Source organism: Athalia rosae, chromosome 3, assembly GCF_917208135.1.
Source record: "Athalia rosae chromosome 3, iyAthRosa1.1, whole genome shotgun sequence".
Taxonomy (NCBI): Eukaryota; Metazoa; Arthropoda; class Insecta; order Hymenoptera; family Athaliidae; genus Athalia; species Athalia rosae.
In genome coordinates, this window is record NC_064028.1 from 5,966,949 (window position 1) to 6,222,474 (window position 255,526).

The 255,526-nt window shown below is 40.7% G+C and overlaps 17 protein-coding genes, 3 long non-coding RNA genes and 3 other non-coding genes across 42 annotated transcripts; 13 read left to right on the top strand and 10 right to left on the bottom strand.

Annotated features, from left to right (window-relative positions):
* Window positions 1-2,792: 2,792 nt before the first annotated feature.
* Window positions 2,793-31,979, top strand: LOC105687669 (laccase-5). 2 transcript variants are annotated; one of them, XM_048652944.1, is made up of 10 exons: window positions 2,793-2,832; window positions 26,581-26,956; window positions 27,051-27,335; window positions 27,854-28,127; window positions 28,215-28,419; window positions 28,675-28,859; window positions 28,948-29,143; window positions 29,239-29,451; window positions 29,571-29,801; window positions 29,890-31,979. In XM_048652944.1, exons 1-10 carry the CDS (start codon window positions 2,808-2,810, stop codon window positions 30,057-30,059), a joined length of 2,160 nt encoding a protein of 719 aa, XP_048508901.1. In that variant the 5' UTR covers window positions 2,793-2,807; the 3' UTR covers window positions 30,060-31,979. The 2 variants fall into 2 exon arrangements, with proteins under 2 accessions (XP_048508901.1, XP_012258907.2); XM_012403484.3 differs by lacking the exon at window positions 2,793-2,832 and adding an exon at window positions 3,015-3,388.
* An 845-nt stretch (window positions 31,980-32,824) lies between these two features.
* Window positions 32,825-36,101, top strand: LOC105687682 (laccase-like). Of its 3 annotated transcripts, none has more exons than XM_048652946.1 (11): window positions 32,825-33,054; window positions 33,140-33,281; window positions 33,374-33,658; window positions 33,722-33,995; window positions 34,066-34,270; window positions 34,369-34,556; window positions 34,635-34,830; window positions 34,919-35,131; window positions 35,208-35,447; window positions 35,537-35,751; window positions 35,903-36,101. In XM_048652946.1, exons 1-10 carry the CDS (start codon window positions 32,964-32,966, stop codon window positions 35,737-35,739), a joined length of 2,037 nt encoding a protein of 678 aa, XP_048508903.1. In that variant the 5' UTR covers window positions 32,825-32,963; the 3' UTR covers window positions 35,740-35,751; window positions 35,903-36,101. The 3 variants fall into 3 exon arrangements, 2 of the variants coding, with proteins under 2 accessions (XP_048508903.1, XP_012258923.2); XR_007277683.1 differs by having other exon boundaries at window positions 32,826-33,054; window positions 35,537-35,852; window positions 35,940-36,101; XM_012403500.3 differs by having other exon boundaries at window positions 32,826-33,054; window positions 35,537-36,101.
* Window positions 36,102-36,168: 67 nt separating this feature from the next.
* LOC105687670 (laccase-1-like) lies at window positions 36,169-39,027 on the top strand. The gene is made up of 10 exons (XM_012403485.2): window positions 36,169-36,304; window positions 36,379-36,508; window positions 36,613-36,897; window positions 36,962-37,235; window positions 37,320-37,524; window positions 37,590-37,774; window positions 37,875-38,070; window positions 38,162-38,374; window positions 38,460-38,690; window positions 38,780-39,027. Exons 1-10 carry the CDS (start codon window positions 36,169-36,171, stop codon window positions 38,956-38,958), a joined length of 2,034 nt encoding a protein of 677 aa, XP_012258908.2. The 3' UTR covers window positions 38,959-39,027.
* Window positions 39,028-40,410: 1,383 nt separating this feature from the next.
* Window positions 40,411-45,073, top strand: LOC105687723 (laccase-2-like). 2 transcript variants are annotated; one of them, XM_012403575.4, is made up of 10 exons: window positions 40,411-40,764; window positions 40,921-41,119; window positions 41,507-41,797; window positions 42,893-43,166; window positions 43,248-43,452; window positions 43,528-43,712; window positions 43,795-43,996; window positions 44,093-44,299; window positions 44,364-44,597; window positions 44,677-45,073. In XM_012403575.4, exons 1-10 carry the CDS (start codon window positions 40,680-40,682, stop codon window positions 44,847-44,849), a joined length of 2,055 nt encoding a protein of 684 aa, XP_012258998.2. In that variant the 5' UTR covers window positions 40,411-40,679; the 3' UTR covers window positions 44,850-45,073. The 2 variants fall into 2 exon arrangements, with proteins under 2 accessions (XP_012258998.2, XP_048508902.1); XM_048652945.1 differs by lacking the exons at window positions 40,411-40,764; window positions 40,921-41,119 and adding an exon at window positions 41,194-41,428.
* Window positions 44,903-46,752, bottom strand: LOC105687672 (facilitated trehalose transporter Tret1-like). The gene is made up of 5 exons (XM_048651847.1): window positions 46,629-46,752; window positions 46,286-46,565; window positions 45,791-46,205; window positions 45,465-45,705; window positions 44,903-45,363 (listed from the first exon to the last, which is right to left on the bottom strand). Exons 1-5 carry the CDS (start codon window positions 46,672-46,674, stop codon window positions 44,957-44,959), a joined length of 1,389 nt encoding a protein of 462 aa, XP_048507804.1. The 5' UTR covers window positions 46,675-46,752; the 3' UTR covers window positions 44,903-44,956.
* A 141-nt stretch (window positions 46,753-46,893) lies between these two features.
* LOC105687673 (facilitated trehalose transporter Tret1-like) lies at window positions 46,894-51,179 on the bottom strand. The gene is made up of 5 exons (XM_048652953.1): window positions 49,201-51,179; window positions 48,850-49,129; window positions 48,370-48,784; window positions 48,044-48,284; window positions 46,894-47,968 (listed from the first exon to the last, which is right to left on the bottom strand). The coding sequence occupies exons 1-5, from the start codon at window positions 49,247-49,249 to the stop codon at window positions 47,550-47,552; spliced, it is 1,404 nt and encodes a 467-aa protein (XP_048508910.1). The 5' UTR covers window positions 49,250-51,179; the 3' UTR covers window positions 46,894-47,549.
* Window positions 51,180-51,713: 534 nt separating this feature from the next.
* LOC105687684 (pre-piRNA 3'-exonuclease trimmer-like) lies at window positions 51,714-60,352 on the top strand. Of its 5 annotated transcripts, none has more exons than XM_012403507.3 (12): window positions 51,714-51,980; window positions 52,074-52,308; window positions 52,373-52,651; window positions 52,744-52,948; window positions 53,019-53,132; window positions 53,189-53,305; window positions 53,374-53,470; window positions 53,563-53,662; window positions 53,723-53,809; window positions 53,897-53,985; window positions 58,833-58,931; window positions 59,925-60,352. In XM_012403507.3, the coding sequence occupies exons 1-12, from the start codon at window positions 51,850-51,852 to the stop codon at window positions 59,998-60,000; spliced, it is 1,629 nt and encodes a 542-aa protein (XP_012258930.2). In that variant the 5' UTR covers window positions 51,714-51,849; the 3' UTR covers window positions 60,001-60,352. The 5 variants fall into 5 exon arrangements, with proteins under 5 accessions (XP_012258930.2, XP_020708976.2, XP_048508905.1 ...); XM_020853317.2 differs by having other exon boundaries at window positions 53,192-53,305; XM_048652948.1 differs by lacking the exon at window positions 59,925-60,352 and adding an exon at window positions 59,081-59,778.
* Window positions 60,353-63,359: 3,007 nt separating this feature from the next.
* LOC125500343 lies at window positions 63,360-65,936 on the top strand. Its single transcript, XR_007277684.1, has 3 exons — window positions 63,360-63,596; window positions 63,747-64,274; window positions 64,332-65,936. It is a non-coding gene; the product is annotated as an uncharacterized LOC125500343 (long non-coding RNA).
* Window positions 65,937-70,186: 4,250 nt separating this feature from the next.
* On the top strand, window positions 70,187-94,643 carry LOC105687707 (calcium-transporting ATPase sarcoplasmic/endoplasmic reticulum type). 5 transcript variants are annotated; one of them, XM_048653203.1, is made up of 14 exons: window positions 70,187-70,373; window positions 73,608-73,800; window positions 81,635-81,652; window positions 84,730-84,812; window positions 84,928-85,314; window positions 85,410-85,897; window positions 85,986-86,991; window positions 87,069-87,289; window positions 87,398-87,533; window positions 87,625-87,777; window positions 87,867-88,000; window positions 88,077-88,194; window positions 88,378-88,495; window positions 92,931-94,643. In XM_048653203.1, the coding sequence occupies exons 2-14, from the start codon at window positions 73,683-73,685 to the stop codon at window positions 92,957-92,959; spliced, it is 3,009 nt and encodes a 1,002-aa protein (XP_048509160.1). In that variant the 5' UTR covers window positions 70,187-70,373; window positions 73,608-73,682; the 3' UTR covers window positions 92,960-94,643. The 5 variants fall into 5 exon arrangements, with proteins under 5 accessions (XP_048509160.1, XP_048509159.1, XP_012258971.1 ...); XM_048653202.1 differs by having other exon boundaries at window positions 93,310-94,643; XM_012403548.4 differs by having other exon boundaries at window positions 88,378-92,972.
* Window positions 71,890-72,667, bottom strand: LOC125500378. Its single transcript, XR_007277748.1, has 3 exons — window positions 72,479-72,667; window positions 72,125-72,404; window positions 71,890-72,050 (listed from the first exon to the last, which is right to left on the bottom strand). It is a non-coding gene; the product is annotated as an uncharacterized LOC125500378 (long non-coding RNA).
* A 1,346-nt stretch (window positions 94,644-95,989) lies between the features above and the next one.
* On the bottom strand, window positions 95,990-99,568 carry LOC125500377. The gene is made up of 2 exons (XM_048653204.1): window positions 97,513-99,568; window positions 95,990-97,423 (listed from the first exon to the last, which is right to left on the bottom strand). The coding sequence occupies exons 1-2, from the start codon at window positions 98,055-98,057 to the stop codon at window positions 97,186-97,188; spliced, it is 783 nt and encodes a 260-aa protein (XP_048509161.1). The 5' UTR covers window positions 98,058-99,568; the 3' UTR covers window positions 95,990-97,185.
* Window positions 99,569-100,984: 1,416 nt separating this feature from the next.
* On the bottom strand, window positions 100,985-102,345 carry LOC125500222. Its single transcript, XM_048652110.1, has 4 exons — window positions 102,221-102,345; window positions 101,915-102,159; window positions 101,656-101,820; window positions 100,985-101,579 (listed from the first exon to the last, which is right to left on the bottom strand). The coding sequence occupies exons 2-4, from the start codon at window positions 102,109-102,111 to the stop codon at window positions 101,450-101,452; spliced, it is 492 nt and encodes a 163-aa protein (XP_048508067.1). The 5' UTR covers window positions 102,112-102,159; window positions 102,221-102,345; the 3' UTR covers window positions 100,985-101,449.
* A 1,588-nt stretch (window positions 102,346-103,933) lies between these two features.
* Window positions 103,934-106,341, top strand: LOC125500221. Its single transcript, XM_048652109.1, has one exon. It carries the CDS (start codon window positions 104,383-104,385, stop codon window positions 106,327-106,329), a length of 1,947 nt encoding a protein of 648 aa, XP_048508066.1. The 5' UTR covers window positions 103,934-104,382; the 3' UTR covers window positions 106,330-106,341.
* Window positions 106,342-106,476: 135 nt separating this feature from the next.
* LOC105687686 (60S ribosomal protein L38) lies at window positions 106,477-107,584 on the bottom strand. Of its 2 annotated transcripts, none has more exons than XM_012403509.3 (5): window positions 107,520-107,584; window positions 107,312-107,347; window positions 107,045-107,105; window positions 106,644-106,766; window positions 106,477-106,550 (listed from the first exon to the last, which is right to left on the bottom strand). In XM_012403509.3, the coding sequence occupies exons 2-5, from the start codon at window positions 107,312-107,314 to the stop codon at window positions 106,525-106,527; spliced, it is 213 nt and encodes a 70-aa protein (XP_012258932.1). In that variant the 5' UTR covers window positions 107,315-107,347; window positions 107,520-107,584; the 3' UTR covers window positions 106,477-106,524. The 2 variants fall into 2 exon arrangements, with proteins under 2 accessions (XP_012258932.1, XP_012258933.1); XM_012403510.2 differs by having other exon boundaries at window positions 107,461-107,544.
* Window positions 107,585-112,887: 5,303 nt separating this feature from the next.
* Window positions 112,888-131,739, bottom strand: LOC105687675. 2 transcript variants are annotated; one of them, XM_048652029.1, is made up of 6 exons: window positions 131,643-131,739; window positions 131,242-131,537; window positions 123,121-123,342; window positions 115,775-115,875; window positions 115,540-115,688; window positions 112,888-115,418 (listed from the first exon to the last, which is right to left on the bottom strand). In XM_048652029.1, exons 3-6 carry the CDS (start codon window positions 123,203-123,205, stop codon window positions 113,540-113,542), a joined length of 2,214 nt encoding a protein of 737 aa, XP_048507986.1. In that variant the 5' UTR covers window positions 123,206-123,342; window positions 131,242-131,537; window positions 131,643-131,739; the 3' UTR covers window positions 112,888-113,539. The 2 variants fall into 2 exon arrangements, with proteins under 2 accessions (XP_048507986.1, XP_048507987.1); XM_048652030.1 differs by lacking the exons at window positions 123,121-123,342; window positions 131,242-131,537; window positions 131,643-131,739 and adding an exon at window positions 122,321-122,531.
* Trnaq-cug lies at window positions 113,219-113,290 on the top strand. The gene has a single exon. It is a non-coding gene; the product is annotated as a tRNA-Gln (tRNA).
* Window positions 120,013-120,084, bottom strand: Trnam-cau. Its single transcript has one exon. It is a non-coding gene; the product is annotated as a tRNA-Met (tRNA).
* A 12,445-nt stretch (window positions 131,740-144,184) lies between the features above and the next one.
* Window positions 144,185-150,181, bottom strand: LOC105687683 (leucine-rich repeat protein soc-2-like). Of its 3 annotated transcripts, XM_012403505.3 has the most exons (6): window positions 147,292-150,181; window positions 145,804-147,182; window positions 145,552-145,721; window positions 145,389-145,477; window positions 145,125-145,299; window positions 144,195-144,937 (listed from the first exon to the last, which is right to left on the bottom strand). In XM_012403505.3, exons 1-5 carry the CDS (start codon window positions 147,353-147,355, stop codon window positions 145,133-145,135), a joined length of 1,869 nt encoding a protein of 622 aa, XP_012258928.2. In that variant the 5' UTR covers window positions 147,356-150,181; the 3' UTR covers window positions 144,195-144,937; window positions 145,125-145,132. The 3 variants fall into 3 exon arrangements, with proteins under 3 accessions (XP_012258929.2, XP_012258924.2, XP_012258928.2); XM_012403506.4 differs by having other exon boundaries at window positions 144,185-145,299; window positions 147,332-150,181; XM_012403501.3 differs by having other exon boundaries at window positions 144,192-145,299.
* A 378-nt stretch (window positions 150,182-150,559) lies between these two features.
* On the bottom strand, window positions 150,560-219,441 carry LOC105687722 (protein dimmed-like). 4 transcript variants are annotated; one of them, XM_048653245.1, is made up of 7 exons: window positions 217,042-219,441; window positions 206,482-206,531; window positions 199,443-199,550; window positions 157,912-158,076; window positions 155,794-155,982; window positions 155,187-155,323; window positions 150,560-153,601 (listed from the first exon to the last, which is right to left on the bottom strand). In XM_048653245.1, exons 4-7 carry the CDS (start codon window positions 158,041-158,043, stop codon window positions 153,445-153,447), a joined length of 615 nt encoding a protein of 204 aa, XP_048509202.1. In that variant the 5' UTR covers window positions 158,044-158,076; window positions 199,443-199,550; window positions 206,482-206,531; window positions 217,042-219,441; the 3' UTR covers window positions 150,560-153,444. The 4 variants fall into 4 exon arrangements, with proteins under 4 accessions (XP_048509202.1, XP_048509199.1, XP_048509201.1 ...); XM_048653242.1 differs by lacking the exon at window positions 199,443-199,550; XM_048653244.1 differs by lacking the exons at window positions 199,443-199,550; window positions 206,482-206,531; window positions 217,042-219,441 and adding an exon at window positions 169,622-170,355.
* Window positions 192,245-192,326, top strand: Trnas-cga. Its single transcript has one exon. It is a non-coding gene; the product is annotated as a tRNA-Ser (tRNA).
* LOC125500381 lies at window positions 217,051-219,833 on the top strand. The gene is made up of 2 exons (XR_007277749.1): window positions 217,051-217,130; window positions 219,436-219,833. It is a non-coding gene; the product is annotated as an uncharacterized LOC125500381 (long non-coding RNA).
* Window positions 219,834-231,146: 11,313 nt separating this feature from the next.
* Window positions 231,147-233,301, top strand: LOC105687685. The gene is made up of 2 exons (XM_012403508.2): window positions 231,147-231,297; window positions 231,392-233,301. Exons 1-2 carry the CDS (start codon window positions 231,258-231,260, stop codon window positions 233,161-233,163), a joined length of 1,812 nt encoding a protein of 603 aa, XP_012258931.2. The 5' UTR covers window positions 231,147-231,257; the 3' UTR covers window positions 233,164-233,301.
* A 16,664-nt stretch (window positions 233,302-249,965) lies between these two features.
* On the top strand, window positions 249,966-251,366 carry LOC105687687. The gene is made up of 2 exons (XM_012403512.3): window positions 249,966-250,498; window positions 250,604-251,366. The coding sequence occupies exons 1-2, from the start codon at window positions 250,148-250,150 to the stop codon at window positions 251,105-251,107; spliced, it is 855 nt and encodes a 284-aa protein (XP_012258935.2). The 5' UTR covers window positions 249,966-250,147; the 3' UTR covers window positions 251,108-251,366.
* The last annotated feature ends 4,160 nt before the right edge of the window (window positions 251,367-255,526 follow it).

Below are 255,526 nucleotides of genomic sequence, written 5' to 3' on the forward strand. Positions count from 1 at the left end.
TAATTCACGTCGATTTATCGACGTGCCGCTGAGGCACAATCGGCACAGGATCATCGGCTTAGCGGATAATTTTCCCTTTTCTGTCATCGATCCAACGCGTCCTCGCGTCGAAAAAAAGAATTCAGCCACCGCCGAATACGGTTTCGCAAAAGTTTTTTCTCCCCCGCTCCCCCCGCCTCCCCGCGAGAAACGCTCGACGCGCGTTACATAGACGGATGACCAATTAACCGTCGACCTTTTAATGCTTCATTCGCATAATTATTATGTAGTAAACATAACTGCCGGACTTTATCGCCCGAGACTTCTCCACCGCGTGCGAATCGTCCTCTCTCGAAAAAGCCCAATGTTCCAAATTTTCACCCACTCCTCGGAATTGTGATGCAATTTTTTTTTCTTTTTTTTTTTTTTCTCTCGTGAAAATGATCTACGTTTTCGAAATCTCAACGGATCGTGTTGACCGAATCGCCGTTGCACCGAATCGTATTACGCAACGTCGACACGAACACCGTGTGGTATAATTTTTCGAAAACCGCGAATATCGAACGGACGATGTTCGGATTGATCGGCAACGGATTAATAATCGAGATTTCTATCTGACGCGCGCATGAATTTTTAAAGATAGCGTGATGGGACACGGGGGTCACGCTTAGTATATTCGCTCTTTTGTGAGGTTTCTCGGGTACAATGAAACGGTTCGTTGCACGAAAGTATTGGAATTCGTTCGTATACCTCGCGGTTAGCGGAGGATATCTTCTCAAATATCGTTTTTTTTTTTATTACAACTGGCGAAAACGTTCCACGTGCTGGCGAAATCAATACAGAGTACACTGTGCATACATACATGTATAGGTAAGCAAGAGTGATGTCGTTTTTTGAGGTCAAGTTCCGTTAAGCTCCGGTGGTACGGGTGGTGCGGTATTTTTATTCTCTCCTTATTTGTTGTTGTTTTTTTTTTTTTGTCTCCTCTGCAGTACAAGTGAAAATGTACTTTTGTTTTTTTTTTCTCCTCCTCCTCCTTTCTTAGATCGAAATCCCGATGATCTTATCGCCGATCTCGGTCGCATTTTATTACATAATATTACGGAGCTCGTTATGCTCGTATAAAATACGTCAGTCACAACTAACAATGGGGCAACCCCCACGCCCTCGTGCTTCAATGCATCTCGATTGTCGCGAGTCAACCGTGATTAATTATCTTAATTATATTGAACTCTCGAAAAAGCGAAAAAAAAAAAAAAAAGAAGAAAGAAACGAAAAAACTAAAAAAAAAAACTTTCGATTGAACAGCCGTTGTTTGCTGTATAATTTTTAAATTCGAATCCTCTCAATTTACGTACGACGACCGTACGCGTGGGCGGAGGGGGAAACGGATGATCGCATTTTCTACCGTATGAAAATTATTTCGTACGTTTTTTTTCTGTTTTTTTTTTTTTCGGGATAAAAATGAACCGCGTCCGTCGCGACATCTGTGAAAATTACCGAGGCAACGCGCGATCCGTTGGAAAGTAACGGATCGGCCGACATCCGTTCTGCTTCGATTTGCATCGGTTTCGCTCGCTGCCCCGATAAATTCCCTTTCGATTTCTAAGCACGAGGGATTCCTTACGCGTGGGCGGATCGCCCGAGGCGGAATCACATGGTGTAGAGATACACACTAACACGATGCATTAGAACTTGGACAGCCACTTTGTTAGACATTAAAATGCGTTGCGTGCCCCTGCGGCATATGCGCTTACTCGTAAAACATTTCTCTCGCGTCTACAATCGCGGGTATTGGCAAGCTCGGGGAAAAATTCAATGACCGTGAACTCGGAGGTGCGATGAAAATGAAAGAGACTTCTGTTACCGCCCTCGCGCTTTCTCAAAATCTCTTATTATTTTTTTATTTTATTTTATTTTTTTATTTTTTTTTTGCAGATCTATCATCCCGTACGATGGACAGTAGGAGATGAAAATGGTCGGGGGGGGGGGGGGGGCCAACAAGGTCGTCCGATCTCAGTGTCCGGGATGGCGGGAAATCGGCGTCGCGGTGACGATCAACAGCGTTTCATTTCGACAGCGCGCAAAGACCAAAGGTAAACGGTTTCAGTTTCCCGGGCAAACCCGGGAAATTATTCGACGGGAGGGTTGCACGGGTGAACAGGTGAGTATACGCGTACGTATACGTGCGTGCTAAGTGAAAAAAAAAAATAGGGACATCGTTGTAAAATTGAATAAAAGGAGAAAATGACGGAGGCCGGGAGGAAAAACGAGATCACCGGGACCGGTGGCAGCCCATTGCCAACGTCAAGGTATTGGAAAGGTGCGCCCGTTGACGGTGCGAGTTCTAGCCTGGATAACCGAAACGCCAACGATCCGGAGGTCCGTAAGTAATAACGCGTCTCGGACGGGGAAAAGGAAAGGCGTACAACACGCCTTTGGTTGTGTAGCAGGTAGTAGTCGTTGCGCGGTATACTCTTATTAGTGCCCCACCTCTTCTCCTCCTCCTCCCTTTCCTCGGACCGTTCTCGGTCTCCTTCTCTTCCTCAATCCTGAAACACGGTCCTGCGCCGCAACGAGCTCCCTTCACCTTCGCGCAAAGTCCCCATGCTCGGAATTCCAACGCTGGCTGGCGACTGCAACCTTAGCACGACCGACAGCCTCGACGAGCTGCCTACCGATCTCAGCCGGTGATCCTGTCACGGTGGAGGTGGTCGATCGCGAGCTTCCACCTCTTCGGTAGCGTTGCACCACCACCACCGCCGCCACCGCCACCGCCACCGCCGCCACCACCACCTTCGTCCGCGTCGGATACGTTGACGGAAACTATGAGCGAGAGACAAACTCTCCTTGGTAAGTAACGTGCTTCTGGCATCTGGCTTCGGCTTCTGGTCTCTCTGAATCTCGAAAGGAGGTGAACGCGTGCGAATTTTACCATTGGCAGGGGTAACGGAAGGGTAGGAGCCAATGACGAGTTGCAGAGGTGGAGCGATAGGTATTAAATAGGCGAGGAACGCCGTCAGTTCAGGTAAACGAGCCGAACGTAATAGTGTTAATTTCGTATAGTGGTACAATTATTTGTGGTGCACTCGTATCGTCCGAAGGATTGCGGTGTATCATCGCCCGAGGACTTTTTTTTTTTTTTCTGTGAGACTATCGCAGTCCGCGCCCAAAGTATTTTTAGCTGGTACTTTAGACGGTAGTCAGCCAGTTACCGGTTCACCAGTGCCGGAGTAGTAGGTATCCGGTAATCTTGGGAAAAGTGTGAGCTTCGCCGATACGATCATGCCGTCTATAAACGGCATCACGCTATCGAGGTTTAATTGGGTTATCGTTGGCCTGGCTTGTCTCGTGGTCCAAGACGTCGCCACGGTTCGCGTCTCCACCAACACCGTCAAACGAAAAAAGGGTGAGTTTCGATCGTTGCCCACTCACTACCTTCATCGTCGTCATTTATCGCAATTTTCACCATTTCGAAGTCACCTCATTATCGACGTCCGATCATTTGTACGAATAGAAAATAATCGATATCGTCGACGATAACTACGAAAAAATAAAAAGTGTCCGCCACGTCTGCGCGGGGCTGTGAACAAGTGAAAAATTACTCCGGATCGACGAAGAAGAGTCACCCCGATTTCGAGTCTCTCGGTGGCTTGGCCATTGGTGACCCAGCTTCGGGCGGTAGAGATGCATATTCTGCATCGGGTTTGTACAAATCTGAAAATAAAGAGATGCCCTCAAAGCGACGATATGCGCCCGGGGATATGAATTAGTGTTCTCCGGTCGCAAAAACGGTCGACTAGGCGATCCGGTAGCCATTGCTATTGCTACAGCCCGGTTAGCTCCGGTCAGTTTTTAACCTGTTCACCTACATATAGAAAACGTAACGCCCGTGGCTCGCGGTATACCTTCTACAACGGTCATTGTTTCATCTGGACTTCTCTGCCGTGCAACGGACGGAGTAGCATGTATTCTCGACCACGACGACTCGCGTATACACAAAACCCGTTTGTCGGATCCCCGTGACGCGTATTAACGGTTTATAGGGAAAAAAAAAACACAAAAAGAGTTTTGCAACTATGCGTCAATGAACCCATCATACTGGTCAGTGGTTCGCGTTACTATCCAAAATGACCAATCTTCCATCCAAGTTCAGTGTCAGCGGAGGAAACTCTGCCTGAGATTAGCTACGTTGAAGGCACGTGCCGTGTTTTCGACGCACTTTTCTGCGTAGAAGAAAAGCGTCGAGTTTCATGTAATCGAGAGACTAGGTAGAGTTTTGGGCCAAGTTGATTTTACATCACCCGTTTATCGCGATCATGTCACAGGGTCTTCGCACGATCCATTTTACGCGTTACCAGCGCGACGAGCGAGCGCGAGGTGTTCCGATATTCGAAATATATTTCAACCTTGATCGGTCGTCGCGTCGGACGAGAGGATTCCCAGGTGTCAAACGTAGACGAAAATGTTTTTTTTTGTTTTTCTTTGATTCAAAGGTGGATAATTAAAATACCAGAATAGTTAATTACCTAAGCGGAAGAATATCTCGTTCACCGTTACATTGTGAAAGTTTACGCGCTCGACGATCGGATATTATAAGAGTTCGAAAATTCCGAATATATGTAGTTTTTTTTTTTTTTTTTATTTATTTTTCGATTCGTTTTTTCACACGAATATCTCTTTTTTTTCCTCTCTGTTTCTTCGTTGCTTTGTCTCTTTTTTTCCGCCTCGAAACGTTCGGCCACCGGATCCTCGTGGTGCGGAGCGGCGGTGGGTAACGGTTTGGGGAGAAAGTCCTGACGGCGATTGAGGAGCGACTCCTTGCTGTTCTTCGTTCGTTTTGCCGTCGGCGCCGCCCCTTCGGTTTACAATTTCGCCTCAATATTTGATTCGACGAACGATTTCCAGTCTACCGGGGCCGTCTGTCTTCCTTCCTCCTTCGATTTTCCCCTTACCCCTTTACCGCGTCTTCTTCGTGCTCATTAGCCGATCAAACCTTCGCCCGAACAGATTGAGAGATTTAACCGCGCGTTCGTTACTCTCCTTTACTTTTATCGAGATGAACAACTACCTACAGCCAACGAATCTCGGCGCCTTCTTACGAGTCGATCGATAATTGAATTTATTTTTTGCCCACGCTCGCAGGTGTGCAACGATGAAAAATTCAATTCGAACGTTTCGTTGAAAAAAATTATTATCGCCCCGACGTATCGACGTAATTTTTTTTTGTATGAACGCTGTCCAAAAAAAAGGAACAAATTATACGCAAATAATAATTACACGATGCAGAACTAATAACGATTGTAATACGCACTTGAACGAGCAAGAAAAGTCGGATGAATTCGAAAGTAACCAACCGGCCGCCACCTAGGGCGGTCTACCGAATGACTCAAAAACCATTTCAAGACCCGCTAATCGCCTGAGAATCCCGAGTATCTCAGATTCGGAGAGCCGCAACGGACAAAGTAATTTCTAAATCGCCGGAACACTGTTCCTTTCGACGAGCGTTATTAATTGATCGATCGCGGATAACGCGAAATTGAATTCTTTCGCGTAATCGTTGAAATGTACGGTGAGGTGTGACTTACGGCGATCGGCGATTATCATTGCACCGCACGATCACCGACGCCTAGCCCGTCGAAAATGGCAGAGGAACGAGGTGATCAGAGATTGCAGGGTTCGCGTTTCATTCCCGTTACTCTTCTTCGTCTTCTTTTTCTTCTTCTTCTTCTTCTACTGTACGCTCTTCGTTTTTTTTTTTTTTTTTTTTTTGTTTTTTTTCTCTTCATTCGACCGCCGCCGCTGCACTTGAACCGCAATAGCGTCGGCGAAAGTTCTGAGGTGGCGCGGCGATTGCTCGGCAGAAAACTATAATTATAGATCGTTAATTACCGGTAGTCCGATACCATTACCAATGACTGGTTGACCGCGGACAGGTGGTAAAGCTATGTGGCGAAGTAGAGGAGACCGCGGCGAACCGTTCAAAGTGCTTTCCGTTTTTACCCGTTGATCCGCAGAACGTGATCCAAAGAGAAACAAGCCGAAAGGAATTTTTATGCAAATTTGTTAGAGTTCCTTTGATTCTTTTTGTTTGTTTGTTTTTTTTTTTTTTTTTCTTCTGTTTTACGCCATAAATTTCTCGACAACTTTAATTACCGATCCATGTCCCGCTCGACGAACGCATTAATTAAACATACACCGAGCGATATTTATATAAATTAAAACCGTGGGCGTACAATCGCCGTATATTCGTTAATACGTTAATATTCGCATCGGAAATATAATTTTACGGGAAAGAAGATGTTATTATCTAATTATCGCATGGGTCGTTACCGGCGTTACATACATCGTTTAATTTAAATCAACGGTTTCTCGTTCACCACCGACTAAATTTGACTCCGCAGGGAAATATCATCGCGAATTAATACGAGGTTTCTTGAATCGAATCGCGTTACATAAATTTGAAACGGAACTATATTATAATACCGTACTTTATACGTACTTACCGCTGGTTCGAGATCATAATCGCGAACGAGTTTCCGCCACCCACGTTGGCCATCGCCGAGTCGTACTTGTACATATTTAAAAGTCATTGCAGCTGTGAGATAATGCGAAACAGGATAGGGTCATTAGATAAATCATCTCCTTACCTACGCAACAATACTGAGAATTGTTCGGTTGTATCGTCGACGAATCTAATCGCGCGCGAGTTCGTACAACTCTCCACACACTATACTCTCCGTGTGGCAACGGAAAAAATTGAAGAAAAGTGGAAAGCGTTCGCTAATTTGTTCGTTGTTGTTTTTTTTTTTTTTTTCTCTTAATTTTTTCGTTTGCGCCGCTGTTTTTTGTCAAGATCTTTTGTAAAGCCGTTTAATTAGCTTGTTATTACGGTTTGCCATCGGGGCGACGCGCTGGGAACACGGGCGCCAATTCTTTGCAAATGTTGCGTCATTCGGGCGAAAGACTTGCTTCATTTCCTGCGTCCTCAATGGGGCTACCCTACCGTTAACCCCGTGTCTCTCTAATACGCACTCGTTTCGTATTAGTCCCTAGGTGGGTGGCACTTAACATTTCGTTGCACCTGAGCGTACCTACTCGCGAATAATAGCGCGCGCATTTCGGATTTCTGAATAGTCGAACTCAACGCGCCGTTACAACGTCACTTGCGAAACGCCTCGGATCCCATTCACGCGCTCTCGTGACCTTGAGGCGAAACCTTGCAGGCGAAGTAGACCTCGGAGCATCGTTCAATTTTCACCTCTTCGATTGAGATTTTCCCGGCAAAAAAGGGGAATCGGAGAGGCGTGAAAATTGGCTAGATCGATCGAAGTCGGACGGGAAAAAGGATGAGAAAAAAGAATCACGACGAGTAAATTGCCGTACGGCGTTTTGCGTCGAGAGGAGGATTTGACGGGCGTTAAATGCGATAAGTGGATGAAAAGTCGGTACGGATCGAGGCACGCGTTCCGCACGCGTGATAATAACGAATAACGATGGGATCCTTTTGACGCGGTCCATTCGACTTTCGTTTTCGATTTCTCCGCAAGTTAGAAACAGATTTGAGCGAGCGGCAGTTAGGCGATAAAGAAAAGACACCGCGTCACGGATAACGTGGCACCGGATTTTAATGTAATGTAATTTCACCCAACTCCGACGATATTACGACGGGCGATTTGATATACCCGCGGTAAATCGTAAGAGTGTACGCGAAGCGACGTACCTAGCTACCTACCTTTATTATATCTGCGACTCGACTGTTCTTACAGGTATATACGTACGTACGTAGAAATGGCAATGATCGGTTAAAAGATAGCGTAAGTGCAGCTGCAGCTACGCGGAGGAAATCGCAAAATCACGGGTACGTGCCGATTCCATGCACAGTTGGGAAAGTGTTTATCCCATGACCTCGATATATCCTAGAACCTCCGCGCGGGCCGAGCCTAGGCGCCCTTCTTCTTCGTCTCCGCGTTCGGCGTTCGTATCGAGTAAAAATACACACGCGCACACACACTTGAGCGCCCCATATGTCAAGCTCGGAGAACAAGTTCTCGAGGGTCTCGAGTACGTTAGATAACTTCACGTAATCCAAGCTAACTCGAACACGACTCAACCCGGAGGCCTCGCCCTCGAGGTAAGAATTGTGTACGACGAGAGACACGGCAATCACTTATCGCAGCTAGACGATATACGTTATTTTCTTCGTTTCACCCTACAAAGACGTTCTAAACTCGTCGAGCGACGAGATTCGGATATTTCGCGCATCCCCGATCCTGATTATCATCATCTGCAGTAAAATTCGCCGAAATATCTATGCGCCCCCGAAGATCGATTTTCACTTCTTCTAGCAACGTTGCGAACGAGGCTACATGGTAACGCGGAACGTTTACGTGTACCCGTGTTGCGAGTTTCAACCTTAGCTGGATGCCGGTATTCGCAAGCTGGGTTAGACTGCAGGTCCCATTAGAAAACAGCGGATATAATCGCCTTACGAGATTACGTCGAGTATCCGGTTCTATCGGCATTTCCCCGCGACGACTGCATTTCGACTTTCGCGACTCGTGTGAATTTTATGGGGAAATCGTCGGGCGATCGTCGATACTGAACGCTTTTTGGAAACGGAATTCGTCGACGATCGTTCGCCCTTATAATTGACAGACGGAGGTATGCGCCCGTTATAACGATCCGTCAGATATTTCGGGAACCGACGGACCGATTTCATCTCCCGATCTCCCGTATTCCGAGAAGCAATTAAATTGCGGGAACGAGAACGTCGTCGTCCGCAAAAAAGAAAGAAAAAAAAAAAAAAAACAACGAACGACGAAACAGACTATTGGAAAGCAATGATATCGCTTTGTAGGCGAAGTTATCGCGTCATAACTGCGGCGTTATAAATTTTCTACCGAAGAACCGAACTGCGACACTGCAAAAGTTTGGAAAGCGAACGATGATTTCCCGGTCGGACTCGAGGAAGAGATACAAAATCTTTTCAATGCCACACGCGCTGCTCGACTCACCGTCGGGGTGATCTACTTTCGTCCAATTAACGCGATTCTACCGATGCGCATACTTTCTGCGAATTCCGGTCTTTCCTCCAACGTGATTATTCTCGAATCGCTCGCGCGACTCCCAGTTTTATCCTCGTAAACGTTCTCATTTCCGAAAGCTCGAAACATCGTCTTCGCGGATCGATCTGAACTTTACCGAGCTTTTATTGCCACGTTAATTGCGCACCCGATATTTCCGAACGGCTTGAAAATTTATAACACACGGCAACTCTTCGGCGATTGCTCGGGTACGCGGCGTAGCGATATTTTATTTGTTTATTTGATATATTTTCTTTTTTCGTCATATTTTTTTTTTCGTTTCCAACACGGAAATTCGTTCGGTCGGGTGGTGCGCGCGGCGGTGTCGTAAATGCATTCGAAACTATAAACGACGATAAATTGCAAAGGTGCATTATACGTATGTACGTGTTGTGTGTGTACGCGGTGAAGAAAAAGGGGCTTAGAAAGTAAAGTGACACGCCTACGCGATTTTATTACGTTTCGATCAAGTAACTGCGCAAACTTTTTCTAAATGCCTTTTGTTTTCACTGCGTGTGGCGCGTATCGGTACGGCGTTTGGACGAGGAAATTTCATTCTACCCACACGACGTAGCCCACGTTAACGAATATCGTGTGATATTTGTAAGTATTTGTTTTATTGCGGACAAAATTTCGAAACTATCAAACTGACCTTATGTTATATATATGTATAATATATATTTTTTTTATTCATTTCTCTTGGATAAGATTTTAAAGATTTATGTCTTCCTCCGTAAATTATTGCACGCACTAATAAACGACCGCGAGACGTTTACATCGTTAACGATGCAAGATTATCACCAGAGGGAACGTTATTATATCAATTATAGCTATATCTGTACACGAATGTAACATCGTACCGCCGAACTCTGAGCCTCTTTTATCTTCTCGAAAGTTGTTGTTGTTGTTGTTGTTGTTTTTTGTTTTTTTATTATTATATGACTAACGCCAAAACGAAATGGTCCTGCATCACGAATTTACGCTCGATTGTGCATCACGAATAGGTGATGACTCAACGAAACTGACCGCACCCCTCGCCTTTCCTCAAACGTATACGGAGAGAACGAGGATGCGGAGGTCGTCGGTCCGGACGAAGATTCTCGCTGACGTCGTACGAGGATCTCCGCGACGACGACGTAGGTACCCACCGCAAATCGTCGCCTCGTGAAAACTTGCGAACTTTCTCAATTTACGCGCTCGCGATTTCGATCGTAAAATTCAATTACTTTATTACCGCCGCCGCTGGTACTGCAGTCGCTGTTTGACGAACGAAAAGAAAAAAGGAAAACCGAATGTGGAAACGAACGAAATCACGGGCCTCGGATTTTCCCGGCGATTCGATTAAGGCACGCTGCACAATCCGAATAAAACTAATTTTCATTCGATTCTCACACGTGTGTATGCGATTAGAGAAAGTTAACACATCCGATATCCGCGCGTGTATCCCAATCAATCAATGAGAAACAATTGCGAATAGCGAAAAAATACATCTGCAATGATCGCGAGTGTATGAGGAAAAAAAAAGCAGAAGCGGACGTGTGGCATTGAAAGATTGGTAGATACCCGAAGCATTGATATTTTAATTTTTTTTTACCCGATTGTTCACCAGAGTTTTCTTACTCGCACTCGCATCGGCATCGGCTTGCGCGACATCGCACGGGACACCGAAATCGGTACGTTCGAATGACATGAAAAATGAAAGTGCGTCATTCGGCCCGGTATCCACGGGTCGGCTGTTGGAATCTTTCTCATAAAACGAGGTATTATGAACCTCATTCGTTGGATCTTCTGAGTTTGGAAGTAAAACTCGCGTATTTTCTCCTCGTATTCCCAATGGTCGTTTAACGAGCGTATAATATAATCACCAGTTTTCTCTAAATATTTGTCACCTCAAAGATGGTAGGAAATCTCACGGGTAGGTAGGTTTGTTCGATAAATCACGGTTCGATCGTAGTCGAATTCCGTGGCATGCGGTTAACGACTGCGGAAAGAGATCGGCAGATTATAATAACGAATCTTCGAAACCCGGAGTCACCTCCGGCTCCACTTCCTTCCATGTAACTCTGCCTGGTAATAATATAATTCGTGACATCGGTATAACGAGGATCGCGTTCCGCGCCTCCGCGGAATTCAGTCCAGGCCATCGGGGAAAAAAAACTGATTTCACTACTCCCAATCCCTGCGGCATACCACCTTTCCAGCTGGTATTAGTAGTTTAGAATATAAAAAGCTTTTTCTTCTTCTTCTTCACTCGAACGAGAATAGGTGACCATTTTAAAAGGAGCGTTAGAAAACGCGCGAGTCGTTTCTCTTGATTATACATACGAGACTCGAAGTACTTTTTTCTTCACTTAGGAACACGCTCGAGATTCGTACTTCTTTTATTTACTTCGGATCGAGACGGTTTTTGCAATTTTTTTCCACTTGCGAGCATTTCATCGCATGTCCTTCACACGCGATACATCACCCGTGGGAATTAACGTTTTCGAGTTCGCTGCGACAACTGGGTCAAATGACGAGAGTACGCGCGCTGAAGGATTTTCCGAAAAAATTCGCATCGAAATGACGATCAAAAAATCGAACTGATTTTTCGTTGCCGGCTCTCGTCGCGATGATTCCCGACGAGGATCGGGATCTCTTTATTTCAGAAAAAGTAGGTACACGAGTCCCCAGGGCTTCACTGAAAATAAAAAAACGTTCGTACGGTAATAAACGTGAATCAATTCGTGCGAAATTACTGTTATGATTCCCACACGTCATATTAAGGTTGAAGTACGACCGTGAATTGAGGAAGAAACGCTCGCAGAAATCATCGTCTCGTTTGAATCGCTCGAGATTGGGTAAATAAAGGTTTTTTTTACCTCCAGATGTGAATGAATAAATGTCGTATGCGGTGGTTGTACCCATCTCGTAATTAGTATGCAACTTGGCTATGTTGTTTGAACAGCGGGTAGTCGGTAGCCGAAAATTGCCGTCGATTACGGCACGTGATCAACCGTTACGCATAGCAATGAACCGATGTCCGTATAGTATTACTTTTTCATCCGATGCAGGTAAAGCGAACTCAGATGTACGCACAGATACAGCGACGATCGATCTTTGGACGTTCGATCATCTTCGGTTTCTTTTTTTATTTTTTATTTTTTTTTCGTCATCTCCCTACCTCCGAGCATCGCATCGATTTTAACGGAGACGTAAAATCTCGACGGTTATTCACAATCGGTGCTAAATGACTGCCACGTGCTGCACAAAAAAAAAAGAAAAAATGTCGATGGAGAAAGAAGTAAATAATAATAAGTAATGATTAAAAAGTAGCGATTAGAAATTACCAGATGACGATAGATGAGCTAAAAATCTTTCGGGTTTATCGTGGAAACGCGCTTATCTTCTACGGCGAAAAGAAATCCATGTCCCGTCGGCGTGGCGCACGTTATTCACCGGATGATACGTCCAATTTGAATTCCTTTGGCGAAGATTTATCGCTCGAGAATACGCTTATAAATGTATATTATTATAGAATCATAGTTGGGCGCAGCATGTTAAAACCTCGTTAAAATTTTTCCCTCGAGAGCGGAAATTTTCAATTGTGTGTACGAGTAAGATATATCGCCGTTCGTATACATTTATACGTATACGGTACAGATGTATAATTGTAAACTATAGGCACCGTTCGTACGGAGTTGACTCAACAATACGACACGAGACCCGGTTCTCTACCATTCGATCGGTGCAACGGCAAAAGTCAAGATTCTCATTGATTATAAAAGACTGCGAGGGGGAATAATATCATGGGAAGCGGATAGTCGGTGTGTGTATATGAATATCTACACGTGTGGTGGACCTTTCACATGGCCCCGATCTCGATGTTCTGCACATCTGAACCGGAGAGAAGTATATCGAGAATAGAATATATCGGCCGAAAAAGTGATTCGATCCGATCCGTTTTTTTCCCCCCGTTCTCCGTTCGTGCGTTCGCGTTCTTCCTCTTTTTGTTACTTCTTTCGGATTTTAATGTCAACCGACCGACCCCGGCCGTTCAGCGAAGTACCGAGCGCGCGCTGCTATTGCGAAGTAGATTCGTTGCGTCAGTTTTATTTTCAAAGAAAAATCTTCATTTGGTCAATCTCCGCGGTTATATCATATCGCGTGTGTCGCAAACGAGTGCACGATACGGCGCTGTAAGAAAACGAGGTGTTTTTTTTTTTTTTCTTATTTCATTTGTTTTTTTTTCTCTTCTCAATTTTATTCGTTCATTTTCATCGAAGAGACGAAGGACCCGAGGACCGCGTGCATCTAGAAAGTACGGGTGAACGCGTAGGGTCAAAAGTCAACAACCACGTGCGCGAATCTTGATTACTTCGTCCATGTATTTCAAGCTTCATGAGCTGCAAGTATATCCGAGCATTTCGCTCCTTTTTGGGAAAGCGTGTGCGATATGAATTGTGGAAACTTCGAACGTATGTCTGTGGATCGAAGGAATTATTTTTAAGAAATACAATTGCCCGTGTATTCGTCGTCGTGTCGTACGCCTAAAAATCGGCGATCTATATTTCGACCGTGATCCGAATATACACGTCTCGCGATTCGCAAGTTCCGTTACGTAAACGTATATAACTATACATGAGCCGCAGAATGGGATCGATAGAATCGTTGAATCGGTCGGAGCTTTCATAAGCTATCGATTTCATCGGAATCAATGCCACGGGCGCGAATAAATTCTATCCTTATTTTCAGGATATTAATTTTGTAAATTATATATACACGTATGTATATAGGTATACAACAGGCTTTACGTATACGTATATGCACACGCGTCGCGCGTGACACAGATTTAGACACGGTTCTTCCGGGGATGAGGAATAGAGAGCGCGACTCTCATCGCGACGTCGAACTCGGTCGTATAGAGATGTGTATATATTTTACGCGTATGTTAAACACGCACACGCAAACTCTATCGCATTACGCGGTGAAACGATGCCGCGCATAAAGATTTCTGCATTTTCTCGAAAGATCTCTCCCTCCGTCTCCGTCTCTGCGTTTCAATATATTTGTTTTTTTTCTTTTTCTTTTTCCTTTTTTTTTTTTCTCTTCACACGCTCGATTTCTGCACGCGGTCAAAACGAGATCCACGACCGAGAACCGTCGGTCGACGAACATCGATGCAACTTGAACTTGAATTCAGGTTCTCGTGTAACTCGAGGTACGTAAGTGGCAGGTGTCTTGCGAAAACTTCCGCGGTATAATCTCCGCGCTCCGATTTCAGAGTAAATCGCTCAATCCAAAATCGACGGAACACAGGTGCTAAGTTTATACTTGCACCGGTTTTCGGAGGTACCTACCTACCTGAAAGCGGAGAGTTAAGATGGGGGAAAAAATAATTCGACGAAGAGTTCGAGATTTTGTTCAACCTTATTTCTTCGTCGATATAATTTTCTCTCCGTTTTACAACCGTTATCGTGTCTTAAGGGACCTAATCTCGGAGAGTAAATAAATTAAATACCGATACTTTTCTAACTCTCTCCGCGCGCCAAAGATCGATCTCTCTCACTCTAAAACACGTCCGACAGATGTCCGGTTTCTCTGCACATCATTTCACGTTTGACGCGACGTCTCATGCATATTATCTCCTGCTAATGGACCCCTAACTTAATACACTACTCGAATATAATTAGAGAAGAATGTACCTCGACCGAGCCGCCGAGAATCTGTAAAACAAAGTGCGCCAATAATATCGGCATCTCGTTAGAAAAATGAATGAAAATTTTTCATCCAAATTTTTGCTATCCAAATTGCATGTCTTTATGCGAAACTTTTCATTCGCTGTAGAATAAGTGGAGAAAATTTATGAATCTTTCGAATTTATTATGCAGTTCAGAGAAGAAACGAAAGTACATGAGTACTGGATGAATTGTTTTTTTTTTTTTTTTCTTCTCTTTTTTCATCCGATGCATCGTTATCGAGATTTCAAGTGCTGATAACTTTGGAACAAAGCGATATGAAATTCAGCCGACCGAAGCGATCGCAGTTTCTCGGTTATAACGCTAGACAATTATGTGAACTGAACGTGCCGACTGTGAACTTAATACTGTAAAGATACGTATATGCCGTTGGTTGCCGCTCCGTCCAATGTCAAGAGCATTTGGTCGTTGCGGTGAAATTGGGCCGGTGTTACTTAACGCTCTCGAATGTGGGTATAACGCGTAATTTTAACCTTACACGAGCGAACTCAATTTTCGCGACACGAACGGATTATTAACACGTTACCGCGGAGTACCCGCCGATCCGCAATCTCGGAAACGTCTTCGTCGGTTTTTTTTTCAATTCTTTTTCCTCCTCACGTACACCGGGTCAGAAACTTCATCGTCTCGTTGACGTGGTTCGGCGGCGGTGACCGATTTTTCGAATATTTATATGATCGACGTTCAGCTACGTTTGGCCAAGGAGATATTGAAATTTGGAGCAAAACATTTTTTTTTTATGGACGATATAAATTTTTTGATACGCTCGTACGTTGGCAGGTAATTAGGAGGAACACGTAATTAAAAAATTGTTGCCCTCTGCCGTACAGTCAGGTGTGTGAATAAAAAATTATTATTTACAGTAAATTCCGTAAAACGTTTCACCGATCATAATTTTACCGGAATGATTTTCATGGCTGATGTTTTCCGGTGCTGCGCTGCGTCGGTTATACGTCGTTAATAAATTAAATCTCAGACTCCTGAGGCGATTCGGAAACGCCCGGCGAGCATTCGGGATCGAGATTCTGAATTATAATTAAGCCGGCTAAGGCGATATCATAATACGCTCTTAGGGTTAGAGAGCAATATAACGCGCTTGTAAAATTTAGCGAGGAGAGCCACCGACTATTACTTACCATTTAATATGATAAGTTAATAGTTAAATATTCACCCCCTGCGGCGGTTCGCTAGAAAATCATTACGCGAATAAGAGCACGCGATGTAGGCGATTATCAGAATCGCCCGGAGCTTCATTACTATTTCGCTTTCGATAGTTTAATCCAAAATTCAAAAGAGTGAAAGGCGTGGCGCAATTTTCACCGTAAAAGGCATTCTCTATTATTATATGCCCAAAATGTTCGTATTAGCTGTAATGGAACGATTCGTTATTATTACCACATTGAATGCCCGATCACGTGAGTCTCTCCCTATAAATTTTTTCACAAATCGAACGCGTCGTTTTATTCCGGTTTTTTTTTTTCTCTCTCTCTCTCAATTGTTACACTTTTACGTTCAAAGGCGGCGATTTTCATTGTGAAAATAATATTTAACGTATAATTATCCTGGCGTACGTCATCGCTCGAAGCTTTGCCTAATTTACAAGGTTTGTCGGCACCGTATAATTATCACGCCGAGAGATTTTTTTAGAGAAAGTGTACAACGCGCGGCGATTTACAAGGTTAAAATGGGAGGGATGGATTGATATAATAACATCGCCGATCGACGACGATCGCCTTTGAAGAAATGGAAAAGTGGTGCACGATTTTTAGAACTGGAAAAGTTGAATATCGAATGACGGGTATTAGGTCGATGATCGACGAAGAACGATTCGCATCCATTTTTATTTCATTCAATTTTTTTTTATCGTTTTTTCATCGTTACGATTACCCGATAAGATCGGTGCATGCAGAAAATTGTTACCTTGCAGTGATTTATAACCATTAATGGCAAAGGTAATTATATTCTGAATTTAGCAACTGTATTATACCGTGTAATATTGCAGGTACGTAGTGTACGTACAGTGAAAAATTACAATTATAAATTTTTCACTATGCTAAATGCAATTCCACATTGTGATAAAATATATATATATATATATATACGATATACCTGTTACACGTTACTCGCGCTGCCGGACATTACATCGTTGATAATTACTCCGCTGTTGCATTTACAATCAAAATTACGGTGTGAAGGCGTAAAACGTAAGAAACCATATAGCATGCACGGTGAAATTGTGAAATACTTTTTACGACGCTTTCACAAATACTTTGAAAATTTGAAACGCCTAGTTTTAAGTGTTTCTTAAAATCGTCTAAAAATTACGCGTCCCCGCAATTAAATGTATACAACAAGTGAAACCGATCGGAGATGACGAGAGTGAAAAAAATTATTTCCCACCCAGATACCGTGAATTAATGATCGAATACCGATCCCATAATTTGCGTGCCAACGCGTGGCGTGAATTTATCGAGTACAAGTGAATAATAATTCAGTTATCCGTTATGTTATCTCATTTCGGTTATGATAGATATTATTTTTACCTGTACGCGTAACGTGTGTATCACACTTATTTCGCGTGTCTAATTTTTTATTACACATTTGTATCAGAAAAAGAAAAAAAGAAGACAAGAAAAAAAAAAACTGGAAAAAGAGGAGAAAAAAATTGAGGAACAGTCTCGCGCGTTATTTTGCATGAATGAAATCACGTCGTCCCGTTGCAATTACGATACTATCGGAGTATACGGGATCATGATTAAGAGTGGTAATAATATTTTTATTACTTCACATCGCTGACCTTTTTACTCGATTACCAATCGACCTGCGGTCGCGTCGTTTGAATCGGTTTTTCGAACCGGTATAAAGACGAAGACGTTGGCGTCTCGTCTGCGCCACGGTACGAGACGATTTCTAAACTGACCATAGCCTACACGCGGATACGTTCGAATAATTTATACGAACCTTCGTAGTAAAAAAAAAAAAAAGAAAAAAAAAAAGAAGAAGAAGAAGATAAAAAGAAGAAGGCAGTTGAAGAGATACAAAGTCACGGTCACGTTTACAGAAGTGATTCACAAATATATAATTGGCCGATCGGATTGAGAAATAATCTCGATTCGATGCGATGGGCGTCAGTGAGCGAATTATCGCCGCCATTAGTTTCTGTTAGTTTCTTCTACGTTCCCTCGCTTGTCAACGGGGAGAAAATAATAACGAGGTAATAATTCCATCATCGTCAACGTCAACGAATTTCATCCACTTGATTCCCCTCGCGTATAATAATCATTACGTTACTACGCGTGTAATTCTCTTTTTTATTTTTTACGTAATTAGGAGAACTTTTAGATACATAAGGAGTAGTCTAGCAACTACTCGTACACATCGAATCACGTAGCGATTCGGTTGAGAAATTCTCCATTCAACTATCAGCCGATATTCCTCGCGTCCCGTGCGTCCGGAAAAGGAGGTGAATTAAAAAAAAGAGGAAAAAAAAAAATGATATTCTGGATCAGAAGACAAAAATTTATCCAAAAAGAACGCGGAACTGTTCGATTTACTTTCTCTCGTCGGATATAATACGTGAGCCCGATCGAGCTGATGTGGTTTGTAAAGAAGTGAAAAAAAATTATTACGGAAAAAAGAGGAACACCCAGTCGAGCGGAATTTCGTCAAAAATGTGAAAAATGAAACCACCTACTTACGATGAACCGCGCCTTGGAGAATGAAAAAAAAATTAACGATACACGTTCGACGTTTTAGCTGTTTCATACCGTGGATAAGTCAAAGTCTGATACGAGCCAAGCGCTACGACGGTATGGAAATCGAAGCGACGATGATGATCGGTTAGCATTGGCATTTAGCGACTGCACGTGCTACGTGATGAATATAAATCACGTACATGCATGTGTACAGATGTAGATATACATATACAGCCGGGTATGTACGTACTCGGGCGTGGGAAAGTAAGTTTTTCTGTCCACGTCGTAGTATTATTATATTATAGTAAAATGATGCACGATGTGGTCATAAAACGAGAGGGACAAATGGCGCGTTGACGCGCGAGTTCATTGAAACTATTGTTACTTCGGCAATCTCGGCGATATAAATACCATATGAAACGAACGAGTGTCGTTGACATTTGCCTAGAGTACGTACATCGCGCGGTACGTACGTTGTGTGCGAAATTAATTGAAAAAAAAAAAAAAAAAAAAAAATAGATAAAGAAAAAAATAAAGAAACCAACGAATACAAAATGGAAAATAAAAAGATGAATGGACTCGGTAAGACGGGTAATTGAGCGGAGATTTTTTTTTTTTCAACGGTGGAAAAATAATCGCGAAACTCGATTAGCCAATTTCTTAAGAATTCAAACTTAAATTATGGACCTGCTTAGATACACCTGCTTTGTACTTAATAAAGTTCAACCGTTTCGCTACTCTATTATAAATCACATCGGGATAATCATTAATTTAGTGGAACGAATCAGCGGTGACAGTTCGAACAAACTCGTTGGAAAAAAAAAAAAAAACAAACTACGAAAGCCTATTTTTTTTTCGTCACATACGCAGAGACGCGAACGTTTTTACATTTGCTACCGGAGGTAGGCTGATGCGTTGAACGAAATCCGAAGCGAGACATCAAGCCCCAATTTTTTCGTCACACATCTTAAAACCTGAACGATGTCTCCGTGAGGTGCGTGCACTCGTCGGAATAGTGATTTCGTACATTTTCCGTGAAATAAATTTTGAGCTTTCGGAATGAAGAAATTTTTATTCGTTCGTTTTTTTTTTTTTTTTTTTTGCTCTTCAACGTATCAAGGCAGGGAAACGAAACAAGGATAAAAATGATTAAATACATGACAATGTCAAAGTGGCAGAACAAGCGGCTAAAGCAAGCTACTTTACTGTATAAAAATATAATTATGTTATATTACTTAATTTGATGTACAATCGTATCAAGGCTCCGTGACGTAAGTTGGCGTAACTTGGCATTAAATTGAAGTTGCGTGTGATCCTCTCTCGCTATCCTTGCATTGTTGGTACTCGTACACATTGTACCGGAGCACCTGTGCATCACCGGCGGCAGCTATTTTGCAAAATCTAGAACAACTGTACGAGGTGACTGACATTCCGCATGCGAACGACGTCTATTTTACACGTCCGCGGATCGGGCTGGTCGGACTCCACCTCGAGGAACCGCGAATTTCTGCTTCTCTCCTTTTTGTCCCTGGCAAAAAAACCTGCAGCTCTCATCGACCATCCAACCGTCGTCGGGTCGAACCGATCCGCTGCACGAGAATCTCGAATCGAAGAGAAAGAAAAAGGAGATTCCTCGAGCATCGTCTTCGCGATGACAAGAATGACTCTGCAGTTATCGACGTCAAGGCCAAGGTTTCTCGAGTGTTGAACGAACGTCCGCAGGTGAAAGGTTCGCGGTTATTTTTTTTTTTATTCACGTTTGTTTTACCATTGAAGGAGTAAAATTGTTCGTATCCGTCACACCCCATTTATTCTCGATATTATATTTGTACATGGAACGTACGAGGGTGGCAAAAAGTTTGGCATCGATTTTTTCTTCCCGCTTTTTTGTCAGCCTACGTACGAATCGCGGACGATTACGCGCAACGCCCCACTTTCGTTTGATCTCGACGTATCGAGATCTTTTCTTACAGACAAAATGTATTTCATATCGATACAGATGAAGTAATTAACCTTTTACCGCTTTCTAACTGTAAAACCTTATTTCGTTGTACGGATTCCAAAAGGAGAATGAAAAAAGGAAAAAAGGTGAAAAAAATTAGCGAACGAATAACTAAGTGTACAACTTACGCGTTAACCATATGATTTAGCGATTATCGTGTTCTTGACATTCATCCGATCGTTGAATTCCATCGTGACTATTTTACGATTGGATTATAGATCCTCGCGTTTTAACTAGATTCACTTTCCACTTTTCTAAAACATTACAACCGACTCATCATCTCGCCGCTGCTTTTGGTATGTCCGTTTTATTTATTTTTTTTTTTTTTCTCTTTTCTGCGTTCAATCATCCGCAGGCGGGTCGCGTATCTCCATACACGTCTAATAATTTACCTACGCGAAGTTATTACGCTGAGGATAATTGATATACCGAAGTAGCCACACGACATAATGAGGTACAAATGAAATATCAAAATGTTTTGCCCCCCCCTGCGCGTGTTCCGAAACAGCGCGACTATAGGTATAAATATCTATACAGGTATATCTACACAGCACAAGTTGCCGAGGTAGTTAACGGATGTTTCCGGTCTCAGTTTATCGTCCCAGATAAAACCAGTCGGAAATCAGCGCGTATCTCATAGCCGCAACAGCGAACATCCACATTCATCGTTTCTATACTAGTCCGATGACACAGTTTTAATACTAGATGAGCCTGATCTCCTCTGCCGGACAGCTGACCACGCGTTCAATTCATCCTCGATCTTTTAACGATTCAAGAAACTCGTTCTCTACGTCCAGCTTCTTCAACCGACTCTCGAAGCAAGTTCGGTAGAAAATGCAAAAATTTCCCCCTTGAAATTTTTCGAAAAAGTGTGCAGCTGCAGTGGACATTTTTTAGCGAATTTCCCACTTGCTTTTCACGACATCCTTCTCGGGATAATTATCTCGACTGTTCATTCATTCGTTGGTTTAATTATTATTTATTTTTTTTTTTGGGTGTTGTATTGCAGGACCAGCGGTCGTATGATAATAAAGATAATGATAATAACAAAAATGGCGCTTTCTACTGTGAGGCGAAAAAAGACCACCTTCGTTCTCTAATGCAATTGGATGTTTTTCCACTGTAACCGAGAACCGATTTATGAAATAGTCGGCACACGTTGCCTCAGCTATGCGCTACGGTATATTCCGTGATTTAACGTCCTGCTGAATAACGAGATATCAAGTATAAAATTATTTCTATACCTGGTACGTGAAAACTTACGTATTACTTTTTTACGCTACGATTTATCGCACATTATTCGTGTATACACACGATATTATACCCATCTACGGAACACGCTGCACGCAATGTTGTATCATAAAGACGATTTCAATAATAATTGACCTACGCAATGCGATGAATTTCCTCAAACTTATTTTAACATTTACAGCAGGGATATGTAAAGGTGTATCGTACCGGATTATATAATTTTTACGTTACGTAAATCTGGAGCTATAAAAAAAAAAAAAACAACAAAGTCGTAATTCAATCAATTAATTGCCCGTATTTCAAACTATTCGTTACTTAACTTTTTCAACCCCACTGTTAAGGTTACCCCCTCCCCCGCATTCCGCACAGAGACTTGGTATTACACGTGCCCTAATTCGTCTTGTTTATAATTACGTATGGAAGAAAAAAAAAAAAAAAAAAAACCCCCTCGAAGTTTGTCAGTCCCGATATACATGAAAAGCAAGCTAACTGATCCCGATATGTGTAGTTACAACGTGTATATTGTGCAAGAAAATACCTCGTTAGCGTACGTATACTGGAAATATAAGGCTATCATTAATTAACCATCTCTTTAATGACCCTCCGTAGTTAATTTCCGCGTAATTCACATACTGGCACTACAAGGCGAGACCTAATGTAAAAGTGACAGAATTCGATTGATCGTTGTTAAAAAATGAAGGAATGTGTAGGTGAAAAAAAAAAAAGGATCATGATCCGTGATCTGCATAATTAAGGGTAACTTCGTGCGTTCATTCATTCGGTCGATGAACGCATACGCGAAAAAACCTGAAAGAGAAAAGCGAAACAAAAGCTCGGAGCGAATGAGGGAAAATTATATTAGTCTCCGATTGAAATGATCAATTTAATTAACGGGGGAGACAAGATGCGAAAATTGGAATTTTCAGGTTCATCAAACATCGTTGTTGACCGCAATGTCTGCATCAATATTTAGGACAGCCAAAAGTTTTTTCAGTTTGCTTGAAAAATATATTATGTTTAACCGGTGATGAGCGGGTAGCGTCTATCTGAAGTAAAATACAAAAAGTTGATTGGATATGAAAATGTTAATCATCTTTGGTGCCATAAAATAAGACCGAGACAATATTGGGGGATATATATAAAGCATCGTGAAACGGAAGTTTGACAGAATTAGATCGATATTATACCATTAAAAGTGGCAACGAAACGGTAAGCTCTGACGAATCTTTCGATGTACATGGACTCGAGTGGCGAATGTAGCTGCAAATTCTATTCGCGTACGTGCATGGAATAAATGTACCCAGATACAATTTGCACTCGCATGCGCAGCCGAATCATTTAACGAACGTTGTGTACATGCCGGAATTAGAGAAAATGTTGATGAAATGTGCGAAATTTACGTTGATTTCGTTAACTTAGCTGTTTCAAAGACACCGCTAATTAACTTCGGTATTTGAAGAGCTCAATTCAAACCAAAACGGACGCGGACGTTCGATGAATGATTTATAGCGATATTTAAAAACGCTCGAAAGATCGAAAACTTTTTGTTCGTTGAATTTGTAACTTTCAATGGGTAATTTTTTAGTGAATATATTTCATCGTAATTACGGCGATTATTTGTCTTCGAATCGTTACCGATGATTTTATTTTAATTTTTTCTCAACTTTTATTGATGTCGGATGACCGAGTTTTAATTATAACCAGTTACGTCAGACGACGCGATAGTGTCCAACCGAGCGAATTTAAGACTAGGAAATGGACAATGGAACGACAAAGTAAAACTTGTACTTGTAATAATCTATAGAATTATTCACTGTACAAATAATGAATAGTCGCCACCATAACATCGTACGGGATCCGGTGTAGAAAGCAAGTCTACGTATATAACTCCCGCCGGCTAGACGTTTTGTCCAAGTATTACTTATTTTAAATAACTACCGAACGATTTCGCTGTGTCATTGATATAAAATTAGTTTATCTATAGCAGGTCGTATAACCTGTGTACAGCTCGATATCTGTTTCGCATTATACAGAACTCTTTGTCGTGTATTTTACTTTCCTTTTTTAATCATCGATGGTTACTTCATCGCTGACGAATCTCGCGATACCCGATGCGGCGATAACGTGACGTGGTGCGGTAGCTATTCGATAATTGAATCGAATTCAATTGCATACCCCGCACCGCAGTACCCGGAAATGATATTTATTATTACTGCGAATGTATTTTCATCTGAAATTTTTAGAACGGCCCAAACCGTGAAGCGAATATAATTTACACGCCGAAAATCTATACGTATAGTAAATATCATTCGCAGATCCGTACCGGTGGTATATGGACTCCGTGACGAAAGAATCGAAGTGAAACCGCACGATTTCCAATCGTGGACCAAAAACTAAAATAAGGAAAGAAAGAGAGAAAAAGAAGAGAACAGCGATCCACTGAAACTCTCAGTTTCAAACGCTAGATTATCGGTTTCGAAGTGGTACCGACGACGCCACGTGGCTCGCGGTTTCCGGAAGTAGATCGCTCGTCCGGAACCTTCGGTACCGCTCCGATCCTTCTTCCCGTCTCCTTCTCCCTCTTTCCCTGAAGCGTAACATCGGCAAGCGGAAAGGTGAGTTGCGTCACACTCTAGACATTTTTGCGTACCCTGTTTTTTTTTTTCTCTTTTTTCCTCTCTTTTTAATTTGCCAAGTAATATTCCCCGTAAGGAATATTCGAGTCCGAATCTTGGTTCGATGTCGAAGTGATTCCCTTACTTTGACACCATTGCGAATCTAGTTCGGATACGGTGGATGTGAAGTGTTACATTTCAAAATCTATTCATGCCCTTAAGAGTTAAGTGGATGAAATCATTTTTAACCAAATACCGCTTTGCCTCGCTTCTACTCTAACATCGAAACTGGACCCCGTTGACTGTCGGTTGATTAAAAAATATCTCATTTAATTCAAACGTTCCAGAAAATTAGTCAATTAGATCGGGTGATTTACGATTCCAAATTTGGTCGTACGAACATGTTGTAGCGAAAATCGAGAGAGATTGCGTTGCATTTCCTCGTCGCGGTATTTCTTTTTCCTTTTTTTTTTTTTTTTTCTCTCTTTTTAGCGTGTGTACCACACCTGCGATTAAGTTCACGCACGTACAAACGTACTCGAGACGAAATTACTGGATCAAATCTTTAATTCATGCGTTCCTTCTGCGGCGAGCGAATGGCTGGCAAGGTGGCGAGCTAAGGTCGATTGGGAAATCATTGATCTTAAGCGCATGTTTCGCACGCCGTATTCTATGTATATGGGTACGTAGTATGCGCGTATGTAAACTACGTTACCGCGAATTCCCATGAACATTATATTTATATATATATTTATAGATCCGTGCGCGAAGTGGAAGAGGAAATAAAAAGAACAAAGGGGAAAAAAAAAATGAGAAACACCTCATCTTGCGTAAAAGTAACGAAGGTGTTGAAAAATCTCCAGAGAGTATATATATGTATACGTATCCATACATGGCTGTATAAAGAACGTTGGAAAATTTCTTAATGATTTCATTAGGCGACGGTAATATTTTCTCACTGTCAATGCTACTGAATAGAAGGTTTTTTTTTTTTTTTTTTTTTTTTTTTTTTTCTTCTCTGTTTGCAGAGAAAATAAATTCCAGCTTAAACTATTGACAGAATTTCAGATGTTTTCTGCGGCCTATTCATACCGAAGCTTTTGCTCATATTATACTATATTACTCGCTCGAAATAAAGTAATTATTTTATTACGAAAGTATATATATACACATATACAATTCTGTACTTTTATTACAGTATAGGTCAAGTTGACAACTCTTACTTTGTTTAGTAATTGTGGTATATTTTACGTAACGAAGTTGGATGTGTGTATAAATATATTTATAAAGAACATTACATGCCTGGGAGAAAAGAGCGTGACGTTTGCGTCGCACGGTAACTTCTTCGTACTATTATTAGTTATTTATTTTTTCTTCTATTCTACTTTGTACTCGGGTAATAAATTTTCCGCAATACAATGTGATGCGTAACTCGCGATCGTTCACCCGTTTTATTGCGTGCGATCGGAGTCGGTTGACTCGTGCGCAAGCGAGACCAGCGGAATCGTCCCGAAGGGCGTTTTCATTTCTTCGAAACACCGCAGACGTAATACCTACACCTGTAGAAATGCTTTCATAATACGTCCGTCGAAAATTAATCATTACGAGGTTAAAGAGGTTTGGTCAAGTTACACGTCTGCACAAACGATGCAATCATCTTTGTGTGCAAAGATGCTCTGCGAAAAAAATCATATTCAGAGTTTCGGCCCACCTCGCGATCCACTCAATTTACCGTGGCGATTCTGCTTCCACAACGCATGTACGTACGTGAGAATACTGAAAAACGAAAAAATAAAAAACGCTTGTCCAATTAAACATCCGACGGAAAAAAAGCCCGCAATTCCTCACCTCGTTTCAGAAACAGTAGCAATGCAGTTATTTCAGCCCTCAGGGTTTCGTGCAACGAGTAAAACGCTACCCAGCTACAAGCTGTATGATGAGAACGAAAGAAAAAAGATTATGTTCGAAACAAAAAAAAAAAAAAAACAAAGAAAAGAAACAACGCAAACTTGAATTCTACTAGTTTCGAGTAATTTATTAATTCCTAGCGGTTATTAAAGGCAGCGTACAGTAAAACGTCCAGGAACAGAATGACGAATTAATTGTACACCGTTGAGGTTTACTCGCAAGCTCGCGGAAGTTTGGTTTCTTTCACCTTTTTTATCGATCCTTACGGCCAATTTCAATTATATTCTTTTCTCAACTTTTTTCCAGAGGTTTTGTCCGGTATCGCCGACCAGTCGACAGCCTCGTCTTTCTGGAGTCCGGCGATAAAAACCGGAAATGTATTCGGAGGCCACGACGACACGTCGAGCTTTTTCTCCTCAGCCCACGGGCTCCTTCAAACGCACCCCATAGACGGTGCGTTTCAGAGCGGGTTCGGCGGCATCGATAACCTCGGGAGCAGGGGATCTACCGTAAGGCCACCCAGAACACGACCGCTAGATTACAGCGAAAGAGCGACGGCCGAATTAAGAAGAAATCCGTCATTGTCAGCACCGGATGAGTGCGCTCGCGCGTGCCGCGAAGGCGACCCGCCAAGAATTTGCTACTACCATTTCACCCTCGAATATTACACGGTTCTCGGAGCGTGAGTTGTGAATTTTGAAAAATTTTCGCACATAAATTGGATCGCGGTTTGCGCGGTTTTTTTTACAGTAAATTTGGTAATATTCTGTCGACAGAGCCTGTCAAGTCTGCACTCCCAACGCTACGAATACGGTATGGAGTCATTGTCAGTGCGTTCTAGCCGATGGTGTCGAGCGAGGAATTCTGACCGCCAACCGAATGGTCCCCGGTCCCAGTATCCAGGTTTGCGAAGGTGATCAGGTAGTGATCGACGTTGAAAATCATTTGGAAGGAATGGAAGTTACGTTGCATTGGCACGGTCTTTGGCAAAAGGGTTCGCAGTACTACGACGGAGTACCTTTCGTCACGCAGTGTCCGATTCAGCAGGGGAACACGTTCAGGTAACGTAGATACGTGTTCTTTGGGATTTTTTTTCATTCCACTTTTGTCGTTCGTTTTTGACAAACGATCGGCGTTCAAACCGTGGACAGTTATAAGTGCGCTGGGCACGTGGCAATCGCGCGTTTGTCAGAGGCAGGAAGTGGATACACGGCAAGTTGATCGGTATATATGTATACCTCCTGCCTTTTCCATTCGCCGCCGGTTGCCTTTACGTATGTACCTTATAACTATAGATCGGCACATATGCTTCGCTCGCATAAAGAATCGAGAAACCTGTTTCAAGTCACGGTGTGATCACCCCGATAGAATGTCGCGACATTTGTTCAACGTAATTGGAATGTAATTGAAGCGAGGTCCGCAGGTCGTATTATTCTGTCGTCCGATTTGAACGAAATTCACCGAGAGAAAATAGCCCCCCGATATAAATATGCATGATCGCCGAAAAAGTAAATTTTCTACGCTATTGTACGCGCGCCTGGAAGAAATTTTGACGTCGTTACGTCCGTTTTCTCGTCAGGTATCAATGGACAGCAGGAAATGCCGGTACACATTTCTGGCACGCTCACACGGGTCTTCAAAAAATGGACGGTCTTTACGGAAGTATTGTCGTCCGTCAACCTCCGAGCAAAGATCCTAACAGTAATCTTTACGACTACGATCTTACCACACACGTGATGTTGATAAGCGATTGGATGCACGAAGATGCCGCCGAAAGATTTCCAGGACGTTTGGCGGTGAACACTGGTCAGGACCCGGAAACAGCTCTGATCAATGGAAAGGGTCAATTCAGGGTGAGTTGAGATCTCTGCATCTGTCGAGACGTATAATCGATCGCGAATATCTTGTTCGACTGGTTGCGTAATTTCGTGACTTTTCAGGATCCGAATACCGGATTTATGACCAACACGCCGTTGGAAGTATTCACCATAACACCGGGTCGCAGATATAGGTTCAGGATGATTAATTCTTTCGGCTCAGTTTGCCCCGCTCAAGTAACATTCCAAGGACATACCCTGACCTTGATCGCCGCAGACGGAGAACCAGTTCATCCCGTAAATGTCAACACCGTAATCTCTTTCTCAGGTAAGAGAAAATCGTCGACTATTTACGGCGAAATCAATATGACTCTCTTTCTATAATTGGACCATAATGATTATTATCGGTTACAGATCGAATATCCGTTTTGTAGGCTACTACTCTTTCTTTTAGATTTAACGAATTAGCTTTCTCAGAAAATACCTCACGATCCGCGGACATCCGCCGGGATACAGTTATTACCTCTGGCGAATCGAACCGCCAAGAAATTTATTTTAACAATTCGCTCTCATTTGATTGCAGGTGAGCGATACGATTACGTAATAAACGCCGATCAGCCTCCTGGCGCTTACTGGATTCAGCTACGAGGTCTCGGAGAGTGCGGTATCAAGCGAGTTCAGCAATTGGCTATTTTGAGATACGCTAGAGGACCTCATCAGCCGAGTTCCCAACCCCCGACCTACGACCTTGGTCTTCCTCAAGGAGTTGTAAGGATCCTCTTCGATGAACAAAAACACGTTTTTACTTCGCTCAAAAACTTCCGATAATCGAACCCCGTTTATTTTCCGAACAAAGGTCCTGAACCCGTTGGACGCGATCTGTAACACGCCGCGCGACGACGCTATCTGCATAAATCAATTGAAAAACGCACGCCGCATCGACGAAGGAATTCTCCAAGAACGACCGGACGTCAAGATCTTCTTGCCGTTCCGTTTCCTCTTTTACAGACCGGAAGAAGTATTCCAGCCGAACACTTACAATCGCTACCTCGGTGGGTTCATCGTCGTGTATTTTTCGGTCATTTTACGACATCTTATAGCACACGGCTGACGATTAAAAAAAAAAAAAATTACCCTTACGTTGCAGTCGCACCGACGGGTGACCACGTAATTTCCCTCGTTGACGAGATCTCGTTCACCTTCCCGCCTTCACCGCCACTTTCTCAGATCGATGACATTCCACCAGAACAATTTTGTAACGGAGATAATCGCCCGGCGGATTGCGGAGCGAATTGCATGTGCACGCACAAGGTTGACATTCCCCTCAACGCGGTAGTCGAAGTTGTCCTCGTCGACGAAGGTATGCTGGATATAAAAAAAAGAACAAAACAACTCTCGCTCGGCTGTCTGCACAACTTTTAACGCTGATCTATTTTTTCTGTTTTTTTTTTTTTTTTTCTCTCCTCCGATCACCGACAGTTCAACAGCCGAATCTCTCCCATCCGTTCCATTTGCATGGATACGCCTTCCACGTAATCGGTATGGGTCGCTCACCGGACAAAAATGTAAAGAAGATCAACTTGAAACACGCCCTTGATCTTGACAGAAGAGGTCTGCTCCACAGAGAATTCAACCTTCCGCCATCGAAGGACACGATCGCTGTGCCGAACAACGGTTACGTGGTATTCAGATTCCGTGCCAATAATCCCGGTGAGTCTCGTTCCGATCGAAAAAATTTCCAAAATTCCGATCAACGACCTCGCAATAATTAATATAATTTTTTCTATTCTTCTTTCAGGCTACTGGCTGTTCCACTGTCACTTCTTGTTCCATATAGTGATCGGTATGAATTTGGTCCTTCACGTAGGGACACACGGAGACCTTCCCCCGATTCCTCCGAACTTCCCGACATGCGGAGACCATTTACCCCCGATAACACCCCCACTACCGATCGAAAGCTTTCACTGACCTTAACTGAAAGGAAAAGGTGAATGAAAAAAATTCAATAAGCTCATTAGCTGAGAGACGTTGGTCCAAAGCAATTCACGTACTTGTAGTATAGGTATACTAACCTGAGGTAGAATACCCATGCAAGTATTTTATTACCCTCTTCATACAATGCTCATCTCAGGATCACCGGGGGGCGGCGAAATTCGCGGTAATTTATAATCGCTTGAAAGGTAAAGTATAATTAGAAAATAGTCCTTCACTGATTCTCCCGATTCCCATTTCCATTTCCCTTCTGACCCCTTCCCGTGTGTGAATTACATTCGCGGTGAACATCGCGAATATCGTGTTTATTACCATCTGGTTGAATGGCTTTTTGATTTTCAAATGGAAGCCTGCGGGGATTTTTCTATTTTCCTGGGGGGGGGAGGGGGGCGGTAACACGACCTTGTCGTATCGCAGACAATGAGGTCTATATTTATTTAACTTGAGATGTTTTACGTGATTTATTTATTCCTCGGTGCTTTATTATACTTTTATCATTACGAACGTTATTAGTATTACTACCGCTATAGTTAGAACTATGATTATTATTATCATTATTCTTATTAGCATCGTTATGATTATTATTATTAAAATTATTTGTTTGTTTTCTTGTTTTTTTTTTTTTATACAATTTTGGAGCCCACTTATAAAGTACGCATGTGTGCGTAATTCTAGTTGATGTGCTTATTTCAAGTGCGTGACGTGCGCACACAGGCGTAAAAAGTGAAAATAATTTCGAGGACGATTATTTTGTCGCATAATAAAACGCCATCGGATAAAATTACAAGAAAAATTGAAATCTAAAAATTGCACCATCATAGTATACGCATCATCCACGTTCACATCCGGTGTGTTTTCATAATAATTTTATTTAAACAAGACACATAAAATATCTCGAAAAATATGCGTGTGAATGTTGTACTAACATAATGTCTGTAAATAATGTAGATGTATAGGTATTAAATTTACTTTAATTATTAACGACGGAGAAACTGGGATAATAGTCTCTATAGATACAAGATATGCGGTGCAAATTGTAGAAATTAAGGAATCATTGTCATTGGACTTCCGCTCATCGCAACTCACATTATACATGTATACTCTCCGACTGTGCGATTTTCTTCGTAAAAAAAAAATCTTTCACCAGACTGGGTACGTAGTTTAATTTATTTTGTTGTGTATTTTATTTCTCTGCCATCAGAATCGAAGGAGCATCATGTGAGAATACCTTATAACTGAGGCTGTGAAAAGTAAATAAATACTACTTTGATATGAGAGATAATTTTCATTGAATCGCAGTGCGGAAAGAAGGGTCGCACGGGGTGTTTTTCTCAAGTTTCTCGAAAGAAAACGCGCGCGGTCCGATCAACGCTGCCTGGTGCGTGAGGATTTTTCTGCCATAGCATTCGTCCGGTTCTGATATTTTTGTTTTCATCTATTTTCGATAATCATTTTCAAAATTTTTTATCCGTCAATTGTATGTAGTTTGCGACAGTGTAAAGTTTATACAGACATGAATTTTTTTGCCCGTTGACCGCGCGGACGGTCGAAGGCAGGTCCTCCAATCGGGCCATTATTCGACGATAGATTAACAATTGCTGAGGAGTAACGCGATTGTATGGTAAAAATGAAGAAGGATCGTAGGATTATAAATATAATGCAGCGTGATTTTGAGTGGGAAATTATACATTATAAACATAGGATTGCGGAGAGGATCAGTAACAAGGAACGGGTGCTACGGTATAACTAATTCATAAATGAAAAAAAAAAAAAAAAATATGATTTTCTTTCATCTGTTACCGATGTATGCTGTTGCGCCCGTTCCGGGCATGTGGCGTTCAGAATTATAAGCAGAGATATGTATTTTTAGTAATAAAATTGTTTTAAAAACTGTTATCATTATACCCACGTTATTACCCAATAATATTCATAAGGATTCAATCAAAAAAAAAAAATAAAAATAAAAATAACTTTCGTGGAGTGTAGAAAATTCACCGTCACGAAAATCTGTACAGATATTATCATCGAAATATGTATCAATTCTTTCATCGGGCTGTACGTAATGTCCGGATGAAATTTATCATCGCCAAACAGTTGTGCGAAAGAAAATTATTAATTTTTATTATCGTGACGTGTTTATAGTGATATGCATTTTCTGTTGCCGCAACGATATCACCTGTGATAGCAAATAGGCGGCTGCGCATACATTATGTGATTATTTGTATTTTACTTTTTTTTTTTTTTTGTCGTAGTAGCTGCAAACTTTGGTCAGTAAGAAAAAAAATGGGCTTCCTTTTCGCGAGTTTGGATATGGAAATATTCAGTAATTTTTTAAGAGTATCGATACCCACACTTTTGGAATATTAAAATCCAACGAAAGTGTCGCGAACGATCATCTCACGCCGAACATCAATCGGTTCTCACTCGATCGAATGCAGTCGATCGCCGATGTGATAGTACGAAATTATTAGCCAATATTTGCTCTATCGATACCAGTATAAATAAGTAAATAGGAGAGCTCTTATTTCTTTCTTCTGAAACAATACATTGATCGCTAGTTGGCAAGATCGTGTACGGCTTCGCGATTCGATCACAAACAACGATCACGCTAGCGAGTCGAGGATGCGATCGCGCGTGCAACAAGCAGCAAGCGTGTTGTGATGACAAACGCGTAATGTTTTTTTATCAACATAATTAACTGAATGTTATCACTCCAACTCGTTTATAGACCAAATACAACAGTCGCGATGCCCCATTGTCGTAAAAACACTTCGATCGTCGTCCAGGGCTCAGGTGTGACAGTGCAGGCGAAGACCCCTGCAGAGGAGGCGACCTACGCTCAGATTTCTCACAATCTCCGCAATCAAAATAACCGAACAAATGATGTCTTCAACGCCGATCACCTCCGCATCAAGATTGCTGTCGACATTCGCACTCGTCGCGACATCATGCTTCCTCCTCGTTCACGGAGGTAGATCTCGACTGTACAGTGAATCTCGTGAATAAATCGTCATCGAATTAACCGACTCACTTCATTCGCCGATATCATTTTCCAGACCACTATCCAGGTCAGGCGGAATTGGATCGGGATCCCTCGCTCTCATCCCCCCAAGATTGTTTGCGTGCATGCAAAAAAGGCGACCCACCGAGGATATGCTATTATCATTTCACCATTGAATACTACACCGTTCTCGGATCGTGAGCATACCCCCATAAACCGGTTTTTTGACCATTTTTTTTTTCAATTTCTACCGTTTATCACGATTCATCAATTTTTCGTCATCCTCCAGTGCTTGCGAACTGTGCACCCCCAACATCACGAACCAAGTAACGGCCAATTGTCAATGCGTGCTCGCCGATGGCATCGAGCGAAGCATCGTAGCTGTCAACAGAATGGTGCCCGGGCCCAGCATCCAGGTATGCGAAGGTGACAAGGTCGTCATTGACGTTGCGAATCACGCGGACGGTGCGGACACCGCTATTCATTGGCATGGAATTCTGCAAAAAGGGACCCAGTACTACGACGGTGTTCCACAGCTCACGCAGTGTCCTATTCCGCACGCTACTACCTTCAGGTACTGAGTTCTCTCCCCGTGGAATCGGGAACTAGATAATAATCACCTTTATTCATCATTAAGGTACCAGTGGATGGCTGACGAGGCCGGTACATATTTTTGGCACTCTCATTCGGGTCTGCAAAAATTAGACGGGGTATACGGACCTTTGGTCGTTCGTCCCATCAACGGCACTGACCCTAACGAGGCTTTGTACGACGTCGATTCGAACGATCAGTTGATCTTCATAAACGACTGGATGCACGAATTGGCCAACGACCACTTCCCAGGACTTCTGGGACCCAACCAAGGCCAGCTACCCGACAACTTGCTGATCAACGGGAAAGGGCGGTACACGGTATGAAATAATCGTGACTAGATCACGATCTTCGCTTGTAATTCCATAATTTCACCGACAACTCTTCCAGGATCCGGTGTCCGGCAATACGACTACCACTCCGCTGGATGTAATCACCGTGAAACCGGGCCTCAGGTATAGGATGAGGATGGTCAGTTCCATGTGCACCGTGTGCCCCGTTATAATTACCATCGAAGGGCACGATTTGCTGCTGATCGACATGGACGGTAGTGCGGTACGTCCCGTGAAAGTCGGTTCCGCCATCATTTTCACAGGTAAAAAACAAACAAAAAAAAAAAGACCGAATAATCGTCGTCGAGTACCGAGGAGCATCGAATGAAAAGCTATTCGTGTAAAACGTTTATCTGTACAGGGGAGCGTTACGATTTTGTATTAAACGCGAACCAGACAGTAGGTGCGTATTGGATACACGTTCGCGGATTGGGAGAATGCGGTATACCGCCGGGTATTCATCAACACGCGATTCTCAAGTACGAGGGGGGACCGGATGAGCCAACTACCAAACAACCGACTTATGACAATCCTCTTCCTCAGGGAGTAGTAAGTACATACTGACATTTGTCATTGCGAAGTTCGGAATCATTCGTTCGCAAATATTCGCACAACATTTGTTTCAAGCTTCTCAATCCGTTGGACGGTAAATGTGACTATCCGCGTAAAGACGCCGTGTGCATAAGTCAGGTACAAAGTGCAATCCCCGTCGAAAAAGCGTTGCTGACGAGTGAACCGGATGCAAAAATTTACCTGCCCTTCAAATTTTTCAACTACAATACCACGGAGCTCTTCGAACCGAACACGTACGACCGTTTCATGGGTAAGTTCCGTAATCAGTTGTCGTGCCGCGAATGGCGTGATTGAAAATCCTTGCAAGACTTCACGTCGAAACTGTTGAATCTGTGCAGTCGCACCCGGCGGTGTCGCGCTTCTTTCGCTGATCGATGGCGTCTCGTTCATGTTTCCACCGTCACCACCGTTGTCCCAATTCGAAGACATCGATCCCGAACTGTTCTGCAACGATGACGACCGTCCCCCTAATTGCGGAGAGAATTGCATGTGCACGCACATGCATCACGTCGAATGCGGTTCAATTGTTGAGATAGTAATTGTGGATGAAAGTAAGATACATACCGGTGTTTTCCCGAGGCGATCATTTCTTCAAAAATTGACTGACTGAAAATTGAAAATCGACAGTGGGAGTGGACGACCTGTACCATCCGTTTCATTTGCATGGATACTGTTTCTCGGTCATGGGAATGGGTCATGGGTCTAGGCCCAAGGACGGAGTGAGGCGAAAATTGACCGTCGATGATATTCGAAATCTCGATCTACAAGGTCTCCTGAACAGACGGACAGACCTGCCACCTTACAAAGATACGATTCCGATTCCCAACAATGGATACGTAGTTATGAGATTCCGCGCCGATAATCCCGGTAATTTTTTTTCAGAATTTTCCTTCGCACAAATTAATTACTTTTTCACTCAAACCGCATCTGTTTAAATTGTCTTATCGCTTGAATAGGGTATTGGCTGCTGCACTGTCATTTCATGTATCACACGGTAATCGGTATGAACGTAGTTATCAAAGTTGGTAACCAGACCGATCTACCTCCCGTTCCATCGGGCTTTCCAAAATGTGGGAATTGGCTGCCACCCATAACACCCATACCAACCAAAACGGAATGTGTCTCAAAACAGGCAAAACGTTGCACACCAAAAAAATAGTCATCGAATTAGGCAAGGTCAAATATTTGTATCGATTAAATCTACCTGATAATAACAACTCAAACCTTCAACCTTCTTTTCCACCATTTTATGTCGAATTGACGAATTCATCGGTAAGTAAGTAGTGGGCCAGTAAAATCAAAAATAAAAAACAAAATTGCAGAAGCTCAATTATGTCATGGTTGGGCGTAACGTTCCAGTGTCAAAAATTTCGCGTCCTCGACATCGATATACGGGCCGATGTGCGCTTGGACAGCTGTTTCAACAACATCGTCAGGGATTATCTTACTTGGATCTCCAATAAGGCTGGAGATTGATCCAATTCATGAAATAAAATAAAATTAAATACCCGTGCCTCTATACATGTGTGTACAGTATTTCTTCACCTATATATAGACCACAATTCCTTCATAAGTTCGCGAAGAGAAAATGAAGACATCAAATTTAAGTCGGTTCCGAAGATTATTATTTCGTAATGTTAATTCGCTCTTCTTCTCTGTGTTACTGATCTGTAGTTTAATTCAGTGCAGTTGTGCAGCTGTACAGAAGCCGCAAAATAACAAAGGTAAATTTTCAATCAGGTGATCCACCTGACTTATTCTATTCTCAATTTCGATCGGCCATCTCCGATGTTCGCAGAAAAAGTATTAAACGCCAGCAATGTCGTTCTCTCGTCATCCGAGGAGTGTGCGCGGGAGTGTAGACCGAACGGAAAGCCGAAGACATGCTACTACAAATTTACTGCGGAACTGTACACTGTACTGTCAGAGTATGTAAACCCGGTGATTTCTCAATTTGTTTATTTATTTTTTCTCCATCGTCGTTTTGTGAATGGAAAAAAAAGGCGAAAAACTGACATTGCGAATGTACCAGGGCCTGCGATATCTGCACTCCTTCCGACAACAACACCCTCCACGATTCTTGTCAGTGTGTCGTTGGCGACGGTGTCGAGAGAGCTGTGTTAACGATAAACCGAAAGATACCGGGGCCCAGCATCCGACTTTGTAAGGGTGACACGGCCGTGATAGACGTTGTTAACAAGATGGAGGGCACGGAGCTCACCCTTCACTGGCACGGTATCCTGCAAAACGGCTCTCCGTGGTACGACGGGGTCCCTATGCTCACGCAGTGTCCCATTCCCCACGGCGTGACTTTTCGGTGCGTTGAAAAAATCGCCGATTATCGTGCGACTGTTCATTAACGATCGCGTATCGATCCACAGATATCAATGGGTCGCCGATAATCCCGGTACGCATTTCTGGCACGCTCATACGGGTCTACAAAAAATGGACGGTCTTTACGGAAGCATCGTTGTCGGGGTACCGCGTTGCGTGGATCCAAGCGGTCCGTACTACGACGAAGACAAACCTGACCACGTTATTGTTCTGAGCGATTGGTTTCACGAATTGGCCAACGAACGTTTTCCGGGACGTCAAAGTGTGCGCAGAGGTCAAGCCCCGCCGTCCTGTTTGATCAATGGAAAGGGACGGTACGAGGTACGGAAACGAATCATCCGCGGACAAAACTGGGCGTTCTAGTTTCTCGAAAATTTCACTGATTCCTGATCGTCTCGCTTTCAGGACCCGATCACCAATACCACTACCAAGACACCCCTCTCGGTGTTCACGGTGAAGAAAGGTCGCAAATACAGATTTAGAATGATATGTGCATTCTGCAGCGTCTGCATCTCTCAACTGGTTATCGAAGGACATAGGATGAAGGCGATCGCGACCGACGGAGAAGCATTTGTGCCCGTGGACGTCGATGCCATAAACGCTCTATCGGGTGAGGTGATATTTGTTTGTCACGGGGTGACACGTGGTGTTGCTCATCGTAATTTTATGTTAAAGGCGAACGTTACGATTTTGTTCTGAACGCGGATCAGCCCGTCGGTACGTACTGGATACAACTTCGAGCTCTCGGTGAATGCAGTGAAAACAAAGTACAGCAATTCGCGATATTGAGGTACGAAGGAGCACCTGAAAAACCAACTTCACCGCAACCTACCTACGACAATTGTCTCCCTATGCCGGTGGTGAGTAAATATAAATACATATATGAATTCTTATGGAAATAAACAATAACGATCCACGTTTATCATTTCTCGTCTGATCGTTCGTTTCAATAATTTCAAGTTACTCAATCCAGTCGACGGATTATGCGAAGAACCAAGAACCGACGCCGTGTGCATCAATCAACTGAAGAGCGACGAGAAAATAGACCCGGGAATTCTCGCCCCTAATCCGGATGTCCGGATCTACTTGTCCTATAAATTTTCCGAATTCAACACCACGAGACTTTACGGAACCAAGGAGTACGAAACTTTTTTGAGTGAGTCAGCCGTTCGGCGATTTCAAAAATCAATCTAGTTCGCAATTATCCACGTATATCTATTTTCATCGCTTATACATCACACGAACAGTTCCACCAACTGGCCCCCCGATCGTTTCGCTCATCGATGGAATATCCTATGAATTTCCATCGTCACCTCCGCTGACCCAACCGAAGGATATTCCCCCCGAACAATTCTGCAACGGACACAATCGCCCTCCCGATTGTGGGGAGTTTTGCAAATGTACGCATACCCACCATGTGAAAAAAAATTCCATAGTCGAAGTGATGACCGTCGACGAAGGTACGTGCGGAATTGTTACGCGAAATCATCTCGAGTGATTACGTGAGCTTCAATAATTAATCATCGCTTTTCTATGTCTCTGCAGTTGGAGTGGCGCAACTTCATCACCCTTTCCATTTGCACGGTCACGCGTTCAGAGTGATTAGTATGGCTCGATCTCCGGACAAGAACATCACTAAAATATCTATGAAACACGTTCGCGATCTCGACAAAAAAGGATTGATCCGTAGGAGGTTCGATTTACCACCGGGCAAAGACACGATTCCTGTACCCAGCAACGGTTACGTTGTTTTCAGATTCCGCGCCAATAACCCCGGTGAGTTTTGCCACTTTTACACTCATATGAGAAATTCTAACGACGAATCCTTACAAAGATGATTGATAAACCGAATTCATTCTGGTCAGGCTGGTGGCTGTACCACTGTCACTTCGTATATCATCCACCGATCGGCATGGAGATCGCGATACACGTGGGTAACCAGAGCGATCTTTCGCCAGTACCATCCGGGTTTCCGAAATGCGGAAATTACATACCTCCGATCAGATCTTCGAGACGTCCCGACAGGAAATCGCAGTCCCATTGATGAGTCTTTGTTTTTTTTTCATCAATCTGCCTTGCGATAATTATTTTTGAATAAAAATATATGTTTGTATATGTGTTTTTTTTTTCAACTTGTGAGTTTCAATTCGTTATCTCATTCATTTTTCGATAGGAATTTCAAGTGCAATAACGACGGAACGTAGACATACAATGGTTCGAACATTATCGCCGACCTTGTCTCTCTGTGCGTAATAAACAATCGACTTCACGTACTGATAATTGCATAAGCTTTCGAAATACGTCAAGTTATTGTAATTCGTTGAAAAATAAATTCACGGGGATTCGAAGGTTGGAGAAAAAAAAAAAAATATATATTCACGAACTATGAACGAATCGAAATTGATAGCCGGTACTCATTGAATATATCGTAGATCAGTGGCGAGGTGTTCGGTGAACTGTGATATAAAATCTGACCCGTATTCGTCATCTGATCTTTTTCTGTTCCAAGTGTCCCGTACTTTCTACTTGATTTTTTTTAATCGTTAAACTGACTCACGCAATACGATTTTATACCGGTCTACCAACAATGAGAGCCGTTGTTCGACCTGTTTCAAAATCTCAAGTCCCTTGTTATCAATTTATATTTTACCTTCGTTGCACACACGCTCCTGTGCTCCAGTCTTTCTTCGTCACATTACCTCTCGGTTACTAGAAAATAATCTCGGCGTCGACGAGGCCGGTCAAAGACGGTCTCGTTACTTCCGGGTATCGACAACGCCTCAATCCCTTCATCGTTGCATTTTCCATAACGGCAATGATCCACGACACAGATTACGAATTACTCATACGTTAATCAGGTAAAACCCAACGCGTTTTGCAGGCATTTCAGGGCGCGGTAAATAATTATGTAACTGTGATTACAGGCTTGTAGCGGGTCTACGGAGTGGTCAACCATCCGCGACGTCCCTATCGTTACCTGCGAAACGTAACGCGCCGTAAATTCGATCGAACCAATTTTGAACGGGATTTGGTTTTCTTTTTCGAAAATCGTTCGCGCAATCAACGTACTACGGTATGAGATATTTCGATAGCCGCTCGGGCGTGACGACGTGAGTTAACGTTCGAGGCTTTTGCTATTGAAGATATTTATGTGCATATTTTCATTTCATCGCGCCGTTGTTAGAAAGCCCTTCTAAAATGCAACGGGAATTGTTACCCGATAACGCCGGTAGTCATCAACTATTATAATTTATGTAAGTAGGAAATGTATTTGCGCATCGGTATCGTTAGAAATATTTTTATTTTGCACGAAAGTGCGCCACATGTTCGAACGAATGGTACTCGTTAGTGCTTTTTTTCCTGGTACTCGTTAATTCGCATTAATATTACCCCGTCGCGTTATCATTGTTCCTTAGAACGGGGGATACACCTCTACCTTCACGTGTTTAGCGAAGACTCGTTAATCTACGAAATAACGATAATTACAATCGTACGGCGTCCTTTAATACCAGAAATTTTTAAAGCGTCGACCTTAGTCGACTGGAAACTTTCGTTGCATGTCTACGAGTCCTGGTAACCGGATTACGAGTCTTTTTGACAGGGGAAACTTTTCCCCATCGATAAACCGCAGCTGTCCGTAGGTGGCGAGCTTTCCACACCGTGACCATTGCATAATAACGTATCCACAAGCATAGCTAAGGAGTTACTTCGTAAACTAAACTCAGTCGAATAAGCTCACGATCGGATCACGCCGACCGGTTCACCATGCTCCTGCGGGAATCCTTTTTCGGCCATCTCGTTATCGCCGTCGTCATACTCTCGCGATTCGCCTGGGCACAAAGTTGGGAAGGTCAGTAACTCGAAATCACTAGGTCGATAGTATTTTTCTTTTTTTTTTTCTTTTTTCAACCGAAAATTGATATCGATCAACGCAGACTCGCTAATAATAATTAACGTTCGTCACGACGAGAAAATAATCGTAACCTTTTTCGAATTCCCTTGAAAGAATCGAACGACGTAGACGATAGCGGATCATCTCGGTCGTGGTCGGGCAGTAGAGGTAAATATTTTTGGGAGAATCAGCCGAAAACTCGACGGAATGATATGTCGAGTCCCGAGGATTGTGCGAGGGCCTGCGAGGACGGAGAACCACCTAGATTTTGTTACTATCAATTCACCATGGAATTTTACACGACTATGGGCAGGTGCGTGAACGTGTTATTACGGGTAATTAATCCAGCTAAACAGTGTTGACTGCGTAAACATGCAAAATCGGTTAAAGAAGACGGGTGTGGAAAGAGAAGTTATTAGAAAGGCATTCCGCATAGTTATAACAGTACGTAGAAATGGACTTCCATAATTCATAGTCCGTGTGAAAAAAAAACACGCAATAGAAAACGAGTGTGCCACCGGATAACTGGACGCATGCGATATATAGATGGTGTTTTGCGATTGGTTTCCGTACGTAAATTATCAGCGTGTAACTTCTCCACCGGCCTGCGTGACGTATCGCGGTACGATAACGCCGTGTGAAAATTTCTACCTTTCACAGCTGGGACGGCTCGACAATTTCGAAAATTCCGATTTTTCAGAGCCTGTGAACTCTGCAAGCCAAACAACACCAACCAGATCACAAACGTACCAAGTTGTCAGTGCGTCGAAGCCGATGGCGTTGAAAGAGGGATGTTAGCCATCAACAGAATGTTGCCTGGGCCGAGCATCCAGGTCTGTCTGAACGACAGGATAATTATCGATGTTCATAATAATATCGAAGGTATGGAAGTCGGCCTTCATTGGCATGGAATCTGGCAACAGGGTTCTCAGTACTACGACGGAGTTCCACTTTTAACACAGTGCCCAATTCCGTCGGGAACGACGTTCAGGTGACCGATAAATTATTTCATTCTTTTTTCGATTTGAACCAGCATTGCACATTTCATTTCGTTCGTCGTTCGAAATTTTGTCCCATAATTTTTCTTCAATGTCCGATCCAAGGGGTATCTACCCCTCTGAATTGTTTCGATTTTCGGGTGAAAGATGAAGTATTTTCAAAACTAATTAGAGGATGGTTTTCTAGCTCATTTCGACCCCAAGACTAAGCATTCGTCGATGGAAATGAGCAAAAAAAAATCACGTAGAAATATCCTTAATTTTTCATTGTACGCAACGGAAAATTTGGCGATGACTCGTTCAATTTCGTAGATAGATCAATTTGGGTTCCGAATTCGGATTCCTGAGATCAAAATACATAGAATTAGCATAGGAAATCCGATAAAAAAAAAATTCGATTTTTGACCCCAAAATCGACAAAATTCCAAGGGGTACCCCTTTGGATTTTTTCGATTTTTTGGTCAAAAATGAAGTATTTTAAAAATCGGTCGTAGGGCACTTTTCTTACGTATTTTGACCTCAGGAACACGAATCCGTCGGTCAAATTGAGCTACGAATTTTTCCCATCGAGATATCTCCATTTTTCTGCTTCAAAACGTGAAAAATCAGCGATAACTTTTTTAATTTCAGAGATAGATCAATTTAACTTGTGGATTCGGATTTCTGGGGTCAAAATACATAAGAATAGCATATAAAATGAATTATTTTTTTTTGACCCAAAATCGACAAAATTCCAAGGGGTACCCCTTTGGATTTTTTCGATTTTTGGGTCAAAAATGAAGTATTTTTAAAATCGATTGTAGGACACTTTTCTTACGTATTTTGTCCTCAGAAACACGAATCCGTTGGTCAAATTGAGCTACGAATTTTTCCCATTGAGATATCTCAATTTTTCTGCTTCGAAAAGTGAAAAATTGACGATAACTCGATCAATTTCATGGATGGATCAATTCAGCTTGTGACTTCGGATTCCTGAAATTAAAATACATGAGAATACCATTAAAAAAAAAAACATTGTGTTTCGACCCTAGTTTTAGAACAGGATTCGATCATGATCTTTCAACCGTGAAATAATAATTTTCATTCAGGTACCAATTTATCGCTGGTAACGCGGGAACTCATTTCTACCACTCGCATGCTGGCATTCAAAAGATAGACGGACAATACGGAAGCCTTATCGTTCGACAATCACCGAGAATGGAACCTCACATGAAACTCTACGACGAGGATCTACTGACTCACGTGATTCTCTTGAGTGACTGGATGCACGAAATGAGTTCGGAACGGTTTCCCGGACGCGTGAAAAATAATCCTGGACAAATACCAGAGAACGTTCTCATCAACGGAAAAGGACGATGGACGGTAAAAACTGAGCTTATACCAAAAATTCCGAGTCAAACTATCGAGTGATCGTTAGCACAAATTTAATTGTCTGTCTCGCAGGATCCAACTACAAAAAAAAGAACTCAAGTTCAGCTGGAGTCGTTCCTGGTTCAATCCGGGAAAAGATATCGTTTCAGGATGATCAATTCCCTCAGCTCCGTTTGTCCCGTTCAGATGACCATCGAAGGACATTCTGTCTTACTTATCGCGCAGGATGGGGAGTCCGTCAAACCAGTACCCGTGAATACAATTACCTCGAGCTCTGGTGAGAATATGATGTTTTTTTTTTTTTATTCATCCTAGACGAGGCATTGAAATTTCAACGTGGTTTCCACACCAGGAGAACGAGTGGACTTCATCCTGACCGCTGATCAGGCCGTAGGTGCCTACTGGATCCAAGTTAAAGCGCTAGGAGAGTGCATCAGATTTAATCCGAATCAACTTGCAATCCTCAGGTACGCCAGAGGTCCGGAATATCCGCAAACTCCAGAGCCAGGGTACCAACTTGGACTTGAACCAGGAAGGGTGAGTTATCGGCCTAGCTGATAATCGTTGCTGATTTTATAGATTTTTTTGTATATATTTCTGTTGGGAGATATTTTTCTAGATTTACAATCCTCTAGACGGTAACTGCGAAACGGTCCGAAACAACGTAGTCTGTGCGAATCAATTGAAGTCCGTCGATACGGTATCGAAGGAGATCATGAAAGCACAAGCCGATCATCGTATCATATTACCCTTCCAATTCTTCTCTTACAATGACACGATCAAAGAACTTTTCAAACCTGGAACCTACTCTCGATATTTGGGCAAGTGCCTATTTTTGCGATATTCATGACGGGGTTTGAACTGCGCGTACGAAAAAATGTTATTATCTCATTGTTTTCTATTCGTTTCAATACCAGTTGCGGCAGACGCGGATCACATAACGAGTATAGTCGATGGAATTTCTTTTTCATTTCCGAAAGTACCGCCAGTTTCCCAACCCGTAACATCGTCCGATACTTGCAATCGGAATAATTTACCGAAGAACTGCGGCACCGTTTGTCAATGTCCCCATACTCATCACATAAAAAGAGGTGCAATTGTCGAGGTCGTCATGTACGATGAAGGTAAGCTTCGACCGAATGATGCCTTGTTTCGTATTCGGAAAAATCCTCTAACCGTTGGTGACAGTTTCTCAACCCATGTTGGGCCACCCGTTTCATCTGCACGGCTACTCTTTTCGGATACTGAAGATCGGAAGCTTCGCAGATAAAAGGAACATTTCCAGAAGTGACATCAACGCGGTTCTTCAAGAACACCAGAGAATGCTAGATTCAGCGGGTTACCAACAACCACCGGGAAAGGACACGATATTCGTCCCGCAAGCTGGATACGTTGTATTCCGATTCAAGGCCGACAACCCCGGTAAAATTTTAGCGTCGATTTCACTTCAAATATTAAAGTGCTGGATCGATCGTAGAATTAACGATGACAATTATTCCAGGTTGGTGGCTGTTCCACTGTCATTTTCTCTACCACGTATCCATCGGAATGAACGTAATTTTCCACGTCGGTCAACAACAGGACATGCCACCGGTACCGCCTGGTTTTCCCAAGTGCTACAGCTACACACCACCGGTGGATATGAGAGTCGAGAAGAAGCCGGTTGGGTGGTAAGAAATTGGACGACCGAACGACGTTCGAGTGAGGGGTAAATAAATATTCTAAAATGAAGTGAGAAATTTCTTTGGATTTGAAAAAATTGAGATATCAAAAGACGTACCCTATGCTTTGATGATGACTGTGTCAGATGCATTAGAATTTCGCAAGTTTTTTTGTATGTCAGCGAACGACTTCTGTTTCGTTTCGGGTAGGACGAAATAAAAAAATAATCCCGCTAGTATCGTAGCTCCCGCGAATCCCCAAAAGGCAGCGTGAACTCCATAAGTGTCGGCGACAATCTGATAAAGTTTAGTTACGGTCATGGCGCTTACTGAGATAATCACGATCGCCCACATGGTAGCGATCGTCTTTACATTGTACGCAAACAACTCGGAGAGTATCACAAAAGCCAGACATCCGAGTCCGATCGAATAACTGAGCAAGTAGCCCACGATACTCGTCACAGATATCCACGTCAGCGAACTAACGTCCACTCCGATTGCCTCCAGTTGAAAGTATACAGCCTCTCCTGAAAAACAAAGGTCATTTTTTTATCCGTTCGCTTGTCGTTTATTCAAAAATTTATTATAAAGAATCGGTGGCACACGAATGCACGAGGTATACACCTACCAATGAGACATATCACGCAACCGGCAATTGAATACAACAAAAGGGGTTTTCGTCCAGCGTGATCTACAAGAAACATTCCCAGTAGTCCACCGATGAATTGAACCACCCCAATAATGATGAGCACGATACCCACATCCAGTGTGGCTCCAGCTCTGGTGAAAATTAATCCAGTGTACGCACGTATCGCCGAAACTCCACTTATTTGTTGCGTGCACATGAGTACGGTGACGATCAAAAGAGCCTACGAGTGAAGCAGAGAAAAATCCTTGAGTAGTACGACGAACGGTAGTTCGTTGAATTTCAATAAATCTTTATCGTACACGAACCTTTCGATTTCCTTTTTCCGTAAGAAGATCTTTTATAGTTCCTTTGTCATTTTTTTTCTCAAACTCCACGTTCTCTTTAATCTTCGTCAGATCTTCTGGTGACAGAACTGTTTTTTTCAAGAGCCATTTCAGACTCTTTTCGGCTTCTTCTGGCTTGTCTTTCATCACCAGGAAATGCGGGGATTCCGGCATCCAGAGGAAAGACAGCGTAAAAATGACCGGGACGGCAAGTCCCACGCAACCAAGAGTTACGCGGCTCACCCAAGGCCCAACGGAGTAAGCTAGTAAAATTCCGACACTGTCCATCAGATTGATTATCACGCCCAGAGCACCGCGCACTCTGTCTTCCGATATCTCGCCCAAATACATCGGTATCGCTGTGCAGGTCATACCGGAACTCACGCCGGCTAACGCCCTGTAATCGATCTGAATGATTATTATCGAGCGAATGAAAGTGAGCGAATTTTTCCAATGTTCATTCCCTATTGTATAAACCTCGCTATGTAGAGCCACCAGTAATTTTTCGCCGCTATGATCAAAGCGAAGGCAAGCGCCTCGGGTATCGCTATCAAATGAAGGGTGACCTTTCGACCCCATCTGTTCACTATCAGTCCGGCAATGAATACACCAGGTATAAATGAGATGGGATAAATACTAGCAATCCAAGAACCCTGATCCGGAGTTACGGGGACGTCGGAGTTATTGGCCTGCAGTTTTACCAGAGACGGGGAGGTCCATCCGGTGTGGATTCCACCGCACAATGTGGACAGGGTTGCTGATTGAAAAAATTTCAAGGTATTGCACGGTTATGTGAATGTAATTTGGGTTTTATCCCTACCTGCCAGCATGGTGATTATTTGATTCCCGATGCTCGACTTCTCCATGATGCTCGAAGATGCACTGACAATAATGCACCGATTAGGTCGACGAACTTGAACATTTTATGCGAGCGTATGAGCAGCACCTTATATGTATTTGACAAGATCCCAATCATTGTTATTGAAAAAAACCGATTCGGATGCTAGATTATCGTTAAATTATACGTCCCTGTTTTGTCATTAATCGATCGGAGATTTTTGAGATATAATTTTTTATCGCCAAACGCTACCATTATCGCTCGTCGAAAGACAATTGCATTATTCAAAATTCGTGTGCAGCTCAAATTTTTGTGAAATTTCGGAACAATTCGATCAAATAATCGTGGATCCAGGAATAGATGACGTAAGAAATCAATCATTTTTTTCTTCGATAATTTTATTCAAGTTCGTACAGCAATTTCAATTACACAGTCACACGTCTAAATTCGACCTAAAAAAATTCGAAACCTATAAAAATAAAACCGAACATATTCCTGAGATTTAACTCGAGTGAAAATTTAAGTTTAATCCAGGGTCATACTTGTTAATCGGTAACTAGTTACACCCACTAACCGATGCAATCAATGGTGTCGTTGCATAGAAATTCGCTGAGGAATTCAATGAATAACGATATTCTGGTGATGGGATTTCTGAATGTTTTTCAAGTTTAATTTTTTCATCTGAGCTAATTACATGATTCAATTATAGTTTAAAAATCTTCAATCAAGCTGAATTATGATCACTCTTAGAGATAATTATGGTATATCATGTTAACAGTTAAATATATCGATAACATCTAGGGACGGCATGTAGCAAGGCCTTGTATTCCAGACAATTTTGAAGTAGGGATACATCACCCATTATGTGAAGAGATTTGACCGAAAATATCGACCCATGAGATTTCAACACACAGACGGTGGCTTCTCCACCGCCATCTTGGACGCCTTCGTACTCCGAAGTTCTTTTTGTATCTCGTTAAATGACCTTTGCTTCGTCTCAGGTAAAACAAAGTAAAAGAATAATCCTGTGAGCAGTGTAGCTCCAGCGAATCCCCAGAATGCAATATGAATCCCATATGTGTCGGCAATTAACTGATAAAGTTTAGTAACAACCATTGCACTTATTGAGATAACTACTATCGCCCACATGGTAGCGATTGTCTTTACATTGTACGAAAACAATTCCGACAGTATTACGAAGGGAAGACATCCAAGTCCAATCGAATAGCTGAGCAAGTAGCCCACGATACTCGCTGCCGAAAACCACGAAATCGAATTCATGTCGAATTCCATGGCCTCTAATTGAAAATATGCAGCCTCTCCTGAAAAATATACGTAGTTTCCTACGGTCACAAAGTTTCATGGGCAATCTGCTGCGCATGAATCATGACGCTTACCCACTAAAAATAGTATACAACCAGATATCGAAGACAATAAAAGAGGTTTTCGTCCAGCATGATCTACAATGAACATGCCTAATAGTCCGCCAATGAATTGAACTGCTCCGGTGATGATATGCGCCATTCCTACGTCCAGGGTGGCCCCAGCCCTGGAGAAAATTAATCCAGTATACGCGCGTATCGCTGAAATTCCACTCACTTGTTGCGCGGTCATCAGCACGGTGACGATCAGAAGGGCCTACAGATCGAGTGATATTAAATTTTTTAGTACAAAAGAGAAGTAGAAGTTCATACAATTAGAGAGGCAGGATCATCTTACGAACCTTGCGATTTCCTTTTTCCATTAAAAGTTCTTTTATTGTGCCCTTTGAATTCGTTTCATTACATTCTACGTTCTTTGTCATCTTCACCATATCTTCTGACGCTACTTTGGACCTTCTCAGGAGCCATTTCAGACTTTTTTCAGCTTCTTCTGGCTTGTCTTTCATCACCAGAAAATGCGGAGATTCCGGCATCCAGGAGAAGATCAGTGCAAACAAAACTGGCATGGCAAGTCCTACGCAACCAAGGGCTTCTCGACTCACCCATGGACCAACTGAGTAAGCGATTAAAATTCCAAGACTGTCCATTAGATCGATCATAACGCCTAGAGCACCGCGAATTCTATCTTCCGATATTTCCCCGAGGTACATTGGGATCACTGTGCACGCCATCCCGGAACCTAAGCCAGCTAGTACCCTAATTGAAATGATATTTTGTTCAGTTAAAATCCATGGAATTTTTCTCGAAGTTACCTGTCATACCTTGAGACATAGAACCACCAATAATTCTGTGCTGCTACGATCAGAATGCAGGACATTGAGTTGGGGATGGCTGTCAAAAGAAGGGCGGTCTTCCGACCCCATCTGTTGACTGTCAAACCGGAAATGAACACACCAGGTAAAAATGCAATGGAGAAAATACTGGCGATCCAAGAACCCTGAGCTCCGGTTACGGGAAGATCCGAGTCAATGGCCTGCAGTTTTACGAGAGACGGTGACGTCCATCCCGTGTGATATCCTCCGCACAATGTGGCCAGGGTTGCTGAAGTCATTTCGAAGTTATAGGGGGGTCGATGCAAATGAGATACTGTACAGTTTTTTTGTAACACCTACCTGCAATAACGGTAATTATTTGATTCCTGATTCTCGATTTCTCCTGCATGATGCTCTTTGCGCTTTCCGTATATCGTATCGAAACGATGAACGAATACAACCTCCGTGCAGCTAATTGTGTAAAAGAAGAATCTAATCGCTTGCACAGAATGACACCGATACAAATGATGTTATCGTATCGATAGCCGTGATTTCAGTTCAATTGATTGAACGATTTTAAGAACGAATGATAATTTTTATCGGTACATCAAGGGAAGTGATGATGACCCCCTGCAGTAAAAAGACATAGAACTAGTGAGAAATAGTTGTGTCTATTAGTTTTCTTGGAATCATGCAAAAGTTTCGTGAGATCATTGTGAATAATTGTACTCGTGATCATTCAACGTTTTTATAGTAATTTATTGGCACTGTAAGTAAAAATACTGATAATACCTGTGCGAAATTCAGCCAATAACCAAGGATGCTTATCAGCTCGGAAATCGGGTGATTTGAAAACCATTAATTTAACGACTTGAGAAATATACGATCGTTTTTATCTTACTTATTATCTCTAACAGCCAATACACACAGAACAACCTCTAGACATATGACATTCCCGATTCCATCATCTGATAACTCGAAAAGTCATCGCGCGACAATATTGAATCCTCTTTTTCAAAGTCAATAAGATTCAGATCTAACTAACACTAATCGAATAATGAATGTTTTCAGTCATCGGCAAGATGCTGTCTGAATCAATCGCCATCGGCCAACATAGAAGACTTAACTAAAGAGGGATAAGGCAAGACGACTATTACACCAAACACGATGATTCCAACTCTCAATGAGAAGTAAGATATTGTTCATTAACAGACTGGATTCGGTCATTCACTTTTCGTAATTTTGATGCAAATAAGTTTATTCAGATGTTTCCAAAAATAATAGAGACTGTTGAGAAAACGTCTGTGAAGTCAAAGTAAGCTTACGCTTCTCAGCAGACCTAAGAGAACCATTTGAGGAGAAGGAGGAGGAAATATATCTATGGTGGAGATAAAAACGCGAATGTTGAACTTTTTTTGAAATGATTCGGAATGTAATCGTCAAAAGTCAATTTCCTTTTCGGATTTTAGAAAAATGAAGTCGAATCTCAAAAGGAAATAATTTATGATACGACATTCAATCGATTCAGTAATGAAACCTTCAGGGGTCCAGTACGTCGATTTTCAGGACAGTTAAAAAAAATTGCAGTCCATCCGGCTAGTAATTATGACTTACTCTTTGAATTTGCTGAACGAAATCGAATAAAAGTACACTGCTAGATATTAGAAAAGAACTCTTTGCAATCGTCTCCGCAATATGCGATACTTCAAATGACGGTGAAAAAAAATTCAAATACTAGCCATCGATGGTCACTGATGCAGTTATATCAGTAAGGCAGTATTGCATCCTACTCTTCTTGAATAATAAGATGAAGACTCGAATTAGCTAACAATAAGTAAGAACAACATAAAGGCATAAATATAAAAGTATTTACAGAGCTGACAAAACCGAGTGCAACGCGGGCGATTATCAAGAAACCTATTCATACCATTACAAACAGGAGCGAACGTTATACACCAGACGCAATATCAGCAAAACACCGAACATGGTAGCATAATGTATCTAATTGTAAGATCAATATATCTATGATCGTCGTAATGACGCGGGACATAATTGTGGAAAAAAGTATTCCAGGGATGTGTTCGAAACATAAAAAAATATGGGAACAATATTCAAAAAGTAGCCTGAAAAATGGAAATCAGATTGGAATATGAATTTTTCATTCGTGACCAAATTTTTTACTGACTAGCTGGTTTCAATAGTCAAATTCTTCAAGTGTCTCAATTCTGACTCGGATGATTACGCTAATTGAAGATTTTTTTTTTAACCAAAGATAATTTATAATGAATTCGTTTTCTGTCAACCCTCTTGTCATAAAATTATATGAAACATATTTTTATGAAGAAGGGTACCAAGGTTTTTGGGATAAAAATATGTTAACCGATTACTGCTAGCTTATTTTGAGGGAAACTGACCATAAGAAATGAAAAAGACAAAGTAATTTGAGTTATTCTTGATTTTATTATGTTCGAAATATCTGAAAAATGTTGGATTTGAAACATGTAAATATTTGAAGAAATTGACGTCCTAATTTTTTTTTTCCTTCTCAGTATCTAACTCGGGGCTGATTACTCTACCAATCCACATTGGTTTCAAATTTAATATTTTGTCCAGTAGAAGTTTTTTCAACCCTATCATCATAGATACTATAATCGTGGATGCTGATAATCACTGATCGATGTGATATCAATCTCTTCTATTAAAATGCCCTGATGCAATGTCAAGTACCATAATCGAGTTGGAATAAAAATTTTCAATCAGTACTTGAGATTTAAAATCAAGTCTTCCGTCAAGTTGGTCCCTGGGCATCGATAATCTTTGTGAGATAAGTCTGCCCCTCCGATTGAAGTATCCTTAGGTAATGCAATAAGAGGGTATGGATGTAGCTTCAGTTGCCTAATAGTAATCGACAGCGTTAATGTTATTTGTGACCATGTGCTCTCACATTTTTTTAAAAGCTCAACAGTGCTTGTGCGATGACAGTGTAGTGATTTTCTCAAATATACCGTGATGTATGAGGTGACAGCTAGTAATTTCGAGGAGCTTTATCCAAAAATATGCGATTCCTTGACAAAGTCAAAATTTATATCATTCGATGGCGAGTTCAGTAGTATACATTCCAACGAAAGATCAAGACTGAGGTTAGGTGTTCCACAACAATAGCAATTTATTCGATATAATTACCTAGATTTTACGTAGATTCAAGCAATTTACTTAACACCAATATACTTCAGTCTGTTCGATACTATAGAAGAGCACTACAATAAATTGAGGCTCTGCACCGAACCATGCATTATTATTCAATTTGGCATAACAACATTTGATTTTGATCGAGATGACAACAAGTATATTGCTGAGGTCTTCAATTTTCACCTCTTTCCTAAAAGTGCACCAGGTCGAGATGCTGTTTTTGAATTCCAGTCATCAGCCATCGAGTTTCTATGTGTCCATGGCTTTGATTTCAACAAGGTATTTTGTAACGCACTGCATAGCAAATATCTTTCAGCAATCATACGTACATCTTCTTCGCCAGTTTACTCGGGAAGGTATTTCCTACCTCTCTGAGGATGAGGAGCAGGAACTTCGCTGTAGAGTCTCTAATGAAACAATATATCATTTGGAAAGTTCAATCTCTTTCAAAGAACAAGATGAACTCACCGCAAGTTATTTTCAAATATCTGACTGGCTGAAAGACCCTGATGCAGAAAAATCTATGAGCTTAGACACTGGTTCTACTCTGTTTGAATATATTGTCCAAAAGGAGGCCAGACGTCGTTTCTCAAAGATTTGGACTGAATCCCGAAATGGAAAGGTTTGAACATATTCTGTTGATTTTTGTGTGCATTGATTCAATCCCTAAGGGAAAATATTTCCGTCTAATTATTTGAATCCAATTGTTTTCAGATAATTATTCAAAGAGTTGATAAGGATTTGCGGAAAATTCTTGTTGAGAAGGAAAAAGATAAGCTCCAAATGAGGCTAATTGATTCATGTATAGGATTTTCAAAAATTTTCAAGCTATTAGTGAACATGAAAAAGCCCATTATTGGACACAACATTATCCGAGATCTCATATTCATGCACCAGCAGTTTTATAAACCCTTACCAAGTAATTTCTAATATCAAGTATTATGTAGATTATCTTTGACGGCATAATTATCTATAGTCTTGATTTTCAGCAAAATATTCTGACTTTAAAAGTAATATCCACCGTTTGTTCCCCACAATCTATGACACAAAACACCTGAGCTTTGAGCTGAGAAAAATCGTGGGAAAAGACGGGGGACCCCTAGGTAAATATTTTCGGACTCAAATGCTTTGCTGAGTTGATAAAGATTGACATTTTCAGCAGAAAATTGGAAGCACACTGGCTTATCAGAGCTGTATGAGTTGTTCAATAACGGAAAAGGTAGATACGCAGTATTAAATTCACCAAGGTGTGAATTGAAACAGGAAGCTTCGACAGGTAAATAATCCATGCCCTTTATAAATGTAAAGTAATGCAGGTCTACTAAAATTTTTCTTGTATCGCAGCCAACAAGAAATTTCACGAAGCTGGGTGGGACTCTTACTGTGCTGGCTATTGTTTCATTAAAATGGCTCACATATTTGCAGTTTCTCGATACGGAGGGTAGGTGTTTAGCAATCAATCTCTTACCTCAGCTTTCATCTATAAAAATTTGATAGAATATACACCATAATATTTGAGGGCCTTTCTTTCAGATCCGTTGAATTACGAGCTTTATCCAATATTGAGATACTCTCGGGTCCAAGGGAATATGTGAACAAAGTTAATTTGATGCGTGCAAGCACCCACCACTTGGTAAGTCTTCTTCTCCATAGTTTATCAACAATTCAGCTTACGTATTGCACTTTTCCTCAGAATCTTGGCGGCCCTGAACCTCGCAGTGAAAGACCACAGTGGCTTTACGTCAAATCGTTAGGACCGTTCCGACTGAACATTCATGAGGTAGGCTGGTCTCGATTCATATTTCGACGTTTATCTGCTATCGGCCTACGATTGATGTTGTCATAAATATGTGTAATTGAATCTTAGATCGCTGACATGTTATCCATGCACGGAAGCATCGATGTCAAACCATTTTCATGTGGTCAGGCTCTAGTCGCCACTCCGAATCACAGAAGGTAAGTAACTCTATCAGTCATATATACATGTGCATTTATCTGTATATGATTAAGCATGGGCTGTTTGTAAAAGAGGTCAACGTTTCAGAAACCGATAACGTAATGTGAGCATAGTTTATGTGTAAGTCATCTTTCGTTTCCGTTCGTGATTTGAAAACTAAGATTCCCAAGTAACCCAGAGTAATAAATTAGCTGTTTTATACGAATCACGCCTATAGTACCGCGGTCCGTCATATCTGAGATGGGATAAAAGCACTTTACAGCTATCGGATCTTCAAAGCGGAACATCTCTAAGCCGCGATCGCCCTCGGCACCGCTTCTCGTTCTCTGCCCTACACACGTGTACTCATAAAAATTATGGTTAATTTATGCTGCGTGTTGGACCCCGGAAAACTCGAAAATATTGCGCATTGTAGCAGATGGTTCCTAGAACCCAGCGATTGTTGATGTTATTTCCGCCATTTTCCACAGGCTTTGATGATGACCTTTTACAAACACAGGTGATGACTACGAATAAAAGGATCGATGAAATCCAGTGGAGTTTTAATAATAATTTACGTCCCTGCTTTAGATGTAATTTTTTGCGCCGGGTATTGTGATCATCGATTGTGGAGCGTAGTTTGAAAATTTAAATATAGAATCTCGACCAGTAAATCGTCGTTCTTTGACTGCCTTTAAATGGCGCTGCCAGAATTTCAGAGTGCGCGCGTCTCATAAAATCTTGACTGACGGGGGCTCCTGCAGCAGCAACAAATATCTCGAAATGGAACCAATGCCTAATTTATAACCCATCCTATTTGCCCGACAAATGACCAGCGGAACCTATGTACTTTCGTTCTTGGCAGACCCACGAGCCGCTGTGTTTGACATATCGCTGGTTAACGCAACGGCATAAATTCAAAAGACAATTTCTTCACGAGGAGTAACCCGATTATCTGTAATTGTTCTCCAAGCTTGCATATGAATACCGCTATTTAAATTCATTCGAAACCCTTATCCTTCCTTCGTTTCCTATACCGAAGAATGGTAAAGAGATGTTCACTCGAAACTCGCAAATTCGCATCTGCAAAGAATTAGCGGTAAAGAACTTGGAATTTTCATAAAAATCATCGAACGACGCAAAGTTCGAAATCTGATAACAATTGCATTTTAACATATTTAGCTACAATAAAAATTTACAAAATGTGAAATTACAGATGAGTTAGTTGCACGTTGTTCGACAGAATATCAAATACTATATCCTGGACCAAAGTTTCTTCCTGTAAAGAAGGCTCAAAATCAAAAAAAAAAAAAACTGAGGTCGTAGTCAAAAATCCAAGGTCGTAGGAAAAAACGCTGCTCTGTGATGAAACAAAGTTTCGGTTCAGAGTTCAAATTCAACAGCGTATAACTGCAGCAATGAATCATTTGCATAAATTTGCTGGACTTGATGAAGCTTTTACAAGCTTGTCAAAACGAACCAACATTACTCCAGCGGGTGGGACTGTCAAAATGACACGAAACACGTGCAGATCGCAAGTTCTGAATGCCTCTCTGTCACCAGAAAATTTGGGTTAACATAACGCAGTCCGTAAAGTGCATCCCTCTGATCTAACAATATTACAGCTTCTATTCACCGAACTGCAGTGCGAAAGCCTTCAATACAGCTGTCAAAAAGTTTCTTTCATTTTTTGCAACGCGACACCGGAATTCAGATTTCCATCATTGCAATTAGAATGAAAAATAAAAAATCTAATTCCTTATAATTACAACGAATATACGCGGATGGTATATTTCAGTTCGCTGCAACCTCGGAGCAAGGTAAAGAGAACCATTTTGGATGGTATCCAAGGACACACGAAATGTACTCACCGTCGTATTTATGAATTAACATAAACGTGTATTCCTGCAAAATTTTCCTAAAGAATGGTAAAAATGAATAAAAAAAAAAAAAAGAACGAGACACTAAATAAAGAGATAAATTTTCGAGAAATAACCGTATACATTGATAATCGAATTTCTCAAATTTATGAGTTCTAAAAGAATTGCAATCTACGGAAACGTTACACTGGACATATATGTTTTTGCCACTTTTACCTCGATGAGATGGTGAAAAAAACGATAAATGAAATAAAAAAAAGCCTCAGTAATTGAGTATATACGAAAACAGGATTAAAATCGCAGTTGGCATCCGAATGACTGGATGACAAATTGCGGACGCGTTTCAATTGCCAATTTCTCGAGGACACAATATATATATATACATATATATACGTGTATATACTAAAACACGAAGCTTTACACTAACCCTATAATTGTCCTTCTTGACCTGCGAGGTTCGGCACAATCCGGAGGTCTAAAATAATAATTAGAACGTGTACCGAACCCCCGGTACCAAGGGACGCCAAACCATATCCAGCTATGTAAGCTCCCTGGATCTACCGAACTTATTTACATTTAGAAGACTGCGATGACGTACACCGAACATGTTGAGACTTAGATGAATTCTAAGGGCCATAATTGTTCGCCTAAAATGTTGCCGATCATTTATTGATCCCATCTGTTAACCCAGCATCATACAGGTGTCATTACGAGTCATGCGAAGATCGATTTCTGGTATAATATTGCAGAAAGATAATTGTTCTTTATGTACATCGTCGAGCATCGAGACGGCGATACGGGATCGCGGTGAAATAGTTGATTTTATAATAATGTAATACCAGGAGAATCGAAATCAGCATGAACATTAGCCAATGACAAAAACGACATTCTTAGCGTCGTATGGCAGGCAATATTGGTCTCTCTTAAGTGAGCTCTAATAATAGGAACAGTGGTAGACGACGACGACGACGACGACGACGACACATGCCCACACCTATGCCTTCGATTTACGCTGGCAGCAACAGCTGTAGAAGCTAGAAGAACTCTGGATGAGAGGCAAGAACACTGTTCGGAAGATCACTCAGCGTAGGATTCAGAAAAAAAAAAAGATAATTCGATTCCACCGTGTACACCGTTGGATTCGACGCTGTACGTCGAGGAACTTTGGATTCGTTACATAATACGATTGATCTTTGGATGATTGTCGGTTGGATTGATTTTTTATTTTTCAAATTTTACGGTCCAAACGACACGAATAATACTGGACACGAGCTATAATACCCTAACATCTACGCGAGCCGGGTAGTTTTAATTGTTGTCGTTACGATTACGTCGGTTTGACAGACTGGCCAAGTTGTGTTAAGCTGCGTTCCTACGATTTAAGCTCCTTATCAACCGTGGGCACCGTCAACCAGCTAAAAATACCTGCGTCGAAGGGTCAACGACCGACGATCCGCTCTTCCGTGATGAAAACTCGCGCTGGCCCACCGGGGAGACGGATCGGTGTTGGTACCCTGGAAAGCGAAAATCGAAAAATTATGAAATAATAACAACACCGTGAAAATTGTATCGAAGTTCCCCTAAGTCAAGATGACGCCATCACCTTCAACTCAAAATAAATAGCGACCTTGATGAAGGCCGGAGGACGTTGGCTGCGGCTGGTTGTCATCTATCAGAAATTCTATGAAGTTATTGTGGAATAACTCAATTTTTTTATATTCTCCTACATTTGTTATTATCCGTGCTAGAAAAAAGAGATTTACAACTCGAGGTATCTGATATCTTGAACTGGGATTAGCAAGTTAGCAATAATTGCGATTCTAGCGAAAGAATAAAGATGTTTCAGATATTATTCGAAAATCGCGGAACAGGTTCGGAGATTTTCAAATAATTTCGACGATTTGATGGGAGTTGTTGATCCCAAAGGGAAGAGATCTGCGTAAATGACCATTCAACGGTGGCAAACTGGAACAGAGATGAGGTTTATTTATCTCCCGAAAGTTCCAAGCTGAAAATTATCTAGACAGCTCGTAAAGTTGATCCGGTGAACGTTAGTGAGCCAGGCAAATAATGTTAGGAATTTAAAGCCAAAAAAACCGACCGCATGTTCGCGTCATTCCTACTGCGGTGAGTGCTGAGGAGGTATATCACAACGATCGGTAACTCCGCAGTCCTGAATTAAACGAGAATGAATTATCTTGAATTTCACTATTAACTTTTGATATACTATACACTCCCGTTTAAACTTTCTATCCGTTTTCACGCACGCATACTTTTTTTTATTCGTTTTCTTTTTTCTCATTTATCCTTTGTTTGTTTTATTCGTTTTACACTCTACGTGTACCCATTGCGTGTGTAAATTTTTATTTGCGTGGATACACCATATCTACCTACTACTGGCGATTTTCCAACTCTTGACGCGCGCACGGGGTATTATACGCGCTGTATATCCGCGGCAAGAGGTACCCGCGTAGATGTTACACGTAAGGCTACCAAAATATATACATAGGTATATCGACCCGTATAGGCAAACTGTACGATAACACAAGCGTCACCAATTTATCGTGGTTTATTTTTTCAGAACAAAAAAAAAGAAAAAAAGATATAAAGTATTTGTAGGCCTTGTAACGTGTGGTTTTTGATGTCTCACTATCTATGAGAAGAACTTCTTCAGAACTAGGAGTAGCAGGATATTTTATTTTCCATCGGTTTCAATTCGCTCGTTCCGGAATTTGATCTACTTTTTTTGCACTTTGATTTTATTTTATTTGTAGAATATTTCGCCCACACGCGAAGATTCATCCGAATCTAATAAAATGGATCTACATATATCCGTCAGCCATAAAATTAATTTAGCGTCATCCGACTTTTTAGTAACCGGTGTAGTAAACAACATATCTCATTTATTTATTATTTTTTTTCTTCTATCGTGCATTCATAGCCGCGATTGATGAAAAATTAAAAACTGATCGTTTGTATGTTCACAGCGCACGGGATATAATAATCCGTTTCCGAAACAGCAAGGAAATCTATGTGGCGCCTTACAGTCTGTTGCGACATTCTCCTACCGTTAAGATTCTTCTATGGTGCGTATAAATTTTTTTTTATCAATAAGCGATCATATTCTTCATCCACTGATCGAAAATCACAAGGCAGGACGAGAGTCGCAACGATCGACTTAATCCTTGACCTTTATAACTTGCGAATCAATGAAAATCGAGATTCGGTATTTTAGATCCAGTCATTGGCGCATCACGTTACTTTATTGCCACACTTCTCAACGTTTACAGCCTACCCTCGTCTTCGAATCGCATGACTCACTTGCCTTTCCTCTCTAAACTAAGCATGACGTATAGAAAAAAATCAAAATTTGACGATCATCGGTTTCGTCTAATTCTAGTGAGGTGGATAGTACTTGGACGAGTTATGTAACTTATATACATTTATTACCTTTAGCATGATATCGGTGATAAAAAATATTTCAATCGGTGGAAAGTCGGTGATGGTGGATTCTGTTATCATTAAAGAATGGGCTGATACGCAGCTGACTCGGTTGATGAGATCTCGTTTCTCATTCTCCATTCTCAATTGATTTCGTTATGGTAGATATTTGAAAAATATCGGCTCGAATACACCTGAGACATAATGTTTATTTGAAATGTCAGATTTAATTGGATCCGAGTAACGAGAAAAGACTGTCTCACGATTCGTCAAATGAATTGATGGCTCTAGAGCAACTGGCACGAAACTACTCTCATAAAATCTTTAATTAGAGCAGAAATTACCACTTCAACATTCGACGTAGGATCGCGAAATGCGTAGGCATATATAGTGATATGACCACATTGAAAATCGCGTATTATTAGAGTGTCTATACAGTCAACGCGGAGAAAAACCTTCGCTAATAATATAATAAATCCGAAATTTCGACCAGCCTGTTTTATTTTTTCTTACTCCATCGCTTATATTCCCTTGGAGTGTCTGCGGTTTATGCGACTTTCATTCGTATATCTTACATTAATTTTTTTTTTTTTTTTATCTAATAAAAAAATTCGCATGTCCTGCATGTTTTTTTTCAGGGGCAGTGTTCTAATCTCTGGTGGTGCCATAGTCTGGTTGGTGCACAGAAATTTGCCAAAATCTACGGTATCGTAAAAATTACAGAAAAATTTCGCTCTCAGGAATGAACTGAACTGATTAAAAAACAAAAAAAAAAAAACGATTAATTTCGATTCGTTGTAAGAGTCTTTATAGGGAGCGTACATGGAGAATTATTTTATATTATGCTGATCACGTGCAATTCTTTTCTATACTCTGTTAATCATTTAAATTCATTTTTTTTTCATATTATCCGCATGATTTCGCAGTGATATTTTTTATTTTCAATAGGTAGTTCTCAATTTTTCTCACATTTTTTTTCACAACTACAGACAGTATTCGAAGCACGTCTAACATGAGTATATTTGATGCAAGAACTATTTATATAAATAAATAATGTTTGTTCCAATGTTCTTTCATTTCTATTATATCCTGTTTCGAAAGATCATTTTATAGAAAGATTTTAATATTTCTCAACAGATCAGGTATAACATCGCGCATCAGTTGTAGCAAAAATCTATGTTTACCTGACAATTGCATGAGAAACCGCGAGCGCAGAGAAAACGCGACGATTTTCTGTGCGGCAGAGAAATATAGAGGAACAAAAAGGCAGAAAGAGAGAAGGAAAACAGGGAAATAAGAGAGGAAAGATAATCTCTACGAGGACACTCGAATTTGCTACGGTGCCAGTATATTTCCGTTGTTGCGAAAACATCGTGCATTTGCGGTGGTCTATTGGCGAATTTTTATTTTTAACAAGACGCGCCTCGTCACGCGACTCACATTCGGGAATGATTTTTTATTTCATCTTATTTAATTCGGTTTCTTTCTATACTTCGCATCGTATACCCACCTTTTTATTCGTCGCGTATATCTAAATTGTTCGAATCCTCGTTCCGTGAATTAATGCAATTTTTGATCCACGTTCGGATGAAAAGCTGGAGAAATAAATAATTTTTCCATCCCTTGTATTCGTTCGACAGTTATCTGGGACCGTCCAAGTAAGCTCAACAGCTTCGCCAGCTTTTTGACGTCTCTTTATTTTCTGCTGCAATTTAATGTTGGCTCTCGTATGAACCTTTGAATATTGTATATGGAGCGCTGAAAAAAGACGAGAAGAAAGAAAATATCTTCGCTCGGCGCCGCTTGGCCATCGGTAGATTTCGTTTGAAGTTTTACGTTCGTTCCGATCTCCCGCGGTGTTAGGTGCTGTAAGGGAAGACGGTAAACGCTTGGTCAGACACGGCCGGGCAGCGTTCTTCGCGGCGCGACGTGAGGTCGAAGAGAGCCTGGAAGAAGGAAGCCTAGAAATGCCACTCATCGTAATAAACTTCGATAGAAGCAGCAAACCCAATTGTAAAAACCGGGATTACGCGAACGATGTACATGAGCCTGAAAGATTGTAGAAGTTCGTTAAAATAACTAAGCAGGGTCGCGACACCGTTCGACGCGGTTCCCCAAATGATCCGGCCGGGTCGTCGGTTGTGCCACGTCGCCGATTTATTCTTCGTTTCGAATAACTACCGCGGCTCAGATCCCCCGGAGTCCGTCCTCTCTCTGACTTGTACCGGGACTTTGAAAACAAGTCACCGCGCTAGGTCGACGGAATAAGTTGCGGATGGTTTGATGGAAGAACGCCACGGGTTCGAGTCTAAGGTGGTACCAGATCTGCTACCACCGCGAGAGCCGGGAGACGCACACCCATACGATATTTCAAAAGTTTTATCTGGCCACGGCTCAAGGCCAAAATACCAAAAATAACGCAGCAGCAATTTGTGTAGGCGAAAAACGGCGACGCTGGCCGCTGCGGCCGTTTCGTACGGCAGGTGGCGCTACCCAATGTCCACCGAAGAATAGCCACAACGTTCATTTTCAACGTATTTACATGTATACATGTACAGGGAGTAGGGACGGAACTTACTTAAATATCCAGAGGACAATCGACGCTCCCGGCTACCGGCATTCATGTCATTCTACCAGCAGCAGCTTATATTTTCCCCGATCTATAACGGGAGGTAACACGACGTAGCGAACGTTCGGTCTATAGGTAATTAAGGGATGAAGCCTCGGATGAACGCGAGAAGCTGCTGGAGGCATATAGTTGGGAAAGGATGGTCATCGGTTTCTCAGCTGGGCTTGTCGACCCCTAAAGGCCCTGAGTGTCCTATTTTTGTCCATAAGCTGAACCGCAGAAATAGACTAGCCTAGCCCCTGGCCTAGAGACAGGTTTTCACCGGCTATAATAACTTAAGCACCTCAAGGATTCGCCTCCTCAAATCCTGGGCAAGCGGGTACGCGGTGCGGGTAGCAAACCGAAAAACGGAACAACGTCTCTCGATCCGCAAATTAGATCGTACCGTTAAGAGAATCATCGGCGAAAAATCAGCCCGCCATATCAGAAGATCGTACAATCCGCAAAAGGATCATAAATTAATTATCGCCTCTTTGCGGTCGCTATACGCGGGTAAACCGCGTGCCATTCCACTTATTCGCCGAGGACGAGATGAGGAAAAAAATGAAAAGACTGGCTCATTATATACGACCGATTTATTGCACAATAGAGATTTTTATGCCTCACCAATAACGCGGCTAAACTTCCGATGGTTCGTGGAAATATTAAACGGTCCGACAATGAGCGACGTATAAAATTGTCTAAACGTTATTGTTACACCTATTATCGAAAGGTAGCGCGGGAGAAGGGTAAGCAGAGAGCGCGTTCGCTAGATTTGCAGCTGCCTATTGTCTATTCTTATAAATTCCTTCAACACGACCATCGCACAGATGCCAGTCCTGTGATGTACAATGAGACACGTGCAGCACCGTTTTCTTCTACCTCCTCCTTCTCCGATCGATATAATTTTATCATCATCTCTGAATATAGCAATAACCACTAATCTCTGCCTGCTAACATTAAATTAACCCTGACGCGAACCGCGATAAGTATAACTCGGTGAAAATTAAGACCGACCGTATCTGGTCGTCATTTGTACGAGGGAAACTCATGACGGGAAATACTTTAGTTAGGCCAATCCTAACTGATTGATTTACGATCGATATTCGTTTTATACGCATATATATATATATAAAAGGAGAGGCGATCGTTGGTATGTAAAAAGTAGCGGATGGATCGCGGTACTTTTAACTTTAGCGGGAATGAATATCTAGGGGTTCGGAGGGGAGGGTCCAGAACGATATTTGGATAGCTAAAAGTGTCCAACAACAATGTCTCTATTTTATTTAAGTCATGCCTCAGAGTCGAGGTGAACTTATAGCAATACGTTTCTCAGCGAAGACCTCGCCACGAGCGATTCACGTGAAAACCGCGACTGCCTATTAAAACTAACTCGTTATATAATTTACGACTCGTCGTCGTCGTCGTCGTCGTGGTCGTGGTCTCGATGTAGCTACGTACGTACATTAGGATTGCCACCGTCGTCGGTTGAGTAATGATGCGGGCTCTCCTCTTACTTTACCCGATATTTAAAAAGATCCAGTTCGATCGTCTCGTCCGGGTAAGACAGATTAACGCACGGATCGCCTCGAGCTTTCCTCGTACGAAATATTAGCCACCGGAAATTTTTAGACCACCCTCCCTACCCCCAGTTTGACGATGAACTGACAGCTCCTCGCGTGTACCCCACGTCTTCAAACAGGTATATACCATAGACGTCTGGTCATCGACCGATGTATCTTGTTCTCGCTAAACTTCAACGGTGACGCGGGTCGGATATTCTATTTTTATTATTTTACCGACTTACCGATACCATCTTTACGTCACCGACTCCCTGCCCTGTATGACGAAGGACCCGAGGCTCCATCAGCTGTCCCCCTAAATCGTATAATATACGAATCCCAGCTTGTAAACGCCACATATCGCCGTCGCCGCATCGTTTGAAATCAAGTTCCAAACGATATTGTACGATGGTCAAAGGTAAAACGCCGATATATTCGCTCCTAATTTAAATCGCACAGGTGCGACCTGGCCGGAGTAACCGTACCTTGAAATCCGATCGCCTGATCACTGTGAATTATATTTGAAATATTTCGTGAGGATGGAAGACTTCCGGCGGAGGTTGAGACGTAGGAAATGAAACATCGAAAGACCCTGTTATGGAAGATAACGATGAAGCGTTATTCTCAATTTTCTCTTTCGAACGAATCATAATATCATCGCTGAATCCCTGCCATATTCTGGTGACGCGTTGAAGCTTTTGACGCGTCAAATATACGGCAGACGTAGTAGTACCCCTAGAATTACACACGTTGTGCACTACAGACGAGGGTCTCCAAGGTGGAACAGATTTAGAGCCAGCAAAACTAGACCTGTTCTGGTATGTCTTTTAGCCTTTAAAAGTTAAGCCTGGTGACAGACACCTCTATGATTTCAGCTTGATGCCAACTTTGCGTTGTCAGCCACAACACGAGCGAATCGTTCGCACTACGGCAAAGCTAGACTATATTTGGGACGTTGAGCCACTAGAATCAGCTGCCGTGCAGACGCGATGATGTCGACGCTGACGTTCGTCCCACCAGCGCGACGAAATCTGCACATATTTGAATGGTCATTGCGTTTGGTATAATACGGCGTTACTTAACTGGCCCAGTTATCCCAGTTGGCCTACAGGTCGGATGGGTCAGACCCATCATCCGAGTATGTATTTTTAGTGAAACCGATACGAACTACATCGCAAATTGTCCCCCTACTACTTTCAATTCGAAGGTAATCAAGGTGGAAGAGATAATCTAGAAATCTATTTATATTATGCTCAATGCACGTAACACGTGCCTCGCGGATCACCCATACTTACAAAATTTTACTTGGCAGTTCGGCCGATCCAAAGTCAAGATATTCTACGTATTCACCTAAATGCAACGAAAGTATACCCGAGAAAAAGTGCATATGGTCGCACTTCCTCGTAGCGTAGGTATAATGTATCGTAATTTTTCTTGAAAATCCATTCATTTCACTATCAAATTTTTATTGGAATCACGTCGATTCGCGAGACTTGTATGGTTATTTGTTATATTTTTCTTACACCGGTAAACACCCAATTACGTACCCGTAGATAACGCGATACGCGCTGTACCTATCTATAGTGCGGTGTCGAGAAAAATAACAATATACGTTGAAAAAATAAAAATAGATTAAATATTTCGAAATGCAACTTAATGCATGCAATGTCTGGATTCCGGCCAGAACCATCATTTTTAGTGTTCGGAAATGAGTTTTAGTCCCAAGCTACTTGTGTGTACCTAAGATCCTATCCTATACGTATGTGCTTCGAACGGGTAAGACCTAAACAGCGAGTCGAAAACGAAATAATCAGGGGTTCGAGGGTCCGTGATTGATGTGCAATTTTGTTTGAAGAAAGTAACGATCGCTGCCTCGCGATTTCTGGTTTTTTAATGATCAATAATCAATCGATCATTCCTCCGATAATTTCGACGACCATATACAAAAGACGAGCGACGACACCAGCTATACAGCGATCATCCGGCGATGAGCGTTACTGTTGATTCTGGCGACGATCCATGCCCACCGCTAGCTCCCGGTAACGGGGTATAACGGCGTAAGCAGAATCATCGGCCACGACGACGTCGGATACCACCTCGGAAATGGTCACGGGCCGCTTAATACGACTCAAAACCTCTGGAGTTTGTCAAATTTATTACCAGCCGTTAACCACAGCTACTGTTTACTCCTGTCGTCAGAGTTGTTCGCCCGATTGGAGGGGTTGAATCGCAGATTCTCTGCTCTTAGCTTGGGGATTATTATTCGCCTGATTTTCACTACCGCGCAAAACAAACGTGACGAACAATTAACGGCCGAGTTCAGGTACGTTACACGACGTGGACGCGCTCGCGGACAGGAAAAGTTTGGAGCAAGTAACAAATTTTTTTTCACACCCGATCGAATATCGGTAAAACGGAAGAGAAAAATTGATAGGGCGCCGTTGCTCTGGTGTGAACCCAAAACCCGCAAATGTGTTCACAAGGGCACGTGTACCTCAATTTTTCTTTTTTTTTTTTTGCTCTCTAAATTTATTTGTTCATTTTTTGTGACTGTGTAACGGCGATTTCCCTTTGTGACGTCACGCTGGTGACCGTGCAAATAAACCGGGAATCCTGAACGCTAAGCGAATAGTCCGTCTATTCTTGACGTTGGCAACAATAACGCCTCCCAGGGACAGCGGCAGATCACAACGTGGTCTCTGCAAATAACTAATGGCGCTTCTCACAAAGGCCGAGCGTTCTAATTTCGTATTATCTTTCCCGAAGCCTAAAAATAATGGGTATGATGGAAAAGAGCGGAGTGATCCCGTAAGAGAACTACGCAAAAAATGGAATTATTCTTTAAGCCAAGTCCGGACGAATTGTGGCCCGCACGGATCTTAAATATCGTCGACGGTGAACGAAAATTTGAAGGGAAACTTTTTAGGAATTTATTAGTCGCTTTTTTCTTCGCCTCTTTAATTTATACCGGGTTCTAGGTCAACGGGTGCATGAGGAAGTTGTTTGCCGTTTGTCAATGTTTAGGACAGCCTAACGCGCCCGAGTGTCTCGAAGAAGAAGAAGAAGAAGAAGAAGAAGGAGAGGAAGAAGAAGAGAAGGAGATAGCTAGGAGAGAGAAAAACAATGATTGAGCAAGTGTGTACTGCAAGCTTTCAAAGAGGCAGAGATTTTCCGGGTCGAAAGCACACACCGCAACGTTGCAACTGATGAGAAAAAGGGACTAGGAGTTACATGCGCGATGTTCTTTCGACTTCCAAAAAAAAAGGCTTAGGTATCCCATTCGTCGTATCTCACGAGCCTTTTCAATTTTATTCGATCCGACTTTCGATCGTGCACAGTGGCATTCCACGTCTGCGAACGTACGCGAATATGACGGGGAAAAATAATCCTTCCATTATAAATACGTCATCGCGTATCGGTAATATTTGCGAATTACAATCGAACAGTCGCGTCATTCTTCGGTGGATTTCAGAGTCAATGAGATTGACGAGCGGTGTTTAAATCGTTGAATTTAGTTTATATTTTTATATCCTAAAGGTTTATCTACGATTTTAACGTCGCCCGCAATACGATCGTCCGATGCGGTTGAATTTATAGTCCGACACCACGAAACAAAAAAGACAAAAAAGAGAAAAAAAAAAAAAGAGTCTAAGCAAATAGAATAAAATAAAAACTCAACGATAAAATCAACGATCCGACTAGACATTTCAGCTCCCTTACGTTAATATTTCGAGACCGACGAATCTCCCTCGTACATGCGGATCAACGCGGGACGATCAGTCTTCGATTTGAATATCGTGTGTACGCGGTTACTGCAAACATCTACCATCGGCTAATACTGATCTAGATGCCAAAAAACCGACCACTCATCATCATCATCATCATCATCATCTGTGCATCATTCGCCGCCGGTTTTGCCAAGGCTGATATATCGGGAATCTATAGAGCGCGTGTAGAACCTGTGCAGCAACTAGCGGGTAGGCTGCAGCTATGATGCGTCTGAAGTCTCCTACGTCTTACGAAATTTTATAGCCAGCTGCATGACTATAGACCAGTGCGATGTGTGTTATGCCGCCGCTGCCGCATCGCAGGGAAATTTTTGGTACGAGTACAACCTGCGGCAGCTGTTGTGAATCAGATTTTTATCTCGTATGTAACTTTTGCTCTTGCAGAAACGCGTTTATATTACGCTCTAAAATGAGATTAAAAATTGCTTGCACCATTGCAGTATACGAGCGTGTTATACGTGTATACCTGTAGTTCGCGTATACAGTCATCCACTTATTACACGACCCAGAATCTCAGGATTCAGCTACATAGCTGTACAACGTTTCGTCATTTTTTCGAGTACCGTCCCACTTCACTAATCAAAAAATATTCGGCACATAATTTATAAAAAGACTCCAGAGTAGCAGATGTCGGGAATAACTACTGCTCTGCCACTGAACTTTGTTTTTTACTTTGTGAACGATCAGTTTTTAGCTTATTCGATTGATGGTTTTACATGCTGTGATCCAATTTTCAGAATATTTCTATTCTATGGTTTTTTTTGAGCAACAAAAATTGAGAAGCTCACCATAAAGATCATGCACCTACCAAATCGTCCCTTTGTCGGTTTAGCATTTGAATTTCAACGAATGTTTTTTCTCATCTGAATAAGAATTGGGCTGACCCTCGGAAAGTGATTTCGATGAAAAATAATCACTAGTAATTAGACGAATAATCGGAGCTGGTAATAATTAAAAGTTATAAACTATACTGTGCGACTTAGTTTTCGTTTGTACAGTTTTACATAACACCTCATGGCTCAGCTAAAAATAATCAGACATTTTAAACCTCACAGTCGAAATAAACGTGGAAATAACGTCGTTCTATTTTTAAAAGCCGCATTTAATGAGGATGCTGATAGCACCCGAAGATCCTGTGATCATCCAGCCATCACTGCTGCATCAGATCATCAGATTTTCAAACCGAATCACATTTTCACAGATTCAAGGAGAAGAAAAAAAAAAAAAAAATGTCGGTATCAGTAAAAGGGATTTACGAACAGCACGTGCTGCACACATGATACACAGTTTACTTCACGTAAAGATACACTTTACGCTGCATCATCTGTAAAATCTAGTCAGATAAAGGAAGAAGAAAAAAAAAAATCAACGTACAGCTATTTTTTGCTTCTATGAATATTTTTTTTTTCTTTTGCACAATATTCAAAGATATGTTTTTACAGCACAAGGAGAAGCAAATGAAACGCTCATTTTCCACATCTTTTGAATTTTGCCGTGATGGCGATGCCGTGCTACAGGGGATGAAAAATGACGATAGTTTGTTTTACGGGCAGCGAGAAATAAGTACCTGTACGTACCATCGAGGGGATATACATGAATTTGATGACGTTAACGCGTCCGCCCCCGTCTATTTGGCGTGTTCACTGACATGTTGGTACTTCAAAATACTCAGCTCAGAATAGCTGTTTACTCCCAACCGTATTTTAACATTTAATTCATTGTTACTAACAGCTAAACCATCACGCATGGAGCATTGCAGATACCGTGCAGTAGGTACCTAAAGCCCGAAGATAGATTCACCTAAACCGCAAAAGGATCGTGGTTTTGAAAAAAAAAAAAAAATCTGGGCATCTGACAGATCAAATTATGCGATCATGTGAGCTGGCATGAACCGTTTTCGGAGTCAGACCGATATATCATTCAAGATGACTGTAGGTACGATGAAATCAAATCTCTAAATGTTATTACAATGGCTATAAAAAGCTCCTTTGGTCGTACGATTCGTTTGTTAGACGCTTCGACTTTAAAATCAAGTTATAGTTATGTAAACATTGCGAATTCTACTATAACCGACAATGAATTGTTCAAATATAAAGAGCAAAAGATATACATACTACGGATTACTACATTCATTCTGTGTGTATATCAAATGAAAGTCCACCCCGGACAACGTCCGAGATGTTCTTGAACGAATATTATATCCGCTGATGTAATACGGTGGATTCTCATTGTGAGCTTTTGAGATTTCCGGAGATCTCGACCAACCATGCATACGTAAGCTTCGTTGCGCATCTTGGAGCATAGTAATTATATTATTATACGGTGATATGGTTTGAGCATATATGCACTCTAAGTTTGGAGACCTATTCTTAGAAATATATATACTCAGTGAATGAATTAGATTCTCTAGTTTTCAGGCAACATCATACACTCCCTCCAGCTGAGTCTTGCTATGCAGACTCGTACACATTTCGTTGAGATTTTCTAAACGATCGACTATCTCGCGGTATTATTCGTAGAGCTTATTTTTTCTATTATTCTCTGAAGAAACAAACGCAGGATTTATGGTATCATTCAAATTCCATTATCTCGGCATTTTGGTAGTTGGGCGCCATTTTTATCTTTCCAATCATCCCCTAAAATTCAAGGTCAAGTCGCTTGAGCGAAAGCTCGCATCGGATTGTGAGCCGAGGAGGCTATCGGATGGCAATTCCGAGATTTGAAAGCTGAAAAAGGGAGAGATTGTTGAAAGCTCATATTTTTTTAGCATCTTGCATGTCTGGGACCCCCGAATTTTGAATCTGAGCTTTTAGATTTTTGGAGGTTAAGTGAAGAAACAGCAGCAACAGCCGGGGGGTGACTGGCTTTCGGCCAGCTTTTTCCTTGTTGTTAAAAGCTCCGATAGATAGCGTGGTCGACGCCTATTTAAGCGAATTTCTCCGACGCCCAGCGCCCCGTTTCGTCAGCAGCGCAGGCGTTGCCGTTTGAATTTTTTTTAAAAACAATGTTCGCAGAAGAATAGTTTTACCGAATCTGGGGCCCCGATAAGTGCTTGGTTGTTTTTTTTTTATACCGATAAAAAGTGTTTATTGTATATTTGGTACCTACGGTGCCCCTAATTACACACTGGTAAGTTCGGCCCCTATATAATAACTTTCAAGGTGTATAAAAAGTGATATTGTGTGCGGCATCACAGTGAAATGCATCGTCGTTTTTTACAGATAATCGATAAACGAAAAATGCAAACAAACCAGTGTTATACAATAATATTGTGAAGCGACAGGCATTCAATAACCGGAAGTAACCAGAAGGAGAGAAAAAATTTATGAAAATTTGAAAAAAGGACTAAACCCTAAACGGCCAGGACTGTCTGTGGATTACCGAATTGTAATTTTAAACTATATAGATAAGAAGTAGTTGCCTTCTACAGTTGACCATCTATTTTTATTTTCATAAAAACAACCGGAAGTCTCTCTCAAAAATCAAGGTATCTGTGATGGCAATTGGAGAAATCAACCTTTCCCGGTCGCATAGAATATTCGTGATTTTTTTTTCTGTTTCTCACAGTTTTTTTTTCTTTCATATTTCAAATCCATTTAAAATTAAACTCACAACAAACACACACCCCCGAGTAATTCAGTACGCTATATACCAGATACAGTGCAAACATGACCTCACATCGCATTTTAATATACCTGTATAAATTATAACTGCACTATTTGCAAACGTCTTCAGAGCTGAAAACGTCTAGGTTTACATTGTATCTTATCATATTGCCCTGACGAAGACGTGACAATTTAAATAAGTTGTAAAACCAACTCTCGTAACCCATAGGCAAATTAAACGCGAAACTGCATCATCAATGCGACTCGTAATATCTGCAATAATTCGAAATTCAAAAATCCCTACGCCACGGCTGTTTTGTTTTTCAATATTCGAATGCTGTTGGCCCGCTTTCAAATTTAGCTTGCATTTATATACTGTGTAAAAACGACCATCTTGACCGTGACGTTTTGAAATGACGCGGTTAAAGCCGTTCGGTATTGTTTGTAGTATAAAGTGCATCGAGCTCCGAACCACCTGCTGTATATCAGCGATCGAATATGCAGTAATAAAGATTAGAACCGCGATTATAGTTGCTGTAGTGATCGCGTTGGCACCATTATATTTAGTAAATATGTATACGCGTATACACGGCGATATTATTATATAGATCCATTCTGCCGTGGTGAGTTCTAAATTTAAAACAAAGAAAAATAGAAATTTTTCTCCTCGAACTATGCTGTAATCCCTGGCAGCCTGACTGCAGCACGATTGTACTCAAATCATATAGCTAATAGTTGGATAACGAATCAGTTTATTATATCAACCAGTAAAATCGGAGATCTCATACTCGCGATTATTATAATAAATAGGTGTATAATACATAAAGTCGTAGAGTCGTCGGGTCGTTAATAAGATAATGTATAATATATTTAGTTGGCAGACCAGCGCGCGGCATACGCGTTAGACGCTAGACTACCCCTTGCCAAAATAATTAGGAAGTCGTCTCAGATATGTGCTAAAACTGTTCGCTCGGGCACGCGCAATTTGGTTGGTTGGCGGTTTCGCTGGTTCCTCAGGTTCCCTGGTGCCTGGTGGGCAGCTTCCGACCCACTCCTAGCCACCCTGCGGGCCATCCGAGATCTGTTCAATCAGTTGCTTACTTATATAAAATACGAACAAAATTATTATCCCAGGAGTCGAGATAGTTGAGCAGTTCGTTCGTGATTCCACGGGGACAGATACCGGGGCAAGTCGGCTTCCCTGAAATTTCTCCAAGATGCATACGATTTCATCCTTACTATTTCATTTAATTTGAGCGTGATTTATTTCCCTACCTTTATTATTGTTTTTCGTACGGTAGAACGATAATACGACGGGGATGGTTTAGTTTATTATATAACCACAATGCGGTGTGATGTCCTTTGGACGTCTTAAAATACGCGCCAAGGAAATAGCCTAGCAGATTTCCGAAAATAGCCGAGTGCGTCAGGGGTCACATGGTGTGCTGGACCAATGGCGTCGCTCCACATGCTTCTAAAGTTGAATTGATACATGGGGGTGTTCGGTGGCGTTAATCTATACGGGTCCAACAAACATCATACGATGTTTAAACCTCTGTAGGATAATAAAATAACAAACTTAAAGTAAATACCCAATGATTTATGGGTGATACAAAAAATTTTTCATACCTCTAGACATCATAGCGCAATTTTAAAAGTCGAATACGGTGGGTACCGAGTCGCTCTGTTTCTCAGATAAGCCGAAAGACGGCGTAACCGTTAATGTAATTTGTCATCGGTCGTCCTCGATGCTCAGCTCTGCTGGTTCACGTCGCTCGTGAACGTCCGAAGTCGTTTGCTCGTGTTACAACATTACATGTTAAGTTTGTTACTATAATTCTGTGTGTCAGTTCTGGTTTAACGGAATAGGAGGTTTGATTAGCTTTTTAAATTATCCATCCATAAGTTTTTTCATCATTATTGGAAAATGACGTGTGAATTGAACTATTCTTCATTACCTACTATTATACCTAACGACCAGTATCACCTCTGATCGAAATATCGAACAACACCTGTAAAGTTGCTTCACGTTACTTTGTAGTGCTGATCAGTGCTCTCGATATTGAATCGTATTGACAATAGTTCAGTGTCATCGTCGTCTGGTACGGTTCATTCCTAACCTAACATCTTAACACCCGAATCAAAAGCGACCAGCCAGAATTCGCCGTGGAGGTGCTCGGCGCTGAGCGGTTTATATTCAATATTTTTGTGTCACTCACCTTGGATTACGGTATAAAAACTATTCGCGGTGAGTTTGGCTACTCTTAAATCGTCGTTGCGCAATCAGAGACCTCTGAAATACTCTAAGAAATATCCACGTTTTATTATATTTAAATATCTCCACCACTCTTTTAGCGAATTCCACGACCACTCCAACTCGACAGACTAATTCCCCTTCGTCACGCTCCGTTATTTCGGACGTTGACATTACCTATTTGCTATTCGTTCCCATATTGCTATTATTTTTTATATATTTCGTTCATTGAAGAATCAACCATATTGCCTAACTTTTTCATTTATATTCAATTTTGGTATCGACAATAGCCAAATTCTTTTTTATAATGCCATGCGGTGCCTGTTGCCTGTCGGGACACATTGAGAAAGTTATCTTATCTCCAAAATTTACTTATTGTGTATTTTCATTGTTTCATTGTCCAAACTCTGGAAGCTCACACATTTTTCATCGTATTGCTGAGTCACTGACCCAATATCTGCGATGACTGTTAATCGAATGATATCCTTTGTTGTTATATTGCAGGAACAGCATTTGTGAATGAACGCGAATAGCTGCTGAGACGATTACGATTGGCAACGAATTAAGAATAGGATAACCATGGATGACGCCCACTGTAAGACTGTGGACGAGGTGCAGAACTACTTCGGCACCGACTCTGACAGAGGATTATCTCCCGACCAAGTTAAAAGAAATCAGGAAAAATATGGCCTCAACGGTGAGTTTGACATAATCAATGTATGAACATTTGACACCTCCTTATCATTGCACATCTTTCGACTGCAACGTAGAAGTCTTCGATAAGAATTGAATTAGTTTTAAGAATATCTTATTGTTTATTTACATCGTCAAGAAAACCCTGGAATAATGAGAATCTTTATCTTGAATTGCTTCTTTGCACATTGTTTATTTACTCTGTTAGTGCTCTTTAACTACTAGCCACAGATATTCGAGGAATAGCGGAGCCTTGGTTTGCTAAATCCAGCAATAAATCACACTGTTCCTCTCACATAAACCTGTCATATTCTTGAATCTAGTGGTATGATAATATTTTATAATTTTCAATTGTTGCTCTCGGTTGATTATGATCCAACCATACTAGCTTACACTAAGCTGGTAGATGGCATCAGACCAGGCATTGAAATTCTGTTTGCAATTTTAATGATTTCGTTACAGACCGGCTTTGGTTGGTCTTTGTTTACCCGTTATTATTATTATTCTGCCGCACTCATTGTTTGTGTTTTAATCAATTGGAAAGGAGTGATAAATAAGTGGTTCTGATTAACTTGAATGAAATCATTGAAGACAGAGCTATATTAAGCATTTAAGACTGAGATTGTTGATATAATAATCTTACCTGCGTCGTCACGAAAAATTATGGTAGCGGTATCATGAAATCAGCATATCGCTCCATTCATCGAAATATTCCTAGATTTTACGCGAAGGAAATTAATTATTCGAATCCGGCGAGGTATTGCCTTTCCTTCTCCTCGTTCATTTTTCATGCAACCACCTCATATCCGAATCTCTTTTCATTCATTTGATGCTGTCATCGATCTGAATTCGCGCGAAATGCAGCAGCAGCATCATTCAATGAATTATTCGTCCGCGTTCCGCAACCTTCCTTCCTTCCAATCTCCGGTCGGTCAGCTGCATATTGATTGCCTTTCCTATACATATATTTCCTTCGAATCTGAATTCCCATAGATGTGCACTACTAACTACGATGTAATTAATATTTGTGCAGCTACGGTCTTCTAAACAAAAAAAAAAAAAAAAAATAGAATTTGGTTTACGATAATTACCGCGATATACGAAGCGAATTTATTTATATATCCCCTCCCATCTGTATTTCATACGCTATAGAATTTCAGATGAAAATTCTGAATTGTTAATTTTTTCAGACGTCTTGAGGCGCGTTTCGCTCCTAGGGGTGTGCGCCATTTGTATACGTACATAAACTAACGATAGCCCATTCGCGATTCGGACAGGTGATCGTTGCCTATGTTTTCTCAGTTATATTTTCCTATCTGTCTGTGCTGCCGACTTGCGAATGGCTTATGTAAGTTTTATATTTTAGTTTAGAGCCCCGGCCGAACCAGAGATTCCGATCTCTCAAGCTATTCTGCAGAGAGACCCCCGCAAAGCACTCGCGCCCCGCGCTGTTCTATCCGTATAGGTTTGTACCTCCGCCGTCCCGTTCGTACGTCCACGTGTCCGTTGTGCAGACTAGCAACGTCCCGACGCCGGTCGTCGTCGTCGTCGTCGTAGTTCGGTCAGGTTTCCAGGGTTTCACGACCAATTTAGCCCTCAACTTTTCAAGTTTATTTTTATACAATTTTTTATTTTCGTATACCTACCCATCCGTGCAGGAGCTCAGGATCGTTATGCTCCTGCAACAGCAGAGTTCCTCTCGCGGCTGGTTATTAGTTTTCATTATAACATAAGTTTTTTTCCGCCCACTATTATTGTCGCCGGTGAAGAAAAAATAATACATCTTCACCACCCGAGTTGCGTAATTTTCGTCTATACATATACACACCGTACTATATCGTTATATTTTTCGTTTATTTTACGTTACAAGTATACATATACGTATACACGTATAGCTTTAAACTAATCATTATTCGACGCTGATTTTTTATTTCATCAACTGTATATAGCGAAGACTTTACTAAAATATAGCTATAAATGTGTATTACCATATCTACGTTGCAGCTTGTGGGAATGTACAATATGAAGCGTCTTCCGCGACCGCGGTGCGACTTTATAAAGATGGGTGTTATTCCTATCTAATATACACACAGATATGTAGGCTGCTGACAACTCTGTTTGCGGTGTATACCTATATATTTATTTTCTCACCGCTCGCTAAGCACAAAAATCAATGTGCTACAGAGTCATTCGGCACGTACAGCACAGTATTACAATAATTTCGCTACAGGTATAACAGATAAGTTATATTGCACCCGTAGTCGTAAATGTTTTTCTAGAGATCCGTTACAAAAATCGGTTGCTAATTGTCATTAATTTATATTTTCATGAAGAATAATCCCATGTAGAATCTCGTATAAATTAATTAGTCCTATAGTCGACTTATAAGTACCCCCCCCCCCCCCCCCCCCCCCCTGTCGATATTTACTCGATCACACAAGGATTCCTCTTTGGAATAAAAAAAATTCCAATAATGATGATAGTTATCGAACCAGCACACTCTCGAGTGTTTTAAATTATTACGTGCCACCCGCAGGTGTAACTTCACGTCTGTGTTACGATGCCGAATTTCATCTAGGTATGGGCTTACCAGCAATTAGTATTCCGTTAATAGTGCCGCACGTATCGCTCTCCGCGTGCTATCGTAGGTATATGTATCTTATAGTACGCCGTACACGTATCTGATCACGAGCGCAAAATCTACACGTTCCTTATTCACTTTACTCGAGGGTCAATTTGAATTCGCGTATCGTAGTAATATCTGCGACCCTGCACGTCGCCATCACGCGAAAACATTGCTGAAAGTATTCTCCTTATACCTATACGTATAAGAATAATTTCGGTTGGTACAAAGAAAGGAATAACAACGAATACCGCGGGCACTTCATTTCGGCTTCCTCATCAACCTCGTACCCTAGTTTTATCCGAAATTTCTGTGCGAACAGCGTACTTCTATGTATAAAATGATGGAAATGCACACACACACACACACACACACCGCTGAGTGTTAAATTGAAACACATGCGGACGGACGAGTTGACGAAAATAATTGAATCTAAATTCTTTTTAATATCTACTTGTATAATTAACTGTCGCACGTGTATACGCGTATATGTGTACCTTATCTTAATACCTATATAGCTCCGTTATCATCTATAGTTTACATTGCCGTAATATTTAATCTGAAACCCCTTGGTGGTATATATACATTTTTCGGGTGTATATTAAGACGTTGATCTCATATCTTGATTATCAAGTGAAAATCTAATCTTTTGTTCGGTAGGAATTTTCTGAACAAGAAAATTCATAGTGCAAAGCTTCCTTTAATTTCTGTCTGAATAAAGTTGTGTATTTAATATAATTTAGCGCTCTTGCATCAGCAGTTCTAATCACGCGTTTAAAATCAATCGCAAAATGAATGGTGATGCTGGTATCTGTTCAAGATACGTCATTCGCACTTCTACTGACGTATGAAAAAACGACGTTCAAGTTTAAGTGACGTCACGCGTGTATCGGACGTGAATTGCGCGTTCACTTGATACTTTGACTGACTTGTACGTGCATATGCATGTGCACTTACACATTATAAACCACAAACCGCCGTCTCGGTAACAAGGAAAATTGTCCAGTCAACGAATACTGCACGAGCGAATATTTCTTTTCACTTCAGAATATTGCGAGAAGAGAAAAAATATTCAATGGATGCGCAAGAAATTTAGGCCGTGATTTCGCTTGGATTTTTTCGCAAAATTAACGCTAAAACTGAACGACAATAAAATGATATTGATGAAAAAATAACTCGAAACACGTACGCGTATAATTTCCGTTACCTCACAATCATTATGAAAACGTCGTTCGGACAACCCTCGCAAGAATTTAGGCCGAGTCGGTTTTAGGTCTTCTTAATAAGTGAAAAAAAAAAAAAAAAAAAAAAAATACACAGAGAAAACAACTCTTCAATTTTATTTCGCTCGTCGGTATCATCCCTAAAAACTTTTTGAAGAAGCTTTACCGACGGTCATTATGAAAAATTTCTCTTTTCAACTTTTGTACACGTATGTCTTATTTCGACCTCAAATTCAATGCCAAAAGTCCACAGTAATTCTGTAGGTCTCTAGGTGGCTATAAGAGCGAAGACGTAACGGCTTTCCGTGTGCAGAGTCTAGAATATTCCTGACCTAAAAACTTACGATACATACATATATACATGAATTTTTATGTTGATATGTACTTTACATGTTGTGTTGGTTATTTATTTCATCCGTGATTTATTCCATATATTTGCCGTATAGCGATATCAATAACTCTACGATACTATTCGTAATCAGTCGAAGTAATTAACTGTTGGTAAGCCCACGTGTATCATTCTTTTTGCATAATACTGCAATTGCAGCGCCTCTTAATGTTATATTCCATGGCCCGTGGTCAAATTAAATTAATAGCCGCATCGATGGGCCTTAAAATTTAATGACGATCGGTACGTTTATAGGGTAATATTACAGTAGGTACGTGAACGTTTGCTTTATAACGAGGCGCTAGGAAGTATATAATTTTTTTCTCCATTTTTGATAGCTTGTTAAAAATTTATCATTTCCAAGTTATCCCGATCTCGATAAAAATTCATTGTTGGTGCGTAGAATTTCTGAAATTAATCAATTTATTGATTTCACGAATGAAAAATCGATCGTTATCGCTTGGAAATTCAACCGCAGCATTATCAACCGATCCGATCGTCAAAAACAGAACCTTTACAATCGAGCACCAAACGAGAAATACACGTATGAATGTACTTGAATTTATAATTAATTACATTATTAATTTAATCCAGGTTATCAACGTTTCTGAATATATATATATATATATATGTATTTATACATCCATCACTCGTGCTTGATATGAAGAGGAAATACGGCTGTGATTGAGTCACGGATCGATTGATTATTATCTTTGTTTTTGTCGGGGTTTAAATCCAAGCAGATAATTGTTCGTTGGTTCCGCTGCTTCTCCTCAGTTGCGTCGATACGGGAAATGAAATTAATCATGTCAGCGCCTCAGTTTTAATAATCGATCGTTAATATCTTCTGTAAAAACAAATCATAGATCGCTATAGATTTCAACGATCAGGCGTTAATAGAGTCTCATGTATATAAATACTTTGAAATATTCGTCGTTGGCCTTGGATTATTTCCTGAGACTTTTGCAACGTGATCTGAAAGCAAAAACAAACACATATATAAATGTGCGAATGAACAAATATATGTAACCAGAAATATAAACACATTTACACTTTATAGGGTTCTTAATAATCAAGTTCATTTGCGTTGTGATTTCATTGCGTTGGTGTGTGCAACTCGTGGCAAATCGAAGCAAAATTTGAAACGTTATTCTGCAAATATTTTACTGCGTCAGACATTCTGACGTACTTACATACGATATTTAAAATCGCTGTAGTTGTAAAAAAAAAAAAAAAATTGAGAGCCATTGACCAGCGAAAGAAGCTCTGAAAGCTCTTAACTTTTTAATCGACCGACAGTATCGTAATTTGCGAAAGCACCGTACAATACATTCGAACAATGAATATCTTGTGATTTATACATGCATACGTTGAATCTTACCATCTGTGTACACAGAAATTTTATTCGTCGGCACCAGACACATAGCCATATGCACTCCGTGTGAAATATAAAGATTGGATTCTTAACGTTAGAATTGATTTCCGTTTATTTTGGCAATTCTGTAACAGCTGATCGCTAATACAAACTGGAGAGGAGATCAACAGACGTTCAATTGTATAAATTGACAGATATATATATATATATAAATACGGTGAAACACATCAACAATTTCCAATAAACTCCACAAATCAATGTCAATACAGCTGTTATTATACAACACATTTCCCATCACTTAAATCCTATTGTACAATACATCTGTACATTATTCACTCGATTTACACAACATTCCAAATAGTTGTGCATATATTTATGGAATTTGAAGACCAAGTACTTTTACTATATACATATAATAATTACCGGACGTTTTAAGATTAATCTACGAGAAGCAATTAAAACGGTGTAATTAAAATCAGCTCCTGCAGGCGGTAAGTTATCAAATCCGAGCGAAATTGACGCCATGTCCAAAGCGGTTTTTCGTTGTTATAAATGTTGGGTATAGGCGACTCAAAAGTTAGCGAAACCTTTTTTTTTCCATGCAGTCACTCGATATCCACGCTCGTATCGATGTCGCACTTTGATTCGTTAATTTTCTTTTCCTCCTGCTAATTTTATTTCGTCTCCCGAGAGTTCATTGATCGTATCCGCGACGAATACGTCCTTTGTTACATTAATTGTTGTTACAAACGCGGTTGATTTTATACCCCATCAGTTACGAAACTTTGCGGTGTATAATTCATACGCCCGAATTGGTCCTCTCTTTTTATTCCCGACATTAACTTGAGATCTAAATTTTACGTAACCCTCTAATGTATTTATTATTAACTGAGATCGTGCTTTCCGGTTTTCTTTATAAAATTAGAATTAGATTGGTGGGAATTCCGTAAGCTTCCGAGAATTGCGCGTATACGTATGGTGGTGAATATAACGAAACATCATTTAATCTCGAGTTCAACAGTTTTTGGCTAACGTACGTACATACATATATTTTATATTAATAGGATCGAGAAAGTGAACAGAGAAGAGTAGGAGATCCAGAGAAACATATTATAGGATAACATATAGTTGCTCACCAAGTGGCGTGTGTATATTTATTTTTTCCTATGTAACTTGCTACATAAATATATATATTTTTTTTTATGTCTGACGTGGCTCCATTCGCGTGAATATCGTGCACGTGGCCCCTGCAGATATGAGCTGCTGATCACTGCTGTAATTCACGTTGAGATTGCATCGACCCTCAAATATGTAATTTATATAAGTACGAAGACGAAGAATTGGAAACAGTTTTTTTACTCGTTTTTTTTTTCTTTACATCTGAGAGCTTTTTTTAAGAATCTCCTCTATTCCGCACACGACATCCTCACACAGAAATGCGAGTCATCGTTACGCCAACAAGTTTCCGGTCTCCCGTAAAAGCTTAGCTCTTACTTCCTAAGTAGTTAGCCTTATTACTTCAGAAAATGAACCGTCACAATGTCAAGCTTTTACTCAGCGATTGTTTTATTCGGTCGCAATAATTTGCCTGAAAATTTGTGGTAACTAAAAATTCCACCATTTTTTCTTCCCATTCGAATTCTGTTAATTATTCCACAATTAACCTGAAATCCTCATTATATTAAGTCCGTACGTTACCCACGTTTATTTTTTGCACGATACTTACGTATACAAGATTGCTAAAACGTGCTCGAGATCTACATTACCGCTTCTAATTTTTCTCGGTTTGCAAAACAACCGCCTTCTCGTTGTTTCGTATGTATTAAGCGCAGAGTAAAATAAAAGCGCTGCAACCTCCAAGAAATATCAAAGGAAAAAGGAAGGGGAAAAGAGAGGATATACGCAATTAAGCTACGTCGACGAGTTTCTGTCTGTATACAACGTTCTCAGCTCTGCGAAAAAAAAAAAACAAAAACAAAATTTCACCCTTAAAGTTGATAAAGCGTAAAGATTTTCATTATTCCAACGTTACTTCCACCTGTCAAGTATCCAATCAACAACCTGCGGTCCTTACAGTGTTATTGGATTGTTTCGACGTTGTGAGAGATGTACCTGTACAATGTTTATACCTTTTCGAACGGTGAAATTCATTCCCTTAGCCGAAAAGCATCACGCTTCGTTTCAATCAACGAGAGAGTTTACTAATCTCCTAAATTCTCTCTGTTTCAGAACTGCCAGCCGAGGAGGGTGAGTGAAAATAAAAAATATCTAATCAAAAATAGAATCGACATTTTTTGGATTAGGAATGTCGTGTCGCGTCGAGAAAATCGATTGTTCAACTTCGAAGCGAGTCCGTGTCACGGGGTACGATCGTGGCCGGAACTTTCGTGCTCGCAAATCTAAAGCACAGTTAGCCAAAGAATTCGTTAACTACACGTATTCAAGCGTATCGTGTACTCGTATTTGTACGTTTATACCTGATACCTGCACTTATAGTTTCTCTTCAGTCAGACGAACTCTACGTGCTTCTGGTTTAATCTGCAGGAGTAGATATACCTGTGTACTTATTACGCGGCTTTGACATCAAATTATCGACGCCCTTTATGGATCCATGATGCAAAAGGGCGACGTATAAAGCCACTTCGCTAACCTGTTTTAGTGTAGCTCCCATAATATCAATACGTATACCCATGCAACCCGTCACTCTGCACGTGCAACAGCTTTGTCTGTCAAAGCTTCATTTTATGTTTCAAAAGCGCACTATTCAGCCACCCTAAGTTCAGCGCATCGACGGATTACTAATTCTATTGTTACAGGCATGAACCTATGAAGATAACAAATACAACGAGTTTTATTCATTCGTTTTATTATTTCTACTTTATTTTTAGTAATCAATTTTTACACACGTTAAGCTGTTATTGCAACGTGACGTTCGTACGCGTAATTGTGGTAAAACGTAGATAGGTGTGTCATTTGTTCCCTCTTGCGATATTATGATGTATACTTCCATGTATGAATTTTACAATTGAACTCCGATGTACTTGGTATGTGATAAGAATGATATATTCCAGTACATATTTCACTCACGGTATATTAGAGAGTCCTCCGGAACAGTTGCTGTTTGAACTACCTATTTAATGGTATAATTGTGGCCGGAACCTGTGTGGTTAATTATTTTATAATATCTAATCAGAATATAATGAGAGATTATATAAAATATATTATTATCATTCCGTATTAAGTTTTCATAGGAGATTGAAATAGATTTATGTATGAATATACGTGTTGACTATCGTTGATCTCTCGGTGGAATTGACCGATTAATTCATTCAAAATTAGCGCCAATTACACAACTCCATTATGTCAGGGGATCAGGACTCTCGCTATTAAAGACAATTGATCCGTACGGAATTAGTATCATAGTTCGTATTTAACTTGTACAGCGCGCATGGTTATCGCAGAGATAATATCCCTTTGAATTATTTAATTAACTGACCCCTGATTCACCCGAGGTACGGACGATGTACGATCTATGGGGTTAATTGTATCCTGTTTAAGTAGCAATCGATATCCAGAGTAAGACTATCGCGAGTTCGGGCGATTTTCTTTTTATCTCAATTTTCTCTCTTTTTTTTTTTCTTCGAGTCTGTTCAGCACTTTTATTTCGTGAGTCGAGACCTCTCGATTTTTTATTGTAAGGTTACCCTGAGAAGGGATAAAATCTCGAAGGATATTATTCGCCCGCAGACTGTACATTCCATTTTGTAATTTTTCTTTTCAATTTTTATCAATAAAAGTCACCACTTTTGTCTGGCTTCTTCATTTTTCATCGCGTTTGCGTTTCCCATGGGCGGTATAATTGGCACTGATTGAATAGGTAATTAGCGTCACCTTGTTCAATTTCTATTACGTTATAATGAAACTAATTATTCATACAGCGGAGTGCTCGGATGACAGACAAATATGTTGATATAGTTATTACATTTATTGATTTTCGTAACTATTTTCTCTCCTTTTTTTTCGAAGCAATTTCTTACGGCGGGTGCTTTTTTAACCCTGAATGTTTGAGCCGCTTCTTATCAAAGTAGGCCATGGCGCTAACAAAATAAATACTTCTTGGTATGTACCGTTATCACATACATGTGTCAAATCGATCGCGTTGTTCGATGGGAAAAACAGCCAATTATTATAATTTTATCGCGAGAATTTATTTAATTTTCTGGTTATATTTGCGACGGTAAAAAATTAGGATATAACCTCCGGAGATTCAAGGTTGAAATGTTAGATCAGTAGATAAATTGTGGAAATCTAATAGCTGCAGCCATTCTTATTTGTCCTCTAATGTAAACCCGTGATACAAAGCGATCATAGCACATAGCTAGACAATTATCAAGGACGACTATTAGAATGTTATCCCGGGTACCAGGCGGCTTTGCCGGTTTTCGCGTTTCTTCAATATTATGTGATTACAATATCATGTACAAAAATTATCTCATAATGCACAAGTTTAAACGAAACGTATTTATATACAATGAGATTTGATTAAACGGAAATCCGTCTCTGATTATAGGTGATTAAATGAGGGTTCGAGTTACAGTTTGAAAGAAAAAGAACCAAAAAAAAGTTTGTATGACATAACACAAATCAAAAATAAGTGACGTCAATTACCAATTCGTTGCGGTGCCGAAACTATATCGCTATGTCCTGATTTTTTGCTATACGTCTACTCGTCACCTTGGCACAGCTTCTATACCAAGTGTTTGACCTTCTAAGGTCAGGTGGAATTTCGGGACCTTGGTTGAAAAATTCGATAGGGAAAAGTCTCGAAAGTTTTTTTGTATTTTTTTCAATATCCTGTAAGCTTCGAATAATTTCTGTCGCCAAAATCCAGATTTTCGATTCTAATTGGACTTGGAAATTACTAGTTTTCATTCGGAATTCAGCCACTCGGCCAGGATATCGACTTGAAAGCCGCTCCAGCTCGCCTACTATAGCTTAATCCGTTTACCGTGGATAACAACCGGTGACGTGTGTTGGATAGATAATGTAATTGTCATAAATTTGTGCCTCAAGCACTCTGCTGTGACGGTTTTCCCAACATCGTTACGCGATGACAATTTCTTGTCAAGCTGAATTTTTTTTTTATTTTACCTGCATATTGAACGAATTTCCCATTTCTATTTCCCTCGTAGATTTGCCGTCTATTGGAAGGAAAAAAGGCACACATATACGCGAAATTGAATAATCGATTTTCATCACGTGAAATGTCTGCCTTTATTTTTGTCCCACGGACTTGTGTCATAATGCATTGTTCTATCCCTCAGGAAAGTCCATCTGGCAACTCGTTTTGGAACAATTTGACGACCTTCTAGTTAAGATTCTTCTATTAGCCGCTATTATATCCTTCGTAAGTACTTTTCTCATCTGTTCGATGAGAATCGTTATTTCAATGAGAAAAAAAAAAAAAACAAATATCCTCGACGATTTCTGTTAACGGCAAAGTACCTTTTTTATTCACCCAGGTTCTAGCTTTATTTGAAGAGCACGATGACGCCTTCACAGCGTTCGTCGAGCCTTTCGTTATTCTTCTCATCCTTATCGCTAACGCCGTTGTCGGTGTTTGGCAAGAACGTAATGCCGAATCTGCGATCGAAGCGCTTAAAGAATATGAGCCAGAGATGGGCAAGGTTGTCAGAGGAGACAAAGCCGGTGTCCAAAGGCTTCGTGCTAAGGAAATTGTACCCGGTGACATCGTAGAGGTCTCCGTTGGTGACAAAATCCCAGCCGATATTCGTCTTACCAAAATTTATTCGACCACCCTCAGGATCGATCAGTCTATCCTTACGGGTGAGTCCGTATCCGTAATCAAGCACACCGATGCCATCCCTGACCCTCGTGCCGTCAATCAGGTAAGCGTTAATGAAATTTTCTGCGCGAGAATGATGCGAGAAAATCATTGCAGGTGACTAATAATAAAATCACCGTGTACAAATTTCGTTCGTAGGACAAGAAGAACATTCTGTTCTCTGGTACCAACGTTGCAGCCGGTAAGGCTCGCGGTATCGTAATTGGAACCGGTCTTAACACAGCCATTGGTAAAATTCGTACCGAAATGTCCGAAACCGAGGAGATCAAAACTCCCCTGCAGCAGAAGCTGGATGAGTTCGGTGAACAATTGTCCAAGGTTATTTCCGTCATTTGCGTTGCCGTCTGGGCTATCAACATCGGTCACTTCAACGACCCGGCTCACGGTGGTTCCTGGATCAAGGGAGCAATCTACTACTTCAAAATTGCCGTTGCCCTGGCTGTCGCTGCCATCCCCGAAGGTCTCCCTGCTGTCATCACCACCTGTCTCGCTCTTGGAACTCGTCGTATGGCTAAGAAAAATGCCATTGTCAGGTCTCTTCCTTCCGTAGAAACTCTTGGTTGCACCTCCGTTATCTGCTCTGATAAAACCGGTACTCTTACCACCAACCAGATGTCCGTTAGCCGGTATGTTGATATTCCTATTGTTTATTCCACTTTTTTTTTCGTTATGCGATCATAGAAAAATCTTATAAAATCCGATGCGTTTTTACAGCATGTTCACCTTCGAGAAAATTGAAGGCAATGACAGCAGTTTCCACGAATTTGAAATCACCGGATCGACCTACGAACCTATTGGTGAAGTTTTCCTCAAGGGTCAGAAGATCAGAGGAAGTGACTTCGAGACTCTTCACGAAGTGGGAACCATCTGCATAATGTGCAACGACTCCGCCATCGATTTCAACGAGTTCAAACAGGCCTTTGAAAAGGTCGGCGAGGCTACCGAAACCGCGCTCATTGTTCTAGCTGAGAAAGTAAATCCCTTCGGCGTTCCCAAGACCGGTCTGGACCGTCGTACATCCGCCATTGTTGTCAGACAAGACATCGAAACCAAATGGAAGAAAGAATTCACTCTGGAATTCTCCCGTGACCGTAAATCCATGTCCTCTTACTGTGTACCTCTTAAATCATCCAAGTTGGGAACTGGACCTAAACTCTTCGTCAAGGGAGCACCGGAGGGTGTCCTAGACAGATGCACGCACGCTCGTGTTGGCACTCAGAAATTCCCGCTCACAACTGCCATCAAAAATCGCATCCTTGATCTCACTCGCCAATATGGTACCGGACGCGACACCCTACGTTGTCTCGCTCTTGCCACCGCTGACCACCCAATGAAGCCCGAAGACATGGAACTTGGAGACTCCAACAAGTTTATCACCTATGAAAAAGATCTCACTTTCGTCGGTGTCGTAGGAATGTTGGACCCACCTCGTAAGGAAGTATTCGACTCTATTGTGAGGTGCCGCGCTGCCGGAATCCGCGTCATCGTCATCACTGGTGACAACAAGGCTACCGCTGAAGCTATCTGCCGACGTATCGGAGTTTTCAGCGAGGATGAAGATACCACTGGAAAGTCTTACTCTGGACGTGAATTTGACGACCTGCCCCTCGCTGAACAGAAGGCTGCATGCGCAAGGGCTCGGCTCTTCTCTCGTGTGGAACCCGCTCACAAATCCAAGATCGTTGAGTTCCTTCAGGGAATGAACGAAATCTCTGCTATGGTTAGTCGCGCTGACATCTTTGTCTCCTGATTTTTATTTATGGAAATGTCATATCTCCGGGTTTATTATTCTTGCAGACTGGTGACGGTGTGAACGACGCACCTGCCCTGAAGAAGGCCGAAATTGGAATTGCTATGGGATCTGGTACCGCTGTAGCTAAGTCTGCTTCCGAGATGGTGCTGGCTGATGATAACTTCTCTTCAATTGTCGCTGCTGTTGAGGAAGGTCGTGCTATTTACAACAACATGAAGCAATTCATCCGTTATCTTATCTCCTCGAACATTGGTGAAGTCGTCAGGTAATGATCCCTATCTGAGAAAAGTTTTTATCGCGATGCGTGCGAAGATGATAAAATGCAAATAGTTGAGATGCAAACAATATTTAAACCACCCCATACTTGACACAGTATTTTCCTGACTGCTGCTCTTGGTCTTCCGGAGGCTTTGATCCCTGTTCAGCTTCTCTGGGTTAACTTGGTCACTGATGGTCTTCCTGCCACTGCTCTTGGTTTCAACCCCCCTGATCTTGACATCATGGACAAGGTGAGTGTTTATCATACGTGCACATACATGTGTGTGTTTTTTTTCACCCTTCATTGTAGAAGCGTTCTTGATAATCGTCATTTCTCTTCAGCCTCCTCGTAAAGCCGATGAATCCCTTATTTCCGGATGGTTGTTCTTCCGGTACATGGCTATTGGAGGATATGTAGGCGCTGCTACTGTTGGAGGTGCTGCCTGGTGGTTCTTGTACAGTCCCCATGGCCCTCAGATGAACTACTACCAGCTGGTAAGATATCGTTGGTCATGGGTCGTTTGATTTTTTGTTTCTCACTAATAATTGAATCGGTTGTTATTCATTGACCTTTGCAATTTCAGACGCACCACTTGGCTTGCATCGGCGGCGGTGACGAGTTCAAGGGTCTCGACTGCAAAGTCTTCACCGATCCCCACCCCATGACTATGGCTCTCTCAGTTCTTGTAACCATCGAAATGTTGAACGCCATGAACAGGTAATTAATTATCGATCGTGGACATTTTTCGAATGCAATTAGGAACCGTAACTATTATATAATCTTCTTTTTACAGCTTGTCTGAAAATCAATCTTTGATTTCCATGCCCCCATGGTCTAACCTTTGGCTGATCGCCTCCATGGCTCTTTCTTTCACACTCCATTTCGTCATCCTCTACGTCGACGTACTTTCCGTGAGTAATGAAATATGCATAATTAATGGTACGCATGTGCGTACCGCATAATATTCGTTTATACATATATTTGCTTTGCTTCTGAGTGATGTACCCATTTTTCTATGTCCATAATTTTGATATTTTGAACTCAACAGCAGCGCGGATAGGGGTCTAATATTTTCTTGTTCGTCTAATTTACAGTCCGTGTTCCAAGTGTGCCCGTTGACCGCGGATGAATGGATCACCGTAATGAAGTTCTCCATTCCAGTGGTACTCCTAGATGAAACCCTGAAGTTTGTTGCCAGAAAAATCACAGATGGTGAGAACCCAATATACACCGTGCATTGGATTGTTCTGATGTGGGCTGTGTTCTTTGGAGCGATACTCGTTTCCCCGATATAGAAAATCCACATCTAATATTAGTTAACAATAATGTTTTTCCCATGGACAAACATTTATAACTGAATACCTGGACTTGCAGTTGCATTTAATTCAACTTCCCCCGTGGCGCGGGAGAAGTAAAAATGAATTATTAACGAAGTGTGTTTAAGTGAGATTTTAACCAGTTTTTGACTGTTGCGCATGGTGTTAGTCAGTGCAATCATATTGTGCGCCACTAAAGCCCACCATGCCCGCACCACACCGTACTACACGTCGCCGTACATTGTACCAACTTCAGTGGCTCCAAGTGTTTGATGTTCTACCGTAATTAAAGAATCATGGTTTTTAAATTATTTTATACAAGTGCCTTTTAAGCATTAACGTTTGTAAATGATAGCTGCTGACTCAGTCTTTATTTGACACGATTCCTTGTACTGATAAATACTTCATAGCACGTTATCGAACGATGCACTTTCTCAACACTTGGTGTAGGTGAATTACGTTGTAACTAGTTTTGTGTAACATTTGTGTCCATAACTATTTGTTCACGCTGACTAATTGCATGCTGGCTCCACCGATGCTTTTATATTTGAAAATTACTTAGTAAACGGAATGGCAAGCTAATTAAATTATTTACTCCAAACAAACCAAACCGTTTATCTGTAGCGAATTAACGTAATTTACATGTTGATCTTTTGCATAATAGACAGCATAATGGATAACGTTATAGAGTAATCTCACGTCGGCCGATTCTCTCTACGTGTTGATAAAAATACAAACATGTTATCGAAAACACGTAACCTTTTTTATCATTACATATGCGTAAAAACGGTATTCACTGAATTATCGAATTTTTTAGTGATATATTAAGTGTATATACAGTAGTGTGTTGATATTAACGACAATTCAATATTGTAGCAACCGTGAGCTACTTAGGTTTATTATTTATAGTAACTTGATTCACGATTCGACGTAGAGTTTGGAATAATAATTTTCTATTTCCATAAAAAAGCATCGGCGGAAAAGGGATAAGGATTATATATCTATCACTCTGAGCTTCTTACTACAGCACCTGGTTCCTCGCTTAAAATTTTACACTTGTACACCACATCAGTGTTTCGCCAACTCTTATCAAATCGAAACTAACACTATAAGGTATCCCTTTCCTCCTCATTCCATGCTGGCTTTTTGAATAACCACATATTTTTGTGTTAATATTCGCAGTAAAAATTTTGCCTGTCCCACCACAGAAGAAACAGAAAACCAAATGACCAAACCTGCTGTTGGAAATCCCGAGGTAGATTTTGCATACACCTTGGACCGAAGATCCCACCCCATGTCTCCTGTGTAATGCGTCTTCCTTCCCTTAGAGATCTCGCACATGTTCCACTCTCAGTATGTAGTAATACAACTACCATCTCTATATTCAACTTTTATCCTACTACGTCTATTCACGTTACAAATTGAAAACTAAGTGTCATTATTATTTGCATACCCTGAGTATTTCACGCGAATAATCCGTGTACCTACTTACCCTATGCATGTTGCATTGTTTTTGTACACGTTATCTAGGCTTGACCACAGTATGCTTCATTTACCGTACCACTTGCATTACCTGGGTTATCGATTACTTTACCAATACAGTATAGCTTTGGACTGCTCAGAAGAGAAGAACCGATTCAAATTTTTGTGAAATATTCATCTGTCCAAGTTTTTAACTAACTTCGAATCGTGAATCGAGTGTAATAGGTAAAGACCGATCTCATTAGGATAAAATTGGGATCAATCTCAGTGTAGAACATGAAGGGGAAATAATCATTTTCATTAGATATACACATGTATTTCTGGTTTTCTCTCTTTTAACATATTCCGGCATTTAATTGGTCTCGAATTTTATTTACCGTCTGAATTTCTTGGCCATTCACTGCAAAGAAATACATAAATTTACGGAATGTAGTTCTCAAAAATCTTAAAACCTGTGAAAACTGGTGGTGGCAGAGAACAAAAGTGTGTGTAGTGATAATTGTACAGGCGACCTTAGCAATGTCCTATTTGTAATTATTTTATCTAGCCATGTTCCTGGGGGGGGAGGGGGCCGTAATCGATCGATTTCAATCGGATATAGGTATCTAACAGTGTTCGTGCCGTGTGATACGTAGCTGCCCACTATTGAACCCGAGCAAACGCAACAAGACTGATGACGGAGGTTGATAATGGGCTGACTGCACCGATCATATAACGAAGGCGTAGTAGTATGAATATGCGTGAATAGGCATGTAATAACAGTTTAATTAACTTTCCAATAATTGAATTACTATCACGACATAATAACATATATATACATATACATGTAATTATTAACGGTAAGGTGTGATAAAATTTTTGGTATGGAATTGGCATAGTCGAACTTAATTACTCACGAGTGGAAGTCAGTGATACTGGTATAATTACGTGTAACACTGATTCGAGTGTTTGTTTTAACAATAAAATAACATTTGTCTATAGTGTCGTAACAGTTAAAATCGCGTGTTAAGCGTGTCGATAATTCTACCAAAAACTAGTAGCTTTGCTCGAGTCGGATTTCCTCTTATGTCACAATTAGCGAATTTTAACTTTGGTGGCAATGATAATTAGATATGTTCTCTTGAAAGTAGGTAATATAAGCTCCGAGTTATTTTTCGAATCTTTTAAAGCTCACTTTCGAAATAGGAGTTTGAAAAGCTCTCGAGCAGAGATACGGTTCATATAGCGCAGTCGATATTAGAGGAGAAATTTCTATTCTACTCTATTCTGCTCAATTAACGTGAGATATTGTAGCTGTGCTTTAGTAAGTACCGATGTGGATAACGTAACAACTTTGCAAGATGTATTGGAAAGTGCAGTGTGCCATCCGATGTTGAAACTAATAAAAATAATATAGAATATGATGTGAGGTGACCATCCAGTGACCATCGGCATTGACACCGCCGAGCGAACGGACAAGACAGGAGGTATAGCGTGCGATTAGAGTGTGATTTTATGATGCACCCACGGATTAGTCATGATTACCTGACCTAAGCATAACTCTGAACCGAAACTTAACAACGTTAAATATGACTGGGCTTACATTAGCGCCCAACTTTATGATTATCATTATCATTATTGTCACAAGTTCTTTTGACAATGAAAAATTGTCCTGGAAAGAACTTACTTAGCAACGATTTGTTTATTTATCATTTTATTTATCTTTATCACGCAAGTGAATGAATACGAATTGAACTGAATAATATTATAACAAGTAAAAGTAGAATGTGATCTTGATTGGTATGTTACCAACTTGTTATAATAAAAATCATGTGTTACTAATGTGTGTTGTAAGTCAATAATTTGCCACTAATCAATTCATGAACGATTCGATAAGAGTTGTAGTACTGCACTTGCAGTACCTCGATTGAACGTATAACAATACATTACCAATCTGAGAAATATCTTGTTTTTCGTTTGTACTTGATCAAAAAACGAAGACAATTTTTTAATATGTCAGCTAATAAAAATCTCAAAAATCTACGTCATCGTCAATGCAACACCACTGTTAAATGGTTATTATAGAATTTTTTTTTTCAACTCATATACATATGATTCATTTTGTACAGACCATTTAATTTAATTATTTATCAATTATCGGGTCAGACAATAAAGAAACCTTTACAACATAAAATTTGTCGTACAAATTATCTATAATAGCCCGAATTTTCTGTGGTTTTCCGTATACTTATGGCGTTCAGATAGTGCATGGTGTTTACCAGAGTGCAAAAAATACGAATTTTAAAAATAAATTGAAAGGTGGAATACTGCCACCATTTGGATCGAGTTACTCGTCTCTATGCCGTGAGCGATCCACGACAATTCAAAAAGTTTTCTGTGTTTTGCCTGCTGGTTTGTGAGTTCAGTCACATCTCCGTTCTTCGTCTTTCCATCGCAAGGATGAAGGTATACGTTTTTCTGCAGATGAAGTCTTTCGACTTTATTGAGAAGGTAATGCAAATATTTTAAATTAATAAACTTGATGCTGGCCACTTTGTATTACGAACAACACACAACATTGATAATCACACGTATGAAAATATTATCCATGTTATTTATCGATTCAAAATTATTATATTCTAGCTGAAAAAATAATTTAGGTCTTAAACTGTGTCCGTTGTAGATAAATCAATCGTTATTTGTTGCATGATTCGAACGCTGCTTTGTAAATATTCTTACCTAAAATCAGCTATACAGATCCTTGTAGTATATCAAAATTAAACAAATGATGTTGTAAAACTGTTTTCATTCAGAAATTGGCATTAATAGTTGGATATGAACTGTAATTGAACATGGCAATGTGATTACAGTTTCTCCGGAAGTGATCCCGCGGAAATAAGACGGAAGATAACGAACACTCTGGCATCACACCGGAGACACACATCGTACACCAACCACCGTTACAAAGCGTACATGGAATTCACTGAGAACAATTCTTTAAGAAATTACAGAATTATTCTATAGACAGTTTCTTATATAATATATATAATATATATATACACATATAATAATAATCATAATATTCAACATCAATGATTCCATTGATCGCCGTCGGTGATGCACATTTAAATTTTACATTTTTCATCGGATACTATTAACAGAAGTATAACAAGGAGGAAAGTGGTGTTTTGCTGGCGTAGGTGCAAAGTAGATCGGTAAAAATTAATCTGAAACTTGTGTATGTTACAGTGAATGATGCTGTCGTTGACAAGTGGGCCTAAGCAGGTCCACTGGGTACGCTACCACCCTGCTAATCAAATATCACAGCCTGATCAATATGAGCGGATGATTCGCAGTAATATTATTGAATAGAAGCTAAAAAAAATATGCACAGCAAAGTAACAGTAGAACACAGAATGAATAATTACAAGCGCATAAAATAACACCAACATTAACATCGTTGCACTAAACGAATATGCAATTAAAACATCGAATCAATGTATACATAATATTACACATCATATTATGACGGAAACGTTTGACGTACACTTGAGATAGTACAATTACTTAACTTACTCTACGCTGCTACAGATGCTAGCAAACTTTAGAAAAGACAGCGTCAACAAATCTTAATATTATTATCTATCTAACATGGCTGGAGGTGCTCGCTTACCAGTAACAATTGTAACAACTCGTACGGAACTCACCCTTCACTACTGTCTGTTTTGTCTCTTTATTTATTTATTTATTTTTCACAAAAATCTATGTCTCTCCTATTTATCCCTTACGCTAATACTTCTAACGGCATATTCTATCATCGATAATATGTTTTCTATATCTAAATATTATTACATTATTATTAGGGAGTTGCATCACCGATTTCCCTCAACCTCCACCCAGTCTTTTAATTCCTCTTATACTTTTTTTCTTCACCCAAAATTCACCTCGTTTCCCTCTTAATCACCAATCTCTTATCATATTGTCACTTTTACCCATTAATTTATTTATTATTGAATTTAGATATAAAACGAAGAAGTTAAAAACCAACCAACGAAAAGAAAAAAAAAAACAAAAAAAGGAAAGTAACGAAGCGAAAATCATCATAATTATTATTGCGAACGGTTGACATCATGTTCTTCCTTTACAGTACGCACTGACTCACTAGCTTGGAGAAAATTATTGAGAAGCCGGTCATTCTTTTGATGATATTAAATATTATCGTAAATTATAAACGGCTCTGAAGTTGAGTGAGTGTTATAAATGTAACACAGCTATCCGTTGCAAAAACTTATGATATACATCACGATACTACTTATTACACACAATAATAATAATAATAATAATAATCTTAATAATAATGTACAAGATCACGTCTACAGTAAACTACCACACAACGAGACTCACGTCTTCACACACGTATGAAAACTAACATTATCGAAATTTTCAGTCGACGAACGAGAGAGGCAGTGGTAGGATCAGCATAAGTATATATAATATAATTAAAATTACGATAAATTGTAAATATATACAAAATAGAATGAAAAATATATTTTAAAAAAGTGGAATAATTGTTACGACAAATACTTAAGTCAGTTACAAATTATTATTATTAAAAACCTGATGTGCGCTGCTTGTAGGTAATTAATACAACGTAAGGGACGTTGTATGCGAGAGTAATTAAATGTTCGATCAATCGTGGAAAAACTTCGAATCATTTCATCAATATTCGTGTCGTCGCCTAATTATCATAATCATTATAGTTCATCGGATCTTTATACACGAGTTAAATTTAATTTTTCTTGCTCAAATTGTCCATATGATGGACTATATATAATATTATTAAGAATGGACTTGATTATTTTATTCCAATATTGAAAATCGACTCTTTCTTTCAATTGAATGTAATGCAATAGTACGCCAATATTACTGTACTAATAAAAAGTTGGAATGAAAAATTAGACAAAATCAATCGATTCACGAATTTCGACGATGATCTCTCAGCCGATTAAGAGTCTTTGATATACGTTCGTTTTGCCGCGTCAGTTTCTCAACGCTCTCCAAATTAGCTGCTAATTGTTTTTCCATGTCTATTTCGGGATCACCCTTTGGAACCATCGCCTCAACTTCCGTTGAGCAATGAAAACAACTGGAAAAAGACTGTAGTTTAAAATCTTCTTCCAATTTTTCGACGGTCCTAATGTGTTCGCGTTCGAGATTTTCAACCCGTTGCTGACATTGCTTTTTAATCTAATGGAAAGAGGTTTTGTTAATGGTAGAAAAAAAAAAAAAAATAGGTAATAAAAGTGTAATGTTAACTTCGCGAAGATACCAAAATATTTTCATCCTTGATACGTTCTAAATTGTTCTGCAGCCTCTTTATTTCGACAGAACTGGATTCCTGATTCGTTTCTATTTTTTTTTGCAAATGTTTAATTGTGTTCAATAGGGCCAATTTGTGTTCCGCCATTTCCGCCTGCTGTTGGAGTGCGATGGTCAGAAATGTTTCTGTGAAATTATGAAAATATTTTTCGATTTCGATTCTCCCACACAGTAACAGCGCAGATACTTGAATTTCGAATACATCGTACCTAAATTCGACGACTTTTCATCAGTTTTGGAAAGTTTCTCGGTAAGTGCGCAGTGATCTTGAACTAAATTCGAATAATTTTCTTCAGACTTTTCTAACTGATCACGAACTGTGAGTTATGAAAGAAAACGATATCAAAATCAATCGCAAAAAGCGAAGTTGAAATTTTTTTTTTTTCATTACCATCGCGCATTTGTCTACTCATTCCTCTAATTTCACTTTCAAGTGAACTTTTTTTGGATCTCTCTTTGGCTATCTCTTCTGCCAAATTCTGAATAGATTTTTCGTATCGTTTTTTGTCGGTCTCGTTTTTCGTTTTAAACGCGGAATTCGTCTTCAGCAATGTTTTCACATCCGTACCTATTGCTTCGACAAATTTCCTCACGATCGCCCATTGCGTTTTCTCGAATAATTCGCTCTGAATAAGGTTTCTAAAAATCGTGGTCTTTTATCATGCTAAAATTTTGATTATAAGCATCAGTCGAAACAACCCCCACCGTTTCTCTGCTATTACTGACGACAAATTACTGTCTTTTAGTGCGCTACTGACGATTTCCATCAAGTCAGTAATCGCCTCACAAGCCATGGTACAACTCTCGCAATGAGAAAGAGAGCCGGAAATTTGACAGCCGCTGGATTTTTTCCCCGATAGCGCAGCATCTTCGAGATGCTTTGTTTGTATCTGCAAAAACTACGACTTACAATCCAGATAAAACTTAACGATGAAATATTCTCGCACCATATTCCGGGTTAACGTTTCAGAAATGAACTTCAATTTTTCCCAGAGAGTTCGAATCACGCTCGCGAGACTCATACTCTGAGGTCTTTTGGATTTCGCAGCTCCGTCAAAGTATTCTTCGACGAAGGGATAACCGTCTATGAACTCTAAAACGAGGCGCAGGACGAAATGGAACCTTCAATAAAATGTTTATGTGGAAAAAGATGGAAAGTATTGAAGCGAAAAAAGATTTAAAATACTTTGCAAACCTATCGTACGCTATTTCTAGGAGCAGAATGTACATTTCGCCAGCGGTACCTCTGTGCTGATGCACAATTGCCATTGCGTTTACGTTTCTAGCAGATTTAGTCGGAAACCTCCAGGATAAATGATCGATCTTACCGATCCAGGAGGACATATCGTTCGCTACTGTTATCAGTTCTTTGATATCCTGAATGACGGATGTCACCAGCCATTTGTTCAATTTTGGCATGATGCGGTTCTTCCGGTATCCAATGTTCACTGGCAGAGGTAATGCGGTTTCAGGTAGAAATCTCGAAATTCAAGATTCTCTTTTCGCGGTGCCAATTGTACGGTATTAATGTTTGATCAACTGAAACTTCCGTGATCGCCATTTTTAACAGACAGCTCGCAGACGGTCGAAGAGATAAATGAAAATTACGCATATTTGTTTTTAGCAACTGTTCAATCGATTACTTCATGCGGTACAGACGTAATGTACAAGGTGGATGTACATCCTCAACACGGTACCTATTTCTCCTATTCGATATCCTGCACAGAGCAATACTATAATAGGAGATCACTTTTTGCGCTTTCTCTTATTCTTTTTCTTCTTCCGTGAACAACAATTGCTGCAACCCGTTGGCACTTCGTCCGATTCTTTGGATCCATTTGTCGCAGACATACTATTTTGGGTTCCAATGTTCGCAACGTCGACTGGGCCACCTCCTCTTCGTCCACTCTTCTTCGGTGGCTTAGCGAACGTCCTTGGCGGCATGAAGCCTTGCTCCTCATCGACTGACAGACGCTTATTATTGCTGTGTAAAATATCGAAGGATGAATACCAGTGAAAGTTCTGGATGAAATTAGTTTTCTGGTCGGTAGGATTCCACGCAAAATATCAAACCTCTTCTTAGAAGGCTTTTTCCCTCTGAGTCTGCCGAGACAAGCCGCGAATCTGTTCCGCAATAAAAGAGCGCAGCAACACGTCAAAGTCATGATCGTTCCGATTACCGCCAAAGCGGTGCTCAACGGGACTCTCAAACACGTGGAATTTTTTTCGTCAGCGGAAAAGTGGGATAAAATCTTTGGGAATTCCGGTTTAGTGCGGTTCTTGGTTTCCGGAGGCGCGGAGGCCGTGTGATTTTTAACGTTGGAACCCGCTGCGATATTCGTTGCTGTGGGTACCCCTCCCTGGACAGGTGGAGCGGGATGTCCGGGAGGATTTACGGGCGCTGCCGGACCTCCGGGTATCGGAGGTTCCGGATTCGCCAAGACCAAAGGTCGATCTTTGAACGAATCGAGACCGTGAATCCCATTCAGTCTACGAATATCTGGAATCGGGTTCGGAAGCAGCTGACGATGAAATTCCGGCGAGAAGCCTGCGGGAAAATATTTCATCTGGGTAGGCCCGAATATTCTGTCCATTTGAGCAGGCGACGAAGACGACATCGATTGTCTGACTCCCTCCTTTTTACCACCCCAAGAACTAGGAGATGATCGAATGGACTAATTGGTCTAAGAATATCTTATGTTATTTCCGTTGTAAAAATCACGTCTTTACTCGTATTCGATCGTTTCCGCAGCGCCCGATCGTTTCTTGAAAATCGACGGAGCCAGTAATTCGGCCAGGTCATTTCTGCCGATTTGGCGAAGTCGATTTCCCAGGGCCAAACGTATGTCCCTCCGATTAAAGCGAAGGTTTGTCGCCCAGCCCACAAGCTTCCGGAAGCAATCAATTCCATTGGAGGGATATTCGTGGGATCTTCCTGTTTCGAAAAATGGATATCTGCTCTTAGTGAGAATTATTTTCATCGAAGTCTTTACGCTGACCTTCGTGGTTAATTATGCTCTGGCATTCATTGGGAAGGAGACGCGTAGCAATGTACTGCAAAGTCTCCGCTTCGACGTCCGCGACGACGATCTGCGAATCGAAATTCAATTTGATAATTGAAATTAGTCTTATTTCGGTAAATAAATATGAATCGACGCACTTGCCTGTAGCAGAAAAAAGAATACGAGAAATAGGGAGCGGGCAGAAACGTTATCCGAAGATCTTTTCGCCTGGCATTTGATCATGATTTGCCGTATCAAAGACTATCAACGGTTTTTAAAATATATTCTTGAGGAAAAAATTGTGCCTCAAATAAATCGATGTACAAAAAAAATTCATCCCAAAGGATAAAATGTTTTATTGGTTATTAGACACATCGCGAAGTATCAAAAGACCAATAAACTGACGTTGACAAAAAAAGAAAGAACATTTCGCCTAAATTTTCAACGAAGCTGATATCGGTCATCAAATTGTCAATTGTTGGAATTTTTGACAGCATAATATGTGGTTATGCATATTTTATATACGAAATATTTTTTAGTATGAAATTTATACGCAATATTTATGTTCTTATAATTATTTTAAGGGTAAGAATTATTTTCGGGTGGTGTAATCTCGGTTGAACGGATATGAGGCATTTATTTTTTCTTTCTAAACTCTAGAATACACGTTTAGTCCAAAACTCAGCAGACTTTACTCTCGAAGAGTTGAAGCATATCTCGGGAAAATTAAACCCCATAGAGTGCATGCGGTTACTAGAGGCAATCTATTCAGCGACTCCGGGGAAAAATCATCGTAGCAAAGTAATCAGGGAAAATGCTGTGAGAAAATGGGATTTGAAACGAGCTTGTCTCGATGAATTGAAAACTTGGAACCGTCAGTTTCCTGGTGAGTTTCGATCATAGTCTTCGAAAATATGCGCCTCACATTTTCACTCCAACGTTTCGTAGATAAAAACGAACCAGGAGCTCGTGTTGTGATGATCCTGCATCTGAATGCACTTGGGAGATCAGACCTGGCAAATTGGATTCGTAAAAATGAGAAACTCATTCCAGTTTTTATCAACATAGTGCACAGCTCGAAATCAGTATCGCCGTCGTATGACAAAACTAACGGAGAAACTGATATCGTGGAATTTGAGCATAAAATCTTCAAGAGAGATTTATCAAAAAATAAACCTCGCTCAAAAAAACTATCTCAGGGGTTCCTCCAGCTGGGAAAAAAGAAGCGAAGTTTCAATCGAATCGATTCCGATGATCGCTCGACAATCGCAGCGTAAGAATTGACATTATGATATTCTTGAATTCTTGAATTCTTGAAATCGCTCACAATTCAATAACGCATCACAGTCTTACCGGGTCTACCAGCGGAACCGTAAAAAACGCACCGCAACAAAGTTCACTCGAAAATGGAAAACTTTCGGGATTCATATCGAAAAATTCGATGGTAATAATCGCGTCGGTGGGCATGGCGACGATTTTGATCCTCGGGATAATTTTCTTCTTATTCTGGAGGTCCGTGACGAATTCTCCCTGCCCCGGTAATCAAATCAGGTATAATCGATCAGCGTCAAATCGTTCGATGGAAAATTAGTACATCAATCGTCAGCTCGACCGAGTCACTGATTTTTTTTCCTTCAGCGAATGTTGCCATCATAGAAATCGTAAGTTAGAAAAAGGGCTGCAATGTATTCGATTTCCGGAGGATTCAGAAATCGAAGAATCGAAGTTTAAATGCAATAAGGCGTCCCAGATTTCCGTGGTAGACGTCGAAGGTGGTAGCTGTTGTCATTCCGTTGCCATCAGTAGTCGGAGAAGCTTTTCGGATCCGATTCTGTGCACGGAAAATATTACTCCTCGAATTTCGGTTGAAGGATTAAAAGTTCTGGAAGAGGAACCTGTTGAATCGGAAATAGAACCCGCTCTGCAAACTTCGTGCGAATGTCGTTCGTTGGAAGTTACTGATGTTTGCGGTGTGAAGCCGAAGAAGAAAAAAAAGAAAAAGAAAAAGAAAAAAGTCTGCGAGGTAAAAACGAACAAGGAAGAAACCAAGGGTGCCAAGAATTACCTAAAAATTATCCAAGATAAACTATTACGTAGACAGGGACGAAAGCAGAAGAAAAATTGCACGTGTGACATGAAGGAATTTCAGGATAAAATACTCAGGATTATTGATCAGGAATGCGGTACTTGCCAATGCTGCAATTGCACACCCGAATGGGAGCAAGATGGTAAGAGATGAAAATGGTTCGTGATTAATTCGATTGAATTTTTTACTCCTGACAAATTATTCTTTATCGCTTCAAAGGCCTGAAGATCAAAAAAAGGCGATCGAATAAAAAACGTGAAGTATCCATAGATTCGGTCAAAGAATCAAGAATCAAAAACGTTGACAAGAAAGGCAGAATGAGGACGAAAAAAGTGAAAGAGAAGATTCCCCCGCCTTCGTCCTCAGATGAGGAATTAGTCTCCGTTTCAAATATCAATGAAAAACGTAAAAGGCACAAGTCGAAACGATCGGCCGAATAAACGAGATCACCCGACAAGAAAAACTCGAGTGGATTTTCTGACGGAATAAAACGATCGATGCCTGAAATACACGAGGGGCAAATGAGATCGCAACTGTCAAAAATTTCAATTTTTTCCCCCTCTGTTTATCGTGTGCGAGAAGACAGTTACGACCGATTGATGAAACAGTTTATTAAACTGTATGTCTCCGGACGATTCCCAAGCCCTTGGAACAGATTTTCACAGATTCATGTGACAGTATTTTCGGACGACTGGAATTGAGTTTTGAAATCAAACTTGAAGAATACAATGAAATGGCTCTCAAAGAACAGAACTGAGGAGCTCGGAAGAAAATGAAAAAAAGGTTGCATGAAATAGGAAGATTAGATCTCTCTGTGAGTATTTGTCAAAAAACCATGACACTGATCGTTGACGGTGATATACTATTTAATATCGTAAATATATTGCGGGGTTTTATAATGATTATTACAATAAATGGCGTATCAATTGCTCGAACATCCGCATCCCGATTGCGTTTGAGGATATCTATTTTTCTTGCTGCAAGGAAAGACGCCTTCGTTATTGTCCGTGTATCGACAGGCATGTTGGACACTTCGTTTGTCAGCTAAAGATCTGGAAGTTGGAACGTTGGAAATGAATAATATTTAGGCATAAGATGCCTGAAATAAAATCCGGAAATAATACGCACATGTATTGCGAAGGTTTGCGAAATTTTTTAAACAAGTAATGCACGCAGAGTAAGACAGCTGCGGTAGCGCTAACTGCGAGGGCGATGTATATCCAAATCATAGCGTCCAAAGTCGGATCAATCGATGACTCGTGATCAGGGAGAGCTCTGCTCGCGTAGATCGGTCTGAATAATCAGTAAATTGTGAAAATGTAACGATAATTAATGGATCGCTGTAACTAAATTTTGGAAAATGAGCAAGTGCGGATATTTTACTCACATCACCTGCATTTGCGCAGTCATTGACGAAGCGTCATTTGTTCCATTGTAATCACCGTCTCTGGAAAAGCACGACGGTCTTCCACCGCACAACCACCTTGCCAAGTCTTGTCTTTTCACTTGACGAAGAGTCCTCGATACGCGGGAAAAGTCTCTGTGATTTCTGGTGCTGGGATCTCGCCAATAATTTAATAGCATCGTTTCGCAGGGAGTTATTTGAGCGGATCTTGGTCTAACTTCCGTGATCTTCAGAAAGAATGATTAAAACTTTCAAACCCGTGGATCAGTGTCACCATGAGTTATCTACCTTGATTTCAGAATTCCTTCTTCGTCTCTTTTTGTATCCGTGATGCAACAGGTACAACAAACTGAGACATTCCCTCGGTTGCAACGTACTCGCGATGTAAGATATTTCGTCCTCGGTTACAGCTCGTCCTTCGAAAATCGAAGGACTTGATCATGAACTTTATAGGTGTACCTATGATGCGAGTATTATTATCAGCTTACTTTGCACATTCTTGAAGCCCCCCCTGAGTCTGTTTCTAGCCCCTGTTCTCCCATCCGATATCCAAGTGTGAGCATCAGATCCCCAAGGAATATTCGCCAGAATTATCAGAATGAGGATTTTAGATGCTATCCAAATTCGCATTGCGAGCGGAAACCACACAGATTGATTCAGTCGATATATTTGAAGGATATAAAGGCATCATCAAAAATACGTTGCAGCTGTATTTTCATCCCCCATTTCGGGAAACTGAAGGTTGACACTTGAAAGCTTATAAAATGCAGTTCTGCGTGAACAGAGATGATTTATTTTCGGTGCAACATATGACTTGAAGTTGAGATCGATCGATTGATGATTAATAAATTGGTGATGATCATCGGTAGTTGATCGCTGGATTGGATTTTTCCGAGGTTTAGGCGATGTCGCTTATAGTTCGCTGTATAATAGCAACTGTTTTTATATTTTACACAATTTTTGCGTTGATGTATTTTATCCTAATTTACGTTTCGACGAGAACTGCTATTTATTATTAAGGACATTGAAATGGGCTCAAAGTGAAGATGCGCTGGGTTAGAAAATCACGTTCCTGCTATCTCGTCATTCTCACATGGCTGCTGCAGGTGAAAATCGATAGCTGAAACCTCACTCTGAAATATAAGTGATCTAATCTTAAATATTCTTGAAAAAAAAAAAAAAAAAAAATCAAGGCTGGGCACGCACTCCACCAAATCCAATTACCAGAGTTAAATTTCATCTCGAACAATCTCGGACCTGATGAATGCCTGCATCTCTACAAATCGCTTCGACGTCAAGCATCACAGGTGAGCTAGAAATCAATATCATCGTTTTTCCGGGAATGAAAAATTTGAAAGAAAGGACATTTTCTCGTCAATCCTCAGCCACTGAATCCAGAGGCTTATAGATTTAGAGGGACGCCTGACTGCAAGAAATTGCTGACTTTCTGGCTCATAAATCCAAAAGATGAGCCGATTGACAAAGCCTATGATCACGTGCAGTTAACACTCAGGCAAATCGGAAGACCTGATCTAGCTCACTGGCTCGGACACAACGCAATACGCCAGAGGCAGTTAGCTGATGGAAAAAAGGGGCTTTTATTATCAAATACGAAGGGAAACACGCCGTACGTTTATGCGATTGGTAAATTCGGTATGCAGTGGATTTATTCGTCCGATAAGTTATGACATGATTTTTACATGAATCAGAATACGCTTGAAGGGAAGCGATCACATCGCTGGTGGCACACCTGCGAAAATAAATTCTGCAGGTGAAGAAGAAATGACGACAAATAGTTCAACGGAAACTGTGCTGCAAAAAGTGATGATCACACTGGCTGTGATATTGTCTATGACGACGCTTTGCTTATTCTGTTACAAATTCTTCTACACTCGAATGAGCGGTGGACATTTTAGCAATTTTAGGTACAAGTTTCTGAAAATTTAATAAACTTTTCGAGCCACCCCTTAATTCAGAACCCGTTCAGGAAGGAGTGTGACGAAGAATCCTGGCTCCAACAGGACCGACAACGTGGAGGAGGGACGAAATCTGCAGGTTCTGCGAATTTAACTGACGATGAACCGTACCTGTGGAATTCCGTCGATAATTTTAAGTGTAAATCTGTTTCGGCAATCAGATATTTGAAAAAGAAATTCAAGGTACATAAAGACGATTCCAGGGAAAAGCGATCTCGACAATTACGATTATTAATAGCACGATTACAGGTAATTCATACGGTTTAATTTTGAAGGAATAAATTAGTACCTGGAATCATCTTCTATGCGTATTTGCAGAGGACATGTCCTACTCAGAGGAAGGTAATTAATCTAAGCAAAAAGGAACAGCATCTTTTAAAGTCATTGACTGAGGCGGAGAAGCGTCAACTTCCGGCAAGCGATTCAGATATCAAATTTTTAGTGGCTTCTGATCGCGAAAAACGAAGACTTCTAATGCACGAAGGACGACGCGAGTTTCTAATCGGACTCAGAAAAAGGCTGGAGAGAATGGGAGCCGATGAAAAAAGGAACATAACGCTGAATGAGACGGAAAGAAATTTTATAAAAAAATTATCTTCCTCCGAGAGAATGCTTCTCCCGATCATGGATAAAGATTTAGAACTGCTGGTCAGTAGTCCCTTGGAGAAACGGCAAATTATGCTCAAACAAATGATTAATAAGTTTCTCGGAATTTCTCCCGAGGATAGGAGGTTTATCGAGCTTGATAACGTGGAAAAAAAATTTCTGAAGGAAATCGATGATTCGGATAAAGCTAAATTAGGGATTACTGATTCCGAACTACGGTTTCTCGTTGCTTCAAATTCTCAAAGAAATATTATGCAGCAGAGATTAGAATCGAGCGAGAGAGATAAGCGTGTCGGAAAAATACGGAAAAAATTGGCTGAGGTAAATTACGACGTTTCACGTCTCGAATTGTCGAAAAGTGAGCACAGTTCCTTCCTCAGTTTGAGTTCCTACGAACTCGCTAAACTCGGTCTTACGCAAGAACACCTGAGATACTACGCAGCCTCAGATTCCGAGAGAAAAGTCATATGGCCCTCACCCTCGCAGCATAGGAATCTGAGGTTGAACACTTTGCAGAATAAACTTTCGAAGTTACCTTGGAAGGACTGTAGCACTAGATTAACTTCCTCAGAGCATACGCTTCTAGCGAGTTTGACACCACGCGAGCAGGATAAGCTGCACATATCGGACTCTGAAAAGAATTTCATGCTCTCGACAGATTCCGAGAAGGAACTGATCCAAAGACAGCGAAAGATCGAGTCGCTGGAGGTGAAGATCAGAGATTTTAATACCGTTACTATGACGGAGAGTGAGAGGGGTTTGATTTTTTCATTATCCCCGTCAGAACTGGAGATGCTGAATATAGATTCGACAAACAAATCATCTTTGCTAGAGAATGAATCGCAAAAATCTCATTGTGATGGCATCAACCGGGAAATGATGATGAAATCATTGAAAGAAAAGATCGATAAAAATGGAAAAGTATATTTAAATGAAGATGAACGCATTCTCCTCAGCACTTTGACACCTTTCGAAATGGCAGCGATGCATTTATCGGCATCTCAGGTAGATTTTCTGCTATCAGGAGGTTCAAAGGACTCTGACCAACAAAGAAGAATGATGAAAATTGATATGATCAAAGACAGAATACACTACAAGGGCATCAGCGAAGTACAACTGACTAAATCTGAAAGGGATTTGATAGAATCTATGACTAATTGCGAGATCAATTCATCCCATTTAACTGCTTCCCAATTATCATTTTTGCTCAAAAAGAAATCCGAAAAAAAAATTGCTTATGAAGAGGAAAACTATGATCACTACTGCCACCCACAGGCTTCCAGTGCCCAAAATTGTCACAGTCATTCCCATTCTTGCAGTGCTCACTCAGAACATGAAACTCGAGTAAATTGTGGACAGAACCAAGCAGATTGTCGAAATAAAGTGCAGTTTAAGGAACCTAATATTTCCTGCTGTAGGCAAGCATTAGCTAAAGATTCAACTGACGATTCAGAGCTGAGTGAAAGCTATGACGAGTTGGGGATGCTGTTTTCACAACAGATGAAGCAGCAAGCACGACCATGTCAGCGAAAATATTGTCTTTTGGGAAGACATTTGAAAAAGGGAAGACAACACGATGAAAGACAGTGTCAAGTAAGGCACCATTACTGCAGAGGGTATCCTAGCGATCAACGACCATCCTGTAGCAGTGGTACTGTGTGTAAAGATACCTACAATGAATTTCATTTGATGCATGCAGCCCCACATGAGAAAAAAAAATTGACTTCTAGGATCTATGAAAGCAGAAAACAGTTCTTGCATCAACCCTGTCAAAGATGTCGAGGTGCTCCTGAGAATCGAATAATGGATTCATGACACGATAAGGACCTAAACTAGAACCAATAGTATGTAGTTAACTGTCGCAGATCGACTAAAATAACTAAATTTGTGTAGCTTTGGGGATTGAAATAGTCAAGGAGCAGGTAAAGAAGGAGATTTTAATAATGGTGGAAACAAACTGAATGAGTTTTATACAGAATTTTTTATTTCACGTGACACGTGTATCGCATGTTACTTCACTTCTTTGACTTGAAGACCTGTAAAATAAAAAGAAAATAGTTAGTGGATGATTCAGTCGATCTATTTAAGATTCTAAACAATCAGTCATATCATTTGGTACGCTCTCTCACCTGGCGGTAACGACTGCTTAAGTTTCTCTGCCTTTTCTTTGTCGGTGATAACAAGAGTATAGAGAAATCGAGAGCAACGTACTTTGAACTTCACATTCTCGGCATTCTTCTTTATTTTAACAGCTGCAAAGACCGAATTCAAGATTATTACAGCACTTAGAAGTAATTAAATACACCTTACACTAATCACTATGAAAATCATTTAAAAAGTGTTATTCATTGTGAAATTTTATGTTTGATTTGATGAAATTGTTGAAGGAGTAAATGTGCTAGTTGATTATCACCGCGAAGATATTGATTCACACGAACACCACATTGTTACCACTAACAACATCAAAATGTAAACAGATCGTGAATCTGGTAGACTTGACAGTTTAAAAAATTGATGAATTTCGACTCACACTTGGCATCCTTTCTTCTGGCTTTTAGAAGAAAGTCCTTGATTTCCTTGATTTCACGTGGCTGTAGAAATGAAGAAAAACCAAAACAGTTTAGTTGAGTGAATTTTAAGGTTATGCAAGTAATAAGGGTCCGACTATTGTTATACTGTAGTAATTGATATAAGATGACTATTGCCTCATAAAATTTTTTTCGAACTTAGATAAAGTTCTATTACAGTAAATAATAGTCAGAATTCTCAAATAACGAATACTGAACATTCGACTTACCATTTTGTTTGGTTATGTGGGGCACGGTCTGAGTGTCTGAAACAAAAGTAAAAACTGAATGAGTAAAGCACATGATGCCCGTAAATTATTACCAAAAATTGTAAATTAATTCTTCAAGAATATTCTTCCGCATTTAAAAATCTTCATACACAAGGGGTTTGAGTGATGGAACTGGATTTAAAATTTTGTAACGCAGAAGACGACTCACCGCAACAGACAGATGCCGGAAGAAAGAGTTGAAGCCCTGCGCGTTAAGGTGAAGTGAGTTATAAAATTTTTCAAACTATTCAAATTCTGACAACAAATTCTCAATTTATATAAGTCAAAAATATGATCCAATAATATCTAAATTGCTTTTCCATGCATTCTCAACTGGAGTTTGCATTTTACATCTTCCATAAGTTCATCTAACACAATTATACTGGCCCCTCACTTGGGTAACGTAGTTACGCTGTAGGAGGCGAAATTTTGCTGCGCCTGGCAATAGACAGCTCATTTAACATTATACCGACCAAGCAATTCAACCACGCTGCATGACCACTACTAGATTACATTGAATTACCAATGTTGAATATCACGTTCAATATATCTATAATATCACAACTCGAATGAAACGGAAAAATGTATGCCCAATTCTAATTTGAGAATAAACTTTAGTGCTTATCTCAGAACAACAACCCACGACCAAGACATGGGCCATTACAATAAATTGATCATTTTTAATAATTTTGATCGCCATCAAGCTGCATTAATCTTGTTGTTTCAAAAAGCAATGATTAAGCGATAACTCGAGTAATTCAATGGATAAGACAATTCAATCAGCACATAGAAATTGCTGAGCTTAAATTATGTTAAAGTCACATCATTGAGAGATTACGACTTCTTACGCCAAATTCGGAACAATTCAAATATAGATTCTTCGAATTTGTTTGATTTTTAGGTCGAAACTAAAGTCATTATAAAATTAGTTGTAGATTGCAGTACACTTTTCTGAAGTATTTTGACTTGAGCAACGAACATCTATCGCGTATAGGAATAAATTCCATAGAGATATCTTTGATTTTTCACTTTTCAAGGCGATAAATTGGTAATAACTAGATCAATGTTGTGAATGAATTATTTTAGTTTTCAGATTCATATTCCCCAGATCGGAAGACGTAGAAATCGCATTGAATACTCTTCAAAATAATTGTTGAATTCTGGCCCAAATTTTGAGAAAAATCTAAGGCTACAGACCGAGCATGTTTTATAGGCGAAACGTGAAGTATTAGCAATATTATTTCCAGGTAGCTTTTCTTGTGTATTTCTGAGTATAAAATACGAATAAGTCGATAAGATTAGGTAAGGAATGAATCCCATTAAGACATCCTCAGTTTTCCCATTTCGGGGCAATATATTGGCGATCATTCAGTCAATTTCAGGAATATTATTGAGTTATTAAGCTTCCAGATTTGAAACCTCAGATCAAAATACTATTTGAGAATGCCAAAAGAAACTATACAACAAAATGTCGAATTTCGGCTTAAATTTTGAGATGTGACTTATTTCTGATTATTAACGTTTTTTTTCGGTACAGCAGGAAAATGAGCAGCCTTGAAGCAACTTTGCCCAGCATCTGGAACACGAAACTTGTCGGTGCATCTACATAATTGTTCTGAATATTTTTCAACCGAATAAGAATACGTACATATTGATAATGTAGCAATGAATCCTGAACATTCTGATATAACTGGAATATTGATAGAATAAAGCCTCTAATCGTTAATTTGATCGTAACACTTTTAATGATTTGTCTAAGTAATAAAATGAAATAAATAAATCCACCATACACCGAATGATGTTCTGATATTTATTTTGCCCCTGACATTTATCAAACACGAAAGAACCCCCTTGAATTGGGAAGTTGTTTAAATCAACTTCATCGGAGACATTCTTTGATCGAATACACATGCAGGTATATGCTAAGTCGTGTGAGCAACTAATTGTGACTAGAGTCATGATCATACTCTCTGAGAGTAGGATTGAATACACATGATTGAAGGCATGCACGTGATGAGGCACATAGGGTCTCGGATTACCTCCTCGGTTTTTCTGTTCTTCTGATACCAAAAAAAATTCCGAAAGAGATTCCATACACAGGATCGAATGCACACACAGGATGAGGCACACGGTCTCGGAATACCTCCTCAGGATTTCTGTTCTCCTGATACAAAATTTTATTTCCGGCAAAAATTTTTATTTCCGAATTTGGAATACCTCCTCGGGTATCCTGTTCTCCTGATACCAAGAAAAAAAAAAAAAATTCCGAAAGAGATTCCATACACAGGATCGAATGCACACACAGGATGAGGCACCCGGTCTCGGAATACCTCCTCAGGATTTCTGTTCTCCTGATACAAAATTTTATTTTCGGCAAAAATTTTTATTTCCGAATTTGGAATACCTCCTCGGGTATCCTGTTCTCCTGATACAAAAAAAAAAAAAAATTTCGAAAGAGATTCCATACACACGATTGAATGCACACACAGGATGCGGCACCCGGTCTCGGAATACCTCCTCAGGATTTCTGTTCTCCTGATACAAAATTTTATTTCCGGCAAAAATTTTTATTTCCGAATTTGGAATACCTCCTCGGGTATCCTGTTCTCCTGATACCAAAAAAAAAAAAAAAAATTCCGAAAGAGATTCCATACACAGGATCGAATGCACACACAGGATGAGGCACCCGGTCTCGGAATACCTCCTCAGGATTTCTGTTCTCCTGATACAAAATTTTATTTTCGGCGAAAATTTTTATTTCCGAATTTGGAATACCTCCTCGGGTATCCTGTTCTCCTGATACCAAAAAAAAAAAAAAAAATTCCGAAAGAGATTCCATACACACGATTGAATGCACACACAGGATGCGGCACCCGGTCTCGGAATACCTCCTCAGGATTTCTGTTCTCCTGATACAAAATTTTATTTCCGGCAAAAATTTTTATTTCCGAATTTGGAATACCTCCTCGGGTATCCTGTTCTCCTGATACCAAAAAAAAAAAAAAAAAATCCCGAAAGAGATTCCATACACAGGATCGAATGCACACACAGGATGAGGCACCCGGTCTCGGAATACCTCCTCAGGATTTCTGTTCTCCTGATACAAAATTTTATTTTCGGCGGAAATTTTTATTTCCGAATTTGGAATACCTCCTCGGGTATCCTGTTCTCCTGATACCAAAAAAAAAAAAAAAAATTCCGAAAGAGATTCCATACACACGATTGAATGCACACACAGGATGAGGCACCCGGTCTCGGAATACCTCCTCAGGATTTCTGTTCTCCTGATACAAAATTTTATTTCCGGCGAAAATTTTTATTTCCGAATTTGGAATACCTCCTCGGGTATCCTGTTCTCCTGATACAAAAAAAAAAAAAAATTTCGAAAGAGATTCCATACACACGATTGAATGCACACACAGGATGCGGCACCCGGTCTCGGAATACCTCCTCAGGATTTCTGTTCTCCTGATACAAAATTTGATTTCTGGCAAAAATTTTTATTTCTGAATTTGGAATACCTCCACGGGTATCCTGTTCTCCTGATACCAAAAAAAAAAAAAAAATTTCGAAAGAGATTCCATACACACGATTGAATGCACACACAGGATGAGGCACCCGGTCTCGGAATACCTCCTCAGGATTTCTGTTCTCCTGATACAAAATTTGATTTCCGGCAAAAATTTTTATTTCCGAATTTGGAATACCTCCTCGGGTATCCTGTTCTCCTGATACCAAAAAAAAAAAAAAAAAATCCCGAAAGAGATTCCATACACAGGATCGAATGCACACACAGGATGAGGCACCCGGTCTCGGAATACCTCCTCAGGATTTCTGTTCTCCTGATACAAAATTTTATTTCCGGCGAAAATTTTTATTTCCGAATTTGGAATACCTCCTCGGGTATCCTGTTCTCCTGATACAAAAAAAAAAAAAAAAATTTCGAAAGAGATTCCATACACACGATTGAATGCACACACAGGATGCGGCACCCGGTCTCGGAATACCTCCTCAGGATTTCTGTTCTCCTGATACAAAATTTTATTTTCGGCAAAAATTTTTATTTCCGAATTTGGAATACCTCCTCGGGTATCCTGTTCTCCTGATACAAAAAAAAAAAAAAATTTCGAAAGAGATTCCATACACACGATTGAATGCACACACAGGATGCGGCACCCGGTCTCGGAATACCTCCTCAGGATTTCTGTTCTCCTGATACAAAATTTTATTTCCGGCAAAAATTTTTATTTCCGAATTTGGAATACCTCCTCGGGTATCCTGTTCTCCTGATACCAAAAAAAAAAAAAAAAATTCTGAAAGAGATTCCATACACACGATTGAATGCACACACAGGATGAGGCACCCGGTCTCGGAATACCTCCTCAGGATTTCTGTTCTCCTGATACAAAATTTTATTTCCGGCGAAAATTTTTATTTCCGAATTTGGAATACCTCCTCGGGTATCCTGTTCTCCTGATACCAAAAAAAAAAAAAAAATTCCGAAAGAGATTCCATACACACGATTGAATGCACACACAGGATGAGGCACCCGGTCTCGGAATACCTCCTCAGGATTTCTGTTCTCCTGATACAAAATTTTATTTTCGGCAAAAATTTTTATTTCCGAATTTGGAATACCTCCTCGGGTATCCTGTTCTCCTGATACCAAAAAAAAAAAAAAATTTCGAAAGAGATTTCCCACACAGGATCGAATGCATACACGCGACGAAGCACATCATGTTTTGGAACACCTTCCTTCTTGATGTGTTATCCTGACATCCAAACTATAGATATAATGCTCCAATAAGTCGTCGTTCTAAAATCGGAAAACTGTAACTAGTTCGCGTTTTTCTGATGAATCATGTCATTGGGTATTGCGTGTACAGGCTCACTTAATAATAAACAACTCATTGATGCAGGGGATGTTACTTATTTATTGACAAAACAGCAATATGAAATACAGCAAAACAGCAATATGTTTTTATTTCATTTACAAAATATTCAAAGTTTCATTCGTTCAATACAACAAACAAATCAGTGTCATTCACAAATTGTCTAATCAAATCAATTTTAAAATCTTACTAAACGCATCTTAATAGTTATCTCCAATACAATTCACGATTTTTTTATTAGAAATCAACGGTTGTCTGATGCATGTAACAATTGATTTCTAATTCATCAATTATCATTTGCAAAAACTGCTTGCATAGCTGCCCGATTGCTTGGTAGTGTGATCCATCTTTCTGATCCTCATGTACTGTCAGAGTAACGTTTACTGATGTTGAGTGACTGTCTCCGGAATATCTGTAAGCATTCGAGTAAATTACAGAAATGCTTTCAGAACAATGTGCGGATCATGACGTTAAAAACCATGCCTGAATAGTTGCATTTTAATAAAAATTGTGTGAACATGAATCTGATTTGAAAAATGAATTGAGTTATCGCTTCTTTCAAGGTGTTTTACAATTAGATAATTTTGATGATGGACGGGAAGAATCAAGATGGGAATCAAGTAACATGAAAAACCTTTCTACAACTATTTTGCTACTAGTATCACTATCAATTTTTATTAGAAATATTTGCTATATCGATCACTCTTGTATAATATGGCAGGATATGGTTACATATACGTCTATAGTTACATATAGGTATGTATAATTTTTTACAATGCTTTTTTCAACGTTACAGAGGAATACACCTTAGATATGTTCACAAGATTGATAAAATACGCGTGCGATGTGTTTTCCAGATACTCGTTCAATAAATAACTAGATTTTGGTGTTCACGCTTACAAATTGTAATAATATCATACATAAATTTGTTTTTATATACAGGATCTTATTTTTAGTTACACATAACGGTTTTCAAGGTTCCATGGTGTAATGGTTAGCACTCTGGACTCTGAATCCAGCGATCCGAGTTCAAATCTCGGTGGGACCTGCTATATTTTTTGTTCGATTGTTTTGTAAATATGCAACGTGACATAAAATAATAATCTTCTTTCTATCCGATATCGTTATGCACTTATTCTAATACGCATAATCACTCGAACATTTGTCACTTAATTTTACACATCATACACTACTGGGTTTACAAAATAACGTGAAAAAACATAGTCGAGTCATTATTAGTTATTCGATGATGGCGATCGTATCTCATCAGTATTTTCGGAAATACTATATAATTTATTCACCGCTTTGGGGTCTGAAGAAGTTTGTTTTCCATTGATCTGAGCTTCATACATTTTATGAATAACGCAACGATCGTAAATACGGCTCCAAGAAACGAGATTACTCCGAGGACGACGAGGACTATGAACCAACTCTTAAAGGTTCCAATTCTTGTGGAGAAGTCGCAGTTGCAATTATCGTACTCTGTAAGATTAAGAGCTGAAAAATTAACGGGCTTTAAAGAGATGGTTTTAGTCTCGTTATACCCGACCGTCTTTCTCTTGGTATTTGTGCTCTGAGATTTTTTAATAAACTTATATGATATGGCGTATGTAAATTCATGACCGTTCAAGGATCCCTTAGAACTGTAATATTGAACCAACAAAATATTACCCGTTGAGGTAACTGGTACTTGAATATTATTTATATCCGAATGTAAAATATCGCAGTAAGACCAAGCTAAGGAATCGTTACTGAACGCACCGTTGTAAACGGCTATTTCATTTCCAGGGCAGTAATTCATGCTCAAATTTCGTCGCATATAAGAGCCAGGATCCGGTTCAAATTCGTTTCTGATTATTTTTAACTGGACATAAACTTTTTCAGTCAATTTACCGATGAATTTATAGCTGCAGAGCGTGCTGGGAGGATACCAGTGCTGAAATGATTTTATATTCTCCTTTGTTCCTCGGTCGGAACTTTTGTAAACGAATTCGCAATTTCTAGGATGTTTTATCAAGTCGGATTCAGTTTCTTGAAGGGTGAGTTGAAAACCATCATGCATTATTGTGCCGTCCCTCTTACTTGAAAATTCTACGATAACATTCCTACCACGTGATATGATTTGCGGTACGTGACCTTCGCCGCAAAATTTCGAAATTTCAACTATTTTACCGTTCAAATTTTCATATATCGCCAAATAATCACTCACGCAATTGATGTTCTCCACCCTGTTATCGTGGGAATGCTTGTGCTTTCTATGGAATCTGTGTTCGAATATGGAATTTGTTTTTCTCGGAGTTTCGCTCACTTGAACAGCTGATGTACTTTCATCGAATATCCCAGCGCTTTTTCCTTCAACGTTATCATCAAGGCTTTTCAGATTTCTTTCAAACTGGAAGTCCGGCTTTTTCTTCCTACCCTTTCTGTCCCGCTGAAAATCACCCCCTTCCGTTTTTCTGTCCAAAGATTTTCCCCTTGATACATTGGCCATCGGTACTTTGCGGTGAGCTTTGTGCTTTGATTTTCTCTTTCTCGCTGTCGTCCGCGCAGGTGGAGGGCTTTCAACGTCATCAACTCCCTCGTTACTTTCGCCATTCTTTTTTCCGCCTCCTTTGACTCTCCTCTGTTTAACGTCGCTCCCAATAATAATTTCATCGTCCTCATCGAACCGGTAATCAAAGCTCTTCAAATTTCTCCCTTTTCTCGATAATTTTTCTCCAAAAACATCTTCATCGTCGTCATCATTGTCATCGTCATCTTCGTCAACAAAACTACGGACTCTGGAATTTATATCTTCCTCGACGTGAAGATCCTCGCAATTCTCTGTCCTGCATCCGTCCTGAATCGTGTAATTCATCAGGTTAAAAATATCCTCCGAAACTCCGCCAATTTTAAATCTTCCCGCTGTTGATTCCAACGAAATTCTGCACCGCATACCCCTAGGATAAACTCCCGGATATCCTGGAGACGTTATTCTACACTGACGCTGATAATTATGATTCGAACACTCCAACGAGCATTCAGCAGCCGATGGCAATGATCCCCCGTGTCTTTCCATAGCCAAGCGTGCGGGAAGAACGGAAAATTGAGCAGAAAATATGACAGGATTTTCCGCCGCAAATTTCGTATCAGAATCCATGACTATGCTCAGTTCCGGACCTTTTCTCAGGAACAGCCTGCAATACACAAGGAGCAACGTGATGGCAATATTCTTAGCAGAATCAATATCATAATTGTTTTCAAAGGAATCGGTGACTTGATTCCTTTCTTCGATTAATTGTTTGATCGAATCAATACCTCGTTGCGTTTCCTGTCACGTGTCCGCAATACCTCCCTACGTCATCTTCAAGGTCTTCGATTCCGTCCGAAAATTGTACGTAAGCTCCCTCGCAAGTTGAATCTCTGAGGGTACCAACTTGAAGTCTTCGAATCCTCAGTTCTACGACCTGCGAATAAATGTTCCAATGAAAAGAGAAAGAGAAAAAAGAAACTTTATGAGGATCTTAAATGAATTCTTCGATTTAATGTTCACCTGAGGATCTCTCAAAGGCGCTCTAATCCTGACAACGCATCTGCCCATTCTTCCCGTCCAACGGATCCAGCCCACCGAAGTTCTTACGGTTCGATTGCACGCTGAAGAATAAAAAGTAAAATCAAATAAAATTCCATCATTGGCATTCGCGTAAAAATTGTCTTCCGCATTTTCTCCTCGGAGCTTTTTTAATTGCCCAAGGGGAAATAGACCGAAGTGTAACTTGCTCGGGTGACATTCCTATGTAAGTTTGATGACTGCAGAGCAGTTGAAATAACATATGCACCTCGTATATTCGGTGTACATACATATAGTACGTACAAGTATATAAGGGAGTGAACGTTTGAAGCAGCACGCGTGGCTAACAACAATCCGATGTCTTTGGGGCGCAATATGGCGTCTGTCTCGCTCTTACACCCTCGAGCACCTCTTTCGCGCGACGACTATAGTTATAATAACAGCTGTCTACGTATGACATTCTCTTACCGGCGCACCCCAACGATCATATAACGAGGACGTACACGTGCTCTGCATTTTTAAAAGAACTTATTATTCTTGTGCGTTAACATTCCTGAGAAAACGAATACTTTGGTAGGTTCACCGAAAATATTGCGTAGAGAAATCTTTGCGATTCACGCCATCGTTTTAATTAACTCTACAGAGTGCACATCCGGGCTGCTAACGGTGTGCTGCACAAATCACCGGATTCGGATTCTTGGGGTTTGCGGTTTGCTCCCAATATATACTTCGAACTCCGAGCTAACTAGTTCCGGAGCAACTTTGTTAGAATCCGATGCCGGGCTATCGCGGACTGTCGAGTAGTTATGTAACATACGTACATACATTTATACATACATACACACATATATCAAACGTGTATGTATTGTACATAGGTACGTGTACGTCCCGAACCTCCTCAACGCATTCGGGGAACCCGGCTTATACACCAGATCTGGCTAGAAAATCCGGGGGGAAAATACGTTCCCGCCCCGGTGAAGTCCGTTGAAAAGGACGCCTCGTCGCGTATTTCGCTTTTGCAGGATGTAGACGACGATGTCGCGTCGCGGGACAGTTTTGCCAGGGCGGGCGTCACAAACTTTCATGTTTGTGTTTGACCGGCGGTGTATAATAGTCGCGTGGGCATGCATCCTCGTGTATAGGTATATACAGTATGCATAAATAGATAGATTATACGGTATAGTAGGACCATCTATTTATTTAGCGCAACTTTGTCCGATCAATTAATTAAATTAAAGCAGCTCCGCTGCATTGGCGACAGACGACGGTACGCTCTGTGTACTGTATAGCTATGTATAACCGTCGGCCTACCTCCTATACGCCATATATGGTTTACCGACTAATTAATTGGCATTGATGCAGTCAATTCGATTGGAGTGGCCAACGTATACCGAAGTCAAACTCTATAGCAAAACACATATCCCTCCACACGAAGGCAGAGATTATATATTCAAAAACACTTCTCGCGGTGAATTGTGCCCCGCACACCAGCTGACAGAGAATACTCTTCAGAAATTCGGAGGGAAGAAAAAAGTAAAAGCTACTCTACGGGCATAAAAGATATCTAAAGTGAAATAATTAACAACGAGTCGAGTTAAAAAGTTCAATTCTGTTGCGGAATTAAAAAGAGTTTTTTTTTCAATTCTTTCAATCGCGCTATACTTCCGCCGATATTGTTGAGATACTTTAAAAATAACTTCGACGTTGAAAATTTTTACTCTCCGTTCAAGCACTCCGGAGATCGAGAGAGAGGAAAAAAAAAAAAAACTACGTGTTATGACGTCTTTAGAGAAGACAGAAAACTGGAGTTGTTTCATTTTTTTTCCCCCCCAGTTTGAGCAGCTGCGACTATCGGCGTTTCAAAGAAAATTTGAAGAACTTGAAAACGCGACCGCCGGTTCTTCGCACGATTCTTTATACTCTAGTAGCCTACTTTGAGACGTCTTTAATTTCGTTCGTATTCGATCCTCCAGCACGTGTGCAAGGGCTGTGATTCTCATATACTTTATTACACGCCCCCCTCATTTCATTACCGTCGTCTCGTTATCCCGATAAATTTTAACGATTATTCAATGCTCGCACAATCAGCTGTTACAGTAATTATCGCGTTCATTTAAATTTTTCAACACGAAGGAGCCGTCGTACGTGTTGTCAGTGACGAGTAACAATTTAAGTAACATACCGCTTATCCTATACAAATACTCTTCACGTTCTTCAAAAAGTTTCAGGGGTCACGTGAGTCAAGATATACCGAAGCTGACTGTGAGACTAGACCGAGGAGTGAAGTATGAAGAGAAGGTGTTATGCGGGATAAATCATGGGCGTGTGATTAATAAAATGATCGCATCTGTTCGTATATCTCTTCGTGGGCCGCACGTAGACGTAAGAGAAAATAATTACGAATAATAGTTCATCGATAAAAGTATATAATAAAAAATGGGACGCGGATCGTAAATATAGACAAAAGATAATTATCTCGAAAGATCATCGTTGCGGCCATGTGCCGCGAGGAGATAATAATTATATTATCCTCCTAACGTGGATAAAATTAAATCGGAGCTGGTCGAAAGCTCGTGACTTAAACAAATTGGTATAGGAATTATTTTTTTTCCATTGGTATTATATTTTTTTCATTCTCTGCAGCTGTCATATATAATTCCTTTGCGGCTCTTACGAGGATTTTTGACTTTTTTTTTTTTATCAAATTATCGATGAAAAGAAAAAAAAAAATTTCCATTGACAAATGAGGATGACGGTATACGACAGGTTATATTGATATTACATAACATGGAAAATTAATAATTCATTTTAACGAGCGCGACAACGAACTGCGGCTTTTGTAATCATGTGACTTGAGTTATAATTAATTAATCGAAATTTATATCGTTGAGTTATTATAATATCATGAATAGCTGCAGTCGACGCTCTTTCGAGAAGATATATATACAACACGAGAGTGTAGTAGAAGTGTTAAGTGCGCCATAGATAGTGGCTTTAGAGACGAAAAAAAGGAGGAGGATAAAATGAATAAAATAGAAAAGAAAACGACGAGATAGTGAGCAATTAATGCGATAGAAAGTTTGCTTGTTAAAGTCCGTGATTTAAAATCAAAAACGATTGTACGACGATAGCCACCCAACTGGAGGAAAATAATAATGATGATGATAATAATGGTTATCTCTATCCACATTCGCGTTTCGAACCCTTTCTCAAAATAAGATCCGGTGTATAGCTGATTCGTGAAAGATGTTGGAAAAAATCAAAAGAACGAAATACGTACGGCCGAGCTTGTACCGTTTCGATTGACAGTTCACGCAAAACGTTGAATAAATATTTATCCTGGAAATCCGTGAGCGTAATATTTACGACAAACGTGACCCCGTGTATACGTGCATGCCGACTTTGAAAGATAGTAGAAAGAAGGAGAACGAAAGAAAAAGAAATAGGAAAAAAACGGGGAACTTCTACGAGAGTCTGAATTAATAAAATCAACTTTTATCGGGTTAATTGCATTCCACTGAAATTTAATTCAATTATTTTCCTCTTTTTTTTATACTTTAATTCGTGTTGTGACGCACGGTATTAAAAGTTTTCGAATAAACACATAGGGGAGGGGTAAGACGAAAGAGGTCGTGAAGGTGAAGAGGACGGGGCAACTGGTGAAAAAGAAGATAAAAAAGAAAGACGAAGATGCGGGGAGATACGGTCGTCTAGCTTTTGAAGCGAGACTGATTTTATGACAATTTTTATTGTTTCTTTGGGCGTTTTAGATACCCGGGGGTAGCAGCGGAGGAGTGTATTGAAGGCTCAAGGGGAGAAAAGGGTCTGAAGGGTCGAGTGAAAAAGTTTTTCCAGTAGAAACGAGAAGTCCATTAGCTTTGTAGCCATGCTCTCTTCGTCACCGCGGCGTATTCTGTACACGATATAAAGACACGCCGCGGAGGAGACCCTAGAAAACTGGCTGCGAACTTGGTCAGAGTCGGGTTTTTACTTTTTCTTTTTTTTTTTCCCCCACACATTTTCCTCCTCTTTTCAAAAGACCATGTATAAGCGAACAGAAATATAAGATAACTCCTTTTTGAGATTTTAACGATTGGATAAAAATTTGAGTTTAATTTCGGACTCAAATTTTGATCGACGATTCACAGAGATGAGTTGAGCCAAATTTTGAACGATGCGGTTTTTGAAAAATGTAAAATAAAACTCAAAAAAATACGAGCTAGCAGAGCGTGGTTTCGATCCACGGACCTCTGGGTTATGGGCCCAGCACGCTTCCACTGCGCCACTCTGCTCTCATGAAGGTTTAGGGATAAAAATCGTATCTAATTCCTTTCAAAGAATGAACAATTTTCAAGGATCGTTATGTCATTATCTAAATGATTTACGCTGTCGCAAAGAAATTGTTTTCAACGATAGAATGAATTTTTTTTCTCCAAATATCGGAAATAATTTCAACTGAACAGATTTGGCTAGTTTATGGGTTTGGATTACGGTAAATATTCATGAATCTACACACCGCAACCCCGTATACAACTCGCGAATTTTGATGAGAAATAACCAATAGTAGAATATTGAACACATCACGTATTTGCCGTTTATAACTCTCGAAATCAAACGAAGCAGTGCTCATCTCTCTCGGTTTAATTTTCACCCCCGTACGCGTACATGATCAATATACTAAAAAATTCAAAAGCGTGATATTCATAATTATTCGAAATAAATGATAGGAAAAATTAATAACCCGTTCGAACCGGAAGATAGGCGAGTCTCTAATGAAAAGAAATAGTCGTAGATTTCGTCCCAGCGCGATTCCAGCTCTCTTATGAAAATTCCAATATGCATTTTTAATCAAACATTAATGCAAATTAGCAATTATGAGATCAAAGCCGATTAATTGTCATCGCGCATACTACGGGTGCAGGGGTATAACGTGTCGCGAATATTACACGCGTCTAATATCTTCTAACTCTAATATAGATTTTGCACCAGCACAGAAATAATTAAGGAAGAATTTCTTTCTACGAAATACACGTCGCCTGTATGAAATAGGAGAGAAAAAGCTCCCTAAGACCGAGAATAACATTTTACGAGTATAACCGATAGTTCTAATAAGGAAAATGACAATAACGACGATAATTATAAGTAGAGGCGTGAGATAATCAGGAATTAGACACCTCGGGTGAGAGACGATGTGAGAAAAAAGGCAGAAACCGTTCTACGAAAGCCCCGGCGCTTTTGTTTCATTCTTACGTATTCTCGTTCTTCTTCTTTTTCTCGTCTCGCGTGATGGCTCGCCGCTTGTATATGGAAAGCAGCCATTATTTCAGCCTGACTTCTCTCTTCAGGATATATTATGCCACTTTACGTGAGTTTATAGCGACATGCGGCGGCCCACACGTGACCCCTAGCAACCCCAAAAAACTTGGAACTCTAAGGGCGGGCGGTCCTGATTTCTGACAAAAAAGACTCCCGCGTCATCCCAAATAACAGTTAACAATAGACACGCGACCCTTGGATTATCAAGTGTGTTTGATTTATTCCGGATGAAAGTGACACCTCGCAAGAGTTCGAAATCACAGATCCCCACGTAATATTCAAAAATGAAAATAAGCTATCTCGATTTCTTACCAGGATAAGATGAGGATTTAATAGTTTTATAAATTTGAGATAAACTGAACTTCTTCGGACCGACTTGCGATGAATTTTCTTAACGTTGGCGCGAGTTGTTTGAAAGTTTCATAGCCATCTATATACGTATATACGTGTGTTACAACTTTATATACTCGCTGGAACGTTGGGTGGGTAAACTTGAATCCCTCTGATACGGAGGTAGTTGGTTCGTACAAAAGTATATACCTGTACAAGACAGGGGACTATTTCTCCCCCTCTTTTTCCATTTTTTCTTTTTTTTTTTTTTTCTCCTTTTTTCGCAGGGCTCAAATCTCTCTTATACTTTTACGACTCTATACCTCGCTCGCACCGTGGTCCATATGGTAATAGTTCATTGTTGAAGAAAACGGACTTTCGTCCGCGCGCGTTATTGCGGTCTCAAGAAATGACGGAGACGATGAAATTGCTACCGGTTATTTCGAAGACGAAACAATAAAGGGAAGAAAAAAAAAATTGTTTAAACAAAATTGAAAGCGAAACCAAAAAAAGAAATGTTATAAAAATCAAAAGAGGAAAACGTTCGTATACATCCGCGGAGAATGAATTCCCGTTTACAAGACGATGACGGGTTCGTACGTGCGCCCGCGTCTGCAGATGGTAAAAGCCATAATTTGACGACTGAATTTCCCCGCGACCCTCGAATATGATATGAATATTCATACGATCGTCACCCTCGCGATTCTGGCCTTGCGCTTTGCACAAGGTGCTGGGAAGTCCGGTGGATGTTGGAAACTGGAAACTGGTGGGTATGGGTAGCGTAGCTGTATACGTATATCGTGTAGTTTGGAGTGACTAGCGAAGTAATGAATGAGCTTCCTCGTATGCGGAGTCATGCGCTACACTTTTCGCCGTACATACCGTATAGCCGTGATCCCCGTGCAACGACGATATGGGAAGATCCCCCGGAATGCTGTTACGGGACTGATTGTGAGTTATTTTCTTTGTGTACGCGACGTTGCTGCCGCTGCCGCAGCAGCCGTTTGAAACCGAAAGAAAAAAAAAACAAAGAGAAAAATAGAAAACGAAAAGAAGTTAAAATAAAAACGTTATAAACGCGTAACCACGTCGTCAACGTTGTGCTCCGCGATCGCATGTGTTACAGCCAGACAGACGCCACGATTCCCATTTGTAACGTGTCGCGGCTAAACGCAACCACAGATAACGATAACGTCGCAACGTATAACGCAACGTACACGTTATTCCTACGACTTGTGGACGCGAGCTTGGCGCAATCGTCGGTATAAAACTTGACTCTGTTAATCGGATACAGAGCATTCGGTTCTTCATAATTAATTAATCGATCGATCAATCAATCAATCAATCAATCAATCAATCTATCAAGTATACGAGTTTCATATAAACACCGATAGTTTTCTATGGACTAGGGTGATCGTCAACTGGGTCACGCAATGAAATAAACGTTTGGAAAAAAAAATATCTTTCTTTGTGTGATACTCGAAACTTTTTCAACCGAATTGAAAAATTGCTTACAAAATATTAAAATTCAGCGAATCTTTGACCTGTACGGACAATTTCCATTTTTTTCGACACGTCGAGTTTCGACACTTTTTTTTTTCAGGCAATACATGTACTGTCGCGGGAAAATGAGAGGAAGGTCGGGGTGTTTCTGGCTTATTTTTGTTAATTTTGTTACGAACCTTTTGCGTGAATGAGACCGTAGCAGAGATCCGTGCAGACCAGAGGTAAGAGAAAACAGAGGCAAAGTACGGTGTCGCATTTCATCTTTGGATTTAGCACCGCGTTTTTCGCGGATCTGGATGATTAACACCTTCGAGATACCTTCTTCTTCATTTTGATACGAGCCTGCAGCCGTCCAGCAGCTCCTCCCAAGATTCCTCGTATTCAGGGGAAGATAAGACCTGAGGAATAAATACAAAAGTTTTCCTTTTTTTTTTTTCTTTTATATTCCTCTCGTTCTCTTTTTCTCTTGTTATCCTCGTTCACGAAGAGACAATAACTTATACACAACGTGATGCCGTATAATTATCATACTAATTAGTAAAATTAGCGCTCCACTGGGAAATGCGGACCTCGCTGGACTGACGAGGTGAATTTTCAATCCCCCCGAAAAGTTCGGGTAAAGGATAAAAAAAATTTTTTTTCAAAGAAAATCCAACGTTTTTATCCCGGCTAACGACCGAAGACTTGGTAATGTTTGTTAATCGACTATCTCCACAAATTCAAATCGTAGCGGTACGGACTTCGAGTTTTTTTTTTTTTTTTTTTTACCTCCAAACTTAAAAGTAACTGCTCTCTCAAGATTTCAACATCCGCGTTGTTTCACGGATACAAATTTTTTTAAATCTATTCGCCAACGAATCGGTTATATTTTGCACGAATCCAACGCTACCCCCGCGCGCGCACGTCATGCCTTAAAATATCCTTATCAACGAGTGGAATTTTTAACGTGCTGCTGCAGGGTAAAAAAGTGATAAAATATTGCTGATCCAGGACGATTCGTTGCCGGGCGTATACGTAGACGTACGTACATACATGCACGGGGTGACGAGGTGATTGACGCGCAGAGCGAAGGAAATGATCCCCTGAACGACGACGCAGTGGTCTGACAGAATTCAAAAAACGTTATCCGTATACATACAGCTCGGCGGAGTGTGGGGTTCGGGATAAAAATTTGTCAGCTCGTACGGTGCGACACCGTAACACTTAGCCGGTATAAAAATGTATCCTTTTCGGGCGTGAAAAGCTTGTAAAAAATATTTTTCAAAAAAAATTGGAGATCATCGTATCGGTTGCGCGTATAAATTTTCGTCCGTATTAGAGACGCGATTTGCACGTCGCGACTCTATGTACCGGGGAACACGCGCCATCGGGGATAAATTTAGCCGGAATTAACGATCCGATCTAAGGTCATGTGGTCAGAAACAAATGTCAAGAAATAAATTGTAAAATACGTTCAGGTGATGTGCGACGTGCGGGACGCGAGTCCGTGTCACGACGACGCGACGTTTTCCCTCTTTTGTATGGGGTGTGTCGAAAAAGGGAGCGATTTTGAAACGCGAACGAAAAGATGGACCAGTCGACGAATTCGGGTGAGAATCGTTTGATCGGGGGAAAGTCCGTCATCGGGTTTGGAAATTCAAAGATTTTCGGTGATCGAAAAATGAACATATCGAAAGAGTAGATTCTTAATTTCTGCTTTTGGAAACGGTTCGCTTCCCTGCGGGCCACCCTTTACATCTGCATCGCGGTAACAGTATGCGCGGAGCATATACGGCACAGTGAAAATGGGAATGGGTGATTAACATGCCCATGCAGTAGAACGGTCGGTGTATGTGGAAACGCTAAATGGGGAGGTTCGCGAAACGGAATTAGAAGCCGCAGAATGTGACGGTGGAAAATGCCGATCCGTCGGTGCAGCTTCCAAAAGCATTGGGTAGCGTGTAGTAAACGAAAAACGGTGGGGCAGTACGCCGTAAGTAACATCGGTTAACTGCCGTTTCTCGGTTGAATCGCACCGCACGTATACATAGCCGTATAAAAAAAAAAAATAAAAAAATAAAAGAGTTACTGCCCAAAAGAGGTAAAAAAAAAAAAAGGAAAAAAAAAAAGGAAGACGAACAAGACACGGAGGAAGACAACAGTTTCGATGACTCAAGCCTTTCGCGGTTCGCGGGCTCTCTCTTTGTTCTTAATCGGTTTCCGCCCCTCATAGTCCATTTCCACCGTCCGCTTTTGTATCACAGCTTTTATATATATTTTCTCTTTCGTCGGGTTTATTTGTTTTGTTCGTTATTTCCCACAGTGATCGCCTTTTCCGTATACCCTTTTTTCTTTCTCTCTTTTTCCCTTAGTTATATTTTTCCCACCGCGCGGTTACGCGGAGAGGATCTATAGATCAAAGGATGGCTCTGAAGAAGAATTCTATGTAATGGCGCGCGGCGAGCATCGCCAAGTACAATAACGCTATTAGTTTTCATTGTGTCTTTCGTTTCTATTTTTTTTTTTTTCTTCACCTCGTCGAAACGTTGACGTTATCCACTTTTTAAATTAAAAGAACGAGAATCGTCGTACGAGGAGTGCTGATCGCTGTTAATTTCCCTAAACAAGGGGCAAACTCGCCGATCTATATGAACATTGCAATTACGTATTCCGGCTGTAAACAGGCGCGGATTACCGCGGCCTAATTTCGAATGCGTACTGGCGGTCTTACCGCGACGAAGAATCCTTAAGGAGCAGCAGCAGCAGTATACGGGTAGCGGCGGGAAACAGAAACTCCCTAATTCCGGTACACGGGGGTTCCTTTTCCATCCCTCCCGCCGCGCGTCTCGCGTGGCCATCACGCGGCACCCCGACGTAGGACGTAGGGTATATTCGCAGTTACGTATCCGTGGAATAAAAAAAGATAACCTGATTATCTTTTGTTTTATCTCCAAGGAATTTGCCCCAACTCGGTGTTTCTATATTCATGCATATCCTTCGCTCTCTCAATACCACCGGGAATATTATCCCGGCGGGCGTACGATGGAGCTCCGCAAAACGAGGGAAAACTTCCCCCCTCCCTCTCTTCGACTCACCGGATAATGCAACCTTGCTTATCCTTCACACCTCTGATATGATTCGTATTCGCAATCGATAACGCGACGAGCTCAACGATTCGCGATTCAACTAAACCGATGGTCCATCGGTTATCAATGACATCCGATTCCTTGTACTCCGACCTGCTGTCATTCTTCGTTTCTACGGCATTCGCCAACGAAGACAGCGAATAATGACCGCTTCGTTGATCTACCGGGACCTCTAACTGACGTATGGATCAATCTCTCTACCAGCATCGGCAATCTTGACGTGCATCGAGTTGCGCCAGGAACAAGGACAAATATCGCCCACCCGCCGATGGGGTGGCAAACGTCGCTCGAACTATTAATACGTACGAATTACCCCATATCTTACATTCTACACCGAATTCGTATTCCAGATATTTCCTTTGGCGATGTACCCGATTGCGTGTTGGGCAGAACTGATCACTCCGTTCCCTGGTTCGGTTTTTTCCTTTCTTTCTCGTTTTTTTTCGAAGGGGTTTCTTGCTCAACTTTACCTTGGAATATGGTACCGCGTTTTTTACAGTTTCGCACGCGAGATAATTTTACGCGGAAGAAAAAAAACCTATATATATATATCTCGCTGAATTTAGATACCGCGGTGACATACATATATCGACGCTGGCTGTGCGTTTATCGAATAAGAAAAGAGATAAAAAAAAATGAAGCAAATTTTATCGTGTACTTCAGAAATGAAAGCTCGCGATATTGAATTTTTTGTAAATCATATATGTTTCGTTGTGTTTGCGATTTTATTTTCATTTTTCTCGTTTCACGGGAAGCAATAATTTACGGTAACTTTTCTGTCTTCGCGAATATCTCTGTACTCTCTGTACGTACACAATACACACGCGTGAAAAACGGATATGTGTTCACAGGTATATATATATCTAGTCAGTTTGTGTTCTGTCGAGCATGTTTCCTATAATTGTTTTCCCGTTTCTCGGTTCTATTATTTTTTTTTATTTTTCCCTTTTATTTTTCCTTTCGCTTACTTTTACTATTTTCATTTATTTCTCTTCGGGAATACAACGATACACACGTATAGACGGAACGCCGTTTTTTCTTCACATTAGCGAAGATTTGTTGAGGATTTTTCTTCTCCGACTTGCCACGCTAGATGGTCGTTGCCAACTTTTCAATGTGCCCCTCGTGCACGAGAATGTAGTTTACCGTGCAATCTTGTACAATATATAATTGATCGTTGAACGGCCCAACGTAAATTTAAAAGAAAATTGCGAAAAATGCCAATACCCGAACGATCGCCCATCTCTTTCTCACGAAGTCCGAGTGCGGGACGGAGATTTCAATTAATTTTTTCATCGCCGACCATTTTTGTCCGCTACGAAAGACGTTATTTACATCGATGTTTAATCAGAAAATTCCGTAAACGACGTAACGAAAAGACAAATGAAAAAATATTTGAACCCATTTTACGAACGCTTTACGTACGTACGTATGTATCGCCTACGGGGATATATCGTAAGTGCGGAGTGCGAACGTGTCTCGCGAATGTGGCAAGTTGAGGCAGTTAACAAATCGCTTAAAAATAACCACATCTCCGACGAAGCATCAGAAACAAAAGGAATTTCGATCGTTTCGCGTGCGCGTTCTTTAACACCGACACGTATATGTATGTATACTGTAGGTTGCTCAATCTGGTTTCGGGGGAAAAGTTACGCCCCGTCACCGGGCTCCGATCGTCCGGAAAATGAAGGGTTCTAAAAATCGACACCTCCGATAAATTGAAAACAAAATTACCGAGTAGGAGGACAAAATAATTTTGGGGACGGTGAAAATTTTCTGTCTCCGATTGATTCGAAGAGAGAGAGAAAAAAAAAAAAAAGGTGGGGGGGGGGAGTGGAAAAAAGAAGATATTGGAAGCAATAATGAGAGGAAAGTTTTGGGATAGTTGATCGGTCTAAAAATAAGTCAACCGACGCATCTTCAATTGGAGGATGTTTCCTAATTGACCGGTAATCGATCCTGATTTATGAAGTATTTAACTCGCATGTCAGACTCGGAATTATAGCCGGTGGTTGCCAGAACGCAGTGGAGAAAATAGCTGCGCCCGCTTTATAAATAATTTATCCAACTATTATAGACGATCATTATATCGAGCGCCTCCGCGAGCGAGCGAGCGAACGAACGATTCGATGACGAGACGTTGAGATCCGCTACTCCGCGGGGGTATTGAAGACAGGAACAAAATCATTACGAGTAATCAGTTAAATTTTCTAGATGTATTGTACGTATGTATAGGAAGTCCGCGTGCTGCAGTGCAGAAGATAGCGAGCGGCGGTGCTCCCGATAATCGTTAATTCGTTAATCTCAAACCCAGAGAGCATAATTTCCTATCTGGTATATATACGTATACCTATATAAGAGCTTTCATAGAGCCGAGGAGAGGGGGGAGAGGGAGGAACTTTTGAGAGAGCTCGCTCTCCCGACTATTGGACCAATTCATTTTCCACTCGGCCAGGTCGCGTCGCTATGCAAAGCAGCCTGTTTGATGAAGATAAAACGAAAAAAAAAGAACCTCACGTTCGGACTTTTTCCACGGTTTTTATCAGGGTCAGGTTATTTAATACACACACACAGACGTATTAAACCCTGCGCAATCTATTCCCGATTCACCGCCGCGTATAATTATACATAAACGTATACGTATATATGTATATAAAAGTCATATGAATTCCTTTTTAATTGGCTAATCGAATTTACCGATCACCGATACCCTACACCGTCGAGTGATGTGATTTTTTCATCGCGAGATAAAGTGAGCCGTGATTATTCAGTTCATCTCGTCATTACGTTGAATGATGTGAAAATATGTTCGAATTTAGATTTTCCAATTCGTTTCACCGTTTATCGAAAATCGATATGGTTTAATCTGCAAAGATTTATCGGTATCCTCGATCCCGTAAAGAATGATTATTTTTTTATTATTTTTTTTTTTTCGAAAATCATTGCGAACAGTTCAGATTATTTTATCACGTACCGGAGTAACGGCTTCGCATATGCGCGAAATTTCTGTCCGATATTTTGAAAAGCGGCGATACACGTTTACACCGTAAAATATTCATGGCGAACGGACGCAAGTATGATATATGATAAATTTATAGTTTTACAGTCAGATTTACCGATCCAAAGCTTCCTATACCGATGCGCACCCGTGCCAAACTGCTGTGCAAGCTATGGATATAACTCATTACTGTTCAGTACGGGGAAATTTGATTTCCAACGATTTATACAACATAACGAATCGAGCACCGGGTATTTCTCGGCGGAGTAATATCGAAAAAAAGGTAACTCGATTTGCGCCTAGGATTCCGCATCTGATGCGGAACACTCGACGCCACCACATATCGGGCACGCAAAAATATGATCCGCGAAGCGGTGTTCCCGAAGAATCGAAACAATGATATTTCATGTCCGAAAATGTTGCAATGGGATGTACAACGACTCTATGGTATCATTGGGGTTGAGACCCCTTCGCGATCGAAAAGGTTGCCATAGGTTGCAGCGTAGGCGGAGGATAGGAGAAGGTGTTCGTTGACGAGAGAGCATTAAGGGATATTTGTTAATTGAATATATATATATATGTATGGAGGGTATATTTGTCTAACTAGTTGGTACCGACCAATTAGCCGGTTTGAGTGGGAGCTTATTAATTACGAGTCATAAGTTGCACCTGCTATACAAACTAGCTTTGCGTCGTCGGACGCCGCATTATTCGTTGAGCCACATTTGTAAACGTCCAAATTACTAATACGTTTCAAAGCCCACAGATTTTCTCGGTCGACACCGAGCCCTAGCCGCTGCACATATCACCTCGTACGCGTAAGTTGTATATGTGTATAGTAGATGCATTCTATATATATATATACGTATACGTCCATACCGCGCCGCTCTGGTTTATCACTATGGATTTTGACAGCTCTGATGCATGGTGGCAAGTGTCACATCGCCGACCGAAAGTACACGCGACATATGATGACCCACCCGCGCCTTTCGAAAAATTGACGGATACAAAAATCTGAGAGACGGGGAGAAGAAAGAATGGACATTTTGTACAAATCACGCGTTTTTCTCTCCAATCCGTCTCTTTTTTCGCTCTCGTTCGTACGTATATTTCATCTACTACAGCGTGCGCTCGTGTCTTCGTGGATTTAACGAGGTGAAATAAATATATCAAAGTTGTCCCCCACTTTTAAGGTTTCGACAATTTCAACTTGACGACAGTTTCATCTATTGCATACATAGGTATACCATGTGTACTCTTCCGCTGTACTATATCCGTAAAAGTTCTCCGTTGGGAAATTTGCGAATCAAGCCGTAAGTAATTGTTGAAAGTTATTCGCGCTGATCGTTTTTGTCCCCGCACTGTGAGAAATATTACATCTATCGTACATGTGTTTCGCGTGTAACATTTCAATGCTCAGAGACAAACGAGACTCCGCGTACAGGTATAATATTACCTAAGCGTACGTAGATACGATGAACATTTGAATATTAGCGGCGATATTCGATATCTCTCCGAATCAGCTGTTGCTAAATTGGGGTAAATAATTGGTAAGAGGGATCGGAGTGTATCTCTACGATAATATGATATCGAATAACCATTTTCAAAATTAGAATTACGACCGTAATTTCTCACGTTCATACTAGATTACAATTTCAAGCTACGCTGGATGCACTCTGTGCACACACATATAAGATTTACCGGTAAAACTGCATCCGACAATTTCCGCACCGCGCGAGCTGCGAAATCATGGAATAACGCACGCCAGTTACTGGCTGAAATAATTTCACAACGATTCTTTCCGTATTATTTTAATCTACGAAAATTTTTCCCGTAATAATTTTTCGTTCGATTGTTATCGGTAAATTCATTCTATACGTGCATCCTGCAAACGATTACACTGTACACGTAAATTCAACGAGTTAATTGCATCGAATTTGCAGTAAACGTTCAAGCTAAATTCGCAGCCGTTAACCAAATTGGAGTTCAATAAATTTATCAGCAAAAATTACATCCCCCGCATACTGATATTGGGGTAATTTTCGTAGCCGAAAAACGCGCCAAACTTGAATGATTTCACGCACCTACGATTTGTCGGAGCGTCCATTTTTTCCCTGTTTTTTTTTTTTTTTTTGTCTCGTTCTCAATTAATTGAAATACCATAAAATACTTACTCGGTTTGTCGTTCTACATCACGTGGTAGTCGGTCCCAATTTTTACATGATCCGTATTAATTTTTTAATTATCGATTAGATTGATGAACTCAAGAAAGAAGATAAGATGACGATTACTATTTGCAATTAGGGTAGTTGTTTTTTGAATTACAGCTCTAATGGACCCTCGAAGCGCACTTTGAGCTGAAACTTTATTACTTCAAACCGATTTTTCTTCTCCAGTCTTCAGGTTAATGAAATTTTGAGTCGGTCGTAGTAAAAATTCACAACTAAGTACAGATTCACATTTTTTATTTCTGTAATCCACGCATAAGTTGATATAAATTTCATAGATAATTTTCTTCAATATTTTTGTCGTACAAGACTTTGCGAAAATCACATACGGTCTCGTGACGCGTTACCTTCGAATTTCATGTATTTTCCTATACTACAATCCCACGTGTCCGACACAATTATTAGCCTTTGTGTAGAATTTTTGATAAATGGACCACCGCATATGGCGCTTCGCGCTCAACTGCGAGGGCAGATTTTCTCCACCATCCTCAGAGTCGTATCTTCCCCCACCATATCACCCACATAGCTATTATCGTGACGTCATTCATTCAACACGCAAGCTCGATGTATGCGCTTTCCGTATGCAATAATAAAATATATCCAACGAATCGGAAAATTTATTCTCCGTGTCCCGTATACGTATATAGATACCCCTGAAATACGCACTCTCCCTTCCATCTGTCATTATCACCGTTCAATACACGTTAATTAGAAGGATCCAAAAACAAGGGACGGTACAGCTTTTTCGATTTACGCTTTGTCGGAAAACTGGAGAAATATTGGAAAAAAAAAAAAATTCAATTCTATTCCGATCTTTGATTTACGACACATCGCTGTAACAAATGTTTAATAATCTTCTACGGATTCAAAGTCAGCATGTTACTCTATACCCATTGTCGAGATCGTTAGGGTGCTTTTTCACGTGATAAATCGATGCGCCCCATCGATATACAAACGTACCCAGCATCACCCGAATATTATACCCAATACCCATACAACCAATGAGCACAAACGATTCACATCAGAAACCACAGCCGTAGGTTGTTCCTGTGTACCGCAGCATCGCTACTATACATATACTACATCATGCGAGGCGTTAAATACCCTACGCACAATTCTGAACGAGGGTAGAAATTATATCCAAAAGGTCTATACCAGAACAGTATTTTTTCTTCCTCTCCTTAACGAGGGTTAAAAATATAGTTTAGATTTTCCGACCTATATAATTTTCCCAAAATCAAATGAATGCCCACATGCCTTATAAAAGTTCGTTTCACTCTCTCTCTCTCCCTTTCTCTCTGATTGGCCTAATAGTCTTGGAGAAGTTCGATTTCGGAGACGTACATAAATAATAATAACGAATTGGATAAAAAAAAAAAAAAAAAAACCAAAGTAAAAAAGAGAAACTCAAGCAAACTTTTTTCGTGTTGGCAGGGGAATTAGAGGGGTGTGAAAAGTTTTTCCAATTTTTTTCTCTCTTTCTACCACGCGACAAGTTTATTCTTTTTTTTTTTTTTTTTTTTTTTTTTATATCGCGAAACAAGGAAATGCAGGAAATTTCTTCTTTTTTTTCTTTTGGCATGTTTTTTGATATCGAATTGAATTTTCGAATCCTACCGTGTGAACTGTCCGAGTCACCTGTCGCCGAGAAACGGTGTTATAATACTACACGTGCACTAGATGCTTTTCAGAGTGTTTCTAGAAAATAAAAAAAATCAGATAATAAAACAAAACTCAACCGAGCAAGTTCTGCCGTATTATTGTAGTTCTCGTAAGCGTGTCCCGTTCCCGTTAAAATAGAACAGATTTACACGGGCACGATGGCGCGGGTCTCTTCGAGCTATAATAGGGCGAAATGTGGTTCACAGGGGTGTTAGTTTTACGTAACATGTACGTGAAGTAGCGGTAATAACAGCGGCTAGTTTTGTACGGTGTACATACCCTACTTGTGTCAAACACTTTTGACCCCGTGCAAACTATACGCGTACGTACGTACGTGTAAAACCGCGCGTGAGATAAAAATGAAACATCTTTCCCGCAGAAATATATTTACAGAGGTGGTAAATATACATATAGGCGCAGTGTAACGTACACCCGATCCGCGTACGCGGGGTGCAAAATATTATCAATTTTATACGATCGACGCGTGCAGCGGTTCGTTTCTATAGCGAATTATTTTTACGATTATTGGATGGAATCGATCGATAGGAAAAGCATAATTGATCCCTCGCGCCGATGTGTCACCGCGACGATTTTCTCTCGGAAGAGAGAAAATGCACCCGAAGTACAAAACTTTCGTGTCCACATTTTTTTCCATGCCCCCCCCTGAATATAAAAATATAACGAAAGATTTTCCAATATTTTTTCACGCTCGGGTAGGATGTGTTCCAAATCCCGGAACGAGTTGGCATTTCTCGATCATTCGTCATCCGCCTTATACCCACGACAGAGGAAATTTGTCCAAGGGCTTAGAGAGAAGGAATTATTTTCGGTCATCAGAACCGTGAGTCTCGGTGAACGGTTATCTTCCCTCGTATCTTTCCTTATTTTTTCGCTTCATAACGAAGATATAATTCCTAACCCGGCATGACATCTCGTTTCGTTGTTTTGACATATTCCGTATCCTTCTGATCGGTGAAAACATTTTTATTCCCCGTACAGATCAGTCGTACAGCCTCACTTTTCGGTAGAAGAAGCCAACGCGGGTTTCCCTGCGTGTAAAAAAGCCCGGCGGACAAAAAGAGAGCAAAGAAAAAGGGCGGTCGGAAAACGAAGAAGAGAAAGCGGAAGAGAAGGAGTAAAAAGAAAATGCGCCGGTAAACTCGTTGGCAACTTGTTGGCGAGTGAAGGATAAGAAGAAATTCGAACTCCTGGGGTAAAGAGAAGCGATAAATTGTAAAAGTAAATCTGGTCGGCATAACACTCGCTGTGCAAGTGCAATGAAAGTGCCATTTGGTGCAGCACACACGAACTTAGGGGTGTCCCTGTCGCTCTCGCTTACGGTATAGCCAGCCGCTGGGCTACCGGTGTTCCGTGCTCGGAATATAATTTATCGGAGTTGGAATTTTCCGGCTGTAGGGACGCGGGAAAGAGAAGGAAGAGGGTTGAATTAGGAAGAGGGGGGAACTCTGGGGTAGGGAAAAGGGGAGGCAAAAGGGGTCCGAACGGAGTCTGCAGCAACAGCGGGAAGGAACGCACGGAGAACGCAAGTCGTTCCCCAACCGTGACTATACGTATACCGCGTACACACACGCATTTTGTATCCCTTCTAAATAATATCTAGTTGTTGTTTTGTTATCCTTCGACGCCCTCGAAGCCTGCAGCAGAAACTCGGCTCTCTATCTGCCCCTTTCACTACCTACCCTTAAACCGCTACCACCCTTTTAATTACCTAATGGTCGGCGGTTGCACGCCTATTGTTTACCGCCCGTCAAAAAATGCATGCGCCTATGTATTTATATAAAATATATATCTGTGTATTATAATATTATCGGGAGGCGATTAACGACGGCGTTTGGTGCCGAGGGCAGCGAAGGGGTTCAGATTCCACCGAGTCGATCCTACGATTGATTTCATTTCACCGAATCATTCGATTGAATTACTCAGATATTATTGCGAACAGTAATTTTCGTGAAAGCCTTCACGTTTCTCTCTATAAATACACACGTGTCTTGTTCTTCTTCGCGTACGCGTACGCGTCTATGCGGGAAGTTATTTCATTCGACTGCGAACGTCTGAAAAATTGAATTTGAATTTAATCTGCAGATTTCGCAGCGAAATTCGATTGTGATGGGTAAAAAAAAAAAAAGAAATAGCAATTTTCACATAAACACATTCGAGTTCTACTCTATAATATTATTTTTGTTGAAATCACTGCCATGTTCTTATAATATGGGGATGAAATGTTGAAGCGACAACAAAAAGGAGTAGAGAAGGAGATCCAATTTTAACCACCGTCATGTATAACATCTCCCATAGGCGACAGCTTACAAGTCATCTGTCATCGTTATCGCACCTTTTTTTTTTTTTATTCTTTCATTTTCTCTTTTTCTCCTTCTGGTCCATCATCTTTTCTACTTGACGACTCCTATATAGATTAGTCGAAAGGACGAGACGCGGATTAACAACTGCACCACATGATCAACTAAACTTCGTTGCCCTTTACCCTCCGGTATACGGTTGGAGACGATCGCAGTGTGGTCAAGTTGTATAGGGGCTGCTTTCTCGCCCTCCAAAAAAAATATCTGTACGCCTGTACGCGGACTCGATTACATCACCGCGGAGATGTTCGTGTCACCGAAATTGAAGGGATTTCGTAGCTCCATTAATTTTAGCGAATTTTATTAGCCATAAAGCTGTTTCTCTTTCCGGGCAGATTTACGGAGAACGAAGAGAAAAATTGTCCCGTTACAAAGATCTTGGAATATTTTACTTATAGAGGTCGTGTATATCTTAACATCTAGTGGCGTAATGAATTATCACCACAATTTCATGTACACATACAGAGATCGTGTCCACCGGACTCTCTACATTTTACTCTCATAATCCTGATATATACAAAGGCTAATAAATCTTAATAGAGCTTGCGAATCGTATCGTTTCCTCTGGTGTTGGTAAAACGAATTTAAGAATTATGTTAATTTTGACGTACCTATATAGGTGGATAAAACGACTGATCGATGTTTCCTTTCATTGCCCACGTGAAACGCGTGGGCAGCACGATGTGAACGCGTATATTTATTTATCTCTTTTCTTATACATATGCACTTCTCCTGAAACAAGAACTGTATTCTTCTTCTTTTTTTTTTTTTATCACTTTTTCTCACAGGTTCGGATCATCCGTAGAAATAAATGCGGGGTTGAAGTATACCGTAGGAATGGTTTTTTCGAAAGAAAACGTATATAAAGTATAAAAAGATTCGCCCTTACCCCGTATAATTCGGATCTCATATTTTGGCAGATTTCCGTCTCCGTTCTGCAGTTACAACCGCATAACGTTCGTGACCGAACTACAAATGTTCTAAGAGTTTCGGAAAATAATAAAAAGCGATATCTATACTCCATATATACCCCTGAAAGCAGCGGCGCCCTCGTTCGCGTAGCTTCAACGCAGATGATCCCCCGTGGTGGAAAATCGTTTTTTTTTCTTTTCCCTCCTACTTTTTTTTTTCCGAAAAAACTTTTCTTCAATTCGCATTCTGTATTTTATATCATCGCGTGTTCTTCGAATTCTACTATTCATTGCAGTCGCACACCGAAGGTAGTAAACCGCAGGAGGGCTCAGCCAACGGAAAAAATCGCGAGAGTTAAACTCACGAAACCCAAAAGGAATTCTTCATTTAGAATGCAAGTCGGATATGTGTCAGGGTCGGGGGTAGAGAGCGCTAAGTAGTAGGGTATAAATATAATAATACCTGTGTTTCGGTACGAAAAATGTCAATCTTGAAGACCCTCCGGTCCGCGGGGCTTTCAGATGATCCGAAGTCCCGCAGTTTTTCCTCCTTATTCTTTCGCCCATGGGACAACTCAGTCATCAAATTGCAACAAGAAGACCCCCATTAATAGTGCAGGAGCAACCGGCTCTTATATCGCAACGGGTCTAATCCCGAGGCTACTTAGCGAAACTGTGTAGGGGTGCTCGAGGGAAAATAAATGTACACAGTAAAGGTACCTTTAACGGAAAATGAAAATCACCAATCACTGCGTCTGGTGTCCGCCGGCCCCTCGTTTCCCTGTCCTTCTTCTCCTGCAGCGGTATACAGCGCCAGAGAAATATAATTAAGCCGCGGTGCAGTGCGTTCGGTGCTTACGCGGGCTTCGAAAATTCACCGATAAACTGCGAACGAGAGAGAAATGAAAAAAAGATTAGCGCCCCCGCGATTGTAAAATAAATAAACTTTGAAGTTTTATCGCATCTGTACTGTATACGTATACGCGCGCACAGGTACGTGTACGCGTTTATAGTCGGAACAGATTTTTGTACTCCTTTTTCATCATTTTTTCTACTTTTTACTTTACGGTCAGATTAATATTACGAGGATAATAAATTGACAACCCCATTTCGTGATAATATTTGCGCTGAATTCGCCGTACGTAGTGCCACATGGAATCAAAAAGAAAAAAAGGGGGAAAACATCTCTCGAATACACGTATATATCGCTATTCGTGCAGATCGCGGATCCCTGCTAGCAAACATGAACGCACATGTGAAAGGCATGTACATATATACACATATATATATCCGTGTATAGCTACCCCCAACTTTGCCTGAAATTCACCGGTAGGTAGGTAGGTAGGTAGGTATAGGGCTTTTTGTTATTGTGCTGCACGTACCGATACCCCGACTATACGCACGTATAACGTCCACAGCTCCGTATTCGTTTTCAACGAGTTGAATTGCATGGAGCCGCGTTGGTTCGGTTGAGTTTCGCGATATCGTCAAAAACAGACGACCGGTCAAAAATAACTGGACGCGCCGGGCTTTGGAAGAGAAATTGATTACTCGGCGTGGCCGTACGCGTTGAACGATTTCCTTCGATACGTTTAATCACGTATTTGATGGAGAAAATTTCTGTTCTACAGCCCGATTGTCCACCGGATTATCATCTTCGGTCCGCGGACATAACCCGGCGTGACAGCGATTCGCTCGTAGATCTATACAGATGTATACTAGGGCGTTTGTTAGCCATTTTTTTTTCTTCTTACTTTGCCCGCTGGTTTGACGCCAAGTCTCGTTTCTTGCATCGAATATATATGTACATAAAATTGTCAAACGTATTTTTACGGTTCTACATCAAGCAATGTACTTTTATCCCGTCGTGTTACTGTCAAATAAAAATCGTACGTGACCGAAACCGATTCTGACGGATGCGGGGACGAGGGATAAAGAGCGCAAGCTTTGACGCGATGTAAAAAGAAAATCAAAAAAGCAGAGAAAAACGGATTTGAAAAAATTCACTCATTTGCTGAACTTATTTATTCAGTCTCGCCAAACTCGACGGTTCGTACCACGGAAACTCGTGTACCTATGTAACCAGATGTAATCAAAAGAATTTCATCGCCAAAATTTGATTTACCGTTGAGTAGCGCTGTACGTCGCGTAAACCCAACAAATACATAGTTTGATGAAAATTTGCACTTTTATGGTCAAATGTGCAAATAGCCGGTGTAGCTGTGCGTCTATATAAACATAAGTTACATACAAAATTATATACAGATATACAGAAGCTATGGGTGAAAGAGGATCTGTTGGACGGTAACTGCTCTATTACCGGCTTTATTGAGATTGGAAATCAGCAGTTGATTACCTGGATGCTGCAGTAGCTGAGTCGATGAGGCGGACCCGACGAAGTTTCGTCACCTCGGAGCAATATACAAGCCTTGTATACACCGTAACGTATCGCTCGCAGCTGCCGGGTGTCAGGAACGAAAGGATTTTCGAATTTCTATCAACGAAAACGCTGATGCCGTTCGGCGGAGAGTCTGCAGACGAGTGTGATTTTTTTTTATTTTTTTCTAATTGATGAATTTTTTTTTTTTTTTCTGTTTTTACTCGTTAGGATAGGATGAGTCGAATATTTAAGGGTGAAAAACTAGCAGATATGTTGTACACCTACATATACCTCTACGTGGAGTTCTCCGATATAATTTTACCCGTAAACTTTGTCAAGTGGTTTCGAGAGCTGCAGTGCAGCAAATCTTCCTTCGTATACCTCTATATGTATGTACGTTGAAGGTGTAATATAAACTACCCTTGCTTATTCCGTGGAGCAGAACAACTGTCATAAAAGGTCGTAAATCAACGTTAAACTTGAAACCCAGAAGTCAGGGACTTTCGGGATAAGGAAATACCTTATATACTAAGAATTTGACTCTGTACGACGAGTCAACCACGCGCAATTAACTCGGTGGTTTTGCATCTCAACCCGAACCCTAAATTCACAAAGCCACAAAGCAAAATTACTCGCTGGCAATAGAATTATGGGGATAAAGTATTCACGAATAAACGAATTCTCTCGTAATCCGCACGGCATTGATTCGTGGCTTTTAAATTTACGGGGAAAAATTATTCGGTCCATCAGGATGTGAATTTTTTTTTCACCTCATTTCTTTCATCTCGCTTCTTGGTTCGTTTATTTTAAAGCTACTCACGTGGATTTTAGCGCTCGAAGTTTAAGCTCGCGGTAATTACATCGTCAACACCACTTTACCTCATTATATACCCATGGACAGGTATACAAGTATTCTACATAAGACGTTTTCAGATTACTGCAGGTGCCGGTGATGCAGCACATCAGCTTTTACAGTTTACGTCGCATGAATATTGAATTTATACATCGCGTCATCCCCGTTGGAGTCGTTAACCACATTAGATATACAGTTTATGTATACATATATACATCTATACACGTACATTATATGTATGTATCCATAAGTACATTACGTACATACACATACTTACGCGGGGTAATATATTACAATGCAAATATTATGTACATTATGTACCATGTGGAATATTAAATTTCACCCCCACATTAAAATATGTACTGCATATGTATGGGGCGTGTCATCGCATCGTCCGATAGAAAAAAATTAATAAAGTGATAGAAAAAAAAAACATTTGTACCACGATCGGTGGAAACTATGAAAATTCCTTTTTTTTTCTCGATCTGTTACGAATAGAGATATGAATTAGAGGAAATGCGTTAGAATTTTGAAAAATTTCGGAAAGCGTGAATAATCGATTGCGTTGTTAAACCGTCCCTGTAGATTAACTATCGGGGGGGGGGGGGGGGGGGGGGGGGGGGGGATGTCTATATCGCAACATATAATACGGTATAGGTCGGTAAACACGAACCAGTGAGTGATGGTCCCCCAAAACCCCCTTGAACACCTTCGGTTTTCACCGACACGCGCGTCCGTAAAATACAAACGTGTTACCGGTGCAGGTTGTGCGTATGTAAAGTGCATGGGGGGAAATGGGGGAGGGGAGGGGGGAGGGGGGAGGATACACGTATATATACGTATGGAGAATACAGCAAGCTCAAAACAGAAAGCGCTCCCAACGGGCCCATCGTCGTGAACGAACGGTTGCAAAAACATTAATTACAAACGACTTGTTAGCCAGATGCATGCGGCAAACTCTACTGTGTTATTTTACACGGGATGAATTGCCCTTAAATTTTCACCTAACACCGAACAGACGGAGGTATTAGTGCGCTTTCGAGTTTTCGAACGTGGAAACAATTCATAAAATTATTTCGAGAACAAGGGAATTAGAATTTTTACGAACGCGCCCCCAGTTCCGAAAATTACCTAGATTTTCTTGAGAGGAAATTTTTATTATGCATAAGAAAAAAGATTCGCGTAAATACGTATATACGTACATATATATATACATATATACCTATACCGTGAGTTGCACGTTCGTTCTTCGGAGACTTTTTATTTGGTTCGTAGTTAATTAGCCTTGCCTCGTTAACGTCGGTCTTATATAACGCGTGGGTAGAAAAAAGGAACAAAGACAACAAAAAAAAAAAGGGAAAGAAAAAAGGAAAGAAAAACTGAAAGAAAAGAGAGAAAACCCAAGTAGAAAGAAAAAGAGAAGCGAAGACGCGAGAGGAGAGAAAAAGCTGTTGGGTCCCTCAAGTCGTCGATATAGTATTCGGATCTCATCTGTTAGACGCGGGAGGACGGAATTCTCAGGGCGCGTGTATACAGCGAACGAACCCCAAAAAAATCCTATAGATTTCCTCGTGGGTATGAAATAAAATTTCTCCGAACGGCGGCGCGAATAGGTGTGGCCGCGAGTCAAGTCTCTCGTTTTAAAGTATATAGGAAAGCTCGGGGAGGTTTTTCGAGCGTTGTTGTATGTCGCGCGCAGAGAAAACGGAGAAAAAAAAAAAACAACTTTTCTAATCCAAAATCTAACGGAGACATCACCCAAGAGAGAGATTAAGATCTCAAAAGTCAAACCGCGTGCGGAAGAATGGGAGAAGGCTCTTTCTATGCATATTAGGTCCTTAAAATCTCTATCGGGAATTCGTTTTCGTTTATAGAAAACCTCGGCGTGCTGCCTGTGCTTCTTATGTGCTATATACCTCCGGAATAAACTATATATCACAGCTAAAACTCGTTCGAGGAACCAAAAAGTCGATACTCTAAATTTCACGGTACATTTCTTCGTGCGTTTCGGCGTCAGCCGGCGATCCTTATCGCACAATATCGTTTAAATCGACGCCACTTTCAGCGAACTTCTGCACTTCTGCTGCTGCTATGCCGTCGCTACTTCTGCATCGGTCGCGTATCACGAAGATTAAATCCCGTAAGATAATGAAAAAGGAGAAAAAAAAAAAAAAAAAAAAAAAAGATTCAATCTTGGAAAAGAGGAAATCGTACACGTGAGCAATTATTATAGATTGAGTCTCGGAGACCTTATGTGGAAAAATCGCTTCCGCTCGTCTAATTGTAAGAAAAATTAATTATCGGATAGAATAAGAAGTAGAAAGTCTTGAGGCGAAGAACTGCGACTAGCGTCGAAGACCGAACCTTACTACATAGGTGTACGTATCCAGTTGGGGAAGCTACGTGACCCGCGAAAGGGACAAGAGTGCCCCTATAAATTCAGCTAATCTGATTTCGGAAATAGTGACCCCAAAATCGAGGAACCTCGACTCGTGTCTAGATCGGGAGGTCGCCCGGGTAATAATAGATTTTCGCAATTTCCTGTGATTTTTCTCATTGAAAGGGGTTGATCACGCGACCGTGCGTCCAAAAGTTTACACCCCTTGCGTACGCTGCTAACCCCATTAGCTATAGAACGGAAAACTTTTCAATATCGTCTCCTCATCGGCTGAACAATTGAAGGGAGTATTTTATGAAAGCTGCCGCTTGTTTGCGATGCTAAACGCTATCTTCTTGTGCATAATATACGAGACACTAAATTCCGCACGCAACCTCTGCGCATATTTCATCCCCTGATGAGTACGAAAATGGGGTATAATATGAATACCCCGTGAAATCGGGTTCATCCCGTTTACGGTTACCAATCTTATACATATACCCACGCCATAGCAGACGGTATACACGTATAGCTGTATGAAAACTGGCTACAACCGCAACAATTTTGGGAAATATCCTGTATAATACGCAAGACCTACACGCCGAACACTCGTTTCCTTACCGCAGGGACAAAACGGGTCGTTGTTTTCCCAGAGACCCCCGAAATTGGCGCAATTTTCCCCCCCCCGATATTTGTACGGTGTATATATACCGGGAAAATTGCCGGCAGAAAATTCTCTCGACTGTTAACTCTTTTTGTTTTTTTTTCAATTTTTTTCGTTCATTTGCTTTTTTTTTTTATTTTATACGTTCGAATTTTTAACAGCGCATTTTCAGCCTCTATTTTTTTTATTTTTCTTTTACGCTCGACACAGCCCTGTCAGTAAACGTGTATAGCTGCCGCTGCCCCATAACAGCTATAAAAGCTAGTACAGAATTTGATGTTTTACCCTTGGGGCGAGAAACGCTGTTCGCAAAACCCCGCCACGGGCCATTGGTGTTTCTGCAGGGTTATAGATTCCATTCAGAACACCCCAATAATTTCCTATCGATCAAAACTGTTTCGCAGTTTCTTAATAGACTTAATAAATCGGCTGCACTAGGGGAGGATTGTGTAAAAAGAAAGAAAAAACTAGGCACCCCCGATTAGGGGCTCGAAAATCCCTGTGCCGATTCTCAGAATCAAATGTGTTCCATTCATTCGCACGGTTTCAGAATAATTTCAAAGTTTTACCATAGATATATCGAACCTATTTTCAGTTTGTGGAATTAGCAGCTTGACGACTACCAGCTCATCACCTCGTGAAACGAAACAATCTGATTTTTTTGTCAATAGCACAACTGCAGATGAGTTTTCCCTGAAAATAAAAAAACTAATCAGAAATACAAGGGGAATAAAAAAATACAATAGTTGCGCAAGTCGAGAGATGTCTGTAAATGATAAGGATTCGGTATACGCTGAAATGGCTGAACCAAGTTCACGGATTCTGTTTTGTCTCTTTTTACTGGATGAAAGTTTAGCAACACACATAAACTTAAGGGGAGATACGTATATAAAAGAAACACCGAAGTCTTATCAGGAAGTGAACAAAACAGAATAAACAAAAAAAGACTTTGCTGAAGGGTTTTTCTCTGATTTCGAATAAATTCTGTGCACACAAAAATAGCGTTGGTCGATTGAGAGAAAAAAATTATGAAATGAGCTATGATAAAACATACGATCAGCTTAAATAATTCAAGGAAGTTCATATCACTTAAAATTATTTCCTCACTTTTTCGATTTGGCCGTTTTGCGTTGCATTCCGGCATGATACCGAGTCTGATGTCATTTCATTTCATCCAAGGAACATGGTGCGGTAGTTGTTACTTCTTGAAGAACAACAATATCTAGCAAACATGATCAGGAATCGGCGTCAATTTTTGGATGCTGAGCTCCCCTCGTATCGTAGGGTCGAAAACAAAATCATTATTATCTTTATGATCGATTCCACGATACTTTCTATGGTTTTGTCTTCTTTTCGCCCTGCGTCTGCAGGTATAAGTCGATGTTTTCCTAGATAGCATCAGGGAATTTCCCCTCAGCGTTTCATCCCCCAAGCTGGTCCCACGTGGAATGAAACACTCCGTCTATTTATTCTGATAATTAATAATGAATGGTAAACACCATTTATACAAGTCGATCGACATTTTCACGAGACTTACAAGTAGAGTTGATTCTATGAAAATGGTTTCGTGATACAATAGGGAAGTAAACAACATTTCCACACTTTCTTCATTTGATGTTTTTGTTTATTCAATCGATTTAGTTGTGGGTCAGATAGGATGCTTTTGCCATTGATTTCGAGATAAGTTTTCGTTTTCTCCCGGGTATTAATATAAATCTCAACTTTGCCCACCCCTAAAGTTAGGCAACTAGATATGTTTCTTAGTCAACGTTATATGCATTCACGTCTGTTTAAAAAATTGACATATATTCGATAAAAATGCATTTTTTTTGATTGAAGACTGCAGTTATATTGAAATATAAATCAATGGCTAATTTTCAAACATACCGTGGATCACGAGACAAGTATAATAAGGTGGGGATTGACTCTGTTAATCGCCGATAGTTTCTCACAGACTGTGGTTTTGCAGATCAGTTAGTATATAAGACCAACTCTAGACATGGTCTAACTGCATAGGAAATGAGGACAATTCTCACAGGAATTTTCTATGACTGCCTGCACTTCGCAGGGACGTAATTCTGATCCTACAGTATTTTTTGATTTATGTTTAATCGAATTTTATTGTACAAAATATAAATGAGATATTTTTATAATTCTTCTCTTAAGTTAGCGTTCTAATAGAACATTTGATATCACATGAAGAATACAGGTTCGAGCAATACTTGATGATTAGGGTTGAGTACAAATGAACAAATCATTTCGTCTCTCTCGATAAGAATACGTTTTGAGCAATAATTTGCAGAAAATTTAAGTGATTTGGTGTGCTGATCTCGATTAGCGAGTTTTTTCTGTGTTTTTTTATTCACCATAGAAGTACAAACGCACTTCAGATTTCGGAAAATTTATGGCATCCGATGCTGAGAGAAAAAAATAAATAGGCACTGTTAAATATAAAATACTTCTGAATCCTATAAAATAAAAACCTTCATTTTGTGAATTTTACATTCATAGTTCTGGAAAAAATGAAAAGAACGAAACGAAACAGAGAGGAAATACTTTGCATTGAACTTTTTCAATCACATTCATACATCAATCATTCTTCACCTTCGATCTCAAGCATCATCGAACTGTCCTTCCTCAATCGTTGATAAAGGCTTACCATGTAACCTTTCTATAGCTGCCAACTGTTCTCTTATGCTAAGTACGTGTATATCTGCTGGGAAAAATTTTCCGTAACTTAAATATAGAGAACTAGTACTTGCATAGTACTTTGGTGGTGCTGAAACAATGGCAAAGCGGAGATAAATCAGTTGAACATGCTATTTTTCTACATCAATTCTCATTAAGTGTTTTGTGCTCCAACACTACCTGTTGGATCAAATTCGTCGTCCGAATCATCGGAGATATCCCAATTTTCAACACTTCGAACATCGCTCAAACTCTGGTTTGCATCATCACTGAAAATCCGTAAAATAAGCAACTGTTTGATGATTATGATAATTAGTGCAACACTAATTTGCAGATTCTTTACTTTGCGGATTTATTGTCTTCGCTACAGCTGTTTTTTGGGTGTTCGGCACTATAGGAACTATCTGAATATTCGTCTTCGCTTAAAACTTTTTCTCGATTGACACGAAACTGCGAAATGTTGTTGGATGCTCGCAAGATATCTCTTGCTTTAAGATATTCGATGTTTGGAATCTGAAATTGATAAAACATAGTTTGATGTGTAAAGAATGATCATTTCCCTCAGTTGAAATACTTTGAAACCCTGATACACTACCTGCAAATTTTCAGTACTAAAAATATTCGCATCTATATCCAAAGCTCTCAACTTAGGAATCTTTACTATTTGTATCGGAAGTTCTGTAAACTCATTATTATACAGATCTAGATATTCTAGACAAAATGAGTTCTCAATGGATTCTGGCAAGCTTGTAAGCCGATTAGATTCAAGATACAGTATCTTAAGCGCCTTGAGATTTCCAATTTCTTGCGGTAGCATGTACAGATTATTAAAAGAACAATTCAAGAGTTCTAGTTGCTGTAGCTGGCAAATCTCTTCAGGTAGACACGAAATAATGTTGCGACTAATATTGAGCAGTTTTAAATTTTTTAATAAGTTTATTTCCGGTGATATCACAGGCAGACCGACATTCTGAATGTCGATTTCTATCAATTTGCTAGGGCTTTTAAAACTTTGAAAGGGAATCATCCAGAAGACGTTTCTCTTGCGGATCATGGTGTGATTTCCAATGTACAAATTTTCTAATCCATTAAAGGAATTCAGTATCCGCTCAAAGGCAGTATCAAAGAGGCCACAGTTGACCATGGAGAATTTTTTTACGTAGGAAAGTTGCGGTCTTTTACTCACAACATCGAATGAAGCAAATATAGTACCATCTAAAACGACTTCTTCTAAATTTACCAAACGTTCGGTGATCAACCAGCCAGGGAATTGTTCATTCTTGGCATTATTATTCAGGTACAATAATTTTAGCTTATTACTACAAGGAGCTCTTGTAAAATCTGTGATATGATTGTAGGATAAGTTGAGTATTCGGAGACTTGGTGTTCCTTGAAAAATACATGTTGGAGGGACTTTCATTTCATTATATGATAGATTCAAAGATATGAGATTGCTGAAGCTTACATACGAATCTGGAACAGTTTTTAGTTTATTTTGACTCAAATCAATTTCCTCTATATCAACTAATTTTCCTAAACTCTCCGGAATCGTTTTAAGCTGATTTCCCTTTGCACTAAGGTGTCTCAAATTCACTAATTTCCCAATATTGGCCGGCAGCACCTCCAGTTTATTGTCATCGACAATCAACTCTGTTAAGTTTAGCAGTGCCTCAATGCCTACCGATAGTTTCACGAGATTATTCTCAGATAAATTTAGTTTTCTGAGAATAGATAAATTGCTGTGAAAACTTGTCGGTAGGTAAGATAGGCCATTATTTTTCATTGACAAATCAACAACGATTGAGAACTGACTTCGTTCGAATATGTCATGTACCTCAATGGTTCCATCTTTCAATAAAGAGTCAAGTTTCAGCGTAGAAGATATCGGAGGTAATGCGCTTATTTTACATTCAGCGCCTTTCTTGGCTTTTGTAACTTCACATGTGTCAATGGCATTTTCTCCAGCAGTCATTTCTGCAACAAAGGGATAGCAGTCAGTAAAAACTCATGTAAAAGTATGTGCAGGATTATCAAGTGTTTGAATAAATTTTAGAAGTTAATATGAACAGATGTGATGGCTAACCCGTCTTGACTCGTTTGCAAGGTTGTACCGTATTACGTACAGAGTTTCTATACTCCTCAGTCATTTACTCTCCTATTTCTTTTATAAAACTGAAGGAACTCAGACTGTTGTTAACACGTGGCATTTGACATCTTGATCTGATGTCTGCCCTGATCACTCGTGAGAAGACCAAATAAATGTGACATTATGAATGGGCGATGAAGTTTTCGTCCCTTGTAGAGGCCGCCACGATCGGCAAGAGAATTGAATTTGAATTTTGAATTTCTACAAAGTCTGGAATACAATTAATGATTCATTTTTTTTTTTTGTAGGGATGCATAATGAGGTGTGAGGTAATAAAAACGAGTGTAATTACATTAAACAGGCCCTGTAGAGGCCAGCTCATATATTTTTAAGGCTCAATAGCACAAGGCTATATGGATATTTAATGTTGTATTGAATATGGGTGATTCTAACACATCATTTTTATATTCATTACAATTCATCAATTAGGCATTTATATGGGATGCATATATTTGCAATCGCAGTTCAGGCGAACGAACTATTCTGCGTATTACATCTTTGTACATTTTAAGTAACTGCGACAAAGCGCGGACATATAATAATTATTGTAGATGTTAGCTCTTATTGTTAATCTTTTTTCAACAAAGTTCATCGCGCATTTAGCGTTGTGCCAATTTATCATAATTGTTCTACGAATAGATTATAGGACTAAACCGTATTTTTTCGAGCAGCAAGGCTGTCTCTGCATGACCATTTGAAACTATAACGGCTCGCCGTCAATCATAAGCGCTAATTACGATCTGTATATTCGTTATTCCAAATGTGAAAGAGTCTTACAAATTTTAGGGTCCGATTTCGTGCTTCCAAAAGTCATTAGTGCAGCTGTTGAACTAAGAAAGCCGATCATTCTCATAATGGGTTCAGTAATCGTTAATTTGTCATTAAACCGATATGATTTTGACGCCTATATTTTGTCGTCAATTAACTAGTTTTTTAAAGTCAAAAGTGACGCAGTTATAAGTGTCCATGTAAATGAAATTGCCAAAAAATTGTTATCGAAGAATGACATTTATACAATATGAATTTCTCTAATCAGCTTCTTGACCTTGGTATACGACTGTTAATAAATATTCAAAGTTCGATGAATTAATGGTTTTTTTTTTATTCTTGAAATATCACAAGCGAGGCCAGCTATCAGTCCTCAAAAAATGTTGAAAAATGTATGTATATTTATAGAGCCATATCTACAATATTGCGTGCGAGCGTACGCATCATCAAAAAATCAATTTAAACAGGTGTGCGACAAAGTAATTAGTACGATCATGAGGGAGACTTGCGTAATATCAGTAAAAAAAATGTACTAGTGTACTAATGAAAGCATCGAATCGCATTTTGCAAAACGCACTTCGTGACGACACGTTTATCAATATTAATCGACACATGTAATGTACTAATCAAATTAAATATAATTCAAATTCAATATTTTTTTTTTTCAAGAGACATACGTGGAGAATTCGGTTAATTTATATAATGTCATATGCGTATTTTGTATGCGTATGCGTGTCACACACAGAGGAAATGATGAATTTTCATAGCACGCACAAATTGCCCGGCGAATCGATTAATCACGCAATAAATAAAAGCTGGAGTCATAACAATTACTAATAATAATCAAAATAAAGATGAAGTTCATTGTAATTTTATTTTTTTGATGTGAATTTTCAAATTAAATGACTCTCCAAGACAGATCAGCTGTTCGCATATACAATGGACGGAGATACGACCAAATTTGGTTTAAATAAACCATTGTAGTTTCTCTAACAATTAGTATTTATCTATTTTCTAAATTAATAATTATGTCATATTATTATATCAAATATGTACAACCATCAGTGAGCTTTTCCGAATATCCCTCGCACTTAGCAGTCACGCCATGAAGTTATTGTTTTATTATTATTGATCTAATGATTATTAATTAATGGTATACATTTAATTGGCAGCCATTGTATTATTTTATTCTTTTTTCTAGTGAAATATGTCGAAAACGTACCGCAATGTAATACTTTATGACACGGTATAGCGTATATAAATACGGATATTGTTGAATATGAAAAATTGAACTAAATGCGTTCATGCAGTTTGCGAGGGTTTTCGGATTTTTTAGTTATCTTTAAAAATATTTCGTTTAAATTTCATATTTGTATATAGATACATACGTTAAGTTGTTGTTGCAATTGTCTTTCCTTTCAATTTCTCTTTTAACGTGGGCATATTTATATACATTTATAAGAAAATAGACACACGCTAGTAAAATTCTGCGATTAACCGAGTATAGTTATGGTAAATAATTTGAAATTGCATGATCAATTTGTTTTTTTCATTGGTTCAATTGACCAATAATACGATATAATAAAGCTTGCTCATCCTCGTCGTGAATCGAGAATTTTGAATTTTCTTTTACTGGTTGAAGAACTGTACTAACGTGATATAATTAAGCTAATATTTATGTAGAGTTATGTAATAGGAATATGTATTTCGGATTATGCATTTATGAACATGAAGTACATAGAATTCTTTGTAATTTCTCGTAGGTCATTTTGAAAGTGTACTACTGTAAAATTTGAATACATATTATCAAAACTTTCGGCTTGTTTAATTAATTTTTTCTAACCGGCACACTTAAGAAACAAGCTATCGTATATGTATATATATATATTATCATTTCATGGTTTGTATTATATTAAAATATATATATCTCTTCATCAGTACATGCACACAGCATATGATAATTATGTGTTATGTGTAATATGGTCACTTATAAAATTCATTTATTTAAAAATTATTCAAATATATATAGCATGAATTCATGCACACAGATATATCGTGATTTATAAGATAGCGTAAATTTACAAGAAATAAACACAGAAAATACAATCGACCCTTCATCATTTTGTTTGTCAAATATATATGAATGCACGATTTTTACAGAAAGAAAACCGAACTAAACAATAAACGGAAATGAATTCATTCGGTAATTAAAATTCCCATGATTGCACAGTATCCCTAAATTATTGAATTTTTTCTCTCTCGATATACTTTCGCTAATTCGAAAAAAAAAGAACTAGTTATGCGTATTATTTATATAAATATAATTTAATATTTTGGTAGAAATTTACAAAATCTATACAGTAAAAAAATAACAGATTTTTTATTTTGGTTTTTTTTTTTCCTCGGGTCAGACGATAGAATATTAAGAATTCTCAAATTTAGAATTTCAAGCAAATGTTTAATGTATATCGTTACATTTTTCATGTGTTTTCTGTCTGCTGCAGTGATCATCGCTCACTGCCTGACCTCTGAGTAAGAACTGATACCCTTTTTTCGCGGTTGAAATGCTTAAATGTGCTTGGAATTTTTATTTGGAATGCGTGAATTTTAACATCACAAACGCGGTTTAATCTACACTACACAACAACATGTATTAATATTTATTTATTGTGTTTAGTATGATTGGAAGACAAATGAATGTTAACGATAGTTGGCTCATACAATTATAAATAAAAAATAAAAAAACGAAAGGCTTAAAATCAAAAGAAGAAAAGAATAAATGGAAACGGGAATCAAAATGACTAAAATCGCGACCATACACAATCTTATGGGAATTCGTGGCTTGCGTGGCGACTTATACGTTTCAAACGGATATTAATCTATATGGATGTAATTATAGATTGTACTAAACATGTGTTATACATTTAGGAAGATTATTTTGCCCTACATTCATCATATGTATATATAATTATGCAAATATATGTTTACGGGGAGAGCAGGCAATATTAAGACACGTTCTTCGAGCACAACGTTGGTAATAGTTGGTTATAATATATATAGTATCTCATGTACCATTTGAAAACACTTGATGTACAAATTGATAATTCGATAAGCCTCTGTCGTTTGATTCGTTTTATTCCGCTGCTGTGTCTAGTAGAGACCCTTTACTGACAGTGTCTAATATAGCTGCCGGCTAAATCGGAATTAGAAATGTACTCTTCAAGTTTTCTTTTCTTGTAATATACTTGGTATAATTATGTGTAGAGGAAGGCGAGGCACAACGGAGTAGCGGGGCAAAATGACGTACTACAAAAATTTTGTGAAAAATTTTTTAAAAATGATCAAAGAGGACTTCAAACATCATTCTGGATGAAAATTTTTTTTTCTCGTGGCCTCGCCTTCTCCTATATTTATGTAATACTTCAGACGGAACGTTTTCGTTACCATACCAAGTTGAAAAAATGAAATCGCGAAATTTGGGGAGATTTTTAGCATACACAAAAATCATAAGGTATAGTGAAAATCCCGGTTAGATTTCTTCTCTTTACAATATATTTTCATGTAAAATATCCCACACCTATTGGCCTGAGCTGGTGGAAAATCTTCAAACTCTTCTGGATTGATGTCGAATACAAACAATTTCGAAAATTTTTGCTACAGAGGGTAATTCCTCAGTCGGTTCATGGGTATTACGTACAGGCAATACTTTCATTCATTGTCCGATCGCTGCACTTTGCGAGGTCTTCAGTTCTTTTAATTCAATTTACTCTTTTCTTGTTCTTATTCATTTAGCGTATTCAACTCACTTTAATTTTTATTTAACCGACATAGAACTGATCGGCATGTGAACTGCGTTTAATATTGTCGTGTGTAAAGATGTTTTTGGCAAAACTTGCTCGTTAATATATTTTTCATTTGAAAAAAAATTTTCTCTTTTACTTTTATTTCAACCGCAATATATGGTAACTCGTTTTTGTAACACATGTATTTGGTAACTTTCTTGGACTTTACGCGTGTTGTAATTATAAAATTTGTTGATAATCTCTCGAATCCATCACTACAATATAAAATCTACAGTCTTAGATATTCATTTTGTTTAATATAGTGGACGGTAGATTCGTCATAACACGCTGCACGTCTTTGTTCAATTTAAATCGAGTTTATCACGTTCACTTGTTGTTCGTAGCGTTGAAAAAAAAAACGTAAATTTTACATCACTTTCCCGTGTCCTTAGTTCATTTCTTTAAATAAAAGTTAATCACATATTAACCACGGACTTTTGTAAAGTTCGACACTCAATTTACACCATTTCTTTTCTATTTTTAATTAAATTTTCTTCTTTCAAATTTTGATTGTTTCACACAGTTTTTTCACATCCGGTCTTCGATTTTCTTTTCCCCTGTCTGTTTATTTTTGAACCGAATCGTTAACGAACAAAAAAACCAGAAAAACAACTATCACAGTTTATCATCATTTTTTATAACAAATAAAACCTTCCTTTCCTCATGGTCGTAGGTAATTAAATCACGTACGTTTGCCAATTTATGAGAAAAATTGATTTGCGGATTACATGTTCATGATCAGAAAATTAAAAACCAGAAAAGAAAAATAAAGAATACAAACAATATTAACGAACAACATACAATACATCGTCCAATCTCGCACAGTCACAAATATGTTCTGTACATGTATATAATATGTGTGCTTATCTTGCAAATATGATTTTCTTATATTTTTTTTCTTCTTATTTTTAACATATGTATACGCGCACAATAATAATTGTATATATTTTTTACATCGTGGGTAACCGAATTCCGAGTACAATATCTCAGAGTTATATCATATCGTTGTGATTATTAGTTAGATCATCATGGTTAGATGCTTATTGATTATTATTATTATTGTTGTTATTGTTACCTTCAATATTTTATTATCAATAATATTATTATCGTTATCATGTGATGATACTTTCGCGTAACTTTCCTATACAGTTTCGGCAAAATTATTTATGCGAATTTATGCATAGGGATTTCGATTTATAATATAATATTATGTATATATATATATAAAGATTTACATTTTCTGCTGTCGTGCAGATCGCGCTGGTATATACAATATGATTTACATATGTGTATACATCTATGTCGATAAATTTGTTTTAAGCAGTGTTTATATACGTTTGTTTTTTAGCTATATATTATACTTTTTCGTAAATTTCCATGTTTATTTTTCTCGCGAAATCCCGTGGGTTTCAGTGAAATTAAGTTAAATTTATTTCCGGGCAATCCTCGACCCTCTGCGCCCACTAAAATTTTTCGAAAATTATGGTATTCGACGCTCCAAATCCTCATGAAGTAAACTATTGTTATTCGTTTCGTGCATCGACGCTGGAGAAGCTTCTTCCGGTTGTTCGCCACCGCTTAATTCGTGCTGCCCCGTACTGTCGCCGCTGTTCGAACCGCATTCACCGTCCACGAATCTAAAAAAATTCAACATTCGAAAATATACATCGGAGTATAAAAGAAATCGATCGGTCGCTCTTTGTATACTCCGTATCATGAGGCGAATCAATGGCGAAGAATTTCTACATTAGCGAGGTTTCGATCTTGGAATAGGTTCTTGCCGGTCATATCGATTTCACTATACTATAATCTATAATTCATCGATCAAGTATAGCGAATATTGATTGCGTTTCTGTACTTGTATATCGACCTGTCTCGCGACCCCCCCGCAACAAAATAATTTTTAACGATGAGTTACGCGATAAAACGATCCCCGAAGGTCGATTGGTTACGGTTGACACGATATGCGGGGTGATCGTCTGTAGCTACAGATTCGGCAGTAACTTGGCTCCTCGATATCACCCCCTTACCGCAAAAATCGATTGATGAATTAATTTTTAAATTTTCATCTGACTTATTTTCAATCGATTTTCAGGGGGATATGAGCTTGAATAACGATTGGTGTTTTTTGTTTTTTTTAAATACCTCTGTTGTAGCAGTGCACCATTTTATACAGCACTTCGAGAGTCAGATTTATACACTCGGCGTTTCAAATGAATTTTCTTGAAGAGCTTCCAGAATACATTATTTCTTTGAAAGAGAATCGAGATCCGCGAAGATCGAAAAATAATATTATCACTCTGCACCGCGGAGAATATATAGAAACGAAGGACTTTACAACGATTGATGCTGTTGCTGGACATCCTTCGTGTACGTGTGAGAAAGAAAAAAATCTACATATATATATACGCGTATATATATGTACATGAAATCGTCGGAACAACCGGTTTTTCCAGACGTGGTAATATCTATAATCGTGATTCGCGAACGAATATCGTCTCGGCGCATCGTGCGAGAATTATAAAAATATATATATAATACTCGTTTTAATTAGTCCGCCGATAGATTTTCTCAATCAACCTGTAGCGCAAGTAAGGCGATCGCGTTCTGCTGCAGCTTCGAGTGCGAAAATCGTACGCTCCTGACGATATTCGGTGTTACGATCTGATCAATTTAAAAATGAAAATTTCTTCGCGTTTTTTCACCTCAAATAAACACTTTTCAAGCTAAGCATTTCACGAGCACACTTATGTACGTGCGCAAGGCCTTGACAATAATTTTGCTGTAGCGTGATCCGTGACACAGGGTCGTTTCGAATCGATTATTGATCAACACATTTTATTGGGCACCGATAAGAAACTGTACCATTAAACGTTAGAGCAGCTCCTGAACTGCTGCACGCGCCACGAAACTGCAACGTTTACAACCCACACATAATGCTCTACACTAAAACCGTCCTCGAAGTGAAAACGAAACGATAAGCCGAAATTAGTTACTCTACATTATGAAGATAAACAAAATAATAATGAAAAAAAGAAAAAAAAAAAACTCCATCGAATTGTCCATGTACGACAAATCGAGACTTTTATACGCTCACGGATTCTTCTTCGTAGGGAGAATTTGAACCAGATAAAAAAAAATTAAATAAAAAAAAAAAAAAGAACGATAATTATTCTATGTTGTAAAAATACTTGCAGCAGAGAGAGCTGATAAGATACTTACGTGTAAGGCTGTTCCTCCCCTCGCATCTCGCATATAACGTTGGTCAGTGCCATTATATAATTCTTGGCTAACGTTAACGTTTCGATTTTGCTCAGCTTCCTTTCCATTTTAACGTGAGGTATAACTTCTCGTAGTTGCTATCGGTGAAAAGAGAAAAGAAAAAAACAATTAAAATAAATAAATATGAAAGCAGATAAATTAAAAATGAGATTAGAAACACGTTACACATTCGTTGTCGAATAAACCAATATCTTAATTTAACGAGTATGTATTTTTTGCCAGCCGAGTTGAATTTTTTCTTTTTTTTTTTTTTCTCTCGTTAGCCTTGGCTGCAACGTTGCGGTGGAAAAAATGAGCTAATTCGGTCTTCCATACACGTGATGAAAAAGGAGAAGGACAAAAATCGAAATGAATCGCGAGAATTGTCAACTTGGTTGTCGGTGATTTTTCATGCGGATCGGCGCCGTGGCCGGACATTATATTATAATTAAGGTTTGAAGAATGAGTGTCCGCATTTTGCACCGCTGGATCACGTGTAAAATCTGCACCAACGTTCGTCGGTTATAATGTATATATCGAAGAGATAAAATCGGTAATCGTCAATCACCTCGAAGGCGTCATTGAGCGAGTGCATCCTCATTCGTTCCCTCTCGTTGCTTTCGAGCCTCCGAAGGTTGCGTTCTCTCGCGGATATTCCACTTTTACGTCTTCTCGTCGTCGGCGGTGCCCCTCGGTTCCGCCTTTTTGCCTGCTTAGGACTTCTTTCGCTACCACTGCTGTCACTTTCCTCGCCCACCTTGGAGAGAAACAGATACGAAATTATGAGCATTATTTTCTCTCGAAGTCTCTGTTGATTTATCGACAATTTTTTTTTGTTTTTTTTTTGTTTTTTCTTTCTTTAAGAAAAGAAAGATGAAACATCGATCATCTGTCAAAAAATATTTTATAAAATCATTAACGGTGTAAAATTTGCCTTGAACGTTTTTGAATTTTTTTTTCTCCCCACACACGAACTGCGACAATAATTTATTCAGCTGCTATAGTTATCTCGTCGATACAACTATTCATACAAATGACAGTTTCGTTATTTCTTGGTTTTTGTAACGAACGAGCGTAACATTTTCAAAAACGAAACTTCGTGTAATTGAGAAAAAAAAAAATGATCGTATAGCTATAAATCAGGATCCGAGTACCACCGCGGCTAGAATGCGCACCTTGTTAAACCGCGTGGATATCAATTATGATAATCGACAAATAATTAATAATATGATAGAGGTGTATTAAATTATTCCGACCATTATTAATTTATTACATAAATTTTGCAACAACTGTACATGAATGTAACAAAAATACGCACACTGCAAATATGAGAAACGATCCGCAAGGACGTGGATAAAAACTAAGAAAAGAATTGATTAAAAATATTCAAGGACCATTATCGTATAAATGGATAAAAAATCTAAAGGGGGGCTGCTGTATACTCGGAAATCTATTAATATTAATTTTATACGCATACCCAATACAGATTTTGAGGACAGATAATTTGAAGTGCATTTACATATGCATCGCGGTAGAAATACTTGTAATAAATTGATCGAGGTGATAATTCGCCTGATTTTTCGTCCGCGATATATTGATTATACATTAATTATCTATCGCAGATAATCTCACAGTGATTAATGACGTATAAGTTATGGAAATATCAGTGCAGGTACTTTGAAAAGGAATATCTTGTTCGCAGATCAAGATAGATCTCGTCAACGTCAATGACTACCACCATAGATATATTATTCTACCACATAGCTTGCGATAAAAGTCTACCGGAAGTGGCTAAATGTAACCGGAAGTGGCTCAAAACCTCAGCGATCATAAGTAACAATTATAACCGTAAGAGATGTAACAGGAAAGTATAGAGGTACAGAGATTCCTTTCCGATTTCATCCTATTAATTACCATAACTGTCCACATTCCCCGTATCTTCTTTCATTTGCATTAATTTATACGAAACTATTTATTCGTTTATTTTTTTTCTCCATCGAATAATCGAAGATTGTAGAAAATCATTGATAGATAAATTGGCATTTAGCTTTCTTCTCATATCCCGGTGTAGAAAATCCCCTTGGGGTTTCCACGTGCGTAGCACGGGTATATTTCGATCGGTTTATAACGCAGTTATAGATTTATGGTTACCGCGAGGAGTTTTAAAAAGCGCGAGGGATGAATTCTCACAGATTTACGTAGAGACGCTCGTCGGCTATGAGTATCTAAGTAAGTAAGGTATGTAGGTACAACGCGACGACGACGGTATAAAATGTCGTAGCACGAGACGCCGAAGGCGCCAGGGCACCTGTAGATATTTAAGTGGACTCCCGCGGAGCAACGTTATTTATCGGTTAATGGCATATCGAGGTGCCGTTGCGCTGCTCCAGGGTTTGCTGCACATATAAGTAAATATATGTACATAAGCTGTTGTTGCCTTCCACTTTCGCGAAACTCTCTTTGGTTTCTGCACTAAATTCACAGATAGTAGGCGTACTACGAATATATTCACCAGGTATTAGAACGAGGCGGAAATTTTCGCTACTTTTACCAACGTTGTAATAAATTAATATCGTTGTGAAGAGTTTCGTAATTTTTTTTTTTTTTTGAATTTTTCGAATTTCTTTGTTTCTATTGATTTTTATCGTCGCTCAGCTGTTATAATATAAAACCGAGTGTGTTGTACCTCTGCGGAGACGACATGATGCCGACTTCGTTTTCCGGTGAGCGAGTCTACGGAGGCGTCATCCAGGTCGATGTACATCTCCTGGTCAGCGCAGTCTTGGTCGCTGCCAGATAACCTTTCGAGGCTCCGCATTCTTCGCACAATAGCTACGGCCTAGCTATTATCCTGAAAACATGGAAAAAGGGAAAAAGAACGATTATACATTTAGTTCGTACGCACGTCTGAACTTTGGAAAGAATAAATTTTCCGTCCCATATACCGCTTCAGATATTTGAAATATTTTTTACCCGCATTTATTCAGTCTCATCTTTCATGAGAAGATACGGAAGATATTCGATTCATTTCAAAATGCGGGGTGGCGAAACGAGGAAAAAAAAAACACGCTAACGGATATCTGGATTCAAATCGCGGAGAATGAGGGTATAGGACTAATTTTTTTCGTGAGCTTGAAAAGCGTGTAACAGGATGTGTGGGAAAAGTCCTTTAATTTGTTATTAACGTCACATTGTACATTCGAGTCATACGTAAGTGAAATTTTTTTCAATAACTGAAGCAGGATCGAATTTCTCGATATTTCAAATACGTATGCGGTCTTTGTAATCTTTGCCTGCGTTGGAGCAATTAACAAAATAAATAGAAATTAATTAGTTAAATAAAATACGGCGGTGGGGTATACGCGAAACGTGGGTACGTTTAATTTTATACCGGCAATGATTACCCATTGCACATTATAATAATAGCGTTGAAAATTCTTAAACGTTTCACACTGTAAACGGGAAAGCTCGCGCTGTAGCCGCGGAGCGGCGCCGCGTTTCTCGCGTATGCATATACACGTATTACGTGCCTGCATACTTCTGAATATTGTAAGTATTCCAATAGTTGCGTTTCATTTTATTCTATATACCTATGAATAGAACATGAATATGTATTTGAGCGAAATAGATAAGTGTAATAACGTGCATACACCTGTACAGGTATGCATGTAGCCAATACCTTTTGCGTGTTCGACAGCTGTAACATTATAAACTCGGATAAAGGATCGTCGCATTGGTCGGTCGGTCGGTCGGTCGGTTTTGTCTATGTACATATTTAATATTTAAACATACATACAACCGTACATAATCGCTGGGTATAACCTGAAGATATGATATATACTCAAATGTCATATACTACAAGTATACACCTATATACTGGGCGTACATATTATTTTACCTTTCTAAACATAAACTCCTGCCGATGAAGGAAAGAGTTCTTCGGAATACCGACGTTCGATCGTCGTCTAAGCTCCTGGCTGCATGTCCGGCACTCGCCAAAATTTTTTTACTTCTCTCCCTTCCTTTTTTTTTTTTTCAATGAAAAATATATTTTTCAATGAAACCGATCCCGCACACTGTGACAGCTTTTTTTGAACCACCACCGAATCGGCCGATGGAAATTAAACTTTGCTGTCCACTTTTCTTTTCTTTTCTTTTTTTTTTCAAACAATTTCAGTTTTTGTTAAGAATTACGGGAAACCACGCACACTGCAACGTACTTGTGTCACAAGTAAATTGTTTATTGTTTTTTCTCTCGATTTTAAAATACAGTGGAATTTTTTCCCACTAAACGGGATTATTTCTCATTCGCCCGGTTGCGAAATCTGGGAACTCCAGTTCTGATAATACATAAACATGTACCATAAGTAGATTGCGTGAAAAAAGAAATAAGAATTTATACACACATGGTAATCGTGTATACTATCTAATTTTTATTCCTCTTCTTCTTCTTCCATGGGCATTTAATTTTTGAACCGTACACCATCTACATATAGCCGCATGAGCGCCCACGTAGGTATACGAGATTTATTTCGCACACAACGTATTCCGAAAATCCCCGCAGATCTCCACGCAAGATAACAATTTTTCTCCCATAGTTGTATGATCCTCCGGCGAATCTCTCCCTTGTCAACGGATGTATTTTTTTCCCCTTCGGCTGTCTTGGATGTCCGAAAATAATAGAGAGGAAGAAAATGGCGCGTGATAAAAGCTCTGAAAAGCTCCGGGCACTCGTTACTCCGGAGTAACAGGACCAAATCCCGCACGCGTTTTCTTCTCCGGTACAAAATTTTTTTAATTCACACGGTTCACTGATATATATTTTTCAATGTAACTCCAACGCAACAATTTGCACTGACGGTAATAATTAATTCAACAAGTTCAACGAGCGTTCGTTTTTTTTTTCTCTTTACAGATACGTACGTTTTATGGATGGTAATAACAGAGTTGAAAAATTTTCGGTTCGAAAAAATAAGAGAAAATAATGTTTATTCCATATTGAGATACAATATTTTTTCAGAATTCATACAAACTCGGTTATCTTGGTTTTTATCTGGTCTGCAACTGCAGTACTTCGATACTACGATGTCTGCCTCCACGAATTTTTACAGTTGTATTAAAATTTACAACAAACAATTAATGAATACGTGCACGAATCTTCATATTATCTCCTCTTCGATAATTTATTTAATTTAATTTGATTACTGTTTCTAGTTTGGTTTTCTTTTTTTTCTTTTTTTTTTTTTTTATTTCATTTCATTTTCTTCTCCCAATTGTTCATGGAAGACGTGGGGGTATCGGTGTGCGGTATTATAATTATATTTTGGCACTTCGACGCGGGTGTTGATTAAATCGCGACGATAATAAATATATATGTATATATAAAGCGTTGCAAGACCTACTCGTGGGTAGGTCTTAGCTGACCAGACGCCCGATCCGGACTGACTATAACTGTACACTACTACTTGTCGCGGTTTATTCCCCCACTTGTTCGACATCTGATTGTAAGTGAACTGAGTAAGTAAAGTTTGTAAGTCGAGTTTGAGTTGCCTGCGGTTTCAAATGCTCTCTTTATTCCACATCCCCCTTCCCTCCCCCTCCCCCCCGTCAATGTGACGTAGGTATATCATAACGCGATCGTCGTACTCGCGGTTTTCGTCGTGCACTGTAACTGCGAAAGATTAGGAATAACGTGGAGAAAAAAAGAAAAAAAAAAAAAAACTATAGCTGCGATTAAAAATAAACGAATTATTACGTGCTATTTTAATCTGAGAAAAAAAATTACTGACGGTGGCGCGGAAGGAGAGAGAAGAAAATATATATTAAGATTGCAAGAAACAAAAAGAAGAAAAAAAATAAAAGAAAGAAAGAAAGATTTAATTAAAACTCGTTTGTAAAGTCGTTAGAAAAATTCTCTCCGCTCCGTGATATGTATAACGTACCTATACCTATACGCTTGCATACCCGAGTATTATAACTCCGACGTTAATTTCTCTTAACAATTTTTCAAATCTGAGATTATGCTCTGGTTTATTTATTATATGAAAAATGATTTTTACGCAGGTATGACTGGTTGATAATTTCTTGACGGACACAGAGAAAGCGCCGAAGGTTTTCCGCATGTATAGGTAGAGTTACGCGTGTGTTATGAGAAACACCTGCACCACAGGATTTAATACGAAGAGGCCGTTCTGACGGTGTTTTCGGAGAAGCTTTGGACAGAATCAAAGTGCCTTACACTTTCGAGTTTTGACGTCTGTCAAACGCGCTTGAGACGTTCCTCCGCATCCTCGTACTCCGGGGTGTACTGTTTATACTGCCACTTTAGCACGCGAGTCGATCTTCAATCGCCAATTATTATATTACTAGTAAAGAAACGTCTGTAAATTCCATTGAAAATTGCTCAATGCTAGTTACTGTAATGCCTCCGGGTGATGTTCGTCGAAAGTGTTTTAACGGCCGTTCCTTATAACGCTCATGGCGGTTCAAATATCCTGAAATAATTATCGAGTGATGCGGTTGTGGGCAATATACACACACGGTTCCCCCACTAATAACGTGCTTAACTGTAAATTAATCCAACGAATAAAACTATCAAAATATCAATCTTTCTAATTAGCTGGCAATCGCTGATGTCCAATTGTAATTGATTCGTGTATTGTGAACGATCTTTCGAAATTTCACCCTCGAGAATTCTCATCTGAAAATCTCCGCGGGACGCGGGTACGGGAATCTGCACGTCGATTCGAATATAATTGAACCTCGGTTATAAAATGATGAGCGTCTCTTCCGATTAAGAAATGAAAAAATAACTATCTCACGTTCCGTCGCTGACAATGAGTAAGAAATAAAATGTTGGAGAGCTGCGATTAAAAAATGGTATTTCTTTCAGAAATTGTCCAGGTTATTTTATCCCCCGTGTTCTTACCTCTCCTCGTTCGTTCGTTTTTTTTTTTTTTTTTTTTTTTCACGCTTTTCTTGGGCAAAATAAAGGAACGGGGTAAGGATTGCCGTTTGTCAGGTTGCCGACGTTGGTGCCCGATGTGGTTACCGCCCGATTCGTTTCAGGTCGAACGGACGCTGCCAGAGAAACAGCAGAACCGTTAAATTTATGGAGTAATTACAGTGATTCGAAGCAAGAACCTGAAGAAGGGCTGTTATTATTAAATGTCAGGAACGTGGATCATCCTCTGCGGCGAGTTAAATTGTATTTAGATAGCCGACGATACAACAGCGATGTGAAAAAAATTATCAAATTTTATCGTTGATTATTTTTCTTTTATCATTTTGTTAAATCACCTCTCTGCCTACATTGTGAGAAAAAAATTATAATTGCTTATTTTTCTAACGTTCGTTATTCATTAATTGGGGATTTTCGAGCATACCGATATAATTAACGAACGTATTACGTGTAGATTGGGATTAGTTGAAAAGTGAAATTGTAACGGTGAATTGAAACCTGTATTTTACATACAGCTCGGTGTATAATTTGCATTTGAATTTTTTTCTCTCTCACGCATATCGTAGACGAATGCAGGTGATGCGCGCGTATCGAACCGTGTGCGTATCGGTTGTATGTGTGTGTGTATAGAAATATTCATATTTATACATACACATATATCGATAACTCGAGAGTGGACTCCACTTCGCGTACGTGGATAGTCGTCTCAAATAGGCTATATGTCAACGTCCGCGATTCTTCTAATATTATAAAGATGACGTGATATGATACCTAAAATCAATGAGCTGTATACAGGATTCGAACTCCTTCTCCCACAGTAAATTTACTGATAAAATATCTTCCAACGGTATTATATACCTGACTACGTATGTATCGACGATCTTACACGTACGAGCGATAGTCGAACGGTAGTTTTGACCCGAACGGTATTCGAGAAAAAAAAAAAAAAAAGGTAATTAGAAAATTTGGGCTGAAAAAGGAGAAGCGACCCGCAAGCTCGCTCGAAAGACGCCGGTGAAGTGTGCGACGATGTTACGTGATCGGAAAAATAAATTTTTCTCCAGACTTTCCGATCGAAAAATAGTTTTATCATATTTTTTGTAGCGCAGGAACATGAGTAAGGATATTTATCGCGTCGCGACAACTTTGAAAATCTCCCACGTTAACACCCGTCAACTTTCGCTGTCGCTGCTTTTGCCGATCACCTTATGCAAAATTGACTGACTAGATTACCTACTCTTGCCGCCGAAGTTGAGGCAGAAACGTTCTCGGCATTCGCGATTTGACGCGTGTCAAATACGACGTAATCTCGAAAACATCGAGCTGCCAAACCAACGAGAGCAGATTATCAAGATCGTTAAATTCGTTAACAGACAGACCTGATGTACTCGCAGGTAAACCTGGTACCTGACGTAATTTTATTTCAATTTCGGTTGTCGGACGCCGAAAGAGTTGGAGCTTTTTCAAAATCGAATCCACTCGTTCTTCTTCAATTTTTCCCCCGCATAGATATATACACGGGAGAAGTTTGAAGTCGTATAGAAATTCGTATGACTAGAAATTTTAGCTCACGTATAAAACGTGCATTGCGATATGTAAATGCCGCATAGGTATACACATTCTTTTTGTTCACATTTTTTTAAGCAGCTAAATTGTATACCTCGGACAAAATTTCGTACGTTTATTGTTAGTAATTGACTTCTTAAGTATATTACGGTGGGAACTGTGTCAGTGAAACAAGAGGGAGAAAAAAAAAAAGGTTAAAAAAATTCGTACGCGATCTTCAGACCGGATGGAAAGATCTCCTTAGTTTCTTTCAAATCTATTTTACATACCTATGGCTGTAGAGACATAGGTAGGTATGAAAGGACACGCGGCGCGCGCGTACCTCCAAAGCGTCATCTCCGTGTTACAATTAGTCGGATGAATAGCTGCGCAATTCTATGCTGTATATACATATATATACATGTGTACCGGCCATTACACGTAAATACATATGCAGCACCGCGAGCGCGAACTATAATATCCTTCCTAAGTATAATTTACTTAGAGATTTCTCACTCTAATTATATCTCGCTCGAAGTGTCGCGCGCGCGCTTTTATAAAGCGTACAGAGTAATTTATGCGCCATTACACACTCCGGTGGCTGTGTATGATGCTCCTGCTCCTGCTCCTGCCTATGTTACTGCCATTATATCGCACGCCAGATATCACACGTACATTAAATATATATTTTACGTTACGTCCGAAGGATAGTGAATACCAGAATACGCGGATTTCAAGATCATTGTACGTACATCTTTGTTCAATCATGGATGATTTTCCGAACGACAAAAGCGTTGACGATAATTTCATCTTTATAAAGGAGAACGATGCTCAAACGAATGAACGCGAAAAATAATTGTTCGATTTTTGGGCCAGAAATGAAGTATTTTTAAGAACGATCGTGGGGCACTCTTCTTACGTATTTTGACCTCAGGAGTCCAAATCTGAAAGAAAAATTGATCTATCTCTAAAATTGACCGAGTTATCGCCAATTTTCAGCTTTTGGGGGTAAAAAATGTAAAATTGATTTTTTAGTCTACCTTAACGTAATTTGAACTCAGGAATCCGAATCTGAAAGAAAAATTGAACTATCTATAAAATTGATCAAGTTATCCTCATTTTTTCGCATTTTTTGGCATAAATTTGAGGATATCTCGAAGGGAAAAAATCGTAGCTCAATTTGGACAACGGATTCGTGTTCCTGAGGTCGAAATACATAAGAAAAGTGGGATACGATCAATTTTAAAAAATAAAAATTTTTGGCCAAAATTTGAGATTTTTCCAAGGGGTACCCCTTACGATTTTTTCAAATTTTGACCAAAAATTTTTATTTTTTAAAATTGATCGTATGGCACTTTTCTTATGTATTTTGACCTCAGGAACACGTACCCGTTGTTCAAATTGAGCTACGATTTTTTCCCTTTGAGATATCCTCAAATTTATGCCAAAAAATGCGATAATTCGGCGATAACTCGGTCATTTCTGCAGATAGATTAATTTTCCTTTCGGATTCGGATTCCTGAGCTCAAATTACAATAATATAGACTAAAAAATCAATCTTTTATTTTTGACCCCCAAAAGCTGAAAATTGGCCATAACTCGGTCAATTTTAAAGATAGATCAATTTTTCTTTTAGATTCGGATTCCTGAGGTCAAAATACGTAAGAAAAGCATATTAAACCCAATTAAAACAATGATTAATTTTTGGCTCAAAAATCGAATTTGTTTTGCTTCTTCAAGAGTAATCTCACGTATAATCAGCTCAGGAATCCAAATATGAAAGCCAAAATCATCTATTCATACAATCGATGGAGTAAGCATTAATTATTCGCTGTTGGGAGCAGAAAAATTACAAGACATATCGAGTGGTTTTAGTCGTAGACCCACTTTGATTCGTCGCAATTCATGCATGGGTCGAAATATTCGAATTCTTCAATTTACCAGCGAGCCCCCGAGCTTATCTGGAGTCAGGTAGCCACGGGCGCGCGGTTTGTTGTGGGGCGTCACCTCTGCTTAGCCCTGAAGGTGACGTCTCACAACAAAGCGCTACGCTGACTCCAGCAAAGTTCGGGCTCGCTGGTAAATTGAAGAATTCGAATATTTCGACCCAAGCATGGATTGCGACGACTCAAAGTGAGTCTACGACTAAAACCAATCGATATGTCTTAATTTTTCTGCTCCCAACAGCGAATAATTGATGATTCCTCGATCGATTGCACGAGTAGATAATTTTGGCTTTCAGATTTGGATTTCGGAGCTGATTATACGGAATATTACTCTTGGAAAACCGAAAAAAAAAATTGATTTTTGAGCGAAAAATGAATCATTCTTTTAATTGGGTTTAACATGCTTTTCTTACGTATTTTGACCTCGGGACCCCAAACCGTTGTCCAAATTGAGATACGAATTTTTCTCATCGAGGTATCCTAATTTTTCCGCTTCAAAACCCGAAAAATTGGCGAGAATTTAATGATTTCCAGAGATAGGTCAACTTGATCAGCAGATTTGGAATGCCGAGCTGAAAATGCATTGGACCAAAGGAAAAAAAATATTCCGATCATTTGTCCCTTCACTTTGCTTTCCCCAGAAGAGAATTTTCGATAAAATTAGAAATGGTTTTCAAATAGCTCAACTACTACGACTGAATCGATCTTCAGCCCCACAGGGTCTTAAAATCCTTGTGCATGTAACACATAATGGTATCCATAAATCAGAGGATTGAATCGCTTTCCAGATGTTTTCCCTGAGGATATGTTGCTGCGGAGCAGATTGAGCTTGTAAACTTTTCGCATCTGCAACGGCACTAGTAACAGCGATTCAGATTCTACATACATGTATAATAACAACGTACACAACTATTCGTATACCTCGATCCGAGAAAAAACGAGCATTGCAACGCGGGTCGCAGGAATTCAGCCAAATTATAAAGAGCGCGGTGAACGGAAAAGGCGAAACGCCCGCAGGAGTTCGGCGACAATTTCTGTCTCGCGCAATTTCAGCCGACACACACAGGTAAACGATACGTGTGTACGTATAAAATGAAATTAATGTGCACACGTGATACACACCGCGTTGATATGGCGTATAAGTGAAACGGCGTTCGCATTCGTTTCTTCGTTCGTTCGGGCAACGCGCTCCAGTTTGGGAGATAGCTATGCTAATAGGACGTTGCCTCGCGGTGGTACCTGCGCGAGGACTTCCTGGCTTGTCTTTTACCGTCTCTCTTTTTCTTTATTTCTCTTTCTCTTTTGAGGTTCTCGCATCACAACCCCACCTCGTGCACGTTGGCCGCCGCCACACCGCGTACGTACACAACGTACCTCCTGTACCTGTGTACGATATACCGCTACCGACGATCTTTCTCTCTTTTCATTTGGCTATACACTACTTAAGGATATCTCCAACTTTTTATCGAAGATAATTAGTGCGTGAACCGCGTTTTACTCCCCGCAGCATTCCGAAACCTGCGGAGCAGAGTTAAGGAGGCAAAAAAAAGCGGTTATAAAGATCACAACGAGGGCAGGGTGCCCTCTCACGATAATCTCGCGGTATTTCGCAAGCTCGAACGAAAATGGATCACGTTACGAATGGTTATCGCTAGAGAGAGAAAAGAAAAGGAAAAAGAAAGAGAGAAAATGTGGAAAATATTTCCACTCGTTTTTCATCTTTTAATTAACGCTGTACAGTCGAAGACACTTTCGATGCCATAATTATCCTTAGACATTTTCTTTTTCAATGATTCGCATCTGTAGACACTTCGGTCGTTACCTAACGTAAGTACAGTTAATATACGTCCAGTGTGGAAAATGATTGATTATATGAAATAAAAAACAAAAAAAAAAAAATTGAAACGAAAAAAACTTGTTTTCAACGTCTTGATTATGTACGCGGGGAAAATTTGTTCCTCACATGTATATAACACGTCTACACTATATTTATACGTGTATCACGATGCAAAATTACTGCTAATAAAACTTGAATTTGCTGCAGTCTTTGACGTGCACTCCATGCATGTGCTAATACATGAAAAATGAATGCAAGAAAATTGTTTCTCGTCTCATATGAATTCGTACGTCGAAATGGAGACGATAAAAATTTGCCAAGTTCACGCGGAATAATACGAGCTTGCGACCTGTAGAAATTCAACTGAGGCATGATATACTCTGAGCCATGTGCAAAAATTTTCCTATACGATGAGAAAGAAACGATACATCGAATGCGAATAAAATTTAATGAGTGTCAATCTCATGTATATCTGCACTTCGCCCCATCCCATCGATCAAGTGTAGAGTATACGAGTGTGTATATAGGTATTGATCAAAATTCGTCCGGTTGAACCGTTAGATTAGGAAATTCCATCTGAGATCATCTTTGCGAATGACAAAAAGTTACGAGCCACTTCTAATGGATAAGATGAGAATAAAAAAAAGAATAGGGAAAAAAATTATTCTCACCATCGCCTCGTGTAATGGTTAAAAACTTTGTACTTTACATAGAGCAACAATGGATCGTTTTTCTCATGCCCATGCGAATCGGTATTACACATTATATATTATTATATACCTATATCGTAGCGAGATTCACTTCGGAATAATTACGAAGATTCAAATTTTTTCTTCCATTTATTTAGTTTCTTTTTTTCTTTCTTTTTTTCTTTCACACCGCGCCGCCTCCGTCCGCGATTCGTATTATAAAATGTAATGCCCGTAACACGATTGGTAGTTAACTGTATAGGAAATGAGATTGAGATTTTTTTTTGTATCCTTTTTACTAGTGCCTCTTCGTTGATCTAACGTTGTGCGTTTTTGCTAATCGTATTAAAAGTATTCACGGCTTATACATATATTCGTAAATTAGCGTTGCGCCAAAGTAACTGACCGTTGGGTTATGGTATGTAGATAATGTATACCGTAATTCTATTCGCGCGTTCTAGAATGCTGAATTTGAAATCTAAAATAAAAAATGTAATTGAAAGATCCGATGCAAAGCTCGCGCAGTTGCAATTGAAATGGTGCTGATCTTATTACACGAAAAAATCGTGGTAGAAATTTCGAATTTCTAATATACAGTTGTGGTAAAACGAACACCGGGTAATCGAAGATCGAAAATTTGAGAATTCCAAAAAAATCAGGTTCAATTTCACCAGTGCGAGTTGGGGATAATTTTGTCTTCGTCGGTCGGGATTGTCGACACACGTGAACGGACACGTGGGAAGTTCATCTTTCCTCCTCAATTTCCTACTCCTCTTTACAGCCCGTCGCTATTTCTTACCACTCCTCTTCTCGACGGGGCTTTCCTCGAGTGATTTTTTTTTCATCTGACGTTATTACTCAGAAATGTGCGCCCGGGGCGTTGAGGCAAGAGCAAAAATTTTCGCGTCTATGAAACAAGCCAGCCGAAGAAGGTGGGTTTGTAATAATTAATTATTCTTACGTCGTTCGGATTAATGGCGAACGTTGTACGAGCGTATTAAGATCGAGTTACTCTCTCCGAGGAGTCCGTCTCATCTGTTCACTTTATTTCTACATATACCGAACGCCACTTAACCCGATAAATTAAATACCGTCTAATGCGATTAGTATGATGAAAAACTGAGAACGCCGCGGCGCTCCTCCAGCAGCTAGCCGCTTGGTGCTGCAGGTGCGTTAAATTATACTATATGATACGTAGATTTGAAAGGGGATAGATATATACATGGGCGAGAAAGATACATCTCGGGAAACCGGAGGAGAAACTGCAAGTGCCGCGGTGCAAGAACGAGATAACACTCGTTCGTTTTCCGAGTTCGCTTCGTCAATTTTGTACCCGGCAATCGGGTCAAGCTCAAACCCAATCGAATACCGAGGGTTGACTTTTCCAAAAATTCATCCAATCGTGAGGGGATACTTACTCGAAGTGTCTGGGAAATTCCATGATATGCGTGTCACGTGTCATTTATACACGCATAGACGAACGACCGTTCGTCAGCTCTACGGGATATGCAGATTCGATGATGGAGGAAAAATTTGGAGAAACTTTCGTGGACGAATTTTTTTTATTCGGCCTCTCGCAAATCTCAGTTCTATCGGATCGCACTGGTCACAATCACTCACACGATGATTATATGATCCAAGAATCGACGGCACAGCTATTGAAGTTCCTTTTTTTTTTTTTGCACCGTGATTATGTCCGACGATAATAGTGACGTAATGATATTCGTAGCGTGTCCGATAAAAGGGCCTTAGATGACGATAATGATGCGTCGGTCGGACTATCGATTTAACGGTAAATCGCCTTCCAAGTTTAAACTTGCGAGTAAGTATAACTGTTATTCCACTGGCGATGATCGCGTCGGCTTCGATGTCCGGACGATGGAGATTCGACGAAATGAAAGGCCGAACAAATACGTAAGTGTACGTAAAATTAACGTAATAGACTAACGTACGTACGTAACGTCGGAGATTAGAACTCGCGCGAAGAATAAGACTCGCGATCGTACGGGAAGATCGAGCGTGAAAAAAAAAAAGGTAAGGGAAAAACTGACGTTCGGTAATTCGAGTTCTCTCTGGATTTTAAGTGACTCGGAAATACGCGCGCGTCTCCTACGTCCAACTTATCTGTCAATGGTTTGACATTTCGGTGCGTACAAAACACGCCGTAGTTTTAGAATGGGATTAAAGAGTGTGGTGCAGTAAAAGGGGAAGTTGCGAGGAGGTACGTACGTACCATACGGGATAAGTCGAAGCGCATGCGTCGACGAGAGCCAGGTCGTTGCCATTTGGCTTTCGAAGCGAACGCAAAGCGAAACGAAGAACGAACCGCTGAGCCAACGCGATCGCCGAAGACCCGAACTCACGATCGGCGAACACCCAAACTCCGGATCATCTTGAAAGAAACGCAGCTGCGGTCGCAACGCGGAGACGCGTACGTGTTAACGTATATCCGAGTCGATTCCGGAGATCGGCGTATTTTTTCTTTTCTTTTTTCTTTTTCTCTCGAATTTCTGTGCTTCTTGTTTCAACGATCAAAAAATCGAAAGAGGAACAGGAAAGTTTTCCGAAGAGAGTCTGAAAATCACCGTTCCATATTTGATCGATCCCCCATATCGACGAGGAGCAATGGAATCCGGTCATGCGGATACAATTATATCTCACCTCGTCGAATGCGGAGTAAAAGAGCTCGGCAAATAAATAATCTCGAAAAAGCAAAGGCTCGTCGAATTAGCTGTATTAATTTTCGATTCTCAAACGAACTCACGCGAATAGACAGGAAACTATGTACAATTATTATTATAATCTACAGGTAGTTGGACGCGGTAACGACTTCCCGTAAAGCCCCGATATACGTTTTCTCTATATTTCAATCTTTTCGTCTTTGTGTTCGTCGTTTTATTTCTTTTTTTTTTTTCTCTCACATCGCTCCCAAAAACGTATTATATAGTTATAAAGCATTTATGGTTTGTCGCACCGGCCGAATTCATCCAACGTCGTAGTGTAATAAATAAACAAATTCGCTTGCGGAATGTGGCCGAACACGAGCTTCGGGTAACGGGATCGTCATCATCGACGGTTCGCTGATTCAGCGACAATTCATTCCCCGCCGCGCTCTACGGCCCCCAAGGCCTTTTCCCTCTTTCTCTCTTTTTTCTCTCTCTCTCTCCGGCAATTCCTTTTTTCTCTTTCGTTATAATAAACATTTTGTTGTTTCACGGCGCGCTCAAAAATCCCCCCGAACCCTCGATGCACCATCCAGATGCAGAAAATCGTTGCAACTGTTTTTTTCGATTCTCGAAACGCATGAAAAATCCTACGATGAATCGGTTGAATAGATGAGCGACTGTGAAAAATGAAAATTGTATGTCAAGTTCATATGGGAAATGACAGGAAGTTACAGCCAGTACAAATGACATCTGCAATAGCAATTCCACAGCGTTGTGTAACATCGGTAGCGACCGAATCCGTCCGTCGTAGAATAGTTGTATCGAACCACATAGCTCTGCACATTCGTACAACGTGTGATATACGCGAAGAGTAGAATAGCGATGAAAAATAATAACAATCATGACGATGACGATTACTGCGAGGAATAGGAGGAGGTATTTAATGAAGATAACTTTGTAACGTTTGCTTTTGCAAGCCGGAAGGTCGTGCTTTGACTGGGTTAACGTCGAATGACGCGTTCGCGAGTACATAGAGACACTGTAAGAGTTGTAAATCGCGATCGCTATCAGCTACCGACGTACGCCTCTTTTTCCGAATGTGGAAGATATACCCGCGATCCTCCTTCGCTCCGAAAAAACCGAAGAGAAAAAAAAAAAAAAAAAAAAAACATGGACGGACCTCTCGATGGAAGCTCGTCATCGAAAAAAGTTCCGCTAATGCTCGAGATAATCGCTGAATTTTCAATTAACGATCGTCGTTGTCTTTGATGTGAACCGCGATCAATAAAAGTAAAGTTGAATCTTATCTGTATTTGATTGAATAATTTTTTCCTTCCTTCCTTCCTTCTTTCTTTCTTTCTTTCTTTCCCTTTTTTTTTTTTTTGCGCACCATCAGGTTTCGTAATTGCGGTATAACACATCGTTCCCGTGGTGTGTATAAATCGTTAATTGGATAATTACCGAGTGTACATAACTACGTCATTGGTGGTGCAGGAGTACAAGTATTATACAGCAGAATGTTGAACGATCTGCAACGTTCGCGATAGGGGGAGGAAAAAAAGAAGGGAGGGAGGGGGGAGGGGGGGTCGTGTGCGGTATTAAATGCATATATGTGCATCGCGAGGTATAGGTATGGGTTGGAGAGCCCGGTGTGCAGCTGCACGCAACACATCCGACGTCTACCACTTTCCTTTGCGACGATCGGCGAGCATAACTTACACGTATGTACTAACGCGTACGCGTACACGTAAGAGTACATAGAGAAAATATACTGCAGCGACGACCCACGTAGTATATAAGCTGGCAGGAGTCAGTCTGAAATGCCGCAAATTCCAACCGGCCGACCGAACGTCTGACTCCACTGACTGACTGACTGAATTCTAGCGGTACTTGCGCGCTATGTAAGAACGAGGCTTTGAATTATAATAACGGACTTGTACGCGAACGAGTCATAACGCGCTGTACAACAAAAGCGGCTCGAGTTCCACCGCGGGATGGAATGATCGATGTGGTAAAAAAGGAAAGACGAATGAAAAAAGAAAAAAATAAAATCAAGTGGGAGAAGAAATGGAGAGAAGAAATTAAAAGTAAAAGAATGTTCAATTCATTGAGAGATGAAAAGAATGACTACTGCGGCGATTATATCGTAGCGGCTAGTCAACCGTTCGGTAATTAAGTCGGGAATCGTAGATGAAATTGTACCTTATGATGGATTCGAGATATCTGCTGCAGCAGCAGCAGCAGCAGCAGCGGCAGCAGCAGCAACTGTACGGTATGAACTGCTACTGCTCCGTTCGCTGCTCTTCAAGAAGCTGACCTTCACGACGTACCGTTGTTCGGGGTCAGGTTCAAGGCCATCGTTTTATACGTACAAATACACCTTACACTTATATTCACTTACGTAGATGGATATCTAGATACCTTCAACACGTGTATACTCGCCATTCCCCCAGTCTGTACGGTACAGATGTATTCACATTACTCCGAATCGAGATGAAATTGGAATTCGAATTCGATCCGCGCTCCGACGTCGGTGCGGGTGATACTTTTCATTTCTGGATCGACGTAGAACGCGAGTTTTTTTTTTCCCCATGTCCGTAATGTTTTTTCGGTTTTCGCGACGATCGTCGGTCAATTTTTTGAATGGAAGGACGTCGTGTCGCGACGTTCGCAGATTCTTCCAACTTTTGAGCACCAGCGGCACACGAGGAGATGATCAATCACCATCGATCATCGCATTGGAAACATGTTTCCAAGAGAGAGAGCGAAGGGCTCTGGGATGGAGAGAAAAAAAGGAATTAGAGAACCGGACGTTGACGTAAAAAGGAGAAAGGGCGGTGAAAGAGGGACTCGAAGAAGTGCGTAATAAACGTCAAGCTATCTACCTGATTTACCTGACTGACCAGTCACCGGTTGGCCAACCCTGAACTCGGCAAACGGCGCGCCGCGTCTGCAGGTAAAGAAGAAAGAGAAAATAATGAAAATAAGAAGACGAGGGGAAACGATCTTCGTTCTGACGTACGCCCCGCTATCGGAAATTACCTTCAACTTTTCCCGAAAGGGCACAAGTCGCACGGTTGTTGTTTCTTTCAAGTTCCATGTCGTCGACACGTTCACCTTCGCTCGTTGCGATATTAGACGAAAAACGAACGATCGCGGGATACCCCGTGGCGATCGATGGGACGATTTCATGGGTCTACACAGTGAGGATGATAAAAAAAATAAAGAACGATCAAAAACGGATGTGACAATTTTAATGAGCGATAATTCGATCAGCGGCGATAACCGAACCGTCCTAGTTTTTTAGCCAACAGACGGTCGGTCGTATGCTTTCTTCGTCGAAGAGGCCAAAAGACCTTGATCGAATCTCGTTGCGCGCGATTCGCGAAGTGGTGTATTGTAAGACATGCTCGTGTATATACAAGCGCGTACACTAAAAACATGAACTAACTGGTGTATAAATTTGGGTTATATACGATTAAGAATGCACGGCGTATAGAAAGTCGTGCGACGAACTACCAGAGATCAAAATGACAATACAACCACGCTTCCTTCGTTTATGAGGTGGATACAAAGCTGTGGCTTGTTGGTATAGAAACTTTGGAATTAATCAATCGGGAGAGAGAGAGACAGAGAGAAACACATCGATCCCGCTAGAAATGTCAGATTTCTTGAGTAAATGTATTTACTTTTTTTTTTCTTTTTCACCGAACATTGCAAAGGATTCGGCCCGAGTCTTCCACATCCTTTCATGGCCCGAGGCTTTTCGGTTTTCGCTCGAATGAGCCGTTTGAATTTTGCTTTCCAGGTCAAATCCTTGTTTCGAGATAGTCATCGACTGGCATCCCGACACGGGTCCCCCTTAGTCTGAAATTTGAGCACGTTTCTGACCCGTTCTAATGGACGTTATTATCGTAATGACACACAACGTGGTCTGGGGTGGTATTATAACGCGTCTAATAAAAGTACATTGAAATATCAAAGTCCTTGATGTCCTTTTCCGTGCGTCACTGGCGAGTCGGAGCGAAAGCGAGCCAGCTCGTGGTAATGGGTATACCTATAGGCAAAGTATAGATATCGGCGGGCATAAAAGTTAGAATCAAGCGGCAACGGCAGCAACAGTAAATGTGTACGTGTACATACGTATAAAGGTGTAAGTATATAATGCGGTGCGGTGCGGTAAATGGGAATAAATTGAAGCCTCCGTTAGCCGGTTGACTCGGCAGGAATTCAACTCAAAACGTTAACGCTGCGTTCTCCTTTTCCACTCCTTTTCTGCATTCCCAAGAACGGCGTGACGCGAAGGTGGTCGGTCGGTCGCTAGGTTTGTGATCGGGGGGCACTTCTCGCTCTCGTACGCGGCGGCGGTGTGGTGGTATAGCCTAACAGGAAGTAGGTACCGCTCACGTGCATTTCACTCCATCATCCGATACGATGCGCTTCAATTCGCTCTTACACAGCTGCACATATGATACAACCCGAGCCATTTTACCCACTCGAGAATCATCGTTATCTTCTTCTTCTTTTTCTTCTTCTTCGTCGTCGTCGTCCTCGTATCTCTCCGTACCCACTCGCGAGCCACGTGGATCATCGTCTATGCGCGAGACATCGAACGATTTCATATTCACATTTACAAATCTGATTCGATCCGTCAAACACACGGTGAGTTAAATAGGTATGCATCGCGTATTTGATTACCGCGATACGCCCGGAGCAAATGCGAAAGTTTAAACGCTGTTCGATTGTACTCATGTGATAAGGTGGTATGTATGGGATACGTATGTATATGGGATACGCGTACATACGATTGGTTACAAAACATTTACTTTACAACGATTTTATCCGCGTTGACCAATCCCAAAAATATTTCCGGAGGTAATTAAGATTGATCGTTTGTATGTACGTATATCACCACTGTCGTGTATCGTAGGTACGTCACTCCGTACCGCGAAAGAATTTCGATCGCTCGACGATAAATAAAATAAAATAAAATAAAAATTCAAACGACAAAATAGGGAAGTGATTGATTTTCTTCATTCTCGCCATTCGCGTATTTTTCATGAAAAATTTTCTCAAGTAGCTACGATAATAACATATGAGATATATGTATACGTGTTACTGACATTTCGTAGTAGGTATATAAGATCGACGTGCGAGCCAATGACGCGTTTTCGTATTCGCTTGAAAATATTGCTCTAAAATAATTGACGCTACGTTATTTATTCAACTGAATAAATTCGTGTACACTTGCCAACTACATTCGAAAAGTGTACGAACCGTGTGTGCGATGGGGTTCATCTTTCAGACGCGATACGTGCATTCGTCGTTGATTGAACAGCGACTCGAACCGTCAATAATATTTTTTACCAACATTCATCTATTCGCTCCATCGGAAATTCGCTGTTTTTATTCTCAATCAGTTATTAGTTAAAGCAGAAGGGGGAAAATTGCGTACAACGACTTGCAGAATTGTACGGCAGATAAAAAATTTTCGTCTCAATTGTTTTTTTTTTCCCCCTCTATTCGGAAGGAGGGAGCCGAAAATTTCGACAATGGAATTTAAAGAGAAGAACGATCGAAGCCGGAGATGAGAGAAAACGGGAGAGTAAAAAAGTGAAAAATCCGATGCTTGCGAAGAAAAGAAAAAAAAAAAAAGAAAAAAAAATGGGGAGTAACGGGTCCGTTCTAAAAGACATCTGGTGAAACGGAGCCGTGTCCTTTTCGCATCCCTTTCGCTCAAGTCGCGTTCCTCACTGACCACAAACTGTGGAGATCGGACACCAAGTTTGCGGCCTGTCGTTACCCAGCCGTCCACGACGCAGCTTTCAATTACTTATCCAGCCGAAACAAGAGAGGCAATCGTTAGCGATTCAATTCGTGAAACAAACGTTGATCTACTCGATACTCTCTCCATGTCCCTGTTTCCCAATAACCGAGAGGCTAAAGAGAGAGAATTAGAGATCGATCGACCGATCTAATATTTCAAGAATTAGATCTCACCTTATAAATATATATATATATCAACTATTTGTTGTATAACTTCGCCTCCGAAAAAATATCGTTACGTATCGGATCGAATTTCCAACGGAGATGATACGAGAAATTTTCTCAAGCTCCATTATTTTTTTTTCCCGTGTATAAAAATGAAAAATAAAAATCCATCGTTCTTCGAAAATTCTTTATACCTCGCTGACTATATGGATTAGTTTGTTGTTACAAACGTTTGTGTAATCTATCAATCTTGCTAAGATCAGTTTTTAGACTTACTCCATTTTTTATTTTTTGCAAATTTTTAATTTTTTTTCCCCGTTTCGATGCAAGCGCATTGCCGCGATTATTTTCGATAGAATGATATACGAGGTAAAATATTTTCTAGTATACGTATCGCGTTGAAAAAAAAAAAGTCGTTTTTTTTTTTTTTTGTCGTATTCATAAATCAAGATAATAAAACCTGCTGCAATAACAGCATGGCGGGGTCGCACGTTCCCGTGTACGCGTGTACGTGTACAGTGTAATATCATATGTATGTAAAAGATTTCGCGAGAGTGATTGCGTGTATAATTAAAAAGAAAGCGTTGTTAAGAAAGGCGGAGCCATCCGGCAACTCCACCCTGTAACGAAAAAAAAGGGAATAAACGAAAAAGAAAAAGGAACCTTCGTGCACGAGGAAAAAGAACGGAGTCAAAGGCCGTGGAACGGGACTGTGAAACGAACCACGGTAAGTATGAAATTGAGTTGAAGGATTTGACAATTTTACGGCGGCGAATAAAAATTATACGGTTTGAAAATAATTTTGACGAATCGATGTTTTTTTTTCTTTCTCGGTCTCTACCGATCCGCGAATCGGCTACTACGGAGCGAGCGCGGATCGTATAAGGGTATACGGATAACGTTCGCGCGTCGCCGCGCAAGATGAAATTTCGACGTTGCAAATAAAGCGCATAAAAAGGAGGAGTCCGAATAATTGAGGGATTAACAATAAAGAAGCGCGGAGGTTCCTGCGCTGGACGATGATGACGATAATGATGATGATGACTGCGATACGCGCCGGCTGCACCCCTCGAATTCACCTTCTCCGTAATCCTTGTACCTATAGGTACCCGCGGTCCCGTACGTCATGCCCACGAAGAAGTTTTTTTTCTGAGAAACGAAAAGAGTTCATCACGAAGATCGTAATGGCGTAAAGCAATCACCCAAAATTGCATCCTACAGTATATTTTATGCCCCCGAGGAGTGTAAAACATTTCCTTGATCGTGCCACGGCGCTGCCTGCCGGTGCAACAAACGTCGAGTTACTTCGAACCAGATGAAGAGGAAAAAAAACGAGAACAAAAAAGTTGAAACAATAATAATAAAAATATATATAATGATTGTAAAGGTACACCTATTATATAAAAGAATGTTTCGATCGTACGGAGGAATTTTTAAAATCCTTCCACGTACGATCGTTTGCTTTAATTTTACATCCACTTTTTAGGGTATAAGGTACAAGCTGTAGGTACGATGATAATTTCTGCGGTCGGTCGATCTCTTAATTGATTCCAATTATAATCAACGGTTATTGGGGCACTCGCGGAATATGAATCGGTGAAAAAAGACATGCATTGATTCGCTCCGAGTTCTGTCGGCTTTATTTTTTTCAACTAAAAACTAGAAATTCGTCGGACACGTGAATATCGAAAAATGTCGAAGGGATATTTTGCAAGTGATCACGTGACAAAGTGCATACGTGAACCGAAAAAACGAGACAGAAAAAAACCCGATCCTTGCGACACCGTTTTATACGCGTCCATTTAATATTTATCAATATTTTACTTAGAATCGTTAGGAACTACGCGTTACCTACGTGGACAAATAAATATCCTTGCGATAGAAAGTTTGTCGGTAATATTAATTAGCGATGCCGATGAACATATTTTTTCTTTTCAAAGATGTATTTCAATAATTGCCGGTACTCGGTAGACGGTCATTCCGCTTGTACACTTAAATGAGTATGGAAAAAAAAAAAGAAGTTATCAAATAATAAATATGAAACCACATCAACAATCGTCCTCGCGATTCCCTCAAACCTCATCAAGCACCTGCGCTACCGCTTCTGCTCACTTCAGATAAACCCGAAACGAGCCATTAAAAAGAGGACGTAAAAGTCGACAAATTTCCATCTCCCGTATCGTTGCGTGAAGCTTGAAATTCAAACTTTTATGTCTTTCCGTTTTTTTTTTTTTGTTTTTTTTTTTACGGATATACCTGCGAGGCGATTAGCTTCCGATTTGACAGAAGAGACGAAAAACGATTGAACAAGAATGAGAAAAAAAAAAACTACCGAAACCCATTTGACTGGGACTGAGGTAGTTTTCGCACTATTTTCATTCGATTTTTGTCAAATTATGTACCGAAGTGTACCGTTGGTGGGCGTAACCATGTGGCGATTAAAACGATCCATCTTAATTCCGTTAACTTTTAAGAGATAGAACCTCGAGGCGCACAATGGCCGGCAATTTAAAAAAAAAATGAAGCGAAGTGTTGGTTATGTTCCTTCGCTTGGTCAACTCTAATTCGCGTACAGCTTGCTGTTATTTCAAGAGCCGAAGACGAGGGGAATTATGAGAGCGATCGGAACACGAGATGCTGCGATACAGATGTTTCGAAGTCGATCGTCAGGTGTTTTTCATGCTTTTTAGTGTATCGATCTATACCGATCGTATCGTGAGGTGAACGGCCCTCGGTGTGATGTAAAGTATTCCAGACTACGTGGGCAGCCGTGTACTTATTTTACCGCATAGATATAGTGGGGAGCACTTGTAAACGATCTTTGGGTGCACACGGGAGATCGGTATGTATAACAGTTTTGCGTTCCCCGTTATTATAAAAATAGTTTGCAGAAATCTTCGCCGTTCCAACGCGATATCATCGCTCCTATGGTCCGTACCGTGATCGGTAATTCAACCGGCGTATCCCTCGTTCGAAGCTTTCTTTCCAAAAGTAAAGAAAAAAGAAAAAAAAAAAAGAAAAAAAACTGGTTTCGTCAATTTGAGGAAGAGGGGAGCGGACGCCGATCGTTGTTACATTTTACGGTCGAATTGTAACCGGCGTAAATCGTATCTCCGTTTCTGAAAGTTTTCAACGGCGTTTTTGTAATATATGAAGCGAAAAATTTTCAAATTGCTTCAACCGATTTGATTCATACTCGATTTTTTTCTTTTTCTCTCTCTCTCCGAAGTCAGTACCTTTGTATTCGAGATCGCGGGAGAGCAAATAGCTGTTAAGGAGCTGAGAGCGAGCCACTCAGGATTATCTCGAGAGGGTTTACGAGCGTTCGCGCGTCTCCTATCGCTTGTCTATTACGTATGTATGTACGCTAGGCTTGTATACATACATATACATATATATATGTACGGGTATATTATATCGGATTTATGGAAGTCGGTTGCAGACGTGGAAGCATTGGTGAAAATAATTCCACGTCAGTTTAAATCGACCGCGGGATCTTCGGGTCGCAATGATTTCCTAACTAGATCTATATAACATCGCGCGCTCGGCTCGACTCCGCAATTACGTTCACGACAGATCGTAAATTTCACCGTTTAACGTGAATTGCAGTCGAGTTGGGTATACGTGTATAACTTTCTGTTAAAGAGAAGAATAATTTATCGGATAATCTTTTATAAGCTTTCGATTCCACTCGCCCGCCGATCGATCGACGGATTTCAGACGGAGCTTTTCCAAAATCTGATCAAAATCCTCATCGCCCTCGATGGAGGAACTCGCGCGCTTGCGTTTTGCTCCGCTCGTAAGGGTGGGCCGATTATCTCTGTCCCGTTGCGCGTAATAATTCATCGCGTAGAGGTGATAAAATAAATTAACATTTGCATAATTGAGGATAATTGTTTGCGGAGATGAAATTTATTGTCGCGTAGAGAGCGCGGGCGCGCGGAGTTGCAGTATTCGATTCGATTCGATCGTTTGTCACGATCGCACGAATCACCGTTACTCGTTCCACGATCGGTTGCTACCTTCGCAGCATTTTATACATACAATGAACATACACCGTCGCAACTTTCATCGAAACCCCCCCGTCGGCCATTGTATATTTTATACATCCGTACGTACGTAGGTACGTACGTATGCGCGATCGATCGACGATTCCAGGATATTCGGATTCGGGGTCGCCGCGCGATTTCGATCGTTCCCGCAAATCTGGAAGCGGATCAAACGAGACAGTTTCAATTTCTCTTCTCTTTTGTTCACCGAATCGATCTCCTCTCGCATCCCCTCGCCTCCGTTACTTTACGTAAGGATTACCAATCGGGATATTATATAAATATGTCTCCTGTTGTTGAAATCTGTGAACACTTGTGAGCGCCGAAATCGCGATAAACTATTACACATCCTGTTCAGCCAGGAAGGCCCAAGGAATATCTTCCCCGGAATCGTGCATACAATTACGTGAATAAGAAACAATAATGTATGTATGTACATTACACACGAGCCGAACGAACGAACGAACGAACGGAGATAGCGGAGGAGTCCGGGTTCGTGGCCCAGTTAACGCACGTGTCTTTACGTGCCCAAGAACCGGGAACACGAACTTGATACGTGTTGATCCAACTTGATCCGCACGAAGTAGGCCCTGTGCGAGCCCGCCCCCCGAAAAACAGAAAAAAAAAAAAGAAAAAAGTCCAATCAAAAATATGAGAAAAAAAACAAACAAATCGTCGACGAAATCGCATCTACTTATTTCTCCACCTGCAGCGCGTCGTCGTTATAAATTTTGCGATTGTCTCCGCGAAGGTTCTGAAAAAATAAATCGGCGATCTCCGGCGACCGGCGGGTAGCCGAAAGAATAAAAAAAAAGAAAAAAATAAGATGAAATAAAAAACGAAAGAGAAAAAGAAAAGAAAAATTTTACGACGACCGAGTGAAAGACTATTACATGCTATTACCTGGCAATAAGACGACGATCATGTATACGCGGCTCCGAATCGGATCGACTCGATCGATTTATACCGAGATATCGTGGGTGTGTCTGTATATATATTTATATATATGTAACATATGTTGTCTCGCATATGTACGTATGTATTGAACTCCTATGTAGGTATACCAGTGCGGTATAATAAATACAGTGAAAATGCCATGGCAGGGCGTGGTTACCTGGCAAGGCCGTTTTTGTTCCGGCTCCCACTTACATATACGATCACTGCGTCTTATTTCACACATGCACCGTTGCACGCAGGTGTGCGTGTACACCTAACGTGCATGCATTCGCACGTATAATCGCGAATGATTAGTTATACTAAAATCGTGCGAAGTGGTTTATTTTTTTTTTTTTCTCGAGTTTTCTGTTCTCCTATTTCTATCTCGTTCGGTTTTTCTTCTTACCGATTTTGTGATTTATTCGTACGGCTTTTTTTCCTTTCTTTCCTTTTTTTTTGTTTTTTTTTTGTTTATTGTCTTACTTTATTTCGTCGATCGTCGAGTCGGGAACGCGCGGTCGTTTGACGCCCCCTGCACCGCGGGCAATTAGGGCAGTGGCGACTTTTATACCATATGAATATTTTAAAGGTGCGCCATATGCAGTCCGGCAGCAATTGCCGCAGAGATCAACGTCTGCATAATAACGTACATACGATATATTTTATGTATTTGCATACTGTATCCGCGAATACAAGTAGTCAGTTATACACGGTACGAGTTATGCAGGTATAGCGTATGTTATAATCTAAAGTGCACTTATAGATTATTATGGAAATAATTAATAATGTATATTGACGCTGAATATAATATGGGACTCCGTCACGAATCTGCACCCAATTATATTCATTAATCCGCTTTTTTTTTTTTTTTTTTCTCTTCTTTCTCGTTATACAAATTATATTTTCACGATCTTATCTCATTTCTCGTCTACCTCACTTACGCTGCGTATCCGCAATTGCAACTATACGGTTCACCAAACGTAAAAAAAATTTGAAGCCCGACGAACGACCGATCCGATGAAAAAGTGAATTTCGAGTTTGATTGTATAAAAAATCGTGTTTTTTTATTTCGTCTCGAAGAAAGAACCAACTGAATTATTGAAAGTGATTGATAATGACGTGGGATTTTCGCTTTTGAGTGACTGGCGTATGGATTATCGTACACATACATACATATTTACACGAACTTTGTAAATGCAAATTTCATGTACGATACATATGTATTACACAGCCATATCTATATCGACTTTATGGTTGAGGATTATTTATACGCGAAACTCGATTTTGCAAACAAAGAAAGAAAAAAAGAAAAAAAAAAAAAAAGGTAGGAAATAAAATAAATAAATAAATAAATAAATGAATAAAACGTTTCGGATCCAGTTTCGCTGTACCGCTACCACGGTGTACCGTACTTGCGCCGCAACGTGCAATGTGCAATGTAATGAAGCGGTATAGGAAAGACGTTGACTTTGATTGACAGCTTGGGGAGCTTGACGCTGCTCTGCACACGCCGTGTGCCGCTTTGCAGATACGAAATAAGAGCAAAGAAAAAGGAAACCAGAAACGACGACGGACTGGTTGGAAAATTTTTGGTTAGATTCGAGGTTCGATTCAGCCGGTTTACTCGTATCGCGTCGCTTTCTCCAAAATATTCTCGATCTTGGGGCCCCTCGCGTGTTCGACGCACGATGCACTCTACACGCCGAGCGTAAGAGGTGTACGTACCCAAAATTGAAACGAATACGTTATTCACGGGCGTGAAAATAATCGTGAAAAATCTTCGATCTCAAATTTTAATCGGATAATCCGTCCGGTGGACAAAAAAAAGAAAAAAAAACAACTTATCGCGGTACAAATTTGCCGCAAATTTCGTACGTATCGAACGCAATTTAAAATTACAATCGAATCGTTGATTTCAAATTAATTTTAATATACCAATTCAAATTCGAGAAACGCGACGTAGTTAATAGAATCTTACACAGTTGATATCTGGCGCAAATTATAACTCGTTAAAATGTTAAATGACGTAGGGATGTGGTTTTTATAGTTAGGTCTCGGTTGTTAAGAGAAAAAAAAAAAAAAATAGAAAAAAAAAGGCAGGCGAACACGTACTCGGGTCGTTTCGGGATCATGTGTAAACGTGCGTTCCATTATTTAAACTGGTTCCATGCGCGCACCTATATACTAAACATCAAATGGAGCATATATAGTTTTCGTAATCCGAACGCGTAAATATTTTACATGGGGTTCGATTAAAACGTTGATAAGATGGGTGCAGCGGTGAAAGGTTTTTTTCAAAAATTTATTGACCGACTTTTTATCGTTCGTTTTTTTTTCCTTCGGTGTTCCCAAGAGTTAAATTATCGTTCGATCGGCACCCGCATGTTGGGTACATTCCACACATCGTATATATATATATGCGAAATATACATAAAAATACGAGAGCGCGGATGATTTTTAATTAGACGATTATTACTTTTACTTTCAGAGCACAATTGAGCAGAAGCTGCGGGTAGCGCTGTAGATGTACGCAGTTTATTCATTTCCATTCGATCTTTACACACCCATGTGTACAAAATTCGTACAAGCACGTGAAGCGAATGCGAATCACAATTTCTATCAATAATCGTCTCGAAAATATCGTGGAGATTATCGTCACGGGCGAACATTCCCATCGATTATAATGGCGCACGAGGTGAGCTTCTACGACACGAGGTTCGGAGCTAAAAAATAAGTCGACGATTTTATCTGGTCGTTCTCGTCTCAATTCGTCTGGCAACGTAGAATCAAAGGTTAAAGAGAATCGATTCCAAATCTCTAATTGGATATCATTTCAATATAATAATCTCAAAGTAAGATCGCTTTACTGACAGAAGCAAATCAATATAGTAACCACTTTCGGCGTTGCAACGAGCGATCAATACGCCGTACATTACACGGACCAGACGGAGAAAAAAAAAAAGGAAACCAGAAGAAAGAAGAAAAAAGATCAAAAAATATCTGAAAACAAAATGAAATGAAAAGAGAAAAAAACCAAAAAAAAAAAAGAACAAACGTTGAAGCAATCGCCAGTTAGACAGCCCTACGTCTGTAACCCAGACGCCTGTAGAGGCATTGAAAGATTATTCGGTCCGATAATACCACTAGATCTAGTCTGATCGAGTTGGCTGCTGCGGAGTGGTTTTCTCCGGAGACAGCTTAACCGCGGGCATCTCGCGAAGTATACTCGGTATACGTGTACGATATACTATATTGTTATGCGTATCTCTGTCGCTGTACGGATAGCAGACGAATTTTTGTGCTTCTACGTCTTTCCGATACACGTTGACGAATTTATACCGGGTGTAGTTGAAAAAAAAAAAAAAAAAATGTGGACATGAATTCGATCGATCGGTTTCCCACAAGTCTGATCGGAATCGACGAATCGCTACTGGAGAGTAGACCGTCGATATTGCACCGGTATGGAGATTCCGAATCATCTTTCGCAGGAATCGTGTCGCAAAAGCGAGAGAAGAAAAAAAAACGCAAAAAAAAACAAAAAGAACAGAAATACCTCCTTGCAAAATACATAAAATACCGCAAGTTTTTCAGGATCGTGAACTTTAGTTAAACCGGTCGTAACTTACTCAAACCACGTACCCATACGTATAGACGAGACGTGCAGTTTTACAGGATCTGTAGGTAAAATGAGCTGCCCGCATAATGCGAGCCATCGAGAGAGAAGTAATTAAGGTACGTACCTGAAACAGAGAGAAAGAGAATCGGGTGAAAAAAGGAGGAAAAAAAAAACAACAAAGAACAAAAAATGCTACGCGATCACCGCTTTGAGAAAAATATATGCAATTTCTGAATTTATCGATATGCAGGTGAGCGCGAACGAGCGAAGAAATGGCGTTCGAGTTGCGATAATTTTAGCACGAATTTGCAGATCGTAAATCGAAATTTCTCTTGAAATCGCATCCGTTTAGATTTATGGGCATGCCTAATCTACGGTGTAATCCGTTACACGTTCGCATTCATACGTGAATATACGTATACGTATATAAGAACAGCTCGCTCCCGCGGTACACGATCATCATCTTTAGCGGCACATCGCGCACACGTTTTGTAAAAATACGCGAGGAGGAGACACGGCGAGGATGCTCTTGCGAGTGTATCTTGAAATCGTGTCGGTTTTACACGTATATACGGATATACTTGTACGTGCATTTCAGAACGATCGGATCGTTTCGCTTCTGCATGTGCAGCTCGATCAGATGCACCCGACGCGCGGATGTAATTTTTACACGAATTATAGCGCGACGGCGCACAGTTTCGCGCTCTACGAATCCGGGGGGAAAATATTCAAAAAGTGTGGTCCACCCTCGGTTTGATCGCGCTTGAGTCGCGACTCGCGTATAAAAAACTTCGACGATATACCCGCCGCTTCGTACGCGCGGTTATGTGTGCGTATCTGGTACATATAATACATGCGCCGGAAAGATCCTCGAGAGTATACTATATCCACGCGAAATTAATAGTGTGTTATTAAGCTATTATTTATTATTTGCCAGTAAATGGAATTCTTGCCAAGAAAGTTAGATCTATGAAGCAGAACCAACTTTCATCTCTACTCAGCCAACCGCGCGATGTACAGGTATACGGGTGTGTGTGTGTGTACGTGTCTCTCTCTCTGCCCACTCTGGGGCCGTGTAAATACACCCGACGATCAACGCCGTGTGTACGTATCTCATTATATGTATCACGATCGCGATGTGCATGCGAAATCGTGAATCACGAATTTCAGGGGCAGAGTAGGTGCATCTGATCGATCCGGCCGAGTGAAATGATTTTTTTTTTTTACAGGTGTACCGAGCGGAGTACCGGTTAACAATTTTTTTCGTCGTCTCCATTCATTCGGTCTCCACTCGATTATTATCGTACCGAAAAAATGGTACCGAGGAGTAGGTTTTTTCAAATTTTTTTACTTTTCGCTATTTCTACCGCTGCGATGGGCACTAGCGAATCGCTCCGATTGTGGCAGAGGTATCACCATCGCTATCCGGGGGCGCGATGCGTCTGGTTTGTTTTTTTCACGGCGTTATAATCTTGCCTAACCGAATCGCAATTAAAACGAGATCTTTTTGTACGTAGTTAGAAGCTGAGCGCCTCGAGTTGAGAGTGAGGTGTTTACGTGCAACGGATCTCCGTGTATATCCGTCTAATGTGTATACAAAGCACAATGAATAACGGGTCATAAAGAATACCGAAATACCGTACCTGCTTTCCTTTTGGTCAAGGTTGCTTGACCACAGTCAATTAGATTCGCGGATGATAAAAATGGGCAAAATTTCAAAGACCAAACGTGACGTTTTACCTTCTGAAGTGATTATCGAGCGGTCCGAGCAATCAAAGATTTACGAGTGCGAAAAATCAGACGACATCCGATCGACGAAAGGTAGAGAATAAAAAAAAAAAACCGCGGAAGCAAAAAATAAGTCTCGCTGCAACGTTCGTAACAAAGTCAGCGTAATAATATATGTATTATACATATATATAAATTGATGATTCTTGATACAGCGGAAACTCTCGCCGCGAGATTGTTTCACAGTTGAGAAAATTGCTTATTAAAATTGAAATTAAAATAGTGCTGAAGCGTATTATAGATCTTGATCGAAATTACCTACGCCTCTCACCGACAAGGGCGAGCAGCGAGAGCCATTGGAACTGCATCGGCATCGGCATCTCAGCCGCAGCAGGTAGAAAATGAAGAAAGTCACTGTATTTAATCAGCTTTTACGGTAATTACCGCGCTGCAATTATATTTTATATATATATATCTATATATAATATATCTCTATCTACACTTATATTGTGTTAACTTTTTCCGCGAGGCGGTAAAACGCTCTTCACATCCACGTCCGCGTCTACTCGCGTCATTCTCATTTCCGAACACGTTACATATATGTATATCGCTTCCGGGGTGCGTTTTCCATCACGCTATCGAAGTTTCGTTCGGTACGTTTGAAAAATTTCCACCTCGGTTTCAGTCAGTATTATAATATCTGCATTCATCTAAATTGAATAATTCAATAACGCACAACGTACGTATAAGCGTATGCATATATCGTATTTTTCCCTACAACATCCACTTGCAGCCGCTATATATATGATATATAGCGGCTGCGGAGACAAGAAAATCACGGCGGGAGATCTGGACCAACTCGACTTCTTTTAACACGCGGCGAGCGCAGCGAGTAACTTTACTTCGCGAAGCCGGGCGGCGCGGCGCGGCGGTGGGACCCGCGTGCGGTGTCAGGTGACAGCGTTTTATACCTGTATACCTTATACACTCTGTATAAACGCGCGCGCGCGAGTTGTGAAATAAAGATATATGCGCGCCAGACTAACGGCGGTATAATCAAGCATTTTTTATTCTTTATCTCATTCCATTTTTTTCAACCGACCAAACTGGACCACTGGAGTGAAACTTTGCCTCGGGCGCGGGCGGGACCTCCTCCCACAAGAAAATACATAAACGCACCGTACGTTCGCAACCGTGCGTACGTATACGTGAACCTGCGATATCACCTGCGTCCTGTACGTTCGAATGGCAAGAAAAAAAAAAAAAAAAAAAAGGAAAATGGCAAGAAAAAAGCGACACACGCGAACCGTTTCTTCGTACGCGCGAAGTTAACACCCTGCGCTCCGATTCGGTAACTCGCGACGAGGTTTTTTTGGTGAGACGATTTTTTTATTTTTTTGTTCGTTTCTCCCGTTTGAAAGCTGCTCCCAATTTTCCGGAGGCAAAGAATCCGAACGGAGTGAAACGCCGGTTTTTGAGGAGGAGCGTAAAGATCTTTCATGTTATCGATCAAATTAGTTAGCGAGTGATACGGACGTTGGTAGTTGGGTGATTAATTAATCCGCAGAGTGTGTACGTGATTTTTGCACTCGTGTATCCGTAGAAACAGAAATAGTGGAAATTGTACAGGTGTCGAAATCGACGTGTGCTAATACTATACATCAAATGGATAACCGGCGTTAAATCTGACACTGACAACTGATCCTGAGGACTTGTTTATGTCGCGTGCAGAAATCAACGTTATTATATCATATATATATACGTATATACCTACGAGTATATAAGTACGGTATACAATTCGCTACAGATATTTATCCTCCTACCGAAGGAGTCACATAAGCGCATACACACACATCTACCTCGCACCACGTATCGAAGCGCGAATCGAACTGCCGAACGAGATAATCGCTAAAATTTATTATACCGCCATCGAGTGAAATTTATTGCGACGAAATTTTTTTGCCACCACAACCCTCGCGGTGTCCACATTTTTTTCCATACCTTTCGTTTCTTCCGCTCGAATTCGGAGTGAGTCCCTTCGATTTTTACTTCAAATTAGCACGTGATTACGTGGGAATTGAAATGAATTTTTTTTTTTCCAACGGCTTCGTACGTTTGAATTACTCTACGCGTATCACAATATATGTATACATACGTATACGTACGTCGTGCAAATAAACGCCCACAGCGTTATATTATACATACCATGAAAACTTGTGTTACAGGTTATCGGGTACACCTATATACCTCATAGTTTTGCGATCGGATCTAAAGATCTAATGGTAAACTATGCGTCAGTAATATTGCCGAACGATTTGTCAACGTATAATTAAATTATTCAGTATGAGTTGTTGAACCGCGGCGTATAACGTACAGCGTACACGTATTATATATTTGGAATTTAATCGACAAGTTTTCTGCAATCCCCATAATTTAATGAAAAAAAATTCGAGTTAATAATAATATCGAGCGAAACGGGTGTATACGTGGCCTGGACAAGTAGGAGGTATAAGCCGAACTTGTGGCGTGGCGTTGCATTTTATAAACTCTCGTCGTGGTAACAACCCGCACGGCTTGGCGTAACGTACGCGTGCAAATGTTCCACATTATAATCTCTTTATATCAAATCTAAACTATACGTTCCGCGGAAAAGTGGCTTAGGAATGCGGTTGGCGAAAAAAAAAAATAGAAGAAAAACTTCGTCGCGGATTATAATTGTGTTGCAAAAACTATAAATTGGCTATCGGTGTGTACCGGGTTGCGTGCCATAATACCATGCGTCGACTGTCAATTACCCCAATGGCGTTAATCCGACTTCTTTCTTTTTTCCTCCGGCGACTGTTTTATTTTTATTTATTTTTTTTCTTTTTTTTTTCTTTTTGAAGATTGCGGGGTATAAATTCTGCATAATTTAGCCGCTTGGATATCCCGAGGAGAGCTTGATAATCCAGATACTCCACACGTACACGTCGCGTGTACGAGCGATTTAAAGTGCATGCGTGCGCTACGAGGCGTGGCGTCGCGACGTCGATCTGGAATGATCCCAGCGTCGCCTGCCACCTCCATTCCTCCCCTAGGGGGAATTTTCCCCGTATATCTTGAGTGACCTCGTTTCGCAATAACGAGAGAAAGTGCGAATTTTTCTACAGCCGAAATATCATTACACATATATATGCATGATAATTTATGAATTCATGCGGGTTATATGCACCGGGGAGGGATTAGATTCCTCCTCCGACTTCAAATCGTGCGACGAATATTATCGTAATTTGTTGGTTTTTCTTCTATTTGTTTTTTTTTTTTTTCGAAATATCAACGAACCGTCAAACTGCGTTCGCCGTACGGTGTACGTATAGTTTTAATAAAAAGTAATTCCATTAATTAACACTTCGGCAATTTTTTTTTTTTTCTCTTCGAAAGTTGTTCTGACTGACATCGGCGATTGTAAAAATCAATCAACACGTCCATTAATGAAGTTCGAATTTCAATTTCCATCATCATCATCCGCTCTTGTCTAGTTATCGAGCCTGCCACTTACCGAGCTTTAGATCTTTCCTTTTTTTTTTTTTTTTTTTTTTTTTTTTTTACAACTCAAGACCGAACGATCGAACTCCCACGAAAAAATTTTGCTGTACAACGTGTGCATCGAATATCGATAGAAAAGTGTATATGACGACGAAAAAATTTGTTACATTTGTGTTCTTCGATTAAATTCGTACTTGTTTAACGATGTTGCTCGTAATTTCTCTTGTGATTTCTTTTGCCGTGCTCAAAATGGGTTATTTTTCGAATTTGAGGAGTTCAGAAACACGACCGGCGACAGCACGCCACGATGTGGATAATGTAGTTCACCTCGTGAATCCGAATTGCAAAATCTTTGAGCAAGTTTATTACAGAGATTCTGCACTTCGGACACCTGCAGGATCCCAATTTGACTTCTATATATATATAGTTTAGATACAATACTCAATATTCAATTATCGTGATATCTCGGTCAATGTTGTTCGCCGTATTTCATAGTCGGAGATTTCTGTGGCACTATCTCTTTGTTGCATAGCTCTTCTCGCGGATTAACCAGTATAATATATGGAGCATTACGTGCCAAACCAACCAGCCTTAGTGACCCTGGTAAGAAAAAGTAGAATTCCGGTTTGGTTTTTTTCTTATTTCTTTCTTTTTCTCCATCTTATTTTATTTCCTCCGGTTCAGCAGGATCTGAATATACATATATTCTGCATAATTCCGACACGATGAGTTGTACCGATTTTTTTCTCTTCTGTCATTTTTATCGAGATAACTTCAGGATCATAGATGAAATGAAAGTTTAATGAAAAAGTGGCTTCTTGATCGAAGATTTATTTCACGATTCAAAACCACACGTAAAAAATGATGGAAAAAATTGTCATCGGCACGATATAACCAGACGAATGAAATAAAAATGCCCTGATCTTCTTCGGAGGTAATGATATAATAATAATAATAATAATAATAATAATAATAACGAGCAAGGACGTTGCGATCTGTAACACGGTATCGGAGTACGTCACCCGCAAACGGACTCGCGAGAGATCGTGAATTATTAGCGGTGCACGTCCGGATTCCCTCGGGTATAACAGTACCTACTATCGCGATGTATATTATGTATAACGATAGTTAATGATCCTTGAAAGAAATGCCTGCACATACATATAACCAGAACTTATCGCTGCGGTGGTTAATCCTGTTCGTGCAACGTGTTCACCTTCTTCACTCTTACGTGGTCTGATGGGATTTTTATTTTTCATTTTTTCGTCACGTCATTTCATATCCTCTTATCGTTTTTCTCGCTGCTCTCAATCATCGAGATCGGGCAGCTGTATCTTCGCTTCAAATACTTCACGTACATCGGACTCGGGATGAAAAATTGTCTATCCGTAAACGTTGGAGCTTCGATCTATCGGTGAAGGGATCGAATGCTCGAAATTTCAGAGCCGTAGGAATGCCGGTTTTACGGACAAGTTGGAAAACACGTTAGGGGATGACACCCCTAGTGTCAGGAATATGATTCTTTCAACGGCAGTCGTGGCCGAGTGGTTAAGGCGTCTGACTCGAAATCAGATTCCCTCTGGGAGCGTAGGTTCGAATCCTACCGGCTGCGAAATCACCTTTTTATCGCTACCGTTGCACCTCGCAATTTTATATTCGCGTCACGTTACATCTCCAATTTTTTTACCTCCATTCCGCGTAAGAAAAATGTGAAAGAAAGTGAAAATTTCGAAATTCGAATGATAATTGGATCGTTGCGGTGTGACACGTGCAGGTCTAATATTCCACTGAGGAAAAAGAGGGAAAGAAAATACCGACGAGGGGAAAAATTATGTTGTCGTACCGAAGTAGTGACTCAGGAATATATGTGTTGTAATTTTCATTACATATAGATTTATGTAAGGGCGAAAGAAGTAAAATCCTGCATACCTAATGCCGCTGTTGGTATCGAGCTGGGTACGGGTATACGTCCAAAAGTTACCACTGTACAAAAAATGCGTTGCAGCTTGGATAATTTCATGCAAGTTTTTCTACAATCATGCAGCAAAGATAAAAAATATATGACCGAACGAAAAAACTACGTCACGCTTGGTCTGCACCGTGGCGGTGCACCGGTTTACGACGATTATGATTAAGAATATCTACGTACACATGTGCAAACATGGAGCATTTTACTTCGAAACGAAAACGTTTCAACTCACTGTTCTCCGATTGCCTTGAAGGTTTTTTGAAACATGGTTTTTCTGACCCGGAACTCACACCCGGAAGCATTTTTCAATCGGAGCTGCGATCTGTGAATTATGCATTTTTTGGAACTCATGAATTTCAAAAAACCAAAATTTCGAAGTTGGTTTTCTCAATGACAGTTTATTCTGTAGAGAAAAAATTATGAGAGATAAAATGTTTAGTTTGAGACAAATGTTCCAAAGAAACAATGATCGCATTTCTAACGTCAACGAGCTCCACGCTACATTGATGAACTGTGCAAAAATTCAACTTTTGAAAATACTACGACTTCGAATCTACATTTTTTTTTCCTTCCAAAAAAAGTGTTGGGAAAAACGGAAATTTCAAGACTAGAATCGAAGTGGATGCTCGATTCTGCGAGTTCTCACTCACGAAATGATGAAATTTGATTACGTTTTCGATTACTTTTCACAAACAAAATCTATCACCACGAAAATACGTCTTGAGAATTTCAATTGCATCGTCAAATTCCGATCATTGGTTTCCGAAATATCATGGAAAACGGAATTGCAGGTTGAGTAGCTCGAGATTTCGTATTTTAGCGGGCTGCATCCGAGCGCTCTCTATCTTATTCGTATTGCTACCGCTGCGCGGCGTACCGCCTCGTCTCTTACGCTCCCACCACGCTGAGCTTTCTCGCACCAAAATCCATATATAAAAATCATTGGGCAAATGCAGTCCGCGCGGAGTTCGGTGGCAAGCTCCGGCTCACCCAATTAAAACGAAGTTCGCACCACCCAATGCGACTTCCCATTTTTACACGTGTGTCAGGCATCTTGACGGCCGGCACGCGCCATCAATACAAAAATAATTTATAGCTTTTAAATAGACGACGAGGTGTGAAATCCTTTCCTGATTTTTTTCTCACTCCCATTGTTAGCAGGTGCCAGACGAGCTGTCATCACCTGATAAAGATCTTGTTCACACCTCGTAAATCGACCCTTTGATCCAACCGGTCGGCGGCACCCTTTGCAGTCATTTACCGCTGCTGTGATTTGCCTTTGCAGTGATTTTTCTGCGAAATTCTATGTAACCGTATAAAAAAGTAAATATATAATGTCTCGGTAGTTAAATGGTTCAGTGTACACTGAGCGAGTTCAATTCTATCCCATTCCGCCAATACTGAAGAATAAGCTTTTAGTTCAGAAACGGAGGCACCGAGTGTACCAAAAAAAAAAAAAAAAAAAAAATCCACATAAATTTTTAATTCCGTACAATACGTTGATGTACATTTATAAAGAGGAGACTGACAATTTTAATTATCGAGCTCGCGATAATTGTAGCAATTTTTTTTTTATCCAAAATTATTATTCTTTGAATTATATCTTTGCATTGAGACGGCCAGGTTATCGCCAACTTTTTTTTCAGCGGGAAAAAATTGTCATATCTCGATTGATACTAATCTTAGCTTGATTTAGTTGCCTAATTCGAATTTCTGAGATCAAACTAGGTACCGAAATCAGCATGCAAGCCCCTGTAACAACAGAAGTCCCCAAAATCGACAAAAATCCAAGGGGTGTACCCTTTTGATTTTTGGGTTCAAAATGAAGTATTCTCAAAATCGATCATATGACGCTTTTTCATCTTATACCGAGCTCAGGTACACGAATCCGTTGAGCAAGATAAGCTACGAATTTTTCTTATGGAGATAACGCTGAAATTTGATTCGCGCATCATGAGACATTGCGGGGGATGAATGCGTCGCAGCTTACCAATAGCGATAACTTTAAAATAGGTAACGTGGACAGATAATGAACGATAAGTATACGTGATACGTGTGTATACATGCTCACGTATATCGGATAAGGTGGGTATAGGTATGTGTCAGGTAGGTAAATATATATATAGGTATATATATGGGATGGCGACTTACGCTGACGGGGAGACCGTGGGAGAGAGCGGAGATCAAGGTGATCGCGCGGCCTTGTGTCACGTGGCTGAGAAGGCGATCACGGGAGTCCGTCGGCCACTCGGGCCGCGACAACGTTCGTTCGTTCAACCAAAGAACCGACTAACCATCAACCGTAAGGAGGTACATGCTACATACCCGCGTATAATCGTAGAACGCACGTTTCACGATCTGTCTGTACGTACACGATTCATATGGACATACCTATGTATATCCTACCGGTCGTAAACCTCTCGCAGACGCGAGCGAGTCGCTGTCACTTGACTTGCATCAGATTGACGCGCGACGACCGTTCGGAAAGACGCGAGTGTCGAATATCGATGGAAAAAGAAACTCGATATCAAATATAGAAAAGTAGCTTATAATCCTCGGTATATTATGCCGTATAGCTACCGCGACCGGGTATATCGGACTGCAGTTAACCGAAGGAGCGTAACCCGCGCTTTCCAAAAATTTAACATGAAGCTAAGAAATTTATGCAACTGCAATTAGGAATTCGTTAATGAATTCGAATAATTACGTCAAATCTGACCCGATAAGTAATCAAATTCTCAATTGAACGTGACTCTTCTCATCTCTTACGGTCTGTAATCGAACGGTGATCGTCAAATTATCAATCTCCCCGCAACGGGGTGACGAGAAGTTTGGAATCCCGTAAATTAGTAACCGCGCGCGTTTCGGCTGACTTTCGATTACCTTCGATCGTCCGTACGTAGGATCCGCACTTTTGGGGCCTCTGCGTCAACGTCATACAAAATTACGCGTAAGCCACCGGGAGTATTAACGGCCCCCGTGTGCGCATATCAGGAGAACCGATGGCTCGAAGCATACTAATTGTACGAAAGAGGAAGTTAAAATGCACACTTAAAGACACCGTAAAAGAAAAAAAAAAACAAAAAAAAAACTTTCGTTGATAATTCGAGTGATGTACACGACGACAATCGCCTTCGCAACGCTCTAATTACCCCGCGAACAAGATAGAAGAAAAGTAGAAAGAGAAAAAAAAAAAATAAAATAAAATAACCAACTGGACTGTACAAAGAATTAATTAATTTATTTGGATCTTTTTTTTTCTCTCTATCTCATCGAACCAAACAAATTTTAATGATCTCATTCGGTTATAAATAAATCGACACAATGGAACGGCTAAATCGTTATCTGGTTTGGTCTAACTGTTACGTAAAACTTATAACGTACACGTCGAAATGAGAATTCAAAAAAAAACTTCACCGATCATTGCGAAAGTATGACAATTCCGGAGTTGTACATACATATACGGACGTCATCATTGTGTAGTCAGCAAAAAATAATTAAAGATAGTAAAAAGGAGGAAAAAAAAAAATGAACAAAATTTTTTTACATTAAACTTCTTAGAAAACGCTGAGCAATTCGGTCAACGTCATACGCGACATGGATCGTAGACTGCGAACAATCGAACGTTTACATGAAAGTAAACGTACCGTACACCATGGGTAATAGAAACTCGACAAAAAATAATGAACGGCCCACGAATCGAGAGATAAAACAAAAGAATTGAATAAGAAAACGAAGATTGAACATTGTTCGTCTGTGCGATTTTCGATTCAATTTTTCAATCACGCGACCCCGTCGATTGCATCGACTGTCCGGGTCGTCGATGATTTTTAAAGTACACGAGACGTATACAGTATACATGTATAAGGCATGAAGTTTCACTTCGCCCGAAATTTGGCTAATCCCGTTTTCGGTCTATACGAGATAAACGATTGCGATTCGATTTTTAAATTATTGTAAAACCGCCGCACGTCTTTATCGAATAAGTTTCGTTTCCGGGACGAGCCGCATTCGAATACGAATCGTCGTCGGACCGTCGAGTAACTTGCGAGATTTTTCGTAACTCTTTTTTTCTTTCAATTCATCTAATTTGCTCGATGCTATTGAAAAGAATTTTTTTTTTTTCACAACGAGCGTCTTTCGTTGAATCCCCAAATTATATCGTACCTTTGTATAAAAGTTGTACATAATCGAGCGATTAATTTTCACTATATATGTATAGACGAATTATATTCATTTCATCGCAATACAGTTGCGAAGTCACCTATTGCCACACTAACCCCGATTCGAAAGAGGTTTCCATACACGTTTAGAATTTGGTATAGTGCGATGTACGATCGAGTACATGATACATAAAATGTATATCTCTGAACGTACAATACACGTACATGTATCAGACGCTGTAATAACGTCAGAAATTTCATTTCATTACGTGCTATTATAACAGTTAGAAACTAAAAATCTCATAACTTTTTTCTTCCTTCTTTTACTTTTCAATTATCTCGACTCGTGACCGGCTTTGAGTTTTTTTTGCTTTCTCAAATAAAATAATCTTCGCTTCGGGCCAACTGTGTACAATTGAACGCGATGACGATAAATACCTAATTACCAATACGATTCCAAGCGAGAGGTTACCGACGATGAAGAGAAATTAATATGCAGAAAATGGTTCGCCGTCACATTTATTTCTTCCGTTAGGTAATTGCTGCGTTTTTTTTTTCTTCTCTTTTTGTTCAATTGAATTTTCTTCTAAGAGTTATAACGAGCAACAGAAAATCTAGAAAAAAAAAGAAAAAAAAAAGATGTCTGACGCAAAGAAAAACGACCGAGTGAACGATGGAATGTACGTACAATACCAACGAAACGAATCGAATTGAATCGAACTGAAACACTTCCGTGTCCGGGAAGTGTGAAAAACAATCGAAATCGAGCCAAACTTTCTCTCCGGACACTTCGCGAACAGGGGAGGGGATTTTTCTACGCAAAATGAGAAAAAAGGAAGGGATAAAAAAAATACATATATATATATGTATATCTGTGTCTTCGGTTCGGGTAACAAGACCATAATAAATCGACTACCCAGAAGCAATCAACGTGAGTTAAAAGCGATTTTGCAAAATAGAGTTTCGAGGCATAATGGCCTCTTATTACTCCAAGTAAAATACTAAATAGGAAGTGACTTAGTTATGCTTCGCTGCAGACGGCAAAGCGGCTAACGTTATTATGTATTGCTCGGTGTCTTGACCGATACCTACCTAAAAATTGCCTCTACCTACTACCTATACGAACGAAATACGTGCAAATATCTACCTGCACCTGCGGCGTAGGCGCTGCTATAACGGACGACTCGGAGAGCGCTTCACTTTCTTCCATAAATCTGAAAACCATCCGACAAAATAACGTCGTACGCATATCTTTTCTCGCAAAAGAAACAAAAAGAACCAAAGATTCGATACGAACTCTCTTCGCCTTATCAGGCGAGTTTAATTATCGACGTGAAACGCCAAATTAAACGGACGTATTTATCAGACGTTTTTTTTTTTTTTATTTTTTTTTTATTCTCTTAACGAAGGATTGCAACTAATTAACCATGGTATACAGAGATACAGTTGGCATAAAATGTAATATCTGTATAGATTGAGCTAATTTTACGAGTCGAGAGATGGATGATGAAAAAAAGACAGTGATTTTGTCGGCTCTAATTTTCTCGCGAAATATTCTTCGTCTCGAACGTTATCGCGGAAGCGCTTAAGCGGCTGCTGGATCTACGCCCCCCCAGTCCAGCTCCTGCTTCCCTTCCCCGACGTCCTTTTCTAATCAACGGCGCAGACGTGTGTTATATTTTTCCCATTGATTAAGCGATAGGTATCTCACGAATGTGTACTGTACGAATATAAATACCTTAATATCAATTAAAAGCGTCCCTGAATTCCCTCGATCCTTAAACGGTTGTTACCGTAACCGAGTCGTACGTGTGTATATATATATATACCTATATACGAGTTTCCTGATAGCGTATTGGCCACATTGTAACCACCGCTTAATGAGCTTAATGATACATCGGTATTTACTCATACGTGGACAGGGTACACGTAAGCGTTACTATGGCAGTCTGCCGCTACCTGAACTATTACCTTACGAAATCGTCTCTTTTCTATATATTATTAAAATTAGCGTTGCGTTACAGCGCGGCATAGGAATCGATCGCGCTGGTGCTGCTGACCGGAAAACAACCCGTTGCAACTATTTAAATATCCGTACGTTTAGCTGGAATATTTATTCATCAAAACCAGTTAACGTTTTCGCGCTCTAGAAGTGATCAATGATCTTTATAATCCTGCGGATCATTACGTACTCATCGGGTCCTCTATTCAAATCTCTCAAGCGATGATGTAGTTATTTATTTAACGTTTACGAGATGTAATTGCTCGTTTATATAGTTACACCGAGAGTCGATACGCCCATTTACATTACAGGTGTAATGGGAAAATGTGCATCGCGAACGTAACAGACGCCGAGTGTCCGGTACATTGTGTATAGAAAATTACACGTGTGTGCATAGGTTACATACGTCGAACGCACACCTACGTAGATATATATATATATAGGAACAAATATTTCTATTCATTTACATATGGCGGCGCACATTGGTCAGCGTTAGTACAGCAGGTTACACGTATTTACTACGTAACGTTGGGACAATCAATTAATCTTGATGTAACCTGCACCTGTACTAGCGCGCTAATTAATTTCACTTGCCTGCCGTACTCGCTGCGCTCTACAAGTTGCTTGCTCGCTCGCTCGCTCGCTCGCTCGCTGCTGCTGCTGCTGCATCGGCTGAGAAACGTGCCACTCGGGTGGGGGGTCCTAAGAAATTGCGTCAATTATACTTGATTATATACCGTCTGTGTGTAGATAAATTTTATATACATTGATAGATTTTCACGATTATCGGACGTGAAACTTCACTATCCGCAGTTTCAGGTTTTCATCTGTCTCTTCCGTTGGTGAGGTAGGTACTCGAATAACGTGTGAAGTAAGTTTTTCCCTTTGTTTCAGTCGAGTGAATAAGAAAAAAAAAAAAAAGAATAGTCGATTCAACGGCATCATCAGCTGATTATATTTGTGAAAAATCACATCTCGTGAAAGTTGAATAAAAGGTTGACGAGCGCTTTGCATTTATTTTACTCGGGGGAGGGTTACCAACGGGTTATTTTATAATAGATGTATGTACAATATAACTATAGCATATATATACACAACTTTATGCCTTCGGGACTTAATTGTAAAAATTGCAAACGATGCATGTTTACTGCAGCTGCAGTTTATATCCTATTCACATACAAAACGCCAGAGGCCGCAAGAGTTTCTGACCTTTTAAAGTGGTTAATGATACGTCATTATCGGAGAGGCACATTTAAGGAGTAATATTTTCATAGCCGGTTTAAATTTCAATTATCATCTACCGCCACGATTTCTTTCTTTCTTTCTTTCTTTTTTTTCTTATCAACTCTTCACCGTTCGTTCGTTCGTTCGTTCTCAGACATCATTGACAAATTTTCCGATTCGATCGTTTCATTTCTTTTTTTTTTCATCATCTTTTTTTTCATTCATTTTAACGACGACGAGACAACTGATACATCGGTAATCGTGTCCCCGTTAGATTCTCACAATGTGCAAACGGAATGCGAGGTCTATGAGAGCCGGGAAGAATTTACCATAGGCTACGCGCAGCTGGGAGACCCCTTCAGGGTTGGGCCAATTGAATTTCCGATCACACGCTGCAAGGTGAAAACGGCTAAATAAAAAAGAAAATCCTATGAGCCGAGCATAAAGTAGAATATACCGACTCTGCAAGTTCGTATGAAACGCATCGCGGTATCGATCGAGTTTACTTTTTCTTTTTTATTTTTTTTTTTCTTTTCGTTTCACACGATTACGACCGATCCCTTCCGTCGTCGTTGTACAATTATTTAACGAGCGAATGATCGAGTTTATTCAGAATAACCGTCTATTCGGATAAAATAAGAGGAAAAAAGACGAGAGCAAAGCCGCGAGATAGCGATACGCGATGAGATAAAACGCTCTCGAGATGACCTTGACCTTCTAGTTCACGAAACGTTGCGACAGATCGTTCTAGAAATGAGTTCACTATAATTGAGTTTTTTTACGTTCCTCCGTAAGCGTTCGAATTTCACTGGAGTCTTCTTCGTCTTTTTTTTTCTCTCTCTCTCTCTCTTTTTGGCGCGTAATGTCAGTCGCGAATTTTGCTCGATGTACATGCATTCCTCGACGACACTCGGACGTAATTATCGTACATAAATTCAGCCAGTGGATCGGTGAGACCGAAAGTCTGCGGGCGGTCGGTCTTCCGGCTTACTTATCATACGAATGAATTGAAAATGAGACTCAACCAAAGTCCCATACGTCGTTTACCGTCGTCATAAGTCGATGTACGAACGCGGTGGCGGGTAAAACGAATCGCCCTGAGATTGACGCGGATTTTCTTCAATATTTTTCCCTTGTTTTCAAACGCTTCCTAATCAATAATCGACTCATTCGCACCGTTTCACGACGATGTCGCGTGTCACTCTGAATTTCCTTTTACTCGACAAGGAAAATTTTCTGTTTCCCGTTGTTTTCTTTTCGGTATTTCCACATAATACAATTTCACCACAACGTACTACAACGTACTGTGTATTATGTGTACATGCACACGTACACGCATACAAATATGTATGTAAAGTGAATAAACGTCAGTCAGTTTCGCACGTGTCGACGACGCTACGAGTTTCGAATACATTTCGCTCGGTATTTTGATAGAGTTTTGCTTTTCATTACGCACATAATTACGATATACGTAGGCGCAAGGTGCTCGCGTCGAAACTTGGGAAACTTCGTTCCAGAAATTTGTTCATAAAAATACGAGGAAAGAAATAAAATCAGTTTTTCGACGGACGATTTTTGCGTTTTACCGAATGATGATTAATTATCGCCCGACTTCGAGGCGATCCCCGATCAACGTAACGAGAGATTTCCCCGATAATTAATTTTTCTTCCATCCGTGGAGTTAGACATTTTATTTTTTTTTTTTTTTAGATCGACTTGCAGTGCGTCATGCGTCGATTAGTATGCCGGTTGCGTACATTCGCAGCGTTCAACGACTGAGCTGAATAAGATTTGGTGTATATAAGCTCGGATTTTTTGGTTGAGGTCAACGTTCGCGAGGGACACGCATACATACGCACGCGGTGTTGTATCTGATTTTTTTTGTCGAAAAAAAAAAAAAAAAAAAAAAACTTAAACAAAAATAACCGAGATCATAATTTAGATATGAATGATGCATTCGCTAATTGATAACGGCCGTATTCTTAAAAATATTCCTGCGTCACAAAATACATGGGATTGAATATAGTAGACATTGAAAGATATTTTAAATCGAAAAAAAAAAAAGAGAATTCGAAAAAAAGAAAGGAGAATTCGAAAAAAAGAAATGAATTGTGAGACGCGTACCTACTACACACATATTGTTGCATGATTTCGTGAATCGCTGCGAGAGATATAAGCGCGAAGCTTTTCCGAACGAGTATAATATACATAATTATAATAAAGTTGCAATCGCGCATTCGACCCAAGTCATGTAACCTTTTGGTGCGTATTTTTAAAACGAGTGATAAAAAAAGAAGAAAAAAAAAAGAAAGAAAGAAAGAAGTTAAAAAAAATCGCGAATGAGTTCGCTTTTGAAATGAGATGAGAATATGTATATAGTTATGTGTATACCTACATACACGTATACCTACGTTATACGTAGTACATGCGGTTGAGTATCTTTCAATAAAAGCTACGAGTGTGAGCGACGGCGGAGTGTATATGGATATGGTTACGATACATCGTGTATTTAATTATAATAGGGAGATAATCGCGTGAATTTAGCTTACGCAGCGACTCGTGCGTTTGTTATATCTGTAACATACGCTATGATATCGAACGTATAATGTATACGTACGTATGCCGAGTATGAATATATATATATATATATAGATCATTAATTAGTGATCCGCGGATGCAGAAAATACACGCCTTCTGATTTCTCATAAATTTCTCGCATCGATTACGCACATTTCATTATAATGTCGGTTTGATTTTTTATCGACCCAGCGTGAACCGCGACCGTCTTCGATCTCCTCGGTAACGATCGGTGCAAAAATATTATCGATTCAAGGATACCCGCGTATTACACGCGTCTAGACTTCGCAACGTAGTTTTCCTCGCGATCGTTCAATTCGCGAGGGGAAAAAAAAGGAGAAAGAATGAAAATCTTGTACAAATAATTGCGATTCAATAAAGGAAAGAAACTTACGTTACAAAAGTTATTACATAAAACGGCTGTGTAACTCATTCATGATTATATTATCGACGTTCTTTAACGTTTGTAACGTCGCGTCGTTTCGATCCCTTGCATTACGTGAAACTTAAAAGTACATTTGTAATCATTTATCCGACGACTGTATCGCGCTCGTTCATTTGTATAGCCGAACGCGTATAGATCACGCGAGTATAACTGTGCGTTAATGTGACAAGTTAATCGTCGGATCTCTCGAGACGTTTTTTTCCAAGATTTCAACTTCCGCTCGGTTCGTATTCCCGAAGCTGATCATCCGAGCGTATTGCAACGCTGTTTAGAGTGAACTTCGTTCATCCCGTTCGCGAATAGAGAATAATTCGAATCGGCAGAAATTCGGAATTTTCTCATCCCTGCGAAGGGGTTGAAATTGACGATCGCGGAGTCGAACTACCTACGGGAGGTGTGCCTCGCACGAGACCATTGTAGGATAGAGATAACGGAAAAGCTGTCTATATACACGTTACGGTTGGAACGATTTCGAAATTCAGGCTATTGATACGACATCTCCTCTCGTTACGTTGCGTACGTTACGACGGATCGATATCGTTGACCTAAATTTTCTGTAAATAAAACGTAAACACCGCAAGTTCTGACGTTACTGCAGCACACCTACGGTGTTAAATGTATTTCACACGTGTCTACGTATCGTTGAAACAATAAAAAAAAAAAAAGAATTAATGAATAACGTACGCGTGTATCGATGTAAAGACTTCTTTTTCGAAGCACGGAACGGACATTCGATCCTTCTCCCCCTTTTCCCGGCCGATCGACGATCGCGTCGTCTCGGATAAGATGGTCGCGATCACGATCGGACTTTGAAATTTCTCAAAAAAAGAAAAGAAAACGGAAAAAGTGGTGCCAGGTAATTCGGATGGAGAAGTTGTAACGTATTTGTCGTTGCGAAAAAAAAAAAAAAAAACCAATTCGTTCGACGGTTAATAGCGCGAAACCATATTATGAATTGCTCGCGCTGACCTGCGATTCCACGCCTCAGATGTCGCGAACTCGTTGCAGGACAAAGGCTTCGCTGTACAGGCGAAAGAATCGCGTGTGTTCCGTACGTGTAACGTGAATTCATTTGTATTCGCTCCGGACGCAGAATTTTTTCGAGTAAAAGAAACGCGCGTCGAAGAGAAATAACTTTTATCGATCGAAAGAAAGAAAAATGAGAAAAAAAAAAATGAAAGGAAAATATTTTTCTTCTCGCATCAACCGACGGTACACCGCATCCGACGCGTTATTTTTTTTCCCCCGATTTCAAACCGGACCCACGAGTAACGGATATGTGGTGCGTATACGCGAAATGCGTACAGCTCGTGCGTAGCCGTAGAACTCGACGTGATATTTGAATACGTCGGTGCGTTTTACGTAGGCGGAAATGAATCAGCGATTCATCAATGAACATTGCACGAGAAACGACGTGATCGCTGGATACGTGCGGGGTGGACGAGGACGCGCTGATATACGGCGATACGGCCGCGTAAAATTCAACCCACCCACGCGTGTAATTTTAGGCGTCGCGACGCCAGTCGGGATAATGACATACACTCATCCCTGTATAGGTATACCCGGGTACCCTTTCATCGATCGTTCGCAGCTACCGCTCGCCGTACGCGACGTACGTACAAAGTTGGGCGCCAGTAATTTTCAGACCCTTATTTTCATCGGGTAATTACACGTGCGATACCCGGTCTCCACGCGTATGTTACATTGCGCGAATCGCAGGGTTTCAAAATTTATTGCGAGATCAATGACACGCGAAGGTAATTCGAAGATCGAACGGAGCGAAGCGAAAGAAAAATCAAAATCAAAAAATTTTCTCATGCGACGAGTGATCAATTGAATTTCATATATACCTATTATATAATCATTTTTTACTCTCGGACCCGGAGTTCGACTTGAGGTTACTTTGTCCGAGCGGTTAACGATCTTTACACATGTACTTTGAAATTATCATTTATAGAGCAAGATTGTAACTTTTTTTAGGGTCATCGGGTCGGGAGACTCGACGCTTGTGTACGACACATTTTTACATCGATTTTCACACACTTGAGTTGTGCTTAAAATAGCACAAAAATATCGTAGGAGTGCGATATGCGATCGGATGTGAGATGTGAAAAAAAGAGATCCACCTACTACTTCGACCGCCTGTACCATTTTCAGTCTAACACGGTTCTTTTTTACGTTTTTACAATTTCTTCTTTTTTATTTTTTTTTATACGACGTCGAAACGCGTCGCGTCATTTCGCGTTTCCTTAATAATCTTCAGAGGCAGTGATGCGACACCAGAGACGGCGCATAACCCGATCTGGCGTTTCATTACATAGTCGAATTACGCTGGATGCTGCAGGCCAATAATTTATGTATTCCCTGATCATCTATTCACTCTGCCTCACACCGTACACCTTTTTACCTTATTAATTAGTCTCGTCAAACACGGCCGAAAATCAATCGCACCGTACGGACTTCGAGCGAACCTAGTTCCTTTTTAATTTTCTGTATTTCTTTTTTCTTTTTTCGTTTTTTTTTTTCTCTTCGGTGCCTCGCGATTCGAAACAGAGAAAATCCACCGTTGATTCAATAGATGCGCGCTCGAGGCGAGCTTTACGGGCTCCTGACTCTGCCTCCCTTTCATGGGTGATCGATGAACGATTAGAAAACCTATGATATACTCTTCCGCGGGTAATTGATGTGGCCATTGATTCCATTTACGTAGAAATAAAGCGACCCTGTGCGGGATAATCTTGTCGGAAGAGAAATTTTCTGCCTCTACGTAGTAGGAAGTGCGCGTCCAGAGATGTATATTTTGTGCGGCTACGTGTATACATATACACATCTATTATTTTTCTGTACCGTACGCTGTTACGTACCCGCGATATACTGTAACTCCGCATGTTTTATGAAGCCAATAAACTTTGCAACTGACACATTTCCAGTTAACTTGCGGCAAGATTCAGGTACATAACGTACGCCGGGTTCGTGTTTAATAATGTATATATGTGTATGTGTGTGCGGTATCGACCAGAAGAACCAGCTGCATCATCGAAGATTTGATTGAGACGTTAGATGTGGATGTACGGACGGATGGATGGATGGTACTTTTACCTGTAGTAATACCACCGGTAGTCGCAGATTATATTATCTCGGAGATTTGAAAATCTAATATATCGATCTCTCCGTTCATTGATTAGCTCGTACGCCGCAACTTATTCGGCGGGTATAATTTTATTGTGAAGAAATTTTCACGTCGCACGCGCGCGCCTCGAACGATTCGAATTATTATTACGGTGCAGGTAATTCGCTAGCCGTACAGGAGGAAGCCACGCAGCGTTCGCCACATCTCAATTATTGCGAAGGGTTAGAAAAAAAAATATCTATAGATTGAATACGCACCTGATTGGCTAAGTTTCCCTCTTCATATCAATCGAATCGTCGGCAATTCTCTGAAATAAATTTGAGATTTATTAAAATATGAAAAAAACAAACAAATTCAGACGGTATTCGGGTAACATCGCTAATTTGTGATCCAAATAAAATGAGTTCGATTCGTTCGAAATACGATGTCGAAAATTTCTAATATCGTTACTTTATCGGATGTATGTATTTTTTACTTGACCGATCTCACGTGTGTCGGTGTAAAACGTGCACCATACGCGAAGTATGCTTGATATATGTACGTTGATTACGTCTCGAGGTATATGAACAAGTGCATATCAAGGTCGAGGCACAGGTGTATAACGTCTGTCGTATCTACTATAATACATCGTTCTCTTAATTACATGCATTTATTTCTTTTTTTGTTTCGTTTGATTTGCAATTTCAAAAAAAAATAGACTGCACGTTGTGCTACCCGTAATCACGAAAATTGACGTGGAAAAAAACTTTGATTTTCGAAGATCTTTTGGCGTGGATAACGAAACTGCGTTGACTCGAGTTCGTTTCTTATTTCGTCACGACGAGATAAATTGATGGGTGTCGCCGTGTGATCTTTGATTTGAATTTATTATAGGGCAACGTCGGGTGGCTCTAGGAATTGAAAGAAGGTGAATTATAACGAGGATTTAATGGCGAAGAGTAATAATTCTTGGATTTTAGTAAAGGTGAAAAAGTGATCGTAAACAACGTAATTTCCATCATACGCGCGATCGCGATTGTATAGAGGGGAAACATCGATGTGAATAATAACCACCTTCGTTATTAAATGCAGTAATATTCAGCATGTAAAATATCGATGTGAGTACATAAAAGAAGAATAAGAGAAGAGACGGGATATCGTAAGACAATCGATAATTGAGTGCAACTTGGACTGCGAAGAAGCAAATTATCGGTCACGAAATCACGCGCTATTACCTCAGACATTAACTTGAAATTGTACATCTATGAATTTATGCTCCATTTGCAATTTATGACTACATCGATGTATTCTGAGCATGATGTCCATCGAAACGATCGACTTATGGCTGATTTCTCGCTTTGAAAAGCGGAAAAGTCAAGATATCTGGGTTATTTCGAGTCGCAGCGCGATTTAATCGGCAGGTTCGTGTACCTAAATTCAAAATATATGCGAAACAATCAAAAGACTGTAAAGATTCTTATGTATTTTGATCCCAGAAATACGAATCTGGAAGTCAAATTGATCCATCTATAAAATTGATCGAGTTATGGCCAATTTTTCGCTTTTTGAAGCAGAAAAATTGAGATATCTCGATGAGAAAAATTCATGGCTCAATTTGACCAACGGATTCGTGTTCCTGGGGTCAAAATACGTAAGAAAAGTGCCATACGATCAATTTTAAAAAATAAAAATTTTCGGCCAAAATTTGAGATTTTTCCAAGGGGTACCCCTTACGATTTTTTCAAATTTTGGCCAAAAATTTTTATTTTAAAAAATCGATCATATGGCACTTTTCTTATGTATTTGGACCTCAGGAACACGAATTCGTTGTCCAAATTGAGCTACGATTTTTTCCCTCCGAGATATCCTCAAATTTATGCCAAAAATCGCGGGAAAATGGGGATAACTCGGTCATTTTTGCAGATAGATCAATTTTTCTTTTGGATTCGGATTCCTGAGCTCGATTCACATTAAGATAGACTGAAAAATCAATTTTTTATTTCCGACTCGAAAAAGTTGAAAATTGGCGACAACTTGGTCAATTTTGTAGATGGATCAATTTTTCTTTCAGATTTGGATTCCTGAGGTCAAAATACATAGGAAAAGTGTCCTACGATCGATTTTAAAAATACTTCATATTTGGCCCAAAAATCGAAAAAATCCAAAGGAAAATTTTCGATTTTGGGTTAAAAAAATATTCTATTTTAAATGCCATTCCAATGTATGTTGATCTCAGGAATCCGAATCTGAAAGACAAATGGATCTATCTATAAAATTAATCGAGTTATCGCCAATTTATCACTCTAAACTGCGAAAAAAGAGAGATCTGAATAAATATTTCTTCCAGCTGAATTCACTGGATGGATTCGTGTTCCTGCAGAAATCAAGAATCAAAATCATCATCTTCTTCCGGTTAAAAAGTTCTTTCAGAAGTCGAACATGGTACGTTGTAAATCAAATATTGTAGCTCAATTGGGATCTTTTACCGCATTACAGTCATCGAGTTTTTGGATTTTAGGATCATTCTTTCAGTAATCCAAATACTTACGGACTTCTAATCTATTTCGGAGTATCGCTTCGATATAACAGATTGTGATTTACGAATCAGAATTTCACTCAACGAGTACACAAGATCGCATATCGGATCGCGAGTTACATAACACAAAAATCTGCTGGTTCAATAAATCGATCCTCGACGTTTATTTTTTTATTTTTTTTTTTTTTTGCACATTTCTGACGACAATCACACACGCGTGATTATATAACGAATTTGTTCAACGAAAAGTAAATATACACGTCCACTTTTTCCCTATATTTTGGCGCGTGTCACTTCTCACGTATGAATTAGATTTGAAATTAATCATTATCATTATCACAATACGTACGTAGGTATGTACAATTTTTTTCAAACCCTACTCCATGCCTCGTTAGTTCATATATGTACACAGATATTACGTATACTCGACTGCACATACGATCTATACAAACACACACTTCACATCGGGAAAAATATTTAATCAACTGTCAATTTTTACGGCATTTTTTTTATGTATCAAACTCGATACACATCATAGTAACATCTACGTACATATCTGTTGATCATTATTTCCGAACGTATATTTCGTATAAATAGTTTCTATCAATAACACACATCGTGTCACATTATCTGTAAATATTATTAAATGATGATAACATATTTACTACAGGTGCGATACTTCAGCCCCTCCTCCCCTCAACCCCCTCACCCCCTCAATGACTGATCGTCTCGACTGTTTTTTAAATATCCCGTCGCGGAGTTTACTTGCCCATTGACCGAATCGAGAGAAATTCAAATGGCGATCGAACGATCATTTTTTGATCAATCGGGTCCCGCTCTCATCCAATAATTCACCGTTCAATAATCATTCTTTCGAGACTCTCCGGAAATACCGATGAATTCAGTAACGGAATACCTGTGTGATTTTCGTTTTTTTTCCGTTCAGATCTCCATCACGGATCCTTCGCGGACGCGCTAATGTTGCCGCGATTGTGCACGCGCGTATGACCCACATTTACTATAAAATAACACGCCTGGTGAAACTCTGAATCAAATTCCCATAAGATTGACGTTCACGATATAATGTACGGCGAGCTATTTTCTATCCGTAAGATGTGCTCGGCTATAGGTATGCGGTGTACGTACGTACCTACTACATAACCGACTTTGCGCGTTCGTCCACTTTTCCTTACTTTCATTGGAGTGCGGCTTATAAAAAAAAAATAAAAAAAATAAAAGAAAAAATAAAAAAGAAGGAGAAGAATTTATAAATAAAAATATGAAGACAAGTTTCACCGATCTATTATAGATCACCTATATCCGTCCCAATCGCAAAAACTCCAACTGTATAGGATTTTCATTACGAGACGTATCAAATCTACAGGGATGGGGTTAAAGGGGAAGTGTGATACACGCGAACTTGTAGATAACAAATTTCAGACTGCTGTGCGAGTAAGATTAAAAGGGTCAATGTCACAAGACGTTTTATTTCGAGGTTCAATTTCAGCTGCACGTACAAACTATAATCATGTATATAATTATGCAGAAAAGTATTTAGAATATCATCTTTTTTTTTTTCTGCGGTTCGTTTCGCCGCGGATTACGTAAAAATTTGTTTCGTTTCGTGTTCCTTTTTTTCCGCTGCAACTTTTTTTTTTTAGAAAAAAAAAATAAATAAAAAACAAATGAGAAGAAATGATGCAATGTAATTAATTAAGCAGGGCACCAAACGATTATCTGTAACGTACGTGTGCATTTTGGTCCGCAGATGACGCGATTGTGATTATATCGAAACATCAGTTTTCGATTGGCTGATTAATACACGCTGTCAATCGGATCCTACAATTTATATAATTACATAACACATCAAACACGTACCCCACACCGATGAAACCGTGATTTAATTACAGGCAAGAAATGAATGAATTCTAATCACGCGAACGCGTATGTCGTGTTTATACACTCTGATAATTAGTTTATTATATATCGCAGATTGATTAACTATCAGATGAATGTAGCTACACGTATACTCGTTTCAGACGTCGAACGTAGATTGTGTACATGACTTCCTTTTTGTTTTTGTTTTTTTTGTTTTGTTTTTTTTTTTTTGGGTTTCGGAAATCAAATAAACGAATCTCGATACAATTGATCGATATCTCCGTATGTTGCGATAAAAATTTTTAATTTGCCGAAGAGGAATCACGATTGCTCAATTTATCTCGTTGAAAAAAACAAGAAGAAAAAAAAAAATAACAACGGAGACAAATTCACTGCAGCTTCGATAATTGAAATCACGCAGAGTTTCGTTGCGATTCTCATAGTATCTCAACTCGTTTTTCGGCCATCGAGAAATGATTTTGACGGTGTTTTCACGGATAATATATCCCCTGGGTGTAATGAAAAATTTATTTTACGTTACGTGTGTAAAATAAACTGTATAATAATATATACCGTATGAGGTATACCTGTACGTAGCGTCGATCGTTGGGTGGCCCTGAACGATCGATTTGATTGTCAATGTCTCTGTTTATACCGTTCTCCACATCAGACAGCTACATAAACGATAAGTTATCGCTTATCCGCGAGCCGATAAGTCCCCGACCAACAATGCACGCTCGCGTATATATAAATGGATATACATAAGCCGATAAATGGACCGCTGGGAATACGGGAATCGAATTCGTTTTTTGACACCCTCAGGATTTTGCGTAAGCGTTTTTTTCTTCGCTTTCAATTTTAACCGCATCTTCGAGGGTGCGGCTTCGAGAGAAAGTGAAGAAATTACTAACTTGCGCAAAAAAATGCACGATATGTATGTATAGATTTTTTTTTTTTCGACCGAAAAGATTTCAAAAATTCGAAATCGAAGAATAATTTTTATTTTTCAATCGCACAATCGTCGTCCTACCACACTGCAGATTGCTCATTTTTGACAGCAACCGCTGATCTCGATAAAATCGGCATCGAGATAAGAATAAAAATTTGACAGAGATACACAAATCCCCATCAATCATAACCGTACACTGCAACTACCGAGATTGAGTTATCATTTTGCAAAAAAAAAAATAAATAAACGTAAAAAATTAATTCACCTCGTGACGTTTGTTATTTTTTTTGGGTGTCGTTACTTTTGGTGCATCAGCAAATTGTAATTGCCATTTCGTTTTTTGTTTTTTGTTTTTTTTTTTTCTCCATATCACCCATCAGCGATATTGTGCAACAATCGTTACACATCGGTTCACGATTACGCGTGTCGATCGGACAACGAAAATTTGAATTTCATACACGATTTTCATTTACAGATACCGTTGTTACGAATAGTCATGTACGTACTGTCTACGGTCTTATACGATCGCATTTAGCTTTCACCCCAACGCTCCCGCATTTTCTTGGCATTATTCTCTCGATAGACTTATTATAGCTTAATTATAGTTCACGTAATAATAATTAGAGCCTCAACACCGCAGTCGTTTACCGGTCATGTAAGTGTCGGTATACCTCGCAGTGCTATAAATATTAAACCCATACCCGTACGCAACGTTACATACGTGTCAGCGTATATTTATTTGCAGTTTTCTCCGGAGAGCTTGGCATTTAGAAAATGCTAATTCTTCGACTGACATTTCATGCTATAGTTATACAAGATTTTGCTCTTCTGCGGTCCACGTCGGCGTTCACGTGTCCGAGATTTCACGCGCGTCGAGAAAAATAATATTAGAAAATCGAAAAAAAGGGAAATTCACCCACGCACGCGTTTCGAAACTTTCATTCGATAAAAAGCTGCTATCTTTTTTTTTTTTTTTTCTTTTGTCTTCAATAATTAACGTCCAATTCGTCACGGATCTACTCGTACACCGATCGCGCGATGAATATTCCGCAGACTTAATATCGTTACGAATAAACAAAGAAAATTTTTCCGCAGTCTTCATATAAAACCGGAGTTCCCGATGAGACTGTAAACATTATATTACACGTACGATCGTTGAGCTGGATTTATCGAAATGTGTTTCGAAATCTCTGTACGTATACGTATGAAATGTGTATAATAACGTACACGAATGACGATAATGTAACGTGAGACCGATCGGTATTGCTTGGGGAATTCCGAACGTCGCGGAGTTTGGGCTTATCAATTATCATTCATTCTTCCATTCATTCGTTCGTTCGTTCGTTCGTTCGTTCATTCATTCGATTATCCAGTCATCGGCGGCGTGTGTGGCGTAAATGACACAAATTCTTGTAATTCACTCGTAGCTTGTATCGGGGGAAAAAAAATAATACAAAAGAATATCGAGTGCGCATTCAAAAGCAGATGAGTCATTTTCGTATTTTTACTTTCTCGTATCCGTAATTGCGTGTAATTATACCCCGAAATGTCGTTATAACGTTATCGCTGCACTCGCGTACAAATGGGCCAATTTCGACGATTGATCAATTCGATAACCAATAAAACTGATAACGACACAATAATCACCCTGCAGATCGATCGACGCGTATAACACCGTGAATACGGGGCTACGGATAAACGACAAATTAATTAAATTACGTATATATATTTTCTCCCGCGGTGGGATGGAACGTGACGACAAAGAGAAAAAAAAAAAAAACTTGGATTTTTATTATCCCGCGGCGAAGCAACTGAGGTCGACGAAACTGATATTGTTCAATTTTTTTACTTTCGAAATGAAAACGAATCATTTAAACAGTATCGATGAAGAATATTTTACTACGCGGACGCGCACACAACATATAGCTATATGGGACAGACCTGTTGCCCAGGTGGGGTGGTTTCACGCCGTAACGTAGCTATTATTCGACTTCACGATCTGTATAACATATGATCCGCTTTGTTATTACCGTGAGAATAAATTCTCGTTTTTTTAACGGAACAATAAAATAAAAGCTTATAATTTATTTCATTTATTATCCTTCGAATCTTGTACGTTTAATCGCCAACGGATGCAACCTACACAGGTACGTTAGGTAGGTGTACACGTCAGTGAATGAGGTTCATCGCACATCGTGTTGATCGGGTATTAATTTCGCGGGCATCATAAATAAAACTAAAATATAATCGACGGATCAAAGTGTAAAGCTCGATTATAAATCGAGTAGGTATTTAGAGCCGACCACCGATTTTTCGTTCCTTTTTTTCTCCAGTTTACCTTTTCCAATTAGAATAATTCAGCAGTTGTGTAATGTTAATCGATCCAGTTTGATCCGGTGCGAATGCATATCTGCAAGATCGCTTTCGGAAAGAAAAAATGATTGAAATAAAAAATAAATTACAAGCATTATCTTATCTACCGCACACGACGAATGTTTATAGAGATAAACACATACTACGAGACAATGAAGGTGATTTAAAAACTACGAGGTGAAAAAAAAGGAAGAAAATAAAAACTTCATGCAAACGTCAAGTGGAACATCAAGATTTTGGGACTAGGTACAGTATACTAAATAAATTGATTCTCTTGTTCGACCATTCGCTGCTGCTGCTATTCGTGATATTCATTCATGTGATATAACGTAGAAATTTTGTCCGACCGTCCGGTCGAACGGTGATCGAAAACGCGGCCTTGTCCCAAAAATATGATTAAGAGAGAAAAAAAATCAAATAGTACAAAAAAAAAAAAAAAAAAATGAAATAAAATAAAAAGAGTTGACAGTTTATAGGATAAAATTCACCGGGTGTATATAGTCATTCGATTCTGTTATAACGCCTCTTTTTTTCAATCATCGTTTAGTTTTTTTTTTTTCTTTCAATTCTTTCGATAGCGCGCAGTATACGTATACGCGCCTCATATTTTTAACGACATCGAATCACCAATTATTGGTCAATCGGATCGAATCGAAGGTACGTACACAGAGCTCTGTGCGATATTTTCGGCCAACGTACATTGAAATCGCGCGCGCAATTTGACGGTAGTTAAAAATAAAATTGAACGCGTAAATTTTACAATCCATCAAGTTGTACATCGAGAGCGTCGTAACTACGAAGCATAAAATTATTATTATTATCGGAAACGGTGCAGGACATGAATGTAGAGAAATCGAACTAAAAATAAAAAATGAAGAGAAAAAGATAGATCGATTACATTGATGATCGCCATGGGGCGGAGGGAGTATAACGCACACGTTACTTCGCGGAGTAGATTTTTTTCTCTCGTTATTGAACAATCTATTTTTTTTTTCTATTTTTCTTCCGTCTCTTCTCTGATTCAATCCGTTCAACGATGACGCAGATTTGTGAATCCCCGGAGTATGCGGTGTGTATGAAAATAAAATTTGAAAAAAAAAAAGGAAAAATAATAATAACGAAAATGTTAGCGGCGTACGTTAATTAATATCCGACAGGTAGATCGGTAGATAGGATACGCGGGTGCGGTGGTTCCCGGAAATATATAAATAACGTAATTCCGTGGACACACCGTCATAGAGTGTGTTGGAGCAGCAGCAGCAACCAACAACAACGGAATCCACTTCGTAGATATATACCTACACTCCATTGCATAACTATTTGCATTCGACTCGCGTGTGTCTCTCGCGCTCGCTAAATAAATATCTACACTTCGCGACTCTGGAAAATTCCCCCCTCCTCGCCGCAACGCATACACACACATATTACATGGATTTACACGTACGTGTATTGATATCACACGTATTTCGCGCTACCGAAATCCTCGAGCGCGAGTCTGTAACAATTTTTTTTTTTTCTCTACTCTTTCATCCCAATCAACACCTTCGTTTCGTTAATTTTTATAGAGCTAATATATAATACAGTGGTATAGCGATCTATTTAGTTTTCTCGCCTTCATCTTACAATTAGTTTTAATAAACATAGATAATATATATATATATATACATATATACGTTGTGTATTTATTTATGCATTTATTTATTTATTAACTGCAATAAATATGTTACCGTCGATGTAATTTTGCGGTAGCACGATAGCGATGAGGATATAAACTAGGTAGTTATAACGACGTTGCATCGCGTAACAAGGCCTATAATTTAGTCAGTCCACTAAAACTAGCCTAATCGTTACATTCCTTCGGTTTTAAAACACGTGGGTAGAACCGGTGTCCGCTGCTGCCGCGTTGCTGCCGCTGCTGCTGCTGCAAAACCAGAGCCGTTGGTCGATAGGCGGTTACGAGAGTATGCGTAGAATATTTATATCGCACACATACGAGTAATAAGGATTGCGATCGGCGAATTTACCGTGATATGCGATTTATTAAATTACACGACAGCTCAAAAGAACGAACGTACTATTTGCGCGGATGCGCGTATTTCTTCGGCTTTATTTATTTTTCATTTTTTTTACTCTCGCCAATTTACCGAAGTTGAAACATTTCAATTTTATCGCACATTGAATGGCAGAAAGAAAGAAATAAATATGTAGATGCGCGTAATTACGGCGTGAGGTTTTCTCGATTCGCGTGTATATATAGTAAGGTAAGTTTAATGAGGTCCCCGCAAATATGGTTCGATTTCGCGACGGGCGAATCGAAATACAAACGTACGAGTCGGACGATTAATATATGCACGGTGTGAAAAGTTGTTACCGATTGTGAACTTTTTTTTTTTTCAAAAGTACGCAGAGCGATAAAATATAAATTTTATACTCGCGAACGGGTAGAGTTCGGTTCGGTTGCGGAGGCGATGAGTCAAAAGAATAAAAGGTAGAAACGAAGAGCGACGAGTCGACCCTAAACCGGTCTGAAGATCCTCCCGAGAGGTGGTAGCGCAAAGCGAAGATCGAGCTGCTGCTGCTAGCGCTGTTGAGTGCCGGCTCATTTACCTCGTTTATCACATTCACGGTCGACTCGAAAACTCGTTCTCAGTTTACGGAGAAAAGTAAATTACTCGCTTTATTGATTTTCATATAAACCTAGACTCGGATACTACTTCCTTATGAGTTAGTTACATTAGAGATGCAACTTCGAATATTCGCGGGCGTCTATGTCTGCTTATAATCGCGCATATGATCGAACGCGAGCTGCAGACGGGTCACCGCGGTTGAATAATCCCAATGAAAAGTCGGTCGAGGAAAAAATGTAGCTCTCAAACGAGCGATAAAATTGAAGAGAAGAAATAACTGAATACGTCGAACGTCTGAATTAAAACGAAACAGAAAAATTGAAAAGAGAACATCCCTATCTTTGCGAGTTTCTAATCACGGGGCAGCCATGATACCGCGCTTGTAATTAACTGATAAGCACGTGCGTACTTAAAATCGGTTAGATTAGCATCAAAACAATCGGTTAAATTTACTGAATCGTTCATTAAAACTCACAGTGATCCGAAGAGATTCGCTGGTCAAGGTCCTCCGGTTCCGCACCTTCGTCTTCGGCGGCAGAAATTTTAAGAGGTGGCAAAATTGCAGTACGTTTTTTTTTTTTTTTTCTTTTAAAGAAAAGAAAAACAGCTAAGACTTCATATCAAATGTACAATTTTTAATCGTCAGTCTTAAAATCCCAGCTGCATTTTCTTCTTTAAAGGATAACCGGTAATTCAACATCTGAAATAGACACTCCGAAGAGATCTTTTTGGAAAGAAAAAAATGGCGATATACTTGAAATTTAATCGAAAGTCAGCTGTTTCTATTGCACTGTAATAAAACTACGAAACTGTCCTACAACAGTAACCGATAAGAGCCAATGATAATTCACCGAATCCCCACTCTTTTTATTTTTACGAATGTTATTGACACCGCACACCGGTTCCGTTTCACTCTTAGGACGCGAAGTCGCTCGGTGAAGATCCCTTCTTTTCTTTAGTTTCACACGATTAAAATTCGCGAATTATAGTTCATAATTCCGAGTTTTACTTAATCCACACTTTTTGCACTTTTCGGCTATTTTCACGGGTTTAAAATGACCCTATATCGATTATTTCAACACCGAAACTTTGGACATTATTCTACGTTCGCCATGCGCGGTTCTCCGTAGCCGCAAGCAGTATGAAGGTTCCCGCGACGCTTCGGAATCGAGCGTAGCGACGCCATCAGCCAAAGCGACTGACGTACGAAACGAAAATACTGGTAATCTGAATTAACTCGGTTTTCTATCGTACACAAATTTCAAAGTACGTACGTTCAAATCAAGCGCGATATTGATTCAATTTCAATCACATCTCCTACTTTCATTACGCCAATTAACTTTCCCAATTTTCGCGACGCAAACGACGCGGATATTTATTTTATTTTATTTTTTTTTTTACGAATTCTACCCGCTACACGTTCTCATTTCTCGTTATCGATCGCACTCGATCGTACGAGATGCGAATTTTCAAATGATTTTCGTCAGTTTTCTAGCTCGATAAGCCTTGACGTCATTCGAATCGGTGACTGAACTTTATCAAGATGTTTTACATACAAACGAGCCCGTCATTTGTAATCCGAAATAGACGTAGTCAACTTCGTATATTTGGCCAATTTTTTTTATGAGTTATACGACTAAAAAAATTTCACGGTGTTCGTAAGAACCGAGCGTAAGTTAAGCCCGAATATCATCTCCGATTCAATTTACGACACGCGATACCAGAATTTTTGAAAGCTTTCAGATTTTCAAGACGAAAAGAACGCGCGACGCGTAGCGCGATATGCAACAGACAACTGGATTATAAGTTCCGTGAGACCTTTTCTTACATTATTTCTATTGAGTCATCGTTTCAGATGCGATATTATAGATAGGAGGTCGTTGCATCAGCGATATCTGCACATTGAATTACCAACGTTGCACGTGTGTGTGTTCGTTACAAGGTATATATACGTATGTATGTACGGTATGTACGACGTTATAGTTATGTGCGACTTTTCAGTGGCGCGATGAAAATTTCTCTGCACACGAATCGAGCGAAGTCTTTCATTTTTCGCCTACGCGAAGAAAGATTGAGAGGTAGCAAAAAAAAAAAGAAATGGCGAACCATCCCAACATGCAAATGTGTAAGTCACGCGTCTAATCGATGCGAATATAATCGAACCTCGGTAGACAATGGGCTTTGTATGAAATGGCGACTGTGTACGTAGAAAAGAAATAGGCACGTCATAGGTGTAATATGAAAAATCGAGAAACTCGAGATAGCGGTGCTCCAGGTTCGAAGAGGAACTGAAAGCGAGTCAAGGTCGGCCTTCGGATCCCGAGAGAAGAAAGACCGTTACAGAAAACACTCCGTTTCGCCTGTCTTCCGTTCTAGCGGATTATATTATATAGCTGCACCAACACCAGTGCACAAAACCACCGGCAGAAATGTCTGCGTATCTTATAACCTCATGCAGCCGTTAGCTATGTGCTTGAAAATTTCTAATCCGTTCCATTTAGGATCTAACGAATCGCGGCGAACGTTATAAATCGCACCACTATATCTGGGATCCCATTTCGCCGCCGAGCGAGCGTGCAGATGACTCTGTGTATTATAGTTCCGAAACAAAAGCGCTGCCGCTATAGATTTGGTATAGTTTATATATATATATTATATATTTTGCAATCATCTAGGACTCGCGATCTCTCCTCATCACACGAATATATCGTGCCCATACCTATGTATACACCTACGAGTGATCGTATTCGATGATCGAATTTCGTTTTCGATTCGAATTCCGCCCCAGGTTGATCCTTGCCTGAATCTTCGCGATGGTTCTACTCCTATTTTGTTAGAGTGTTCGAGTATGATTTTTCATCCATCTTAGGAGATGAGATCCGTGAAAAACTCCGGCTCCGCGGCTTCTGGTTCAAGATTGCTGGAAAGTTACTCCAGACTAAACAGTGATCCAATTCGACCGTACGGAGCGTATAAATGAGCCGTAGGCAGCTGCAGTGAACGAAGGAGTGCCTCCCATACCTATCGTGGGATTCGGGGAAGGAACCGGTAAAAAACGTTCAATCAGAAACACATTAACAAAATTACAACGTCGGAAAAAAGTTCGTCGCCAGTTCGGTACCTCGATTAAAATAACGTAACGATTCACGCGCAACTGCCGTTTCATATTAGGTACTGTGAACGAAGAACACGCTTTCAATTTTATCTTATAAACTCTCAATCTATAACTGTATGCTGTATCAATATAAATAAACAGTATTTCGTCTTCTTCTATCGTTTTTCCCCTCTCCCGCTTCTCCAGTTTACAGCGTCTACGTGTAAAAATTGTCCGGTGTTTGTTTCGCGGTAGCCATTAAATACCGCACTGTATTATTCGGAGAGCGTTTGCTCATTCCGCCTCTATGGAATGTCGTTGTCTCTCCGATTATGGTAATTTTTCGACACTCGTCCTTAGCGATGTTGTATATATACCTGTGTATATACCAACGAAAAGAAGTCGCCAGAAGCCAGCCAGCCACGCGTCTAGTATAGAATTTTGTGTACAAACCGCGGCTTAATGATATTGCTCCCGGCATCCACCGCCGCCCTCGTACGTATACAGGAAGATGAAGCTGGGAAGTTAGAACTTATTACATCGTCCATGAAAAGTGTGTTACGCCGATGCGAAGGAATCTACCTGTTGACGTTCACCAATTCCGACAGGATCGTGACGAGTTATTTATTAATTCTCATCATCTTTTTTATCTCATTATTTTAATTTTTCTTCGTCAAACTGTCGGACGCGGTTGCGCATCGAGTGGAAAAAAGTATTTTCCGCTCCATTAGGAAAAGAACATTTGCAAAGTATGAAAATTTTACGTTATATCGGTAGTAAATTATTGTGACTCGAATACATAATCGTATATCGAATGCGTGAAAAACATGAAAAATAAAAGAAGAGAAACTGTTTTACGAACGTCATGAGATTTGAATATTCATCGACTATCGCCGAAGTCGTTAAATATCCTAAACGCCTCTGAAAAAATTAAATTTTTCATCTAATCAAATATTTTTTTTACTTACGGCAATTACAATTCCGGAATATAGTATCATCGAAGGCCGACCGCGACGGTGAAAATTGAACTCGAAATTTTCCGGTCAGACGAAATAACGGGGTAGCGAAAAATATCGCTCTCGTGGCCTTTTTTCTTCGATTTTTTCATTCGAATAGAAATTAATTACGGAGTTAAATCGTTGGCGCGCGTTGATCTCGAGTTAAAAAGTTGACGCGAGTCCCGAGGATATGTACATATCGTAGTATATAAACACCTACCGCATATAATCTGAACGGTATGTATAGTAAAGTTAAAATTAATACAGCTATGGAATTGTCCGTAGATCGAAGTGTGTAAAAGCCCCGGGTACAACGGACGCTGTAATATATCGGTGTTGGTACAATAATTACATACATTAACCAATAACTGAACCGGCAACGGCAGCGGTAGTAGTAATACAGCTAGGAGCGAAGCTCGACCCCGACGCTGTGGCAATCGGGAAACGACGACGACGACGACGACGACGACGACGACGACGACGACTACGACGACGACTACGACGACGACGACGACGTTAACTTGCGGACCCTGCAATGCCCGCTGACCAACTCCCGATGGCCACGCCTAGCCTTTCACGACTCTGGAGCAAGAATAGCAATAGCAAAAGCAAAAGCAACAGCATTGTGTACTTCTATACTATATCTGTCTGCGGCGAGACTTGAGACACTCGACCACCTCCTTATCATAGCGATATCGAAACACAAGCTCCATTTGCACCGGCTATTACCACATTCGGTGGGTTTCTGTTTCCATATCTCTACGCAGACTGGACTCCTTACCTACAGGGTGTTCCATTTTCAAGGACTCACCCTGTGAAAGAATCGAACGGTTACCGCATTTTCCAGGACACCCTTGGATGAAAGAAACCCGCATGAGCTTTTTCGGTCTTTTCCTTGCTTCGGTTGTAAAAACAGCCGTAATTACATCTGCGTCGATTAATCCTTTTAAGCTGAGCGCCACCGCAACTTTTTAATTATGCAAATTCTTTTTTTTTTTTTTTTTGCCGGTATGAGAAAAAAAAAAACGTCACCGATATTCGCTGCATTCGAAACCTGATTTCTCGAGACCCGGATCGACCACCTCCATTTGCATTGGAATAGTGGAGAAGAGGAGAAAGAAGAAAGAGAAAATTGATGAAAGCTTCTCTAATTTTTGACACCGATAGTTTTATCTGTAACATCTGATGCGATTCAGCCTACGGTGATTCGTGAATGTGGTTTATTAACCCGTAGTTGTTATATTATGCGGAAGTTACGAGCTGTTCCAGCGCGGCTTATACTTATGCTGCAACTTACAAAGAGATGATGGCATGTATTTATTATGTACGTATGAATATATAGCATGTACTGGTTTTCTATAGGTGTACGTACTTTTTATACTTTAGTATTTTACAAAACGCAGATCATCTTACAAGGAATTCTCCGTTTCACGACGGGGGAGATATTTATAAAATGTCAAACTATTAAAAGTAATAACGTGGTATGTATACATGCACAAGTTGCAATGTCGGTCGTATACATTATGCGAACGGACGTCTCTTATCTTTTCGAAAGGTCTTGATCTTTGTTTTACATTTTTTAATTTTTAATTTGTTTTTTTTTTGTTTTGTTCTTTTATTATCCTGAAGTCGTCTAGTTTCAATTTGAGACTGCGATTTTAATTCTTCTTTTTTTTCCGCTCTTCTCGCGTTCTATCCGAGATTTAAATATCCCTCTAAAATATTGCTGAACGCGGAAACATTAATTTTAATATGGCGGACTTTAATATCTTTTCAAAAAGTATTAAATGCCACCGATGAGCATCGCAATGCAGGCGGTACGGTTGCAGCATGTAAAATCATAATATTAATTTTAAGCTTAGAAGAGAAAACCAAATGGGACAGAAGATAAAGGAAAATTAATGATAGTAATTACCATAAATCTACTTCACTTCCGTAATATACCATCTCGGGCTAATATTTGCCGTAGAATTAAGGCGTGAAATGCAGATATCTGTCCGTCCGCGTGCCCATCAAATTGCAACTTTGTAGTCGATCCCCCTTGGGGGACATCGGCTTTCAGACATTCCTGCAAAATTTATGGACTAATAATAATTTCGCTCCGAGCGAACGACAAATTGACGATAGAAAAAAAAATCAATGACTTTTATCGAAAATCGTGTCGCAATGTGTGGCGATTCGTTCGCCGGATTAAATTCATGTAGAATTTTCCATCCCGACTGTTAACAGGTGAGAGGGGGGGTGGTGGTGCAGCGCAAAGTTCGGTTATTTCGATTCACCTGCCGCAGCTGCAGCGATGCGAATAAAATTATACTTGGCAAAAATTTTTGCGAGCTCTCATCGAATCTCTGGGCGTTAATTAATTCATGTGTATCAATCCGCTGTCGGGATTGTGAATACACGGTTTACTAATCTGGCAGCGGTTTAATATTCCGTTACAATATATACAGAGCGGACAACGTGAAATTGCGCACCCCAGTTGCACATGCGCGATCGTCGGCATTTGTTTCGCAGAATGTCCAACAACACTCCGCTTTCAGATTTAGCTGTCAAATACAAGGACCTAACCTGAACTTTTCGATGAGTGTATCTCTGTCGACATTTAATTAATCTCTCATTCAATTGATCAATTTTATTTGATGCTATGCCACCCTACTTATCTGTGTCTGGTTTTGTGTCGCATTATTCACCTGACACAACATACCTCAGTCATATTTAAATACGGCGATCTCAGCTGTATTGGTGATCGACAATTTGACAGCTACAGCTGAAATCTGAGGCTGTTGGTACAACACGCTAGCAGATGATAAATTCGACTGCCGTTTTGATTCACGCTTGCGCACAAAATCTGGGTGCGCAATTTCACGTTGTCCGCTCTGTATATACATCGCATATCCAATACCACCGTGTTACAACATTACCCACCTACCATTACACCCGTGACGCTGGTATTAATAGACTTTTAAAATTGATCCCTGTATAAATTGTGTCTCGTCACGTAGTTATTTCGACATATCTTATTATATCCATGCGGGTAAGTATGTATAACCCGCCACACCGTTTACTATTATCTATACCAGACGCCCGTGCAACGGTAATAACGCGATATCAGATGAATTCCTACGCGTTCATACGGTTAATCATTTTGCGGGTAGTTCTGCAACGCTTGGTTATATCGCGCGGCTACGGTGAAATGGTGTAAAAAAAAAAGCTCGAAATGTAGAAAAAAAAACACCCCTACATCACACCGTTTGAAAATTACGTTTCCCCTCGTTGTCGTTCGTAGACCAAATCTATCGAGCGCTTTTTTTTGTTCAATTATTTTCCAAATGTGAATGAATGCGCTCAGTAATTTTAGCGATGAATATCGAAGGTGTAGCGGTGTCTGCTGCAAACGGGTGGAGGAATTAGCCCGTGGCGGACGGTAGGTATAATCGCGGCTGTAAGTTGCTCATTTGGACCCTGAGGCGATCCCCATGCGTTCGGATCTAAACTTGTTAATAATTCGAAAGAAATGATTCGTTCTTTTTTCTCTCTCTCTCTCTCTCTCTCTCTTTTCTTTTTTCATTAAATTCTCAGTGAGAGAAAGCAGATCTTATCAGTAACATCTGGTGTCCAACTGAAATCTTAGCGTAACAGAATATGATCGGCGGGGGGGCCCCGAAAAAAAAAAAAGTTGTGCAAGAAAAAAAAAAAAAAACAATTTTATCACACACATGCACGAAGGTGCTGAAATTTCTAAATCAACGCCCACTAATCACCTTCGCGGCACATACGCGTGCAGCTCGAATAAAATATCGTAACGTGGAATATTCGGGTGTCGAAAAAAAAGGGGGGAAAAAACTGTTTAAATCTTGAATCTTTTTTCAGTTTTTTTCAGTTTTTCTTTTTCTTATCGAATGCGACGGTTATTATAGTATACCTACACGTGGCGAATCAAGCGAGACGTAATTAGATTCCTATGTTATTGGTGGTGCAGGAAGTCGCGTCACGATGAAAAAGTACTTTCTATACAGACAGGCAGCGGCTCTGAAGCGGGAACTGACTATAAGTACGCAAGTGTACGTAGGTACATACCTATATGTGCATGCATACGTACGTACATATGCGTTGCCGATAGATACATGACAACACTACGTATATGTATGTGAACGAACGTTATATATCACCGTTTGTGAAATAAGAGTAAATAAAACAATCACTTGCTTATAAGTTGCAGCTTGAATTGCAACTGCAACTATGTTTCGCAGGTGATTAGCTGGTTTCCATTTTGTCTTTACAACCTGCACGGAGCTTATAGTCCTGCACGTACCGCATAATATGCATTTCAGTCTCACGTACTTACGGAGCCTGCGCGTATACCTGACCGACGTCTAGTTAGACGTCGTTTTAAAGCCACATCGAATATTTATTTTCCCCGTCAGACTGCGTCGCGATATTCTCCCGTTACCGTAATGCTCGCGTTTTTTTTCAGACGAATAATATTAAATAAATTATCATTCATTTATCGGGCATGTCAAACCGATCCGCGAGCAGAAGAAAAAACTCGACTGCCGATGAGTCAAATACTTGGCGCTGAAAGAAACACGTTGCAATCTCGTTGAAAATACATGCGCCGATAAATATATATATATATATATATATACCGAACGATTTTTCAAGCTCCGATTTGGCGCGCAAAAAAATTTGTCGGCTGATATAAACGGGGATAAAGAAAGAAAGAAAGAAAGAAAAAAAAACATTCAATCGGAACCAAATCGAGAGAGAAGATGAGAAGATGGGGAGAGAGAAAAAAAAAAGAAAAAAAAAAGTAAGTCATAGTCGCGCATTCCTCGGTCATCCGACCGTGCGAAAAGGTAAGAGGTGCCCTCGTTCGATCGGCCTTAATTAAAGAAGAAAAGGAATCGGCGAGAGCAGCGTCGTGATCGCGGCTTGCATGTTCGCGAACTTTGCTGTTACGCGAGAGAAGAGAACAGAAAAAAAGCAAAAAAAAGCAAAAAAAAAACAAAAAACAAATTTAGAGAAAAAGAAAGAAAGAAGAAAAGTTTACGGGTATACGGCGAATCGGTAAGTCGCCGGCACCCCGACGATATTCGATTCTCTGTACCCGACGAGTACGACGAGTGACCCTAATAAATTATTACGAATACGCACGCGTGTCCGTGTTCCATGTAAATATTAGATACGGAAAATTTGCCGTCGGTGTACGCGGACGCGGTCCGGATGATGGATAACGCGCGGGATGAATTTATCTGGATGCTGCTGTATACCCTGTAGGCGAACGTACGTGTTTGTACACTTACTAGATCATCAACGGAATGGCCACCGCCGCGCACACTACTTTCACCGATCTATTTCATCAAGAGATTGAGTCTGACGAGGATGCCTTAGCGAAGCCTTATTGCTTCTTCTCGGCTTCCAACGTGCTGCTGCTCGATCTGCGTCTCTCACAATCGTCTATAATGCGAGACTTACTCCGGGTCTCGATGAGTTCTTACGAGATACCGCAATAACTTTCGCCCGCGCCTATTTGCCCCCTCAAACTCGATCGCTACGCGGTTTACGGCTCATCTCCCTGTATTATACGTAATTCACATCACACTTTTTCTACGTAGATGTACGTACGCGCGTATATACCTGCGTCTCTACGTATGTAAATTAATACCATAAACCGAGCACGCTGGCGGATCTTTTTCTCGTTTTTTTTTTCTTTGCAATGATCGCAGGTACAACAGCTGCGCGAGATCGTAGGTTTCCGAAAAAATTATCGACGAACAAGAGCGAAGGACTGAGCAGCGATTCTCGGTTCGCATTTATTAGATTTGTTTTGTTTTGGTTTTTTTTTTTATTTTTTTTTCTCTTTTCTTCGTTTCTCTCCGCGTACGTGTCCCATGTGCTCTGGTACGGTTCACCGCATCTCGCTGATAGCAACAGCGGCGGCAACGGCAGGTTAAGATCGATCCGGTGTGTAGATCGATATAGAAACGCTTGCGAATCGGACGCGAGATCGTATCATGGTTATACAGGATGTCTTAGGTAACCGAAGTTGGCGGGGTTTAATGCGATCCTTAGATGCAGAATTAATGGTTTTTGCCGTTGAAAAACATCCCTGTTAGTTCGACTGATAAGGATACTCTATTTGATTTTAAGTAGGTCAAGTTATACGCTGTATTCGGGCCTATCGCAATTAAACTGGTACCGTGTCCGTAATGTGCACCACGTGTTCTCCATTTTAAGAGAAGTTGGTCCACGCAAAAAGCTAACGCCGGTTCAACTCTGTATATTGGAAGTTCTTTTTTTTTTCTTCTTTTCTCAACTCTTATTCTTCGCGTCTATACCTTACGTCAAGTAGCGTTGTATCATACTCTCAATTTCTTTCGATCGTCGCGAGTTTTCCTCCGTTCGATATTTCGCGTCGCGGCGGATCGGCAACGATCTCGCGAACGTACCGCAAGCCGCCGCCGCCGCCGCCGCCGTTGCCGCTGCGGTACGTCGGTGCCTCCGGTGAGCGTTGCGGTTTTATCCGCCATAATTAAGCGGTTCCATAATATAATTAGCAACGTATTTCCACGCAACGCATGCGTCTCACGTCTGTAATTGGAGCCATATAAGCGGTATTACCTGACTGACTGTTTTCCCAGCGAAATGCGCGGGTCGAATTGATTTAGAAATCACCAATTGATACCGTAGTCACCGCGGGATCCCTGGCGCATTGCCATACCGCCGTATCGATGCTGATGCCGATACCGTTGCACCGGACAAGAAAGATGGATAGAGCGTGGAGGAGAGGCGAGGGACGGAGACAGGGGAATTATATTTGTACGTACGTTCGATCTGCGAAATTGATCGGACAGGATTACCCGATGTATATACGAGGTTCAATTAATTGTCGATATGTCTAGTAGGGTATCTCGACCTTCCCACAGATTGGAAATACGTTGCAATTTATATTCCGAATGAACGATCAGTTGATTCTCATCTGCTGTTGTATAAAATGGTCTTTTCTCTATATTTGTATCGTTTAATTTCATTTTTAATTTTTTTTTTTTTTTTTTTCTATTCGGTGTGAGAATCGCGCTGGATTGATGATAGTTTCTGGCGATACTGTATTTGCAGCGATGACGCAGGTGTAGTAATGTGTATATATAGAGTAATTTCTTCGCCTTTTTTTTTCTTTTTTTCTTTTTCTTTCTATCGATTTCACTCGGACTTAGGTTACACCATAGATGTTACGCCTATATATATCGACGAAGGGAGAATCATTACGTAACCGAGCATCAATTAATCGAGGTTATACGAGTGCTGCTAATTATAGCCTATCCGCTGTGCTAATTGCCGTATTATATACGGCAGGAGATCATCCCAAATCTACTTAGGGCGATTCGTGAGAGAGAAACAAGAATTATGGGGTTCGAGGATCATAATGAAGTGCGGGTTAAACTAGGCTAGGTTTCTGTATCACGTTGTATAGGTATACACGATAGCTGTATGTATTTTAAATTTACTGTAACTAGAGTGGATATTAATCTGGGTTATTAATTGTCTGTCAGACGTGCAAATTGCAACGTGCAATTAATCTACTATATATAATATGTATAATACACGATTTTTCAAACATCGACTCGCTCGATTCACGTGTAATAGTTAAATCGAACTTTTATTCATTATATACGTATACGTATGCAACTAAAGCGAGAACTTACACTATACGGTAGATATTGTAAAGGATCGTGTGTACGCGATGCGTCAATCGCAGGCTACACGGCTGATATCGTTGAGAAAACTTCAGACTTTATAGGTCGTCGTCGTTACAACGGAGTCTTCAAAATGTTGAAATAATCGCGAGTACCTACAAAATCGCGAGTAGAAAAAACGAGGCGTTCAAATAATCGGGCAAAAGTTCACTACCAGATTTCGCATGGATCTGATTTTTGAGATCCTAGCGCCGTATCGCCTGCTCTGTATCTCCTGCCAAAAACGGACATCACCCTATAGTATCGATTCTGGAGAAACTCGGAGAAGTTTTTGGATAAAAGATTTGCAGAGGACACCAGTCTGGTACTGCTAGTTTTTTACTGAACTGTTCGGATAAGTAATTTCAACATATTCGGCATAAATTGTAGAAAAAGAAGACTGAATTGTTACATAAATTATTCTTCCCCTGACACGGTGAATCGGTTTACATACGGTGTGTAACATCGATCGGTATTGTCAACGCTGTTTCTCGACGAAAGCGATCAGCATTCACGACTCGGAGAGTTCGATGCATGTACTTCATAAAAGAGGTATCGATGCGGAGCCGTTCGCTGTTATACTATATCTATACTTTACGTGTACGTAGCGCCGGGATTTTCGATACAGAAACGTAATAATATACAGTGAGTATGGTGCAGCTATACGTGAATCGAGGGGCGAACGATCTGAATTTATCTTTGCCAATTTTTTGTTAAATTTTTTTTTTTTTTTTTTCGTCGTCGTCGCTCTTTCCGCCTTATCTGTACCGGTGCATATACCTATGTACATAAGGTGCATTCTGAACAGCTGGCAGTCCTACGAATCGCACGCGGAGTCACGATTGTCACGTTATATACATGCACTCTATATGCCACCTACCGCATGACTGAATAGTAAATTCATGTATGACTATCTCGAAGTCGAGTGTTTCCGTTTGTTATGTGTGTTTTATGTTTTACTTATATGCCTCTGAGTGCGCATAACTTTACCTACATGCACTTTATATTTTCGCAACTTATACGTCGCGATATTCTAAATAGCGATATTCTATCCAGTTTTATAGTCAGCTATATCTCTCGACGTTTTTTTTTCACAAAAATTTCAAACGAAATAAAAAAAGCTCGCAAAATGACCTGGCGGCTAATTACTTTTCCAAGATTAACGTGTGGTTGAACCGGGTATCGGGGGAGGATAAAATCGAGAAAATATGACAATTAATTTCTGACGGGATATAATAAAATTTAAACGAATTAAAAAATTCTCTAACGAACCCGGCTATAAATTTTGCGGCGAATACTTTACCTAGCCAAAGATGAGTCTCCCGCCGTCTACGAACATTATGATAATCTACGCGCATTGAGAAGTTGCAACGAAAATATACGCTAACAACTTTCTCATCGAGAAAATAGAAAAGTAAGAAGAAGAAGAAGAAAATTTTTTTTTCATAATCATTAGACACGCTTCGCGAGATTGCGATGAAGTCATTAAAGTGACGTCGGAAAATAATTGCGAAAAAAGAAAGAAAACCTCTTCACGCACGCCCCGACCAACGATTCGACAGGACGTGTGATATTAATTAATTCCGACCGTGACCTTTGTCGTTCGATTTGTCATTAGGTGAATTTTCAACAGCCGACAATGACACCGTTTCGTAGTCGATAAAGAAGGAATTGTCCGGGATTTGTTCGGTGCCGTTCGCTGGCGCTTTCGCGGAGTTGAGATACTCACTCGCAAGCTCTGTTGGTAGACCAGGCATCTGTCGTGATTCGAAAGATCTCGATCAACCTCCTTCGTCTTCATGATCTCCCTGGCTCTATTCCGCGGATTTGGCGACCGCGAGACCGTTATCGCGACGCGGCCTGATCAGGGCCGGTCAGAGATCCACCCCCTCACGCTCCTAGGTATAACAGGCGTATATCGAAAGCCGCAATTACGATTTATTCGAAAAAAAAGCTCGTATACAGGAATCCCCCCACCCCCCGCTTTTTTAACGCCCGCCACTACGTTGGATTTCGTTTCCCGAGGCACAAAGGGGGGGATCGATGGAAATTATATTTATACATGGGTCGGAGCTTTTTCGATAGTTACGATCTTCTTCGGACGGGGGGGAACAAAAAAAAAAAAAAGAAATAAGTAAGCGATTGTTCCGCCGAAGTTCACGGTGAAAAGCGCATGATTATTATGCCGAAGTAGAATCGAAGTTAGCCCCGCCTATATATGGAACGTGCAGAAAGAGATTTAAGAGATTAGCACATCCTAACTATCCTGAGGTACGCTACCTAACGTTATGTGGTAGCTAGTTGTTCCGGGACATGCAATGATTATTCCGATAATTACCTCACTGATTACATTCGAGATATACGAAGATGGTCCGAACGTGGTTGGAGCATTGAAAAAAACTTGCCCTATCTAAAATTACAACGATACCACACGATCCTATACGCCGTTCGCCTTGTAACACGGTGTATATCAGTAATATAACACGAGACACATTTTACACCTCTGTCCGGCTTCTGGTTCCCGGCTATATAGAATAAAACATTAATTTTTATACGATTCGTTCGCATCAACGTACACGCATAATAACTAATTTGACATTTGTGGGGGTCAGATTAGCTCTGTTATTTCAAAACTGCAATCTGCACTTGATCTGTACGCACGATTTCCAATGCGGTGTGTCGAACGTGTACGTACGATACACGTGTGCATTTAATCGTTTCTGATAACAATTTTTCACGGATTTCGAATTATTACACAGGTCGTCAAAGTTTAATTGAGAATAACAATTCGACCGTGAAAAATTCCATCTTATAAATATACCATACAACTTATGAATCGTTTCATAGAACGATTCTTTAGCCGCACATGCACCGAGCCATGGAGTTTTGGAATATATCGTTATTCGGTAAGCGCATTTTTCCATCATTTCGCGAATCCCTCAACATCCCCGAAGTTCGACGCGCCGAGACAAAAGTCAACCCCGTCGTTTTGTGTTTCAGCGACGTTATTCCTCTTCGTTCGAATCCATGGAAATCCTCCGCGAGCGACGAATCACGCGGAATTTCCGACACACGTCGACGACGTTTCCGACTCGTCGAATCAAAATTCCGACAAATGTTCGAAAGTCTTCCACGAAACGATAGCGGCAGCCACCGACGACATGGGGGCGATAAACGAGACCCAACTGACGTCGACGCTGAAGAAGATAACGAACGATTTCATAGTCTGCATTTTTCTGAGCAGCGAGAACTTCGCCAAGATCCCTCATCTCGCCGCGTTCGGAAATTCGGTGGGTAAAAGAAATCCTGAATCGAGACGATCGAGTGGAAACGGGATATTTGGCAGAGGTGCGGCCTCCTTAGCCAGAAAACCGATGATCGAAAACCAGAAGACCGGATGTATTGACTTGAACAGAGTACTGAAAGACCGAATGTGGCAGAGGGTCGTTGAATTCGTCGACGAATTCGACGATGACGGGACTCAGGGAGACTACGTGTTTCTCATGAGATCGCTGCTCTTCGAAGTTAGCGAGTCCGTACTCGGTGGAAATTTACTCCGAGGTGTCAAGCGTATAGTGAAAGATACGCTGGAACCGTACGCGGCGGAAATAATCCAACTCGGCCCGGTACCGAATAATTTGGTCAGGGAAGTTGGCAGCAGACTGCGACGATCGCAGGATCAGAATTGCACCAGGGACTTCGATCAATATATCGTCGATATCCCGGTGTGCGATATACCGGACATCACGGGCATGTTGAAATGTGTTTATTACAACGTAACCGGACTGACCGCTCTCCAATCCTGGCTCAAGGACGACCCCGACACCTCGCCGGAATTCTGGGATCCCTTCAAGATAAAACTTCACGCCGACTTGAACCGTTTGCTCCACGCGATAACGAGTAGCAAGGCTTTGGAAGCGAAGAACTGCGCGAATCCGGGGAGTTTCAATTCCCACTGGAAGAGAATTTACAAGGCTAGAAGGTCGGTTACGAATTGCATGAATTTGGCGCGTTCCGAACTGGACAGGAAGGGTAACAACGCGGACGTTCTGAAGGTAAAGAAAATCGACAAATGCCTGAAATCCGCAAACGCGGACGCCGAGGATCTCGTCGAATTTTTCACGCACGCCGACGACGTAAATTCATTCATGTTCGCGGCTTTGACGGCGCTGGAACAGGACGTCGTTGTAAAAATCCTGAAGAGGCAGCTCGAATTTTACAAAATATTACGACCCCTCGGTGACTTCGTACTGGAACAAATTGACTCCGGGATACTGGAACCGGATGACGATACTATGCGGGAGAATAGTTTCGCTTGGAATATCGTTCTCGAGTGGGAAACGTCGACTGAAGCTGATCTGGAACAGCGATTGGTCAACCAGTTCGAAGAAGCCCCTCTGACGGATCCAAATTGCCCGTTAGAATATCTGGATGACAATTCACCGGACAGTATACTGGATAACGATTGCTGGAGATTGGCATTCGAGGATCTCTTGATCATCGAGTCGGCCGTTAATGCGGCAGGTCTTTCGCTGCAGGTCGTATTCTACGGAGATCCGATACTGATGAATTACATCTACATCGTGGATCAAGAATTGGCAGCGGCGAGGCGGCGGCTACGACTTCTTCCTCCTCTTCTTACCTCGGATCACGCAGATCCCGTGGAGGAGTATTTGTTGACGTTGCACATGAACGACGTTAATCATTTACACGATTCACGGCAGACCGGTTACAAGAGGTATCCTCGATCCAACAAATTGGCCAAAGCCTAGCTCGCTTCTTTGTTCCACGATGTAACGCGTGAAATTCTATTCTCGGTGTAACACGGATCGACTCCGCGGTAGGCGAAACTCGAAACGTATATGAATATATGGTGTTTAAAGAAAAAAAAAAAACAAAAAAAAACGTCATACCGCGGTGAAATATTTTTATTAATTACATCCACGAAAACGAAGGAAAGTGTGTAGAAAATTTCATCCGATTTCTGGTGCGATCGTAACTCACGATTACGCAACGTTCCAATTACCGGGATTCAACGGTTGGGCGTGACGCGTACATGTTAATGGTTAACACGTGCGGCAAAGCCGCAACGAACTGATCATAATTGGAATTACACGTCTTGGACCATTTTTCATACCGGTGTTACACTCTTGCCGGTGTCCTACCCATAAGGTACGGAACGCCCCTACATTTTAAGTTCGCGAACGACGCCCGCGGGGTTATCCGACGAGGTCTCCCCGCGAAAAAAACACTTGGGCGTACGCCGAAAGCTCACTCGCGGATTGAAAAGAAATCGTTCGAAAAATCACAGAAACCGAAGACGGCGACTAGCGAAGCATTTCGATATCCATTTTTCTAATACGGTGTCGCTGGCAACTCTCAAGGCAACAATCGTACCGTGGCTATCGCATAATGGGGAATTTTCATGCACTATTGGTCATCGTTGACAATGGCGAATACTTATATATTTACTTTTTCGCCGGCCAGAGCCGCGAGCGTAGCGGTTATTTTATTGACCGTCTCGGCATTCATCCTCGGAAACCTCAGGTGCCATAATTTTTACCACGCGCGCGGGTATACGTACGTATAGTAGATGATATTCAAATTTCATTAAATTTATGCATTGGGGCGTGGATGACACGGATCAAGTCTGTAACTAGTACCAATCCGTGTGTACCGAGGTGCGAGTATAAAGCGGCTCGCGTTATTTCATGGGAGTAAATAGAACGTTTCAGTTCCTGGAGTATCGAGGATTCGCATAAGTAAATTCGACGATCATCTCGCGTCATTTTTTTGGGCGAAAGGTAAAAGGAAAATATCGCGAAGGCCGTAATTCGCCGGACGTAACTCGATGGAACGCTCCGGCGAACCACACGGAAAGCCGAGATGACGATCGTCGATATACGCGTATAGATGTATGTTAGACGCGATAAAGAAATGAGTTTTAGAGTCGAGTTGCGAAGGGCTATCATGACCCGTCATTAAAAGATTATAAGCCCGAAAGGCACCTGACGTGCGTTATTGTCGAGTCGTTTTACAGGCTAGTGACCGCGGCGTACCACCTTCCACGAGGTTTACAGGGTCTCTCTCGGCGGCTCTCGGCTCTTTACTCTTCTTTCTCAGTTCTGCGCTCTACGTTCTACGTTCCTCCACTCTCCATATAGCAGCAACGGCAGCGGCAGCAGCCGCCGCCGCAGCAGGAGCAACAGCAGCCGCTATTATCTCGCGTTGGTTCTTTGCCTTTTTTGCTCCGACGGGGTCGAACGAAGATCTCTCTCAACGATACGCATTGTCCACAGGCGTTACTCTATGAACGCATTCCTTCCTCTTTCCTCTGCTCTCCTCGTGCCGACGCTCCTCCACTCTTCTTTCTCTCATCCGTCCCGAAGCGCTCGAAATATTACAATTGATCCTCTCCCGATCTCAATTTCGTTGTATCCCTCGTACGCGTCCGAATAACGGTTCCAAATACTATTAAATCATTTTATCGTTCCCCTTACGAAAAGAGACCTCCTGCACGGCGTGCGGGATCATCGTGTTCCGGTTATACGCCGAACCCGCGGACGATCGTCGCCTCCGCAACGGATCCGTTGGAACTTGGCGATGTCGAGGAGGGACGACGACGTCGGAGTTCAACGGGATCGTTACGCGTATACCCTATTATTATTGGTTTCGGGTCGATCGGCGACTGTCGAGCGTTCAAATTCCCACGTCGGTGTCCTGTGAGCCTCGTCGTCGTCGTCGTCGTCGTCGTCGTCTACGTCGTCGATACCCCATGTCCGTTGTCTCGTCGTGTGTCGCACGTCGAGCAATCAGCATACTGCCTGCCTGCCTGCCTGCCTTAGTTACTCGCCGCGGTTGACTCGGAACTCCGTTGGACGTTTGCCAGCCTTCCGATCGCTTCGCTTCACTCCACTTCTACGGGGCTACAACACTTCACTTCGTTTACTCGAGCGACGACACTCGTCACTCGGTCAAGCTTCGAGTTCTCGGTCAGTCACTCGGACACACGAAGAGACACCTCAATCAGCTACGAATAGAGGGAGACGGGGAGAGACGGCGATTCGCTCTACTCGCTTGCCCGCCGACGATCTCTTTCTCTTTCTTCCGCCGCTCGATCTTATTTTTCTTATTATTCTATTTCTTTTGCTTATATTCCAGATGCGGAATTTACTTGACGTTCCCCATCCATTCGCAATTTATCCACGCACGTGCAACTCGACCGACCGACCGACCGACTACTACTCCTTAATTTACGCTAATCACTGTATAGTACGCGCTAATTAACTAGATTTACTATTCCGGATATTACGAAGATCGGAAAACCTGCGCAAAAATAATATCGCTCGTTGAAAAGAAAGAAAGAAAGAAAGAAGGGAAGAAAGAGAAAAAAAACGATATCGAAACAGGTTTTTGACCGCGGACGATTTTCGGGCTTATACCTACGTTTACGATATTCGTATAATACTCTCGAGTCTTGAGGAAGATCCGACGAGGTGTTTCACCGTCTACGTACGTCACACCGATCTCCGTAACCCACACGGATAAACGAAGCAATTTAAAAGCGTTTAAAAAATAATCCTATTATGTTAATTCGTGCACTCTTCAATGGTACGGGTAGGTGGTATGTATATAAAAGATCACGAGCCTTATACACCAACATCGCTTACATAATATATAAAGAAACTAGCGTAACGGGCTTTTTGTCGATATTAAAACGTATCGACGAATCGCGGTTATAAGGATGTGCACCGCAGGTTCGACCGACGGACGAATTTTCGGGTGCCCGACGCCGCGATACGGGCCAAAAAAATATTAATCCCAGGTAGCGATCGACGTCGTAACGTTAATTTCATTGCACTCGTGATTACGAACGGTGTTAAGTGTGCTCTATAAATACGAAACACGCTTCTATACATAATGCATTTACCACGCCCTAAGGGTCCGCGAGACCCTCGCACCAGAACCAAACTACATTATACACGTAACGGCTACGATGTGTAGTAACAATAATGACGACGAAGACGACGATGATGATAATAATAATAATATTAATAACGACGGTTAACACGATTGTTGAGGAACCGATCCGAGTGTCGTCTCTTCGATTCATCGACGACGTCTTCGCCGCAGCGCAGCCGGTCGCTCCGACTTTTATCTCCGCGTAGGTATATTATATGTACGAGACGCGCGCTAAACTGTATCGGATTGACTGTCAGTTGTAATTCGCACGTAAAGATATTTAATACGCTCGTACGGTTATGGTACGTAAATATACATACGCGATGGTATATGTATGTAACACAAGTATGTCGAGCTGCCGTTATATATGTACGGTGGCTTCGGTTGGTAAGGCTAAACCCCATCGGTATAAGACATAGAACATTTATCGGATCGCCTGTCACTTCGACTTCCTTTTCAAGAAATATATCAATGCGCGTTCCGTCTATAATGCGTACGTGAAAATAAAATAATCTGGAAATAACAGCGAGATAATCTGAATGGTAGATAAAATCTCGGCGCATGATCGCGATCGAATTTGTGAGAGAGAAAAAAAAAAAAAAAAAAAGACAACAACCAATTTCGTAGACACACGATCCCGTCATTCGAATCGGAAGCGACCGTATACGTACGCCGCAGCCGCGTTGTTCTTTCGTCCTTATGTTCGAGGGTAATGTAAAAAATGTCGAGTAAAAAGTAAGCGTATTCGACCAGCCTTGCGATCGTAGTGTGCAATAATAAATGATAAAGCGTAGCATGCGTTATCCTCGCGGAGTTCCTCAGAGCTGTGGTAACGCGTGGGCGACGATTGCACGGAGAACGCACACGTGCCTCGTGAACGGGGAGTTCTTAATTGCTTCATTTCTACAACCTAAACCAAACCCACCCTGTCCGTCTTGTACTTGCGAATCGCACACCATCTGCGGCACGCCGGCCTTTTGCTTATATATTCCACTACCTCCGGTGGCGGCGGCGGTGGTTTTGCGATCGCCGCGATGTTCCGGTAGCAGCTATACGTGTCTCATTTTTATTCATTTTCTTTTGGTTGGGTACTTTTTGCTTTTTTTGTCTTTTTGTTTTTTTCTTTTTTTTTTTTCTGTTGCCGCATGTACGGTACAGCGTATACACGACGTGTTATGCGTGTGCACCAGCTGTCACGAGTGAGATCGTGAAACGCGATTATAAACGCGCGCACACCTAGGAGATTTGCAAATCCGTTTCACCGACAAATTGGATCTTGACTTTACAGTTGGTAGTTATGGATTCTTATTCACGTTCTTCCGATTCGTTCGAACGACGATCGTCTGCGTTTTGATCTTGTAAGCCACCGTTACTTTCGGGGTATCGCGAATCTCGTGTGCGGAAAATATTCATTGACTGTACACAACGGGCGTATCTTATAATTGCAAAGCTTATCTAGAGCGTAATATTACGTTCGCTTGTATCTACGGTCACGCTTTTTAAACGCCGATACGTTTTAACGGTATCATACCCGTGTGTCGTTGGATTTGGTCTACCGGTAATTATTCCTGTTCACCTCCGGTAGTTAGCGTCAAAGCGCGCTTCGATTGCTGTGAATAAATCAGGCGAGTGTCGAGCGGGAGCGAGGTAAAAATCTTCGAACAACGGAAACGAAATGGAAGCAATTATAAAAGGACCCTCCCCGTGTAATCCTTGCTCCGTTATCCGGAAGATTTCAGAGCGGGACGGAAGGGTTTAGCAGCCGGTAACAGAAGCGGCGGAGACGGACTAAGAGGGTATATAGGTATTATAAGATCGCAGAAGCGGACGAGGTTTGTTCGGCGCAGCTTTCAGCTTAGCAGCGCGTCGCTGTTGTAAAGCGAGTCGGTTCAGCGAGTGGAGCGAAGAACGTAAGGAACGGGGAGAGCAAGGAGCGGAGAAGAGCAGCGTCAAGGGCCGTCGTAGCCCATAGGAGGAACGAACGGACCATGCGGTTAGCTGCAGCGGCTAACGAACGAGGTCGGCGATATCGCATCTCCGGCGGAATGTACCGGGTTTGCGATCTCGAATCGGATCTCACATTAGCATTTTCTCCCCCAGGGGTCGTCGGCTGATGCCGTCGTTCAACGCGTTCAACGCGCCTATGGTGCGACCGGGCAACGGGCAACGACGACCGATACGCCGTGGTACGTGGTACGTACGTACGTACGTACCTTTATTCCGTACGTCGTCCGACGTCCCGCTAAAGTCCTCGCTTCACCTCGATTCGTCTAATCGATTTCAACGCATCTAATCGCCCCTCGAACTGCACAGCTCAACTCGGAGGACCCTGCCAGATGCACGCCGATGTTCCCGACGTTGACAATTACCGGGGCAAAACCCTTTCGGAAGACAGAAAAAAATCGACGCGATCGATTCGATCTACAAATGCGATATAGAATCTATGGCGTGCGAGAAAAAAAACTTCCCTCAACTCCGTCGTTATCCCGATTTGAGATTTTTAAAGCTCTAAAAAAAAAATCACACTTTCCTGGAGGTCTACCTTTTTTTTTATCGTCGGAACTTCGCGTTCGCTTCCGGTGATTCGACGATTGACCTTTGATCTATTCGATTGGGAGCGGATCATGATATGTTGCGTGGATTTTTTTGGGTCATTCTTCCGGAACGTTTCAAAAGATAGCTCGTAATAATCTGGGAGTTAACTCCTATCGATCCCGTCCATTGCTCGGGATGGTCAATATACCCTCGGAATGTGCCTCATCATTTCGGTTAATAAGTGTTCGTTTGTTACTATACACATGTACGATATAAAGATATTTTCTCTTTTTAATTTTATTATCGATTAGCCGTCGATTTCTCGACGTACACAACACACCGTGCATCCGTCACACGTGCTACCAACTGCGCCGTTGTGCTTCGATTAATCGAACGAATTTAAACGCTAGTAAAATTCATTTCCCCGAATGGGAAGAATTATTCTCTCCGTTAGATTTTCTAGCTACTTCTCCTTCGGTCCTTACCTCGACTTTTTCAAAGCCTCAAGGCCTCGCGTACGACGCGATCTGGTTCGCTCCTCCGGAATGAACGCATCACTCGGTAAGTGCTCGGAGGTTCTCCCATCGTAATTACGGAACCATTAATTAGTATCCGCTCGATTTGGAGCCGAGTGAGATCAAAACTCTGCTTATAGTATTAGCTGGATAAGTATATCTGGTATACACACCGTAAGATCGCCCCCTAAATAAATAATTTCATGTTACGGTGCCGCGGTGTTTACTCTATTGGGACGTACCGGGAATCAATTAGCTTCGAAGGTATACAGACTTTACCTATTTCGGTCGATACTGGATCGGGAAGAAATCCGACCGCGCGCCGTGGAAAAAAATAAAAACTGAGAGAGCGAAATAGAAAAGATAAAAAAGAAGAAGAAATTAATCAATAACTAGCGTCGGTCGGGTTTTAAATAGAACCACCTAATAGCAGGCGATGGATATAATACAATAATCCAAAGGTCCGAAACGTGATTCTTTGGTATAGCTACTTCTACATGTTATACTCGTACCGTTCTACAATGCGTTGGTAGTGGGTAGAATGACCGCACCGTACAGTCAATCGTAGACAGCATTCTTTTGTCTGGGTTCGAAACACATCCGAAACGTTCAAAGACATGCCTCCGGTTTCGGGGCACAGCGTTCCTTCCCGGTTGAATTGACAGTTTGATTAATTGTTGCACGCGGCGCCGCCTACCTTTCCGTTGACATTTCAATCAGCCGAATAAATATTGAACGAACCATAGTTTTTCATTTACCTCGCTGTCCGGGCAATCGAGGTCTCCGCGACGCGCGAACGTCCGACGACGACGGTACGAGTGAACCCTTTTTTCTCTCTCTCTCTCTCTCTGAAAAGTTACGGGTCTCAAGATTTTCACGGTTTAAAGTTGAAGAAAAAAGAAAAAAGAAGTTTTTCACGCGACGTAACCGAGTGGAAGAAACAACTCTCGACCTCGGTCGGCGAGCCGAATTCGTCTCGCGATTATCGAGGGGAGAAAAAGTTGCAAGGTCGAATTTCGAGAACAAGAGCTCCCGAATCATCGTTATTATCCTCGAGTATTCGCGGTGCAGGGGAGAACGGTCACTTTCACGGAGCGTGCGGTCCCCGTACACGTGGTCTTGAATATTTTCAGACAAAACTTTCACCGCGCTCGTTCAAGTGATAAATATATATGTGTGTATTAAGAGTAGATGATATCTCCTACACCATTGGGATGGAACGTCGGACTGATGGCTGACCTAACAACCGAACAGCCCCCGCATCGGAATATTGTCTCATTGCACCGATAGGATGAACGAGAAAGAAGTTCTTCGTTCGGTCCCCTCCACGGTTGACCTTAGCTCGTGATTTTTTACGGTCGCGATGCGACTCGTGAAGCAACTGTGAATTATCCGTCACTCGCCCGTTTTTTTTTTCCTTTTTTTTTTTTTTACTCAGTTTCTGTTTCTAGAAAAAAGAAAATAACATTTTAATATCCCAAATTTTGACGCTTACCGCGAGGTTCTGGAATGAAAAACTTTTTTCGACACCAGTTCAGATCTGATTTATCGCTGCTTCCCTCCTCATCGCGGGAGCTGCGAGAGAGCTAGGCGGGTCTCCGGAGTTTATTGATGATCGTCCGTATTTGGTAGAGTTTTTGACTCTAAATATGCCCGTACGCCCCGGAACCCGGGACCCGGGACCCGGTACCGGTACACGGAGAAAGAAAAAAGGGTAAAGGAAAAAAAAAAAAAAAAGGTAAAAGTCGAAAGCTCCGAGCTCCGGTTACCGCCGAGGTAATGGATGGACGTCGTTTCTAGGAACGGCGTTAATTCTATTAACGCGATAAATTTTATAATTCAAATTTATTCATCGTCTTTCATTTCACAGCACGCTTCTTCCGTACACCGATTACTCTTATTCCATAATTTGAGAATCATACGAAGACCCGTAATTCTCGTTGCTTTTTTTCTGTTTTTTTTTTAAGATTTCCGAACGAATGACCGAGTCGAGCGAAAACTGACGTCGAATTTAATATCGTTATGCAATAAAATATGCGATAAAATGATAGAATGACCAAAAAAAAAAAAGAGAAAATTTCTTCAACAAATAATAAAGGACAGTCGAAATGTTACTCGGTTGTAATTCGATGCAGTGTCGAGTGCTCCGTCACGGGTTGACATTTCCCGCCTCCTGCGGGAGGAGACGTGTCATCCTTTGTAGACGCAACTACATATAATTCAGTCGGTTACGTTGGACCGTTGTAAAGTCGTGGCGCGAGTGTAACCGTACGTTAGAAACGACGACTTGGTGCTCGTTTCATCTGGTACGGGCAGACCGCGACTCTGACATTATCATACGTTCCAGTCATCCCCGCAGCGTTTTGATACGTACGCCGAAAAAAAGAAACTGTACAACTTGGTATATATGTATACACATACACGTACCTACGCCTGGATTACCATCGAAGTCGATTCGTCGACTTTTTCCGCTAGGTTCCGTTCGTGTGTGAAATTTAGCGATGAAAGATTATGCGAAAGTTACGAAAGGGAGGCTTTTTTTACGGGTGAAATTAATTCAACGCCGCACGAGTTTTATCATTTGCGGCGGTCTTGCCTCGCTCGCGTGGTAATTGTTCCCCGAGCAAAAGGTCGCGGAATTTATAAGTTGGCGCCGAATGCGATCGAACAACTGGTTTTAAAGACAGCGGTAGCTGATAGGAATATTAATTGTACGCTTCGACTCTTACATGCGTCGTTGGTTGGCTACGGTAGTAAAAATTTTCAAGCTAATAACTGTCTGGATTATAAAATGCGATAAACGCGCGTACACGTTGATCAAGTGACGGATGAGATCTGTTCCAAGCGTACGTTATAATTGTATACAACAGTCGCGGTGTTGGAGAGAGAAAAAGAGAAGAAAGAAAGAAAAAAACAAAAAGGAACAAGTAAAACAAAAAAAAATAAAAAATAAAAATAAAAAAAACGAGATTTATGAATAATTTCTATGCAGTTACAACGTTCGGTTGCGTGTGAATATATGCAACCCTGTTCACGGTTATAATATGGCAATTATGCCGATAACCTCTGGGCTACCTGCAGCAATCGCAGTAATTTCTTTCTTTATAAACGTCACGCATTCGTTGTTGGTTTAACAAATCACCTCGTACACCTCAGTCCTATTTGTTCAACTTCGGTATCGGTGACAAGCGTGACGCATGCCGTTACCAATACTTTCGATTCTAAAGGTGAACGCGTTCCGAGCGAACTCGTTGCGGCAGAGTTCGAAAATTTTATGATTTGCACCACCGCTTACCCTCCCCCAATGAAAAAATATCGATCCGCGAGAACGAGGAAAAATGGAGAAAAAGAAAGAAATTACGTTTAAGCTCCTCCGGATGTTTTTCCTTTCCCCCCTCCCCCTCTCTCATAGAGATTCACGGTTGTTAATAGTTAACCACGACGAGGATGTTTTTACCGCAAAGTTATGCGACCCCTGACACTTTTCTTACCCGTTCGGACAATACCTGACTACAGCTATACAGTGGTTTCGTTTTATTTTATACGGGAATCTTTTATACGCCAACAAGACCGTGGGCTAATGCAAATTTACCAGGTAATACCTGATCGTTATATCCGGTTCACAAATTTTATAATCGCGATTCCGATGTCGCGAATTTAGAAACGGAACGAGCAAAAAAAAAAAAAAGTTTCTGGATTCCTCCTAAACGGCAGTATTGAAGTTTTTGTATTTTCTTATCGAGCGTAACGCGAGGAGGATCCTTACGGGTTAATCGTGAATGTGAGAAAACAGGGGAGATCGGCATCTGAAATGCAAACTGACATTGGTAGAGAAGTGTTGTACGTATAATACGCACATACATACACACATCGTATGTATAGGCGCGGAGTCGATTTCAGACGAGTCAGACCAAAGTAACTTAACTTACAGGTTGAATAAACGCAATCAGAAATTCACGGCAGCTGCTAAGATATACTATATGCATTCGCTACTCCGCACGGAATCCCTTCGGAACATCCACCGCAGTGATTCTCAGTTTATCGATCGGTCGATACCGAAAAAATTGATCACGTGGAATCCGAGAGGACACGCTCGACTCAATTCCGGAAACATTTTCCATCCCCCCCCCCCCCCCCCCCCCCCCCCAACGATTTTCCGATTCTGTTATCTTTTACCTGATGAAAAATTGCGGGGGGATCCTGTCGCAACGGATGAAAAAATCCGAAGAACTAGCGAGTAAATAATATCCTCCGGAATTCAATAAACGAATAAAATAAATTACATCGCAACGGCAACGTACTCGCGTCGGTCCCGCGTCATCGGTAATACGTAATTCTAATATGGAAAGTAAATCCATTTCGTATGGTTTTGCTGGCGAGTGTGGCTACGATATACCCCGGTGTGTAATAACTTTTGAATGTGTGGTGGAAGGGATTAATTATAATCCGTAGACACTTGTAATTACAAATGCTAGCCACTGCACGGGGAGCAACAGGAGCGTCAGAAGCAGAAGCGGCAGCGGCAGCGGCAGCGGCAGCAGCAGCAGCACCCGTCGTACAGTATAGTTGAGTTCGTAAGGCCGTTTGGTTGCAATGAGACGACGCGAGGTGACTTTGAGACTTCAAGACCTCGCGGAGGATATAGGATGCGTAGGCACCGCGCTCTCGCCGTTGCTCCCGCTTCTGCTGGTTTCTCCGCAGTGAGGAATTGCGTGTAATTGGTGGGGCGAGTTCGCCATATATCTCGCCGGTACGCTGCGTCCTTTTTCCTCCCTATCGCCATAAGAATTATACATATATATATATATATATATATTTTCCGCCGTAGGTTTCTGCGACGCAAACTGTCTGACGTACGTACGTACGGGTAGCTTGAGGTAGGTAGATGTAAGTACCCCGCGCGTACGGGAGAATAATACCCTCATAGATTTCCCTCGGGGTATCGCTATTTGCCGACTAATAAGCTTTCCAGGCAACGACTTTGCATTGTAATAACAAAATTACAGGCACACGTCCGACTTTAAACATTTTTTTAACAATCGTACAACCACCGTCCATTTTTCATAATCCGAAACGCGATACTTACTTACTTACTTCGATACGTTAGCTTCGACATTTTTTTTAAGAATTTCATACCTAACAGGTCCACGTGCGTTGCACGATGGTTGTTTCCTTGGCTGGAAAAAATCGAAGGAAAAAGGAATGAAAAAAACAAATCCGGGATTCGTAGCCAACGGGATAGACCGCGGACATCAGTCAGTCTCGAACGCCCACGCGTCATATAAGTCGGATAGCGGACAGGAGGGAGTTGAGAGACCACTACTACTGCTACTCGCTGGTATAGGAAAGCGGACCGGTAGAACCGAGAACGTATTTCCAGCGGGACCTCCAGAGTTGGAGCGAAAGAAGCTATCCTCCCGTACCGTACGCTTACTTGGATTACACGTTCAACGGTGGAACACAATGCGGTATCAGATCGAGAGGGGAAAATTTTTACCACCCGATGCAATTTAACCGACTCAATTGGTTCGTGTTCGCTAAGATTTTACGCTTGAGCTTTGATATAAACGCGACTATGTATAAGAGCTGACGTTACCTCTGCTGCTGGGCATACCGCAGCTGGAAGACGGATCGAGGTTTTATACTCTCCTCATGAGACCATAAGTCATGGTGTACGTATCGACGCGATACGCTGTACCGAGTTTGATAATTCGACGGACCCCGCGGAATATCTCGGTAATTGGTCAATCGACGATCGTTGGAAACCGTGTGTGTGTCTCGAGGTGGCGGTGCGGCGATAATCTTATCGGACGAAATATACCGTGGGTGGGACGAAATGAAAAACGTAAAAGAACTCGAGCATTTTCGAGATCGAATTAATCGAAAGAGAGTCGGCGAACCGGCTGGAAAATGATTTTCCCTCTCGGCTGTCGCCCGGGTTTCGACGACGGACGGGGACGTTTTTTCGGGCGAAAGTTTTCGCGAACGGATATCGTTATCGGTGGAAGGTAGAAAAAATCGCCGTTCTTTCGCGGACGAGTGTATACGAACTCGTTATAGCTGTAGGGATCCACCGAGCCCCTCGTTAAGAACCTTAACGACCCTAATGACGCAATTAGCGAAGAATTTGGCCTCGGATAAAACGAAATGTGTTCGAGGATGCTTCCTCATTCCTTATTCGATCCTAGAATCCTTTTCTCTAAAGGCGTTCTTACGGAGGACGCGGCGACTACTCCTCGCCCTCCGCGTGTGTTTTCTGCGGCATTCTGTTTCGAACGCGGTGCCTTGTTCCACTACCGCAACTCGCATGCGAATCGAACATTACCGACCCGCTATTAATTGCCTTTGTGCCATACGCTCGCTCCGACACCTGCGATTCTCCCTTGTCCCGTGGTACTCCGTTCCTCTCCCTCCCCCTCCCCCTCGCTCACTCTCTCTCTCTCTCTCTATCTTCCTCCTCACACCTACGTAACGTCATGCGACAATTACCTCGATATTTGCATACCTTTCTTTGATCCGCAATAACCCAGAATCGGAAAATAAAGAAGAAGTGAGAGAAGAAGAAGAGAAAAGAAAAAAAAAAAAAAAAAAACAGGATTATTCCAGGATAATTTACATCAGGTTGGAGGGTATCGCCGATTTCACCGGTAGATATGAGGGGAGCGAAAACCTCGCCGCGTACGGGTGATTCATCTTTTTCTCTCTGACTAAAAGATCGCGACAGAAGACCCTCCGCAATCTTATGTACGGCATATACCGTATACACGTCGTATGGACAAGATTCATTTACAGAAAGTTCTAAACTACAGTTTAAATCCGCACGCTACACAGTCGTCGTATTATATACGTTAGTCGGTGTATAGGGTCGAGTGTGTCGAGCTGTGTTTTATTGCTCGGTATCGAATTTGATTTTTAAGAGATGCTGCAGCTGCCGGCACAGTCAGCGGCGGAAAAAGAAGAAGAATAAGAAAAGAAAGAAAAAGAAAAAAACAAAAAAACAAACAAAATGACAGAAGTAAACCTAGGAGTAAGTAACTCTGCATACCTATAAGGCAGTGCCGATGTACGGGGAAGAAGAGGAAGAGAGGAAGGAAAGAAGGAAAGAAAGAAAGGTGCGAAGGAAGCGGTAGCAGAGCGACGCGGAGGTATAAGGTCGAGCAGGGTTCGTGCGAGGGTGTTCGGATCGTGTCAATGATAGAGTGAATTTACGGCAGTCACCTCGCGAATCCATTTGTTCCATCTGCATCTGCTTAGCACGCTAATGTTGGCCTCGCCACACTCCATTTCGCTGAAGAATCATTTTTTTTACCCCTCACCTACCCCCCCCCGTTCCTCCTCTCAGTTTCACCGAACAAAGAAGGAGACGAGGAGGACGCGAGGCGCGAAAATCGGCGATCGGCGACGTCCTCCCTAAAAATTTTTCGACGGGTCGGATCCGAGGCGGTCGAACGTTCGCACGGTAAAAAAAAACGGAGCTGATCCACGCACGTCGTACGCATCCCGATGGTTCGAAGGGGGTAGGGGGGGAGGGATTTTCTATTTGTCGTATAAATGCGGCAAGTGAACCGGCGGTGAACGCGAGTTGATTTACGGTAGGTGCCCCGAGGTGGTTGAGCGCGAAGAAACCACGCACGGTCTTGTTATCGGCGTACGCGTCCTCGCAACTTTATTAGCGGCTGCAAAGGCGGTGCCCGGTGCAGCCCGTTGATGGAGCACTTCCTACGATCCCTACGGCCTACGGAGCGTCTGAGGATTTCTCGACTCCTCGTCTCCTACGGGCGGGGGGGGGGGGGGAGGGAAACAAAGTTGGACGAACTTAGTTTCCGACTAGTTGTAAAGTTTACGCCGTACCGCCGCTCGCCCGTTCCGAGGGACATCGAAGACCTCGCGCTGGACTTTTCGAACGTGCGCGAAGGATCGCGCGCACAACAACGTGGAATATAGCCGTGTTGTTAACATTAGTTCGATGTCGCTACGGTGGTCCGGTGAAGGTGCCGAGATAACTCGTTCGGTTCGGACCGAGACAACCCGGCGTTCGTTAAGAATGATAAGGAAACCGATTCGATAGTTCGTTTTATTTTCAAAGTAGGTGTATATGACGGGACATATATTTCCTCGCCGGGGATCCGATGGGTTCGGCTACCGGAAATGGTCGAAGTCGATCGTTTCGATTTTGTCCGGTGATTTCTCGCCCCATAAAACATGGTCGGAGGGGTAACGTGAGCGTGTTAAGGCGTCGGTCTTATCTGCGCCCGTTGCTCGGTGGTTTTTTCTTTTTTTTTTCCTCTCTCACCTCTTCTCTTTGCAATCTTTCCGATACCTTTATTTTTTTTTTTTATTTTTTTTTTTTCGTTTTTTTTTTTCTTGTCACCCAGCTTCAAACATTCCTCGTCGATATTGTACGAGACGCGAGTCGCGAGTCGCTATTTTCACGGCGTCGTTTTAAAACATTGTCTTATCTCCTCTAACCGCACGCACCGAGAATCGCGGCGACACGTTGTCCAAGTTATGGCTCATTCTGGCTAGACTAAGTTTCTTTTCCGGGGCAAAGGACATACCTGCCCTCGCGTTAACGGTCGTGTACGACGAGATACGAAAGCAACTTGAGATATTCCGGTTAATACGAATTCTCCTAAGAAAACCAAGGTTGTATCCCAAGGCTTTCTCGAGCAGCGGGTACTTGTCGCGAAGATTTTCTGAATCTATAATTAGTAAGAAACGCTCGCTGAGTTCGATTTAGCGAGAAGCTTTAACCGCTCGCGTATACGTATATTTATTTTACTTTTACCTGTCAGCGGGCGCGCTCGGTTTAAATTATTCGCTCGTATTGCGTAAGCGATAGGCGGGGGTTAATTTATTAATATTAATCTAAGGCTTCCCCGAGGGTCCGAGAAACGTGGAACGCTTACACACGTGCTTACTTCACCCATATAATAACGTGTGGCTTTCGCGTACCGAGCGCATGCGATAACGCAATAATTTAACCAAAGTACACCATTTATTCGTTGAGAAAATAATCGAAACGTCGCTAAACACGACGTACCGTCCCGGTGGAAACACGCGGAGCGCGTCCTCTCGCCTCCTCGCCGACGACTTTAACGGTCAATTTTCACGTGCGGTGCGACGCGACGCGAGGTGGTCGCTATGCGGCTGACCGACTTCCCCGGAGAGGAGCGATAAAAATTTCAACGAACGGAGCAGGAGGTTACTGAGATCGGTGAGTGAGATCGAATCGGAGGCCCCGACGATAACGAACGATCTTTGTGCGGAGGAACGAATCCCTTCAAAGTCCCTACGCGCGACATGAAAAGAACGTGGGCCGCGTCGAGCACGCGGACCCGTGCGAGCCCCGTACGCGAAGGAGGAACTCGTGCGTGTGTCTCACGCACGCACGCACGCACGCACGTCCACGTCGTCGTCGTCGTCGTCGTCTTCAGTTAGCGGCCGGGCATCGCTAAGACTGACCAACAACGGAGAGGCCGGCGCACGCAGGGCCCTTTCACGTGGGGGGCACATCTGTGCCAGCGGCACGAACGACAGCGTGTTCGCAGACCCCGCCCGTCGCGAGGCGGTCGGTCACGACTCGCGGGGCCCAACCTGATAGCTGCCGGTACACCATAGAGTACGAGAACCCCTCGGGGAAGTATTGACCGCGGCTTCGTCGACGTATCCCCTTCGAAATATGGACGATACCATCGAGACCGCGGACCAGGTGGCAAACGACGAGATATTATTTAAAAGCGGCTACTACGGGGTCAGGTTCTTGCCCCTGTGTGGTGTCGGGCGAACCGTGTTGTTGTTACTATACATATACAATACACGTGCGGCTATAGCCCGCTCCGCACTTTCCAGGTGATGTGCAGGAGGAATGGGTTGTGCTGTACATACGAATTTCTTATTTATTCTCTCCTTCTTATTTTCCCTCGTATTTTTTTTTTTTTTTCGTTTTTTTGTTTCTTCTCTCTATCTTTCGAGGGTAGGTATGTGTACGCACGTTGGTTCGCAGCGGTAGCTTGAATTTTATAATATACTTTGCGGTCAGTCCGGGATTCGCTATCGCAAGTTCAGCAGCGGCAGCGGCAGCGGCGGCGGCGGCGGTGTTGGTTTTATACCGCGATCGGTAGGAAAGAAGGGATCGTGACCTCCGAAGAGCTCTTCCAGCTCGCGGAGTACCTCTACTCTAACTTCGTTCGGTGCGGTGATCGTTCGGTTTACTATACAAGGGAGTTGACTCGACCCTTTATACAACAACCATTTGTCCAACGGTCAATGGTGCCTCGGCTATTAAGAACTTTTTGAAAGACGTTAAGCTACCCGCTGACCGTACGGACTAAAAGAGGACTAATTATTGTAATTAAAAGCCTCGAGGGGCGGCGATCGTATAAGAAAGGTCACGTGGGCGCGGACTTGGCCCGAAGACAGCTACCAGAAATGATGATTTCCCCTTGGCTTGTTGTATATCTATACCGTAGCTCGCGTCGGTATTATTACGAAATCGGTGTAACCGATTTGATCGGATTGAAATACCGCCTCGGGTTTCAAACGGTGGTTTGATTCCGGTGGTCGAAATCGACTCGAGAAATAAACGATAAATATCACAAGGGGATCGGAGGTGGCCCCGACTTTTGAACGACCGCAAAACGAGATTGAAATTTAACCCGAATTCGCGTCAAAATTTTCAAAAACTCATCTCGGCTCAAAAAACTATTTGAATAATTCGTTTTTTTTTTTCTCGTAACATAGTATGTCAAAAATTTACATCGCTGAATTTTTCGTCGATAAACTTCATCTGGCGGATCAGATCATCAGGGACGCGGGAGATAATTTGGAATTTCTGATCAGAGCGGACGTCGCCGATTTTCCAACCCTTGAAATCAAAAGGCAGAATCTCACCTCCGCTAAATCGGATCGTCCGAAAAATTCATCCCGCTCAGAGTTCAAGGCTGGACAGGCGGTCCACTTCACTCTAACGCCGGAAAAATTCGTCGAAAAACTACAGAAGCACATCATCCTCTCGATAAAAATATTCCGTCGCGGCGATTCCATTCCCGTTTGTCTCGCGGAACTTCCGTTGTCCGGATGTCTGTGCGACAAGGTGAATATCGGTGTTGAAAAAAGAGAGAAAAAATAAAAAAAAAAATAAAAAAAATTCAGTTTGCAAAAAAGCGCATATTCTACCATCGGCGTATGTCTGTTCCAGGCTCAGCTGAAACCTTTCGTCTTCGGCGGTGCGATCGGTCTGGTCGATGTCGGCGGTAATCCGTCGGGTGAAATAAGCGTAACTTTACGAATAACTTGTTACGGAAGATTCGTACTCACGAGTTACCTTCTGGACGAGGCGTGTTTCCTCTTCAAAAACGACCCCGACGGTGCGGAGTTCAGGGTGTCGAACCTGTCGGCTGATTCGCCGCCAAACGAGGAGCCACGGGTCGCCGGAAGATGCGATCTCGAAAAAGATGACGCCAATAAAGTGTCGCCGGAAATGAAAGACGTGCTCACGGGTCTACCTTGGGAAGATTTCATGCGTGATATCGGCGGAATTTCCCCAGGGGCGGTAAAACTTTCAGCCGGAAAACCGCCCCCCAAGCAACGTCGGGCACCTCCGAGTCCGGCGGCGGTTGCGGATCACGCGGTGGCGCCATCGGAGACGTTGAAAAAGAAGAAAATGAGCAAAGCGAAGATGAAGAAAAAAAAGAAAAAATAGTCAAGAGACGAGATCCGCGCACGGTTTAACCCGAGTTAATGATGGCGGAAATAATAATAAGAAAAAAAGAAAAAAAAAAAAGAAAAACAGAAAGAAAAGAAAAACTGAAATAAAACGAAATAAGACGAAAAAATAAAGAATTTATACTCGATACTCATCATCGATCGCGAGTCTCCTTTTACTCGCACTCCGGAGTTTCAGTTGATCTTTTTAATTTCCTATCTCTCTCTCTCTCTCCCTATCCCCGTCGCCGTAACCACACCGAGGTCGTGTCCTACGAAGACAAATCTCCCGGGTTCGCGAACAGGTTTACGCGTTTACGTAAACCCGACGCGATTCGAGATCTTCCCCGAGCGATTCCCCGCGATCCACGTTCACCACTCCAACTTTTACTCCAAAGTGTAATAAGTGGGGTGTCCAGGTTTTATCCGTACACGCGTACACAGGTGGTTGTACGGTATACAGGCGCACACGATTCTTTACCACCGAGTGAATCAATTCCCTGTATAAATCATAAACTCCGCGTATACCGATATCAGGCCCCGATAAAACTTCAGACCTCTTTTTACCCTGTCATATCCGTCGCGTGAGAACATGACTATAAGCTGTAGGTAAAGACGCGGATGTTCGTCGCCGCTGCGCCCATGGTACGTACCTACGTACGTACGTACGTACGGAGTCTCTCGATTATAATAATCTTTTCAACCCTTCAATTTTGTCGGAAAACTTTACCGCTCGCCTACTACCTCGTTGGAGGGGGAAAAAGAAAAGGGAATGATGATTCAGGGATCGCGGTATTAGCGAGATTCGGATCTTGAATTAATCCAACAATTATATATTATCGGAGCTCCTTATCATTAAGAATATTTATTGGTCGGGGCGATGGACGGTAGCCCTCCGCACCGGTGTGCATACCCATAGCCGACGGTTCGAAACTCACTATACGTTTCCGTGATAATAACGGTACATATAGGTATAATAATATACATGTGCCAATATTGTAGTTATCGCGGGTATAATTTCACGGAGGAGGTATATTAGACCATTACCTTATACCGTAGGGATATCCAGCGCTGAGAGATAAACCGGCGCAAGAAATAATTGTTGGGAATATTGAGCGAATGGGGTACGTAGCCTACAAACAGCTTATAGCATGTACACCCAATATTTAAAGCAGCGGCAGCGACGGGATAGCTTTCCAGGGTAAACGGGGGTCGGATATTATTACTTAGAAACGTATAGAACCACGCGAAAGCCATTAAGCTTTTTAGTCGAATAATTACAATAATGCCGGACAGACTTCAGCGAGACAGCGGCCGAGGCCGCAGCGGAAACGGGGCCCGCTCATAGAATTCTCTAGTGATAATAAAAGCGGGTATACCTCAAACGATTTCACGCAACTCTATAGCGTTTTATCAGTTCTTCGAAATTTTTTTTTTTTTCCCTTTTTTTTTTTTTTTTTTGCTTCTTCATCTTTCAACGATTTCGAGTACACGACGATCGTAATTCTTCGATCGGGATAAAAAAAAAAGAAAAAAACACACACGAGTCTCGCTTGCGTGCCCGTAGCTCGTAAGATTCCCCCGGCTCATGGCGGGGCTGAAGGCACCGGGAGAATTTGCGACAGAAATATCATCGAACGCTCTTCAAAAATCGGTTCGTCAATTACGTAATAAAGTGCGTCTACGTCGAGAGAAAAAAAAAAAAAAACCGAATCCATTTTCGCCAATTAATATCGAGAGATGTTTTGAGAAAAAAAAACAAAACCTGATAAGACGCGGTGAAAAGTGATCGTAAACACCGTAGGAATACGGCGCACGAATCGCGCATTGAAAATGACCGATCGTTACCGTAGTTTTTTATTTATTTATTTATTTTTTGATTTTTTCCATTTTTTTACGGATAAATTCCTTTGCGTTGATACGAGGAACGTGCGCGTGGCGTGTGCGAGCCGCTGACGATGGGTCCTCCCCTATACGTATATACACGTATAGCACAGTTTGTACGGCGAAAAGAAAGGCGAATAAAAAATATTTGAGAAATAAAAAAAAAAACAAGGGGGAGAGAGAGAGAGAAAAGAGAGGAAGAATAGCAGGTAGCTTCGCATGTGTATACTGTAGGGTACGTACGGCACGGAGCAATTATCTGCTTAGCCTTATAACGTACCGAACGACTGGAAAAAGCGAAGTTCGCTTCACAGAAAGTTTACGACTCGCCGCGAAACTCTCCCGGCTGCTAACGTATGTTTTATGAAATACCCATAGCACCAGTACTAAATACACCATAAACCAAGCGGGATTGCCTGTAAACTCTAAATGCCAGCTCGGCGACCGCAACTAGAAGGGAAAACTATTACATATCGAACGCCTATATGTCTCCCACTTTTATACTTCATTCGGAAGGATTATTTATTTTTTTTCCTTTTCTTTTTCTTTCTTTCTTTCCAACCCGCGAGGTTGGATAAATGTAGCGAAATAAAATTCCGTCCCATTCATTCGGTTATCGATTATTTCAGAGGCGTCGGTATTTTTTAATGAATTGGCACGTACGTCGGATTACACGGGTGTTTCAGAACGACCGAGTCTCGTTGCGAAGTGACCGTAACCGGTGATTCCTTGCTCAGATATTGGCCACGTTGAATAGTACGATAAATAAGCTTCATTAGAAATAATCAGGGTGGGAGGTTCGCCCGCAATGCTATCTAAATGACCCCTTCAATTCATTACGGACACTTCCTCGTCTCGAGATCAATCGCGCTTCGAATTTGAAGAGTAAGAAAAAAAAAAACAAAACGAGGAAGCGGTCAGCTGCAGCATCTCTTTTTACACCCGCCGCATAATATGTCTACCGTTAAACAGATCCATAATTCATCGGTCGATTGATGTTTGGTAATGAATTTGTTGTGGTCATTTTCACCCGAAATTCGTCACAGCAGATGCCGTGGTATGGTCGACTTATTTTACGACACGGGTCGTTCGCGACGAGTTCGATTTCTTTTTATTTTTCGCTGGTCGACAGAATCGATAACCGTGCTGGCTTTTTTTTTTTTTTTTTTTTTTTGACGTCCGTCAAAACGCGCTTTTTACGCGTACGTGCGATCCGTATCAAGTTATACGTCCGTGCCGACTTGGTATTTGGGTTAGAATATACGGCGTGACGTATGGTTTTTTTTTAAATTTATTTATTTATATATTTTTTTTTTCTTCACATTTCTCGTACGAATTTCTTCGTTCGTAATCGTCTCCCGCGCGTTTCGTATCTCGTTCGCGCGCTTGTGTGTGAGTTGCACGGATACCTACCTCCTCATTGTCGGACAGACGTATTGAATAATCATTGTTGGTAACGATATCGCATTACATCCGTTTGTCAGTATTATGTGCCCGACTAGAGCGTTACAGAAGCAACAACCTACTCCGGTATCATTAATAACAATATGCAATGCCCACAACGATATTCGAACATGCTTCCATTTTAAATGATCTCGCCGATGATCGTTGCTCAATTTATAACATCGATCAAATATATATATATATATATATATATATATATATATATGTATATGTATATTCTATCGGTACGGCTATATGCGGGCCGAGAAACTAATGACCTATTTAACTATCTCATCACGATAAACACCCTCCAGATAATACGGACATCAAATAATCGACGAAACGATTTCCGCGGTGCATTCGGATTTTTCAAACCCGAGATCGACATCTTCGTTACGATCGGATTATTTTCCAACCCGTTGTCGAGGTTGAGATAAAAAAAGAAAAAGAAAAAGAAAAAAAAAAAAAAACCTCGAGATCGAGATAACTCAACGTTATCCTACCTCGCAAGGTTATACCTTATCGTATTGAAATTACTTTTATTAAATTTTTTCCCAATCCATTGATTTTCATAAAAAATAACCGACAGCTACAGGTGGTCCGTCACGGAGAGATGAGTGGCGATAAATATTCGATCCGATCATAACCGACGTAGCGAAGTTTTGAATTGAATTAATTGTGTGCGTTATTACGGTGCGATAACCACCCGCGGTGGGATCGCTCTTAAGAATGATAAATCTCTTGTTTAATTAGTATGGCAATTAATGCGGTGTGCTCTCTGTATCTTCTCGCTATTACCTCGAGCACCGACTTCCTCGAGATAAAATCCGTCCCGAGGTCGCGTGACCCGAAAAATTACCCCCGCTGGAATTAGCCGTACGCGGAGAATTGAAAATTTTCGAACACCTTCGGCGAGCTTCTAATTAAAAGAATTTCGATGAAAAAAAAAAAAAAATCCGACCAAAACGACCGAGTAGTCAACGCGACCCGAGCCTCGCTGTATCGGTACTCGTTGAGATCTGTGGAAAAATTTTCAGCGAATCTCATCTCGGGGCGGACGAATTTTGACGGGTGGTGGTAGAGAGACGGT

Bases quoted from the DNA above. Each gene is read 5' to 3' on its own strand.
- LOC125500221 (XM_048652109.1), top strand. From the start codon at position 104,383: ATGCACGAAGGACGACGCGAGTTTCTAATCGGACTCAGAAAAAGGCTG.
- LOC105687683 (XM_012403501.3), bottom strand. From the start codon at position 147,355: ATGACTGAGGAGTATAGAAACTCTGTACGTAATACGGTACAACCTTGC. The intron at 145,722-145,803 runs GTAGTGTATCAG...TATCAATTTCAG, and splicing joins TTAGTACTGAAAATTTGCAG to ATTCCAAACATCGAATATCT. The intron at 145,478-145,551 runs GTAAAGAATCTG...ACGGATTTTCAG, and splicing joins GAAGACAATAAATCCGCAAA to TGATGATGCAAACCAGAGTT.
- LOC105687722 (XM_048653242.1), bottom strand. From the start codon at position 158,043: ATGCGGAGCCTCGAAAGGTTATCTGGCAGCGACCAAGACTGCGCTGAC. The intron at 155,983-157,911 runs GTACAACACACT...TTTCTCTCCAAG, and splicing joins ATCATGTCGTCTCCGCAGAG to GTGGGCGAGGAAAGTGACAG. The intron at 155,324-155,793 runs GTGATTGACGAT...TTTCACCGATAG, and splicing joins CGCTCAATGACGCCTTCGAG to CAACTACGAGAAGTTATACC.
- LOC125500377 (XM_048653204.1), bottom strand. From the start codon at position 98,057: ATGTCGTCTTCGTCGCCTGCTCAAATGGACAGAATATTCGGGCCTACC. The intron at 97,424-97,512 runs GTTTGATATTTT...TATTTTACACAG, and splicing joins AAAAAGCCTTCTAAGAAGAG to CAATAATAAGCGTCTGTCAG.
- LOC105687673 (XM_048652953.1), bottom strand. From the start codon at position 49,249: ATGCAGGAGAAATCGAGAATCAGGAATCAAATAATTACCGTTATTGCA. The intron at 48,785-48,849 runs GTATGACAGGTA...CATTTCAATTAG, and splicing joins TGGTGGTTCTATGTCTCAAG to GGTACTAGCTGGCTTAGGTT. The intron at 48,285-48,369 runs GTTCGTAAGATG...CTCGATCTGTAG, and splicing joins TGGAAAAAGGAAATCGCAAG to GCCCTTCTGATCGTCACCGT.
- LOC105687672 (XM_048651847.1), bottom strand. From the start codon at position 46,674: ATGGAGAAGTCGAGCATCGGGAATCAAATAATCACCATGCTGGCAG. The intron at 46,206-46,285 runs GTTTATACAATA...GATCGATTACAG, and splicing joins TGGTGGCTCTACATAGCGAG to GGCGTTAGCCGGCGTGAGTT. The intron at 45,706-45,790 runs GTTCGTGTACGA...CTTCACTCGTAG, and splicing joins CGGAAAAAGGAAATCGAAAG to GCTCTTTTGATCGTCACCGT.
- LOC105687682 (XM_048652946.1), top strand. From the start codon at position 32,964: ATGATGTCTTCAACGCCGATCACCTCCGCATCAAGATTGCTGTCGACA. The intron at 35,132-35,207 runs GTAAGATACATA...GAAAATCGACAG, and splicing joins GATAGTAATTGTGGATGAAA to TGGGAGTGGACGACCTGTAC. The intron at 35,448-35,536 runs GTAATTTTTTTT...TCGCTTGAATAG, and splicing joins ATTCCGCGCCGATAATCCCG to GGTATTGGCTGCTGCACTGT.
- LOC105687686 (XM_012403509.3), bottom strand. The intron at 106,767-107,044 runs GTGAGTCGAAAT...CGGTCTTTGCAG, and splicing joins CAGAAGAAAGGATGCCAAGT to CTGTTAAAATAAAGAAGAAT. The intron at 106,551-106,643 runs GTGAGAGAGCGT...TTTATTTTACAG, and splicing joins TAAGCAGTCGTTACCGCCAG to GTCTTCAAGTCAAAGAAGTG.
- LOC125500222 (XM_048652110.1), bottom strand. From the start codon at position 102,111: ATGCTATTAAATTATTGGCGAGATCCCAGCACCAGAAATCACAGAGAC. The intron at 101,821-101,914 runs GTGAGTAAAATA...CTGATTATTCAG, and splicing joins ACTGCGCAAATGCAGGTGAT to ACCGATCTACGCGAGCAGAG. The intron at 101,580-101,655 runs GTGCGTATTATT...TCCAACTTCCAG, and splicing joins CGCAAACCTTCGCAATACAT to ATCTTTAGCTGACAAACGAA.
- LOC105687684 (XM_012403507.3), top strand. From the start codon at position 51,850: ATGTATGAGGTGACAGCTAGTAATTTCGAGGAGCTTTATCCAAAAATA. The intron at 51,981-52,073 runs GTTAGGTGTTCC...AATATACTTCAG, and splicing joins AACGAAAGATCAAGACTGAG to TCTGTTCGATACTATAGAAG. The intron at 52,652-52,743 runs GTTTGAACATAT...AATTGTTTTCAG, and splicing joins CTGAATCCCGAAATGGAAAG to ATAATTATTCAAAGAGTTGA.
- LOC105687670 (XM_012403485.2), top strand. From the start codon at position 36,169: ATGAAGACATCAAATTTAAGTCGGTTCCGAAGATTATTATTTCGTAAT. The intron at 37,525-37,589 runs GTGAGGTGATAT...TTTATGTTAAAG, and splicing joins TGCCATAAACGCTCTATCGG to GCGAACGTTACGATTTTGTT. The intron at 38,691-38,779 runs GTGAGTTTTGCC...CATTCTGGTCAG, and splicing joins ATTCCGCGCCAATAACCCCG to GCTGGTGGCTGTACCACTGT.
- LOC105687707 (XM_012403548.4), top strand. From the start codon at position 73,683: ATGGATGACGCCCACTGTAAGACTGTGGACGAGGTGCAGAACTACTTC. The intron at 87,290-87,397 runs GTAATGATCCCT...TACTTGACACAG, and splicing joins AACATTGGTGAAGTCGTCAG to TATTTTCCTGACTGCTGCTC. The intron at 87,778-87,866 runs GTAAGATATCGT...TTGCAATTTCAG, and splicing joins AGATGAACTACTACCAGCTG to ACGCACCACTTGGCTTGCAT.
- LOC105687675 (XM_048652029.1), bottom strand. From the start codon at position 123,205: ATGAAATGCGACACCGTACTTTGCCTCTGTTTTCTCTTACCTCTGGTC. The intron at 115,876-123,120 runs GTTCGTAACAAA...TTTATTCTTCAG, and splicing joins CGGTCTCATTCACGCAAAAG to CGTGCAATCGAACCGTAAGA. The intron at 115,419-115,539 runs GTATTGATTCGA...TGTGTATTGCAG, and splicing joins GTGACAGGAAACGCAACGAG to GCTGTTCCTGAGAAAAGGTC.
- LOC105687723 (XM_012403575.4), top strand. From the start codon at position 40,680: ATGCTCCTGCGGGAATCCTTTTTCGGCCATCTCGTTATCGCCGTCGTC. The intron at 43,453-43,527 runs GTGAGAATATGA...TTTCCACACCAG, and splicing joins TACAATTACCTCGAGCTCTG to GAGAACGAGTGGACTTCATC. The intron at 43,997-44,092 runs GCAAGTGCCTAT...TTTCAATACCAG, and splicing joins AACCTACTCTCGATATTTGG to TTGCGGCAGACGCGGATCAC.
- LOC105687669 (XM_012403484.3), top strand. From the start codon at position 3,265: ATGCCGTCTATAAACGGCATCACGCTATCGAGGTTTAATTGGGTTATC. The intron at 27,336-27,853 runs GTAACGTAGATA...TTTTCTCGTCAG, and splicing joins CAGCAGGGGAACACGTTCAG to GTATCAATGGACAGCAGGAA. The intron at 28,128-28,214 runs GTGAGTTGAGAT...GTGACTTTTCAG, and splicing joins ATGGAAAGGGTCAATTCAGG to GATCCGAATACCGGATTTAT.
- LOC105687687 (XM_012403512.3), top strand. From the start codon at position 250,148: ATGTCAAAAATTTACATCGCTGAATTTTTCGTCGATAAACTTCATCTG. The intron at 250,499-250,603 runs GTGAATATCGGT...TGTCTGTTCCAG, and splicing joins CCGGATGTCTGTGCGACAAG to GCTCAGCTGAAACCTTTCGT.
- LOC105687685 (XM_012403508.2), top strand. From the start codon at position 231,258: ATGCACCGAGCCATGGAGTTTTGGAATATATCGTTATTCG. The intron at 231,298-231,391 runs GTAAGCGCATTT...TTTGTGTTTCAG, and splicing joins TTGGAATATATCGTTATTCG to CGACGTTATTCCTCTTCGTT.